General features: G+C 40.0%; 31 protein-coding genes, 2 non-coding genes and 1 pseudogene across 75 annotated transcripts in view; 11 read left to right on the plus strand and 23 right to left on the minus strand.

Annotated features, from left to right (window-relative positions):
• The window catches only part of LOC135617629 (protein NSP-INTERACTING KINASE 1-like), a 3,741-nt gene extending 284 nt beyond the window's left edge, over positions 1-3,457 (plus strand). Inside the window, exons 1-11 of one of the 2 annotated variants that reach the window (XM_065118049.1) lie at positions 1-31; positions 124-256; positions 350-421; positions 504-647; positions 742-813; positions 898-957; positions 1,259-1,356; positions 1,811-1,960; positions 2,045-2,386; positions 2,485-2,864; positions 2,942-3,457. The exon at positions 1-31 is cut by the window's left edge and continues 284 nt beyond it. In XM_065118049.1, the coding sequence (XP_064974121.1) occupies positions 1-31; positions 124-256; positions 350-421; positions 504-647; positions 742-813; positions 898-957; positions 1,259-1,356; positions 1,811-1,960; positions 2,045-2,386; positions 2,485-2,864; positions 2,942-3,265 (1,806 nt within the window). In that variant the 3' untranslated portion in view covers positions 3,266-3,457. The remainder of the gene's footprint in view (positions 32-123; positions 257-349; positions 422-503; positions 648-741; positions 814-897; positions 958-1,258; positions 1,357-1,810; positions 1,961-2,044; positions 2,387-2,484; positions 2,865-2,941) is intronic. The other variant, XM_065118057.1, reaches the window with a different exon arrangement.
• Positions 3,458-4,880: 1,423 nt separating this feature from the next.
• On the minus strand, positions 4,881-6,326 carry LOC135617646 (peroxidase 11-like). The gene is made up of 4 exons (XM_065118087.1): positions 6,023-6,326; positions 5,760-5,951; positions 5,503-5,668; positions 4,881-5,427 (listed from the first exon to the last, which is right to left on the minus strand). Exons 1-4 carry the CDS (start codon positions 6,308-6,310, stop codon positions 5,015-5,017), a joined length of 1,059 nt encoding a protein of 352 aa, XP_064974159.1. The 5' UTR covers positions 6,311-6,326; the 3' UTR covers positions 4,881-5,014.
• Positions 6,327-7,017: 691 nt separating this feature from the next.
• On the minus strand, positions 7,018-33,230 carry LOC135617636 (uncharacterized). Of its 3 annotated transcripts, none has more exons than XM_065118083.1 (21): positions 33,055-33,230; positions 31,383-31,447; positions 31,216-31,288; positions 31,010-31,132; positions 30,122-30,291; positions 27,928-28,077; positions 27,359-27,505; positions 22,847-22,913; positions 20,489-20,778; positions 19,675-19,800; positions 17,410-17,529; positions 17,197-17,283; positions 16,895-17,023; positions 13,932-14,043; positions 13,663-13,797; positions 13,193-13,327; positions 11,509-11,657; positions 11,153-11,293; positions 9,652-9,975; positions 9,012-9,156; positions 7,018-7,552 (listed from the first exon to the last, which is right to left on the minus strand). In XM_065118083.1, the coding sequence occupies exons 2-20, from the start codon at positions 31,437-31,439 to the stop codon at positions 9,031-9,033; spliced, it is 2,661 nt and encodes an 886-aa protein (XP_064974155.1). In that variant the 5' UTR covers positions 31,440-31,447; positions 33,055-33,230; the 3' UTR covers positions 7,018-7,552; positions 9,012-9,030. The 3 variants fall into 3 exon arrangements, with proteins under 3 accessions (XP_064974155.1, XP_064974143.1, XP_064974150.1); XM_065118071.1 differs by having other exon boundaries at positions 20,489-20,781; XM_065118078.1 differs by having other exon boundaries at positions 7,018-7,655; positions 20,489-20,781.
• A 9,517-nt stretch (positions 33,231-42,747) lies between these two features.
• LOC135617650 (uncharacterized) lies at positions 42,748-44,668 on the minus strand. Its single transcript, XM_065118096.1, has one exon. The coding sequence runs from the start codon at positions 44,407-44,409 to the stop codon at positions 43,018-43,020; it is 1,392 nt and encodes a 463-aa protein (XP_064974168.1). The 5' UTR covers positions 44,410-44,668; the 3' UTR covers positions 42,748-43,017.
• A 2,595-nt stretch (positions 44,669-47,263) lies between these two features.
• Positions 47,264-47,339, minus strand: LOC135639469 (small nucleolar RNA R160). The gene has a single exon (XR_010496958.1). It is a non-coding gene; the product is annotated as a small nucleolar RNA R160 (small nucleolar RNA).
• A 236-nt stretch (positions 47,340-47,575) lies between these two features.
• Positions 47,576-47,651, minus strand: LOC135639472 (small nucleolar RNA R160). Its single transcript, XR_010496960.1, has one exon. It is a non-coding gene; the product is annotated as a small nucleolar RNA R160 (small nucleolar RNA).
• Positions 47,652-49,655: 2,004 nt separating this feature from the next.
• LOC135585778 (uncharacterized) lies at positions 49,656-72,412 on the minus strand. 2 transcript variants are annotated; one of them, XM_065118104.1, is made up of 15 exons: positions 72,215-72,412; positions 71,893-72,126; positions 70,849-71,163; positions 69,580-69,687; positions 66,658-66,850; positions 62,580-62,842; positions 59,671-59,800; positions 58,848-58,927; positions 56,450-56,707; positions 56,302-56,375; positions 55,760-55,851; positions 53,507-53,589; positions 51,700-51,771; positions 50,560-50,685; positions 49,656-49,938 (listed from the first exon to the last, which is right to left on the minus strand). In XM_065118104.1, the coding sequence occupies exons 1-15, from the start codon at positions 72,353-72,355 to the stop codon at positions 49,897-49,899; spliced, it is 2,211 nt and encodes a 736-aa protein (XP_064974176.1). In that variant the 5' UTR covers positions 72,356-72,412; the 3' UTR covers positions 49,656-49,896. The 2 variants fall into 2 exon arrangements, with proteins under 2 accessions (XP_064974176.1, XP_064974181.1); XM_065118109.1 differs by lacking the exons at positions 49,656-49,938; positions 50,560-50,685; positions 51,700-51,771 and having other exon boundaries at positions 53,564-53,605; positions 72,215-72,408.
• A 327-nt stretch (positions 72,413-72,739) lies between these two features.
• LOC135617660 (putative U-box domain-containing protein 42) lies at positions 72,740-77,502 on the minus strand. Its single transcript, XM_065118116.1, has 4 exons — positions 76,736-77,502; positions 74,981-76,013; positions 74,531-74,840; positions 72,740-74,448 (listed from the first exon to the last, which is right to left on the minus strand). The coding sequence occupies exons 2-4, from the start codon at positions 76,007-76,009 to the stop codon at positions 72,848-72,850; spliced, it is 2,940 nt and encodes a 979-aa protein (XP_064974188.1). The 5' UTR covers positions 76,010-76,013; positions 76,736-77,502; the 3' UTR covers positions 72,740-72,847.
• A 151-nt stretch (positions 77,503-77,653) lies between these two features.
• Positions 77,654-79,106, minus strand: LOC135617667 (chitinase-like protein 1). Of its 2 annotated transcripts, XM_065118126.1 has the most exons (4): positions 78,953-79,106; positions 78,518-78,877; positions 78,278-78,431; positions 77,654-78,201 (listed from the first exon to the last, which is right to left on the minus strand). In XM_065118126.1, exons 1-4 carry the CDS (start codon positions 78,990-78,992, stop codon positions 77,769-77,771), a joined length of 987 nt encoding a protein of 328 aa, XP_064974198.1. In that variant the 5' UTR covers positions 78,993-79,106; the 3' UTR covers positions 77,654-77,768. The 2 variants fall into 2 exon arrangements, with proteins under 2 accessions (XP_064974198.1, XP_064974206.1); XM_065118134.1 differs by lacking the exon at positions 78,953-79,106 and having other exon boundaries at positions 78,518-78,926.
• A 766-nt stretch (positions 79,107-79,872) lies between these two features.
• Positions 79,873-81,462, plus strand: LOC135617686 (uncharacterized). The gene is made up of 5 exons (XM_065118169.1): positions 79,873-80,322; positions 80,412-80,469; positions 80,550-80,633; positions 80,718-80,859; positions 80,996-81,462. Exons 1-5 carry the CDS (start codon positions 79,923-79,925, stop codon positions 81,284-81,286), a joined length of 975 nt encoding a protein of 324 aa, XP_064974241.1. The 5' UTR covers positions 79,873-79,922; the 3' UTR covers positions 81,287-81,462.
• Positions 81,463-82,700: 1,238 nt separating this feature from the next.
• On the minus strand, positions 82,701-86,629 carry LOC135617677 (phosphatidylinositol 4-kinase gamma 7-like). 3 transcript variants are annotated; one of them, XM_065118144.1, is made up of 2 exons: positions 86,386-86,629; positions 82,701-85,241 (listed from the first exon to the last, which is right to left on the minus strand). In XM_065118144.1, the coding sequence occupies exon 2, from the start codon at positions 84,954-84,956 to the stop codon at positions 83,010-83,012; it is 1,947 nt and encodes a 648-aa protein (XP_064974216.1). In that variant the 5' UTR covers positions 84,957-85,241; positions 86,386-86,629; the 3' UTR covers positions 82,701-83,009. The 3 variants fall into 3 exon arrangements, with proteins under 3 accessions (XP_064974216.1, XP_064974222.1, XP_064974229.1); XM_065118150.1 differs by having other exon boundaries at positions 82,701-85,261; XM_065118157.1 differs by lacking the exon at positions 86,386-86,629 and adding an exon at positions 86,196-86,347.
• Positions 86,630-90,487: 3,858 nt separating this feature from the next.
• LOC135582222 (transcription factor BIM1-like) lies at positions 90,488-95,045 on the plus strand. 3 transcript variants are annotated; one of them, XM_065118197.1, is made up of 12 exons: positions 90,488-90,690; positions 90,792-90,881; positions 90,990-91,304; positions 91,455-91,518; positions 91,603-91,700; positions 91,876-91,987; positions 92,321-92,390; positions 92,489-92,611; positions 92,886-93,045; positions 93,133-93,283; positions 93,727-93,865; positions 94,553-95,045. In XM_065118197.1, exons 1-12 carry the CDS (start codon positions 90,672-90,674, stop codon positions 94,652-94,654), a joined length of 1,443 nt encoding a protein of 480 aa, XP_064974269.1. In that variant the 5' UTR covers positions 90,488-90,671; the 3' UTR covers positions 94,655-95,045. The 3 variants fall into 3 exon arrangements, with proteins under 3 accessions (XP_064974269.1, XP_064974252.1, XP_064974260.1); XM_065118180.1 differs by having other exon boundaries at positions 90,522-90,690; positions 90,760-90,881; XM_065118188.1 differs by having other exon boundaries at positions 90,522-90,690; positions 91,007-91,304.
• A 1,655-nt stretch (positions 95,046-96,700) lies between these two features.
• LOC135617704 (uncharacterized) lies at positions 96,701-105,949 on the minus strand. Of its 13 annotated transcripts, none has more exons than XM_065118223.1 (7): positions 105,828-105,949; positions 104,728-104,757; positions 104,274-104,343; positions 103,336-103,420; positions 100,193-100,945; positions 98,565-99,097; positions 96,701-97,090 (listed from the first exon to the last, which is right to left on the minus strand). In XM_065118223.1, exons 5-7 carry the CDS (start codon positions 100,883-100,885, stop codon positions 96,985-96,987), a joined length of 1,332 nt encoding a protein of 443 aa, XP_064974295.1. In that variant the 5' UTR covers positions 100,886-100,945; positions 103,336-103,420; positions 104,274-104,343; positions 104,728-104,757; positions 105,828-105,949; the 3' UTR covers positions 96,701-96,984. The 13 variants fall into 13 exon arrangements, with proteins under 13 accessions (XP_064974295.1, XP_064974303.1, XP_064974281.1 ...); XM_065118231.1 differs by lacking the exon at positions 105,828-105,949 and adding an exon at positions 104,953-105,742; XM_065118209.1 differs by lacking the exon at positions 105,828-105,949 and adding an exon at positions 104,886-105,742.
• Positions 105,950-109,406: 3,457 nt separating this feature from the next.
• Positions 109,407-114,868, plus strand: LOC135617753 (protein MICROTUBULE BINDING PROTEIN 2C-like). Of its 2 annotated transcripts, XM_065118328.1 has the most exons (6): positions 109,407-109,780; positions 109,902-109,976; positions 110,586-110,939; positions 112,504-112,719; positions 113,317-113,433; positions 114,335-114,868. In XM_065118328.1, the coding sequence occupies exons 1-6, from the start codon at positions 109,592-109,594 to the stop codon at positions 114,338-114,340; spliced, it is 957 nt and encodes a 318-aa protein (XP_064974400.1). In that variant the 5' UTR covers positions 109,407-109,591; the 3' UTR covers positions 114,341-114,868. The 2 variants fall into 2 exon arrangements, with proteins under 2 accessions (XP_064974400.1, XP_064974393.1); XM_065118321.1 differs by lacking the exon at positions 114,335-114,868 and having other exon boundaries at positions 113,317-113,627.
• LOC135617743 (serine/threonine-protein phosphatase 2A 65 kDa regulatory subunit A beta isoform-like) lies at positions 114,543-124,697 on the minus strand. Of its 3 annotated transcripts, none has more exons than XM_065118294.1 (13): positions 124,526-124,693; positions 123,122-123,536; positions 122,701-122,947; positions 121,263-121,375; positions 120,973-121,052; positions 120,751-120,892; positions 120,551-120,631; positions 119,575-119,679; positions 117,308-117,490; positions 116,233-116,325; positions 115,157-115,296; positions 115,017-115,083; positions 114,543-114,921 (listed from the first exon to the last, which is right to left on the minus strand). In XM_065118294.1, the coding sequence occupies exons 2-13, from the start codon at positions 123,512-123,514 to the stop codon at positions 114,802-114,804; spliced, it is 1,764 nt and encodes a 587-aa protein (XP_064974366.1). In that variant the 5' UTR covers positions 123,515-123,536; positions 124,526-124,693; the 3' UTR covers positions 114,543-114,801. The 3 variants fall into 3 exon arrangements, with proteins under 3 accessions (XP_064974366.1, XP_064974371.1, XP_064974377.1); XM_065118299.1 differs by lacking the exon at positions 124,526-124,693 and adding an exon at positions 124,367-124,515; XM_065118305.1 differs by lacking the exon at positions 117,308-117,490 and having other exon boundaries at positions 124,526-124,697.
• Positions 124,698-134,001: 9,304 nt separating this feature from the next.
• Positions 134,002-136,054, plus strand: LOC135617785 (uncharacterized). The gene has a single exon (XM_065118406.1). The coding sequence runs from the start codon at positions 134,395-134,397 to the stop codon at positions 135,730-135,732; it is 1,338 nt and encodes a 445-aa protein (XP_064974478.1). The 5' UTR covers positions 134,002-134,394; the 3' UTR covers positions 135,733-136,054.
• A 1,616-nt stretch (positions 136,055-137,670) lies between these two features.
• On the plus strand, positions 137,671-144,840 carry LOC135617759 (uncharacterized). Its single transcript, XM_065118340.1, has 5 exons — positions 137,671-138,235; positions 139,327-140,364; positions 141,183-142,038; positions 144,167-144,209; positions 144,549-144,840. Exons 2-5 carry the CDS (start codon positions 139,396-139,398, stop codon positions 144,553-144,555), a joined length of 1,875 nt encoding a protein of 624 aa, XP_064974412.1. The 5' UTR covers positions 137,671-138,235; positions 139,327-139,395; the 3' UTR covers positions 144,556-144,840.
• Positions 144,841-144,975: 135 nt separating this feature from the next.
• Positions 144,976-147,328, plus strand: LOC135617763 (sugar transport protein MST1-like). Its single transcript, XM_065118350.1, has 4 exons — positions 144,976-145,379; positions 145,497-145,816; positions 145,908-146,540; positions 146,623-147,328. The coding sequence occupies exons 1-4, from the start codon at positions 145,247-145,249 to the stop codon at positions 147,067-147,069; spliced, it is 1,533 nt and encodes a 510-aa protein (XP_064974422.1). The 5' UTR covers positions 144,976-145,246; the 3' UTR covers positions 147,070-147,328.
• A 73-nt stretch (positions 147,329-147,401) lies between these two features.
• Positions 147,402-153,475, plus strand: LOC135617768 (sugar transport protein MST1-like). Of its 6 annotated transcripts, XM_065118374.1 has the most exons (8): positions 147,402-147,572; positions 148,042-148,104; positions 149,392-149,498; positions 150,744-150,852; positions 151,472-151,601; positions 151,801-152,120; positions 152,207-152,833; positions 152,916-153,475. In XM_065118374.1, the coding sequence occupies exons 5-8, from the start codon at positions 151,487-151,489 to the stop codon at positions 153,354-153,356; spliced, it is 1,503 nt and encodes a 500-aa protein (XP_064974446.1). In that variant the 5' UTR covers positions 147,402-147,572; positions 148,042-148,104; positions 149,392-149,498; positions 150,744-150,852; positions 151,472-151,486; the 3' UTR covers positions 153,357-153,475. The 6 variants fall into 6 exon arrangements, with proteins under 6 accessions (XP_064974446.1, XP_064974433.1, XP_064974470.1 ...); XM_065118361.1 differs by having other exon boundaries at positions 147,403-147,580; positions 150,744-151,601; XM_065118398.1 differs by having other exon boundaries at positions 147,403-147,580; positions 149,424-149,498; positions 150,744-151,601.
• Positions 153,476-155,524: 2,049 nt separating this feature from the next.
• Positions 155,525-156,760, minus strand: LOC135636600 (transcription factor MYB93-like). Its single transcript, XM_065148442.1, has 3 exons — positions 156,560-156,760; positions 156,326-156,455; positions 155,525-156,243 (listed from the first exon to the last, which is right to left on the minus strand). Exons 1-3 carry the CDS (start codon positions 156,690-156,692, stop codon positions 155,526-155,528), a joined length of 981 nt encoding a protein of 326 aa, XP_065004514.1. The 5' UTR covers positions 156,693-156,760; the 3' UTR covers position 155,525.
• Positions 156,761-162,120: 5,360 nt separating this feature from the next.
• Positions 162,121-166,869, minus strand: LOC135617792 (tobamovirus multiplication protein 1-like). The gene is made up of 12 exons (XM_065118416.1): positions 166,542-166,869; positions 165,969-166,059; positions 165,833-165,885; positions 165,172-165,264; positions 165,016-165,087; positions 164,869-164,941; positions 164,608-164,653; positions 164,446-164,509; positions 163,163-163,216; positions 162,820-162,897; positions 162,545-162,666; positions 162,121-162,453 (listed from the first exon to the last, which is right to left on the minus strand). The coding sequence occupies exons 1-11, from the start codon at positions 166,704-166,706 to the stop codon at positions 162,574-162,576; spliced, it is 882 nt and encodes a 293-aa protein (XP_064974488.1). The 5' UTR covers positions 166,707-166,869; the 3' UTR covers positions 162,121-162,453; positions 162,545-162,573.
• A 3,620-nt stretch (positions 166,870-170,489) lies between these two features.
• LOC135617798 (5'-adenylylsulfate reductase-like 3) lies at positions 170,490-174,422 on the minus strand. The gene is made up of 4 exons (XM_065118425.1): positions 173,973-174,422; positions 171,739-171,926; positions 171,529-171,653; positions 170,490-171,156 (listed from the first exon to the last, which is right to left on the minus strand). Exons 1-4 carry the CDS (start codon positions 174,150-174,152, stop codon positions 170,702-170,704), a joined length of 948 nt encoding a protein of 315 aa, XP_064974497.1. The 5' UTR covers positions 174,153-174,422; the 3' UTR covers positions 170,490-170,701.
• A 1,125-nt stretch (positions 174,423-175,547) lies between these two features.
• LOC135617809 ((R)-mandelonitrile beta-glucosyltransferase-like) lies at positions 175,548-178,945 on the minus strand. Its single transcript, XM_065118443.1, has 2 exons — positions 177,808-178,945; positions 175,548-176,869 (listed from the first exon to the last, which is right to left on the minus strand). Exons 1-2 carry the CDS (start codon positions 178,307-178,309, stop codon positions 175,914-175,916), a joined length of 1,458 nt encoding a protein of 485 aa, XP_064974515.1. The 5' UTR covers positions 178,310-178,945; the 3' UTR covers positions 175,548-175,913.
• A 141-nt stretch (positions 178,946-179,086) lies between these two features.
• LOC135617801 (lysine-specific histone demethylase 1 homolog 1-like) lies at positions 179,087-183,216 on the minus strand (annotated as a pseudogene).
• A 3,771-nt stretch (positions 183,217-186,987) lies between these two features.
• Positions 186,988-189,429, plus strand: LOC103978041 (uncharacterized). Of its 3 annotated transcripts, none has more exons than XM_065148461.1 (6): positions 186,988-187,743; positions 187,855-187,978; positions 188,266-188,319; positions 188,442-188,478; positions 188,599-188,810; positions 189,173-189,429. In XM_065148461.1, exons 1-6 carry the CDS (start codon positions 187,516-187,518, stop codon positions 189,232-189,234), a joined length of 717 nt encoding a protein of 238 aa, XP_065004533.1. In that variant the 5' UTR covers positions 186,988-187,515; the 3' UTR covers positions 189,235-189,429. The 3 variants fall into 3 exon arrangements, with proteins under 3 accessions (XP_065004533.1, XP_065004527.1, XP_065004523.1); XM_065148455.1 differs by having other exon boundaries at positions 186,989-187,743; positions 188,599-188,941; XM_065148451.1 differs by lacking the exon at positions 189,173-189,429 and having other exon boundaries at positions 186,989-187,743; positions 188,599-188,998.
• A 2,118-nt stretch (positions 189,430-191,547) lies between these two features.
• LOC135617812 (7-deoxyloganetin glucosyltransferase-like) lies at positions 191,548-193,346 on the plus strand. The gene is made up of 2 exons (XM_065118453.1): positions 191,548-192,160; positions 192,246-193,346. Exons 1-2 carry the CDS (start codon positions 191,650-191,652, stop codon positions 193,181-193,183), a joined length of 1,449 nt encoding a protein of 482 aa, XP_064974525.1. The 5' UTR covers positions 191,548-191,649; the 3' UTR covers positions 193,184-193,346.
• A 793-nt stretch (positions 193,347-194,139) lies between these two features.
• LOC135617821 (EPIDERMAL PATTERNING FACTOR-like protein 1) lies at positions 194,140-209,293 on the minus strand. The gene is made up of 4 exons (XM_065118465.1): positions 209,145-209,293; positions 197,928-197,989; positions 195,730-195,797; positions 194,140-194,682 (listed from the first exon to the last, which is right to left on the minus strand). Exons 2-4 carry the CDS (start codon positions 197,938-197,940, stop codon positions 194,437-194,439), a joined length of 327 nt encoding a protein of 108 aa, XP_064974537.1. The 5' UTR covers positions 197,941-197,989; positions 209,145-209,293; the 3' UTR covers positions 194,140-194,436.
• Positions 209,294-210,949: 1,656 nt separating this feature from the next.
• LOC135617827 (F-box protein FBW2-like) lies at positions 210,950-214,566 on the plus strand. Of its 9 annotated transcripts, none has more exons than XM_065118505.1 (4): positions 211,207-211,404; positions 212,043-212,177; positions 212,454-212,762; positions 213,676-214,566. In XM_065118505.1, the coding sequence occupies exons 3-4, from the start codon at positions 212,455-212,457 to the stop codon at positions 214,331-214,333; spliced, it is 966 nt and encodes a 321-aa protein (XP_064974577.1). In that variant the 5' UTR covers positions 211,207-211,404; positions 212,043-212,177; position 212,454; the 3' UTR covers positions 214,334-214,566. The 9 variants fall into 9 exon arrangements, with proteins under 9 accessions (XP_064974546.1, XP_064974552.1, XP_064974577.1 ...); XM_065118491.1 differs by lacking the exon at positions 211,207-211,404 and adding an exon at positions 211,411-211,937; XM_065118474.1 differs by lacking the exons at positions 211,207-211,404; positions 212,043-212,177 and adding an exon at positions 210,950-211,088.
• A 497-nt stretch (positions 214,567-215,063) lies between these two features.
• LOC135617846 (plant cysteine oxidase 4-like) lies at positions 215,064-217,521 on the minus strand. Its single transcript, XM_065118528.1, has 5 exons — positions 217,185-217,521; positions 216,823-217,097; positions 216,541-216,685; positions 215,817-216,023; positions 215,064-215,708 (listed from the first exon to the last, which is right to left on the minus strand). The coding sequence occupies exons 1-5, from the start codon at positions 217,315-217,317 to the stop codon at positions 215,608-215,610; spliced, it is 861 nt and encodes a 286-aa protein (XP_064974600.1). The 5' UTR covers positions 217,318-217,521; the 3' UTR covers positions 215,064-215,607.
• Positions 217,522-220,324: 2,803 nt separating this feature from the next.
• Positions 220,325-223,080, minus strand: LOC135617848 (pentatricopeptide repeat-containing protein At4g02750-like). The gene is made up of 2 exons (XM_065118539.1): positions 222,211-223,080; positions 220,325-221,422 (listed from the first exon to the last, which is right to left on the minus strand). The coding sequence occupies exons 1-2, from the start codon at positions 222,902-222,904 to the stop codon at positions 220,479-220,481; spliced, it is 1,638 nt and encodes a 545-aa protein (XP_064974611.1). The 5' UTR covers positions 222,905-223,080; the 3' UTR covers positions 220,325-220,478.
• Positions 223,081-223,486: 406 nt separating this feature from the next.
• Positions 223,487-226,468, minus strand: LOC135617867 (histone H3.3). 2 transcript variants are annotated; one of them, XM_065118571.1, is made up of 5 exons: positions 226,369-226,468; positions 224,443-224,514; positions 224,239-224,315; positions 224,045-224,135; positions 223,487-223,964 (listed from the first exon to the last, which is right to left on the minus strand). In XM_065118571.1, the coding sequence occupies exons 2-5, from the start codon at positions 224,512-224,514 to the stop codon at positions 223,794-223,796; spliced, it is 411 nt and encodes a 136-aa protein (XP_064974643.1). In that variant the 5' UTR covers positions 226,369-226,468; the 3' UTR covers positions 223,487-223,793. The 2 variants fall into 2 exon arrangements, with proteins under 2 accessions (XP_064974643.1, XP_064974654.1); XM_065118582.1 differs by lacking the exon at positions 226,369-226,468 and adding an exon at positions 226,133-226,293.
• Positions 226,469-226,815: 347 nt separating this feature from the next.
• LOC135617852 (O-fucosyltransferase 7-like) lies at positions 226,816-231,660 on the minus strand. 3 transcript variants are annotated; one of them, XM_065118558.1, is made up of 12 exons: positions 231,133-231,659; positions 230,578-230,676; positions 230,314-230,422; positions 230,166-230,233; positions 228,819-228,907; positions 228,559-228,739; positions 228,345-228,473; positions 228,122-228,255; positions 227,827-228,040; positions 227,558-227,736; positions 227,358-227,453; positions 226,816-227,285 (listed from the first exon to the last, which is right to left on the minus strand). In XM_065118558.1, exons 1-12 carry the CDS (start codon positions 231,286-231,288, stop codon positions 227,138-227,140), a joined length of 1,602 nt encoding a protein of 533 aa, XP_064974630.1. In that variant the 5' UTR covers positions 231,289-231,659; the 3' UTR covers positions 226,816-227,137. The 3 variants fall into 3 exon arrangements, with proteins under 3 accessions (XP_064974630.1, XP_064974622.1, XP_064974637.1); XM_065118550.1 differs by having other exon boundaries at positions 227,558-227,742; positions 231,133-231,658; XM_065118565.1 differs by lacking the exons at positions 226,816-227,285; positions 227,358-227,453 and having other exon boundaries at positions 227,568-227,750; positions 231,133-231,660.
• A 7,351-nt stretch (positions 231,661-239,011) lies between these two features.
• Positions 239,012-240,810, minus strand: LOC135617872 (homeobox-leucine zipper protein HOX4-like). The gene is made up of 3 exons (XM_065118595.1): positions 240,258-240,810; positions 239,783-240,156; positions 239,012-239,691 (listed from the first exon to the last, which is right to left on the minus strand). The coding sequence occupies exons 1-3, from the start codon at positions 240,307-240,309 to the stop codon at positions 239,209-239,211; spliced, it is 909 nt and encodes a 302-aa protein (XP_064974667.1). The 5' UTR covers positions 240,310-240,810; the 3' UTR covers positions 239,012-239,208.
• A 10,372-nt stretch (positions 240,811-251,182) lies between these two features.
• On the minus strand, positions 251,183-252,295 carry LOC135635985 (uncharacterized). Its single transcript, XM_065147476.1, has one exon. It carries the CDS (start codon positions 252,293-252,295, stop codon positions 251,183-251,185), a length of 1,113 nt encoding a protein of 370 aa, XP_065003548.1.
• Positions 252,296-258,890: the final 6,595 nt, after the last annotated feature.

Genomic DNA, 258,890 nt, shown 5'->3' on the forward strand with positions numbered 1-258,890 from the left:
GTTCTCTCCCCTAAAGGTGTCAATTATGAAGGTAAGTTGCGCATCTTTTATGGCTTAAACTCTCGTTTATTTTCTGCAAAGAGGAGATCTGTGATGTGGTTTTCTTGGAGTTTAATCTTTCAGTTCAAGCTTTAATGGGTGTAAAGGCCTCTCTGAAGGATCCCCATAGTGTTCTTGAGAACTGGGATCAGGACTCCGTGGATCCATGCAGCTGGACCATGGTTACTTGTTCACCTGAGAATCTAGTCATTGGCCTGTGAGTGCCATTTGATCTTTCTTCTTCCCTTCCTGCTCTGCTTTTTCTGTGTGTGGAAGAGCAGTCTCTGAAGTCTCTGCTTCATCTTCTCAGAGGAACTCCAAGCCAAAATTTATCTGGCACACTCTCTCCAAGCATCGGCAATCTGACAAACCTGCAGATCATGTGAGTACTCAATTACAGATAGCAATTGGATATTGGTGAAACTTCTCCCTCATTTATGATTTAGATAATGGTCCTTTTATAGTCTCCTCCAGAACAACAACATATCAGGACCCATCCCACAAGAGATTGCAAGGCTCTCAAATCTCAAGACCCTTGACCTCTCCAACAACTATTTCAATGGTGAAATCCCTACCTCCATCAGCTACCTGAGTAGCCTTCAGTACCTGTAAGTGCAAAGTGCTAGAATCTCTTTCGCATCTCATTGTCTGTAACACCAAATCTTTATCTTTAGCTTGATGATCTTTGTCTAATGAAACCAGGAGGCTCAACAACAATAGTTTGTCTGGAGCAGTTCCTCTGTCTTTGACCAACCTGACACAGCTTGCATTCCTGTAAGTGACATGACTTGTGTAGTATGCTGATTCCTTCATCTTCCAGGAACTGTGTAGCTGAGAGCAATGTGGTGCATGAATCAGGGACTTGTCTTACAATAACTTGAGTGGTCCTATTCCAAGTTTTGCAGCTAAGACATTCAAGTAAGATTCTTGGCAACTCCCTTGTGTTACATCAACTTTGTTTTCTTTAACATATGGTACACTGTTCCATTGTGATTGACCAAATCAAATAGTTCTATGTGGTCAGGACTGAAATACTAGCTTCTTTTCTTGCACAGTATCCTGAATCCTGCTTTCACAATGAGTCTGTCGGGATATAGTTATTGCCAGTCTAACGAGTTTATCGATGTATCTATGCTAATATTGTTCCGAGCAACGTAAAAAGCTCAACACTTCTCCACCAAGATTGTTTTCTGAAATTGTTTCATGATTCATTTTGCAGCATCGTTGGAAATCCTTTAATCTGCGCTACTGGTACAGAGAAAGAGTGCTTAGGGATGATGCCGATGCCGATTTCCTACAACTTGAGTAATTCAGAGAGTAATTACATGTCTAGTTGATATCTTCTTTGCTGTCTAAGAGAATATTCTAGCATAAATCTATTAGGAGTGGTATCTTGTGCTCGGGTTTTGTCCCTCTTGAATGCATGAAAAATCAATACGCAAAATGATAATTGAATTTGTGCCAACAATTGCACATTGTTAGAAATCTGGTGAGTTTAGGGAATGAATCATATGAATGTCGAGAGAAGACAATTCCAGAGCCTGAGTAGCATGGTAACAACTTGTTCTTCTACATTCATTTTGCGCTTTCCTCTGTCTACCGGCACACAAATATGCTCAAATGTACACATGCAAAAGCCATTCATGTCGAAGTTTATTTTGTTGTCGATCACTTGATTGTTTTGCCATTATATGAAACTCTGTATATCTTCTACCTTCACTAATTCTTCGATCTTGCTTCCAATTCTGACTTCCTTCCATATATCAAAAAGGCACTGCAACCCCAGGAAGACAAAGAAATCACAAAGTAGCTTTGGCTCTCAGCTCCAGCATTGGATTAGCCTGTTTGATAGTTCTTGTTGTTGGACTGCTTCTCTGGCGGAGGCAAAGACGTGTACAACAAATCCTTTTTCAAGTTGATGGTGAGTAACCATGCAAGAACTATGCATTAGCATCTTAATTTCTGCATTGAGTTTACAACAAAGTCATCTCTTCGATTGATTCAGAACGGCACGACGAGGAAGTATGCCACGGAAATTTGAAGAAGTTTCAGTTTAGGGAGCTGCAGGTTGCGACCGATAACTTCAGCAGCAAGAACATACTAGGCAAAGGTGGCTTTGGAATTGTTTACAGAGGTCATCTAACGGATGGAACTCTGGTGGCCGTCAAAAGGCTCAAGGATGGCAGCACCGCCAGCGGTGACATCCAGTTTCAGAGAGAAGTCGAGATGATAAGCTTGGCCGTGCATCGAAACCTCCTCAGACTATGTGGATTCTGCATGACTGCCTCAGAGAGACTGCTTGTCTATCCATTTATGTCGAATGGAAGTGTTGCTTCCCGATTAAAAGGTGACAATCCGATTTCGGCTTCTCGGTGAAATTAATGGAATTCTCTGAAATTGTGATCCTTTCTACTGATACAAACATCCATTTCTTGTTGTCCTTAGGAAAACCACCACCGGATTGGATTACAAGGAAAAGAATAGCAGTGGGAGCTGCAAGAGGACTGCTCTACCTGCACGAGCAGTGTGATCCAAAGATAATTCACAGAGATGTCAAGGCTGCTAACATTTTGCTGGATGATTACTGCGAGGCTGTAGTCGGAGACTTCGGGCTAGCAAAGCTTTTAGATCACAGGGACTCCCATGTCACCACAGCCGTAAGAGGCACCGTCGGCCACATTGCGCCGGAGTACCTCTCCACAGGCCAGTCTTCCGAGAAAACCGATGTTTTCGGATTCGGAATTCTTCTTCTGGAGCTGATTACCGGCCGAACTGCTTTAGAATTCGGCAAGTCTGTGAATCAGAAAGGCACAATGCTTGACTGGGTAAGAGTGATATGTGACTGCCGTCGGTCGTAGTATCAGATGCCATAGCTTGTCAGTGATGTTTTTTGGTCGTCCAGGTGAAGAAGATCCACCAAGAGAAGAAGCTGGAGCTGCTGATGGACAAGAACTTGAAGCACAACTACGACCGAATCGAGCTCGAGGAGATGGTGAAGGTGGCGCTCTTGTGCACGCAGTTCCATCCCCGCCACCGGCCCAAGATGTCGGAGGTGGTGCGGATGCTGGAAGGCGACGGACTCGTGGAAAGATGGGAGGCGTCGCAGAGAGTCGACTCCCAAGGTTTCAAGATGCCGGAGTTGGCCTTTTCCGACCGGTGCTACTCTAATCTGACGGACGACTCCTCGATACTGATCCAAGCAGTTGAGCTCTCTGGACCGAGGTGAGAGAGCTGGAGAAGGTCTGCAGATTGGGTCATGGACATATCACAAAGATAGTCATGTTCTTGGCATGAACCGTCGCCATGGATGGACGGAGGACGAAGCAATTCTTTCTTTGAGATCGTGGAAGGGACTCGGTGAGGAAGTGATGGCTATGTTGATGGATTTTGTTGTACATATGCATTAGATTTCGTGTTATTTTCCATTATTATTTTTTTTCTTCTGTTTTTATATTAAATATTTTTATGAATTTTGAGGGACATGCATCTTTCATCATCATTAAATTAGATAAAATAATTATATATTTAATTGAAATCAAAATACTTAAAATTTTATTTATAATATTTTTTAAAAAAATTATCACTTCATATAATTAATATTAATTATACTCTTATCAATATATGTTATCATTTTAATTTTTTTTTTTATTTTACTCTTTATCGAAGCGATATATAGTTATTATCGAATATCCATCTTAACATTTATTATTGTTGTGACTAATGACTTTTGTTATTTTATTGAATATTTGCTAAATAAATAACTGAAAAAATATTGGATCATATTTCATATGAGACAGCATTATTTTTGTCTTCCACCAATTAGTGACTAAAACTTTGTAGAAAGAGCTTCTCATAATTATCACAATCCAATAGAATCGATTGTCGCATATTTAATTTAAAAATATTTTAAAAATATTTTTTTAAAACAAATCTATAGTAAAAATATAAAATAATAAAACTAATTTAAAAATAAAAGTTGTATAAAAATGACAATAATAATCAACATTATATACATAAATATTGGTGATAATTACACTAAATAATATTAATTTTAATTTATTTCTCATGTCAACCCCTTATTAGCGTAAATACCCTTTTTAAATAAATAATAAAAAAATATGTTAAAGGTTTTTAAGTCATCTTTTTATTATATTACAAAATCAGATCGATTTTATATAATCCGCTTACATTATCTATTGACTAGTCCTTCATTTTGATTTTTCAAGACATTCAATCTAATAATTGATTCAAATAAGTTACTTGATTTTTCTTATCCGACTAATCAATTCAATCCAATAATTATGGGTTCATTTATCCAACCGGTTCCCGGTTCGATAGGGTTCAATAATAATAGCTTGAAGGTATCAATCCCTTTTTTTTTTAATCCAATTAGCATCTAAGTTTTACTCGTTACTAAAGGCTAATTACATATTATCTCATTTAGTTAGCTATCTTTAATGGTCCCTATATTTCAAATAGTTATATTAACATCCATATAATTACGAAAGTGAAATATCTAGATCCATTTATCTTAACATCGCTAGTTTTACTAATAAAATAAAAAATAAAAAAAGATAATCTTAACATTCTAATTGATGATGACTGACGATGACTCTACTAAAGTCATGAGTGGATATTATGGATGAAAAGAACAACAAAAGGTAAGGATCATTCTACATATACGTTGATTCGACGTAATTATCGAGCGATAAAAAAAAAGCTCAACGTCTGCATAATTACCAAACGATGAAAAAAAAAAAAAAAAGCTCAACGTCTACATCAGCCCACCACTTCGGTAGTTCATATATGCTAAGCATTTGCAGTATTTGGCTCCACACAAATATTAATTATCAGATAAATGACATTATGGAGGAAATAAATCATTAATGATAACAACAGCTGTCTCGTAGAATTATTACATGACTTCATAAATATTTGATGTTGACATATAGACCAGCCGAACGCAAGAACAAGCTCAAGTGTTCACAAACCTGCAACTCTTCCTCACTTCTCCACCTGCAGGATTGGTGATGTTCCCCATCTTGACCATGGAGTCAGAGAAATCCTTGAAGAAGGCGATGGGGTCCGCCCAGTACTTCTCCACGATGTGGGCGGTCTCGAACCCTAACAGGCTCGAGTACATCTCCTGGTCGGAGTTAAGAAGGCCGGTCCCTTTGATTAGGCTTTCGAAGAAGGCGTTGTCGAAGAGGGTGGGCGAGACGTAGTCCATCGGAGAGACCCTGTCGTCTCCTCCGTTCACGGGGCACGTCTCTTTGAGCTTGCTGAGGTACACCTGCGCCGACGCGTCGTACTTCGACGTGAGTTCGAAGTCCCCGTAGATCCTGTCTCGGAAGTTGGTGCACCTCGACATGCCGATGGTGTGGGAACCTGAAACCTTAGCTCCGTTATTACTGATCTTCTTCGTTACAGATATGTCGCAGGGAATTAAGATGACGATCGTACCTACGAGGGCGACCATGTCGGTGACGGAGAGGCCTTTGGCCAAGAACTTGGTGATGAGGGTGGCGAATCCCTGCTGCGGAGTGGGGATGTCCGAGTTGGCTTGATCCAAGCTTGCAGTCTTGGAATCCAACCTTCCCACCGGCACATCCCAGTATGGCCCTCCGACCTGCTCGTTACGAGGAATAGAAGCTCAAAGTTAGCATGGCTGTGAATCCAAGACCGATCGAGTTACATGGGTTTGTGGCTTTGGGAGATACCAGAATGGTGGCATCACGAGCTGCTATGGCGAGGAGATCGGCGCAGGAGACGACTCCGGGGCACTCCGCCTCCAGCTTCTGCTTGATCCTGTCCACCAGCTCGAAGCCCTGCAGCGAGTTCACGTTCTGGTCCGCGTGCTTCTCTCCGATCAGGGTGACCGTGTCGTCCAGCAGAACCGATCCGTCGCAACCCTAAACATGTAGATGGAGCAGTTCAGCACGTAGCTGCATGCAGGATTAATCCCCTCAACACTCTCGCTCACGTGCACGAAGCAGTCGTGGAAATGGAGGCGGATGATGAAGGCGGCGTTGCGGGGGTTGGCTTGCACCGCGCACGCCATCTCCGCCCGGACGATCTCCTCCGCGGTCGGGCACGTCTTCGAGTAGTAGCTCAAGCTCAGCCGCGAAGGGTCCTGTGCCCGTGAGGTGGTGGTGGCAGTCGCGAGGAGACAAGCCATGAGGAGTACGAGGAGAGGAATAGAGCTGCAGGAACTGCTGTTGGCCATCGCGTTTGCTGTGTCCGCTTCGTGCTTGGAAGAGACACGATGCATGATTTATTATCTTATATGCAGGACATGGCGGGTGAACTGGTCCAAGAGGAGGCGAGGCGGCTTCGAGTCAAGAGGGGGATCAACCACCATCGGTGAGGTTGGTGGAACGAGCAAGGATAAAGCTTAGTTGGGTGGGTGGCATGGGCTAACAAATCCTGGAAACAAGGAAAATATATGCATGTGTCCAACGAACTAGAAAATTGGATTTGCAGACAAGAAGAAACATGAAGCCAAAATAAGGTCTTTGGTTGACATCATGTGAGAACTCTTCTTTTCCTAAGAAACCAAAGGCAACAGTTCATCTTTATTTACTTCTTGTGCTACGAAATCACACGTTTTAAGATTGGCGTACCTTTGTAGGCTTTTAACCTAAAGATTCACATGCTGGTAGAAAAATCTGAACCCAAATTTGAGTGGTTTGAACACTCGTAACTTTTTCAAGCAAACGAGTGCTGTATCTTAGAACTTCCTCCAGTCTTATGGGTTGCGAATTAAACCCATCTTGCAGCACTAACTACAAAATCTTCAGGCTCAACTTTTGTTTTTTTGTTTCGATTTAGGCAACACCAAATATAGATAATGTTCCAATATGAAACAAAGTATACTTAAAATGGTGTAAGGAATATAAGTAGTAAATTGCGGTGCATGCATACAAGAAGTTATTCAAAAAGATTAAAAGAAATTAGGAACTGAGGAGTCTGCAGACACACCTTTAAGCTCCACACCAATCTTTTCCACTTCGATAACTGGATAACATTATACATAATTCAAACACAGACGCTTAAAAATTGTTCTTATCAATAATATTCCATTGGCTTTGCCAAAAAGGCCCCATCTTATCATAACCGGGCAAGAGATGTAAACAATGGTTACTAAATTAACTATTCCACTATGAAGAAAACAATATGAAAACAATAAACAAATGATTACAAAAACGATAAATTTGTCACTAACTTCCCATCTTATGCATGCATTAAAATCATGCAGATGAGAGAACAGTTGTCACTAACTTGTGTGTTTTCAGAACACCACTTGGATCCGGACAGCGTTCTTTAAGAAGTGCATCACCAGCATTCACTGACCTGGCTCATGAATTGCAAGAGATTGCACCTTCCATGAAGCTAAGCCTTCAACCAAGAAGGATTTTATCATCTTCACCGCCGGCATCATCATCATCATTCTGGGACCTTTAATTTCTCGTCGATAGCGCTTTGCAATCCTCGCACATCATTTGGTGAGATGCTGTGAACAATCAGTGCAAACAAAGATCCAAACATTTGATAAGAGCACAAAATACTGTAAACATTTGATGTGTTCTAGTAGCATATCCATTGGCAACCATGTCCTGATAACCAAAAAAAAATCACAATGAAGATAACCACAGTTTTCAGAAATCTCAATAACGAGATGATATTAGTAAACCTAAAAGTTATCAGATGCCGATATTTGAGTACAAACAAATTCAGAAAAACAAGCATGATAATGCTTCGAGTTTGGTCAGCATCGCACAAAATTAAAACCCTTTTTTAAGCACAGGCCTTCCAACGACAACACAGCCCAACCAATCTGCCCAGCCTGTTATTATTAGAATTCTTCAATATTACATTTGATATTAGAACTAACAATTCAATCATCAGATCTGCCTAATAATCCCAGATTTCAGCATTTTTCCTTTTACTACCAGTGGAGGGAGCAAATTAAGCATTGAAGTAGATGGATGGGTCCTCAGATTGAACATGCCAGTGGAACCCAAACGAGAGAACCTGACGTCAACAATCTGATCCACTTTTGAGAACAAGATATGATCGAGCTATTGGACGGCTTCAGATCCTTAATGGATCCTCTTTGGATTTGAGACCACATCCAAACACAGAACATGTTATTCAATCCAATAATCCAATTCATTTTGTTGCCTATTAAAAAATTATAATAGCCAACTCTTGCAACTTATTTTTACAATAAAACATATTAGTAAAAGTTAACATGTCGGTCCAAGGCATGAACTACAAGGCTGCGTTCAGTGATCACGAGAGATCCGTTGACACCATGGCAAGAACATGCCAACATCGTGCTGACTAGGCATAAAACTCATGTTGGCCAACACAAACCCTAAATCAAACTTTATCCATATGACGCATAAATCAAGCACCATCAATTTCATATTTTGATGCAATAAATATCAAAATAATAGGACAGGTCCAACTGGATACGTCCCAGATTCATATCACATTTGTATTGTTAGCTTAGATTTAGATCATAAGTCCCATCAACATGCTGTCTTGATGATCATTTGTGCTGAAGTGCTAATCAACAGGCCCTTGTGGTGGCCATTTGGGCTAAAGTACTAGTCATGCATTAGTCCCAAGTTTTCATTCTGATTTCTGTTATTCAACTAACAACTACTACTAAATTGCTAGAAACTTGGATGCCATGCTACAGGTTTAAAAAAAAAAGGATATCATGATGTCAATACAGATTAATCAGTATCAACTATTTAATTATTTACGAATTCAAACCAGGATGAAACAATTTGGCAACACAAAATCAAGAACAAAAGGAGTTAAAAATACACAAAGGAGCTTGACCAGGTAAATAAAAACCGATCAGATTAAAAACCATTTGGACAATACATAAAGAGATATCTACTAATCATCTTGAAGATGACACTTATTTTATTTGCAAGTTATGGATTATTACTCACATTATAATTGATTAACTTCTTAAACTCCTTCCAGACCATTTACAACCCAAATTCGCCAAAAGTCATGGATTCTTGCTGTCATTTGGTCAAGATCACTTTGTAACCTGCTTCTTTCTTCAAGCGATCTGCTATGTTTGTCTGAATCCTGCATGTACCAGATAAATAAATTCAGCCAGCATCCTGCATACCATTCAGGAACATGCAGGGAATGCTAGTAAAGTCTGTCCAATAATCTTCAAAATCTACTGATATGTGTAAACCTAGATACTACATTATCTGATATGCATAGAGAGAACAGATATTATGTCATAGGATTATGAAAGTAAAATTACTTGAAACTAGCAAATATGCCTATGAAGCTGCAGTAGAGAAATGGGAGAGGAAAAAGACAGTCCTGGATAAAAGTCCTATCAAATATATTTTCATGGTTGTTTCTGCAGCTGCAGTTAACCTGGAACTGTGTCGAATAGCAAGAAAAGGTAAAATGTTCAACCAGCAAAATCAAAGACACATAAATGAACATCTGCAAATTCCTATTTATGCTAATATAACAAAAGTTTGTTTTAATCTCAAAATATTATCCTCCACAGCAAAAGGCTAGTGAAAACATGCCAGGCAGTTACAGAGAATCATATCTTACCAATAAATTCTGCATACTCAGCAGAATATGCTCAATGGCTGCTTTACTCCTTGAAAGACTTCTATGGAGCCTTGCATAATTATGCATAAAGGTGAGGATACATGACACTGCATGTATTCTGCTTGAGCTCTCAAATCCATATTTAGCACAGGATTGAGAAGGAAGCAGAATGCAGTCTTCCATGAGAAAGTAATCGAGTGATTTCAACACAAGAAGCAAGAGCTTGTCACTTGCAAAAAAAAGGATGATACAAGGCTTTACATAATAATCAAATATGCTCATCTGATTAAATCGATGAGCCACATTAGGATCTTCAGATATGCACTGTGAAAGGAAGAAAAACCAAGTAAGAGAGCATATTTTTAGTTATAAAACTATGAAATATAAAATTGACTCAGTAATTTGTTGTTTATGCACTGTGCCAAAGGAAGAAAAACCATATAAGCAAGCATGTTTTTAGTTATAAAACTATGAAATATAAGATCCACTCAGTAATTTGTTTAAACAACAGCTTCAGCATATTGTTCCAAAGAGTTCAATGATCAAATCATCCAGCCAATGACTTACCAGTACACAAGAAAATAATAAAAAGGATTTGATTACTACTTGTATTTGCACAAAAAAAAAAACGAGCAATATCAAAGCATCTAAATGAGACAAATGAACGTCATTCAGCTGAAGTTGAAGTTACTCCAATCAATGGTATGCCAGAACATACCATATAACACCAAGAAGGGGATGCAGGCGGGAGTGGGGAGTGGGGAGTGGGGAGGGAGGAGGGAGAAGGAGAAGAGGAGAAGAGAAAAAGAGAGAGGAGAGTACTGGGTGTATCATGGGGGCAGGCGGTGGCGGCCGATAGCAGGCAGGCGAGCTGCATCCCGGCTATTGCAGGTGGCATGAGAGAGTTTGGCGCAAGAGAGGCATCATAACGTGGGTAAGGGACTTAGTGTTAACCTAATTAAAAGAAACAGTTGGAAACAAAACTGAACCAGGTGGTATGTACAGGTCCAAATGAAATGTAAAGCCTTGATTCCAATGATAATTTTAGATTTGGGGTGCTAACCTATGAATCAGATGGAAAAGAGGAACTTATATCCAATATTCAGTAAATACGTATTGGCAGTAGGCACAGTGAATTAAGCAAACTAAATGTTATTGTTCCCACAAATGTAGATGGTAATACAACAACCTACATAAAGAGGGAAAAAAAGAATTTCTTATTTACTACATTTTGTCTAATATGCCCTCATTACAGTGTCTTGCCTTCTTTCACCTGCACTATGAAAAATGTAAAGAACCCTATAATTCCTTTTAGGATGATCAATGAGTTTTGATCTCTTTTGCCAATAAATTTTCCATGCAGAAACTTGGCAAAATGGATATTAAGCTGCTGTATTTCCCTAATCGGAAGCAAGAAATTCAAAGCCCTAACCACTGCTCAGACAATATTTATTCAACTTTACAATAATTTATCGAAGAGCACAAGAAGACAGATGCATACTGAAGCAGCATCGACCATGTAACGAGAAAGCAATTTGCTTAAGTTAATAATATCCTCATCCAGAAGTTTAGTAGGCCTGGTATCGAGTGCAATGATCATTCTGAGCAACCCACGGAAATTGTCTATAGGTGGCTTTAGTGACTGCAAAAGTCAAACAAAACACAGTGAGAACTTAATATTTACTTAGCAGGAGAAATTTTCAAAATAAGACTCATTTTTTAATTAAGTGAGCGAAATGGCATCAAGAGTAAACACATTATAAGAACAGGATTTAAGAAGCACCAATGTGGATACTCCTTTTTTTCTAGAAGTAAGGAAACATGTGAGGAATATATTGATGAAGGATGTGTATATACCATTTCATTTAATATATTCTTGCAAAGCAACTTAAGCATTATACAGCTGTCACCCATCTGAGTAAGGCATCCAAACACAGCATCTGTGAGAGACTTGAAGGTCTTTCGATTTGAAACATTCCCATGATTCTTCTCAACAAGAAACTTTTCTGAAATGAAGTGCAACAGACACAAATCAGCATTGGTGAAAAGAACGTTCTGCCGCTTCTTACTCTAAAATATATTTTAGTTCAGCCATCAAGAAAATGTATCATTTCCTTGAAAATTTACAAGTTGACATTTAAAGCCTTAAGTATACTCAAGTTGACAAATCAAACATATGCTACATGAAACTATCAGAAACCTCCACAAAGGCGAAGATGAGTAGACTTTAATATTCAGTCAGCTTATATATCCTTGACCTTTTTGCTAGATCAAGCAAACAGCAGTAGCAACTGCATAGGAGCTGAATATGCAACAGCAGTCCAAGGATGAATATCCAAATGAAAGCTATGCTCCTAATCACGGCCCATGAAATGAGCTACAGCAAGTATTTATGCAGTACAATTAGCTCATAAGGACCACCATTGTACAACCACTTATCAATAGATGTTGCTTCCCAGATTTGGTAAAAATTTAGATCTGTTGCTGCAGATGCAGGTATAATAGCATGAGAGATAATATTATTTCCATAAAATAGAGGATTTTGGTTTTGTTCTTTAAGAGTTTTCATCTAAGCACGTCAATTGATGTGTTAAGTTAGTTCTTTTGCATCTACAACCTTCAGTATATATGTCATCCAACAGTTGGAGTTTGATCTGTATTTTGTTAAGACAGTAATGAACAAAACTCCCACCAACTGATTAATCTTGATAAGCCAGTTTTTGATAAGTAGCAGCAATTGGAAATCATTTCATGGGGAGAAGAGAAGAAATGGAGATTAGTTTCTGTGAGGGTTGGGAACCAAGTCCTACAGCACTCAATATGCTTTTTAGCTTTATAGAATGACAATTACTACCCGCATAGACTTGCATATTTTAGGTATTGTTCGTTAACAATGTTAGTATGCTTAGTAGGGTGTTTTTAACAAATTTTAAATGTTTTAACTAATAACATATCATCTATGATACTCATCTTGAACAACATATCATCTACGATAAGTATCATTTGAGGATCTAAGAATATTCTGGTTATATCGACACATAATAAATATAGTATCTCAGTTAAAAACAATATATGATAATGAGTCGAGAAGACTATCACAGCCCACCATAATTCAATTAAAAAAATTACATGATATGCTAATGATTAAAACATTATATAAATGTTTAAAGCATTAAAATATTATTTATAAAGTTAAAAAGCACGTTGAGTGGCAGGGGGGGTTAGAGGATCTACTGGCAATGACATCACAATTATAGGCATGGTATGTGACAAGTGACTCTGGGTAATTGGATATCTTATTTAACCTGAAACTCAAATACTTCAAATATAATAAACCGGAAGATACCAGAATGTAAGAGACTTGTCGAACAAACTATATATAGCAAAAATGTAGATTTTTAAAACATCAATTTCATAAACCAAATGAAACACAGAAAGGCAAAGAGAAGGTATAAAAATGTTTCAGAAACAAATGTCTTGAAAATGTAGAAAAAAAAAACAGAATGAAAACTAGTAATAGCCAGAAAGTGATTAAGCTTACCAGGAAAAACTTTAAACCGTGCAACTTGAGTTACCAAGAAACCAATATACTTGGAAATTGGCACATGACCGGCTTTATATGCAGATTGCAAAACCTCAACAATTCTTAACAGTATGAGTGGTTCCATATCGTTACCTGAATTAGGAGGTATAATATATAGACTTACTGAAATTGGAAAGAAAAGACAATATGTTACACTTATAAAGTAAAAGGAGTGCAAGAGAAAGGGAACATGAACATCATATGCCAAATAAGAAAAGCTAAACATCATACAACTAAACCCCAAAAGCTCCATGGATGGTATGCCAGCAGATACCAGTTGAATACCAATTAGCTTTCTCAAGGAAAAGAAGAAGTAAAAACAATATAAATGTCAATATAGTAAATATAAGACAGGAACTTAAACTTCTTTTCATATTCATAAAGGTTAAGAATGAGACCAAAAACTCAGGTGTAAAATGAATGCTTACATAAGCAGCAATAGGTCAATGACTCCAAGAAATCTAAACTCAAACTTGAGAAGTAGTATAAGCAGCAGATGGCAAGTTCCTGGCAATCACGGGGAAGCTTCATAAAAGGTCCATAATGAACTGATCCTGCATCAGCTGCACAACACCAAGCACATGTGCAATTTAACATGGAGAGGAACTAGAGGAAGCATTTTACATATCGAGAACAGCTAATCAAAGTAGTTATAAATACACGAGAAAAAATAATTTATAGCATGTGTGATACTCACTCTTAGTGCCATAAAATTCTCTCAAAGTAAATTGGAGGCAGTCATACTCGATACCAAAGGCTGAATTTGGCATTGAAGACTGTCCAATTCGAAGAAGAATTTTCAAAACAACCTGCCAGCACTCTAATGAGTATATTAAAAAAAAATGATGAAAATTGATACTAAGCAACTGCAAACTGTAGTGAACAAACTACTAAGGCATGATAGAAAACATAATACTATCATTCATCATAATTTTATCCATCAGTGTGTCAGGGTTATGCATTTCAGTTAGTCACCACAGTATAATATATTAATGCAGTCCTTCTGAAAGCCTTTCATCAGTTTTGCTTGCTTCTATATATCTCCTTTTGTTCCTTTATAAACAATCTATTGGAGAGGAATATCAATCTATACCGCCCAATATCATTAAATAAAATAACAATAACATAAATCATAAATGTTATTATACCAGTACTAAGCTATACACTTTACTATCAATACTTAACAAAGCAGTGAATACTGATCCATAGCCATTGATACATTTGCAATTTAAACCTTGCTCTAAAAGGCTACTAACTCCACTGCAAATGAATAAACTTGTGGCAAATTGTCAACAACCATATATGTGACTAACAATTACTGTTTCATGAAATGATGATGTGCTGATACATTCCAGCATGGTACAATTTAATGTCATACTGGTCAGCATCCATCTTGTGCTGGCTAGCACAAACCTAAAAAATTGATCAAGCCAAATGGCAGCACCTCAAACACAGATTGGCATGGTGCACACCAATACCTTGCTAGCACAGTATGTTTCAATTATAAAACATCTTTTGGATCTCTCTTCTCTTTCTATCTTATGCAAGGATCATAATTTCGTATAACATTACTATACCAGCCAGAGCTCGAACCGGTACCATGCCAGTCCAATACGCACCAAGTTTTGAAAAAAGTCTAAAAAATCTGAAAAAATAAAAAGAAAGGAATTGTCTAGTACAAAGCCAGTAGTACCACCCTCTACCAGGCAGTAGTAGCCTTGTACTGGATGTACCAGATGGTACAAGCCCTATACTACATGGTATAGGTCCAGTACCGAGTGTACCACTAGTTTATCGTGGTCCATGTCCCAGTAACATGACAGACAGTAAATACCAAACCATACAGGGTGGTATTGCAAACCTGGATCTTATGTCCACAATATTGTCAACCAGCCCCATAAATTGTAATTCACACATCCTGAAAATTGCAACAAACAATATACCTCATTGTCACTGGAATCTAAAATGATGACATCACATTATTATGTAGATATAGTTTTTGTGTAACTATTATTTACCCATTACTATACTACTTTTTACAAGTACAATAACTCCCCTGGTTTGAATAGTACACTTTTACACTAATTAATTAAAAAGTATAGAGCACCATCACATATATGCATAGTGAATGAGATGAAATATAGCTAAGGCTCATGAAATCACAAGGACAGTAAAAAGAAAAGCCAACTTGCATGAAAACATAAATAACATGAACAAAGGCAAAACTAGAAACAAATATTAGAACCACCATATATCACAACATAAAGAGACCTTGACGTGGTGTCATGGCCTTAGCTGGAATTGCCTAAGGCGTGAGGCACCCTTGTGGCCAAGGCGCGGACTTAGCTTGCGTTGCCTAAGTCGCGAGGCACCCTTGCGGCAAAGACGCGAACTTAGTTTTCGTTGCCTAAGTCGCGCTTCGCCCTTGTGATATTGCTCCGCAAAGATCAGCCCACTTGCAACCTCTCGCAGGTCCCGAAGGACCTGTAAAAGAGAAAGTTGATTAGTTCGAAAGAACGAGCGACGGACAAATCCCGACGTCTCGCGGAAAGAGGGAAAGCTTTACAAGCAATTCAGCGAGCACCTTGCGTGCACAAAAGAAAAGAGGGAGAGGGGGAAAACAAGGACTTTAGAGGGCTGAACGAACAGCTGCAAGTCCACAAACAGCTGCTCACCGGGTGTCGGGCGTGACAACAAGTTCCCGTCAAGGTAACGTGCGAACTTGCGAAAGGTTGTTCAACGCCCGACACTATACCGAAGCCCCATCCAGCCCTGTGCCACCCGGGGGGTTCAAAGGGGCTGAGATGGCTGATGTTTTGGTGAGAGGAGGCGGGCTACAGAAAACAGCCCGCGGCACACGAAAACAGAGCTGTTTTGGGCTGTTTTGGGGCTGTTTTGCTCGGTTCGGTGAGCAATCACTTTGTAGCGCTGCAACTTGTTCGAACTTACATTTTTACAAGCAAAATGACTCAAAACCAAGGCAAAACAGGCTGCCAAGTAGCTGTACATGTAGATGAGAGCGACGAACGGTTCGTTGAACAGAGTTGTTGCAGGTGCGCGACGACCGTTCGTGACAGTGGTTTAGGTTGAGTTTATACTTTTCTTAATATTCCATAATTTTGTCAAGTTATCTTGTGGTTGCTTTTCTCGTATGTTAGATCGATCTAGTAATTTTCCTGTATGTTTCACAAGGGAAACCTACTGAAGTTGCATGCCTTGATTCTAGTTTTACAAAAATAAATATTAGGTATAAAAAATATTAAACCATTGATGCTGTAGCCTGTGCAATCAGTGATCATTTTGAAACAGTAATGGAATTGACTGTTTCACTTTTTCTACCTAATTAGTATATTTTTCAACATTTATCTCAAACTAAAAGGTCCACAACAAAATTATGCAGTAGGAAGAAGGGACTTATATGGCCTTGAGAAACTCAGAGCTTTTGCGGCGTTGGTTTTCGCTAATTACCTTTAGGCATCTACTAACACTTCTATTTTGTCAATCAACAAGTATTTCTGTGGAAGTAGCACATGTTTAAGCAATAACCTACCCAAATATAGCATATTTTATAAAGTGCATCATAGGCATAGCCATAACCTACAGATAAAGAGCGAAAATTAAATCAGTAACCAACAAGATACCAATGATACGTGAGCATACCATTGTGGTAGATGGGTGTTTGTAACCTAGGTGCAATAGAATCCTTGGAAGCTCTCTCATCCAAGCAATCTGGTGGCGTAGCAAATCTTCATAAGTGGCTGCACATGTTGGCAAACCAAGATTGCTTGTCTTGCAATGAAGAGGAAAAGGAGTCAAATAGAAATTGTAACTTACGATATTCAAGTTAAATATTCTATATGATTTGCTTCAACAAGGTAAATCAAGAATACCGAATAAAACATTAAAATCAATTTCAAAATGTTTTTAGAAAAACAGAAGTAATATATGATATTGGAGCTTACAACAGGAAGCAATTCCTCCACCACACACAGATATGCTATATAGAGCCTGGAATCCACCTTGCATTCCTTGAATGAATAAGTAAAGGCCTGAAACCATATTAAGATTTTTAAGCAGAATCACCCCTCCATAAGAAAAATAATGACAAATTGCATAAATTCCTTTTATGAAACTTGATAACACTTCTAAAATAAATTTGTCAAATGCAAACAAACCTCAAGAAGCCTGGCCTTCCAGCAGCCCGTAACCTGTGAAAGAAGTCTTGGTGTAAATGGTACTAGAGAACCTATGTGCTTTTCCGTAAGCACCCTGTTCAGTGGTGTATTAGTTCCAGCCTGCAAAAGAGAAGTCATGTCCAATTTTAGCAAATAATCCACAGAAAACTTCAAATGCAAAATTCATCTGCAACTAAAGATTGCAACAATTATCTCCTCAGAACTCAAAAATGCCACCGATGAATTGACAGAAATAGTACGGAAAAATATAATCAGGATGAAAATTGCATCCAGTATCTTTAGTACAATTCACATCTGGCAGGCCACAATCTTTGGAATGACAATTGCATACTAAGGCTGATAGCTTGGTGGCCCTTAGTTTAAATTCAAGAAACTTTGATGATTAAATATACACATGAAATGTTCTTAAGTGATAACCAAAAATAATTAGGTATCAAAATATAATTCTGCTTCCATCGGGTGGCATCTAAGAACATGTCATCAGATTCACCAGCTTCATGTGTCTCAGAAACAACATTAGCCATAGCATTACCTCCAGCACACAACAATAGTAGTGTCATCCTCCTAACAACATTATTTCATGGTACTTACTGAAAAATGGAAATGGTTTATAATATGAATTATGCTTACTAGTTAAGCAAGATAGTCAATTTACAAGAAACTAAAACTCCACAAACAACATAAGAAAGATAATTACAATTTTCTAGGGGCCCCTACACTTAAACATCTTCTTTTTCTAGCCTTTGATAATTACAAAGATCTATAACTCGTAGAATCAAAGGGAAGTACCCTCATTTCATTTGGGTCTGACATTAGCATAATATTCTGAAAATATATTTTAAGAAAAAAAAGTACCAACTGGCTAGAATGCAAAAATGTGCACGGGAGAACAAACAAGAGCCCTACATCAATGTTCAACAAAAAAACATACGGAAGTCTCAAGATCAAAGACACAGGAAATAAGTAGAAAATTAAGGCATAAAGTCAAGGATCTTGTTATTTTTTTCTGCAAATTGATCATCAGTATCAATCGAACACTTTACGGATTCCTGAGCCATCATGCTGCACATTGCGCACAGTATTGAAATAAACCTTGCATGATGCAGAAATTGTGCAAGTCATGTGTTCCATGTGCCAAATGCCAGGTGCATGATGCTTGCTCGGTGCTGTAAACCTGGCATACCAGGGCGTTTGCCGGCTCAGCATAGGACACAAGCACACAGGTTATACTAGAAACACTGTCTAATTATCTCCTCTCTAGTCTGCAACACCATAGCTATGAAAGAAATTTAACTGCTAAAGCTCAAAAATCTTCTAAAATTTTCCACCAGATAGAACTCAAAGAAAAAGAAACAAATAATATGGTCTTTGGAACCAGAAGTCCATTGTAACAACCACATCAGATTATCCTCTCATTGAATCTGTCTTAATCAAATGCAATGTCCTCCAGTAATTCCAAAACCATCATACCATTCTTGCAGTAAACGGATCATTTCAAGCCGACCTTGTTAACAAGTAGAACTACCTTTATCTGGTCATGACTAAGTATTTTTTATGTTCGAATGAGAAAAAAAATTTGGTGTTGTTTTTTTCCCTTACGGAGATGATATATGAACTTTCAATTTATAGTATGGAACACCAAAAAGTTTCCAATAAACTTTCTTGACAATAAGATAAATTAGATACTTGATTTATATTCAAAAGAGTAAGAAATTGACAAAAGGAAGACAGCAACATACTTGACATTTTTTGCCAGTTGGAAAAGGTGAGAAAAAACAGATATTGCAACAATAATAACAAGCCATAATGTTCCAACTATTTGTAGTCTGACTACATAAACCTTTTTCCATCACTGAAATGTAAGTAATGTAATATTTCTAGTTAAACTTAGAACACTCAAGTCATGTTTTACTGTTTCAAATAAAATCTTCTTATGTCTCCCTCTACCTCATTTAATCCTAAATTCCTAATCAACTTACATCATCATATAATAGCATTTACAGGTCTCCTTTGAACATATTTATAGCATCTTAAAAGTCATAGGACAATACTAATTGTTCTCAAATTAAAAAATTTCTTAATTCTATTTTTTTCTAGTAACTCTGCAGAAAGTATGATATTGCAGATAACCAGAAAAGAAGACACAAAGAACAAGAACAAATGGATAGCACAAGATTTCCAAAGAAGAAAAATTATAGTGGTGTTTTCAGCAAGAGAGAATATAAGTGAATAAATGACATTTACCAGTAGCAAACTTTCAATGAATCCAAGAAGCTTTTCATTAAGGAAACTGGTATCATTCATCCTTTTTGTTAGGTGTAAAAATATTTCAGCAATCTTGATATCCAAAACGATATATTTGTTATCGACCTGCACACAATCATTTTAAAAGGGGACAAATCAATTAGCAAACTTATTGTACTCAAATTGGTAAAAGTAGCATCTGTCATATCAGTAGCACAACCTGAAAAGGGCCTGATATATTAAATACGAGCCCACTATAATCACATTAAAAACGTTTAGTACTTTCATAAGTATTAGTAGACCTTTTACCATGTCTAGGTTGTCTAGAGGATAAACTGTATAAAGCAAAAAAGACAACGTCAAGCAAGCCATAAGACCAACTTGTCAGAGTAAGAGCCATCAAGTCTCCTTCTCCAAATTGAATTTCTCTCAAGTGTCTCTGTAACTCTTCTTCTACTGCTAATCTTAATCAACCAACCTCTTTTAAGCAGTGCATACAAATGTTTTATTAAAACAAATACATAACACTTCACAATCCCTGGAATTGGCATTATTTGACCAGCAGTAATCCATTAAAATCTTTAATTGATGAGCAAAATATATCTTACGAAAATAGAGGAAACTCAAAGTGAATAATCTTTTATCTGTGTTTGTGTTAGGTTGGGGGGTTGAGGGTGGGGTTGGGGGTGTTTAAAATATTAGCAAAAATAAACTGACAGAAGAAAATATACATTCAAGCAGAAAGCGAAGCATCAAGGAGCATTAGTTAGATTCCAACATCAGCAGACTGAATCAGAAAACAAACAAAACAAACCTTTTCTGGTGATTGAGACAGCCGGCCAATGGGAAATGTTTCCCATAGTTTCCTCATGTATATCATCATATTGTTCTGTGTCACATCACGTCCATTAAATAGCAACGTATAAGGCTTCCCCATTTCATAAATTTTGACAGCCGAATTTATACATTGAAGTGTGCACAACATGCAATCAAATGTTGGTGCATCAATCACATCCATTGTTGGCCTCATTGAAGTGGACTCCAGGAAAGAGTTAACAAGTACTGGAACAAGATTTTCAAGATTCCCAGATACGGAAGAAATTCCTGCTGGAAGAGAAAATAACAAACTACACAGTAGTTAAAACCATATGGTTACTTGCTCAAGGTTGTACAGTAGTTCAGGTATGATAACCTTATTATACAGGAACAGAAGAGTACAAAAGTCAAGAAATAATTTACCAAGAGAAAGGATAGGTTCAGCCAAAGTTTTAAATTTCAATACAATATTGGTTTAGGTAATCTATCAAACTGGTCCGGTACTGGTATGCCAAGCTATATACCAAACTATACCATCCAGTAAAAAACCACTAGTACCGAACCATATGGTTACTGGTCCATGTTTGGACCAGTAAATATAGGTTGGTTAGCACATTACTAACCGGTATTTGAAACCATGTATGCAGCTAACCTGCTGAAGAAGTAGAATAAAAGAGCCCATCTAATAGATACAATAGCTGCATATTAGGCAAATAAGCATACATATATTGTTCTTATATTAAATTGTTTCCTGTATGGCAAGTTAATTGTGATTCTAGTTTGTTGTATTGTCTGATTCCAATACAATCAATCATTCCAGTCCAACGATGATCTAATTAGCCATTTCTCAGTGTTATCACTATGAATTCCATGACAAGATTAACTTCAATCCCAAATCTTATGTGCACCCTTTCCAAATAAGGCCCTTTTCATTTGCACATTGATAATGCCTCTCCAGAATTCATCGTAGGTTGCAAGCAGACAGGTTAAGGGTATCTTTATATGGCATATATTTGATAGTACTTCTTTAATAAAATTCTTCATAGTATGCATAATATTTATCTTCATAATAAACTAATACAGTTAATTTCTGAATGAATTGTTCTCCATTATTTTTCATTGTTATCAATATATAGCTTTTCATACTATATTTCTCTTCCTCATTACTAAACATTTAAATTTATATATTATAGAGCCCACTAATCCTGAACGTAGCACCTCCCACAATTGTGATCTTGTGAACTTTAGCTATGGTTTCGAGTGTATTCTAGAGGAAACTGTGGAACACTCTTGATGAATTAGTGAGACAGAATTATAAATACAAAAATATTGCCTTTTGAAATCCAAGTGCTGCCAGTGCTAAACATGATCTCAATCATCTTCCAGTGCATCTAACAACAAAGTAGAAACTTATCTGCCCAATTGAGTTAAAAGATTTATGTTCCTCTTTATGGAACTTTGTAAATCCTGACAAGGTAATGTTTTATACCAATGTTTTTGTCTATCAAATTGAGTCCATGTTGTTGAACTGATCACATATATTGGACATGATTGATATAAAAATCATCACTTTCACACCATTAATTTGTACTTGTAAAAAAAGAATCTGATTTCACTTGGGCTGGTATGTACCAACTGGTATTCATCGGGCTGGGTGTGAACCAAGACACCAACCATCCCTTTTCAGTTGGTGAGGTGTGATAGAGGGCTTACTCAGTGGTAAAATCCTGTAAACTGGGCCATAAGCCTAGTTCACAGTTTTTTTTTCTAAACTGGTTTTTCTTAATTAGGGTCCACATCAATGTCAGGCTCACGTTGCTCATGCCGCCTACAATCTGTGGCCATCAGTCTCCCACACTTGAGACTCCTCTCCTCCTTCCTTCAAACATTATGGTATTTACCAGTGTACTTACTATTGTTGCTTCTAAATGCTCCATATCCAAAAAAGGTCTCTTCACTTCAAAGAAGCCTAAGAAGCAAGAACGGACAAAGGAGAAAAGAAATAAAGTAGGTTGCTCTGGATCATTATTTATAGAGGAAAATTGCCTCTCACCAACAGCAAATACAATGTGAGAATTAAGCATGGGCTTTCTGTGGTCAACATTGTTCATTTAGCATGACAAAGAAAAAAGTTAACTATGTTCCTAAATAAGTTCCTAAATTGTAGACATTCGGACTTTTCTGATATGTATAATTGTGATTGAACAAAAGCTCAGGTTCCCGACTCTTTTTCATTACCCTTCAAGCCTAGAGTTAACCACATCGCAAGCAAACAGTAACATGATGCAAAGGCAATGACAGTGACAGATATTCTAAAGAAGCATAATCGATAGAAAGGATCAAGTAATTTCAGTACCTGCATTATCTTCATGTACTTCTGACTTGTAGGCATATAAACCTTTCGGCTGAACAATGCCTTGGTTCTATAAAAAACATTGAAAGCAAATGTCATCAAAAGCCAGACATCAACAACCCAAAAGGTGTAAATATCCAGATCTCTAAGAAGAATTTCAGAAGTCAAAAGTTCAGGGGTTTGAACAGTGTGTTAATTTATAGCCTATGACCGTACAAGTTTCTTAGTTGATTTTCATATATATATATATATATATATATATATATATATATATATATATGAAAATCAACTAAGTTCTACAGTCATACAGAGAGAGATAGAGAGAGAGAGAGAGAGAGAGAGAGGAGATATCACCAAGACAATATACTCTTAGGAAGATATTCATGCAAGCATTTAAAAACTGATCTGTACTGACTGCCGCTTGGCTGACAGACCAGTATGACATGTTGGTATCATACAGTACACCTCAGTATATTGCTGGAAAATCGATATATGTCAAGTGTCGATATATATAAGTTGGTATGGTTTAGTACCCCTAACAATTCAGTTTTGGTCCATATGGTATGATCTGTAAGGGCTAGTATTTTGATTCATGTATTCATGAATTGACCATATAACTAACTAACTATCAAAGTTTTCATGCATTACAGTATTATTTTTGTATACAAGCAAAACCTAACATCCAAGAATTATCCAGAAAGAAACACAAGCACTAGTCTCCTTGGTTGCATGCAAAAGTTCTACTTTAATCCTTTTAGCGATCCTACAGCTTCAGGTAAATGAATTAAAGAATCCCTAAAAGACACTTAGCACAGCAAAGAGAAATCCACTGGTTCCATCTCGTCATCCCTCTGCACTGAGATACAGTAATCGACCAGTTCTTTCACATCATACCCTCGTCTCAATATTGCTAATGCTGATTAGCAAGATCATTGACATATTGTAAGAGAAAATCTATTATCAGTAGCTTCCCTAAGTCTTTTGTAGAATAGGTCACCAAGAGCAGAATAAACAGCAAGGCATAGAGCACAAACAGAATGTAGTTTTTTCCCTTTTGCGCATCCTCTTTCACATGTTGACGTATGGGTTCTTTATGTTGTTTTAAGAAAAAAAATTAGAACACGAGAGATCAAAACCATCCCCAGGTTAAAGTCTTAATGCTTAAAAAAGATATTGATGGTTGCCATTTTCCAACTGTTCCCCATGTGCCAATTAACATAATCTAGATACAAACAATATTCATGATGCCCGTTCATTGTATCAAAAAGATTCTATTGTATCGAAAAGATTCTTCCATAACTCTATTGTTCCATTAAATCATATTCATGATGCCTGTACATTCAGAATCTGATGGAGATTATGGTCGATGAGATTCGGGACTAGTTTATCATGCAGCTGGTCTACAACAATAGAGGGAATGGTTGCAGGGCAAAGGAGGCATATTTTCTAGAGACCATGTGTGGTCCACTCACCACTGGATAGACCTCATGATGGACATTTGCAATATTGCACCAGGTGAACAATGGCAAAGGCATAGAGCATCACCCACTTCATTTATAATCACCATTGGGTGTATGTATTAATGCAAAAGATTCACACAACAAAAGTTCCTAATATTGCTTGATTTCCCACCAATGTCATATCCTTTTCACTAAATCCTGCATATCGATGTGGGTACAACCTTGCCTTCAATAATGACTTTCTGTTGGCTCTTTCGTAATGTCATCACAATATCGGAACTGGACATCACAAGTGCAGCAGATGAGATTAGTAACAAATAATGATTAATTTATTATGTTATTCTTCATAATAAGTCATGAACAATTATTTATTTAGAATTGTTACCATGGCACTTTCTTTTTCAAGAAGCTTATGGCACATTCAGCAAGAACACAGTCATTTCGTGTAGATACAACATGGATTCTAATTACATAATTCACAAATGCAAATCTTTATTTATCTCAATCAATGATGACATGGGGAATATTCATCTCCAACCAGAGCTCAACACGCAGTCATCACGTCATCGAAAATGACAAAAAACTAAACCACCAGATTAAATGCCAAGATATGCCACGTTAACGGTATAGGAACAGAAAAATATTTTTTGTATATTTTCTGATTGTGGGAAAATATTTCCCTAACCGTAAGCGGTTAGGGAGGACCGATTATAAAAGGTGACCGCGGGCACCAATATCGAGGTCTGATACTTCTATCTCAATAACCAAACCCATCTCAAAAGTCTAACTTGGACATCGAAGGGATCACATTGGGAAACCCACCCGACGCTAGTCTTCGTGCAGCTCCGCACCACTTTGAGCGACCTTAGGTTCCTCCGGAGATGTCATGATCAATTCTAAACCAAGTCAAGCATGTCAACTATCCCAAATCTGCCACCGATATCAAGCACTATTAGAACATATAGTCTAATATAATTGTCAATTGCAATTTTGCAATTGAGTGATGGCTACAATATGGAGGATCGACAACACAATTAAGAAAAGTAGTGGTAAGGTAAATCACTTCATCCCACGGTTACAAGCGTAAATGGTCCACCTTCACTTCTACACACATCAAAGTTTGCAACTGACTTTTACATAGATGCTTGGAGAAGTTGATATATTTCCATTCTAATATATGTTTGAGCTTGTGCTACCTAAAGCTAGACAAAGAAACTTAGGAGTCTGAGTTTAATCTATATGTTCTAGAGGTTTATCACGATGACTTGGAATCAGATGATAGATCGAGTACGCACAAACAGACTGATCTACTTTTAAACAACACAGAAAACCCACCATGTCCATCCTGATTTATTTCAGTGGCCGTAGAGACAGGTTGAGACTACTATGAGTAGAGCTCGATGTTTGAACATGATATGGAACCGATCAGTCGTCCACAACCACAACGTAGCTCATCAATCTCAATTGTCCAACCATCAAGGCAAGGGAGAAGGTTGCTCATCACGATCGGTAGAGCCATTGAATGCCACTGATGAGAAACAAGTCCATTCAAATGACGAGACATTTCCATCAAAATTTTACTCTTCATCAAGTCCACAAAGATGACATGGATAGTACATCTCCCGATGCTCGTGGTCAAGACTGAGTCTTATGTTCCAACCATCAAGGCAAGGGAGAAGGTTGCTCATCAGAATCCATAGACACATTGAATGCCACAGATGAAAAACAATTGGTTCAAATGATGAGACATCTGCATCAAATTTACTCTTCATCGGGTCAACAAAGATGACATGGATAGTACATCTACCGATGTCGATGGTCAAGACTAAGAGTCTTAATAAATGAAGTGTGAACCATGGAATAACGTTTTGCTCATGTCACCTATGATGAAAATCATGGCGCACATAAATCCACTCAGAATGGTGTCACAGAAAGAACAGGAAGAAAGGAAAGAAAATAATATCAAGGAGAATATGGCACTAACATGATGTCGAGTCAAACAAAGGTTACACTTGCCCACAGCCCTGTAGCAAGCATGGATCTCATGGTCAATAATATTTTGATGATAGTTGGACCTTGGAATCTAATATTTTGCATTCAAGAAACCAGTATATTAATGACACACACTTCTAGTACATTACACAAAGCATAATATACTTGCCAAGGCTATACTTGCACCAACAACCTATTACAACACTAGTAAGTAACAAAAAAGTCACAACTACCACGTTGTTTCATTAGTACATAACATAGCAATATCAAAATATCATTCAAACAAATTTGAGACATGAATTCTCCAATATTATAATATTGATTGATATCGAGTAAACTCAAAGATCTATAACATTAATACATAAGTCAAATAGTGATCATTTACATGGTAGTAGGCCAATTATAAGGTATGATATTTAATTTCTGCTTATGAGTTTATAATACATGTTTCTTGTATCATGTTTTTTTATTCCCTAATTTAGTACAAGTAAAATTGATTAATGGTTTGTAAAAAGGTACAAAAATGTTTTTCTTCATTATATAGTCTAAATTTATCCAAAATTTAAGTTTCTTATTCACTATGTAAACAAACTTTAGGATTAGGATTTATTTTTAAATAGATTCAACTGGTACTGATAGGTCTCATCCATACTGATTGTTTCAACCTGTTCCTACATAATACAGGCAACATATTGTTATTTTACTGAACCAAGATTTTAATCCATGACCAGTATAATACAATTCACTTTTAATATTTTATTATTTTACTCAATGATACAGAGCAAAACTGGTATCCTACCTACCTGGTCAATTACAACAAAATTCAAATCTTTAAAAACCAGTATTGTAATAACAGCTGATTACAGAAAAAAATAACAAATTGAGGGTTCCACCAAGGAAGTATTAAGAGAATTAAATGTCAATAACAAAAAAAAGATAATTAAAAAGAATATTAGCATTGGTAATACTATCAATCCTGAAAGAAAACAGATTTTGAAGAAGTATCTCATTTGACCATTTTCACAACAAGAGAAAATAGAACACAAAAGAAGGCAGGACACACCAGATTGTTCAATCTATTGTCCTCTAGGCTCTTGTTGGATAACAGAGATAGGCAGTGAGCAAGTCCACCAAGGACATTCTTGAGTTTGCTCTTGTCAACTAAGTATATTTGGTTGTTTCTCAGAATATCAACATAATTGTCAAGAACCTGAAGAAACAGAAACTTTTAGTTCATATTTGTTCTCAAAAGAATCAGAAATTCTTGAGTGACAAGCAATACTGCAGACAATTCTACTTAAACAAAATGTTCAAAACAAGTACCTCCAAGATATTAAATAACCAAAATCATTTCCATCATAGACTATAAAGTGGCACATAAGCCATATCAAACAACACATACAGTCAAGTTCTAGAATCATACATCTGAAAAAGAACATATATATAGTATGTCATAACATAAAAAGAACAAATATATAGTATGTGATAACATAATCATAACTGCACCTAGTACATATAACCAACAATAAAATCCTTTGCCAGAAACCCATGAAGAAAATGAATTTCGTCATAAATATTAACACACGAAAAAAATGAGAAATATGTCATACTCAAGTCAGAATGTGTACTAACCTTCTCAGCATATAACATAAAGGAGGATGGATAGTTCAGAACAACAAGTTCAAAAAACTTGAAAGCCATTAGCCGAACATCAACTGCCAGATGTGACATTGCATTAAAAATGTAGGCCATTAGCAAAGAAATTATAGGCACAGTAATTTCCTGCACGAAAAAAGGTCCAAAGTTCATCATTTAAACAGACAACATAAAATGAGTCACTGATCAAAGATGGTCACATGGATCATTTTAAAATAACACCACAACAGAATGAGCAACATCAGGGAATTAGAAAAATGGGGCACTGAAACATAAGTAATCTTGAGATCAAAAACATGCCCAGAGCAATGTTCTTCATTAAGTCTTAATCAGAAATATATGACAAAAAAGAAGATGGGTCTTCAATTCTCACTGAAACCAAAAATTCAGTCCTATTATGCACATTAGTAGGAAGGAACCAATGAAATTTCGAAATGCAGCTTAACTAAAATAATCTTTAAGCTTTTCAATCTCATGCAACCAGAACCCTTTGTGAAATATCAAAGATTTAATTTAGTCGACAAAGGTATAGAATAGTGATGATATATAAGAAGTTGGTCATTTTTTATCATATGTTCTTGGATGAAGCATGATAGAATATGAAACAAAGATCTCACAAAGGAACAACATTACAGCTATTCCCTACCAGAAGATAACTGAGGTGACCAGGTTCGTTCTAAACATAATGTTATAAATGTTGTAATTTATCTCTAGATTGGTGAAGAAAAATGCTGGAGTGGTCGTTTTTCCTTCATCTAGTCAAGTTAGTTTCCTTTTACTTCTCATTATAAATCCTTATTCATATTATGGGGAAACATGATCACGTCTTGTTTGCAAGTAAAATGTACTCATGCACCTACAAGCATAGACAAATATTTCATAGTAGATAATGAGTGATGCATACATAGAATGAGGGTAGTGGAGGGGAAAACAAGGAGCATGCTTACTAGCCATCTAAACCATACTATTTATTGGCTTTATCACACACCTGTGTGGGCTAGGAGTATGGGAGGATGGAGGGAACACAAGAACTGCAAGTACTAACTGCACAAACTGTGTGAGCATGGTATCCAAACTTGCATAATTCCATGCTAAGTACATATCAATATAGCACCAAACTGGCTGAGTCCATGCAACATATTATAGAAATGAGATCATAAATCCACAGAATTGAGAACCATAGGAATAAAAAGCTAGGCCAGAAGGGTTGAGTTGCTAGGGGCAAGCAATTGCAGAACTCGATGTTCAACAAAGGAAAAGAAACACCTCTTCTTGGGACAGAAATTACAGGAATGTCTTCAAAGAAACATATTATTCGAGAAATTATTTATTAATCTTTTACCTAAACGTGAATTTATTTATTAATATTTTACCTAAAAGTTTAAAAGTATCTATAAAATAATTTATATAAAAAAAGTGTTAAGTGTTCCATCTTAAACATTTTGTTCCAAAATAAATAATAGATGCAAAAAGGTACCAGAATTTTATATTCTAATAAATGTTTCTTACATTAATTACAAAGTTGAGGTCTCAAGACATTCTATAAATATTTGGATCATTTAACTTTTTTTAGATGATTTTATTTTCTTTAGTAGATAGTCTAATTAGATTTTATCTTTTTATTTTTTATCAAGAAAAAGAGCGTAGTATTATGCTTAGAAGAATCAAAATCATAATAGCATTGGTTCTTTCTCTTTCTCTCTCTCTATATATACATATTTCTTATTAGACAATATAAGTTTGTTAATTTGCACAAATTTTCTAAACCTGAATAGCTTTATGGGACCGAAAGGTGAGCTAATGTTAGCTTAACCATGGATCCACAGGCTAGGTTTCGTTAGAGATGACACGGAATAAAAGTTTCTGGCAGAGAATTCTTTACATGCATCTAGACTCAAATATTTTCCCAAAGCCAGGGGGGGCTTTGACCCCCTTGGCCCAGATATTGCTTTGCCACTGTCTTTGTGAGTAATGTTAAAACTAAAGGAATGTATGAATACACCTAGCAGTTCAGGACATAATCCTATTTGATTATAATGCATAGATATATTTATACACAATTTGATATCAAACAGATATAGGTAACAGAACAGCATAAAGATATGTATGCTGTCTTATATGCTTTATCTAATCAAGGAAAGTGAATAAAAGATCAATCATTCTAAAGTACCTCTTTTGATGATGGAAAGATCACAGTTTTTAAGAGATGATATAGTGTCTCACGAACCACCTTGTCATTGTCACTTATTCGTTCACGGAGCTTCTCTATAATGGCGAGCTTGTGAAGCTTAAGCTCCAATGGGTATTTCAAGACAAGATCCCTTACACCAGTTAGTGCAGCTTCATCCCAAAAAACAATAAAATCTATCATGAGCATCTTGATTAATAGCTCAGAAGGTACACATTATAGAGTCCTACTAGATACAGAAAAAAGAAAATTAAAGAAACTTCTCAGGCAAAATGCTCAATGAGGCATCGTAAAAGCAAATAGGTCCATCAACAAGTTCATAAGAGACTCTTATGCCTTAAATAATAATTTACATTCATGTCATGCACTGTGAGAATAACTATTACTGTAATAGTCCAACATAGAGTACCCAATCTAACCAAATTCAATGATGAGTAGTGTTTCTATGCTCACACCTACTTAGTCCTTCCAACACACTCAGAAATCTATTGCTAGACCTCAAAAAAATATATATCATCACCTTTCTATGCAAAGCATGCATCTTTGTTTTTTCTAAGAACAAACTGATCTAACATAAAGAAAACTAGTTACTCTGATCCTCTTTTCCTCTTGCTGACAACCAGCAGTAGCGTCACCTTGGACATAAACAACACTGTGTTCACAGACAATAACATCCACATGATACAGCAGAACAAGTAGTATAGTAGTGGGCTCACCTAGGTTGTTACTGGAATATCCAAAACTAACTCTAAACTATCTTTCTCTTCAGTCAAAATAAAAACATCATGACCATAAAATACCATTCATAAATTGAACTGAGTTTTGTTTAATAATAACACATAAAAAATAAAGAACACTGAAGTAAAATACCACGCCGTATCTTAGCATTGTGATGGGATGTCTGATGAAGGAGCTCTCTTAATGTCAGGCCTTTCTTGTTCACAGCAAGCCCATCCCTCTCTGATGCAACACTCTGCTCTGGAAGCACAATGGCTGCTTGCAGTGTACCAAAAGCCATTGTAAGAAATGATGTTTTGAAAATTTTGACAAACTGTGCATAAGAAACCATCAGATACCTTTGGACTTAATCTCAGTGCTGGTAGCATTCCTTGGTGGTGGCAGCTTTCGGCCAATCTTATGTTTTATTTTCTATGAAAAGGAAAACAAGTTAATAAAAATACTATCAACCTGAGACCACAGGAAGAACCAAAGAGGATTATATGAAAATCAAAGGATGTTTTACTTTGAAATCCACACCACGCTTTGGTTTCTTCGATGAAGATGGCTTGGGCCGCACCATGATAAACTCTGATCAAGAAAAAAAAGGAACAAAATTATAACTAAAAGTTGTTAAGTGTATTTGTGAAACTCTCTTTTCTACCAAAGATCATAAAGGGGTAGTAGGACCAGATTGCGAGATCGTAAATAATTTATTTCAACAACGTTTAACATATATACATATACTTAAAGAAATTTAAATATTTTTTGGTTAAGATTTAGTAAGTCCCATATATTCTAATGCTAATAATTGCATTTTTATTAAAGTGAATGCATAATCTTTTATTTGAATGATAATCATTTTATTATTTTGTGTCTCATTCATTTTCTTAGGTCCACAACTACAAGATTGGTCTCTCCACTCAAGTATCTTAACTTAAGAATGATACACTTTGAATAAGAAAGTGATGGTGCAGTTGTATCATTGATGATACTTCGACTGCAATAATTAAAAATATTGTAACATTCACCAAATGCATGCTTTCTAATTTTAATACACAAGAACAACATAGCCATGTGTTAATTTTGATACACAACAATAACATAATTAAAGTCTCAACTATTCGGGATTGACTATATGGATTTTTTATCATTATTGAAATCTATAAAAAGTCATATGTTTAGTCAAACTTATAGTACTTAAATCTTTATTTATAATTTCCATTAAGATCCTTTTAGATCTTTCTCTACCTCTCTTCGTATCACTAATATTAATCATTTCATCTCTTCTAACTATCACATTTGGAGATCTCCTAAACACATGTCCATATCATCTTAAATTATTCTCTCTCATCATATCATTTATTGAAGCAATACCTAGTAGTTCACAAATAAAATTTTTTTTTCTATCTTTCCTTGTAACTTCCCGTATCCATCTCAGTATTCTCATCTCAACAATATAAACTTCTTGAATATGTTGTCTCTTAACTACCCAATACTTGAATCCATAAAGCATTATTGCCTCACAACTATCTTATAAAATTTAACTTTTAGTCTCAAAAGTATCTGCTGATCGTTTTCTATTTTTAATATCATGATGGAAAAAGGCATACGTTAACTTTTTTGCAATAAGATGTGTTATAAGCTAAACATCATGGCCTAATCAATCATAGGTGCTGGCATATGAACAATTACATGAACAGAATCAAAGCGGAGAACTTATTATGCCTTTGCATGACCTCCCTTCTCTTATCAGGCTAGATAAATATCTCCAAGTTTCTGAATTAAAATGCAATGAAACTGAATGGAGGCTGCATGCTTCCGCAAGATTTGAACACTTGAATGCAAAAAATTGTCTAAGATAATCATATATAATTACAACCTTTTTTCTCTACAAATGAATTTGGATACCTAAGAATTAAGAGAGGGAAGGAGAGGACAGAACAGGAGAGAAGAAGAAACGATATCAGATAAGTGAGGAGACGAGAGCAGAAGAGAAGGGAGGAGACAGGAGGGTACGAGAGAGGAGGAGAGGATGAAGTAGGGCAGGGGAAGAGTGGAGAGCACGAGAGAGCAGAGGGAGGAGGAGAGGAGAGAACAGGAGAGGATGGGGTTGGGAGGAGAAAAGACGAGAGAGTGAAGGAGACGGTAGGAGAAGAGAAAGAGAGGGGATGAGAAGAGAGAGGAGAAAACAGTACCAGCGAGGAGGCGCCTGCGACAACGCAGCGGGATGAGGCGGCTTGCGGCAGCGTCCGAGGGGAGGTGGCGCGGCCGGCGATGTTGGCAGCGGCAGCTGCGAAAAAGCTAGGGCTCGTTCGTCGCTCGTCGACTGTCTTCCCGTGCGGCGCGCCTACGCTTTTTTTCTTCTTTATTTTTTTTTTTTGTCTTCTATATGAATACATTGAGTCGACTCGGTTTTTACCGAGTCGACTCGCGAGTCAACCGAGTCCACTCTATTTACGTTTCAGAGGCGGAGTCAACTCGCTAGGCTTGATCTAGACCGTAAGATCACATAATCCTACGGTTCAGATCCACCGAGACTTGATACAAATATGTTCCTTCGAACATAAAAGCCAAGCTTATATGGAAGGCAAAAGATGACCGATCCTACGGTCCACATCCAAGCGAATGAGCCGGATCAAATCATGGCCACAGACACAATACGTCGCTCGAAACAGAGCAAGTCACTCGTGCTCTTTACTCGGAGAACACTGTTGCTTCTTTGGATGTTCCTTTCGATATGTCACCTGTCACATGAAATGCTTCCCCCGGAATCATCACTACACCTGTTTGAGGCACTGTTGCGTGATATCTCTGGCAATCACTGTCCTCTGTTCATGCTGCTAACTCGCAATTTGAACCATGGAGCTGCTTGTATTTTATGTGGAGTGAGATGAACTAAGATCTGGAGAAACCTCCATCCAATCCATTATCATTGAATTTTTATGGTTTGAACTAAACTATATTCTTGGTGGTTATTAAGCTGCTTGCTCTCGTTAGATTCATCTGTCTTACTGCTGAAACTGTACAGGAGTCGAAGAAAAGCTCAGTTTTTGATGAAATTAATGTCTGCGTGCAGCTTGGAATTCTATGACAGAGACTAAGAATTAGGAAGAAGAACACCAAAAAAAAAAGCATCCCCCTCGTCGAACCAATCCAGTGCATGCAGTCGTCTCAAGGATTCTCGTCAAAAGGACTCCACGGGTACCTTCTCGAGTTTCTTTTGGAGCTCGGATTCTTCGTGTCTGAGCCGGTCGTTCTCGAGGGCGATCTGATCACGCTCCCTCATCACGCGGTTTAGCTCGTCGAGCAGCTGCCGGTTTGCCGACTGGAGGTGGATGACCTGTGACCACAGCTCACTGAGGTGCTTCTGCTTTCTCATCCGTGACCGGCGGGCCGACTCTCTGTTGGATATCATCCTCCTCTTCCGCCTCTGTTCTGCCAGGCTCAGTTGGCGCCCACCTGCCTCATCCGAAGTCGTACTGCCGTCAAGGAAGGAACCTGGAAGACCGAACCCATGCATCAATGGCTTTGCCTGGAGCTGTTGCGTGAGATAAGGCCCAAACAGAGTGCCGAAGTGGGAGGAGGTAACATCGTTCTGAGGCATGTTGTAATGGGCTCGGAGTGAAGGTGAAATGCTGGCGACCTCCCCAGGATGCATGGTTACAATGCTCCAAGGAGGAAAGAGATGCTGCAAGCAGATGTGCAAGGGAAGGGGAGGAAAGCTTGAAGTCTGGTAAGTCAATTTATAGTCCACTCCACAGAGTTCCTCTGCAGGATAGGCAGAGCAGACATGCATGATGATGCATGCATGGATTTTGTGTATGTGTTGTTCACCATTATGACTCTCTGGTGGTGATCAAACAGTGATGTGTAAATGCAGGACCCTCCAATTACATCACAGCTACCTGGTGCTGTAGCCATTAAACCTGGTGCTGGTTGGTCAACAGTGACAAGCATTTAGATATTTATGTCAGGGTGTTGATGGTGTAGCAAAGGAACATGATGATGGATCGTAGCATTATGGGTTAAAACTTTAAAGCATGAGGTCTGTGGCTATGCGCACCTGAGGAAGAGGCGCCATTATTGGTGGAAGTTGGGAGATGAACATATGACAGAGAAGGAAGGCAGAGAGAGGTACCGAGAAATGTTGGCTTATTTTATCTGGTGAACAGAGCTTTCAATTTAGGTTGCGATGATGTAATCGGGGGCTCACTTTCTCCAAAGTGACTGATTAGTGCATCTATACAGGCCTCTCTAAACTGGAGCAAATGGATAATTAGGCAAGTAGTGTTGCCAAGTCTTCTGGACAAAAAAAATTGTAGAATTATACTCCTCCAGCCTTTTTTAAGTGTAAAGGAGGTTCTCCTAATCCATGACAACCTTTGTTTTAAGGTCATTCTGGTTTGCAAGATCTTCTTTGATATCTTTAGCATCACCTATGCCAAGTGCAACCAATTGGATTTCAGCTCAAGTCTGCTGTTATGCTCCTCCTTTCTTTCTCTTTTCTTGATGTAAAAGAATAACAAAATGAATCTCTTAATTTCAGATCTTTGCTGTGCTGTTGCTTAGCCACATCCATGACATTGTTCTCATCTATCCCTTTCCATATGTTAATCATAGTGGATAGGTATGAATCTATTATAGTATTGCTTCAGATTCTTCCAAACCTCTGGTACTTAACTTGGATGCATACTAAATCTTGAAGTAGCATCTTGCTGAAACTTGTTCCAAGCAGAAATAATTGACCATTTAGGAAAGTTCATATTTCATCAAACAGTGATCGGAAAACCAGGAAATGTGGGTGCTTCTGGAAATGGTGGTGCCTCATGAGTAAGCTCCTTCTTTATCTTTGGACTAAAGAGAGGTTTGCCCAGTGAGCATAGACATTGCCAGTCTTCTCTTTAGACCTGAAAATGATCTCCATTGAATAATCTGTGTCATGTCATTGATTTCTACATGATTATGGACATGGCTTTGAGGCCAACATAGATCTAATAAATGCTTAAGCACAGTATAATCCCATTCTCAGTATTTTGCAACTTGCAGAAATTCTGTCCTTTATGTTGACTATTCTTCAACTTTGCAGAATTCTCTACTAAATCAATTTCTTTTTTCCTTCTTTCAACCCTAGAGATGATTTCAGGCATATATTGTTTGTCTAGATCCATCAACAGGAACTCACTGTGCTTGTCATCATGCACAGCCTGGAGAAAGCATAACCTCACAACTCTTTTTAGATCAGTCTTGGCCTCCATTATCTTTGACATTGTTGCAGGTGCTTCAAGCTTGTGGCCCTCATAAAAAGTCCATGAGATTATTTCTCAGGTGAGCAGCTATTTTCTGGGTGATATCAGCAACCATCCTCTCCTTTTGGGCTCATGTCAAATGATCAATCACCATCCATGTATCAGTGATAGAAGATCTACAGCCCCTCTTCACATGAACTTTTGGCATCTTTAAGTCACATTTTGACTCTTTATCTCCTGTCTTCCAAAGGCACCTCGTGTGATTATCTGCATTCTGTTCTTCCAATGACCTCAGGTAAACAATCCCTTAAACTTATATTTATTCTCCAAGTATTATTATTGTTATTCCTCATCTGTAATATCTGATCCTCCCAGATTCTAAACATTCTATTCCCAGTCATGATATGAATGTTTTCCTTCTCCAATCAGAGCATAAGTTAGTGATGCTTGTTAGCTGTTGGCATGACATTGATTTGGCAAATGCTGTGCCACAATCCATTTTCGCCACTGGTAGTGCTTCTTGCTGAAACATATGATGAGTCACTCCGAGTCATTCTTGTTTGATCTCTGGCTTCCTCATCTTTAAGTCCAAGATCAGAATCTGGTCTCATCAGTATCATTCAACCTCATGTATGAATCAACTGAAAGAAGTACATACCATAATTTAAGCTTAACATATTAAACAATATGAGTTATTTTTCAGAAGGAATATGATTCTCTGTAAAAAACTTGATTAAAATCCAAAAAGATCATCAACTATGACATGAGAAAAAGAGATTTGTATCAGAATCATGACACTAAAACCTCATTAAGCAGGGTGAGCTGATGGTTTCCCGGTCGAAGCTACGGAGATGTACGTGCCAAGGACAGAAAGGAAAAGCCTACGGACAATACAAGTGTAAGGAGAAGCAGTCTGAGGTGTTTGCTCACAGTGCAGGAAGAACAAAGAGATGATAATGATGATTGGGGTCTTTCGAGTTGCTGGTGTACCGTGTATGGAGGAGGCTGGACATGACGGCTACCTCATCTCTGCACCCTCCCTTGTCGGGTGAGTTGGGATTCAGCTGTTTGTCTTTGTGTGCTGCTCTCGATCCTGAAAGCATGAGGCAGTCATCCTCTGATGTGCTTTGAGTTCTCATCGGAAGGCAAATCTTGATCATCTTTCATTTCTGGATTTTGGGCTGTTGTTGTCCGTTTCCTGTAAGCAATCTCTTTGACTTCTCAGACATAAAACCTAACAAAGAAAGGTAAAGGTTTCTTATTTTGTGAGTGATGCATTGAGTTTTCATTGAAAGACATACAAACATAAGTAAATCTGTTGTGAGAAGTCTGCATGTAAGAGGAGATATGATTCGCAATAAATTAGATATCTATGGTTTCATAGTCATATTCTGTATGCTTGATTTCTTTTATTATGAAGTAATTAATTTTATGAAAGCGGAATTCAATCTTTATCAACACAACAATTTACCTTTTTGTGTTCTTCCACATCACATTTTACTCACACATAATCTACTTTGCTTGATTCCACACATCTAACTTGAAAAGACTGAACAAAAACAGTAAGTAAACACAAAGATTGAAAGGTGGGATCTATCAAAAAGATGTTGGCCATTGTAAACACAGCCACCACACACCAATAAGTAAAGAACAGATTGATTGTTGTGTACCTTTATGCGAGAAAGGTGCATCTGATCCTTCTTTTTATCAACATTATACCAACAGTGCTGAGAAATTGGAAGAACTCAATCCAGCTGATGGCAGAAACCAGTGGATAACCTTTGGAACAGTGAATTCTGAAGTCCACAAATCCCAAGTCACTGCCTTCTGTAGTGCCCTAAAAAACTCGACCACACTATCAATGTCACAGAACAGAAGTCAATAGTATTACAAGCCACTTACCAACTGACACATTAGGATACATAATTTCTGCTTCTGATTTTTCAGCTACTGCACTTTAGCAGAGATAAAAGTATGATTCTATATTCCAGTTGAAACTATAAAAGAGAGTATAAATTCCATGGTAAATAGTCATTAAAGAGATGGTAAGACAAAAGCATTCCAAAAATCTAGAACTTGGAATATAATTTCAGATGTACATATGCAGTAGATGGATATAGCTATCATAATGATCTTCAAAAAAGTATATGATCTGCGAACTTCTATAGAATCAAACATGCAGGATATTCTTGTTTGCTATAAAATCAACAAGAGATAAAAGCTAAATATTGAATGAGATGTTTCTTCAAAGAGAATGAGATGGGATGCATCTCATAACACAGTTACTGAAAAATTCTTTTCCTATTCAACTTGTGTTTCTCCAAAAACTAATTTAGGTGTAAGAAAATAAAAATAATAATTTAGCTATATATATGTTACCTTATTGTTATATGTTCCTCAACAATTATTCATAATTTTACAGGAAATGTTTGCTGCTTCAAAATAAAGAAATGAGGCAATTCTGAAACATATCTACTGTTGTTATATGTTCCTTACTGAAGAAGATTATTTTCTTGTTGCATGGTTTAGCTCCAGTGAGCAGTGTAAAGGAGAATTCATGACATATATGATCGAAATCCACATTGGACCTTTACAACTTAGAAGACCTTCAATTGATCCATATGTCTCAAATCCCATGTTTAGTGGCACACAAGCACAGTGGAAATGTGCCTTTTCTCTGGTAGCTGACCTAAGCTACCTTCTTTCGATCATCTCATCTGCCCCATAACACGAATATTATACTGCTGCTATCTCATCCCACCCCCCACCATCCTTGCATGAAGAAGATGAAAGAGTTAAGAGCAGTGATCCTATTGCAGATAGCAATGTGCAGCCAAGAAGAAGAACAGTTGTTTTTCATTCTTCACCAAAAGAAATTTCTTCCTTACAAGGGCAGTTTTGATAAGAGTTCATTTTGATTCTTGAAAATTAACTTCAGTTCAGCTCAAAAGTTTGCTTCTTCTCTATTCTCGTTTAGTAGTCTGCAAAAGTGAGAAAGAAGGAAAAGAAGAAGAAGTGAGCTATCATTGTTTCCTTTTGTCATTCAACTTTGTGGTGACTCCTGCTTTGACATGGCCAGCAACTTGGTGTGCAGAGTCTCCGAGAAACTAGAAGCCCTGAGGAGGGGGAGATGCGGACAAAAGACCATGGTTGGTAGACCACCATGTGATGATTGAGAGCTTTGAAGAAGAAGAAGACGAAAAGGAGGAGGAGGAGGAAGAAGGTGGTCAGACAAGAAGACTGCTCGAAACAAGGCATCAAAGCTGTGCACCGAGAAGGAAAAGGGGGGTCACAGGGGTGCACCAGGGAAAGGCCTTCAACCCGTGTCTGCCATGGAGGGGCAGCAACATGATGTGGTGACCCCCACCGGGGAGTGCCGAAGCCGGCACAACCCAGTGGGGTTGGTGCCGGCCGGCCGGCCGCACCTCACCCACTCCCCACTGCAACACCCCGTCTTCTCTGCTCGTCTATGATTCCTCTGCGTATGCCTCCATTTGGCTATTCCTCCTGCAGCTGCATGCGACAGATAATTATACTGTCGAGTTAGTAAGACAAAGACAGTTTCTGCTGAGCAGCTCCACTGTTGTCTCCCATCACAAGGAGGACAGATGAGATGCGTGAGCTACAAACAGGTTGGAAAAGTAGATGATTTCTTCTAGCGATTAAATGTAGTAACTATGGATTCTTGGATTCCTCGGTAATCTAAACCGAGCCCTTCCAAACCTTACATCACAAGCATTCATTGAGGTTTTAAAGATAAATTACACTTATATATATTATGTATAATTATCTTTAAAAATACAAATTATATTTGACATTTATAACCCAAAAAAAAGAAGAAGAGTAAAACTGTCAGTCAGTTTATCTGGTAAATATAAACTGTCAGTCAGTTTATCTGATAAGTTGAAGATAATAGCCAGATCAATTAACGAATCGGACATGAAATGATAAAGATCAGCAATAGGATAATGAAAAATGAAATGAAATAAACAAACATGTGAACCTCCGATATAGATGTTGAGATGATCTATTTCACCTCCACCACCACCACCATCATCATCATCATCATCCCACATCTGTCGCAACTATACGGAAAGGAAGGTACAATACTTCGTGGTACCATCACTCTGCCTGCATCTTTTTCTTTCACTTTGTTTAGGTTTGTAGTGCCCCTGTGTGGTGGGCAGTCCAATAGGATTGGCCGAGTGAGGATAAGGCAAGGATTTGTTTATGTTAACTGCTGCTAGTAGTGTTTGATATAATACCTGCGTGCGGAAAAGTACATGCATTACTATATCTTTCTTGGTGGCTGCCTCCATGGATGTCGCTCCAAATGCGGGCTACTGGAGGTTAAATAATACAGTAGGTAAGTAGTGAAGGCTGAGGCAATCTCGCAAACAGCTTACGTGCACTAAGCATGGCGTTGTTAGAAGGGCGAGTGGACCACCGCCGGATCGTCCTCTTGGCCGTCGCCATCGCCATTTATATTAGCTTTCACGTGGCTGTCGACGGACGTGGCGTGCTTTCCGGTGTCGCGCCGGGAATGCTGGAGTTGGGGCGCCGAGACGCCTCTTCCTGGTGAAGGAGGATGACAGAGGAGCAGCCGTGGATGCGGACTCGAGTATGGTTGCATATTGTGAACCGGTTGGGCCGTGCACCAAATCGATCTATTCTCAGAATCAATGATTCATGTTTGGGCTTATAGGGTTCTGGGCCCAATAGGAACAAGGAATCACATCAACACCAAAATAGCTAGCAAAGGCTTTATTAACTAAATTAGCTAGCAAAGGCTTTATCGAATCATTCATTGCAAAATACTAACGAGGTAAATATCATCAAACACCATAAATCACATATAAGCCTCATCTATGCAGCAGCAGCAGCAACAACAAGCAACATTCTCCTACACGTTAAAGGCATTGCTTAAGTACCTACCACATTCATTGCCACTGCACCTTACAAGAGGATGCATCACTTTTATCAGCATTATACGCCTCGCATATAATAAGCATTCTTTAAATATAATGCTCTCGTTGCTTGTAAAGCAATTAACGAGCCACATGTAGCGCCCCCCTTTCGGCTGATGAGTACCGAGTACAACCCACATGGAATGAGATAAAAGAAATGGCAACATAAAATAACAGTGTTTATAAAAACACTGTTGCAAGGAGCTATGTAGGTTTACTAATATCATGCAAAACATTTGGGGAATGATCCAAATACTTCTATGCAAGTATACTTGCATTTATACTCGGTGTTGCCAAATAAAAAGCTCTTGCAAGATAAAGCCGCATACAAAAAAGCATGTTCAAGGAGACAAGAAGGAAACATGTCCAAACATACACAGGTAACTCCAGACAAGGAAAGCATGTCTGTTAACGAAAACTTAGCACATGACTCCAATGTGGACCCAACCGAGAGAGATGACTGTTCTTTTACCTATTCATCTACATGCTTATTTTGCTCATTCTGATCACTGTTGCAATTTTGAATGTCAAAACAATCACATTAGTTAGCTTCATGAGCAAAACAAAAGGTTTAAAGTGTTTGTTCGATGAAATCAAAAGCATCATATGTATGTTGTTAACAAATAAAGCTGGTCTCGACATTCAATTATAAGGAGAACCATTTGGCAGGCACATAGAATCAGATCTCAAAGGTTTTGCTTCAAAGGACAGTTAGAGAAGACATTAAAGAGAAATTGTTCCAAATGAAGCAGGGTAAGACATCCACGAGATCTTAGCTAATGTTCAACAAGATGCAATTTATCAGTACCACAGTAGATTTCTCCGTGAGTGAAACTATAGACAAACCAGAATGATTCAGTGCATGGTTTATTAAATATATCATCCGGTGTTTCATAAGCAAACGTCACAACCAGAACACAAGAAAAAATCAATGCACATAAAAGAAAATAAAATTCAATCAGTATATCCCATATGATACGATATGATCAATATGGGACTTCTTTGGTCATCATAAAATATTCAGATTGTAAGCAAAGGAATTTCATGAAAGTCGATATGACCTATTTATCACCAGATGTAAGCAGCAAAGTACACCCAAACTTGAGACTATATCCCAAGAAGACAAATATATGTAGAATGTGACTATATTTATTTTTGAGAATACATTATGAAAGAAGAAAAATTAAGAACACAGAAATCAAAATTAAGAAATCTCCATTTCGATAAATCACTGCAGATTTCGATACATTATAACTAAAACCCAACAGCTCAGCTCAATATAGAATCAACAACAATGCGAATATGGATTAGTGAGTAAGACTAGCAGATGAAACCCCCATTGTATACAGGCCATGAATGATTTAACTCTAACAAATAAAGCATGTTAAGAATTTCTAAACTTGTTTTATGAAAATTAATTAATATAATTAACAACCATCGCAAGAAGGCTAGGAACTCATCTCTTTAACCAGAATGGTCTGGTGATATAAAGCAAAATGCATAAGCAAGTAATCAACCAAGTTCAGCAGCTCATATACAAGAAGGTTCTGAACTCATCTCTTCAACCAAAGTGGTTTGGCGATATAAAGCAACATGCATAAGCAAGTAATCAACCAAGAGCAACAGCTCATCGGAATATAACAATTACAAAACCTGGAAGAGAAAAGGGACCATATTGCATCAACCCAAATAAACAACTTATATGCTGCAAAAGTTATATTTTCACAAGCCACATTTATTCAGATTGTTATTGATATATAGTAGCATCTTGGAAAACCAACTTCCAAATGAACAGTTGACAGAACTCTAACAAATACCTCATTATCACTAGGGCTGTCCTACAACAGAAAAATAACATTGTTATAGATCAACACAACAACATTGGAATAGAAGATCACCATAGCCTGGTGTGCACTTAAAATAGAACCGCACTGGTTTACCAGTTCTAAGCTTCAGGTAACACTTCAAAATCATACCTGAGAGGAGCTTCATCACCGGGGATAACACTACCACCTGCCCTCCTTGCCTTCTGCTTCTCATATTCAGGATCATCTGTTGGCAACTCGAATCTACAAAGGGGACAGGTGTTACGGATCCCAAGCCATGGCAAGATGCACTCCTCATGATAATGGTGCAAACATGGCAGCCTCTTAACTCTATCCTCTGCCACGATCCCATCCTTACAAACCGCACAATCAGCGTCAATGTCGGCAGCGTCTTCTTTTGTCATAACAGCTGAAGGGAGGTTCTCGACCACTGATTTTGCTGCTGGAGGGCTACCCTTGGTGTTGCCATCCTGCTCGGTGAAATGCCCAAACAAGACCTCGTAGGACTCGTAATCAGATGTGTAGACCAGGCCATCTTGATCCTCGAAATAGGCTTCAACATCATCTGGATCAAAAGGGCTCCTCCCTAAATTGTTCATGGCCAAAAGGATCTCCCAATTGACGTTTCTGACAACATCTTCTGGCTCAACCTCATCACGACCCGATCCCCCAATGTCATCAGATCTCTCCTCATCACCAAGAACCATGATACTAAGGACATCCCTTTCTACGTCCTGACCATCGATCTCCTCCCAATCAAACCCCTCGTTTGCATCTCTCCGGCCGTCGCTCAATTGGAGGGCGTCCCAACAGAGAGGAAGACCTAAATCGTCGGAGATCCTATATCGGTCGACTTCGCCGTCATCAGAGATCCCGGGAATCTGCTCGTTGCCCATCGCCACGATCTGCCCATCGGAGTCCGAATCAGAGTCGAACCCAACAACCCTAAGGCCGCCGGAACCTACGGGCCGGGCCCTCGAGAACTCGGTCGACTCGGAAGGGGAGCTCCTCCTTCCGATGAAGAAATCATCCGTTGCCCAGTCCGGTACGACAACCTCCCGATCCACGTCCTCCCCTGCGTCGTTATCGTCGTCCCTCTCGAATCCTGACCCTAGCCCGAGTCCGAGACCGATGTCGAGGCTGCAGGGAGGACCGATCTCCTCGGGGCCCTCGGAAACCCTAAAGACGGGGGAACCAAAGGGCTCGGGAAAGGGGTCCATGGCAGCGCCGGAGACGGAGGGCGGAGGGCGGCGGAAGAGGTCGAGTGAGAGCGTGGCGTGGTCGTCGTCGTCGTCGTCATCGGAGTAACCTGAATAGTCGGAGCCCGAGTCAAGCTCTCCAAAGGTGGGGCCGGACGAGAAGACAGGGACAAAGGGATCCCGATCGGCGATGGCCGAGCCGGCGGCGGATTGGGAGGGCCAGAAGGAGCGCGGAGGGGGGAAGCGGGATGGTGGTTCTTGGTGGTCGCGATCGTCGGTGAGGCGGAGGAAGAGGTTGGGAGCGTCCGCCATGGAAGACGATGAGATTGCCAGGGAAGAAAGAGAGCGTCGCCTCTCCACCCGAGGGGTTGGATGGGGGAGAAATTAAGGGCGGGTTCAGGGGCGTGTCGCGTCCCCAGATGGGGAGCGACTGATGCCACGAAATCACGCGTTGGCGAGCATCAAGAACAGCGCCAGCCACTCTGGCCCGTTCGATTCGCGCCAAGTCACCATATCGCGAATTGAGTCGGACTGTAGGCAGGGTTGACCGGTCGGCGGATAAACTGGTCTTGAACCTGTGAACGGGTATGTATCAGATTGGATGTACGGCACCAGGACCCACGACAGGGCCCCTACTCCCTCCCAGGTGCAAGTCGAGGTAACCAATCCGACGAAGGAAATTAAACGTTGGCTTAGACAACGTCTGAAGAATTCATGGGTGACCCACACCTGTACGGTTTCAGGGGTGACGCGGTTTTGCGAACAGACACAGCGACGTAAGTGGGTCCCGCTCATCCAGGCCGTGTCCCCGCCCTGACATATTTCTGGCTGATTCAGTCGAGCAACGGTCAGGCGCGAGCACCTGTCAAGGAGCAACAATTAATCTAGTTCTACCCATCCGCCCAGCACCCAACTTGACCCACCGGTGACGTAAGTGGGGCATGGGACACGTAAGATTGACTTTCTTTGATATCCGGATTTATCCAAATCCGATCGAAGACTTCGATCCATTGAAATTGAGTTGAAATATTTTATTTCTAGGATTTGGGATAAGAATAAAAAGTAGATACCAAAATAATTAGTCGAATTCATACAAATGCATTTTGTCTCCATGCCTACTCGATCCATTATATTTATATTTGACTCGAAAATAGAAATCTGAAATGGGTTCGGATTAATTAATTGGATTAAGATTTAGATTTTTTATGTAACAATGATCGACCAATAATGATCATTGTATTTATATGGCGTTAATGATTGACCAACAGTGATGGATGAAGATGACCTTGTTAATGTTGTTCACTTTATGGATTTGTTTTTGCATGTACACAAACACAATAAATTATCCAAAGCATACAAAGAGGAATCCAACAATTGAGTAATTGAATTACCTTCCAATTTCATAGGCAGGTCCAAAATCTTATGGAATCCAAGGATTGATGGAGATCCCATGTCAACAATCTGCACGTCCTGTTCATCAAATAAAGATGATTAACAAATGTTTCTTGAATCGTCGGAATGATTAACACAGCCTCTCTTACATTAGAAATGTGCAGCATGAAGATGGAATCAATCTTCACGGTTAATCCTTCAATAAAGATTTCACATACTTGAACAATCTGCATCAATGAAAGAATAGCAACAAAGTGACAAGAGCCATTGATGAACAAGAACAGAAGAGTTGTGAGACCTGTAACACTATAAATGTCCATTCAACCAATTCAGCTTATATTCTGCTACAACCTTTCCACTAACAGAAAACCCTTCATACTGTTGAAACAGAGAAATCACTGTTTGAATCTGCGTTTACTTTTTAGGCAGTCCAAGTCAGTGACAGGAATAGATCACAGAAAGATATGAATTGCTTTTGGCTGGAATATTCCATGTGTCTGCTGAATGACCTATTACAACATTTTACTGCTCAGTAACTTTAAGATTCAACATGTGAAGAAAAATTTAAAATGCTTATAAAAATGCCAAGAATTAAGCTGTAGTACTTGCACTAAATAAGTTGAAGATTCTCCAATGGCAACTACAACCTTGCCTTATCAAAGCAATGAAGGAAATTATACTTAGGTCATTCCAAGATCTCAATGATGTACTAGTTTGACTGTTTCTGCATTGTACAAATGACAGTAGCTGGGTAAATGTACATTTTGTTTCCTTTGTGTGCCTCTGACAATGGATTTAGAGAACAAATATCTTATGAAGTCCATAGAGCTTTCTTAGTGCATCAGGGTGCTCTATAACTGTCCAGCATAAATTTGCTTCAGTCAGGATATAATTGTCTGACTAGCAGAACATTAAATACTGTCTTCATCTACTAACTTCTCAGCTTGTGGCATACTTTGCCACCGTACCTGCGTTTTTTTTATATATAGGAGTACAATCAGTGTAAAAGTTGTGCCAGACTTTGTGCTTCCAACTTGACATCATATGGTGAACTTCAAACAGAAGACCAAGTATTCACGGTCATAGCCAGACAAAATTCAAGGCACCAACAAATTGCCCAGATTAGACATGTTGAGAAGCTCTGTTAGATGGCACATGTTATCTCTAATAATACAATATAATAACATTAATAAAATTGTAAGTGTTGGGTCATTATTTTTATTTTGAAGAATTTGACACATTGAATTCAGGGAGCCGTGGGTCCTACATAACATTATGAAAAAACTCAAAATAGCATGATAAAAATATAATCCAAAAGAGATGACTTTTGCTAAAGTGGGATATCTCTTAGAAATCAGGGTAAAGGGAAAACAATATGAAACACATACTGAAAAAGGAGTTCTCATGTGAATAACAGAACACAAAACATGCTATGGAAGTGTGAGAACTACCGACTCTCTAGATCTCAAATCCTTGACAATCATAAGTGTATCAGTAATTAAAAGCAGAGAGAGCTTCTATTACTATAAGTGACCACATAAATATATCTATGACGTATCTTGATTAACATCCATTGGAGAAATTTATAGTTCCCTAAATAATGTGATTAGATTATAGAAAAGATAATTTAGCAACAAATTAATCAAAGAACTTTGGAGAATATTATACATAATCCCCATCAGCTGGAGACCAACACATGGGCATCACCATGCATTGTCATAATGATTTGAATTATATATCCGATGCTTCTATAACAGCCCAAAAAGCAGAATGAAACAATCAGAGAACTTTGAAGACCATTGCAGTGTTATCCACATTAACTTCAGATCAACAAGACTCATCATTTTGCTTTGCCTTTGACAAAAACAGAAAAACATGGTTCTACATATGCAAAATGATGTAATCAATAAAAATCAATAGCAGAATAAAATCCTAGGCAAGGGATTATGAACTTGTAATCATGCTGCGAAAAATAAGCAAGTCTTCTATCAGTGTTCACATAACACTTCCAAAGTAATTGATAGTAGTTAGAGGTATTATGCCTGAAAAAGAATCAATGTCATACTTGAGATGATTGGCAATACACAGCAATCAGAGAACTCTGAAGACCTTTGATGTATTATCCACATATAATTCAGATCAACAAGCCTCATCATTTTGTTTTGCCCCAGGCAAATACAGAAGTAAGAAAATACGTATAGATGGTAATTTATGAAACAAAACCATTATTGCTACAACCCATTAGATTTTCCTAACTTGTTCCACATAGGAGACTTCAAGAAATCTAAATTATCACATAACTATGCAGTCATAATTTCATGGTGCAAAAGCAATTCTTCAGTAGCTCATAGTTAGATGTCTTGTACATGCTAAATCATATAATGCAATTTTTCATGGTATTTTGTGGTCAAGCAACACAATACTTATACAAATACATTTCCAGGAACAATGGTGACATAATGACACATGAACAGGAAATTCAGAAAGGTTTTTCTCTACCAGTCAGATCAAGTTATCTAACAGTTGTATCCTTTAGCAACTACTTTGAAAGTGCACAGATTAGTTATCAATTCAACGATGCAAATTAGTCATCAATTCGACGATGCAAATTAGTCATCAAGACGAAGATGCAAACCAGCCAAATAGAGAAAAAAACAATGTGTAGCCATCAACATGATGTTTGCATATGTAACGTAGAGAGCTTCCAACTCACCCTGATGTCATGCAGGACATTGGATATGCCTTTTAACAAATTATTGAGGCAACATCGACTTCAAACTTATCGTTTCATCAAATGAATTCCAGTAATTGGTTAATTTTGTGCTATCTGAGAATTTATCTTAAAACTATATATTGTTGAATTTCTTTCCTGATAAACTAGAACAACATTTATGAGAGATGAATCACAGGAGATTCACCCCTCGGAAATAGTAACGTTATACAACTTCATGCTGCCTCGAAATCTCAATTGACAAGAGAAAATACGTAAAACAAAGGGAACCTCACACAGCATCAGATACGCCATTAGCAAACCTGTAAGTTCAAATCATTAAATACCTTAACGATTCAACTCATCGACGTGAACAATAATAGTAGTCAAAACCAGAACCACTAAAAGATCCCAAAAGACGAAACTTTTACCCCATAAACCGAAAACATCAAGACAAACAAAAATGCAAAAGTCGAGAAAAGCGTTTTCTGTGTCAGTGGGATGTTAATTCCACCCGATCTTTCTGTGTTACCATCATAACAAGAAAGAATAAATTGGCGGACAAGAAGATAGGAAGTCAAATAAAAACAATGGAGCGACGCGAAACAGACTCTTAGGTCGGAACCGAACGGGAAAGGAGGCTAGATTTCAAGAACCTAAAGATCAAAAGGCCGGAAAGAGAACAAGAAAACATTGTCGGACAATGAGAACCCACAACGAAGCCTCGGGTTTCAACGGAGTGACGAATCGATGAGCACGCATCGCGGCTTGATGGGAGCGGTGGTTTAGGGTTTCTCCGGGTTTAAAGGCATCAGCTAGGGCTTTAGCCAGTATCCTATGGGCCAACAGCCTATTCACATATTACGTTGCGTCCATTGGACGTTGGTTGAGACTGGGCCGTATTGGGCCTTTCATATCACTACTTTTCATGTTGGATATCACGATAAAAAAATTTGTAAATAAAAATAATTTTTTTTTATAAAAGATAAATGATGAAACGAGAAATCAAGCCCAAGATCCTATGATGTACTACTAAAATTTTTATCAGCTAAGTTAACTGATATTAATATCATACTTGTACAAACCATGATTAAATGAGTTTGGATCAATCACTCTTAAAAAAGAATTATATATATATATATATATATATATATATATATATATATATATATATATATATATATAGAAGTAGATGAAAAATGATCCAATTAAACTCTAGAAATAAACTCTAGAAATATAAAAATAAAATTTCGATGGTTGAATAAAAATAAACATGCAGAAGGAACATATAATTTAGATGGTTTGTGGAAAGAGATCAAAAAGATGGAAGAACACGACATCTTGTTACAATGATTAACCTTCCAAACCCCTTCAAATTAAAATAATGTGGTACAGGAGGAGATTGCTGCCTCCGTCTTTGTTTTCACCCATTGAAGAAACAGTTGGAACACAAAAAGGGCAAACACCAATAAATGGGAAGTTTTATTCTGTTTTCCTCAACTATATGGTTTTGGGATTGGCCACCAAGAATCGAAGTCAAATGTACAGCTCAACTCCTCTCCCTCAAACTTGAAAACTGAGGGTTACATGGATGTCTAATAATATGTATAACACGCCTTTTTACAAAAGACGATCCAGATAAAAATGCGGCCACGGTCCTGGAATCTTTCTTCCAATCCAGGATTTTTCTGATACATTCAATCATCTTCATCATCCTCCTCGGAAGCTTCTTTTAGCCACTGTACCAAATTTGCCAACATTATAAGACACTGGTATCAAGACTAGTATAATACAAGTAACACGTGATTCTACAAAAAATATGAAGTTAGGCAGGAAGAAGAATATAACACTAGAGTTAAAGTGGCAGTGCTCGAGGTTTGTATTATAGAATATGATGTGTAAAAAAGTAATACAAAAATTCATTTGTTTCACTTATGTGCACGTATATGTTAGTGATGCAGTTGCTAGTAGCTTTACCTTTAACCAAAAGTAGAAAACAAAGAAAGACTAGAGGTTGCACGTCTACTAAGCATCCTTCATTTCTTATAACAGCAAATTAGCACTAACATGTCATAGAAGTTATTTGGCAAATATGAAAAATAATGATATATTTCTATATTTTAACAACTAAAAATGAATACGATATTAGTTACTTTTGACCAAAAAAACCATTTTATTCTCTGTCAACTAATTCTAATTAGTCAGGGATCGAGTGGCTCAACCAATAAAGTAGCCACCTCAGCCATCGCCTAATGCAATAAACGAATATCATCAGTGACCAAATAATATAATATCTATTAAACAAAAATAGGCTTTCATCTATTTTGTTCTGAAGCTCAAATGTTATCCTCAATGCATACCGTGATAAATCGTTCGGACTGTTTAACAAATATCTTATCAGATTCATCTGCTCCCTCTTTCTCCGATGCCCATGACAGAATTGCATCCTCTGACAGAATGTCCTTCTCATAGAGAGAGCTCAAAATCTATCAAAGGACATAATTTGAGTAAATTAATTCTTCAAGAACATCAGAAAGATTTTCAGAAAAAAAGTGGAGCACCTGAATGAACTCAGTTTTATAAAGAAGCTGTACTTAAAACTAGATTAAGAAAACTTGTGGGAAGTGCTACTATAAAGAAGCACACTTCTCATTGCCCGAGAACCAAAAAACACAAAGAATTAGTAAGATGACTATTGATACCTCATCTGTTGGAAATAACTCAAAGCACATGCAATAGGTAAATAGAGTATATCCAATATTCCCATTTTGTTGGAACCCATTAAACTTGTCCTCATAACACGTGCAATTGGTAAACAGAGTATATCCAATCTTCCCCACTTTGTCAGAACTTATTAAAAATGAATACACTTATTACTAATTTTGATGTATTATCTTTGACATTAGCTTAAGCTCATATAATAGAAACGATGCTCATCTTGCAGCAAAAGTATGTGCATTAATCTTGGAATAGATGTGGTTGGTAAACTTTTCTACTACATCCACCAATATTGAAAGCAACAAAATAAGTTAATACAGAAAACATTGCCTTGATGGTCCATAATTCAAAACTGAAGTTGCATGCAAGAATTTAACTGAAATAAAAAATGAAGCCTGAGTAAGAATGAGCATCAAATGTTTTGCTGAAGGACTTCAACCACTATGAAGTTGCAGCTGGTTATCTTAGCACAAAACATCTCTTGTGACAGCTGATGTTTGCCAACAATTCTTACTTGATGTGCATGAAATAGAGGTTCTAGATCTTATATTAACTTAACTATGTGATGATCAAAATAACTAGGTAGTTCAAAGTCCTACGACATCATCCAAATGTTCCTAACAAATCAGTTAATAAATGTGGTTTAAAAATTTACACTCAATGTATCCAGATTCGTTAATGCTTTATTTTTTATGTACCAACCACCTACCTTGCGGTTATAAATGTACTGTTCTCAATATAATTTTACAATATTTACTAGTTCTGGCCAAGCTGTAACTTACTGTTGAAAACAAAGGAGAGAACTCTGTGGCGATCTCCAAGCATATCTCTTCAAACTTCAAAATTATTTCAATCTGCAATAACACTATGTTGAAATATCAATGTAGTTTAACAAATCTTAAGCCAACAAAACATTTACAAAGCTGATAAGTATGGTAACATGATTTTCAATTTGACAGTGACTTCATCAGGTTTTTCAAGGAACCCAAATTTATAGAGATATCTATGCAATATTGTCCTCCAACGAATTACAAGAGTACATTCATTATGAGGACATTGCAAAAAGAACTAGGAAAATGATAAAGACCATGCTTCAGAAGTGCAACAGACCAGACTGATTCCAGAACTTTCTTCTGGATGTCAACTGATCTATACATGCTATTGAATTTTAAAAGAAAACTTTCTTAGAGATCCTTGTTATAGAAATAAAGAACGTCAGCACAAGAAAACACCATCAAGGGTATCTATTTGAATTTCACAAGGAAAAAAGAATAGTAGCTCAAAAATGTAATTATTGGAAAAAGACAAAAAAAGAAAGAAATAGTGGATTACTCATCACCATACAGATGGCATATGCATAAATCACAAACATTCTGAGATACTAGAATCTAAAATTTATTTCTCGTATTGGGTTATACCATGTTATACTAGTTAAACATGATGCGAATTGCAAGCAAAATGATACCTATTGATGCGCACCATTAAATATATCCTATATAAATGAATCTCATGCACGAAACTCCGGCTAATATGGGATCTAGGGTTGAACAATGTATGCAACCAGCAGCCTTATCTCTATATATTCAGAATGCATTTAATATTCTTCATTTCCTGGAAGTTCCATTATGCAATGAACCACTGACTCTTTTTTAATGCAGAAGTAATTAAATAATTTGATGCATTCCAACTAATAGTGTCTACAAACAATGCAGAAGTATGGCACTATCTATGGTGTTATCTAATTCAGGAATAGTAACCCGCTAGCAGTGTTTTTATAGAGGATAAAGTATCTGCCAGTAAAACCTGAAAAGAGATTTAAACTTCAATAGCAGATGACAGCAGTATTCTACTAAAAATATAAGTTGCATTACACTCGATGGTGTAGGACAAATTGATACATGCCTAAAGTGTTGAATGTACTTTTCTAATATTCAAAGCCATCATAATCTGATGAGAAATCTAAAGCTATATTTATTTAACTGGAACCTTAAAATAACACGGGCTACATGATGATATAAACCAAGGATCGAAATATCGTACCGTACCAAAGTTTCAACATTCGCTCGGTACAATGCTCGGTATATATATATTAATTAATATATATTTATATATAAAAGAGTATATATATATATATATATATATATATATATATATATATATATATATTCAGTCCGATAATGGACGGTCCGTGTATCGGTCAACTGACGGACCGGTACATACCGCCCGGTACAGACGGTATTATTCGAAACTACATACCTTAATATAAATCATTAAGTTGAAGGAACATCCCACGTCTGTCATGTTTAAAAATGCAAGCAACTTGACAATTATGTATCAAGCTAAATGTACATACTGACAACAAACAAATTTCCAATATATAGGTTATCTGCAGTTTGACTATCTGGAAAGTGGACAAGAAGTTCCAATATCATGTTGATTAATAGATAGCAGTTATGAGACTGGTCCAATGTAATTGCAAAAAAAAAAAAAAATCCAACCGACAAACGTCTGGTCCATTATGTCAAGCATTGCACAATAACCTACAATAGATTTAAAAAGGATCTTAATCACAAATTATCTATGAAATACCTCCTCATCGACACTTTTGAGATAATGCTTCAAAATATCCTTCCACCTGTTGATCTCTTTTGCAGTATTCTGATACAACTCACCTTAGCATCAATACAGCTAACCCGGTGTCAATCAAGATTTTAAATTTTCAAAAAAGAAAAAAATATTAAATCATAAAAAATCCAATGAACAAATTTTCAATTAACAATATATATGTCTGCATTTCTGCAATATGCAAGTAGGCTTATCTAAGAACTTTAGAAAGCACACTTCATGCAGAAGTAACAGTTTTTTTTTCAAGACTTTAAAAAGGAAAATGCAATCAATGGTGATTCCACAAGATGTCAAGAAGCAAAAGTTCCTACTTGGCATGAAAGTTGGGAAAACCCCACTTTGACATTGTGCTCAGCTTCTCTCTCTTCAAAACAAAAGATTCAAAGAAAGACATGTTTTGACAGTCAAACTTTCGATGCAGCTAATGTTCTTTCTTCTGTCCCAAGAAAAAGTTACTTGTACTATATCCATACTATACTGCTAGAAGACCTTATCATGAAAAGTCACCAAAAACTACTCTTCCACCACAACTACCTATCAGCGCTTCTGATCGATGCAAATTTTATTGTACTAGACACTAAAATGGGATCAAGTAAATTGCTTTCTTCTTTAAATATGAGCATCAATTATCAAGGCAAGTAATTGACCTCAACTCTAACCTCTGAAATGATACTTTCTTCTTTAATAATGAAGTGAATGTCAACTTCATTTATGTGGTCACAAACATTTCCGTGAAAAGTTCATACTGTGGCCTATAGTGAAATTCCAGAAATACACAGTTCAAGACCAACAACACCACCATTCTTGTGGTTTATTACCATGAGACATTTAATACAGCTGATAAATTAACATCCACACTATACAATTTTTACACCGGGACTAATATTCATTTGATGACAATTCATCTAAACCTCTTCATCCATGATGACTGAAGAATGGTAGTAATTATATTTTTTAGAGAGAGACATATACAAGTAGAGTTGGCAAAAGCTACAGCTACTAAAGAAAGAACAACAAATCAACAGTCAAATTTTAATTAATGGATTCAAATCATTTCCATAAACCTCAAATGCAGCTTTGCATCATGCACAATAGAAGAAATTCCCTGAATGCTTCTTCATAATTAATCTTTCATTCTTTTGCCTGTCTCTTAAAAAATATAGCAGACCTTTTAAAGGGACCAGAACTAGCAAAACTTGCCAATTTAATTACTTGTGTCAGTAAATACAAGAGAATTCTAAATAACAAGGCATCGGAAGGCGGCGTGCTTAAAGTTATTGACATACTCCTGCAACATAGAAATGTCAGTCCTTGCACCCTCTTAATTTTCCAACCTAATTATAGATTACCCCCATCGGTGGAATACATGCCCAAGCCAATGAAAACTAAACAAAAAAATGCATGCCCAAGCCAATGAAAACTAAACAAAAAAATGCATGCCCAAGCCAATAAAAACAAAATAAAAGAATGCATGCCCAAGCCAGCCCCTACCTTCAACTTAGCCAGTGCTGTAATACATGGCCAGTGACTACTGCAGACCAAACACATAAATGGCAGCAGTAGTTAGCAAACCCACATCCTCACAACTGTCTGCTCCTACTTGGTTTAGAACAGTCAGTACAACATCAATTTGCAATCCTTTCCCTTTCCTTGCAACCCAATTCCAGCATGAAATGTGCTCTGATCCTCTCAAACACTTGACTTTGAGCTTAGAGTAGATGAGCTAAGTTTTGCAGGTGGATGCTGATGTCTCGTGGAGAAAAGTTCTAGCGCTTCCCAAACTTGAGGTGAGATTAGAGTTGTGATAGTGGAGGTTTCAAATCTTGTATCGAACAAGAAGAAATTTTTGTTACTGTGCTTCTCAGGGTTATGTAAGTTCATGTGAAATAAGTTTATAGAAAAAGGTTTAAATTTCTAATAGCAAAATGATGGAGGACTTGAGACGAAAGCGAAAAGGTTCCATCAACCAAACATTTAATCCAATTTTAACATCATCAACAAAAATAATGCTTGATAAAAAAAGAAAAACAACTCTAGCTACACAAGAAACATGGAGAAACAGATAAACTACCAATTACAAAGTTGTTATACCAGTATATAAATTTATTTCCACTTCCTAGACTGTTCCAACAAATTATGAATCCAATAGGGATCTATATCAAGATTTTAGTAACTGAAAATAACTCAAGAACATTCTGACTTGATATAAATGCTTACCATTAGAAGAATGAGGAGCTTCTAGACCCAACTTTATTACAGACAAGAACAATGCCCCAGCACAATCAGCATGTGATTTATTGCAAGATAACCTGAATATTACAGAGAAATTTATCAGACAGATAGCTCAACAAAGAAAAATAGTATTAATGTATAACAGCACTATTCACGGACAAGTCTAGCATTCACTAAACTTTCTTTAAAAAATATACTGAAATTTTTTAAGAAAACAAAGTTACATCAAATACAATTCATTCTGTCAGTCTTATTCATGATAATGGAAAAACATTTTCCTAGTGACATAAAAATGTTTCTCTATTTCAGAAATATTTATAGGATGATCCTACAAATTTTTGTCTTGTTAGCTTTACATTCTCAACCTTTTCTAACCCCATCACTTGCCTTATTAATGAAAAATGATAATACCTTAAAAAAATCTGTTAAGTAAAGAATGAAAATCATAATTTAGAGTATAAAACAGCAAAATCATGGTTAACAAACATTACAGTGACACTTAATCAGTTAATTGCTAAATAAAATACCTGAGTGAATTTATCTCTAAAATCACATTCTCTTGGTTCACTCCTGTAAGTGCCCGTTGAAAAGTTGCTTCTACCTGTGGTTAAACAAAATGAATGGAAGTACTTCCAACTAAAAAGGTATAATCCCAAGGACACTTTCATTTATTACCTCCTTATCAAAATCAGCAGAATCTCCGTAATCCGTCCCATCAGCATCATCATCACCAGTAATTTCTGAGTCAGGTCGCAACTCTCCAGAAACTGGAGTACTATTAACTTCCTGATATGACACATCAGGATCCTCATAATCATCATGAGATAACTCTGCCAACTTTGATGCAGGGATTGGAGCAACTGAGTGTCTCCATTCATCATCATTGCCTCCTTCGAAGGAACACCATATGTAACCAACCCCCGAAATACCAACCTAAGCAACAAGATGGAAAAACTAACTGAGAGCAGCAACTTGAAGTTTTAATGTAACTATTAGGACAGCGAATAGGAACCAAAAGCAAAACCAGATATTAGCTTTTGCAGAATATAAGAGCAAATATCTCAAAATGGTATAACACTACAATCAGTGATTGCAAAAGGCGCTCGAGCGCTCGCCTAGGCGCTCGGGCGAGGCGAGGCGAGGCCTGAGCGCCTCGCTAATGTCCCAGGCGGCGCGCTTCAAACAGGCGCCGCCTCGGCGCTCGCCCGAGCCCAGGCGCTGGGCGCTTCGGGCGAGCGCCTGGGTAAACCAAGGCGACCGAACCAGAATTTTAGGTCTGGTTCGGTCCTGGTTCGGTTGTTAGTTGGTTCAATCGAACCAACTAAACCGATATAACCCCAACCCTAACCCTAACCCAACACTAACCTGCTGCCGTTGCCGCTCTCGATCGCGATCGCGATCTCGTCTCCCGCTGCCGCTGCTCCCGCTGACGCTGCTCGCGGCTGTCGCAGCTCGCGCCTCCCGCGAGCCTTCCCGCTACTCGCGCCTCCCGCAAGCCCTCTCGCTGCTCACGCCTCCTGCAAGCCCTCCCGCGAGCCTTCCCGCTGCTCGCGCCTCCCTCGAGCCCTCCCGCGAGCCTTCCCTCTGCTCGCGACTCCCGCTGCTCGCGCCTCCCGCGAGCCCTCCCAGCTGCCGCGAGCCCTCCCTTTGCTCGCGACTCCCGCGAGCCCTCCCGCTACTCGCGCCTCCCGCTCCCTTTCCTTTTCCCCCCGCCGCTCGCCGCTGCCGACGCTGCTTCCTTTCTCCGTCAAGCTTAGACTGCTCAGTATACTCTTAAATCTTAATATTAAGTTTATTTGAATTTTGAAATGATTAATTTTCATTAATAGATTAATAATATATTATTTTAATTTTAATGTTATTAATTTTGTGATTTTGTATCTTAGATTTTTTTAATTTAATAGCATATTTTTATTTAAAATTTTAAATAATTATATTTATTAATTATATTATATATTTTTATATTTTAGCGCCTCGCTTCGCTCGGGCGAGCGCCTAGGCGAGCGCCTAGCGCCTCGGGCGTTTTTGGACCTTGGCGCCTTTTGGCGCCTAGCGCTTTTTAAATCACTGACTACAATCACCACAAATGATACCTAAATTCTGAATTATGCTGTAGAAACCACAGTTCTGTTAGGGTCATCATGTCCTTTCATAGCTGTTAATAATGTTCTTTCAATTTCCATCTTGTTCTCCCAGAACATCTAGTCGAATCAACTTATTTACCTAATAGGCACAATTGAAGGTCTTATTCAAACTTCAATGACAATATTGTTTTCTTGTCCTTGATTGGCTTCACTACCTCTAAATTAACATGAATCGATCATTTATGTATCTTATATAGTAATGCTCTATTTTAACATTCTTAAGTGTCAAGCAGCACCACTTTAAACTTTTTTTTAAGTTTCTATCCCTGAATATCTAAGTTCTTGATACACAAAGGATTCTAACCGACATTCATCATATATGAGCTGATCATACAGCAACGAGATATAATAATAACTAAAGTTTAATCTATTTAACCAAAAAGATTTCATGTGAAACCCTATTCCTACTTGGTTTAGAATCCCCAAGTTTAAAGTTTATCCCCGCTCCACTCTTCTCAAACAAAACTATGTCATCATTAAGCAACATATACCATGGAAGGACATCCCAAATATACATAATGTGTTCATCCATTATAAGCAAATGGCAATAACTTCTGATCCTCAATGAGATCTTATAGTGATATGAGACTCAGTAAATACAATGTCCATCATGTCTTTTAATTACATAAAAATTATTTATTAGAAAACCTTTTTCTTTCTGAAACCCACTGACTTTTATATTTAGAATTTTATCATAAGATTTTTCCAAATAGATAGAATTTATATGCAAACCCAGCTTCTCTCTCAAGTCTTTCGTTAACGGTCAAAAGCAAAATAGTTCATTTTTGGTAAATCACCCTGGAAAACATTAATTATTAATTATAAGGGATTAAGGTAATATCAGTAACTGCTAAATTTAAATGACATAGAGGTCCAAAGAAAATGCCAAGATAAACTAGATCAAATAAAAACAAAAGGATTTAGCATACCTCAGAGAGGCCAGAGTTCTCTGTCACTGAATAATCTGAGCTTAGTTCTGCATTTCTAGTGCTGATCATACTAGTAATTGCTGCAAAATATCATTGTAGAAAGTTACATTACGGTTTTGCAAGAACTGATACATAATTTATAAATTGAAAATATAGCTGAAACTAATAAGCTCTTATTTAGTAATAAGCCACAGAGCCTGATAGCCTTACAAACAATGGTAAAGGTAAAAAATAATGGGATTAAGAACATAAAAGACAAGGTTAAAGAAAAAGTAAGACATGTGAATGGCTACTTATTATCCCAGTTTTGCGTAAATACCATAAACAAACTGTACCAGCATCATATCTTAAAAAGTTCTAAAATTAAAAATCATCAATATTATGTTTCTCCTATATTACCACCATTAAAAATTTGCTAAAAGAAACCACTGTCAAACACCTGAGGTTTTGCTAAGAGCTCTTAAGAAAATTCTTAGTGACAAAATATCTATTGGTAAAAGAGAAGTAAAATGTTGGAGGCAAGGAAGGTAAATATTGCTACTCGTCCCTATGAGACATTCCAGTCAAAGCACATTGGAAGGAGTTAAGTGGTTGAGTTTTTGAAGGAGTTAAGTAGTTAAGCAAATATAGGAAGACTATATTTGTATATGGAAGGATTTTTTTTCCCAAAATGCCGCTACTCAGTTGAAATTACTAACAAGAAAATATGATGGATAACTAGGTATACAACATGTTTCTGTAGCTCTGTGCTAGTTTCAACTGATAAGTTGTACTGTCGCTTGCTAACTCAAGGATTAAATTATCACAAGCATAGAGATATTACATGGACTTTCTATAACTCCACTATTTGCATCGGCATACTCAAGTTCTTCATCACTATCTTGTATGGAAGGTTGAGGAAGTAAAGAAACTTTCGAATAAGCAGGAATTGTTATTTGTTGCCCAACTTCTACCTGAAGGAGAAAAAGTGAATAAATTGAGCAGATAAACAACACACAAGTTTAAAGTTAAGTAACATAATGAAATTGTAGCAACAACCAGAATTATATGTAATATACCATAAAAAAAGGTGAAGACAAAAGAAATTGTTCATGACATGTTGAAAAGAACAGTGATTTTGATTTCTGACATCAACTCTCAATATGTGGATAAAACAATAGCAGTATAATGATACTCTCCAACATGTCTTTAATCAATACTTCATTAGAAGTAATTTAGCAACATCTGCATAACCCAAGAATCTAAATACATGACAAAGCAGCCAAACAACCTATCCATAATTGTTTTTCTCTATCAATTAGACTTCATTGATAATCCAACTGATTTGCAATTAAAATTGAAATCCAGACGCAACCTAAATGTGGGACAACAGCTATCAGCTGCCATACAAGGCCAATCTACTAGCATATATTTCATAGTTCTTATGATGCAATACAAGGATATATTGTTGTCCTAGGATAGGAATGTACAAGTCTGACCCAAGGCACATCTGGATCACTGACACAAATTTGTAAACATGGTGAGACATCCTATATTAAATTGACCAAGAAAGCATCTTTATCATGTACAATTCAGATCTCAATATGCTCTAATGAATGCACAGCACAATAGTTTACACTTCAATATGACAAGTTCATTTTACCATATAATTTACAGTAAAGTAGAGAACATACTTATGAAGAAACTGTCACAAATGCAATTCTAATTATCTTATTGTGAAATCTGTCTTACCTTTTGTTTAAAAGCTTATGGTGTGCTCTTATTCAACTTACGGTGTCCTATAGACAAATTTGAGGACTATAGTTTCAGGCACTAAATAACCTAATTTCTAGTAAAACCTATTAAAAGCTAGAGATTCCACCTTTTAAGTCCTGCATAACTACAGTTTTGAACCATGCTAAAGCATCAAGCCAAACTCAATACTAAATCAGACCCAAGACATCTGTTACGGTCTCCTATACTTCATATTTTAACCATGAAGCTGAAATCCTGGGATGGCAATGCCATGTGAATGTAGATCCCAAGCTGTTCTTCTTCCTCGTGAACAGTGTTACATAAATTAGATAAAGGATTTCGGTTTCATCATGTCCTATTATACATACTAAGCAAAATGCTCTGTAACCTAATTAATTGACCTTTATTTACAAGTGATTTCTGCATGGCTACAATATCTAGCCATCTTAAGCTAGTTAAGAGCAACTTATAGTAAGGCCTTGTTCATGGTTCCAGAATTTAACCTTTACAGTTATGACAAGCCATCACCAATGGCACCTCTGCAATCAAACGGCTCTCTCATCCTCCTCTTCTTCTCTCCCTCTTCCTCGACCTCAAGCAACCACCTAATTGAGATCTTTTTTACTTAACATCAGTATCTACTCTCTTTTTGAAGCCAATGTATGCCCACATATGCATGATGGCATATCAGCCCAGCTGTCAATTGGTACATGCACATACCTCGAAAGTTAAGATTTATCATCTGAGGTACAAGTCTTGCCTCTCTCATCTGGTAAGTGGCAAACCATTTGTTTTCTTTTAAGATTGGATAGTTACATGCTTTTTTACAGGTTGTAAGCTCCTGCAATAGCAGTACTACTCTTTCCGTCTCATCACACTAGACTAACTATAAATTAAGTGGCCACAACTGCTTAGGACTGGAATCTGTAAGGGCTAAGCAAAAATGAAAAATGGATTTCAGACCCAAAAAAACATTGTTGTACCTGGAAGAATTATTTATATTTGTTTTATGTACAAACATGTCACTTAGTCTAAAAGGTAGGCTTAATAGGATTAGGAACAACTAAGACTGAAATAACAAACATCTGAAATCCCTAGTTAAGGTTTTCCTTTTAGTTTCAAACGTGACTTTGCTACTAAAAACAAACATTTAGTATCTGAAATATTTTCGTTTGTCATTTCTTCTAGAAAAGAATTATGTTTGTCAATTTACTAATGTCAACCATTTCAATCATATCGTGACTTCATATATTCCACTATTAATGCATTGCTGCATCAGATTAAACTTGGATGCTTCAAGTTCGATACTTTTAAGTTCCCCCCACAATTGAAAAGCAAATACTGTGAAGAGAAAAAAGGAGAATATGATCATTAAGCTCCATGTCATCATACTTCGCCCACATAGTTCAAAGGAACAATCACACTTTCAAAGTCTAAGCAATGAATCCATGCTGCATAAAATAATTTTACACTTAGTTTGTCTTTGATAACAATAGTTGCATCTCGCTAATGCATAAGAAAATATATCTTAGGGATGTTTAACAAAATGCATTTATTATTATATTTCCACAAAGCAAGTATGAAATTTCAAGTAAATTGTCCTAAAATGAAACAACTTTAGCATTTGATAGCATGTAACCATGCAAAGGTCTGAAATGTTCATATGCAGGGTGTAGGCATGAAATTGCACACAAACACATTACAGAAAGTAAACTTCCATTGGAGACAAATGCCTGAATGTATCTTATGAAGGGCATGTAACAGCTGTACACAATTCCAAGTTTCTGACTACTGCAGGGGCATGTATGAAAAGTCCACTACGACATATTTCCTAGCTATTAAGTAATAAAAACTTGTGATGAACTAAAGAAACTTCTTTAAGTTATCTTCATTTATTAAAAAATAAGCAATACTACTTTCACCAAATAAATTATCAACTTAAAAAAGATAATATACTCCAGAATGAAAGGATTTGCAATGACTTCAAACATCATTTACCTTGAACGACAATATGACACCAGGTTCCAAGACTACCCCTGTCCTTAAATGAACACCATCACAAACTATAGCATGATTTAGTTTACAGTCGTCTTCAATGATGACATTATTCCAAATGTAACAACCATGGACAGATACATTGCGGCCAATGGTACATTCCTGACCAATAACTGAGTTAGATATCACACTATGGTCCCCAATGGTACTTCCACTTCCAATCAAGGTAACAGCACCAATTTGTGCAGAACGTGATTGGACAACATCTGCAAAAAAGCATAATATGTCAACCAAAAAGAAAATATCTCTAATTTCCATCAGCATGAAGCATCATTTGTGCATGCAAGTAGAAGAAAAGATGATAATTAACTACCCAGTTCAACCATTTTGTATATTGAATTGAGTGAAAATCAACCAAAAAAAAGTCAGTGATAAATGATTAGCGCATTCAACGTTTTTCATATATTTAAATGAGGGAAAAACAGGGCAAAAAAAACAAAAATCTCAATGATTGTCTGAAACTAATCAGGAACCAACTGGAACTCATAGAAGTACAATAGGTTGCTCAGATATTGGTCACGGCAAAAATCTAACAGGATTCTCTGAAACTAATCAGGAATCAGCTGGAATTTGTTGGAAGTAGGATAGGTTGCCCAGATATTGGTTGTGATCAATTAGGACTGATAGCAACTAGTAAGATCCTAATCAAATACTGATTTCAACTTGATAACTCAACATTTTGTTGTTGTTAGAGGGAGCACAAAGGCTTGCGAGGAATTATCTGCTTTGGGTGAGCCCGTATGGTTTTGCCCTTCCAGGATGAGCCCCAAAAGACGCCTCTGAGGGTAAGAGTAATACTAGAGGCTTATAAATCCATGGTTCCCCTACTCAACCAATGTGGGACTAAATGTCCTCATCCGTGCCCCACTAAATGAGCCCTCAAGTCAACATTTTGTCGTCATTGGTGCGAGCACAAGGGCTCACGAGGAATTGTCCGCTCTGGGTGAGCCTACACGATTTTGACCTTTCAGGGTGAGCCCCAAAAAGCATCTTTAATGGTAAGGGTGATGCTAGAGGCTTATAAGCCCTTGGTTCCCCTGTTCCTCAACCAATGTAGGACTAAATGTCCTTATCAATGCCCTCCAGTAGGAGGAGCCGAGGGCTCATGGTCCTCCTTCTAACGCTATTCTAATAAGTCAACATTTTGTCATTATTGGTGCGAGTACGAAGGCTCACGAGGAATTGTCCGCTTTTGGTGAGCCCACACGGTTTTGCCCTTTTGGGGTAAGCCCTAAAAGACGCCTCTGAGGGTAAGGGTGGTTTTAGAGGCTTATAAACCCTTGGTTCTCCTGCTCCTCAATCAATGTCCCATATTTAGTCTCACATTGGTTGAGGAATAGGGGAACCAGGGGTTTATAAGCCTCTAACATCACCCTTACCCTCAGAGGTGCCTTTTGGGGCTCACACTAAAAAAGTAAAACCGTGCGGACTCACCCAAAGCAGACAATTCCTCACGAACGTTCATGCTCGCACCAATGACGACAAAATGTTGACATATCAGAATGGCACTAGAAGGAGGGTCATGAATTCTCACACCCCTACTGGGGCGGCACTAATAAGGACATTTAGTCCCACATTGGTAGATGAGTAGGAAAACCAAGGGCTTATAAGCCTTTAACATCACGCTTACCCTCAAAGGCGTCTTTTGGGACTTACCCCGAAAGGGCTAAATTGTGCGGGCTCACCCAAAGCGAACAATTCCCCACAAGCCTTCATGCTCGTACCAATGACTTATCACAACTGATCAATACTGATCTTTTCTCCAGTATAATATTTAATCCAATTTAGCCAGAACAACAAATTGACTATCTACATCTGGCAAAGAGAACGATCGCACAAAGTAAGTCACACGTATAGTTTTTCTTTTCCTTTTAGTTCATTGTTCACAAATTCCTTGTCTTTGATAGGTTCTTTCTCACCTTTCATTCCTTTTTTTTTCCCTTTTAATCCAATATCAAGGCTGTTCAGCAAACCAGAATGTTGTGTTATACCCAACAAATCATGTCAGTCCATTAGGCAAACACCATGATGCCAATAATCGAAGATTAAAACCCAATAAATGTCATAAAACATGCATCCATCTTGGAAACAAAAAATGATTAACTACAACAAAAATATTATTTTAAAGATTAAAAATATTAATGCCTAGAAAAAGGACCTGAAAAATTAACATGGTCTTAAGTATTCTGTTGGAACCTCAAACCCATTAAGATATGAGTAGCCAGCTCCTGTACTTGCCTGATAAAATGTAGCAAGCATTCATGCCAACAAGGACATGGGAGTCGGAACTGGTTAGTGGCAAGCATGACTGTCATCACATCTTCATCAACAATGGTACCACAAGATATCATTTTCTTGTCAACTCAAGGGGAACCCAAAGGTAAATGTGCAGTGTGAGTCAGCTTCTTTCCTCAATGAAACAAGTTCAACGATCAACCACACTTAAGAGTCAATTAGTTTCGTCACTGAGATGAAATGTTCCATTACATAAGGGATCGAACATCCTATAACAAAACCTTGGCTCCAAATAAGGATAATATATAACAAATCATCTTAGATACTTAAGACAAGTACAGTGAAAATCCTTATGTTTACTATTAAGATATCATATCTTAATTTAACAAAAGTTTAGAATAAAAATAAAGAACACAGTCCGGATTAAGAAAAGGACATAATTGCCATAGATCATACATATGAAGAGAGTATCCTGATGAAGCTAAATGGGAAAATGATAAAAAGAACGTGTAGCTATCGCAAACAGTTGGATAAAAGTCTTCTTGTAGTTATTGCATCATGTTTTTGTAGATAGGTAATCATCTTCAGCGAACATCATGGATTAGATACTCTCCTATGTTTAACAATCAAGGAGCCCAGAATGGTTAGCTGAAGGTGAAAAGGGTTTGAGAAGTAATTTAACATTAGCCTTTTTAGAGCATAAGGTCATCCTCAAGCAAGCATACAGGCATGCTGATTGAATGAACTGTAAGGGGCAAAGAGTCATTAACATGATTAGGGATTAGTTAGACATGATCATTTTAGCAACAGAAGCAATAAAGAAACAGATGCATCAGTGTTTTTAAAAAACGCTACGCACCAAAAAGTGCCAAGGTCCCAAAATACTCGAGACATTTCAGAATATTAAAATTTAAAATATATATTATGATCGATAAATATGATCATGAAAATAACAATGACATATCAAATTGAAATCATATATAGTACCAAATTACATTATCCATCTTCTAATAACAAAAACGGTAAAATAATAAAGTTTAACATCAAATTTAATGAAATATGATAAATAGGGTTCTACTGATGGAGACCTATGCTAAACAGTATTTTCAATATGGTGCTAAACAGTTCTAACTCCAAACAAAGTAACAGTGCACCTCCTCAATATGGTGTAGCAAATTAATCAAAATGAAAAAGAATAGACTTGGAAGAGAAGTAACTGATGGCTGTGGAGGAAAAAGAGGGTGGCAGACAAAATTGCAGACAAAGGCGACGGTGCTTCACTGAAGCACCCCGCTCAAGCGCCTTTTGAAAACACAGAGAAGTATACAATTGTTGAGAAGAATGTCTTATTTAATCTCATTTTCTCAATTCTCATGTCTTAATCCTCGACACATCAGTAACTTTTGATAATAAAGGAAAAGATCCATACGAAAGAATTGGCTTGAACAGTGTCCACCATAAGGTGCAGATATTTCTAAGAATCAACCTCATCACAATGATTGATGGTGAGTTATAGAAACATATCTTCCGTCTTGATTGACAAGATCCCAAGTGATAAATCTCCATAAACATTTGCTCTTTGAAGGTCTAGAATCTTTTAATCAAAGTGATGGATCATTCTTATAGTTACAACTAGTGTGTTGGGCATTCAATATATCAACCAACCCACACTAACATCCATTTATCCAAATGCAGCAAGGAAAAAAGTGGAATTCAAGACAAGATTACCGTATGAGAAAAAGAGAAGACAATGAACAACATAATTTTAACTGGTGTTGTCGCTTACCCAATGCTTTGAAAACTCCCTGTCTATCAAGCTTCATATTTGAGCAACACCCAAAGTACCTAACATTTGGTACCAAAGGGTACGTCCAACTTTGCATTATGTCTTTAGTAACCGTGCCATAACTCCTGAAGTTATCTATTCTTGCTGCATAACTTGAATGAATTTCATGGGTAAAAATCTTATATCCCATTATCTGAAAAAAAAATCAAAAGAGAAGGCAAAACAAGTAAGCTAATGTTAAGGTTAATGAGTACGATATTCATAACACTATCAGCAACAACACATTACTTCCAGTTGGAGTTATTAGGTTCAGCTCACCAACATATTAAGCCAATGTCAAGCAATCATTCCCTACTCTATAGGCAGATAATATTTCTATAAGTAACATAATGACATGAGCTTCACAACAAACATAAAATTAATTATTTTGCTAAACATAAACATAAAATGTAAGGTGAATATATAAATGCCAAGATTTTTCAACTAATAGAATGTAAAGGGGGAGAGAGAGAACTGTTATGAAATGTAAAATTTGAGAGAAATCTGGAACAGAAGAAAAAAGATCATACATAGTTAACTAATGTACACAATGGTTTAATGACAAAGGTCCAACATCCTACATCCATAGTAATAATGTTCTCATATGATGATGTGAATGACATGCATCTACATGTTTAAAATTTCCATTCAATAGTTTGTTCCCAAAATAAGCCTGAGAAATACAAGGATGTGAGTGTAAGTGGAAATGCAAGCCAAACAAACTTAATGAACAAAATTTAAAAATATGCAATATTAATTGCATCATGGATCAAAGGTGACCATTCGAAGATGGATGTGAAGAAGCTACCACCATATGAGTTATATTCAAGGATATACAATTTCATGCAAAATAGGAAATTGTGGTTACTGGTTTCTAAAGATTTGTTAGAATCATCTCAAAGAGATAATTTGAATAACTGCCCTCTGATCTCAAAGACATTACTGATCACATCAAGACAATTCAGAAATGTCAAAAGATATTGTCTCAAGTAACTACGAATAATCCATACAAGTGAACAGCTTAAAAAAAGACACCATAAACTCAAAATAATTTGATGAGGATAGTAGATACAAGAAAAAATTGGACGATTCTCAAATCGATAAGATCACTTGGATATCTGACTTATATAACCAACCTTAGCAATCTCTGTACTCTTCTTTCATTTTAACTCCCTTCCATACTTCACATTCAATGTCTAGATTTCTTGAAAACCTAAACAATTACCCAGCCCTCTGTTCAAGAGCAACTTCCTTTATTGAGCCAATCCAAGTAAATGATTTTCAATCTAGTTGAGGTGGCTGCGATCTAGATTATTGCTACTCTATCTAGCCATTGCAAGATATCTGACAGAATGCAATGCTCACCTCGCAAAACCTTATATGTTCTTTCTCCAAAGAAAAAGCAACAAACAAGTTCCGAAAATTAAGAATTACCAGCATTTGATCTTTCAAATCCCTTTCAACTTTGATAACTAATAAACCATCAAGAAAGTAACTGTAACTGAACCTCAATTTTACAACAAAGGTCCATTTAGAAATCAAAAACCTGAAGATACCTGTATATTAAAGACCTATTTTGATTGCCAGGGCCACGTAACCACTTGTAGAGGAGATATTCTTTTTTACTTTCAAGGATCTTGGGAAAAGCTTAAAGTTGATATATATATATATATATATAGCAAGTCTATGTTTCATGGCATCTTATTATTCTTTCCAAAAGCCTGATGCTTTGTTCAATCTAATACTTTGTACCACTCAATGAATCATTGTAGTCAGATAACAAACCAAACAAAGCTTGTGAGATAAAGCATTTATTTATTTCATTTTAAAGCTTTATTCATGTTGCAAATTCTTAACTCTGTTCCTTTCATAAGGTCTTGGTTGCTGCCTTTTTAATCATTGAAAGTGTACTGCTGCTTCTTCCAGCTCTAGATTCACGAAGAAAGAATGAGTCAATTAAAAAATAGAACCAGTGCGCAAAGATCTTGTTGTGGTCGTTAGGTTTTCTATAACAGTTCTTGATTGAAAAAAATACACCGAACTCTTCCAAAGTCCTCAGATAAACTAAGAAATGTGTCAACCAACATCAAGCAAACCAAGATGTATCCAATTGATGATATGCATGTGACGTGATCCTGTGTTCTAAATGATTATTTCGCCCTATATAAGCATCCATCTTTTCTAAGTTTTGCAAAGTGATGCAGAAGTCCTATAAAGCATAAGAGGCTATTCTCCATCTGCTCATCTATAAAGCATAAGAGGCAATTCTCATCAATGGATAAGAAATCCGAAGTACAAAAACATACTGCATAGTTGCAAAAATAATAAACAACTTGTGCAAAACTATCAGTCATTTCTCTTAGCGTATTAACCAACACAATTAAATGGATATGCACGAAAACAGAAGAATGATATTTTAGGCAAAAGATACTGCTATTCCATAAGGTGGTAATGCTATAAACATAACTAAGAACTTCCGGAAGTCCACCAACAAAAGACAAAAATATTGGATGTATCCATCTTTGACACCATATCAATGATCGAAAAATCAAAGTTATAATTACCAAAGGTCTGAACTTGAAATGGAGAATATCTCAAAAAATTTCAAAGGTCGCATGTCAAGAATTCAATCAGACCTTCTCTATACCAGATACCAAATCAGGAAACAATCAAGATTCATTTGCCTTGACAAATATAGTATAAGTTGAAACATTCAATTACAAATATGGATATAAGTGCAAAAATGTGGACAAAAATTATAGAACATACTAAAAGAAATTTGAAATTGTGAAAAATAATATAAGATGTAGCATGTATTTCACGCTATGTGCATAAAATATGGATCCTAAAAACAGCAAAAGAATATGAAAAGATTTGTCTCACATCATCAACGAGCAAACCCTTGACGAAATGACGGCGAAGATGTTGATAATCAAAATTATCCATAAAAAGACTGAGGACTTCAGGAGAGCAGATATCTATGTAGCAATCCTGAAAAAGAAGACATTAAATCACTTAAAAATGTGTTGCGACTAAAAAATTTCAACAATTTTTAGCACATTATCTAGGCATGCCTATTATGTGTCAAGGAAAATTCTCTTAGATGCCTCAGACAAGGCTCATGATGCTCACTGAGGTGTGCCTTAGGTGACCGTCTCTTTAGTATTGGAAACCATTTTATTAGTCCTGTTGTCTTTATGAACCATGAGATTCATATCAAGTTATCAACCAACTAAATTTGTTGATACCCTATAACAATTTTGCTGATTAAAAAAGGAAAAATATCAAACAATAAAGAAGTATTTCCTTCAGCGAAAAGGAACAGAATACTGAACAATTGAGTTTTAACATAAAAGTTTATCATGCTTTTTTTTTCCCTCTACTCCTTTCTATGTTTGTTTATTTCCCTTCCTCGATTACTTTTCTTCACTTTCTCCATTGCTCTCCATCTTCTCTTCTTCTTTACCACCTTTATGTCATCGTTTTTAAAGATGGGCATGATTCTCTATCCGTTAGCCTACTGAGCTGAATTTTTTTCCTTTTAAATTTTTAGCATGTTAATGAATAGTAATAATATTTCAATTGTACATTAATATCATCTTCAAAATATTCTTCATTAGTCATGATGTGTTCCTTACTACCCACCACCAATGGTACAATCTCCACCTATCACCAAAATTCAAAACCTTGAAAGAAATGCAACAATGTTATAACTATCTGCCTCTCTGCAGAATGTGACTGCTAAAGGAAATGCACTACAGATTTATCATTAAAAAAGATACATTGGCATTCAGTATCAAGTCTTCCAAAGCCCGGTTCATCTTACAGGTCTGTAGTACTAACCAGTTGTTGGTGCGATATGTACTGAACCATACCGATGTACCAACACACGGTACGGTGGACTGCACCGACAAACCGATATGTACCCCCCATACCAGGCCCTAGTCGGACCAGTATGTACCACTCGTACTGAGTAGTACGTTGTGGCACGATGAACCTTGTTCCAAAGTACAATGCAAAGTCTTTTTCGTATATTTTGGTTCAGAAGACCATAAAGTCCATGCAGTCTTCCATCAAGATTACCTATATGACAAGCAATAAAGTCAAAAAAGACGTGCAAAAAGTAAAGAAGCAAGTTGGAACTTAAAGTACCTGCTTATCATTATGCATATAGAAAGCAGGACTATCTGCTAGCAAAATTTTATCAAGAGAAATAATCCGCTGGGAAGGGTCTGCCTTGTCCTCATAGAAAAGAAGCTCTTTTGTCTCAGGATCAAAAGCCATTATAACCTCATCAGTGCCAAGTCGAGTTTGATGTGTTACATTTGAAGGCTTAGAGTGTTTGATAACCATGGTCATAATAGCAAGTGGATCTTTTTTCCTTCTTTCCTTGTGCTCATGGAGGGCTTGAGCTAAACTCATGTTGCTAACAGTATCCCCACTAATGAGAACAAAATCTCCACGTATCTTCAGGGAAAACAAAAGGCAACTAGTAAGATAAATGGAAACCTCAAACTAACATTACGCTAGGACATATGACTTTAAGAACAAATAGTAACAAAAGAAAAAGTAATTACCAATATAAATTATGGTGGATAATATAATTAACATCTTTTAAGAAATAGCATAGACAATAGAAGTACGTAAAACGAAGAAAAATTAGATTGTCACATTCCAAACAAAATTATCAGCAGCAGCTTTCATAAATGCTTTTATGATTTTGACATCCTAAGTAGTGTGCCAACTACTCCTGACATTTTGTCCAATGATATCCATGCAACATCTGTGTTCATCGCAAGTCTCCTTCATGCGCCATGAAAGCTATAGGACAAGTTGCATTACTATCATCATAAAGTCTCCATGTAAAATGGCATTCTTTAAGGTTATTTTCACTTCTCACGGCCTTATTGCATCCCTTCTAGTCTAATACTGCCATAGAGTATATTACAACTATCCTGAAGATGACAAACTTCTAATCTCAAAGTAACAGGCATACCTTCCCATGCAAGTAGCTCATGGAAGAAAATCAACAGAAGAAAAACATATAATTACACATATATACATGCAAGCAATCTTTTTTATCTTTAATTACATTTCACTAAAGCCACAGAAGAAAAACAAAGCAGAATTCGATTGAGAACCGTTGGTGAACAAGCTACAACAACACGTCTACACAAAAACCTAGCAATAGCTTACCACGGATTTTTCATAAATCACACGGAGCGCATCTCCAGCGCTAATGGCGTCATGTGACTCGATCGTGGTGACGGAGAGTCTGGCCGCGGGCTTGGTCCACTCGGACTGATTCAAGTACTGCTTCACCTGCTGAGAGTGGGCGCAGCAGAAGACGAAGACCTCCTCGACCCCGACGGACTCGAGCCAGGCGAGGGTGTACTCGATCATCGGGACGTTCACCAACGGCAAGAGCACCTCCAAAGGGCCGGTTCAAGAATCAGATCAGCGTACAAGAAAAACCCTAGGAAGGTGGGAGGACCGTATAACCGAGAATTACGAATACCTTGGGGCGCTCGAGGGTGATAGGCCGGAACTTTAGGTTAAAGCTGTCGGCGAGGAGGACGGCCTGGAGGGGTACGCGGGCGACCACCTCCGGATCGTCGGCGGAGGAGGAGGCGCCGCGCTGCCCTCTCTTCTGCGCCATGAGCGCCGCTGTTAGCGCCGCCGCGAGAGAGGGGGGGGGGGGGGGGGAGGAGGAGAAAGGAGGAATCGCCGCCGCAGCGGAAAGGGAGAGGAACCAACGAGCAGCGGATGACGTCGTCTGGTTTAAGGCTCTCTTTAAAGTCCTCCAAACCCGTCGATGGCTAACGTGTTGAACTCGCCAGTTCCGTTATCGAGCCAACCGATCTGACTCGGGCGAGTTGCAGATGAACCGGACTCACTGGAAGTGACTCGAACCCACATCCTCGCTTTAAGAGTGAGAGGATTAAATACTAAATATCATATTAATTAAGTGATTATTAGACTGGATATCAATTAAGTGATTCTTCCACCGTTACAGGGAAGCTAAGAGCAAACCACCCATTCTTTCATCTCTTCGCATCATCTTGGTGGAGTCAAACATATCGAACAAGACATATGTCTCTCTTCCCAATCACAATATATCAAGTTTTCATGTGTAAATTGTACATAGATCTCACATAACAAAACTATTAGTAGAGAAATTAAGGATCCTATGCAGATGCCTCAGTATGTTCTCAGCCATCTTCTTGGTGTTGCCATCTCCTCTATGGAAAGCAGATACCAGCACAGTGGTTAGTACCTTGTCATGGGAGACTTCCCTGGATAACTTATCCCCTCCCTTCTCCAGGAACCGCTCCACCAACCATAGAGCTCTCTGCAGCACCCCTTCCTCCCTGTGCACCTTCAACACCCCCAACACACTCCTCACTGCACCGAGCTCACTCAGTGCCCTCACGCTTCCCTCCGCGTCCACACCGTCATCCAACAGTGTAATGATTGCCGACAGTGCTGCCTCCACAACCTCTGGACTCTCGCTTTCCAGGCAACCCAGCAGCCTCTCCGCAGCCCTCGACTCCAGTAAACAGAAGGTGGTGGACGAGGAGCAGACACCCCTGTGCGTTGGGCAGCACAGCAGCGTCATCCTCCCATCTCTCTGCGACCCTGAAACGGATTTGGCGAAGAAGCTCATCTTGGTGGACTTCTTGATATCTGCGGGCGGCCTTGACAGTCTTGCAGACTGGGAAGAGAGGTTCTGAAGCCCAACAGCTGCTAACCTCTGGACTTCACTGCTTCCCCCTGTCCTCACCAGCAGATCCGTGAACACCGATGTCAAGTTCCGAGAGAGAGCCATGTATAGGATCTCCTGATCGAACAGACTGGTAGTGAACCTCACAAGAACGCCCACCAGACCCTCGAGGTAGTAGCCTGTGTACCTGGAGCCGGTGGCTCGTACCTCGCCTCGCAGGATCTCTTGTATCCTGCTAAGGATGATGGGCACTGTGCCTTGATGGAGGAGAGCTAGATTGAGTGGTGCGTTCTGGTGCGGGATCTTCGCGATCAGATTCACCGACACTGCTTGCCTCTCTGTCATCCGATCGGTGTCGTAGTTCTTGACGAGGCCCTCCGGCTGTCCCTGAATCTTGCAGAGACCGGCTGCGATCGTGTGGCCCATATGGGATGCAAGAACGATGAGCATCTTGGCAGCGACAGTAGCGAGTTCCTCCATTGGAGAATTGAGGAACTCGATGATGCCCTGGTGTACCTCGATCTCCTTGATCACTGAAACGACTGTGGCCAGAGGTTTTGGGAGTTTGGTCAGGAAAAGCAAGATCTTGACGAGGTTCACGTTCAGTTCTTGCTGCGTGGAGTACTTCAGCAGGTGGACGATGTTGTAGATGGAGTAGTGCGAGGTGATGGTGTGGCCATGCTTGTTCACCTGTATCTTGTCCATGTCAAGATCTGATTCGAGGATATTGGCAAGGATTGCAGCAGCCTCTTCCTTGGATTCCAAGGGCTCGTTCTGGATTCTGCGAGCAAATATCTCTTCGATCATGATCGGGACAACGCCTGCATCTAAAAGCATCTTGCCGTTCGGGGGGTGGGATGAAATCTGAACCAGAGCTCTAAATGCTTCCTTCCTGATAACAGAGCTCCCGCCATTGACCATCTTGATCAGAGCATTGGAGGCTCTCTCTGCAACATAAGTTTTCATGTCATGCTCAAGAACTATCTCTCCGAGGTAGCTCACCATCTCCGTTTGCACCTCCTCTGTACCTGTGTTGATGCAATACAGTGTGATCAGGAAAGCCAAAGAAATTTGTCGAACTGAGATACTATGAGACTATTGTTAATCTACCGTCAATGAGATGGTCCAAAAGGGGTTCCACAAAACCATTTTCTGCCATGCATTTGATGTTCTTTGGCAATTTCTCCAAGTTCTTCAGAGCTTCCTCTGCTCTTTCTGCTGCGAAAGGATCAGCATCCTTGTTATATTTCATCGTGATGAGAATAAGAATACCTCCGGGAGTGCGCCCAATTTTCTCCAAGAACAGTTCGGATTTTGAGAGTTCTAATAAGAATGAAACAGCTGCATGCCTTTCTGGAGAACTATAGCTAGACATCATCTTGATTGTTCTTGTGAGGGCTCTTGTCCTCGCAATGATAACCTGCAAATATGATCAAGATTAAGCACAATCTGCATTTCATCAACCGAAAACAACAGATTCGATGCAGGGGAGATGCTAGCCACCAACCAAACTCTTCAAAAGAACAAGAACAAGTAGATGAGAGGGAGAAGACAGCCAACCTTTCCATCTTCATCCTCAGCTAGTACACGTAGAAGTTCCAACGCCTCACAGCGCACGGTCATGCTCTCATGCTGCAGAAACTGTGTGAGTAGCCCTGTGATTCCTATGGTGTGCATCTGCTCCTTGTTGAATCTTCTGCTTTGACTCAGAAATTGCAGCTCTTTTATTGCATCCAAAATCATGGCTTCTGAAGTAGCTAATGATAAGGCACTGCTGGCAATCCTTATCCTTGTTGCCTCATTTCTTTCCTTCCACTCTTTTATGGTGTTCCTCAATGCTACATTGCTGCTTAAAGCTGCTTCCTTTACATCCATCCTTGTGACTGGACAAACTATGTTTTCTGAAACATCTATGGACCTCTCAAACCACTCAGCTATAGCTTCTCTATCATAGGTTAGCCCACTTTCTATGGTGACAGGATCATCCATTATTTTCTTGGTTAATGGACAGAAGAAGCTCTGGTATGCAGGTTGCAGAGTGTCTGCTAAATGTGGAAGAATGTTGGAGGATTGGCGATCATTTCTCTGTGTGCCATCATACATCCCTAGAAGATAATTTGCCATAGGGGGCATATCACCACTTTTGTTCTCCCTTTGAGATTCTGAAACCGAACTTGTCCCTTCCCTCATTTCCATTCTTGGTGTGAATGCATTTTCCAGCTTGTTTTGATCTGTGTCACATTGCCCATTTATCTGTAGGCCAACATGTATCATCTCTCCCGAGAGTGATTCCATGGACAGTGGTATGTCTCTAAGGTCATCTGCCATGCTTCTGATCACTCCCTCAAGCTGTTTGATGAAGCTGTTGACCTCATCATCCGGGACTGCCTGAGCTCCATTGCTGCATTTTGCAACAAGCTCTGTTGCGATATCGACTTTAGTCGACAAAGACAGTAGGAAATCAGATCTACTTGGAGGAGTATTTCCTGCTTGCTTTGACTCTGAAATAGGAGGAGAGGTGACATGGGGAGGGCTTCCCAGCTCCATGGAATTATTATGCTCAGCATCCTCAGTAGCAACTGATGACATATCTCTGATAGAAAATAATAGTTGGGAAATAGAGATCTTAGAGAAGATACAATTATTTGTTGTGACATATTGCACTCTAGCAAAACTACTTCAAGAGAGTACTGTAAGTGAAAATTGAAGATGATACCCCTGAAATCTAACAAAAGCTTGGAAATCCAAAACTTCTGTACTTCAACATGTGCAGCTCAATCCAAAGTTACTTGAAACTTTTCATATCATGAAGGGTAGCGGTGAAGCTCCGAGACTAATCAGTGATGATGATCATAATTATGATGAATCACATGTAAAGGACATTGATCTAAGGACATATGAAAGAGAACTGATGCATGAAACAAGCTCCTGTCCTTTGTCACAGGAAAAAAGTGTTTCAAGAACATATATATGTGGCTCATGTTTTGTAATATGCATTGATTACTAAGGTAACAGCTTTAACACTAACTTTTGAAGCTTTAGCAATCAATACACAATTCATATAGAACAGAAAAGAAGAAGAAGGAAAGAGGAAGAAAGAAACAATAAATGGATAAAACTCTGAACACTAGATTACGGTTTTCTTTTTATCTGACTCCATATTAAGCATTTCCACATGAATCTTTTACGATATGAAGTGTCTGCTGTTGGATATATACTTGTTGTGTCTTTTGATGCACAATCTGTTCGTGAGCTATTATAAGACTGCAAAACAGTGCAAACAAAGCACAGAAATGAGAGATTAGAGATACATACAGACATTCAATTTATTTATACCGAAAGGGTTGATACTGGCAATCTGTGAAGAAAGGAATTGGCACTTGCAGACTCTGTTCCTCCTGTAGAAGAACCAAACTGCTCCTCACCCAATCTCAGTTCTGAATGCATCTGCAGCAAGGTTTTAGGAGGAAGTCCATGTTGAATCAGTCAGAAATACTTTTTCCAGCTTAGGATGCAGCAAAATATTTACAACTGGATTTGAGTGGGTTGACTTTAGATGCAGCTATGAATTCCATTCTGCTATAAATTATGTCAACCGTGCTTTCATCTTGCCAGGGCACAGCATTACATATGGATTTCAGTTGAGCAAAAGAGACGCAAACGTGCATGCAAACTTCTGCTCCATTCATGTTCTCCATTTCCCTCTGCTAATGTTCTTGTCTTCTTGTTGCTTATTTTACTTGGTCTTGTGATTTATATTTTGCTTCTCAGAATCAACTTTGAACATGTAATCTCCGGACCAAAATTGCCAGGTCAAAAGCTGTTGAAGTAGATCTATAGGAGGAAGGTCATTCTAATACTATTCAGTCAGAATCAAGAGAAATCTAACATATAGATCTTGGACTTTCACCAGAATCTTTCTTTGCTCAGTGAGGAGCTCTTCAGATCCTTCCTGTCTTGATGGAACAAATCTCAAGACTCGGTATAATTTGAAGCTGTCTTCGATCCTCATCACAGGAAATTAACAGGCATTTGACTTGTTCTTTCAGTTTAAGAGAACTGCGACCTTCCCAACCATAAAAGAGCATGAGCTCACCATTACTTGGTTGAAGAAAATGTCAACCATCAATCTGCCTTTGTCCATTTTATATGGGTTAGTGGGCAGCAGATAAGATTTCGGTCATTCTGATCTCATGGATTTAGCTAATATGATCATTATATCTTTACTGAACATTTACTTGCAATATTGTCATTATATTTCTCATACAAATTCATGAATGTCACATCGTTACGTAGAAGAAGTGTTCTCGGCACTTGGGAGAAAGATGATCGATCACTCGAAATGATGTCAAGTACTGGCCGCCGTGGGGGACGATGTGGAGGATGCGGTAGAAGGATCGAAGGCCTCTTGCTCTGCGCAATCCAAATTATCGCCGGAGGACTGGCGGCCGATGCCCATCAGGTCGAGGTAATACTGGTAATGGGATATGATGTTGTTCATGGCATCGATGGAGCCCTGACCACAGACCAAATCCCCGTAGAGAACGTTCATTGTAGCTCCGAATCCAGGCAGCCTTTTCGCCAATGTGTCGTTCTTGGTGGGCTTCCACTTTCCCACAAACACATCGTGGGCGGAAGGCTGCTTCTTCTTCTTCTTCATGGGCGTCATCCACCTGTAGATCGCAGCTTGGAAAGCTAGGGTGGCATTCTGCTCGAGATACTCGGGATGGTTGAGGAGATCAACCTTCAATCCGTCCCCGATGGCTCCGTAGTTGTAGTTCCTGGGTATCATGGACATAGGATCAAACAGTTGGCGATCGTCAACTGCAGCACGGGAACACGAACGCTTGGAGGTACCAGTAAACGGGCAGAGCACCGCGGCCGTAGTAATCGACTCCGGGCGTGCATGGGTAGTCGTAGCTTTGGTCGCAGTAGGACTGGCTCGGGCTCATCTCACGCTTGTAGCACAACCCCCATGCGAGCGGACCACCGGTCGCAACGCCATATCCACCTGCAAGAGAGGCAAGCCGGCCATAGGCAAGTCAGAGCAGAGAAAGAAGAGCACAGAAGGGTTCGGCGGGGTGGATGAGTTCGTGCATGATGTCTTGCTGCCGACGTGGCCGAGGAAGGCGGCGACCTCTTTCATCTGCATCTGCTTGCCGCCGGTGGTGCCGAAGCCGAGCGGCTCGTACACGGCGGCCGCGGTGATGAAGGAGTGGTAGTCCCAGAAGCCGACGGCCTGGGCGACTGGGGCGTTGCGCTTGCTGAAGAGGTCCTCGAACTGGTACACCTGGAAGAAGTCCGAGATGGTCTCGTTGCAGCAGTACACGCTCGCCTTGCACTCCCACCCCTTGTCGCAGACCTTCGGCTTGGCCGAGGACGCTGCGTGAGCGGACGCGGCCGCCACCAGCAGCAGCATCCACACCTCCGGCGACAGGCTGTTCCCTGCCATTGTGTCTGCAACCGATGGAGACTTAGCTTTGGTCGGGGAAGAGATGACGATGAAGGATACATGAGAGGAAGAAGATATACGAGAGAGAGGAGAAACGAAAAGAGGGTGGAGAGGTGGCATCAAGATGGCAGCATCTGAGCTGCTGCTGGGCCTTCCGGTGTAGCTTTGCTTAGAGTGGAAGGGGGGCGAAAACTGGTCAGAGGTTTTGCAGTGTAAATGATGGCAAAAGGATGTAATATTCATCATCTTCTACACTTGTATTGGAAGCATTCTCTATTCTTTTTCTTGGATTACTCAAAGAAAATAATAATCTAGTCACAATTTTTTTGTATTATGTTTTAATAATATCAAAAAAATACTATAATATAGTATAAAAGTATTATGTTATAATATTTTTTATTGTGCTATAATGTTAACATAATATTTCATTGTAATTTATACTGTGTTCCCAAATGTTCGACGAAATGCGTGTGAAGGGAATAGATGATGTTGTTGACGAAGGTGCTCTTCCTGTTCTTGCATTCTTTGCAGTGAGAACAGCGAAGAAGATTCTTCTTGTTTTGGCCTCGAATGAGTCGATGTGAAAAGCTCACCACATTGTGCGGCAAAGGAAGAGAGATAGTAAATCCTTGTCAGTCGAGGCAGCAGGTCACGCATTGAGTCCTGAAGTAGAGTTTAAGCTTGCAGAACTCGGACCTACACGCAAACCAGTGACCATTTTGCCGGTGATGAGAGGAGTGATCCCATCGCATGGTTTCTTGTTGCTTGAGCATCGATAACTCATCACATGAAAGAACAGAATTAGAACTTTCATGCAGATTAATGGTTGCTGGGAATGCATATCAGCAGATTAAAGGCTCCTTGGCACTTTCATGAAGAGCCAAAGAAGCTTTCACTGATCTACCACGAAGTCCATGTCCTACCGAACCAGAGCAGGACATGGCACCTGATCCCAACCCATTTATACACACACCCTTAACAGCAGAGTTGCAATGAAACATCCCATGTTCAGCCGATTCAATTGCAAGATTCTTGTCAAGAGCTGGAAGAATGGGAAGGCATGTGTTGGAGAGAAGTCCGATGCGGAGTTCGCAAGGGAAGAGCTCGCTGTCGAGGCACCTACAGAGAGTGTACCCGCTCGGCATTCAGAAGAGTTGCTCGATTCTTAGCCTCTCGTCTCTTTCCCTGTCGCAGAATTCAAATGCATCTTCCCTCAACAGTTCCATGTCCAGTTGGGACCCCAAGATCCCGGTGTCGGTCCACAAGCTCTTCAGCTCCTGGGAGAACTCGGAGCTCTTAGCTGGTGTCATCGGCAAGGGAACACTGGGACTCGATAGGTTAGGGTCTTCGGAAGGCAGGGAAGCTTCGGCGGATGATGAACTCAACAAGGAGGTGGAGTGTGCCGAGCCTGGGAGTTTGAAGAGGTGTAATTGGATTACCCAATCCAGTGGTAAGCTACCATCAATCCAATCCACCTATAACATGAAATGTTCATGATCTTACAAACTTATAATTCCAAATTGCGTGTTCTATCGGCAGATGAAGTGTATGTTTCGTTCCATGATGAGTGTTGGGGTGTCCCAGTTTACGACGACAAGTAAGCATTCTAACCTCAACATCTGCAAATCTTTTGTGGACTTAAGAGCCGAAATATTGATTAGATGTGATCGTTTACAGTCAGCTCTTTGAGCTGCTTGCGATGTGTGGAATGCTCATCGATCACAGCTGGACTGAGATTCTGAAGAGAAGAGAGATGTTCAGGTCTCCACTCGACGAGTCTAATCTGTGATCTCATGTTCGTTGCCTTCTCCCATGCGATTGCTGATGAACATTTGATTGATGCAGGGAGGCATTTGCAGCGTTCGATCACATTCTGGTTGCCAAGATGGAGGAGAAGGAGATCATGGAAATAAGTTCCAACAAGGAGCTCATGCTGGCAGAGTGTAGGGTGAGATGCATCGTAGACAATGCCAAGTGCATGCAAAGGGTGAGCGCCGTCATAAGAGTAGCACAAATCGTCCTCCATTAGCAAGCTAAAAATCTGACACACAGATGAAACACTCGACGACAGTAATCATTTCAATCCATTTGTGTGTTGATTCTTCTTCTTCTTCTTTCCGCAGGTGGCCAAGGAATTTGGATCCTTCAGTGCGTACATATGGGGTCATGTGAACCGCAAGCCCATGGTGAACAGATACAAGTATCCGAGAATTGTTCCTCTGAGGACGCCGAAATCGGAAGCCATCAGCAAGGATTTGGTGAGAAGGGGGTTTCGCCTCGTCGGGCCGGTGATCGTCTACTCCTTCATGCAAGCTGCAGGAATAGCCATGGATCATCTCGTCGACTGCTTCCGGTTTGGTGACTGTGTGAGACTTGCAGAGAGATCATGGGGCCTCTCTAACTTGGCTATGTGACCAGTAGGATTGACAGCAGAGTGTTCTTCTTCTTCTTCTTCCTCCTTTTCTTCTGCAAAGTTTAGAGTGATTAGCATGAGATTGCTTTCACTTTGGTGTTGGAAATAGCAGTACTGTGAAGCTTAGATCTTATTAAGCTTAGTGTTATATCACAATCAGAGAGTTTTAAGATTCCATAGATATGAGTACCATCATGGATAACTGCTTTGTGTTGATTCTTGAAGACAATGATAGTAAAACTTTCAATCTCTTATACAGATGTTCAACTTGTTCAATCCATTCTTTTGGCTATCGAACTGACATCAAGTAATTACCAGAGTTGATACCAAAGTTGCTGGCCTTCAGCTGAGATGAACTGTTCTTGCAGAAATTTGACATGTTGAGCTCCATCAACTCCATCTTTGCCATATCTTCATATTTTTAAGGTTGATAACTATTGATACATATGTAAACCCAGTTGGAGACTACTGTTCAGAGTTGCATTGAGAGATCAGCAGTGGCATAGGATGCTGATAGAGTGACTTCATATGAATCAGTATATGACATAAAATAGATACTTAATTCATTATGCATAGAATCTATTGATACTGGTGAAGTATAAAATGGGAGATACATCACCCCTGTAAGATCTTCCAAACAGTTGAAGTGTGATTGGGAGGTGTTGACACTGCTCGAGACTGAATCGTTCTGACCATGGTAACCCTAAATTTAATTGCAATGTCTCAGATGAGAGTGACAGTGAAGAAGGCATTGGCAAGAAGATTAAACAAGTATGACACAAAGCTACTTTATGCTTTCAGTGCCTTCTGCAAGAAGTGGTCATAGATTCTTCATAGCAAATTAGGTTTCCTGATTTCCATGATAACCTCAGTTCCAGAAGGTTGTATACAATAGAATGCTTTCTAGGAATTCATGGAAACACTTAAATCCAAGCTCACAGCAAATATAGAAATTGAGGGAAACCTGGATTATGCACTTGAATTGAAGATGATTCATCTTCCTTTGGAAACAAATGATCCCCTGTTTACATGAAATCCATGGAAAAATAAAGTCTTCAAATTAACATTTACAGGATTGACCAAATGGTATCATGACCAAAGTCATTTGAGAAAGATGTGGTTCACATATGTAATAAATGCAAAATCTGATGCAGGAAATCTAGTTTAAAAGAAATACAAATTTAAGATTTTGGAAACTCACTTAACCAAGAATTGTCTTTTTCACAACCTGGAAGCAAAGCAGCCCGGACTCACCTTCCCTCGGTTGCAGATTTGAAGCCTTTGAGTCTATATATGAACGGCACTGTCATTGTTGGAAACCCACTGATGATGTAGCATCACATTATAAACCTAAAGAAACATGAACAATCTGCCTAGCAACACATTAAACAATCATCATCGTCTTGCACTAAAACTATTGATTTTAAAATACTTATTTACCTATTCCTATCTTCCAAAATGGCATTTAGTACGAGACAGGTACGCTACGAAGGCCATCTGTTTCGAATAAAAGACACTTGAATACCATGGTAACAGTCATACAAAGACGTAGCAACCTCAACATACAAGAAAGGTCACCTTAGTCGGAATCCCCAAACTATGTCCTTGACCCACGATGATCTTATTCTAAATCTGTCATTCACCATTATCTGCACTACTGGTGATAGCATAAAAGACGATGACAGCAACCGACCAAGACGTTGCATCTTCCATTTGTCTCCTACTCAAAACTGGCAAGAAGTGCCTAGCCTCTGCCTCTGCCTCAGGCCAGAAGCACCACACTTCCGACCATGGAATGCATTTTGCAGCAACTCCTGGAACTTCTCAAGGAATGCAGCCCACTCTGACTCTCCCATGTCTGACAGCTTCATGAAGCTAGCACTTGCCGGAAGCTGCTCATTTGCACTCCCGTACCCACCCTTAAACCTGCTGCTCCCACCGATATTAGTTTTACTACTTGAAAGCTTCAATTTTGGAACACCAGCTGGATACCACTGACTTTTGTCGGCAATGCGAACACCCTTCAATGATGTGGATAACTTTGAAACTTTTGGAAGATGATCCCAAACAGATAGGGAGCAAGAACTTCTTTCAACATTGCCAACTTCGTTGTCATCACCAACATCCTCTTCCAAGCTCTCTAGCTTCGAAAATGGATTTCTGGAACTGCCCCCCTTGAATCCAAAGTTACAGGATGGTGCTGCTTTTGGCGTCATTGTATGAGCATCTTCACAGTCAATGTCAAACTGTATCATATCATCATCTACATTATCAGGTTCAGGAGAAAAAACTTCTCTTTCTGCCACCAACCTTCTTGCCTCTATGCAGACAACCTCCAGCTCGCTTGGCTCCTCTTCCATGCCTCTGAATTCCCTGCTCATCATCTCACCAATCTCTGCTAGACAAAATCCAAATGCAGCTGCTTCCTTGAGAAAAATTGTTGAGAGGACCAACACCCGAAGGCATGCTTCTCGGATCATAGGCAGCTCCATGCGAAGCATCTCGGAGTCCCTCATTGGATCAAGGTTGGCGATGTACTGAAGCTCTTCCTCGGAGAAAGGGATTGATGATTGTGGCCAGTGGATCCATTCAAAATAAGGATCCTCCAAATTCTCGGGCAAGCAGAGACCATGATCTATAGGAACTAATTCCATCTGAGCCTCAAACTTACCATCCCCACCATCAATTTTCCTCACCAAAAGGTTTCCCGCGTGCCTGTCCGTGTTGAAGATTCTAACATCAAGTATCCCAATCTTGTGGACAGCCGCCACAGAGAAGCTTGAGGTTCCATGGTCACTAGCATCAAAGTCATGAGAAATATACTGCTGGAATGATGCAATCTTGCTGGCAACATTTGTCTTTGTACAGTAAGATTTAGTACTACCATTGCAATTAATGCCTTCATTCACATGAAATACTGAATGTGTGATCTTGATAAGGGCTGTTGGAGGGACATTGGCAAAGTGATTATAGTCCAGGAGGTACGCTGCAACCTCCCTGAACCCAGTCTCACCAACTCGCACAGACCTTTTCAGCCCTGGTTGCCCAAGGGATTTCCCAACAAACCCTTTTGGATTATTTGGTGCAAATGGCTCCTCATCTGTGGGCTTCACAATGGCAATGTTCACACCTTTTTTGTTCCGGAAGTAGTATGCACCACCAAGCCCACTGTGAACTGGTATCGGATCAATACCACAGTTAATAGCCTTCACAGCATCCTTAACAAGTAGTTTTATCTTATTACAGTGGCTTGAACATCCTAAAATTTCAATTGGACCACTCTGATCCCTTTGCTGAAGGTCCTTCCCAGTCGGTGATAGGCATGGAGTGGAGGAACTCCTGTGCAGGAAATTCCTTGTGAGTAGCAATGGGGAATCATTTCGCACAGCACTAAGATCATTTTTCAACACGAGGTCACCAAATGTGAGAGAACTCTCCTCGGTTGGCACATTGAGAGCTAGCTGTAATCTCCTTTTCACAGTGTGGACATTGTCCTCGCGATCCAGTTCAATGCCCAAGACAAAGCCTGTCTCTGTCTGGACAAACACACGCCTCCGTGCACCTGGCTTTCCTTCACTTTTGGGGTTTCCAGGGTAGTCACTGCTGAAGGTGCGATTCAAGACTGCAACCGCCATCTGGGTCTGAACAGGGCTGTCCACGTTAGGAGACATGGAGTGGGGAGGATGCTGGGTTATCAAAGTGAGAGGCAGAAGCAAGTAGGATGGACTTCCTCTTTCTCTTCTTCTCCCTTGGGTGCACGCCGAACACAGAGGCTGATGCAGTTACAGAGAGAAGAAGATATGGTGCACGATCGACCATGAAGCGAGCAATGGATGTTGGAAAACAACCAGTTCCTTAAAAGCAGTGTCGAGCAAGGAATGAAAGCAAAAAAGACGGTCTGATCTCCCCTACTGAGAGGAAGCCATTGCTTAAGGATTGATGTAAAGAATCAAAACCTGTCAAAGAAAATATCAGACTGTTATGATATTAGAAACAACAAGATCTAAACCAATTTACAGATAACACACACTATTTTGCATGTCAATTAACATGATGCTAAAAAAAGTTCTTTTCCACGGTTGATAAATTAATAGTTGGAGGGGGAAAAGTAACTAAACTTTCATTTATTTTTTTTATATTCATCCATAATCTACAAAACCTAGTAAAAGGTAAGAGCACAACAACAGTTGGAGGGGGAAAAGTAACTAAACTTTCAATTTTTCTATATTCATCCATAATCTACCAAACCTGATAAAAGGTAAGAGCACAACAGAAACAATATATTTCAACAACAACAGAGAAAAAATCGTTTATGGTAAAAAGATACAAGAATTTGCAAGGAGAATCCTTTTTTTAGTTGTTACTGATGGTAAGTAGCGAAGAAAATCCAAGGAAGCGTACGTACAGGAAACTACCAACATGACGTGCAATTATTCGCCGAAACCAAACAATCTGTTCATGTTCTTGCTCCAATACATGTACATGCGTACAACAAAAGCAACAAACGGAGAACAACCCAAACTATTTGCAGAAAGACAAAGCCGTAACAGTGAGATTCCCAAAGAGAAAGGGAACAGTGAGTGATGATCGGCATCAGAAAATACTTTAAGAAGTGAGAAATATAGAAGCAAGAAAACATCAAATTGTTATCCCCAAAGCGGCTACAAAGTTGTTGCAGAATCAAAGGCCTCAAAAACCCATCTTTCTTGGAAATAAAGAGAAAAAATCGATTTTTTTTACCATATGAAAGAAACAAAAGAAGTAATTGATACGCTTTTGAGAAAATTATGAAGCAATTGCAACAAATTGCATGAACTAAGTAGTGATTACTCTCGTACTAAAAAATAGATCTAATCACATAACAACAGATGGAAAAAAAATAGCTAGCCACATCGAACCCAAAACCCTACCATTCCCAACGATGAATCTACTCCAACCCATGAGGTTCATTCATAATGCCCAAGAACTGAACGAGAAAACGAAGAAAACCGCAGAAGCTTTTCAAGAGCCGACTAGTGTCCGGTCTAGCGAACCGTACAGGTCGATGCAAGATCCAAAAAGGAAGACGAAGATAAGGAGGAGATCTCGCGCAGAACTCACCCCCCAACCAAACGAGCGACGGATCCGGGATATCGGGTGGATCTGACACCCGGCGACGGAGATCTGGCCGGAAAATGGGGCGGAGCTCGACTGTCCGAGCACCGGACCCGCGGGCCACGACGAGAAACGTTAATCGACGGCTAAGATCCGAGTACCGGTTCCATCCGACGGTCCAGATTCAAGCTCTCCCTTCTCTCTCACCCCCTCTCGCCCTCCTTTTCTCGTCCTCCCCCGTCTTCCGAATCTTTGCCTTTAAAATAACCAAAAGCGAAGCGAGGCGAAAGGTAAAGGCCACGGGATCCTCCTCTCCATTACTGGACCCGTCCAGTCAATGCAATCGAGCCGTCGATTGAACTTTCTCCCTCGTACAAAGAGTGGCCCCCACGCGGATGGAGGGTCAGGATTATTCGCCTCTTCTCTCACTGGGATCCCGAAGTCTCTATAATATAATACAAATAAAAGAAGCCGATCGGACGGCTGCGAGGAAGCCACGTGATGCCGATGACTATAGTTGGTTCTTCTTCGGTGACGTTACCTCCTCCGGGAAAGGGTGCTTTTTACTCCTAAGTAATCGGATTTACATCTCAAATATGAAATCTTAGGAAACTGATCGCTGCGGTTTCTTTAGCTGCAAATTAATTCGCAGGAGATAGTTTTAGTATGAGATTAAATCACCTTTAATATTTCTTGTTCTAGATTAAATCGCTTTTGATATGTCTTGCTGTAGTTTAACTCTATGCATAGATAAAACATCTTTAAAACTTCACATAGATCGGTGAAGAAAATGGTATCAGCTTAAGAAGAAAAATTGACTCTACCAAGGCAGAAGAAATGTCAATTTGGTACCATAAATTCATCCTATCAAATCTGACTTAGGTATCAACCAGAGTAGGACATACAAATTTATGCTCCTCAAGCTCTGATCTAACCAAGTGCTCAAGAGATGAATCTACTTTAATGGTGATTTGGATGTCTATTTTGCTATTCATAATCATCTAAATATATAGATATTAAACTAAGGTCCATTTGTTTTTGCATACATGATTTCCGTTTCCTATGTAATGCAGTGCTATACACCAATTACTGCAACTATTTCTGCATTAAAACAACAAAAGAACTCGAGAGATTCATTTCCCTTTGATTGCTGTTATATTTTATGTTGGCTAGGGTGTCTTTTTATATGAGTATCTAAAGTGCGATCTATCTCAAACAGGTCTATATATTCTTTGATGAAGAGAATAGAAACCTTTTAACTCCATTTATCAATGTTTATAAGAGAAGAATTTGTGGCTATCTACATAGAATCAGATGCGGATAACAGCTAACGTGGATTGATTATGTTACTATATCTTGAACCTTTGAACTGATAGCCATCCACTATCTTATTGAGAGAATATATGTAAACATAGAGATAGATACGCTGTCATGGGATCCTAAACATGTCAAGCACTTAGCTTCCATCCCCAGCAAGTTATTCTCTCTCATGGCAGCCGATACTACCTGTGCATGTATGCTAATCCGAAGAGGAAGTAAACTAGTGGACCGAAACTGGGAGATGTTAACGCTCTGTGGCATCAGAAAAGAGAAGTTTCGTGTAGTTTCAGTCTGCTGCTTAGGATACTTAGAAGTGCAGGAAACTGAGGGTTGCCACTTGCCAAGGTGAAGAAGGATGACATGACAAGGACAGTAGCAGTAGCGAAGGCTTTCCGATGCTTTTGACGGAGACTGCTTCTTAAGTAGAATGTTAGGTGAGACCTACAGCTTGTGAGAGACTGCTTCTCTATGCTTTTGAGGCTCTGCTAATGCTTCCTTAGCATCTTCTGCATGTCTCGTTGGTTTCTCGAAAGATTCTTAGAACTCCAAAAATAGAGGAGAAGTCTTTCGATTCAATTATAATAATAACACTAAAATAAAAGGTTGCCACGTCTAAGGATGTTGGAGTGCTTCTGTTTGCACGTTGGATGTTGCACGCTGCACATAAACATAGAGAGGCGGGCGTGTTCACGGTGCATGTATGATGCTAGATCGATTGATACGTGCATCCACCGAGAAATGAGATGGGCATCTCCCTTTGTCTCATGAATTGCTTATCGTCGTGCATGCATGCATGTGAATCAAGTACATGGCAATAGGGTGATGCATTTTATGTGTATGACACATGTATGGCACCGGATTGGTATGTACAGTGATGGAAAATAATTCCATGTGGATCTCATGTGCCGTTGTCGTATATCGAACATTATTGTTATACGTTCAATGAATCCTCAACTAAAAAAGGCGGCGGCGAACCAATCCTCACAGTTCGGGTTCGATTTCACTGTTTGAGGTCGGGTCGGATTAATTTGAGCCTCGAATTAGCCGGACACGAACCGATTGATTGAGCCAACATCGAACGCGATGGACCGTCAAGTCGCTTCGTTGCGCGGGAGACCGCACGTGACCTGCACCCGTCGCTCGCGAGGCATCATCTGACACACTACGACGTGAGGTACGATTCCGAAGGCGACTTGAATGACGGGGATAGAGGGTGCTCCGACCGGTTCGCCGAGTGGGCCCAATTTCGGGCCCCGCGTGGGGCTAGCGACGTGATTTGTGGTGCGCCAGAATCTTGGCGCTTGTATCACGCGTCTTCTCGGCAGACACGCCACTCACCGACTGCCACGAGTTCGTTAAAGCGGACAATGCCCTGTGCTCTCTCTCGCATCACTGTCCATTAAAGTTATACCGATGCCGTATGCTTCAGCCGCTGGGCCACAAAAGAGAGAGGAGTATATAGAATCTTGATTGACAAGAAAAAGCCATGAGATGAAAGCATTAGTATCGGATGACCATCGGAGTATTCCTCTCCTGTGAGAGAACTGGAAACATGGGGCGGCGGTCTTATTTTAGAGAAGAAGAGCCCAATCCCTCTCTTGACTTCCATGTGCACAGGCCACCGCCCATGCATCTATACTACTACTACTACTACTACGTGGGCACGACTCGTTTGTTTAGTACACCAAATTCTTCATCCTGTTCATGGGGGCCACACCAAGAAGGACGTGGAAGCCTGTAGCTTCAAGAACATGCATGCCTCTCTCGAGGAGGAAGCTGCAAGGAGAGAAGATAGCCATTTAGGATTATCTGGAGCTTGGCTTCATGTTTCGCACTGAGTTTCCAGTGACCGAGCTTTCCCCAGGAACTTTAGAATGACTAGCTAATGGAGGAGACTGGGTTTACTGCAGCCTGCAAAGACCTTAAGGAAGTGGAAGGGGATGGGAAGTGATCCCCCACTCAGTAACACGAAGGACCATACATAAAGAGACCCTGTGTTGCATATGTATGGTTCTTAGTAGAACTTACAACATGACCTCCTTTGATCAGCTTCACAAGCTCACAGCATGTGCTATCACTTCTTCCTCCACTTTCCACCGAGCAGTGGAAGAGACCAACCCAACCTAAATGGATAAAATACTGCTGACTTTGCTCGATTCTTTGATGAGGAAGATGGCGGGAGCAAGGGCTGTGTAAAAGGAAAAGTTAAGGTGAGGAAGAACACGTTGAAACCCACAAGTGCCGCCATGCCACATGTGAAGGTTTCGATGACAAACGTAGGCCTCGATCGGTGACTTCATAGTCATGGTGCCACTGTTCTCGCGTAGGGTAATTGCTACGGGCAGGCAAATGAAACCTTCACCTCTCCGTTTCCAGTTTCTTGCTTGCAGTAATCACTCGACAAGAGCTTCTAAATTCCTGTAACTTTGAATGACTGATTTGTCTTTATTATCTCTAGAAAATACACACAAGTATCATATATTAACTATTCGACTAGTTAAAAAGGAAGATGGGTGGCATCTCTGGGTCACATGGGCCTCATCGCTCGTGGGTCCCATCCGCCGTCACACCAACGACATGCTCTGCCGCGCGAAGTCTATTGTCCTCTTTTTTCGCGATTGGCGCTGATAAATAATGTCATGCCCCACAGACGTGAGCATCGCGGTCCACGTGGTCCGTTTTCAACCGGACGATCGACACGGCATCGGTCGGTGTAGCGACACTGCCCGTCATCTATCCGTCGAATGAAACGGCGGTTCGCAAAGACACGTTTTAAAGAAAGCGAGAGAGTCTTAAGTCGTCGCCGTTTCCTCCCATTCTTCTCCATCTCTCGTAAACTCTCCACTGCTTCATCTCGTTCTGTTGGCGATCTCCGCATTACTGTTTCAGAGTCTGCAATCGCTGCTGCTATAGTTTCTACAGAAAAGAAGTGCGTGACTTTTCTCTCTCTCCGTATCTCTCTTCAAGATCATATGAGGATGGAACTCCAAGGTAAGCACTTCTCTTTCATTTCCTGAACATTTGCTGGTTACAGTCTGATAAAATGTGGGAATTTTTTAGGTAAGAGATGATAATTCGAGTGGTATTTACAGGAAAAGAAGTAACGCAGGATTTCCTCTCGCTATGCACTAAGGATTATTCCTCTTTCCAGCACCAAGATCCAAGGCCGCCACCTGCCCCAGGTACTTGGTCATTATCCAGTGCAGTGATGGTTGTACATCGCCTCCTTCTTGCGTGGATTTCGACGGCGACGTTGGACTCGAGTAAGTTGCATATGTTTTGAGCCACAGGTGGTTTCTATCTACAGACGCATGACTTCTTGATGCCGCTGGTGGAGAAGAAGGAGCGGCGGCAGCAGGAGAAGGAAGACAGCTCACGACGAAACGGTGAAGCAACGGCGGCGGACAAGACAACTCCCGAGAGGCCGCCGCAGCACGTGCTGCCGGGTGGGATTGGCACGTTTAGCATCAGGCACGTGCGGGGCGCCGACGCGAAGAGGAGCAGGTGCGGCCTTGCACCACCCGGTGCGCCCGGTGATGGCAGTAAATCCGAAGCCGGTTACTACGACTCCCCGCACACGTACGATGCGGCCGTGTGGTCCGATGGTGAGTGTGTGCAGTTTCTTTCCGAGTAATGGATATATATATATATATATATATATATATATATATATATATATATATATATATATATTATAGTAGTAGTAGTAGTAGTTGTTGTTATTATTATTATATGTGTTCTATTGTATGTTTCAGGCCGATGGCCGTACCTCTCGTTCGGCCCCTGCGGCAGCTCCGTGGCGACCTCCGCCGCCACAAGGTTGGCATCCACCTCCTCTTTCTGTCACGGCCGCTTATTCATGCGGTTTTCTGGGTGCTATGGGTGGTTTATTTGGTGGAGCAGGTGGCACGCTGGGCCGGAGACGAAGCTACTCGTGGAGGCCGCCGAGCAATGCGACGACGAGCTGTTTGGGAAGAGAGAGGGCTCCTCCTCCCGTAAAGGTGGCTCCTTTTACTCTTTTAATCTCTAACCCTTGATCTTATTAGCAATGGCGATGGATGTAGGCCGCTTCGGGTCGTCTATTACTGATCCTTAATTTAATTGAACAATTGAAAGCTGATTTTTGCGGATTGTAATGGAATTTTTAGTTCCTTTTTTATTCTGGTTGGTTAACAGAATGGGCAATTAAAGTAGATGGAATGGGGAGTTGCTCTGATCAGAGACCCAACACCCCAAGATCCAAGCACTCTGCAACAGAGCAGCGGAGAAGAACTAAGATTAATGACAGGCAAGTTTGTGGTGCTTTACTATTGGCAGTATTTTCCAAGTCGAGCACAATATGTAGCTTATCTTTATTTGAATCTTTTACTTCTGTAAAAATTCTTTGCTTCCTGTTGTTAGCAGTCTATTTCATCTATATTCCAGTGCTCATATCTTTTTACCCTTTATACATTGATCATGTATGCATATACATAACATGCCTGTCTTCATATATGTGTGTACATGTATTCATATGTGTGTGTGTGTAACTATAAAACAGTGATAGTACATGAAATACTATTTTATTATCTGTGGGGTGGTTTGCTTATTTAACTACCTGTAGATTCATATTTTAATGCAGATTTCAGATTCTTAGGGAACTTATACCTCATAGTGATCAGAAGAAGGATAAAGCATCGTTTCTTTTGGAGGTATACTGTGTAAAAAGCTGGTGGTGTTGCATTTTTTTTTCTTCAGGCATTGGAATGATTTTATACTAAACTTTGTGTTTATAACTCTTTTTTCTCAGGTCATCGAGTATATACGGTTTTTACAGAAGAAGGTGCAAAAGTATGAGTCAGCATGCCCAGAATGGAATCAGAACAATTCCAAGTTAATGCCATGGATAAATATCACTAAGCCTCCCCAAAATGTATGTATATTGTGCATGCATATAAGCATGGAACAGGAAAGTGTGATGAAACTATAAACTATTAGGATATTATGCATCTTTCAACATTCTTAACTTCCTCATAGATTCCAGATTTGGATTTTTTGGCAGGTATTCTGGAAAATTACATGGGTACCTTCCCTCTAGATAATTTAAGCATAAATAGACATTTAATGCATGGTTGCCACAAAAAGTTTAGTGGTGATATTATTTTTTAGTCAGTTAGTCAAATGTTCTCTTTTCCTGCATGCTACAGAAGAGCAGCCAAGGCCTGGGAGATGGTTCTGCTTCTCCTGCATATATGTTCTCAGAAAAATTTGATGAGACTGGGATCTCATTTGCACAGAATCCAGCTGAGCCAGATGAGAGTTGTACTGTTTCTTTCAAGACAAGAAAATCCGCTAAGGATTTTGCAAGTAAGCTGCAGATACACCCACATTTTACAGCTAAATTTGTATTTTAAGTGAGATGGTCTTTGCTCAAGAGCATAAGTTTGATTCCAGATGTAGATAGCACTGCATCTCGGTCTCCATCTCAGTGGCTAAGATTACCTGTGCGTGCTGATTGTGGTGCGAGTGATAGTATGTTAAATGAACAAGGAAAGGTGACGATTGATGAAGACACGACCAATGAATCTACAAAGTACTCTCAGGGGTGTGTCTTTAAGTGTTAGTTATCATTGCTTTCTTAGTTATGTCATTTAAATATTTGAAGCTTACGTCTTTTAGACTTTTCTTCTGTGGTTATTAATTTTCTCCATGCCTTGTTTTGCTCTTTGCTGCTCAAGGGACAATTTGATGCTTAAACCAGTTTAGACAACCATCGATTTGGTTTCATATCTGTATTGTCTTCTTTATCTCGATATCTTTTCCTTTTTGTGACTTTTTGTACTCATGCAAGAGTTGCCTTTGAGGATTATGTCACTTTTTATCAGGAATGTCTCAATTCTTCTCTTTTGTTTTTCTTATGGAAATTTGTGCGGAAACTGCAGTCAAATCTACTACTAATATTTTCTGCTATCATTTGCCGGGAGGAATATCCAGCTCTATTTTCTATTGACAGGCTTTACTAACTTGTGACTGCTTAATGCAAAACAGGCTGTTGAATACATTAAATCAGGCATTACAAATTTCCGGTGTCAATATATCTCAAGCCAGTATATCTGTTGAGATTAATCTTGGCAAAAGAGCAATTAATAGGAGACTAACCGCAGCTGCGACCACTTCAAGTGCTGAGGTACAGTCTTTGTTCCTTGTTATTGTATTGTTTTCAACATGTCTCTGCATAAATAGAAGGCAAAAAATACACTAAACTATCTTAATGGACAAATTATTTCCATTTCCACATTTGTCACAAGATGAACTCAGGCCCTTGACAAAGCAACCAAATATTTAACCTGAGTTCATCTTGTGACAAAGCAACCAAATATTTAACCTAACATAACAACTGTATATATTACATAGTTTCCCTTTTAGTGCTCTTTTAGGTGATAGGTTTATGATCATCAATTAGCTGGCTATTTATACTGTTCTAAAGACTATTGGCGATTGGCATGCTAGATTTTCTGGGGGTTAAATTCTTCATGGCTCCAAAATATTATGCTTTTTGTACCAATCAAACTCAGGATATTATTCTGCTGTTCTGGTTTACTATACAAGTAATGCACGATCACATCAACCTCTTTCATCGCATCTTTTTCCAGCAACATTATAAATTAAAGGGGTATGAGCACAGATTAATCAATAATTTATTGGAAACTTTTGCCTGACTTATATGTTACCGTAATGCATCACAGGTTCTAAACTCCTTTTTTTCCAAAGAATAATTTGTATTTGTTTTACGAGCATATTTCACCTCAATATTTTTCCACAATTATATTTTAGGTTAAGATCTATATCATGTCTTTGGTCACCTTCGTTTTAGGTTCATGAAGATCCTGTATCCACAAATCAAGCAATTGAGCACTCCATGAAGGGGAGCAGCAGTGAGAGGCCTTCACAAAGACCCAAGAGACAGAATGGATAACAGCTGATGCTTCCATGCTTAGCCTTCACAATTCATTGGATAATTGCTGTACTTTTCGACCAATATATATCGTCTTTAGCCCCCATGATTTACCAGGAAGATGAAACTTTTCAACACTCTTCTGAAGAGGATTCCATTACTAATTGTGAAGCTGCTGCTCCTCACAGGCTTCAATTAAACAAGAAGTTCCTCTTTTTCACCTTTGGAGAATTCATGTTGTACATTTGTCACACTGTTGATCTTGTCTCATAAGTTGTATATTAAGAATTGTATTAGAATTGTATCGGAGAGCCGAGAGAGCATTGGGATAATGGTAACGTTGCTTCTCTACACTAATTCGCTTGGAAAGATGTGGAAAGTATTGTGACTAAGAAATTACTATTTTTGTTTGCATTTGATTGTTATGATGACTTTAACCTCTTTAAGGTGACATGGCTTTTGTATATTATATGAGATACCTATTTGAAAATATGATATTTTGATTTAATTTCATTGAGGTTAATATCACCAATCAAATTAAGATTGATCAAAGCAAGGATTGCCATACCGATGTGTACCGCCCGGTACGGGCGGTACGTACCGGTCCGAGAGGCGACCGGTACGCGGACCGCCTTCTACCGGGCGGTACACCAAAAAAAGCTTGTATCGGGCGGTAACGATCGAAATTTCGACCGTTACCGCCCGGTACCATTCGGTAACGGTCGAAATCGACCAGTACCACTCGGTAACGGTCGAAATCGACCGTTACCACACTGTAGCAGTGCTACAGTGCTCCAACGGTCAAATTGACCGTTTGAGCCATTTCTCCTCCTATTTAAACTAATCTTCTCTCCCCTATTTCATTATACTCTCTTAAACTCTCTCTCAAATATTTCTTTTCTCTCATAAACTCTATAAAACAACGATTTGTGAATTCAATCGAGGTAAATTTGGGAAGATTAAGAGGAAGAACTTTCTAATCAAGAGCTGCCTCGGACAAATATGATTTATGACGATCAATCTACGATCAGTACCACATTGATGCATCAATGGCATACGGTGTATCAATACACTATGTCATGGGATCAATTTCATGATTGGGTCCAACAAACGTATCATATTGATATGTATCGGATCGAGGAGCCCGATCCACCACCCGTGGAGGCCCGTCGTTCGTTTTGGTGGTAGAATTAACAATCAGGTATATCTAGATATATGATTATTTAATTCATTTAAATTTTAGAGTTTATATTGTAACAAAATAGTCTAACAATTCAATTGATTTTTCTATAGATATTTCAATCTATAACGAGCTGAAATACGAACATCAAACAAGACTACCTCAAAGCCCGAAAAAGATATGTGATGCTATTTTTACCTAATTTACATTGATTTTGCTAAACTTATACTATTACTATATTTATTTGTAACTTGAAAACTCTATCCTAACTTTTTTTTTTAATTTTCAAGTATTTTCGGAGGGATAAATCGATGAAATCAGGTGTATCGAGCGGTACACCTCGGTATACCGCTCGGTACGCCGTACCGTACCGTACCGAGCCAACGTCGAAACGCCGGTACGGTACGGTACGACGAACCTTGGATCAAAGTAATATCAAGATTTAAACAGGGACTACATCATCGATGCACCAACAACTTGGATTGATTATATGATTATTTTTCTCATTTAGTTTTGCTGAGATAAGTACCAGTAATCAAAATTTTGCTGATTGAAATAATCTTCTGGTGCCTAAAGAAGAATTTCCCACAATATTAGTCATGGTTCATCCCTCCCACAAATTAATGCCAATATTTTTACTGTAATTTGCATATATGTTTAATAACAAATGATAATAGTTAGAAAATTTAAATCCATGGAATTAACTTTTTTCTCAACTGCAACTTATAATGAACTCACACAGGCACAGAATCTTGAGGTGGAAAAGTGCTTGCATGATTAAGCTTTGGATTCTCTTGAGCAACTACAGATAAAAAAAAGAAAAAGAAAAAAAGAGAGAAATTCTTGTACAAAGAAAAAACAATAATAACTATGTGGATCACTTTCCATGCATCAAGGCCTTTAAATTCAACCAAGAGAAGGAAGAAACTAAGAAACAAGATTCAAGCTTCCACAGATGTATTCTTTCCTTGACAAACCATGGCATGTAAGCAAGAATAAGAATAGCCTACATCTCTGCTTTCTACTCAAGCCACAATCCAATGCCACGGATCCTGCGGGATGGCCGTAGTTTAAACAAGCAAGCAGGGCAGAGGAAAGAGCAGGAATAAACATGGAGGCCTAGTGTTGATGATGATGCATGATGGCTCATGAGAGGCGGTAATAGACATCTTCAAAATTTACAGCAAAAGAGACCTGTTCTCCACCGGTATTTCCTTAAATGTCTCCGATCAGCTTTGACCATCCTTATGGGGCTGGTATTCCACTCTGCTTGTAATCTGCACAGACAGAAATTGATGTTTTTAGTCTAATGGAATGTCAAAAAAAGAGAAAACACAAGGAGTTTACACGCTCACATGTTAAGATGTCAAATATTATTACTACATAAGGTTGAAGCATCGTACTATTGCCTAATTCGGACAAATGAGAGTCACCATATGTTGAAGCCTGACAAGGAATACTACTAAATGAAAGCGAGGCTAAAAACTGGTATATGGTGAAGGCAAAAATATAACATACAGAAATAGTCTAGTCATTGAGCCTCAACTAGAATTACATCAGTCTCATTATCTGCACTCTTCATTCAATTTATTAGAAAGTACATACCAAATCGATACTATTTTTGGAGCTATTGGAAATTCTTTAAGTCTTCCTCTGTGAACCTCCACCAAGACGTAGGTAATAATCTTCAGCTTTATAAATCCTTCTGAAACATTCTCAGCTTCTTCATTCTTCTATATGACTATGCTATTTTGATTAGTTCTAGTCAAGTTGTCATCATATATGGTAACTCGAAATTCATGTACCACTAATATGCTTGTAACTTATTGTTACCTTTGTAGTTTTTAGCACACATCATTCTTATTTGCTTGTTTCTACTTCTCAATACTCTGAAAAATGCAAAGGCAGGAACACTACAAGCAATGATAAGGAAAGCCAAGAAAACCCTACATAATGCAGCTCGGAATCATATTCCTTTGTTGCATTTTCATCAACAAAAGTAGAGAGAAACCAAGAAAATTTTAGTTCCTTATCATCATTTTTGCTAAAAGGTCTAAAATAAGGAACTAAACCTTTTCCCATGAATCAAATGGTGTGACATAGTATTTGTTTGTATCACTGACCGATTCACCAAGGATAGTATTTCATATTGATTTGTAATACCATCCTCCATTAAACTTGATAGATGTTAGTTAGGTAATGCCCACAGTTTAAGTTCCAACTTTGAATATGCAAAACTTTGTATCTTTTCACTTCTTCATGCCACCTCTTTCTTGGTAAATACTCAACCTACATAATATCACAGTTAGCTGATGCAGTATAGAACTGCAAGCTTGTGCCTGTTGGCTGTGCAACTAGTACCAATACTTGACAAACAATTATTCTAATATTTTTGCCTTTTATTTTGAACAAAAGATGATAACTCACCTTAGCATTGCAGAAAACAGCTATGAGGACCTTGGTTTTGTGTTAATTAAGTTTCTGAACCAACGGATGTCTTTATGCTCCAATTCAATACTATATATAGCATTTGACACATTCAAAAAGAGATGCATTCATGCCATATAGGTCAAAGAAATATAAGAGAGCAGAAAAAATTCAATAACATAAAAGAATGAATGACTCTTAAAGGTAAAACTAGCCATTAGATAATGCTTTAAATGACTAACATGCAACACTTGAAAGCTACCATTCTGTCATGTTAAACATTCATAAGGAGAAATGAATTATTCAGATGGGAGGTTGTCTCACATTGGGAAGGCAAATGAATGAGTGCTGGTGGTACTGCTCTCAGATCGAAGAGATATACTACCAGAATATGCAATATGTCCTGACGACACTTTTGGGCCTGACAAATAAGAAGGACCAGAAAAATGCAAGTCCCCATGATTATTGGGATAAAATGAACTTTGAGCAGAAGCTGTTGTTGCATCAAAAACCATCTCTTCATTACTCCGGTTATAAAGAGCATTTACTAATTGTTTATCATCTGCATTTTTGTTGTTCTTTTCAGTGCCACTTATCGCTGCTGCTGCTGCTGCTGCTACAGAATTGAAGTCAGAATTACAGACTCCTTCCAGCTGAGCATTAGGAAGTTTTTCCATGCTATCACCATTTCGGTCGGAGAATGTGACATCCAATGGATCATTTGTAGCAGCAGAGCACTTCTTTTCCAAATTACCCTCTGACAGGTCATCATTCGGATTTTCCAAAATCATAATACTTTCATAAGTCATGCTAGAATCACATTGCAAATTCTCAGAATGCTCCTCTTCAAGTGTGACCTGTGATAGACCACACAGATGCAAGAAGTCATATGATTTAGCAGTTGAAAAGAAATTTTAAGGTCAGAATACATCATAGCACTGTTTATTGGCATGTAGCTACCGAGATTGACATGACAAATTGGTTCATGACTGTGTAACATGAGTAGCAGATGATGCAAAACCACTAGCATGTGACCAGAATGGAAATGGAATCACTTCCACTTCTACTGTTACATGAGGCATAGCAGTCCTTGTAACCAAAAGGGAAAATTCTGTTATCATGTATTTATTTGCATGTGTTTGGATAATGCATACATATGCATTTATATATAGATCTTGGAATGGAAGCTCTCATTCACATTGACCAGAAAACCATTGTAGACAAACATGAAAAGAATAATCACTATCATAGATAACAAATAGACATATTTGTGGCATATAATATAATACTTTTTACCAATGCAATTTAAAACACATCTAAACTATGCCAAGGTGCAGCAAGGCACTAATTAGGGACATTGCATTGACTGAGAAGCAGAAGCTAAAGATAGCCTATAAAAGACATGGCTGAAGGCAAACGTGGTGCACCTTTTCTTTGTTTTGCCCTTTTCACTATGGATGTATTCACCAGTATGTTAGACTTACATAGAGGTTAACAAGCTGCCCAGCCGAGTCAATATTAGAAGGTCAAAAGAAATTAGGAGAAATATGTAACTAGATTTGCATTAAAAATTAAGGTATGTTCTCTTTCTCCTTTTCTCAACATTATCTTATATTCTAAAGTCCTTTTTTCTCTTACTAAGCTGACACCTGCTTCATGTATTCATCTTTCTTTTCCTTTCCTTCTAGTTGCCTTATCACTGCAGTTGATTCTCCTCTTCAAATTCTTTATTATTTTGATTTTCTTAAAAATTCACATAAAGTACTTAATTTCTTTTAATTTTCAGGTTTAAGATTCATCTATGACATAGCTTGATTGACATTTCTCCTTTACAACTAAGAGTGACAGTGCTTCAACTGGCTTCAGTTGATAACATCTATTATCACAAAATTATTAAATCTAAACTAATATCAGAAATAAGGGAAAAAAAAAGCACTAGAGTAACTTAGTACCTGTTCGATATTCATCTGACCAAAACTTGGTTTAGTACTACTGATGCTACCATAACTGGTTAAAACCATGTGGTGGGCAAGTGTGTCCAACTCTCCCAGTGAAAACAAATGCTGCAAAGTGATCTTCTCGGAGGTTTTACTTGCGAGCTGGTTGCCTTCATCCAACTTTTGTTTAGATTCAAACAAGCCCCAGGAAGACTTTTGGTCCTTATCATCATCAGCAGCATCAGTATATTTCAAACCTTCCACAACTAGTGCAGTACCATGTGTCATCTGCTGATTCCAGTTATCGTTTGCATTTGTTGCATAAGTTTTGAAGCCAGAAGGTATGTTCTCGCTAACTGCAGCATTTTTCAACAATATTTTCTCAAAAGCATGTAAACCATCATCCACACATATGTCTTTGATGACTTGACAGTCATTGTCCTGAACTTTAATTTGTGTAACAGTTTTGTCTGAAATCGACAATGTGTCAGTTTCAACTGTTCCAATCATTTTGAGAACATTATATGGAGCTTCTGTACATTTATTTTCATCATGTAAGACACTAGCTAAATCTTCAGTTTCACAATCTGGTGGAACTGTAACTTGTCTTCCCCTTTTTAGTGTGTTTGCTACATGATCCTGGCTTTCTTCTTGTGCAGCCACATTTTCAAGCATAATCATATTCAATTGGTTGTGACTGTCCCTCATGAGTCTCAGTGCAAGTTCATTACTGGTAGAGTTTTGATGATAGGCTAACTAATTCATCATCTGCCAAGAGGAGATTGGATGTTTTTTAAGCAACTGTGCCAATGATGAATGGATCTCTGAAAAAGGCAATTGCTATTATGACTATTCGAGAATAATGAGTTGATCAATGTAAGTATCTTATTGAGAGCGGCTCAGAGAGAGGTGACTGCTATTGAAGTGTCTTAATAAATAGACATGTTATTGCATTTAATAAAATGCCATATAGAGATCATCTTTCTCAATATTATGCCAATTTGGGATGAAATTACTGCAGCTTTGTCACCAAACGATAAATTTCAGCTACCCCAGTCATAGTTATTAATATCTAACCTTGATTTTACCAGTGGGTATGGATTGGAATTTACCATTTCGTAACAAACTAGAATTTACTAATTGGTAGAGACCGGAATTTAGTAGTCTGACCAAGCAAGGATTTAAATCTCCATCCACTATTGGATCGGTATAATATTGGGGTGTTGGATGTCCAACCACATTGCCTGGTATCACCTAAACAATATACCAGACCATAGTGTCTAATATTGGTCCTTTTTCAATAACTATTAACATACTGGTCGGTATTCAAATCCAAGCAATCAAGCACCAATATTGAAACATATAGCTCGATAATGATATAATAAGATGGTAAAAAGTGCATAAAGCTTCCATTAATATACATAGTTTTACCTCTATAAAGGAGTAACCTTATTGTTCTATCAATTTTTGCCCTTGATATTGATACAATACTAATCATTTTATTCTTTTATTATTTTATTCAATAACACCAATATTATACTGGTCTAGTGGGATACTGTAATCAGTATTATACCAAAATTTGAATCCTTAATTAACTATCTCAGTTTTCTTTAAATTTAAGCAAGCTAGGAATATTAGTGGTAAATATGTGATGTAGTGACCAAACTTGAATTCCAATGAACAAGTTCTTGTGGATGAGTGTCCCCATATACCAATAAGCATCTTTTGCATGCAAATAACATCAGATTTGTCTTTGATAACATACATATATGCTTACGATGATCTTCCCATGGTATGGTGCATGTGTACATCACAACATGGAGCTACCATTAAGCCATGCGTCCTACATAATTAAATGTGATTGTGAACCTATTTGTGTGAACCTTGACAAAGACACTGAGGATTCAAATCGTATATATTGTAATACCCAATTAGTTCAACATGGGACATGGGTTATGAAGTGGATAAAATATAAGTCATTACCCACACCCACCAAACACTTTTAGGGTTTTTTCTTATGGGGTCAACCCAATTTAGTTCCAAGCAAGATGGTGATACCAAAACTCATATCCCATATGGGACTATTTGGAATATAAAATCTCATCATATTAATGTAACATCAACAAATATAGACTATATTTAAGTATAATACTATAATCTCTCCTTTGTCTATCTTGACTCATAGTTCTCGCTCCAACTCAAAGTAAGTATCATTCCATAACTTATTACCAGTATTATTGAATTTCAAATAAAATCATAATATTTCATGATTCTCAAATTTTCTGTAACTAAAGCACTTCAGCTCCCAGTGAATGTCAAGTTAACGATGCATAATAACAAAGAGAGAAAAGGTCTTCTATTGTGGAGGACACAAAATTTAGGAACTTATCCTTCAACAGGAGAAAAGCTTGGGTTGCAACAGTTAATCATAGATAACATAACTACATAACTTAAATTGGGCAAGAGATATCTTTAAAAGGAACATATATTCCTACATGACATATCTAGTTAAATAGACAAAACAGGAAGCATCAGCTAAGAGGAGCTGTAATGGGATAGATATATGAACCCATTATTAAAACCAAAATCAAATGGTCCTAATATTTGGAACATTGATGTGAACTTATGGTTCCAGCCTATGGTACTCAGTATGATATAACAACTATATTCATTAGTAACCAATAAATTCATGTCTGATATTGATCAAAGAGTGCAATATAACATTTGAATGCAGCCTGTAGACCAGTTAACCAAATCCTAGCATTGCTTGTAACTCCAATATCATGCAAAATGATTAAATCATGAAGCATGCAGATATTCTGCATCTGGAAACAACCACAGCAACCAATCTAACTGCGACAAATATATTCCGTCCCTGCAGTCATTTTTTTTGGTGAAAATTTGCTAAAAGGACTAATGCTGAAACCCATGTAAGAACTTGCAACCACAATTGCTGCAGCTGACTAGGGCAAGTCTCCTCATAAGATGAAAACAGCAGAGGCCGAAACCAATATATGGACATGATTTACATTACTAGGAGCATATTCACATATCTTTTGCTTTAACTGCTATTCACAACCTTAAATTCTTTGTATCATGTGAAAATTAATGAATAAGACAAAAGATGCAATCAGGCAAAAGAAACAACTCGTTCATACCTAGTTTGGAGATTTAACATGTCTCAAATCAAACCAGCCATCAGCAAAACAGCCCACTTGGACGGGTCAAAGTTCATGATACTTCCTGTCAAAAATTATTTGAGATCAATAGGCAAAGAAGATTAAAAGATATTAAAGGAATGAAGGGTGAAAATGCAATCTAATTCATTAAAGACATTTTCTAATTTTCATGATCGATGAATAAGAGCAGTTTAGCCAACAAAATGAAGGAATGATTACAAAAATCCTAAACCAGCAGCTTCCAGTAAAAGATTATAAATGCTTATAATTTTGCTTTACAGCCACGAAGTGATTTGCCTCGGTAAAGCATCATGATTCATGAAACACTAAATACTATATGGAAGGAGACAATCTAAAGCAACTTATTGGTGGGAACATTAAATGATGAGATATTAAAAGAAAAACTGTCATACGAAAAGCAAGTGCAAACTAAAGAAATCCACATCTTGCAAAATCTGAATCGTACAAGAACTTCATTGAACACATCTGAATGTGAAAATAGATCATATGTCAAACAACAGTACAAGATTCACCACTGAGAATACAAGATACCATGAAAACTATCAGGGGTAAATATAGTTAGTTGATGCTCAGCATGAAGAAAAAGGAGATCAAAATTATGTCAACATCTACGGCAACTAGATGCAACCAAATTACTACCAGAAGATTATGAAACAAAAGCAAAAGAGTACCACAACAAACACAGAGTGACATGAGAATGAAAGCCCATTAAGACGAAGAACCTCATTACAGACTTCAGAATAAATCGTTTCTGGCTCAAGAAACAGAGTTGGATACCAACCATAAGGCTTTCTTTAACAAACTACATGATGAATCTCATCTGACAACAAGTTTGACGATAGTAACCTTAAAAGACAAAATAGGAAAAGGTACAGAGTCTATTAACAGAAAGACACCTAAGATCGAATTGCAGCTATGTCAGACATATATGCTTTTGCTCACCATCGTCAGCACGGTAATCCAAATCTGGAAACAAATCATAGGTAACAAAAACAAGTTTAGCCTCCAACCAAGACTCGTGTGGTCCAGAGTAAGACTAGGAACAATAAGCAAAGGAAAGAAGCGATCACAGAGCTGAGAAGCAGTTTGCAACCAACATTTAACAAAAAAAATTAAAAAAATCCGAAATTCCAAAGTCATCTTCTTTCTCTTCAGTTTCATGTCAACTGTCTCTGAATTCCTTAGTAGGAGACTCTCTTTAGATCTCAAGAACTAAACGCCCCGAGGAGTCCAAACAACCAGAACGGCCAGAATGATCTACCATCTCCAAACACCTCAAAACCCAACAGAAAGCAGACATGCTGACACTTTTCAACAGGAACATGGCATGGAAGATCAAAAGTAACGTACCTGAATCCTTTCCATCTCCTTACGATTCCCCTGACCAAAAGATCAAAACTTTGAGCATGTCAGCCAAAGGAGAAGCTAAAAGGTGACTGCCAACACGCTAATTAACATGCAGAGGACCAAAAAAAGAAAAACAAAATACAGAATGGAATTGAACTAACCGCAAAAACCGAAACCTTGGATCTACTAAAAGTAAAAGAGGATTTTTAAAAGAAATAAAAAAAGGACCTTGTCTTTTTTATCATTATTTTAAACATGGCTAAGGGTTTAAACCTGACTTTAAGGTTAAGTGGTGTCTAGAAAAAAGAAGTAGCGATGAGGGGGGTGGTGGTGGTGGTGGTGGGGAGATGGTGGGATTAAACAACACAGCCATAGAAGGTGGGGCGGCTGTCATCATGACTTAAAGTCAAATAGAAGAGGGTATTTATGATACATTTCCTCCAAGGGCTCCCCACAAGAGCTACTCTACCACAAAGAGGAGGCAGGTTGGGGCATTCAATACCCCATATTTATTGCACAGAGCGGTCCCTTCGACACCAAGATAGATAGAGATGACTTGATGGAGATACGGAACGGACGAATCCCCACGCCTTGCTTGCCGAAACGGTGGTCGTTTCCGAACGGGGATGTAGAATTAGGGTTAGGTTTATGGCTAGAGTTAGGGTCCAACTAGGGTTTCCAAGAATGTATCTTTCTCGGAATCTGGGGGAGATAAGGGATCGAACTTTGCACCAACAACTGGACGAGAAGACCAGGGGAGCTTCATTCGCGGCGGGATTCCGGTAACGGTCTGCACTCGGTGGCAGAAATTAAACATCAGGAATCAGGATTTAACGAGGGGAAAAAGATCAAGGAGCACATTTTTGAACGAAGAATATTTTAGATGAAATCGAGAATAGGATTTCGCTGAAAAAACACGAAGGTTTTCGTCACTTTCTTCTCTTTAGAACTCCAAATATCTTCCTCAATAACAGACTGATGATTGCACAGGAAGAAAATTTACGATCAATTGTTGACTACATGGATCGATCACACATTCATCATTCCAGAACAGCGACAATTGAATCTGATAAAAGAAGAAAGCACAAGCGCCACAAACTTACTGAATTGAATCGGGTTGGTGCATTTGATGATCTCCAACCCTATCTTCAATTCAATGCACGCATTGAGTCGACGAGGGTCGAAGAATTGGCGTTCAATCAAATTAAATTACCAGCAAATAAATACGAAGGAATTTGGTGGTTGGACTTCGTGACGAGCAATACCTTTCCCACCATGCTCCACTTACCGTGACATGTACCGTGAAGTAAATGCAGAGCCTATCCAGGATTTCCCGTGGGACCCACAGAGGATACCGGAGAGTGCCGAAAGGCGGTCTGCTTATTTATTTTAGGGGGATACGGATTGGGTCCCGCTCGCATGATTAAATGGAGGACGGATCCTGTGCAAACCGGAATCCTACGTTTTTCTTGCAATTCTCTTGTCGCAAAGATGACCAGGTGAAGAGGCCGCGTTGACCGTCGATTTGGTGCTCTCTCTCTCTCTCTCTCTCTCTCTCTCTCTCTCACACTCTCAGTTCATCATGAGGAAAGCGTGACATTAACCACCACCCTGTAAAAATAGTATGCATAGGTTGCTGCAAGTACAATTATTTATCCCTTTTTTTTTCCTTCCTAATTTTTATTCTGAAATTTGAAACTATGTTGAATTTTTGAAAAATAAAATTCTTTTGAAGATTTTTTTTAGAAAGGAGTCTTTTTTAATATATTTTTCAAAGAACATCCCTCTTTATTATAATCCACGAAATATCATTGGACGAAATAATCAGAATATATATGTTACTTATCGATCGATTCGTCATTATGTTGCGGATCAATTCAATTCCTCATTTATAAGACATTTTTAAAATAGATTTATATTATTTTTGATATCATAATCAAAGTATTATAAGTCTATTCAAAAATATTATAATTAAAATAAAATGAACTCATAGTCAAATAGAAACCAAATCACATGCGGTTTCAAAAAAATCCTTATTAATTAGAAATAAGACTTATATGTTAATTATAATATTTACTTCTTCGGTTGTCTTGTCAAAAAGGTATTTTAGGTATTATAATTTTTTTTGAAAAATATGAAAAGAAATATTTATTTTGGTGGAAATTCACCATTGAAACTATTTACATTATAAAATCAACTTTGTTTCGACAGTATTTATCTAAGACAAAATAATTCTTATCGTGTCAATGTGTCAGTAACATCAATATGGTATAGCATGTGGTTGATGCAAGTTATAATATTAGATGATACACTGCCCAAAACCAATTCAATCATATGATTGCAGGTTTAGACTACTCCACAGTCCAAAGCCAATTGAGAATTCCCAGGAGATCTCACATGTGGAGAATGGTGAGCTCTGTCCTGCTGTAGAGAAGAATCTCACACCCTCTGTTAATTCTATGTCAGGCACTGAATAATACACTGCATCTCTCTCTCTCTCTCTCTCTCTCTCTCTCTCTCATATAACTAACAAAGCAACAAAGGGAAGCATATCCAAATGCAGGTTTGTGATGGATCATGTGGCATTGGATGATAAATATATGCAGTGAGCCTGTGATGTATATTTTGTAGTATGTGTCATGTTTTCATTCAAACTCTTTGTTTTGTTTTTGAAGTATTGTTTGAGGGTTTTATTTTCTATATGTACATTCCTTGTATAGTTTTCATTATCTTCTACAAGTTTTGTGTGCTTTTAAATGGATTTTAGAAGAAACAAAAAGTTCAAGAGATACAGAAAGGTAAGAACAAAAATCAGTAGGAAGATTATTCTCTCATGAATGAGTGGGAAATCTTTCTATGATACCCTAGTTGATCAAGACATAAGTATTCTTATTATAACAATCGCGAGTATTGAGAGATTAAAGATTAACGTAGAAATATTAGACAAAATATTTCGAATGCCTGATCTGATAAAATTGCTAGAATGTGAACTTAGAAATATATATATTTTTTTAATCATGATGGATTCTTTAGACATCTCAAGTATATAATGAATTACTAACTTTGAAGGATGTACATGTGCAAGATTTTAAAATAAAATGGCTAAAATTCTGCCTAGTGCTGCACATTGTGAGCATGAAAAGAAGTATAATCATATACATATGAAATAAAGCTTGTTTAAATCATATGGGCTTCTTGACATCTCCCTTTCCAAAGAGGAAGTGGAATCATTTATTTCTGAAATGGTGTTTCAAAAAGTGTCTGAATTGCCCTCACATTTGGTATGTAGAAGTGCCAATTGTTGAGGTAGATGATGATGAAATTGTTCTCCGAAAGTTAGAGGTATGCATGTTGGAGTTTGGACTGGAACAGTAGATGACAAGCTAAGAGCTGATGGATTGCTTGCATAAACATCATGAACTAAATCAGTGGGGACTTACCTCAAACATGTAGGATGCAGAGTCTCATTGGCCAGAGCTTCATATTGAGCAAGTGGAATGCAATAGCTGATGGCTTGATAATGATCAGGAAACATATAATTGAAATGTGTTCCAATTTCCCACAAAGTCACAGAAGAACTTGCTTTGGGCATGGATCCACCACCAAGTGTTGTGGCTTTTGTATTGGATGCATTTATCTTTAGAACAATCATGAGGATTGATTTGCCCAATCCCAATCCAAGATTTGCCCATTTTGGATTTTATCCATGAACTAAGTCCCAATAAAAAGGATCTATATTTAACAAGTGTGAATAATTCACATGATAGTATAGGTGTAAAATTTGGATCAGATCATTTGGCAGGACACAGAAAAAAATAAAAAATAAAAAATTAGATCATTGATCAATCTGGTTCAAATGTTGAAATATCCTAACTATTTATAAACTATAAAAAAATATTTGTATTGTTTTAAAGATACATAGTCTTTTTTTTTTTTGTTATAAGATGAAAGGAAATTTATATTTATTTTTATTATCCTCTTTCGTCGAACGTCTTAGTCTTATATAAGCTATTTAATGTTATAATAATTTTTTAAAATATATCGATCATCATATCATTACTAATTATTGTATATTTTTTATTATATTATTAATAACTTTTTATATCTTTTAACAAACAATCCAATTGGCTCCGTGTTTAAATCCGATTATGATAATAATACTTATTCGACGCACCAATTATGATCTATATATAATTTTTCTCATTTTTTTTTTTTTATTTTTTTAATGAAACTATAGGATGAATTTTATATGACTCCAATCAATGTCATGAATCTCTTCACCATTAAGCAATTTTCATGGGGTCAGATTTGGTGGCCTTCTTCAACTAAACACCTTAAAGGAAAAAAAAGAGATTATAATGTTTTGGAAAAAAAAAGGAGAAAATAATATACTTTTCATAAAAAAAAATGTAGAATAGTTGCACAAAATTATTTGTAGAGCAACATTGCAATTATGAATACAATTATTTGTGGGATAGAAATTTAGATCTACTCTGTCTGCAAAATACAAATTCACGAGAAGTGATTTCTGGTGATTGATTGATTGATTGAGTTGCCACCCAACCTTATTATTTTATTTTATTTTATTTTGATGATAATTAATTAATTAGTTAATTAATTAATTAATTTAAAAATAAAACAAATATTTTTCCTCTTCGGATTCTTTTCCTCTCTGCCTTCTGTTGCCGGCATTGGCACAGTGGCATTTTGGTAAATTTGGGGCCTTGATTCCTGGAAGGCGTTCGTCTTCTCCCTTTCCCTTCCAACACAAGTCTTCTCTTCTCTCTCTCTCTCTCTCGCTCTCGCGTCGTGGTTGCCATCGTCTGCCTCTTCTTCTTGTTCTTTTACTTGGAAGAAAAGGAGCATAATGCTGGAGAGGCCGTGCAAGGTCCGCGCGTCGGCGGATCCGAAGCCGTGGACGTCCGACGGGCGCCGTCCCTCGCCGCCGCCCCCTCCTCCCTCTTCCGCCGCCGCCGAGGCCGGGAATGGGGGAAATTTCGATCGAGTCCTCTTCAAGAACCTCGTCGAGATGGTCCCCCTCGTTGAGTCGCTCATGGTCGTCGGCCATCTTCCGCTGATCGAGCTAAAAACTTGATTTGGTTTTTTGTTCTTTTCGTTTCGATTTTTGGGTAGAGGAAGTAGGGATCACTTTGATCTCTGTTATTTGGTTGTTTCAGGATCGGAGGGCGAACTCGTCTTTTACGCGGCGGGCGTCGGTAGTCTACACACCTGCGCCATCCAATTCGAAGAAGGTACGGATGAGCATGTCGCTTCTCTTTCTGTTCGATTACCTTCTGGAAGTTTTGTCTTTTTTCCGTGTAGGAAGATGAAGATTTGATCTTTAAGAGTCGTTTCGTGTTCCTGCTGTTCTTTTCTTTTTGTTTTAGATTTGGTTAAATGTGTGGAAAATTGGTTTGAACAATGTACCTTGGTTATTGCAATTGGAGTGGAAGTAATGATGTTCTCTAATCTATTCGGCGTGATAATTTCTTGTTCTTGGTTCCTGATCCCGGCTGTGACTGATCCATTTACAATTTTGTTTTGGATAATGCTTTTGAAAGCTATTATCTTCCTCTTTGTTTGTCTTGAAGGAAAATATTGTTTCGTTTTGTACATGAGAAATTATCCACATGAAATAGGATTGCAGTGTTTTCATATGATTTTTGAGCATGCGAAATTCATAGTTAATAGTCTTTTGTGTTGCTTCGGATTCACACTTGAGAACTTTGAAGTTGCAAGGGTCCATGTCAATCATAACATTTTCCTAGCGATCGTCACTTTCTGTTCCTGTACTCTAAATCATTTAGGTCTAAATGGGGTGTGCTATAACCTTTTTTCGTCTATCATGTCGCAAAGTTCAGGCTGCTGAATCAAAAGACGGAAGAGCATCTCAAACTATTTCTGCGAAAAAGCGAAGGGATTTAGACGCTGCTCAAAGAAACGATCAAAATGGTTCTTCTGATGACTTGTCTATCTTCTCAAGAAATGTGGAAGTTGAGAATTCCCTAAAAGATAGGGAGGAGTTAAGCATATTAAGGGAACAAGTAAATGATCTACAAAGGAAGATAGTAGAGAAAGATGAATCTCTAAAATCAGCAGAGATTGAAATCAACCAGATGAAAGCAGCATGTGCATCCATTGATGAATTGAAATTTCAAATTGCAGAGAAAGATTCTTTGGCTAAATCTATTAATTCTCAGTTAAACAATGCTAAGGTAGGAAACTGATCTGAGTAATCTCCTATAATTTACTGTTCCATTATGCTGACTTGTTCTATTTGGTTCCCGCATCCTCACCAGGGGATGAGCTGCTATTTTTGTTGGTTCTACTCGAATTACTTTTAAGGAAGTTCTGCTTGTGTCAATGTTATTTCATTAAAACTATTCATCAGTATGTAGTGCCATGTATGCATAGAATCATGCGAATTTTGAATAAATAATGTTTATAGATGGGCTTCAAAGTTGTTTTATGCAGGCACTAAATGTTGTTTTGTTCTAATTTTCACCATCAACAGCATCAAACATCATTGTTGCCATTTCTTATTCTGCATCTGTATATTTGCTTTAACATAATATTAACCAAAAAAAAGATGCATTTACCATTTAGTTTGTGGTGTAATTCTTCATTCACGCTACCATTGGATGTCTAATTATTTGAAGCCCCAAGAATTGTGACTTCATGACTATATTTATTCAGACATGCGTTTTATATCTGGAGTTCCCGTTAGGAAGTAAGTAATAATGTCATTGTGACTTCTTTTTACGTTATTGAAAAATTACCGAGAAAGTTATATAGAAAATATTAGAAACATAATTATGCAAATTTCACAGACCCTTGGAAGAAGTACGATGTTTATATTCAATTGAATCAAGTTCTACCAGATATTCCTTGTAACCATATTTTTCTTGTCTCTTTATTTATTATGTCATGTGTATGTACTCAAGATTTATTGGTGAAAATAAGGTATAAAGATATCAAAGTTTTTAGCGTACAATATGTGTTTTCTAACTCAAACATAAGGACAGTTTAATGTGAAGAATTCCACTAGTACCGGTAACCGTAGGGATGTTACAAAGATGAAAATTCCCCAGGCACTGGTGACCATATAGCTGTTAGGTGGATATCATGGGTAGTGATCTCAACCAGCTGTTTGTTCTATATTGTTGGTGATATGTATTTCTGAATCATATGCACAAACATCCAGGAGCCGTATTGCATTGGAGTTTCCATCTTAAAAGTTAAGACAGGACTCACTGCATTACCTGACAACATCAAAATAATGAAAATTCTCAAAGATGGTTAAGGGAGCCCCTAAAGAGTCTAAGAATGTAAAATAATCAGCTTGAAGTCGTTCTTTAAACTCTAATTGTGTCATCAGTAGTCCTATACTCTAATTTTGTCTTATAATTCATCGTGATGTTCTTTTTGCTTGTTTGGATCTTTGTTAAATTACTGTATAAAACATTCTCTGTTGAAACTGAAGGTATTTCTGTTTTTACTACTGCATTTAATTTTAGATTTCTTAATGTTGCTGTTCATGCGTCTAATGCTATTGGTCATTGTACTTGCATGATAGTCGCCTAGGCAGTATTCTGATCTGTTATCATCCTTATGTTGACTTGGCCAGTGCATCTCAGCTGCAGGGTTCGATGACTATGAAATGCTAATAGGAACTTTTTCTTAAAGATAGCAACCTATATATTTCTGTCTCTAACTCAATATATGAAATGGGCACTTGTTGGACTAACATGATGTTGCTTGTTTCCTTTTAATCCACAGATTACTCTTGCAGACAAGCAAGCAGCATTGGAGCGACTGACCTGGGAGGCACGAATGTCTAACAGGAAAATTGAGGAACTTCAAGGGGAAATAATCTCTATGGATTATGAGATCGCTGCATTGATGCAGATTTATGAAAAATTATGTATAAACAACTCAGCTGTATTTTCTGATGACAGTCTAAGTTCATACAATTTGGAACCCCTTCCAGTTGCAGTAAGTTTGTCAACCATTCTTTTATTCTCATTATTCTTCTATTATCATTTCTTTTTCCTTGTCGTTACATTTCTGTCATGCCAAGTAACTTGGTGCTGAATATTTGAAGCAAGTAGAAAATGATGAATGTATGGAATAGCATTTTCATAACCAAAATAAGATACTGAACCAATGCTTGACTAAGCTAGTGCCATCTTAATGTTATTTCACTATAGTTTCACCATGCCAAAAACCTGTACATTTTGTAGGGCTCGATGATCTTTCACTTGCTTTAACCAAAAATATAGAGACAAAGTAGAGAGTTAAAACTAGGTTGGATATCTGACAAGGATGTCAATTATCAAACTTTGGTGATTATATCTATGGTCAATTGCTAACTTAATATTGAGGTTTAAACCACCAGTGGCATATGCATTAAAGGTAAGGTGGCATGCATCGACCATTGGGAGCTCTTTAGTATCAGGATCTTCATCTCTTGGCTGCCATAAGTTATTTTTATGATGTTTTTCTATTTTCTTTGTTCTGCATGTTATATTGACTTCCTGAATTGATCGGACATGTAAAAGAGAAATTAATTGCCTCGTTTTCTCGACACAGAATGAAATCGATGATATCGAAATAGAGAAAATGGAAGAGGCAAGAACATACTACCGTGCATCTGTTGCTGCTGCAAAAGAGAATCCAACTGAGGAGTCATTAGCTACAGCTGCTGAGGCAAGACTAAGACTTCAAGCTCTCCTAATCTAATAACCTAATAATTTTATTGTTTGCGCCTTGTGTGAACCTAAGTGAATGTTATTGTTATTCTAAAACAACTTGCTAGTAGTTTTTTGTTTCTATTCCAAAGAACATGCAAGTGCTTCAATGTTAATAATACATCTGATAGGGCAGTTGTGTTTACACTTCCATATTCGATCGCACCAAATTGTATGGTCAAATTATGCTTTGTTCATGATGTTTAGAAAGAAGAAATGATCAGCGATCTGTCATGTGACAATGTAGTCAAGGTATTCAATGTCCATGGCACGACACTTTTCGATTTTTGTTTTCCGTGGTCGTTTTGGTGTTTTCGTATTTTCTCATAGCAATATGTATAGGACAAAAAGTACTATCAATAGTCTCATTTTGATTTGTTGTTAGTGTTTTTCTTTTCAATTTCTGTTTCGTAAAACTCGTAAACATTTCTTATTGTGGGGTGTTGTGCTAAGGGAAATATAGTCTCGTTTTTGTGTCATTTTGACTTATAACCTAGCGGTATAAAATGGCATTGGGTTGAATGGAACCTTGAATTATGCAATATTTTTAGTATCCATTTTGTATTTAATGACAATACTAGATGAATGGATTTGCACTTGTCTTCAACATAAACTAGTTGTTTTGTTACTTGCAATCTTGATTATCTTTATCTTTTTCGTACGTGACTGCAGCATATTGTTTATAGATATAAATTAACTCGTCGACAAATTTTGCTTGGGTGCAATCCCAATTAAGGACGTGACAAATCAAAATGTGCTCATGTTAAACCAGTATTTTACATGGAAAACAATATATTTGGAACATTATTGAAATATCCCTTTCTCAAAATTCTTTTTGTTCTATTTTATTGTTCATTCAGCAATGAATAAATGAGAAGGCATCTGTGGATAGATTTGGAGGATCAGTATACGTTGGTGGATTTCTTTTGCCCTTTCTTTCACTTGATTCGGACATTAGATCACTTCGGGGAGCACAATTAGGGCGCAGCTTATTCATGGGACAAAAGATATTTCTCTTCAATGGAGCACATCCTTTGGCAGTTGTTCCTGCGAATCCATGATACAAACTAAATCAAAGAACAAATGTAGATAACAATTTATAGGTTACAGCATACATTCTTGACTACCAGACATTTTGCCAATCGCCATGAAATGGTTCAGATGGAATCATCAATCCGAAACCTGCTAGCACTTGGATCTCTACATCAACAAAAATATCTCTGTTTGTTTCTAGGGATACATGGACGGGAACTAAATCTTCATCCAAAAGTTGAAATGGAACTTTGAGCAACAACAACATGACGGTTCGGATTAGTAGGAATGTTCTCTAGCTTGACATCATTACTGAGTCGCATGTCTGAATTGCTTGGCTGGCAAAGTATCTGACATCCACATCCGGATCCTCGCTGAGCTCAACAAGGCATGGACGAACTGTCTGCTCCACCACCTGTGATTAGTTTTTCCAGCACTAATGAGCACAAACAAATTTTGAAGGAGATCAAAGACAAGGGAACAAATAATTGATATTCTATTAGTGCTTACGGAATGGTCAAATATGGGTATGAGTGACTGTAGGACCTTTGCCACATTGAATTTAATGTTCGGTACCCTGCAAATGCCAGAGAAATTATTAGTGCATGACAATTTAGTGCATGACAATCTCCACTAATTTGTCAATTTACCTGTCCTTTGAGGCAGTGATGATCACAGGCAATAGCTTTTGGCAAGTGCTCTCAGAACCCAAGACAGGAGCTAGAAGGGAGATTGATTGCAGAATGGTCATGCGGTGCAAATAATGGGGATTGCTTATTTTCTCCAGCAACTAGCAAAATTCAAGCAACATCAGACCCTTCAATTAACAAACTAATCATTTAAAGCATAAATGCAATTAACCTGTAACATTTTTTGCAACCAGAACCATTAGTTAATATGAAAATGTGAGCAGAAATGGTTATAACACAGTAAGAGTTGTTATTTATGCCGGCACTAACAAGGCTGCACCCTGTGTGCAAGTATCAGTATGTGTTTGACGTAAATTTCATTTAATAAATGAAAGATGAAGGCGGAGAGATCAACATTTATGTATTTTCAGTAGAGAAACACAGTTAACGAGAAAACTTCCTATTCTTTAGGGTGAAAGTTAATCAACATGTGAGAAGAATGTTTACAGGAGACTTCTTATAATATCAAGATTTGATATGGAATATAGAAGGCTTCTTATAGTAGCAAGATTTATCAAGTAGAGGCTTCTTATGCTATCAAAATTAGCGTGCATAGGATGTGATTCAAAAGAATCAAATCTTTACAGCACCAAGAGATTATAGATTTCAAAGTTTAATTTGTACCAGATATTAAAACAAAAAGTATATTGAAAACAGAACAATAAATTCATTCTCATGATATATAAAAAATCTACAAGCTATCACCCCACTGCATTAAAGTTGTATCTCCTTAAGGCCTAGCAAATAGTTTAAGCTTCAATAACTTGCAGGAATATTCTAATTCTATACGAGTTGGACTATATTCCATCAAATGACATACACTTGTGTGTTGGCATCTGTCTTAACTAATAAACTCTTAATTGGCTTCCCAGGATTTAAAACCACAAACAGTTTTCCAATGATACAACTATAAAGTCTTAGTTCACAGATAATTCCATTTAGAATAACTGCTAATATGATACATTTGCACGAGTGACACGTTAAAGCTAACAGGAGCAGTAAAGACGCAATTCTGAGCACAGCAACAGAAGCCATACCTGTGGCACTATATTCTGCATTGCCCATTCTGGGCCAAACTCTTCAGCAAGACGCTTCAAGTTATTAGCAGCTGCTTCCCGAATAGAGAAAACCTGCAAGATGATCAATATCAATACAACAACCCACAGCCATTGATGCTACGGAAAAGAGAAGGTTATATACATGGTTGTCATAGTTTTATCTTCTTTGTTCCTTAATTAAAGGCTATATGTCATGTACACCCCTGTGTACAGCTAGGAGCTGTATGCAAGTTACTAAATTAGGTCATAGAATTTGTCTTGTGAGCAAACAAACTTAGTTCACTTCTTTTTAACTTTATTGCCTTAGTGAACAAAAGTAGAACAAAAGATTCCTCTGGTGAGCGAACAAACTTAGTTCATTTCTTTTTAACTTTATTGTCTCGGTAAACAAAGGTAGAACAAAAGAACTTGCAGTCTAAGCCTAAATTCTGCACAACCAGATGGAAACTCACAGATGGTATAATAGCCAGGCACATACATGATCCAGGAATATAAGTTTGACACAACCATAATGTCTGTTGCATGTCACAGAAACATAAATTACATTCAAATACATACCCAAGATTCGATTCCCATGGAGACAAATCACGAGATTGGATACATGTATTAGATGAAAATTTTGTTTGCACTGCATGATTCTTTCAATGTTGAGAAAATGTAAATATTAGAAAATAAATATAAAGGACCTTAGCAATCATAAAGATCCATTTGAATGACATCATATCGTCAATTTAATAAAAAAGTCAGACAGGTGCCCAATTGGCTGATATATCATGTACATAATTATGAGTATACATCATATAATCAATTTAATCAAAAACTTATGTAGGTATTTTATTAGCAGATACATTATACATATAATTATGTGGACATTAGCTGATACAACATAGTGACATACACATAATTACATGAATGGATGCAAGAGTCCAAACAACCAAAAAGAGTCCAATCATCAGACGAAGTCAGAGTATTTAGAAATACTAGCTAAAGCCACTACAGAAATTCTTGTTGAATCATAATTATTAGAGTTTGAATGTGATAAAAGATAGCACACCTTATCTTCCAGCCACTGCATGCAAAGAGCACCAAGTCTATCGTTGAAAAAACCAACACCAAACTGACTGGCCAATAAAGGGATGTATTCAATTATAGCGAGTCGAACTCGCCAGTGTCTATCTTCTGCAAGCTCAACAATAGCTGGAAGCAGAGACTGCGAAAGCAGATCTATTCCAATAACCTGCTTAACATGAGGTTTCTGATCAATTGAGTTTTTTAGACGACATATTTACCATCATAAAAGCAACCAAGTTCTACTTTCAGCATGGTCTCAAACCTAAAAAGTAAGCACCAGAAGCTCAATATGTTAAATTTGAAGGTTTAAGCATAGCAATCATAACATGAAATATGAAGCATGTTAAACACATAAAATCAGAGAGCCCTGTGCCTAATCCATATGGATAGCACAAACCTTCCTGTTAGATGAAAACTACAAACTGAAGTTTAATTAACAACTTCCATCAGTGAGAGTTGAAAATATTTCTGGATCAAAAAGAAAGATGTTGCAGACTTTAACCATCCAGATTATTTTCTCTTAGTTCCTCAAGTAGAGTAATGATAAACCAAAGAATCAATACATGCTGGAGAAGAGTTAGCAATAACAGAATGTTGACCAAAACATGAAACAAGTCCCAACTACAATGAACCCATTGTTTGTCTCGGGTCTGAAATATAAATATTCCATAATAAATTTAGTTCAGCTAAAAGCTGATCATTCCATATCAAGATACCAATCATGCTTCATAATATGGTGGATGGACAATCCAAAGCAAACAAAAAAAGGCCTACTCATAGGTCATCGATAACAAAATCTACCTATCTATAAAATTCAGAGGATAATTTTGCCACTCTATCATGGACATAAGAAACTTAATTCAGATAACAGATATGCATGTAAATAATTCTGAAAAATGTAACAGAACATAAATAACAAAACATGCTCAAGATATGTTCTGGACAGAAGAATCCCAAACCAAAATATGGCCATCTGATCTTATAAATCAGGACTAACAAAAAAAAAATACATACAAGCCACACTGCAGTGGAATAAGAATCCAGCCAGATATCCTCTATAATGGTCACTTTAGTCAGCCCACTTGTATAGTTCCCCGGTCACAAATTTGCTGCTTAGTTCTATAGAAATAAATGAACTGTCCTCATGGTACTTATCACAAAAAATTCAGCAGCAATTATGCATCAATATTTACAATGTACTTTTAAGTTATTACCTGCTATAGCATCTTATGTTACCTTTTCAATGAAAATACAGTCATGTGGACTTGAACCAGTAACATGAGATGTGTTAAAGAATGCCATAACCATAATGCTTTGAAGCAAGTTTCCCACAGCATATGCTTTGTGGAGTCAGCATCTGTTTGTTTACAATGTTAATATTGAAATATACATTCTATAGACATAAGATGTTTTTATTTGCTAGCTATTATATGATCTTGATCATATGCATATTGAGTCACTATCCTGTGATCTGTTAAAAGAAATCAGCCATCCAGAAAAAAATGCAGAAGTTGTAGAAAACTGTGGTGGAATAGACACATGAGCATCAACCTAAACTTAAACAAGTCAATACTTATGGTACCACAGTGCACATCAATGATCAAACATGTAACTGAACTTAAACATTTAGATTATTGAACATATAGATGACAATATTCTAAAATAAGACTAGGTTTCAAGTACAATCTAAATAAGAATTATTCTTCTCATGATCAGGTTTATATCTACCATAGCCCCAGTTAAACTTTCCTTAAGTTATTCCTATTTTGTTAGTCTAAGTTTCTGTTCTTAGACTAGCTTGTTTAACCACATTCGTCCAGAAATGTGTGAAAACCTCACTTAACTGCCAAGGTATCCGGCAGGTGTTTTAAATCCAACCTGATATCTCCAAGTGATGACCTACTACCAACATATATAAGGTCTCGATATCTTCTGTCCTGAAAACTTTGAACTACTACTGATTAGCCCTCTGATGCAATAGGCTACCCTTTCCCAGCTTGGAACTGAATATGTACTTTGTGTAACTAAATATATATTTAGTTAGATATAAAATACCATATGTACCGTATATAACATTGAAAATGTTTTCCATTTTGATCTTCTAGGTGATCATGTTCATTAAAACAGCTGTTGTCATCTCAGCTAGCTTTACTTTGAACTGAACTTTTAGATGATGCTACAGAAACACTTGCACTCATTCAAAAAAATATAAGGCACAAGGAAATCATGCCAACCTAAATAGGCACCTACCTGATTCACTTGATCAAGCTTGCTAATAATATTGAGTCGAACATCAGGGAACTCATCTTTGAGCAGAGAGAGAAAAATTGGAAGAAGCTCCTCAATAGTTGCATCCTACAAAAATGCAAGTTAGTTAGATTGCTGACAAGAAAAAAAAAGTAAAGGATGCCAATAACTTCCAACAAAAATAGATCATGAGTCAGCAAACATATTTGATGATATGAACATGACTAGAAATTATGAAGTGAATTAACTGGTGGTAGTTCCTTCAGAACAATCATTTCCAGCATGGACAAGGCACAGCAAATAAAGTGATAAACAAAAAGAACAAAGATGACCGAAAAGTTGGCCATAGAACAATTGACTAAAATATTTTGTTAAAGTTGAATCATACAACCAGTTTCATGTGTCAGGTTATCAACAACCATAAACTAATTAAGTATAACTTTAACAGATGAATCAATGATCAAGTTAAAGAATATATCTATACAGGTAAAACACACACAAGAGAAATGAACATGATCAATTAAAATGCATTCCACTCTACATTAAAGTTTTCTTTATTTTTTCAAACGGAGGACAATTAGGTGCCAGTGACTAGACTTGAAAAAAAAAAAACATATATGCTACTTGTTTACCAAGTCAATCCACATGAATTTTAGAAACCTACTTTTAGAAAGAAAAAAAAAGAACCAAAATTGTTTAAAAAATAAGTGTAGACAAACTTAAGAACATAATAGTTTACAATCAACCAAAAGCAAAACTAAAAACGTACATCCATGCTTTCCCACCTCTAATAGCTCCTTTAACAGCTCTAAACTTATCGTTATGCGCAAGTCTATAGAAGTTATCCAACTAAGTACTAATTGTATCAACATTGATCCTAAGAACCATAGCAAAATTGAGTTAAGCAGAAAAAATTGGAAGACATGATAATATAACTGAAATTGCACTACTCAAGGCCCATTTCTTATAATTCAAATACCTTTCCCAAAACTGGAGCCATTCCCATGATAACTGAGGCCAAAGCTGAGCGCACATGCTGGGAAGAATCTGATGACAGTTCCTGCGGTAGATAGAAAGGTTACGAACTGTTAACAAACTGAACAAACTAAAATTAGTTAGAAATGTGCCAGTGAAACCTTGCATGTGTCAAATGAACACCAGCATGGGCCTAGTGAATACCTTTACACAAGGAAGTATGTGCTGAATAGCAAGGTGAGGGTTCAATATCCGGCAGAACTTTGTCACTTTTCCAGCAGCAGCTATACGCACTTCAGCCTCATTATCACGAAGAAGCCGGACATAAGCAGGCACCAAATCCGAACTTCAACAGAATAAATGCTATCTCAGAAGAAAATAAAGAAAGAATTAATTAATGTTATGAACAAATTGAGTTTCCTTTACCATGTAGGTTCTGGTCCAACAGCTTCACAAAGCTCATATAACTGATTAGCAACCATATAGCGCACACGCCAGGATTTATCCTATCCAAAAGATGGCCCATATAAATGTAAAATGATGAACAATCCTTACATGGACAAAATGTTATCCATAGTGGGAAATGTTCTACCAAATTAGTAAAGGCAAACACATCACAATAAACAAATTTGAAGAACAATGAGCAAAACAGTCTCCAAACTACATAGAGCAACAAGGAAGAAAAAACAGATGATCCTGAAACAAAGCATGTATACCTGTGAAAAATTAACAATTACTGGAAGAATATGAGCTACACAATCTTGTGGTTCAAGTAGCTTCCCAAGGGCAGCACAACCCTCAACAGCCAATAAGCGCACTGAATCTTGATCTGACATGATGATAAGTAACCAAAACATATATTAGATGACAAAGTAAAAGAATTTACCAACATACAGGTACTTCAAAGCAAAAGAATAAAATATTAGATTATGCTAGCATGTAAACTGCAATAGTAATGTAAGAAACTACATTCGGATGACTAACAAACAACTACAAATAGCTTAAATACCAGTCAGATAGGTGTGTAACACTATATTTAATCCAAACACTAATGAAAGCCCATACAGTTCAATCCCGCTCATATACCGTTTTTATTACTTTTCCAGTTATAGAGGATGTCACACGAAAGTACCGCTTGGAATATCAGTACCGAGCGGGTCTGATAAGTTGCTGAAACTGATTTTGGACAGGTCTTTTGAACCTTGAAACCAGGTACTTTTTTAAACAAGACATTCTCTCAATACAGCTATTTGTTTGTTGCCTCACACACATGAAAATATTACAGTGGAGTCACTGAACAATGATTCAAAGTCTCAAAATGCCATGACAGGGCTAGATGGTAAAACGATAACAAAAATATTATTGGTGCAATATAAAAAAGAAAATTACTACTGTATAATTTTTGTGGAAAAAATGAACAATTTTATAAGTAACTACAATTAGTAATGTCCCAGCATTCTGTCTGAGGTCAACTATGTGGATTTTTTTCTTGCATTGAATTCTGTGTAATGCAATATCTCTACTTCATTAAAGAAACCCAAATTTCCTTTTACCGTTTTTAATTTTTTTTTAGGTTTTTTTCTATTTCTCCTTACATCACTAATCTTAGTTTTTGCTTTATTAACAACGCCTTCATCAATCTCTCCTATCTGTTGATTAAATGGACAATAGTGTCACATAATCCTATATTTTATAATTTCTTCCACTAGCAAGTTGGTGAATATGTAAAACTAAGTTCATTAAAATGCTCACATGATGCTTGATCCATCAATCCAGGTTTGTCATAGTTTTAGCTAATTGTTTTACAAGTGGCTTTGTGACGAATAGGCAAGACACTTGACAGAATCAGAACTAAAATTTTCTACACCAGATCTTGGCATTAAAATGACAACTAAATTTGTAATCGATACAAGAAAAGGCTCAAGGTTCAACCAGATATGCATGATGTTGCTGGAGGAAAATAGTGGTTCTGGCGTTATCAAAGGAAATTCTAGTTATCAAATTAAAGAATAATCAGATCAATTATCAAAGGAAACAAACTGTGACACACAATGTAATAGCTTAATCTGATGTCCAACAAGTAAAAAAGAAAAGAAAGTTCAAACAAGTACAAAGGAAGTAGCTAAATTACATAAACATGGAACATTTGCATACCATCTCGTGTTAAATCCTCAAAAATAGACATGATATCAGTCTTGAGATTGTTTGCTTCAACTGTGGCAGCAAATTTCCCAAGATTTGATGCGGCAGACCTTCTAACCATAGGCATATCATCTTGACATAATTGCCCATACATAGACCGTAGCTCTGCCTTAAACAGCTCTGTCGCACTTGGGTAAGCAATATGAAACAAGCCGCAAGAGGAGACTCTAGCAGTGAACCACTCACCACCTGCTAGTCTCTGAATGAATGGGAGGATAGCATGAGAAAACACATTATATGATTAAGTAAACAACAATAAAAGAATGTGTCAGATGATAGGCAGTAGCAAAGAAAAATTCTAGTTAAGAGAGTTTTAGAAAGTATAAACATAAAGTATGAGCACCACCATTCTTGCAATATTTGTTTGTCTAACCTTGACTAAAGGAATGAACCACTCTACAATGTCACTTTCCTTCATCTGAGTTCCAATTCGACATAGAGATTCAACAGCCTTGTCTCTGACACAAGTTTCCTCCACTATACATAATGTTTCAAGTGGAGGGAGCAAGACATGAGCATATTCTACACCACCAATATATGGGACGAACACCCCCAACTCCTCAGCCATGGCAAGGAGCACCTCATCATCATCATCATTATTTTCACTTAGAAAAGGAATCAATTCTTTTCTAGTTCTTTCTTCACCAAGAGCCCGTGCTATGGTAGACAACCTACGAATGGAATTTAAGCGCAGCTGGATGTCTTCATTTTTCAACTCATCAATCAAGATAGCAATTGGATACAGTGGCTCATCGATCATAGCCATCGCAATGGAGAACCCCTTAAAGCTGCAAACAAAGGAAAATATATAATGATGGTACTGTTACACATTCATAATCGAGTCTTGGTTCATGTAAGCTAGAAAATTGTACAGGAAAGATAGTGCACAAAGTTACCTTACTGTACTATCACAGTGCACATTTAAAAATGGATAATACTTGAACAATATCTCCCAGTATATTCATGTTAGCACTACCAATTAAGACAAGAAATTTTATAGCTTAATCTTCAACATTAGCATATAATGGCCTAATTTATGCAGGATTGTCCCATAAGACTAAATTTTCCCTTTCAAGCATAAGGGTGCATGTGAACAGAATAGCTATAATTTAGCTATGACCACTCTAATGCATATCGAAACAATAATACTGCCTTTATTTAGTTAATTAACAGCATCATAGCACATAGGAAGCAAGCAAGCACTGCCCTTCCATCAATACAAAGAATAAAACCAATTTTCTTTCTTGTATCTATCAATGACATGTAACAATTATCCTTTCAGAATTTTTTTATAAAAAGAACAGTTTACAAGTAGATATTAGTAAAAACTGTTGGAATCTTGTAGTGATGGCTTCGCATGATATCGATCGATGAAGGCGCAGCGGAGAACCCTTTATACAAAGACAAAGTCATTAAGGCAGCACGGAAAGACAATGATACTCACATGGGGCGACCTGTTAAGTAATCGGTCCATCATGCAGCAAGAAAACAACGAAAACCGCGAAAAAAGTCATATTTTGGCAAAAAAGAAAAAAAAAAAAAAGGAAAAAAAACCAACGGCAACCTAGAAATCAGGAAACGAGCAAGGATATCTGCCAAACCCCAGTTTTGTACTAACCCCCCTGTTTCTAACAACACCAAAGGGGAAAAGATCCAGCGACAGTTCCCATTTCTCGAATCTGTCGTCCGTGATAGCGGTTCAACTAAATTCAAGATCTCAGATCGAAAAAGGAACGAGAGAGAGAAGGCAAGGAGCAAGGAAAGAAGGAATGCGTGCCTCGAGGGTCAGATGAAACCCTAGCTCCACTTCGCGAAGACGGAGGAGGGGAAGGCGAAAGCAGGGATCGACGTCTCGAAACCCTCGACAGGGATGTGGAATCCTCCACCGCAGGATCGGAAGACTTACGCTTCAATTCGGACGCCAAATCATTTGACGTTTCCTCGGGTCAGTAGTAAGAGCTTATTTACCGCATCAATGGATCGGGTTATCTCTTTTAGCCCAACAACGTCGGACCCAAATCAAGCCCTAAAATAAGAAGGCACCCTTTGCCTTCTCAAAATGAACACTAATGTGTTTGAACTTTAGATAGATTAAAATACCCCCAACTATTTATTTATTATCAGAGACATTTATATTTTTTTATTACAAAATAAATAAATCCTATTATATTCGTTATCCTCTAATCTTCTCAGCATGTTTGTTCCCTTATTGTCTTACCTACTATTATGTTTTCATTATATTATAAAAAAATATTTTTTGTATAATATTATCTATTTTTTATTTTTTAATTAAGATAAAAAAATATATAATTTTAAATTATATATATATATATATATATATATATATATATATATATATAAAGATCCAAGTTAGTATTATTGCACATCTCTCTGAAAATTATGTTAATTCTCTGGAAAAAAAATTATATTTGGAGGGGAATAATAGATACAAGTGTATAGCTAAATCAGTGACAGCAGCAACCAATGGGCAGCTTGACTTGACCTGCCTGGGTTTTGGTGAATACCATTCGGTGTTTGATAAAGAGAATGATATGAATTTTCAAGAACTCTTACAGTGAATTAAATCTCAGTGGACTGTCAGTCTTGATCCAAAGTTCACAGCTCATCATCTTAATAAATCACCCACTTGTAACCCTTCTCATGAAGAGGCCACTCTTCTGAAGAAGGAAGGACAGCATGTGCATCGAGTGGTTCTGCTTTTGAGTTGCTTGACTATTTTAGGGAGGCGACAATGGGATGCAGATCTGAATCAGCCTCCCTTCCTTGCCGACAATTAGGTTGATTGTCGTCCAGTTCCTGTTTAGCAGAGTAAGAATCGCCATGCACAGTCGTTGTATGCTTCTTCACGTGCAGGTAAGCTGCTGGTTGGAGGCTCTGCACTGTAATCTTCGTTCATCTTCTCTACATGCAAGAAGTCACATGCCACTGGAGGTTTATGACTGTGTTGATGAGACTTGCTTGGTCAATGTTACAGATCACACCATCCAGTGCTTGGATTCAAATTTAGGCTGGCAGAAGAGTTACTGGAGAATGTTCTGAAAGTGGTAGGTCTATTTATTCCCTTTGCCTTCCCATTTGTTGTCAGGAAAGAGAGTGTGTGCAGGACCAGAAGCCTCACATGTTCTGCAACATTGTATGTAGCTGAGGACCCTTCTTTTCCAAAAGAAAACTACTTTGTATTAAATCGGATGTGAACAGTTCAAGGGAGATGAAATCCCTGCCAAAACAGAAGTGAAAGGAGGTAGATCTCCTCTCCAGAAAAAGCAGAATGAGAAGGAGGTGGGGCACCTCTCAAAACCAATGAGACAGGAGGTGAAGCACCTCTCAAGAAAACAGAAGAGTTTTGTCTGCCAAAATTAGCTAAGTTGTGTGTAGAGTGTTGGAGTTTCTGCTGATATGGGACCATCGGATAACACTGATCGCCTTGGCATAATAGGAAATGTGATTGCGGAGGGATGCTACTGTTCTGTGAAGGTGTCACTGCTCCAAAACTTCTGTTCTTCCAAGTGTCTGTCCTTTTCCACCTGGTGAAAGATTAGTTTGCTATGTATGTAAAAACTTTCTGACATCAAAAGATCATAGAAAAGCAGATATTGGTTTGATATATATGTAACTAAATAAACTTCAAAGCAAACGCCAGATCAAGATTCGGAATGGCCTCATAAAACCTACTCATTCTGCAATTCGACAAGGTGTATACTGTATGATTCTAGTTCATGTCAGCATCAGGTCATTATGCTTGTAGAAGATAAGGTGCTATGCTGTGTTATCTACAGACAGGAGCTCAACTCCCTTCCAATGGCTCGCGAGTCGCGTGGCCAAACCCAAAGAGTGATGATGCACACAAGGGATAATATGAAACCTATGGGACCTGAAGAACCTCCATTGTCAAATGATGGAATCATTCCAACAAACTAGTGGATCCACCGTTTTGTGGCCTTGGGCTGGATTCCACTGATTCTAGTAATGCACATGAAAGAAGACAATAATAATGAAATCATAATGGAGGTTGTTGACCTTTTCTTGTCACCAACTTTGAAAACAGAGCTTCAATTATATCTTCAGCTAGACTAGGATTTTTCTGCACTAGGTTCATAGTTGCCCTCTAACTATATCTGCAGCAAATTTACAGATCAATTTCACAACCTTATCTCAGATGTAAGTTGATATGGAGAATCAAGTTCCAAAAACCAGAATCTCCATGGAAGTTTGAGGGGAGACTGGAAATCATAGGATTTCAGTAGCCTACATACATTATCTATTGCCAATTTCATTTAACTAGATGTTAGCACATCGGTCTGCTAGTGTAGTAATGATGCACATGGATGATCACTGAAGCATCACAGCTTCATGTGACCAGAAATCTTATCATTCAGCATCAGTCGAAAATTTTTGATGCAGAATGTCATAATAAAAATCCATGAAGTACTGAACGAATAGAGAAACAGAAGTCTTAGTTTGTGAAAAAAGGAAATTCCAATTTTTCCCTCTACATTCATTAGAAGGGCATGAGGAAATTTAAATATGGACTAATTCACATAGAACAGAATCTTCATGGCAAGTATTTTCATCTCGATGATCCACAACAACATATTAAATATGGTTTTATCTTTTAAATTTATGCATGTATTGTAGCATCTTTCATCAGAATATATACACTATAAACCTCAGCATAGACTATTATAAGGCCCCTGTTTCAGATGAACCATTGTCCTAGATGGTAGGTACACATCTCCCTTTTTTTTATTCATCCTTCGGGATAATCAGAAAGTAATAGATAGAAGCTATAAACGAAGTTTATGCCCTAAATGTCATTCTTTGAAACAATGCTTCTCAACAAAATTGCATCTAGAAACCTTGCAATGGAGTTTTGATGCATATCACACTTGAAAATGGATTTAGGAACTTTCAAGAAAGCAACAAATGGTTGACCTGAATAGCCCCTAGAAAGATGTTGGCAAACTGAAGTACATTAGCAGCCAAAAAGCATGAGAAATTTGTAATGGTGCTAAAGTGTTTCCAATGGACTGGCTGAAATTGAACGATGTATTTATTTGGCAGTACCCATCGAACCTCTATAGCATTCTGAAAGGAAGCTCCTTCAATTTTTAGTTGGATATTAGTGAAATAAAATATCAAGACATGATTGATGTTTGTTACATCTCAAATAATTTTTGTCGGATGCCAAAAATCAGAATTCATATAGGGAGGCTGAAATTATTAGGTGTATTGTTCTATATTTCAAGCCTTTTTCACCATGAGATCTCAATTTAGTGGTCAACATCCACAGGAATGAGGCTTTGGAGCTTACTAGTTTGATTCTTCAACTTTACAGAGCAGCTTTCTTGCCACTGTTGTTGAGCACCAAACAAACAGCCTATATAATGTTCTACAGCATCTGATCCTTGAAAATGGAAAGGGCAACATGGCATGCAACAACCATAAGATCCTTCTGGATCCAAGAAGACAAGCTGACACGGACTTAGCTGGATTTGCCTAAGTCGTGCGGCACCCTCGCGCGTCCGTCCGCAAAGGTCAGCCTCCCCGAAGCCTCCCATTGTCCCTTAGGACCACCAAAAGAGAGAACGGGTTAGAGAGAACGCCTCCAACGGGATCCACAAGCAAACATCTCCGAAAAACACTTCATAGACAATGCAAATTACAAACAGATTTTACAAGCTCTGAACAGTGGCACAACAAAGGGTAAAATGGTCCATTACAGACCGAAAAGCTCTCGCACGTGTCTACATGACACAACCTTTATTTACAAGCCTAAAGAGGCCACCAACCCAACTAAAATGGGACTATTAAGCCTTCGGCCGCCCCTTTACATGTTGTACAAGGCATGAACATGCCAATAGACACGGACATATATAAGCATTACTTCAAACACCTTGTTTAGAAGTTTGTCCGTGACATTCTCCCCCACTTATCCCTTCGACGTCCTCGTCGAAGCCTTTGTGAACACTGCAACTCTTCGCCTTTGCTGAGTCTTCAATCTTCTGCTCCAGCTGCAATGCGCCTCCTGGTTCCCAGCTGCTCTCCGCTGCTGTTTCTGAGTAGTCGAACCTTTGATCCGCCATGCTGCTTCAACTCGCCAATGACTCTGACTCTGGTGTGGGGTTGGCTGAGTTGTATTGATCCTCGTTGATTCCTGCGGATCCACCAAATGAAGAAAAAGATCATTCTTACTGCGCCAGTTTCTCAAAATTTCCACATGCTGCTTGAACTGGGTGGATGCTTGTTGGAGCTTTAACGAGCATCGCCTCACAAACTTCTGAAGTTTTGGGTCCTTCCTCCACAAAATCTGCTCATTGACTCTTCTTTCAGTTAGTTGTCACATCCAAGTAGGTTCGCATCACTTCCGCTTTCGATTGGCATTTCGTTGGGAAGTGAAGCGGACAATCTACTCTCAGTAGCACTGATCACCGTTGGCGAGGATTTGACAACTATTGTCTTCCATTATCTTCGAAGGGTCTTTGAACTTGTGCAGAGCTCCTCTGCTGGATAGATAAGAGAACTGGGGTACTCGGTTTCGCCCATTCTCTTAAGAGTTGAGAAGGCAAAGGTTACTTGACTTCGCCCGCCTCCTCGAGGTTGTACTTCATGCATCGAGCTGGTTACTGGCCTTCACCTGCTCTTTGCTCACACTTCTGAAGCACTTGAAGTGTTTGCACTCCTTGCGTTGAGTTAGCTACTGTGATTCACCTTCTCAATGCCATTGAACTTCTGGAATGCAGGAAGTTTTCGCCCCAACTTGGAGTAATTCTCTGATAGATGAGGTCGCCTCTGGGATTGTACCGTCTTCTCCATCAACCCTGCCGCCTACTCCACTGAGTAGCAAAGGTACAGCACCACGTACTGCCTGCTTCGTTCCTTGGTCGTGCACTCTTGCATGACCCGAAGTCCTTCACTTACGGCTATCTTGATGAGAAACTTGTTGACACCGGTCTTACGAAGTTTCTTGGCCTCTGCCCTTCAGCCTTGTCTCGGTACTTGGAGATTGCCTCTGCATGCTCCACCTCCTCGGCCCCTTTCACGACCAAGCGCTCTCCCTCCGTGAGAGCAAGGGATCAATGACTTTGACGGAAGTCCCGCCTCTGCGGTACCATGGCGCTGCCATGCCCATGGCCCTACTATCCGTCGTCTCGCATCTACATCCCTTTTCTTCACAATCAGTAGATATGCCTTCGTGACACTCCTCTGAGTCCACCTCCATTCTCACTGATTGCTTGATTTTGGGTAGCTAAGTCCCTCTGGACTTGTCGTCGCTTCCTCGCCCCTTTCGACCTCCTGCTTCAACACCTCTGTGTTCTCCAAGCAGTCTGTTTGGTCGATGGAAATACAGACTACAACTCCCATGCATGGCCTCTGCCATCACATTGTAGGGTTTGCACCGATTCTGTTCTCCTTAGCTTCCTTGGTAGCAACGTTCGCTTACTCGACCTTGTCCTCTGACTTGTCGGGCTCCCTTAAGCGAATATGAGCTCTGGAGCAGTCCAACTCTCCAGCTGCTTCGATCATACCTCTGCATGATCAAGTCCCTCTCATGGGACTCACTGGTACTTGCATTCGAACTTTTCCCTTGGTGGAACCCAGCCCCCATATGCTGATGACCAAGGTTTTCATCCGATGCAAAATTCGGTGCACGCCCGGAAGACCCGCCTCTGTGGTACCATGGCCTTCACTCCTTGAATCCATAGCCCTTCTTGCCGTCGTGTTGTTCACCAAAGCGGAGCTCCCAGTAGCTCCCGATCATACCTCCATATGATCTAGTCCCTCCCGGGACTCACTGTCGTGTGTATCGCATTGCCACGAACTGTCCCACCACGATCCGCTGCACCATGTCGCCTCCTGGTGACATCTCCATTGCATTCTGATCCTTGTGGAATAAACTCGAATTGTGAACCCTCCATGTGTGGCCTCTGCCAATTCATCGCAGGGTCTCCTCCACCTTCGATTTTGTTTGCTCCTTTGGCAATCGACCTTCATCCACCCACTCTTGGGTCACACCTAGATGAAGCACCGCTCTAGGACAGTCCGTCGCCTAGTAGCTCCCGAAGTCCACCGACTTCACTGTAATTTGTGCACCATTGTCTGGATCCTGGGCCTCTGCCCCTACCAACACAATCTCCGCTGCGCACTGCTTCCTTCATGGCAACTTTGAATGGCAACATTGTGGCATATTCTTCAAGAGTACCCGCCTCTGCGTCCTCTTGCCCCGTGCTAAGGCCTTCTGAACCCAACTTCGCCTCCGCAAATTGAGTCACCTTAGTTCCTCCATCAAATGCTCCTCCGAGATAAGGTGCATGTGCCTAGAAGCTCCCTTCGTCTTTGGCACTATGCAAGATGAGTCCGCTCCATCAGAATGAAGGACCCATGGAACAACATGATCCTACTCTTGCCTCTGCAAGAGTTCATGTCTTTGACCTCTGTCTAAGGAAAGCACTGTGCTTCTGCTCCATGTTCCAACTTCTCTGCTGGCTCCCTTCATGCGGCTTGGGTACTTCACCAAGTTACGCCCAAGTTGCTCCGCTCCTCGTTTTCGCATTGAGTCGATGGTGGCCCTCGTGCCCACCATTCCACAGGTCAGCCCTCCCTTGAGTCCGATCTCCACATCGACTCCAAGTGTGCCTTCATTTAAGTTGCTTCAGGTCGCTCCCCCACTTGATCTCGCAATGCATCCACTAATGCATTCTCTCGAGCGAGATCATGCGACAACTCCTCGCCGCTTGCTCAGTCCATCGAGCTTCGTGGAGTTGTTGTTTGTGAGGTACTCCTCCTCAACATGTGAGGTCCGTCTCACATGATTCTCCCTCTGGGGAGCCGGGACTTATCCCTCCTGGATAACTATCCCGTTGGAGCAACATCTCTCTTCATTTCGGAGACCACCATCCCCTTGGACTACTCCGATCTGCTGAACAAACTGTGCATTGTTCTGCCTCCTGCAAACGCACTTGCTAGATTGCGACTCCACGTCAATACAGCCCCCACTGCACCCCTCAAGGCCTAGCAACATGCTGAACTCATTGCACACTTCAGCCTCCTACGGACGTATCCTTCGCTTGCCAAAGAGAAAGTTTCAATGCTCCATGGCGCCGAGTCTCGGTCGCCTTGGGATGGCCACGAACATTCCGTCGTCCGCATACAAGCCCATGCATGAGTACCAAATTCTTCGAGTTAGCAATTCCCCTCACCTCTGTGAGCTTTGCATAACTCTTTTGGTCGTTGCGCAACTCATTCCACCTTGCATGGTCTCATTCTTGCCAAGCGCCTCGCTTGCCTAGAGCACCATCAAGTATAGTTGTCAACGTTGAGCCGTAGCTCAAACTCAGCCATCCCAACCTTTGTGCGCTCCAAATTCTTCCAAGCTTGCCTGTTCTCGTGGTGCCTCTTGCGCGAAGGGTTGGCCATTCCTCTGAATGCCAATTTCAGATGCCCGCTCCTCTGAGCGACTCTTTTCCCTACATCTCCATGCCCGTTTTCCCTCAAACGGTCGCGCGTTGCTGACTGCCCTCAACGCAGCCCCGTTAGGTCCCCCACGTTTGCATGTCAAGTGTTTCTATGAGTGCTTGTCCCGCTCTGATACCATATGACACGGACTTAGCTGGATTTGCCTAAGTCGTGCGGCACCCTCGCGCGTCCGTCCGCAAAGGTCAGCCTCCCCGAAGCCTCCCATTGTCCCTTAGGACCACCAAAAGAGAGAACGGGTTAGAGAGAACGCCTCCAACGGGATCCACAAGCAAACATCTCCGAAAAACACTTCATAGACAATGCAAATTACAAACAGATTTTACAAACTCTGAACAGTGGCACAACAAAGGGTAAAATGGTCCATTACAGACCGAAAAGCTCTCGCACGTGTCTACATGACACAACCTTTATTTACAAGCCTAAAGAGGCCACCAACCCAACTAAAATGGGACTATTAAGCCTTCGGCCGTCCCTTTACATGTTGTACAAGGCATGAACATGCCAATAGACACGGACATATATAAGTATTACTTCAAACACCTTGTTTAGAAGTTTGTCCGTGACAAAGCGGTGGCTTTCATGTACCAGTTGATACTTGAGTCGCCGCTTGCCATAAAGCGTACGCAGAAGTTAAGAAGCTGAAGTAACATGAATTCTACAACATGCAGAATGTTTGAATTTTACGATTTTTTTCTTAAAGTGATCATATAGGATATTTAACTCAATGTCTTTTACTTTTTCCAGATTGGAAGATACTCTAAAGAAATTTTCAGAAATTATAGAACAACTATCATCCAAAAGAGAAGAACTAGACTTCAGGTAACATGGTCTGCTTCTGGTTGATAACGGTCCCTTCTAAGATGGCCCTCTTTCTTTGGGGATTGTGGTCCATTTCTCAGCTAACTTACTGTTCCCACCACTTCCCTCATTCTTATGCAAGCATTACATTTGTGGCATATAATGTCTGACTTAATAGCTTCTAATCGACCAGTTGTACTAGAAACAGTCGATGTCAAAGAAAAATCATGTTAAAAGAACTAATCACATAGAAAAACATTGGAAGATCTAATTTACAATTAGGAAACAAAACTCGGCACGAGTTGTTTTAAGATTTTAAATCCAAGTTGATGTGCTTTATAGTTCTAATTTCATTTTGATAAGAAAGTTGTTCCTGAGCAAGAATCAGTTTAAGCTGAAAACTCATGAATCAATCTGACTAAATCAATGATCCGGGATTGGAACATACATGCCGTCACTCTAATTTAGCAGACAGAGAAACATTTTATTTCTGGAACAATACCTAAACTGATAACTCATGCAGTTCCTTGGACTCTAAAGTTACATCTTTCAAAAGTATGTTAGATCAAAAGCTTAGACAAACATAAACAGAAAGATAGAGATCACCTGAGCTCAGGATGGTAAGAACAGAGTCCCACATGCAACTTGTATAATCCCCTGAACAAGAGTAGTAATGTTGTCATTGATAAAAATGAGAAGAAAATGATTTAAACCTGAGAACTTGTATCAAACAAACTTGTTGGTGCAAGGTCACTTTTCTCAGAATCCAGTGCTGTGAAAACATTACTCCATATAAACAGTAATTCCAGCAAAACCTCTTCCTTGAGTGACTCCCATGACCAGATAATACAACACATACTGCACCATTAAATTGTCACCTACCAGAATTTATTCAGGAAGAAAGAGCAGTGGGCCAACTACGAAGAGATCCAAACATTTTCCTCCTCTGGGCATTGTAGATGACAGCAGAAAGGAGATCTGAAGACTGCATGTACTGGGAAAGGAGGAATATATTTACCAATACCCTAACAACTACGATGATATTTCTTGTGCTTGTTATTCCTTCACAGTATCCTCTGCTACTTTAGCCATCACTCTCCGCTGCCTCTGTCACTCGCTTTGTCTCCACACGGCCACCATGTGACCTTTTGTGCCCATTCTTCACTTCCTTCCGTGTCAAGATGAGGTGGTTCGGCTTCCACTTGAAAGTCTCCACACTCTCCCACCGCTGCTTCCTCCCCTTCTCTCTTCCCGTGTTCCATACATGTATCCGAGTCTCACTGCATCTCCCAGTCTCCTCTCCTCACTCTCTTCTTTCCCAAAACCCAAACTTTAGATCTCGCAGACCTTCAAATGGCTTCTCTCTTCTCTTCCACCACCATTGTGATCCTGCTGCTCTTCCTCAATGTTAGCCTCACCATTTCAGCGTCCACCACCACCACCAGCTCTCCTTCAAAGTCACCGAAGACTCAACCTTTGGGCGAAAAATCCATCATTGACACCGGAGAAAAGGGGGGAAAGGTTCAGAATCCCACTGCACTCAAGAAAAAGCCAATCTTGGCAACCAAAAACCAGACCAAACTCTTGAAGCCCAAGAAAGCTAACTCCACCACAGCTGCTGCCGCCGCCGCCGCTGGATCGAAAACCAGCAACAGCACCATCAAGATTAAGCTGGGTAAAAGCCTCAATGCTACCCTGAAAGCTTCAAATTCCACCAAGCTTCTCAAAACCATCAAGCCTATCAAGTCCAACTCCACCAAATCCTCCAAAGACCATCTCAAATCTCCCTATTCTACATCCAATTCGACCAAGCCCTCCAAAAAATCTGCTTTTGATCCGCCCATTGCCAAGAACAAGACCACATCCACTTCCAAAGCGACGAAGCCGCAGCAACCCACCAAGCCACCCCCGTCGAAGAACCCTACCAAGCCCAAGGCGAAGCCGGAGGAATCGACAACCTGGATGGAGGGCGATGACGACGTCGACGACACAGATCTCATTTCCGATTTCCGGGATCTCCCTTCCCGCCTGCTCCCGGACCTCGAGCGCCTCTCCACCACCTCCAAGGCCTACATCTCCGCCGCCAACCGCGGCATAGCCGAAGGCGTCAAGCCTTACGTGGGCAAGAGCTTCGCCCCCAAAGTTGCCGCCGTGCTCTCCTCGATCTTCCTCGCGCTCCCCCTGCTCCTGCTCACCCTCCTCTTCCGCCGCTTCCGGGACTACCTCTCCCTCCACCGCCTCCTTCTCTTCATCCAGGCCTACCTCGCCATCTACTTCGCCACCCTCGCCGTGACCGCCCTGGCGACAGGGCTGGAGCCCCTGCGGTTCTTCTACACCACCTCACCAGCTTCCTACACCTGGACGCAGGCAGCGCAGACGTTGGGCTACCTGCTGTACCTGGTGCTGCAGCTGGTCGACCTAGTGTCGGTGTTCTCCGGGGGCAAGGACGCCGGCGGGAGCGGCGCATCGGCGCGAGCGCTCGCCCTGGCGCAAATGGTGATCGGCCTGGCGGTGGGGATGCACTACTACGCGGCCGTGTTCCACCGGGCGGTGAGCGGGGAGGCGCCGCGGGCGAACTGGCGCGTGCACGGCGTCTACGCCGCGTGTTTCCTCGTGATTTGCGCGTGCGCGCGTGCGGAGAGGCGGAAGAAGGCCTACTACGAAGGGGGAGAAGATGGGAAGAAAAGCTAAGTTTCGGGGCCATACTGGGAAGCGGATTCCAGGGGCGTAACGGGAAGACGCGATGGTGAGACATGAATTGGTAATTCTTTTCTACTATTTATCTTCGTGTCGTACTTTACATGTTATCGACTACATCGGGCTACGTAATCAAGCGTAATAAAGGGAGGGGTAGATTGGGAAGAGAAACACAGGTGCACTGTACAAGACAAGACTTGTTACAAGTGTTCCATTGTGTCCTTGGAAGCCTCAAGCAATCCACACAATAAGTGCTATTATTATGTCTCTATTGAAACATTAGAGTAATTATTAGTGCATTATTGTATGTTTATAAGAGGAGGATTTGAGGGTTTTTAAGGGGAAACTAAGTAGCTTAATTTCCTCTCCAAAGTAGCACGATATTCTATATATTTAAAATATTAATTTGATCATATCCACTTACAAAAGTGAAGAGAATAGGTCTTTGCCTTCTCAACCCTTAAGAGAATAGGCGAAATTGAGTATCATAATTCTCTTATCTATCCAGTAGAGGAGCTCTGTACAAGTTCAAAGACCCTTCGAAGATAATGGAAGACGATGGTTGCCAAATCCTCACCAACGATGATCAGTGCTATTGAGAGTATATTGTCCGCTTCATTTTTCAACGAAATGTCAATAAAAAACGAAAATGATACGAATCTACTTGGATATAATCAATCCAAAGCGAAGACTATATATATATATATATAATATTATGTGGCATTGGGAAAATAATATCGATGCCACCGTCACTTTGAATTGGCGCTCACCGACACAAAAGAGCAAAGCCATCAATGTTTGAGCCACCGAACTGTCCGTCACGTGTTTTCACTACCGACCAAAGAACTACAAAAACAAAAACAATTTGTTTTAGAAAACTGAAACTAAAAACAATGCACGACAAAAAAAAAATAAAGAAAATTGAATTATCATTATTATTATTAGTATCACTTAAGCAATTAAACGTGGGTTCGATGATTGTTTTGGTTTCGAACCGATTCAAAATTTTAAATTCATAATACTCACCGGTTACCATATAATTATTTGTTTTCTTTTTTTTAATTGGTTCGATCCTAATTATATTTTCATTAAGTCATTGACTTGATTCACTTTAAATCAACTTTACAGTAAAAGCTCCCCATTTATGGCTTGCTGTAGTCAATTACTTGGAACTCTTCAAGCAATAAAGTCAGCATTCACGATAAATGCTTTCTGCAATCAGAGAAACATCCTCTCGTAGCTTTCACATAAACTGTTTCAGAAAGTGTTTTTTCTTTTGCCTGGAAATTAGAATTAAGAGTGTTTTCAGGTTGCCACCGGTGCGGTCTCTCCACCTGAGGCCGGCGAGCAAGCATCGGATTCCTTCACCCGATCTCTTCCATCGCTTGCATGCTTTGTACTGTGAGCTGGAAAAGAAAAGTTACTCTTCCGATCGCTGGGAAAACGCGAGCTGAGGTACTCTGCTTCCGGCATCAAATTCACAGCAAAACCTCCGATCCATCGGGACCATTTCGCATGCCGGACAGACATATGCTTCGATGCTGCCGCGACTGCGTCTTCTAAATTTGTGACAGCTAAATTCCATGTATTTAAAGCTGTCAAGTCACCTCACTCTCACAGATCACAATGAACTCGACATCATTCCACTGCGTGTTGGATTCTATAGTTATTGGCAAATAGAAAGGGATAAGAAAAGAAAGAGAATATTATTAGGAAATTATAAATGCATGAGTTAAGTGGTGAAGAGGGATTAATGAGAGTTGGAATAATTAGGTTAAGATTTATTGAGTCAAAATTCCCTATTTCCGATCTCGACAGGGATTTGACATGTTAATAGCCGTTGGTCTACTTGTCTCGGTCGAATCACCAAACAGGGTAGAAGAGTATTCCCATTGGTCGACCGCGTTGGATCCCCCCAAGGCTTGTAAATTGGGGGCCCACCGACCTCGTGCCATGCGACACGAGGTGACGATTCAAGCGCCAACCCGACCCCACCCCTACGGTGGTGTGGTCCCCGCGCACTCGGTGCGTGGGTCTCGTTGGGCGGACGCGTCGGATCTGTGAAGAGGCGGTGGTGATTCGGCCCGACAGAGAAGCGGTGTGGCGTTGCACCGCTCTTTTGGAAGGTGCCCGAGAAAAAGATCCCATGGATTTGCAGTCCATGTACGAAGGGAGCAGCTGTCAATATCCTCGCACTGCACTTGGATGTCTCCTCCCCTTGTCTTGTGATGAAGATGAGAAGAGAATGAGAGAGAGAGAGAGAGAGAGAGAGAGAGAGAGAGGGGCGCTGAAAGCTAAGAGTTGAAAGCCTTCGATTGTCAGATTCTCCCACCTCCGCTCCATTCCTCACTCGTCGTTTCTAGTGCTTGGTGTCTGCTTTCTGAGATGTATTTCCTCATTATTTTCTGTTAATTTGGCTTCTTCGACCGCGCCCAGGCCGACCCTCTCCGTGCCGTTGGTTTGACGGTGTTTCTTCGGGCATCAGCTTCTCTCGGAGGTATTTAAGTCGGCAATCCTTTTTATATTGTGAATTTCCCTGCTTTATTCGCAGAATATCAATAACATCGTAGGCATGATTCGATCGGTGCTCTGGGGCCATTTTTCCGAGAAAGTGCCGTCTTTTGTAGTTGTTTAAAGGTTTTTCTTTCAGTAAAGATGCTCCTTTAATGGAATCACTAGGTTTGCATTTAGGGTTTTGTTTTCTCCCCCACCCCTTTTTTGAATTAGAAAAAGATAGCTTTTTTGGAATCTTTATTACGAATGAATATGGATGTTCGGTGCGTTTTCATGCTAAATTGTGGCAAAGTAAAGAAAGGCATGTGGTTCATATCCAAGTAGGTTTATTTTGTGGTTCGTATGCAGGTCCACATCCAAGTAACAATTGTGTGAACTCCGTTGTAGTTGGGATCAATCACTTGTTCAGATACTAATAACATTTGGTACTGGACTAATTTTTATATAACGAGAATATGAGTTAATTCAAGCAATGGAGATCAGCTTAAATGTTTGGCTCTGTGGACATCATCAATTGCTAGGCCATGATATGCTTACCATGTCAATTTTTCTTGTACAATTGCGATTGTATTCTTCAAGTCAACTCTTAAAACTTTTAATTGTCTTCTAGTTGGGATCAATAAACTCCTTTGAGACATACCACAGCGTCAGGTGGTTCTCTTTATTTCTTGAAAACAAATTATTTGATTTCCCAGTATTTTAGTAGTCATGTTGTGTAACTGGCTTTTATTCTATGGGAATTATTTTTGAAGGAACTGGTTGAACAATAAAACTAGCTCTGTGCTTGTTGTGAATTTCAAAGATCTATTGTTCCACTTGATGATCATACACTGTATGAGTTATCGTAGCTAAATCTTGATGCATGTAGCTATGGCACTTTTGTGGATCAGGTCTTTTTGAGGGTCGAGATATATTTCAAAAATTGAGTCAATTGGAAACTTGGAATTATAAACTTGTTCGATGCTCGTTTTGTAGTTTAAAGATCTTTTATCCTGCTTTACGATCCTATTATGTCTGATTTATTGTTTAAAACAAAATCTTGTTGCATTTAATTATGGTGCTTATGTGGATCAGGTATTTTTGAAGGTGCGGATACACTTCTGAAATCGAGTCAATCATAAACTTGAGCTGGTTCCTTTTGTCATGGATAAGATTCCACCAGACTGCCCCTACCCAGGTTGCTTCTTTTGTGTCATGAAGGAAGGCAATCCCAGCAAGCGTAGGACGAGCATTCTGAAGTTCTTCAGGGAGCTTCCATCGCAGGATGATGATGGCCAAGTTCTCCCTATAAGCGGCCTCTGGAACACTGCCATGGCTCATCCAAATGACCCAGAGTTCATTAACTTGGGAATATTTGAATGCATGGCAGCATTAATATGGAAGGGCTTAAAGAACAGGCGCTGGCTTTCACATGACCAGAACATATATATCCCATACTATGCAGCTCATATAATAGGATCCTACACAATGAATATGGAGGAATTTGCTGAAAGGGCAATTCATGCAGGCGTCATTCCTCCCTTGGTTGAGCTTTTGAGAGGTAGACTGACCTGGGTGGAACAAAGGGTAGCAGTCAGGGCACTTGGGCACCTGGCAACTTATTCTAGTACTTTTCCTGCAGTTGCAAGTCACGGAGAAGTACTTGAGCTTGCTATTCAGCTTGCATCAAGTTCTCTGGAAATTGTCTATTCTCATTTTTACCAGTCTGTGGATAGGAGAATAAGCTACCACTGTGATCTGCTTACCCGTGGTATGGGAGGTGTGGAAATGGAGTCCAGGAAGGCAGAGGAATGGGCAAGCCAGTTACAATGCTGGTCTCTTCAACTTATTAACTGCTTTGCTTTCAAACCAGAGTTTCTGTTTGACATATGCAAGCCAGAGTTTTTAGTTAAATTACCAGGCATGTGGGGTGGTCTTGTTAATGAGAACTCACCAGCAGGTATTGGCTTGCTGCGGACAATTTGTCAACACAAGCTTGGCAGGGGTCCTGTTGCTAACTGTCCTGGTATCATCGAAGCACTATGTAACATTGCCCGATCGTCAGATGACTGGCAGTACATGGCTATTGACTGTCTTCTTTGGCTACTTCAAGACCAGAGCACTTCAAACAAGGTAATACAATAATATATGCCTTCTATTCCATAATATATCAATATTTGTTCATTGCTTGCTTGCGAAAGAAGCTGCGCATTAAAAAAAAAGGGAAAGGGGTTGCGCATAGTGGTGACTGCTTGTCTTGTACTCTTCCATGATGTGTTGTTTGATAAGTTTTCCTGTCTTCTAGCTGGTAAGAAAAGCTTGTTCAACTTCCTAGTTGGACTTGTTTATGACAAATAATGACTAGAACTAGACCTGGTAATAGATTCTTGTTAAATGCATCAGACTATGTTGGCAGTGTAATTTGTGGTCCCATACCTGAGAGGTGCTCACTCCCAATAATATGCATCTTGGTGAAGAAATAATGTGGTACATTATAAAATTGTCCCTGCAAAAAATAAGCTGTGGCTTGGTTTTACAGGATGGAAGCTTCAGAGACAGATGAAATAATAACTAATGAAAAGGCAGTCTTGGAATATTTATATCTTAGTTTTGTCATCAATTGAGCAATAGACATAGATTTGTCACAGCTGTTATGGTTACTCTCAGCATTTAACTTGATTGCCTCAATACCTCAATGTACATTCTATGGACAGCTCAGTCTTTTGAAACAGTATGAATCATATGATGCCGTATATGGTTTGAAAGAGGGAAAATCATTTGTGGGAGGTCTAGTTAAGTTCATTGGTTATCTTGTATTAACTATTACTAATTTCTTCACTATAATCAGATTCGGTTATCTTCTTTATTCAATGATTACAAATACTTGTAACGGTTACAAATATTTACTTATATTACAGTTCCTGAAGGATGCTATACTTCTCATTCAATAGGTAATAGATAAGGCAGCCCCAGCACTCACAGATTTAGCAGAAATTTCCACTCTTGGTGACCATAAAAGATTAGGTGATACTATTGTTAGCGTCCTTCAAGAACGTTGCCAGGCACAAGGAACAACACGTAATTATGTCAGCAGCCATACAAAAGAACAGATTGATGAGCTTTTAGGCTCCAGGCAGAGATTGAAATGGGAGAAGAGCATGCCGAAGGAGGATATCCAAATTAAACAAGCTGCAGCATTGGTTGTAAAGCTTGAAGGAAACTCTTTATTCTCTTCAGGAGATATTTCGGGCGCTGCATCAAAATACTCTGAAGCTTTGGCATTGTGTCCGATGAAGTCCAAAAAGGAAAGAGTTGTACTGTACAGCAATAGGGCTCAGTGTCATCTTCTTTTGCAGCAGCCACTAGCAGCCATAAGTGATGCTACACGAGCTTTGTGCCTTCATAACCCCCCTAATCGTCATGCGAAAAGCTTATGGAGGAGAGCCCAAGCATATGATATGCTTGGTTTAGTGAAGGAGAGCTTGTTAGATGCAATTCTTTTCATCAATGAGTGCTCTCAGTCTACTGATCCTGACCTTTCTTTAAGGCACAATAAAGTTCCTGATTATGCTGAAAGGTTGGTAAAGAAGCAGATGCATGCTGCATGGCTATTCAGAGAAGCAGCCGTAAAGCATGGGGGTATTCATACGGAGGAAGGGGCTGGAGATACTTATGGCCCAGAGGCTGATGACTCTGAGTGGGAGACGGCTAGTGAAAGTGACATAGAAAATGACGGCAGGGATGCAGACGACGATGAAGAGAATGATAACATCCGGAAAGATATGTATGACAAGTCAACTACGAAAGGTATCAAACTGATATTTAGTTAGGAACTTGGAGGAAAAATAATATACTGCATTTTGGTTTGCTAAGTTTGAGATTACTGTGTGTTTCTAGAAACAAGTTTCAGATTAACGTAAATATTGTGAAGAAGATCAAAGTTTCCTGATGTGTAATATACCAATCCTTGCAGTTTCCTTTATTAAAGTGACTCTTTTTAGTTTTACTAATTCTGCCTATATGATATGACAATTTAATATGATGTTTATTCATAAAGCATTAGTTAAATAGTTAAGTTAGAAAATAAAGGTAAGGATCTTTACTTGGGTATTACGGAGGATTCTTTGTTAGGTGGTTTTTATCACTTCTTATGATATTCTCAACAAAGTTGATAACATTTGTGAAATTGTTACATTTTGGTTGCTTTGGATTTATCGATTGCAGAGACTAAAAATCAGCTCATTTGACAGTGATAGTTATCTGCTTGCTTAGGTAGGATATCTAGTAGAATTTACAGAATAATGAATAAGGAATCCTTAGCATTCTTGGAAGTGTGTTTGTATGCCCCATTTCTTAGTGTCAATTGACAGCTCATATCACTAAATAGTGGACAAAGACATTAGACATCATCATTCCATATCATTGAAGGGTGGACAAAGATATTAAACAAATAGTTTTGAACCTTTGCTTTTACCAGTGAAACTCAGTAATTGAAAAGGAAGGCAAGATATTATGTCGTGTTGCACTGTGTGCACCAAAATCAGCTTAATTTTGCCATGTATATGTGATAATAGGACCATTTACCTATCTTCATGTGGGATCGTATGACTATGATCCACGAGATGCTGCAGGAATCCTTTTCTCACTGGTTTCACCTGCTGTTTTCTTGTTCATTTTGGTTTATTATCATTTTTTAAAGTCGTTTAGATTGTGCTTCTGAGATTGTTGTCATTGAAGTTCATTTATACTTCTCAAACTTGCTTCTTGTGCAATTTCATATTATGGTTTTGTTTATTATTTTTACCCTTAACTTCCATTTGCTTTTTCCTACATGTTTTTGCCAATTCTACTCTTATGACTGATCTATGTATGCCTTAATTAGAAATTAATGCCCCGAGGAACAATGAAAATGATTGTGTGGTATATTTAGTTCTTTCTCAAAATATTTTTGATGCTAAATAACTGGATGTATTAGGGGTTGTGGAAACCGTGGGAACAATTTAATAATATTTCTTAATGGAGAATAAGAACTGGCCTTTGTGACTACACATTCTTGAAGATGCTGAGTGTCAATATAACAGAATCGACTCTGTAGGTTAGCATGCCTGTACATAGAGTTAAGGAAGTTGGTTCTTCATAAATGCTCATTACAAGAGCGACTTCTCTGCCAGCAGGTATTAGGGCACAATTAATTTAACTTGAGGAGTATTATTTGCAGTATACATCACCACTACAAGAATTTAACTTCTTTCTTTATTGCGGTAGATTAATTTTGTGGAGATAAGATTTAATGTCAATACCTCAGGAGTATTATTTTAACACTTTGTGCTCAGATTTTTATTAAATTTTATTGAGTCTGGAGAGCTACCAATGTCTTTGCTCTTCATGCTTTTATTTTTTTTCATTTTACTGTTGTTTCATCTGAACCATTGCAATAATTTAACCAATTTGTTATTCCAGAGGATCAATTTTATGGAGGTAAGATTTAATGTCAATACCTCGGAAGTTTTATGTCAACACTTTTTACTCAGATTTTTATTATACATATTTAAGTATGAAAAACTAGCACCCCTCTAGCTTTTTACTTGAGTATTCCGCCATTATTACATTGGAACCATAGCAAAGGGCATTTGGCATGCTCTTCCCTTTGTGATGCAGCATCCTTAGACTGAATACCTTCTTCACGATATTGTAATTGGATCTCCTGAAAACCACCAAACTTGATGTTGCAAGTTAGTTTGCATTTCTTATTCTATGTTATAAAACACCATTCCTATTTATCAACCATAATCATGTTATTTTTGTTCTTTTAGTGGCGGCATTGGACGCCATCATTCATTGTGTTAGCATTTGTCAACTCTACAGGAAGAAAAATATAGTACTCAGATTTCCCTTGTGGAAGAGCTCTAATCGTACTTTGAACTATTTGAAACAGATTTGGTTCACGGATACAACATGCTGCTTGCAGAAGATGAGAGGTAAACTCTATGCAAGACTTGTCGGCACGAATTTAGCTTCTTGTTCAGACTTTTAAAGTGTTAATAGGTGTTTCTGCTAAGTTCTTTGGAGCGACTTTGAGGAACCTGGGCCTTGTGTGAAGGTTGAATCCACCTGTTACCCTCATCTTATTATCCACTAATGAACTGCAATATGAATCATTTCTTTTGCCGCTTGTGATGAGTTGAACAAATCCAGTGTATTTATTATATCTCCATGGATCAAAAAAGCTTGTAGCTTTCTATATCACATGTTTGGGTGAATTAATGCCTACTTGATGATTCGTCCATTCCCATCAACTAATGCTTTTGCTACTGTAGCACATAGCTTAAGAGTTTGAAGGAGAAGGAAAAGAAACCTTGCCTTCCGTTGACCACGCTGACCTTGCTCCATGGTCCCAGTGGCCAAAATGGGATGCCAGAGTGACCGAGCGAGCCAGAGAATGTTGTATTGGTCTACTCAGTGACATCAAAAATCAAAAATACTATTATTTTTGGGGTCCTTATTTGTATTCGTTTGACTAAGATGGATGCATTGTATGTATTCTACCCTTCATTGCTGCACACCATTATGTTGGATCTGTGTCAAGTTCATTGACATTTCAAGCTACCATTCTTGTGCTTGCTGTTCTTGTGAACTCCTTTAGTTGGCACACGCATCCTACCATCTAAATCCAAAGTTGGGTTGAGTTTATACATGCAGACTTGATGTCTCCATCCACAATTGGTCGTCTTAGTCAAAGCTAGCCTCCCTTCTCTTTCCTCTTCCCATCATGTTGTGGGCCGTGCCGAACAAAGGAATCGAGAATGGCAGAAGCGCATATGGCTTCACCAACTCAACCACCAGTCTTTGCCTCCACTCGCGCCTTGAGATCGTTCACCCGCTCATTTCTTTATGTTTCTTTAACCAAAACTTGATAAGAGAATGCGATAAGACGCTCTTACCAAAACTTCTTATAATGCGATTGGCATTTCGCTGTGTTTGGTAGACATACTTCTGTGCAGTTGCTGCAGGGAGGATGGCAGGAGGAGGATTCATCATCGATGGCCCGAGTCAGGATTACGGTGCAAGGCTAACAGCATCTGTGATCATCACCTGCATCATGGCGGCTTCCGGTGGCCTGATTTTTGGCTACGACATAGGGATTTCAGGTGGGTTTCGAGTTCATTCCACTTATTGCGTGAACTGATTTGCTTCAGTTCGAGCGTTGCTGTTGCTGATGATGGCAGTATCTGCTGGCTTTCTTTGGATCATGATTGGTTCCTCAGGTGGTGTTACGGCCATGGAGTCATTTCTGAAGCCCTTCTTTCCCAGTGTTCTGAGGAAGATGGCCGACGCCAAGCAGGATGAGTACTGCATCTTTGACAGCGAAGTCCTCACGGCCTTCACTTCTTCCTTGTATATTGCCGGGTTGGCTGCATCGCTTGTCGCCGGCCGTTTCACAAAGGCCGTCGGACGCCAAGCGGTCATGTTGCTTGGTGGCGTCGCCTTCCTCGTCGGCGCGGCCATCAACGCCGCTGCCATGAATATCGAGATGCTCATCTTGGGCCGTATACTGCTTGGAGTTGGCGTCGGCTTCACCAATCAGGTGAGTCTGGCAATTGCTACTATCACTTCGGCTAAGTTGAAGCTTTCGAGTTCGAACCAAGATCGATGGTGTTGCACGTATTATGTGACAGGCCACGCCGGTGTACCTGGCGGAGACGGCGCCGCCGAAGTGGCGAGGGGTCTTCACCACCGGGTTCCAACTCTTTATCGCCGTCGGCGTGGTGGCGGCCGGCCTCACCAATTATGGCACCTCCCACAACTCCACCTGGGGATGGCGCCTCTCCCTCGGCCTGGCGGCCGCGCCGGCCGCCATCATTTTACTCGGTGCTCTCTTCATCCCGGACACCCCCAGCAGCCTCGTCCAGCGAGGCAAGCTCGACGACGCCCGCGCCGCGCTCCGCCGCATCAGGGACCCGGCCGCCGACGTCGAGGCAGAGCTCAAGGACATCGAGCGCTCCGTCGAGGAGGCGTCCAAGATGGAGGAGGGCGCGTTCCGGAGGATACTGCGCCGCCGGTACCGGCCGTACCTGGTGATGGCGGTGGCGATCCCGCTGTTCCAGCAGCTGACGGGGATCATCGTGATCGCCTTCTTCTCGCCCGTCCTGTTCCGGACGGTGGGGTTCGGGAGCGACACGGCTCTGATGAGCGCGGTCATCTTGGGGGCCGTCAACCTCGCGTCGATCATCGTCTCCACTTTCGTGGTCGACCGCTACGGCCGCAAGCTCCTGTTCATGGTGGGCGGAGCTCAGATGATCCTCTGCCAGGTACATTCCTCTTTCTTCTGTATCCGAAAGCACGCAGTAATCTCGTGAATCCGCACTGAAACTTGTTCCGTTGTACGTGGAGGTGTCCGTGGCCTGGATTCTTGGAGCCAAGATAGGCTCCGACGCGCAGGCCGCCTTGCCGAGGGGGTACGCGGTGGCGGTCCTGGTGCTGATGTGCGCGTACTCCGCCGGCTTCGGCTGGTCGTGGGGGCCGCTGAGCTGGATCATCCCGAGCGAGATCTTCCCAGTGGAGATCCGGTCGGCCGGACAAAGCATTAGCGTGGCCATCAACATGGGCCTCACCTTCGTGCAGACGCAGACCTTCCTCGCCATGCTGTGCCGCTTCAAGCAGGGCACTTTCGCCTTCTACGCCGGCTGGGTCGTCGTAATGACGGCGTTCGTGGCCTTGTTGCTTCCGGAGACCAAAGGGGTCCCGCTCGAGTTGATGAGCGAGCTGTGGAGGCGCCACTGGTACTGGGGCCGGTTCCTCGTCGATGAGCGGGACCACGTCGCCACACCTCACCCATGACATGACCGAGCTTAATTCTTCGGTCTTCCTCTCCTTCTCTTCGCCATCGGTCCTATGCTGCTTATAAGCAAGCTTCTGTAATGTACGTGGACGGAACCCAAACCATGACCACTGAGAGGAAGCTTAAGCTTGTGTTCACTACATAGTTTGGGCCATAAAGCATATATGTATCCAAATTCCTTTGTCTTTGTGACTGGCCATGTAATGGAATCTAATTGCCATGTAGAATTTGAGTACTATCAGATGAGGAGGCATCACAGTTAACTGCACAGTTAGGCAATGCAGCTCTTTATCTCTTACAGGAAAAGGCGCGGTAAGTCCACCTTCTCACTAAATAACCTCCTCTCCACCGCCCCATTGATGGCTCTTCGATTGTAGTGCTTGCCGTCTCCTCTCTGTGTCTCGCCGATAGTTTCTGTTGATTTGGCTTCTTCGACCGCGCCCAGGCCCTATCGGTGCGGTTGGTTCGACGGCGTTTCCTCAGGCATCAGCTTCTTTCCGGGGTACTTAGGTCATCAATCCCTTTTTTTACCCTCGATTTGCCTGCCTTTTCTTTTTGGCACAATAGCATTGTAGGCATGGTTCGCCGGTGTTCTGGGGGCGTGCATTCGAGAAAGAGTCGGTCTTTTATAGTAGTTCGAAGGCTTTTCTTCTGGTGAAGATGCTTCTTTGATGGATTCACTGGGTTTGAATTTAGGGTTTTGTTTTCTCCCCCACCACTTTTTTTTGCATAGGAAAAAAAAGATTACTTTTTAGAATCTTTAGTACGAATAATTATGGATGCTCGATGCATTTTCATGCTCAATTGTGGCAAGGTAAAGAAAGGCATGTGGTCGATCTGTTCCTTTTTTTCAGGTTATTGGGTTGACTGTCTTTTTAACGCAATGCTTAGACACCTTTGATGATTTTAGGTACCTTTTATTGCTGCCGTGCTTCTTTTGCTGATTTTGATTTATCGAGTGAAATTTGTAGTTGTCTCGTGATCTATGGAGCCGAACGCAAGGGGAGTCGTTGGATCTCCATGTTCATATCCAGGTATTAGGTTTATTTTTTGGTTGATAATTCCATGTCCATATGCAAGTAACAATTGTATAAATTCACTTGTTCGTGTCCCAAGAACATCTTGGTACTTTTACTTTTTCTCTTTATAATAAGGAGAAGAGTCAAGGCTTGGTATGAGTAAATTTATGCAATTAGGGATAACTACGTTTGACTCTTTGATTGGTATTGCAATATATCATCAATTGTGATGCAGTGCATGATGAGCATTGAATGTTCTCGAGTTTCAAAACAATAAATTTCAAGCTCATCTCCATCAAATTTCAAGAAAATAGTTTGTATCTTGATATAATAATGAAAATTCAAAATCACCAGGTACAATACACTATGAATTTAATATGTATTATAATTTGTACTTGACTCTTAGTAAATTATGACTCATTAAATAGATGGTTGAGGGATCCAATGTACAAGGGATCTATAAAAAGGGAATGAAAAACGATTGGTGGGACATTCTAGTTTTTGAAACCTCCTCAAGCTTTTATATTTCGAACTATTAGCTCTTGGTCTCTCTTAAAATAGAGAGAGTTCTTTTATCCCCTCATATCTTACTTCTTTCTTCACCCTCTCTTTGTCTTTTCCTTTTTTCTGTTTTCACATCAAATTACAAGACCTTTAATATGCTTACCATCTCAGTTTAGTTCAAGGCGATTCCAAACCAACTTGATCGGTTCAAGTCCACTTGACATATTTGAAATCAATCAAATCTAAATTAGATCATCTATGATGATTTAAGATCTATTTTATAAGCATTTGAGGTTGGTTCCGTTTGGTTCTAGTTGAATTAAGTTTGGTTTAAGTTAATTAAGCTATAAGCTATTTCAATTAGAGTTTTGGTTAAAAAAGAATTATTTTTATCAGTTTTTGATAATTCCTTATTGATGTGCTTTATCCTATATTTTAACTTAAGAAGTAACATACTACTTTATAATTGTCATGACTCATCTGATAAGCTAACTAGCTTATCAACTTCGTTTGATCTAAACTACTAATCAAAGTATTTAAGTTGAAATTGATAATAATATACTCATCAGACTCATATAAGTCAATCTTAATCTTGTCCGCTTCCGATGTAGGACTAATTGGGGGTGTTACAATAATAGAAATGAGATTTCAGTGGAGAAGATTTTTTCATCACTGTGGAGAAGATTTTTTTTATCACTTATGAGATGCAATTTTTTTTTCAGTAAAAAAATGAATTAATAGATAAAAAAGCATCTATAAATTATAAATAATAAAATAATAATTTATAGTTTTATACAGTCCTGGTATCATCTAAGCACTCCGATCATCAGATGACTGGCAGTGTATGGCTATTGACTGTATGTTTTGGTTACTTCAAGAACAGAGCACTTCAAAGTTTAAACAAGGTAATACAACCTTCTATCCCCGTAATGTATCAATGTTTGTTCATTGCTTACTTGCGAAAGAAATTGCATATAGGACTGCTTAGTTTGTACTCTTGTATGATGTGTTGTTTAATAGGTTTTTCTGTGTTCTAGCTGGTAAGAGAAGCTTTTTTGCATTCTTTTACTGGTTCAACTTCCTAATTGAACTTGTTTATTTCAAGTAATGACTAGAATGGTGCCTGGTGATAGATGTTTTTTAACCGCATCAGTGATGTGAAACAAAAAGAAAGAGAGACAAAGAGAATGAGATATGGGAGGACTAAGAGAATTCTTTCTATTTCAAGAGATATTAAGAGTTAATAGCTCAAAATATAAAAGCTTGATAAAATTTCAAAAACTAGAATGTCACCTCAATCTTTCTTCCTTTCCCTTTTATAGATTCCTTGTACATTGAATCCATCAAATACCTATTTAGTGACTCATAATTTATTAAAAACTAAATATAAATTATAAAATATATTAAATTTATGATGCATTGTGCTTTGATAGTTTTAAATTTTTTTAATTATTTTAAAAAATGAATCATTTTTTAAAATTTGATAGGATTAAATTTAAAATAAATTATGTTGAAACTTGAGAGCATTCAATGCCCATCATACACTGCACTGTATCAGTCAGACGAGGTTGGCACTGCAATATTTCACAAATCTTGCATGAGATCTGATCTAGTGGTTAGACTAAGTTGGGTTAGACAATATGTTGCACAACCACTGTTATGCTTTTAGGACCACACATGTTTGAACAGATAATTTCAAATGAATTCAACTTTTTGATTACCTGGATTGTGAATGTTGTGGAACATCTGGGTGTCCCACCTGCTATCAGTCTAAAATGTTTCCTCCAAATAAATGATAGTAGTAACTGATGTGGACCCTCTTTTTATATCCAATTATTATTTTTTGGATCATCATTTATATATGTTTTGACTTTAAAAGGATGCAGTCTTTGTATTTTAACCTCTAGCAGCTTATTGGTATTTACTAGAGACACAGTCTTCTTCTTCAATCTAATTACTCAACCTATTACTCCTCCATTCATGACTGCACCATTATCTTGGATCTTTGTCAAGATCATTACCATTTACTTTCTTGGAACAGACAGTCTCCATTTTGCTTTTCATCAGCTACCTTTCTTATGTTTGCTGCTGTTATTGTGAACTTTTTTAGTTGGCACAGACAACTCACCTACTGAATTATTGATTGCCAGGAAAGTCAAACTTGGGTGGACTTTACACATGCAGAAAACATGCCTCCAGCCACACCCCCCTATGTCTTGCATCTGAATAGTATGGTCAAATCCACATGTCTACCAGCAGGTAGTTATTTTTACAGTTAACAACCCATTGGAAAGCTTCTAACTGCACAAAAGAAAGTTAGAGAGTTGTCTTTCCTCATATCAAGAGAAAGAGGTGTGTGTGACCGACTATTCTCCTATTACAAGAGGGTGTTCTATGTTTTCTCATTGTATTGGATAGCAGTTGTAGATCTCTTCATCATAGTGAAATCCTTTTAGCCTTGCTAAATCTGTTTGTGTTGAGTATTTTTTGCCCTTCTCAGTTTTCAGCTGTAGCTGCAAGAGATTGTTTCATTCTCATGGTGTTCTTGACAACCTTGGAGTATCATCCCACTGGAATTCTAATTGAAAGCTAGCTTTCCTTCCCCTTCCTCTTCCCATCATGTTGTGGGCAGTGCTGAATAGTGGGAGTTGAGAATGGCAGAAGCGCAGAGGCCTCTACCAACACAACCACCAGCTTTTGCCTCAAACCTCACCTTGAGAACCTTCTTACGGACCACACCCACTCGTTTCTTTATGTCTCTGTTCTCTGGTTGTCATTTGCTCCACTTGGTCGATGTTTCTGCGCGGAAACATGATCAGAGTGCTATAAAATAGGTAGAAGGGAAATGGCAGCAATAGGTGGACTGATACTTTGATAGGCAGGAGCAGGATTCATGGCTGATGGATCGTCTGCGGATTCCGGTGGAAGACAAACAGCCTCTGTGATCATCACCTGGGTCATGGCGGCATCCGGTGGTCTAATTTTTGGCTACGACATAGGGATTTCAGGTGGGTTTCAAGCTCAAGCCATTTCTTGCATGAACCGACTTGTCTCAAATAAGTGTTGATCTTGCTGCTGGATTCATTGACATGGAAGAGAAGCAATGTATGATCCTTGGTTTATCATGAGGCTGACATGATGCCCGTATCTCTTGGCATTCTTTGGATCAGGATTGGTAGCTAATTGCGTTACATGTCTTCTGCACAGGTGGTGTCACGGTTATGGAGTCATTTCTAAAAACCTTCTTTCCCAGTGTTCTGAGCAAGATGGCTGACGCCAAGCAGGACGAGTACTGCATGTTTGACAGCCAAGTCCTCACGGCCTTCACTTCATCCTTGTATATTGCCGGGTTGGCCTCATCACTTGTCGCCGGCCGTATTACGAAGGCCGTTGGACGCCAAGGGGTCATGTTGCTTGGTGGACTCACCTTCCTCATCGGCGCGGCCATCGATGCCGCCGCCGTGAATATTGAGATGCTCATCTTAGGCCGTCTACTGCTTGGAGTTGGCGTCGGCTTCACGAATCAGGTGTCTGGCAATTGCTACGATCACTTCAGTTAAGCTGAGGCTCTGAGTTCGAACCAAGATTGATGGTGTTGCATGAATCATGACAGGCCGCTCCGGTGTACCTGGCGGAGACGGCGCCGCCAAAGTGGCGGGGCATCATCACCACGGGATTCCAATTGTTTATAGCCATTGGCGTGGTGGCAGCCAACCTCACCAACTACGGCACGTCCTACATCTCCACATGGGGCTGGCGCCTCTCCCTCGGCCTGGCGGTCGTGCCCGCCGCTGTCATCATCCTTGGCGCTCTCTTCATCCCGGACACCCCCAGCAGCCTCGTCCAACGTGGAAAGCTTGACGAGGCTCGCGTCGCACTCCGCCGTGTCCGGGGCTCGATCGCTGATGTCGAGGTCGAGCTCATTGAGCGCTCCGTCGAGGAATCATCCAAGATGGAGGAGGGCGCGTTCCGACGGATAGTGCACCGCCGTTACCGACCGTACCTATTGATAGGGGTGGCGATCCCGTTATTCCAGCAGTTCACGGGGATCATTATGATAGCGTTCTTCTCGCCCGTCCTGTTCCGGACGTTGGGGTTCGGGAGCAACACGGCTCTGATGAGCGCGGTCATCTTGGGGGCCGTTAACCTCGCGTCGATCCTCATCTCCACCTTTGTAGTCGACCGCTACGGCCGCAAGCTCCTGTTCATGGTGGGTGGAGCTCAGATGATCCTCTGCCAGGTACATTCCTTTCGCTTCTACAGCTGAAAGCACGCAAAACTCTCGTGAATTAGCACTGAAACTTGCTCTGTTGTACACGGAGGTGTCCGTGGCCTGGATTCTTGGAGCCAAGATAGGCTTTGACGGACAGGCCACCTTGTCGAAGGGTTATGCGGTGGCGGTCTTGGTGCTGATGTGCGCATACGCCGCCAGCTACGGCTGGTCGTGGGGGCCATTGAGCTGGATCATCCCGAGCGAGATCTTCCCGGTGGAGATCCGGTCGGCGGGACAGAGCATCAGCGTGGCTGTCAACCTGGGCATCACGTTCATCTGCACACAGGCCTTCCTCGCCATGTTGTGCAGCTTCAAGTATGTCACCTTCATCTTCTACGCTGCCTGGATCGTGGTTATGACGGCGTTCGTGGCCTTCTTCCTTCCGGAGACCAAAGGGGTTCCCCTCGAGTCCATGGGCGAGCTGTGGAGGCGCCATTGGTACTGGGGCCGGTACCTCGTCGATGAGCATAAGCACGTCGGCACACCTTAGCCATGAGCGAGCTTAATGCTTTCTTTTCTTCTTTTCGCCATTAATTTTTTATGTTGCTTATAAGCTTGTATAACGATCACGAAGAAATAAATATAAGGCATTAACATTAATTTCCTGCATCGTCCCTGCCGTATACTTGCTCTAAACCCAAAGTATGACCACTGAGAGTAAGCTTAAGCTTGTCTTCTTGGCCAGGAAGAGCTGTGTTTTTTGTCTTTCACTCCAAAGTATGGACCATACAACAGATATGTCTATGACTAGTGGTGCAATGGAATTTTATCTGAAACAGGGATTGCTTGACCTCAGTTCTCTTCCAGGTTCTTTAGAAGATGCCATTTACTGCTGCTGTAATCTGATATGTGGTCACAGATACATGCATGATCTCATAAACTGGTGATTTATATTACTGTCATTGGGAAGATCTGTGGAAAAGCCTGAACAGAGAGGATGAACCCTTTGAAGTCCAACATTAGATTGGGGTAAGAATGCAAGAGGTGTCAAGCTTAGAGACTTTAGCTGTTAAGCTTCAAAATTGTGCACTATTCAAGTTGCTGGGCAGTGACAATTATTTGGGTTAGACATTGATAAGTGGTTTTAGGGCAACTGTTTGAGAATTAAATGCTGAGATAAGGTTATCTTGTTCATGTAGAGATGGAGGTTTCTTCAGCTTAAAATTAGTGTTAGAACCCTTGAGATGTGAATTATAAGCCTCGATGTTATGCCTCGACGAGAGCATCATATGAACTAATTCGACCACTTAGAAATACATATATTTTTTTTTATCAAAAGAAAAAGAAAAAGATAATCGAGATTCTCACCGATATGAGGTTTGAGAAGAATCAATATACCAGAGGTTATTTTTATGTTTACGACTGAATGAGAATTGTTTTACATATATGATATATTTTGATTACATTTTAAGATTTTTCTCTTTCTTTTATGTGATGAATCTGATAAAATATATTTTTTTCTTTATCCATGACATATGAGACTTCATGTGGTATCCAACAAATGGGTCAGGGGATTAGGTAGTGGAAAGAGCTTCTCCTTCATTGCTGTCACTTACAATAATCATGAACAATCTTTCTTTCTACCAAATATTTCTTAGACAAAAGACTTGAAGAAGCTTTCACCCTAACCTTTTACCACACAGTCAAGCAACAACACAGCTCTTTCTTTATATGAGATGGGAGTTAGATGTGACTTCTTAGTTTACTTATAAGAGTCAATCTCTTACGGAAAAATCCATTTAGTCCACCTGCCCACTAATTAGAGATATGGACATGCAATGGCTCTTCCGAATCTAAGACAATTACAAGTGTTTGCTCCTCAATTAGGAGGGTGTGACATATGATCTTCATCAACTTTGCCAGTTGTTGCTTGTGATGCATTATCATTGATATCATTGTTAAGGAATTGGAAAATGACAAGATGTATTATTCTTTTGGCTACTTGGATTCTTCCTATCATTGCTGCTGCTTTGTTCTGTCACTTCACTGACATGACACCCAAGTCAAAACCCTAACTGCCAGAGATGCCATGTTTCTTCTCTGCTTTGAATGCACTCCTTAAATTCATCTAGAAGGATCTGCTTGCTTGAGGAAAACATCATAGTTTATATTGCATTTGCAGACATTTCTTTCACTGCAGGTAGAGGTGGGCCTCAATACCTGCTGTTTAGTCTAACTAAATTATACATAAATGTATCACAAATTGAGATGAATTTTACTTATCTTTAGTGCCTTTCCTTCTTACTTTCATTGTTAATTGTGTCTTCAAAAAGATTATGATGCATGAAAAAGGATTAATCTGTATGATAAATAGAAGCTTTTCACAGGATCCTATCAGCAGTGCCTTTACTTCTTTTTCATTGACCTGACCATTACTGTCCTGATGATCTCCACACTGTGGATATAAGATAACGTTATTCTTGTTAACAGGAGGAGAGAGACTAAGAATCTTATATGATCAGAGACAAATGTAAACAAGGAAATAAGAAAGAGGCATATATGGATATTATGTGTGTAGTATGTACAAAGCGTGCGTGTATGAGACAGTGTCATTAAGCACTGCATACGATGAGACAAGATAACACAAAAATCGAACACTCCCAAAGAAAGTTGAGGAAATAGAGACTGACAGCAGCTATCAAGACGTGGAAGAAAGAGTTCATGCAAAATCACCCATAAATGGATCATCGAACAACATGTCAGGCCACAAGGAAGGAGGATTAATCCCACTGTTACCGCAGCTGGAAGCACTATAAGCACCACCCACCAGGCTGCCGATGGAGACGTCGGTGAGAGGAGGAAGAGGTGAATTAGGAGACATGAATGGTGATCCCGGTGAGTTGTCTCCCAGGTTAAACCCCGTTAAGTTGGAGGATTGGTTGGTCTCGCTGTTTATAGGTTGATCAAACATGGAGCACGGGATCTCAAGCTCTGGCAATAACGGGTTGTCGGATGTTTGGCCATTGATATCTTGAAGAGGAGTTGGAGAAGGGATTGAGAGTAAAGAAGACATCTGGGAGTCGAGAAGACTGTTGGTCTCCAAGTCTGCGCCGGTGATAGTGCTAAGGTGATCGGTACCTGAACTACCTGCCATGGCGGCGGCGGCAGCCAGCTGCTGGAGGTACTGCAGCTGTGCAGCCTGGGCTGCCTCGGCCTGCAGCCGCGCAGCGTGGTCGTCCAAGGGGCGGCCGCCGATGAGCTCTCCGAGCTTAGCCAAGGCGATGAGCTGCTGAAGGGCGTCAAAGAAGTCGGTCCTCGGGCGGTGCGTCATGGGGTCGAACCCCATCTGGATCAGCCTCTTCTTGAGGTGGGTGTTCCAGAAGTTCTTGATCTCGTTGTCAGTCCGGCCTGGGAGATGGGAAGCAATCGCCGACCACCTAAAACGTCCGAAAGCGGTTTACACCAAGAGCTTCGAATTATATGATCATTTAACTACAGTGCAGGAAATGCATGTATTACTTGTTGCCAAGAACAGAGTGTAGGTTGAGAATGATCTGCTCCTCCTCTGGGGAAAACCTGCCTCTTTTGATATCCGGCCTCAAATAGTTAGTCCATCTTAGCCTGCAGCTCTTCCCACATCTATTTAGTCCTATAGCAGAACACAACCAAATTTAGATGCCAGGATCCAGCCACACAGAGAGAGAGAGAGAGAGAGAGAGAGAGAGAGAGAGAGAGAGAGAGAGAGAGAGAGACCAGCTAGCTTTGGGAGGGCTCTCCAGCTGCCATGGCCGTGCTTCTGGACATACTGGACAAGCTTCTGGTCTTCTTCAGGTGTCCAGGGACCCTTCTTGAGGCCATTCTCATCACAGCAAGGGGATCTCCCCATTGAAGTCTCCGGCGGCCAGATCAAGGGTGGCCACTGGGTTGTAGAGAGAGAGAGAGACCACAACTCCCTCTAAGGTTATCCCACTTCGCCACCCGAAGCTCGGTCTCCCATTTATACACACGTTAAGCTTTAGACTCGGTTGTCCAAAAAGACCAATCCACCCTTCCCTTTCACCTTTCATTAAGCATTACAGGGATCGGAACACAGAGAAAGATGTTTGGAATTCCGAAACACCGACGGCAAGAGCCGCCATCACCTGTACGTATATATTGCGTACGTGATCTGGAGACGTCCACGTGCCCCAGGGGCGTGGGGTGGTCAAGAAAAGCTTTCCCATGCACGCAACACCGATGGAGAGCTTCTTCGTGAGGCTTCCATGTCTGTCGACGTTCACACGTAACTTTATTTTCCAGCTTGGCTTTTTCTCTTTGCATGCATACAACCATCCCACGTAAACGCGTTTTGCTTTTCTCGTGCATACAACCATTAATCAGCACAGTCTGAAAACGCAGTATAGAGACAACTTGATGTATGCATGCGACTTGGTCAGCCCATGATACATGGATGTCCTACTGTTTGATCTCATGTGTTGGTCATCCGAAGCAACACGTAGCCGTACAGCTGCCGGGAATACAGTATATATAGCAGCGTTAGGTGGTCATGGATTGACTCTGAGAGAAATAGTCATCGGATGTGAACTGGATTAAAATGAAAAGAAGCGAGTCAGAAGCCTACATGATCCAAGAAAAGATGCAGCTTTGCAGGGAGATGATGAAGCAAACCCGGCAGTGCGAGATGCTTCAGAAATGGCCGATGCAGCATCCATCAGCAGTTGACACGGCGAGTGGCCATGGCGTAGGTTTCTTTGGGAGCAGTAGCAGATGAACGACACTCACAAGGGTCCGACCATCCTGTTCCTCGTGGAAGTTGACAGCTTTCCCACTCTAACCAAACCCTTCTCTCATAGGCTCTCATTGCCAGATAATATCGGGAGCTACTTGTTCCTCTTGACCATCTTATACCTTCATCAAGATCATTAATAAGTGTCACAAACGTAGCTCTTTGACATATGGTTTAATTAGTGAGGATATATATAATGCGACCATTAGATCTCACATGCACCTTTCCTTTGGTTCGTACCGGACTCTAAATATCATGTTGCTTCCATCATCTTCTCCTGACCAATCATCTGTGTGTTCCCAAGAAACAAGAGGTAGTACTAATGTTGTTCTCAGGATCAATATAAGGAGACTGGATAAGAAGAATGACATGGTTTCTTCACAGTCCATGGAATGTAACAGGAAGAGTCTTAAGTCTTCCTGTTGTTCTATCACCAACATCATGGCACCACTATCTCTTGCATGACCATTTAGAGGATAATCATGGTGAGCACAAGCATATCTTGACAAGGAAGAGACGAGGCATTGCAAGGACTTGATCAAGAAAAAACAAAGCTTTCTTCCTTTGTTAACAGTATCGAAGCTAAGGATCGTAAGATACATCTTAATGATATGGTAACAAAGGTCATGCATATGTATATATATCTGGTCAAGAGTAGATAACTCTCGGTATAAAAGTAAAGAAAGAGGAGAGAATATAGCATAACATCGAGCTGCTTTCTAGATCACTGTGCAAAATCGTCAATGATCACATGGATATTTAGATGAGATGTGGACAAGAGGATGATGACACTTGTTTTGACGGTGTGTATGGGGTAGCAAAGAAGTTGGTGCAGCCAACACCCAAAATCTCCACCATCTCTCTCATCTTCAACAACAACGCCCCTTCTTTGAAGACATTCTTCCCGGCTGACGCATTTCCTCCCACCCAGCAAACTTATACGGCCACCACCACCGCACATACGAAGCCTCACGCATCGTATACAAAGGATCAGAAGTTGCAGAGTGCGTGCGCATGGAGGAGAGAAGGTTTGTTCCACCCCGAGGTTACCCAAAGCAAAAGCAGCTCCTTTAATAAAGATTTTGGAGACCAACTAAACCTACAAAACAATACACACCTACTAGCGGTGGCATCACTGGCTACAAAGAGCAAACGCAAGAGGACAGGAGAAGAAAGGTCTTCCTCCCTTCCTCCTTTTTCTCTCTCTCTCTTTCCTTTCTGCTGCATGGTTCTTTTTTCTCTGGACTTGCATCACTTGGTGTGAGCAACAAGTTAAGCAATATGATGTTAAATCCCACATCAGAGGAAAGCCTACCGACTCACTTCCTCAGCTAAGCTAGTGTGTCTGATACTTTTAGGGTTGCTTCCACAATTAGGGTTCCTTGTCGAATGGACCATATGCATCCTGAGGTAAAGCAAATAACAAAAACGCATGCATCTACAATCGACATCGGATTGGTTATATCACCTCTCCGATGATGGATATGTACAAACTACTAATCATCTGATTCTAATAATGTCTCTCGGTTTCCGAGCACTACACAACACGCGGCAACTGCTCATGTAAATTGCCTTAAACTTTGTCTGCAAAGTTGAGACCAATACAGGATTTACGGAGAGAAGATAGAAGAGCGCAAATAGCGGTCGAGTCTTACGATACTTTGCGAGATCAATGCCATTTGCTTCCAATCTAGTACTCCATGGGAGTACTACTAATACAAATTGCGACTGTGTCTTACCAGTTCATCATTTGATGGATAATAAAAGGAGCAGGACTACTAGAATGCCACACACGTGAATGGTATCTCAGTTGTTGTTTAGATCAGCCTTGTAAACTAACGAGTTGTAGGACAGTAATAGTCAGATGTCTTAGATGTAGGGTCCTGCAGATCTAATGCTGAGTTCATCATATCTTTCCCATTTCAATGAAAGTAACAGGCAGATGTCTTTGTTGTTTTCGAGCTCTCTTTCTTTAAGAGGAGTTGAAACTTCATGGCCAAGTGGTTATGATTTGAGACCATCACTGTCCTAAATTACTAATGCATTATGATGTACAGAATGAGGATTGTGATAGTAGAAGATACAGTAAATGGGAAGGAATCGACAAGCCTGAGGTGAACAAAAGAAGACATGAAGGTTTTGTAGGATGTTTCTGTGATGAGATTGCCGACAAGGTAGACCACTTTAGGACAACACTATAAGCAGCTTCAGAGGATTCTTACCTTCAGCACTTTCCTATTGTTACTTCACTTGATGTGTCAGGATTTTTGCATTGCCAAGATCTATGAGCTGCTTGATCTCTTCTTTCTCATCTTACACTATGATCCTATACTCGGTGCTGACAAAAGATTGAAACTGATTCATCTCTGACGATGCAAGTCCACAGATCATGTCAAAGTTATCCCCTGTGTGTCTAAGGTTCAGCATAGAGTTGTTTTCATGCTGCCTTCACCATGGGAAGGTGCAGTGCTGAAATGGTGCTTTTTTCTGTCAAGCTAAATTCATCTTATTATTTTTTGCTTAAATGCAAAATAGAAAATATTTGGAAGTAGAAAGAAAATGTGTTGTCCTCATGTCACTCACTCATTCGAGGGGCTGACTCTGACTATTCGATGAGATCCAACCTGAATCATGCATTTTATATGACAGTACAAGAGTCATGTAAGGGACATGAGGGGGATTACTGTTTTATATGACCACATATGGAAATTGATTCCTTAAAATGAATAATACAAGGACAATGGCAGGTTAGTGGCAACTGATTCACATATGTCAAGTACAGTAAGTAGTGTTTAGACATTACATTGATGTCATAAAGGAGAAGAAGAAGAAGTTGGTAAGCATGAGCTGCAAAAATGAAGAGAAGCATTAGCTTTCAACCACAAAACCATGTAAACTTGCAGTGCATGAATAAGACTGAATGTGATAGCTTTCAAGAAGGCCTGTCATCATATCTCTCTAATGAGACATTCGGGTTAGTTAGTATATCACTGTACAAGTAAAGTTTCATGTTTAAAATAGATTCGTCATATCATATCGTACCGGCGTTTCGACTCGGGCTCGGTACGGTACGGTACCAGTGTATCAAGCGATACATCAGGGTGTACCGAGCGGTACACCCTAGTGTACCGAGCGGTACACCCTAGTGTACCGAATAATTTTATATGTTTTTATACTGTAGCAGTGCTACAGTAAAATGCTGTAGCACTGTAGCGATACCAAGCGGTCCGCGTACGGATAACCTGTCGGACTGGTACGTATCGCCCAGCACGAGCGATACGCTTTGGTATGACAGACTCATTGTATATCATCAAATCTCTCTATTGAGACATTCGGGTTAGTTAGTATATCATCAAATCTACGTACGTATGAACAACGTCATATACGACATTTGATGTAATATTTTTTTATTTTTTAAAAAAGAGAAATGTATAACCTCATCGCGACTTAGTTTCCCCGAAAAATATTGAGCAATACATCCCAACATACAGATCAGTTTAATAATTTACCTACAAAATAGTTCTTAAATACATACAACTCAAGAGATGTTATGTTGTGTATATGAATGATATATTTAAATATCTAAAAGGATATCTATAATCAATATTAACTAATATATGTTAGAATTCAGAAAGGTAAATATGATATTTCCAAACTTCAAAGGGCAGACGTGTCAAACTTTTTTTCTTTTTGGAGAAAGAATTGAAGTTGGCGGTCAAACCTACACTTGACTTTCCACATATTTCTTCCCCTCTCTTTGACATGACTTTTATCTGCCTCATTCCCACGAGCAGGAAGGAGTTGAACTACCTCCACATTAACACCGCATCGAGTTAAAATTGTTGACGACAGTGTTAGCTTTGACAGGCGAAGACCAGCCTAAATCCGAATTTATATCTCAAGCATGAAAAAGCTCGAATCTGTCACATCATCATCTTTAATTCGACACCCATCGAATATAATGTTAACTCGATCCATCGATCGAACGGATGATCAGCAGCATGACGATGTTAACGAAAACGTCTGATGATGTTGAAGTAATGCTTCACACCTGTTTGAATGTTTCTGTTAACTCAGGTGATCAACACAACGATGCTAACCACAATGCTTAACGATTTAAGTGACTCATCATGTTCGACAATCTCATAAAATCATTTTCATACCATAGATTAACTCTCCATTCAATCCCAACAATTCGATTCCTGTAATAAAAAGTTCTACTAGACCCTTGTAGTTTTTGCAAGATTCTTTATCGATCCCAATCAAACCGCGACGTCAAACTGACGACAACCAACCAAAATTTACCTGAATAAATATCATGTCATCGTCGACCACCACCATGTATCATCGATACCTGAATAAATATCACGTCGTCGTCGACCACCACCATGTATCATCGATATCATGGAATAAATGACTGTAATAGAGAAACAAGCCATGCTAGGAAACTTTGGGCCCTTTGCTCTTTGTTTTGGCTCAATTTCCACCACATCCCAATCAACAAGGGAATCAACAACGAATGAAACGATGACATAATCTAGTCCAGCCATTTATTTGTCCAAGCTGGTCAACCTTAATTCCAAAGACACGAAGAAGTTCCCAGTACAACAGGTTTCACATGGGCTTCCAAACGAGCATGAATCAGAGGCATTCTTCAACCAGAAAACATAATTGGATGCTAGCAAACTTAACCTACATCAAAGCTACTTGAACAGTTCAACAAGAAATCCCACTCTTTTGGTTGATAATAAAGTTGTGGTTGTTCTCTTCACTTTTGCCGCCATCGCTCTATTAGTTCCTGGATGCCTGAACTTGAGCAACTCGAGGTAGCAGTAGCTGTGGTTCACGCTGAATGATTTCTCTATGAAAAAGCATGCCGCAAAAGAAGAAAAAAATCTTAAACAATTATACAGACAAAAGAATATGGATCAGAATCTGAGTTGATTACAAACCTGCAAAATCACAGCTGATCATGAAAGATTCAGTTAATAGGATGATATTGATCAGAAACTCGTTTCGGGGGCAGCTTCCGAAGAATAAAAAGAACAAGAGCTGATGGGAAAATCTCAACCAACTGGAACATTTTTAGAGCAGATTGTGATTAACATCAAGAACTAAATAACGATGGTTAATAATAAACGTGACCGATGATCACTCATACAACAATAAATACTTGCATTCTTTATTGAACAAAAAGTGTGAAAGAAGTAAAAGAAAGGCAATTTACCATATAATAGATGAAATTTAAAATAGGATGATCCATGACATCAAGGTCAGCATCGTTGTCAAAGGCAGAGAGAGCAACCTGGCCAATTCAATAAGCTATCAGTGCATATATACCGTAAAATATATTGTCCAGATGAAGATTTTGTGGCTGCAGGGACCCCAATCAGATCAGATTTAGGATAAAAATCAGAATCTGAATGCCCACTGTCCTCTTGTGACCCAATTCTTATCTTGGATGTGAATCCATATATATTGAGCTTTTCCAAGCATTCTATATTAACAACGCAACTTTTGCATGCATCAAAAGGGGCAGAAAAATTGAAAAAACAAAAACAATTTCTTACCACAAAGCACCGTATCAAGAAACATGTGCAGCATATTGCTGTAACTGAACCAACCTGCCAATGATGTGGATTTCAACAATCAATTTAACAGCCGACATTTTCCAAATCATAAGCTATTCCAACAAATTAACCGAGGAAACAACTGGATTTCAGTTTTGTTAATTGCATAATATGAAAGTTCTTAACATAGCTCAAAAAATAAGAGGAGCCCAATTTGGTGTAGGAGAGGGGGGGAAGCAACTATCCAGCTCAAAAAGGGGAAATTTGGGGTGTTGCTTATTGGAAAACTAGTAGCGAAGACCTTTCCAAGCTGGTCCAAGCCAAATTGAGACAAGAGAGGACTCATCATAACACCCAAGTCCTAATGCTAGTGTTTGCTGAGATTTACAATTTTCTAAAACTATTTCAAATAAAATTTGTATCCTCATTTTACATTTTACTTGGTTTCTCAAGTCATTATAAGGACATTACTAAGTTGAACAAGTAGTTCTCCAGTTAAGATTTCCATTTTTAATTCATCACTTTCAGTGAGTTTTGTGAAGTGACAATCATTTCTTCTCTCTCAAGACACATAGATAAGTGAGCTATGTAAGCTCAGTGACTGGTTGGTGGTTGTTATTTTATATATATATGAAATACAATTTAGCTAAGTATCTTTTTTCCTCCCTCTTATTCTTTTGCAGGCACTACAATCCCTCAACTGTTTGGTAGGAAGAGAACCATCCTATCAACTTCTTAACCATTCGTAATAACTTCAAGAATGGATAATCAATGAAATGTTATAGTGGTCTCCTTAAAAGAAAAAAAAAAGAACTAAAGATTACAGTCAGTATATTTTACAGATAGCCCACAGCACACTTCCAGAGCAAGACACTCGCAGAGAAAAGGGTGGCACGTTATCAAATTCCTTCCGGCAAATCAAAAAGTAAAACTAAATCTTATAACATATCGATTGTCAAATGCTTAAATCTGTTTTCCTTCCTTTCATTTGCTTCCCCATAAGATCAAGTGATCAGATGTCACAGAAATGGTGTGCTAGTAACAAGCAAACTACCATTGAAACTTGAAGAAATAGAGTTCAGTGATGCCACCAAATAGGGCAGGCAAGCAAACGATAGATCAGCTTCCAAATTAGGTATAGTGAAAATAGTTTGGCTTAGTATAATTGCCAAGAACTGCTATGAAAGATTCAAAAGCCAGACTGTCAAATTCCTATCATATGACTGAAATATTAGCGATCATGAAAGAAAATTTGGTCATCAGAGATTATATTTTCAAGATACCTCATTCAGCTTTTTTCGACGACCCTTGGACTCAATTGGGAAGCGTCTCAGCATGAAAAATAGCCTTTAATGAGAAGAAAACTATATAAGACATACATAAGAAAAAAGATATGAAAACTTTTGTTATTTCTGTAGCAACTATATGTCAATAAGAATAATTACCTTCCACCATAAATTAAAAATCCCAGAGCAGCAAAGAAGGAAATGACTGTAAAACATAAAACATCCAACAAAATACAATAATTTCAGTATATGAATGACTGAATAATCATTTGAAAAATAAATTTTGATTACAAATTTTCCCTGTGAGAAGGTATTTAATTCAAAATAGCAACCAATACCCACATCGATAATGATAGTAAACAATGATTGACCTTTGACAGCACATAGGATTGTATAACTAAAACTATCCCATTTATAGACCTGATAAGAAGAGTTTAGCAACTTCTGTAGCAACTGGCTTAGGACTTATTTGTGCATAGGCCCATATGCAAATCTGCAATTCACAAACCAAAGTAACTTTATGCAAACTTATAGACTCAAGAATTATTTTTAGTTTTGTTAGTTTACCTGTATCAGATATACAACACCATTTATTATTAGATATGCTGGTCTAAGCTTAACAATTGGAAGGCTTCTAGCCTGCATATGTCAAATATAGGTAAAAGCTATGGGTTTTGACAAATGATTATTATAAGAGTGATCAAACCAGAAGAATATCAGTACCTGATAATATATCTCTGCCCAAAACAGAACAAGTAAAGTGTATGTTGAAAAAAACAACAGTCCGGGAAGGTCTAGAAGTGCCATTTCCAAAGCCTGAACTAGTAAGATTATCACACTGTTAGAAAATGTATATAAAAGGACAAGTCTAAGATAAAAGATGGAAACCAAAATCAATAAGGTAACCATGATTATTGTCTTGGTTGATATCCAACAAAATTATTTACCGCAAATCAATTTATATTCAATAAAAGCATCACTACTAACATGTTTCCGTTCTTTTTAGTTAAATCTGACCATGTATAATTGCAGAACAATGAATCCTGCTTCCAAAAACAGTAACAAAATATCCTTTACCGTTTCAGTTAGCATGTAACTCAAACAATATATGATGGTTACAAAATTTTCTACGTAGCAAGAAAATTCCTATGCACTGTAACCATGTTTAGCTACATGGATACATACTAATTACACAATGTTACAAACATCATTGCCCCGGACATCAAATCATCCAATAGCTACAATATTTGATTGCTGACCACATATAACAACAGATTGTTGGAAAAAATTGTCAAACCAAGCTACATGTAGTAATGCAAAGAAAAAAATTTAGCTGAACATAACTCATTTTAGTAGCACCATATCCACAAAAGAAACAGCCTACCTTTGATTTGATAAGAAACACATCATGATATAAACCAAACAGAACTGCACGCACTGCAAATCCATGTGATAGTTAATGCAGAGAAGAACATTTAAATGGAAGAAATTTAGTCCAAAGCATCCAAAACTTGACATACGTCCATTCACCACAACATTCATCAGGTGGAAAAGTTTCTGCGTCGTCCAGCCATACTCTGGTACTCTGAGCTGAATCCTAATCAGTTGTGCCTGACGAGCCAAAAAGTCATAGCTAAGGTTACAAAAGCTGAACATAACTAAGCAGGTTCAAATGCAGTAATCCGGCTAGAGTGTGACAGAAAATGATGCAACAAGCACAGTAAGTTGTAAATAATCCGCAAGACGTCAACAGATTTTACATAGTTTTTCTGCTGATGGACAGGAATTTAAACAAACATGTAGCCGACAACAGACATTCAAATTTCGAACTTGACAATGATCATAAAGTTTCATTGTTTCGCTATGTCCCGAATAGCGACAATCATGCCCAAACAAGAAGGTATCATCGTTGGTAGCAAGAAGCGATCTTTTCATAACGAGGAACGAAGAAGCCTTAGGTAGGCAACATTCGCATCTGTGTCGATGTGAATCGCATTCTCGCCCTCTCGATTAACGAAGAAAATGCCAATGCATCTCCGCGTGTCCCACCAAAAAAGGGTAAACAACAAGGGGAAAGAAAAGGTGATTCGCACCAGAGCGACGACGGAGACGAGGGCGTAGGAGGCGCAGAGGGCGCAGAAGATCCCTCGCTGCCACTTCTCCGACCCGTCGATCTCGTCCCACCATGCTATGGCGTCCGCCACCGTGCCCTCTCCGGCGAAGTACCCCACGGCCGTTCCCCACCGCAGCGCCGCCATCAAGGAGGCCAAATGAGAGTCTGGTCTTTCTTCCTCGAGTTCCCTCTCGGCTCTCGCCCTCGTCCTCACCGCACTACAACCATGAGATCCGAGAAAATGGGGTAGACGTGGGGACAAAAGGGAGCGGCACCGAGGCGGCCGAGGCGACTCACGTGGCGGCCGTAGCTATCATCGGGCCCGCGTTGGTGGTTCCGCCACCGAAACCCTGTCAGCGTGTTGGCCTTTTCGTTCGTGTGCGACTCGGTCGAGTCGGACTCGACCACGACAACATATCCAACTCGACTCCATCTCTGGTGGCGTGGCGTCTTACCCGCCTTCTGATTGGAGTCACAGGTGGAGCCGCCTGTTGTCTCCAGACCGCAATGGAGCCCGCGTAAGACTCAGTGGTATGCTCTAAACGTGCGTGTGTATATATATATATATATATAATATCTTTTATGCCGTCCTTGGGTTTAGTTCTTAACGTTCAACCGTAGTAATGTTAACTATCTTCTTGTATGTTTCAATTAGCTGTCAAACTTTGGTATACCAATTAATAATCGAAGGTTAAGATTAAATATCGTATCTAAATGTGACTCTAAGTGTAACTTTATTTATAATTGATATTAATTCTTATATATATATATATATTATCTTTTAATTTTTTTTTGGAACGGCTCATCCAATTACATTTTTCTTAAAGAAACAATAATATATTTTTATATTTAAAATATTTATTTAATTATGATAGTATCTCAAATTCACTTATCTTTTGTTAAAAAAAACATCTCGAAAACAAAACTATCTCTTGAAACTATAGGCCATGGAAGCATCTGGCAATGTAGTTGGCCTTTGGTTCCTTTCTTTGGTGCCTTCCTACGTGAAGCTCTATACAACGGGAAGGGAACTCCAACGTCCAACGATGAGCAGTCCACATATGCCACTTCCAACGCAATCTGCACCTGCCATGTACAGGGTTTCAAGTGAAGCGTTCGTCTCCTTCTTTTCTTCCTTGTCCTTCCGAAGCACTACGGAAGATGGCTAGCAATCCATGACATCATGGTGGGGTTGGGCTCACATAAGCTTGCAGATTACCCCAAGGAAGAGAAGATAAGATTATGTACGAATGCAGATGAACTCCGATCGTCTTCCAAGATCCAGAAGCCTAAACACTAGCTAACGTACGTGAACCACGTGAAACGCATAGAAGAGTTGTTTGACGGAGAATATATGCTGGTTGGTCGCTTCCGCGTCGGGGAGATGAAGATGACAAGTCGAGGAAGAGGAAGATCACAGGATCTAGTGGGCCACATCATCTCTAACACGCACGATTCGGTGACGTAGTAGAATCTTCTAATCGTTCATGGCATCATCGATGTCGTCTTTTCACAATAGGTTACTGTCACAAGCTTGAGAAAGAATCGTACAGAAGGACACATGGAATGAGTTGAATTGGATTAGAACTCTACGACAATGCTTGCATTAACTGCAAGAAACAGTCGATGGTTTTTTATGGACTCACAGCGTACATGAATGCGTGAAAGAGAAATGCACTGGTTTTCTACTGCGTGCAGTTTCCTTTGTTCGGCTGCCCACAGGAATGCAATCGCAAGATATATGCATACGCTGGAAGGAGAGATTAGAGATCTCAAAGTGACAATAAAGAGAAGCACGGGAAAAGTTCTAAGCAACCTGCAGATGTACGGCATCACTTTTTGGTGTGTTCAACACAGAAAGTCCTTTTCCTTATCCTGTCAAAAACTTTCACAATTTATCATAAAAATCTTAGGTTTGAATCTCGCTTGCATCACAATATCTTTCGCTTTCGAACTGAATATGGACAAGTGACATAAATTACCACAAGATAGAACGATCTCTTGAGAATATAATATAACAAAAAGTTGATTATGAAGGCATCATTACAATGTGATAAATATCGAGATCGAGTCATCGAAGACAAACTAAGTAAGCTGAGATAATGAGAGAAACAAAAGTACTGGCAATCATGAGTACCAACTCAAGAGAGAGCTTTTCCTTGGAAGGAGACACGGACTCAAATGTGGAGACTGACCAAATGAATCCCGGTTTTGATAAGCAGGTAAATGGATCGACACGTTACTTAGGAGATGCGAAGTGGTCAAGGCATTCGCGAGCTGTTCGCCGGCAGGTCTTCTTTTGGATTGTTGGACGTGCATGAACTAGAAAAGATCGGAGTTTGAAGGGTGCAAGAAACGCGCGTATGGTATGCCTGTGAGGACAATTAATTACGTCAACTAAAAGTAACGTTATGGGAATTGCATGAGCCATGCAACAATTTGGGATCGTCAAACATGCTAGCAAAAACTGGTACTTTCCTCTGCAAATAATATGAGTGGATCGAATCTGTACTCTCGAGCTAAAGACGCTGGTGATTTCTCTAACGATTACCTGAGATGCTATCAAGAATTTGCTTGCTGAAAACATGCTAATCTCAGAAGAAATAGTTGTTGTGATTGTATGCTAATCTCAGAACACATACAATAATCCCACCCATTCTTTCCCACAAGGTTTTTATAAGCGTATATATATGTATATACAATCTATTATCTCTTTCGTAATATATGGTAATCAACGACATTATCTCCTTTCTCTGCATGCAGCACGGAACAGTTTGCCTTCTTCTAGCTTCGATGGAGTCAGAAAGAAAGCGAAAGGCCTTTTGCTTTGCTTGGGAGCATATCGAATCTATAAACAGCTAATGAACATTAATCGGCGAAGACTCTCCGAATGGATGATGCAACCATTTTAACCCACGAAACCAATGACTCCTTCGGCTTCTTCTTGTCATCATCCATCTGTTCGTCATCTTCGCCGTCTCTTCCTTCGTTGGCAGCCAAGAGATATGGAGGATAATCTTCATCCAACGAGTCGAAATCTATAGCACAATCAACGTAGTCTGCGCCTGCCATGGCTAGAGCTTCAAGCGAAACACCCATCTTCTTCTCCGTCTTTTTCTTCTCACCTCCTTCTGAGCTCTTTATCCTACTACTCCACAGGTATATATAGCAAGAGGTCACCTACACAGCCAGTCAGAATGATCTGATCTGATGCGAGTAGAAGATAATTAATGGGTGCATGTGTGAACTCGGAATTTTCTCAGGCCAGAAAAATTCAACTCTACGACAAGTTCATGAAACCTGTGACGAGCCACTAGTTGTCGTGCACCTGTCTACATGAATAGTAAAACTACTGACGAGTTGTTTGACCGGGAGAGTTCGTCCTCGGGGCATCTTCTCAAACACACCACTCATGGAGAGCTAAAGACGATCACTTCATCTGCAGAGTGAATACAGAGTAATGGACCGCCAAACTTTTTCGTCCAACACAGTTCCATTAAGTGTTCGTGAAACCTGTGATCGCTGCTTGGTATTTGTATGTATATAAATCCATATGACTGCGAAAACCTGTGTTCCGAACGTTGGCAGTCAAAACCTGTCCATGAGAAGGGAGCTATTTGACTGGAGAATGCATGCACGACGTCCTCTATGAGAAGGGAGAAGAGGACGCGACCGGTCTTACTCGGTGTTGCATGACATCATTGATTCCAAACGTTGGCAGTCAAAACCTGTGTTCTACAGAACCCAAAAGAATACGTGATGAGAGAAAAAGGCTTGTTTGTCTTGGGGGCATTTAAGCAAGCCACTCACAGGCATATCATAAGATATGGCTCGTTGTCTGTCAGCTATCAGTTCAGATATTGTAGAGATATCCAACCACTCTAAATTGCCAGATTTCTCAGATTCAGTACACTATAACACACTGCCATAGAGCAACAGCCAAAGCATAAAAAGATGAGATAGACCATCAAGAACCGTTTGAGTAGATCTATCTATTTCAGAGAAAAAAGGGTGTGGAAGAAGAGGCTGCTGGAAGAATTGTTGCAACCAATAACAACTAAAACCCAAAACAATTAGCGTCAATTAGTGTCGGATTCAAATATGAAATCTACTATACATAGAGTTAAGGAGTCTCTTGGCTTAATTCCTATCAGTTGTAGAGTATGCTCTTCCGGAACTAGGTTCGCCAAGGGAGACCGAGGCTAAGGACTGGGAAGCCCAAGCCCTTGCATTCATTGCCCCTTCCTGCAAATTGCTTCGCTTGCATGGGTACAACCTACCGACACCCTGCTTGGCTTCTTCAGTGTATGCCCGCAGGTGATTCCAGAAATTTATCAAGCTTGCATATCGCATCTGCCTCCTCCATGCTCGCTGCAAACATGCATTGAGGCTCGGCAGGAGGAAATAAAGCAGCCTCATCAGCAGGAAACAACTTGCTAGTGCCAAATAACCATCCTGCTGCAGCAATTTCTCAGGTGATCTTGCCCATGAGAACGGGCAGCTTTCTTGCATGTCTTCTTCCTTGGGCTCAGTATCATTTGGTGGGTCCACAAATTTATCCAGGGACATTGATTTCACTGATGAAGGACCAACACCTGCCACAGTGAACAAAGTACGATAAGCATAAAATGTTGCAAAGCACATAAAACCATGTCTCGGAATTTGTTAATTTGCAATCTTTGTTACATTCGACCAGAACAACGAGGCCCTCACAGTCCGGACCAAGTAAAGAAAAACTCAATGCATAAACACAGTTTAGTTTCATCTAACTGTACATTGTATGATAGTTTTTAATCACTGAAATAATTGTTTAACATGACATAGTTTATTCCCAAAAACAAGATAAAGAGCATAATTCGAGGAAGATTGGAACCATAAAAGGAAACTGGAACATAACTATGCAATGAAAAGTCTTGTAGGATCCTACTACATCCAGAAAGGGCCAATAATACTAAAACACAATATACCTGTTATGTGATTGTAAAAAGCAACAAGGGAATTCACGTTCCGTGAGCCATGATACCGCACCCTCATAGTTGAATTTAGAAGAAAAAGGGTTGGAAAACCATGCACTCCATATTTTGAGATTATGCTGCAATTGACAAGTTCCAGATGTAAATGCAACTGCATGCATATATTTGACAAATCATGTAATTTGAACAAACTTTATTCCATACCTTGGCCTGATAACAGATTCTTCAAATGCAAAATGATGGATGGTTGGGAACAAGTTTGACAAGATCTGGAAATTTGGTCGGCAGATTTTAGAGAAGGGACACCAAGATGCATAAAAGAGAAGGGCCACATATTCCTCCCTGTTCTTCTGCACTATACTCAATGCCTTCTGCAAAACAGCTTCATCTCCCTACATACAGGTAAAAGAATGTCTCAAATCATTAAAAAAATAAGTAAATTGATATAATTTAAAGGATTTCTTCTGTTGGTAGAAAAAGAGAAAATGAAGTTTTGACAAGGTTTCCAAACAGCGTCCAAAACAAGAAAGGGCCCTTACAATTACCCTGGTTGATCAGAGCTAATGGCTAACACTAATACCAAGACCAACAAGCACATCAAGAAACCATCATAGAAGTGCGCAAAAACACATGAAAAAACAAAGAGCAGAAACTAGAAAAGCCATAGAGGTACCTAGCATGTAATGTCATCTTCCCAGGAACGGTTTGAGAAATTAATGAAGTTAATGAGTATTTTTGTCTGTACTCTGTAGTACAATTTTGTGAGGCTGTTATGATCACAGTCCCATCAGTTCGTCTTCTGCCCTTGTCACTTTATTCAGAAGCAGTGGTTTTTTCATCCAACAATTTTGGTGAATAACAGACAGTTAGAACAGCACTATTACCAATTAATTATTGTTTTCCTTGTACCCTGTAATTGTCACATTCCAATGTTTTATACAGATTGAGTTGGATATCTCAATTCTCAAGGACAACCTTATTTAATAAGTGTCTTTGTACATCTTTCCCAAGAAACATTAATCACCCAGTTACGTCATCAGTTGACACTCCCATGACATCCATAATTAAGTAAAAGAAGAAGAACTAAATCTACTTGGTCAAACCAAATACTCAATTGTCTATGCTTACAGTATCATTAATAAAAAGAACAAAATCCAAAATGTATGTGATCATGAACCATCTTCTAGGCAGAAAATTGCTCATTGTCTTCTTATAGTTGCCACCAAATAACATATCTTTTATAGAATAGAATTTTTCAGTTTACCAGTTAACTTAAACTAAGCAAATTGATTTGTTTAAAAAAACAACTATCCAGAATATAACAATCTTCAGACGAGTTTTATGTTCAGGAATAATAGAAGCTTTTGGCATCATCTAGATAAATATTTTAGTCGGAAGTAGTGGATGAAAAGTTATACATGCAATACATTTTTACAAAAGAAGGCAAATGTATGACAATCATGCATGTTATAATGACAGTTAAACATGTAACAAGACTAAGCAAGATGACATTACATTTCCCTCTTGATTCCTTAATTCAGGACATCCAAATATTAATAAATAGATACCATAAGTATGTTAGCAGTAAAAACATCAACAAAGATATGATGATTCTATATAATCATACCCAGATAATATGTTAAGTCCAATTACTAGGACATTTCAAACCTTTAGATAAGCTCCTCTTCTACTAATCAGTAAATATTTCTTTTAAGGGCTGGAAAACTACTTTGAATCATGGATGAACAAAGGTTTTGATTTTTTGGCGACTGCTCTACATAAGAGTATGTCCCTCCAAAACAATCAATAAAATACAGCTATAAATTAAATTCTAGCAAACATTACAAATCCTAAATGTGCTAAATTACAGGTCATGTAGAACAGTACACCATGATGATCCTTCAAGGCAGTAACTGCAACAAATTTTAAGTTTTTTAATCAGTCATTTCTTACATAGAGATGACAATTTCAATCCATAATTTTCAGATAGCAGCCAAGCAATAATGAATCAGAATCACATGGTCCATTGCATATGCCATGCACCCGGTTCATAACAATTTTATAATACCCTCACTGATCTATTGTTATCCAGAACTAGTTTCGACGGTGATCATGAGTCAGTATCTGTAAACAACTATGAGTAATTTTGCTTCCAGTACATCTGATGTTACAACCTATAATAAAAGGGCAAACCAACTCAAAACGCTTGCTATCTTACAAGGAACAATTTGCAATTTCAAAATTATAATTTAAATTATCCGCAAGCAAGATCCAAATTGACATCAGGGCTCCCATATTCTTGAAAGCACAAAAGCAATCGACCAAAAAAGATCTTTTACCACGAAATCACGATAGACAATTTTAATCTAAAGAGGAATAACACGCAATAATTAAGGAAAAAAAAGAACCAAAGATCCCAAGCAGAGGTAGGCAGGCACCTCAACCACGCCGATCTGATAACCACGAAGCTCTGCCGTAGGATCCAAATCCCAGCACGAGTCCGGGCGACCCATGATCGAGTCTCCGGCAGAGGGCCTGGGGCAGACCGGCGAGCCAGCCGCTGCGGCAACAAGGGCGATCAGGAAGACGAGCGCCACGCCCCGAAGGTTCCAATCCATGTTCCGATTCCACGAAGCGGAGGTAGCGCGCGAGAGAGAGGAAAAAGAGCGAAGCACGGAGGAAACCCTAAGTAGAGGGCGCCGAGGGAAGATAAGGGGAGATGAGACGGGTGCAGGATAGCACGGTTCCGGTGGTACCCGTGCACTTCAGCTCCGCCAAGCTCTTCTTGTCCGCGACGAGGCCGACGGAGAGATCTATAAAGATTTCTTTTTCGCCTCTCTCTCTCTCTCTCTCTCTCTCTACGCCTTTGTGAGAGAGGCGCGGCGTTTACAACGGAGGAAGAGGGGAAGCTGGGGGTGTGGTGTCGGGTGAGGCGTGATCGGGACCGTGGGTTGTCGATCGGACGGTGTTAGTAGAGAAAGAAGGCGAATCAGGGGCCAGCGGAGATGAGGTGGAGGTGCCGTTCAGCACGGGCGTGTGGACAGAGACAGGCAACACCATAGTTCCAGCACACGACGATCGGGTACTGTGCCACTGCAAAGAGCTGACGTCATCGTATCATCTGATGGGGGCCAACAAAATATATAGGAAGCCAGTTGCCTGATTCATACATGACAGGAACGCCCTCGCCGGCCGCCCACCCAACGCTGGGTTGACTTCGGTCCACGCTTGGCGTTTGAAGAGTAGGGAGAGAGGAGGGAGAGAGAGAGAGAGAGGTGGCTTCCGTTGAGGAAAAAAGAAAGAACAAAGAGAATAATTCTTGCGAACAAAAAGACAATTAATTATACCATTGTTTTTTATTTGGGAATAAATAAAAAAGGAAATAGTCAAGAATTTGTTGAAAATAATATGGGAGATTAATATGATGAACCCTTTAATGAGTCAAAAGTACTACTCTCTTATTCTTCAATCAGATTCCCTTTATATGAGATCATGGTTTGCAGTACCGGTCCGTACCGCCCGACAGGTTTACGGTATGCGGACCATATATTACCGTTCCGATACTGTAGTAGTATTGTAGCAGTACTGTAGTACTGTAGTATTGCTACAGTTCTCGGCACGCCTGAATATACCGCTCGGTACACCCAGGTGTACCGAGCGGTATACCGTACCGTACCAGTACCGAGCCCAGGTCGAAACTCCGATACGGTACGGTATTGCGAACCTTGGATGAGATAGCCTCCACTCCTGCTTTTTTTTTCGATGTATTGAAAATATATTAAATTTATTTACAAGAATAATTGATGAAGGAGCTGATTACCAGTTTGACAACCTTACAGGGATAGAATCAAGTAAATATCATTCAGAGATTGGAGAGTGCCTCAGGCAAATTATATGTGTTTCTGTGATTGCCAAAAGCTTCCTATCTTCAATTTGAAACTTATCTGCAGTTGGTGATATTCCATGTCCAAGACAACAAACCCCACTAATAACAAGGCAGATTTAGAGGAATATTGATCCAAGTAGGTGCCTTGCCATTATTAAACATCAAACTCACTTGTCAAGAAACTCATATTCATCAGTTTGTATTAACACACACACAACAACATCCTTCTTTTTATTTTTGCACTAGTTTTTTTTTTGGTCTCTACCCACCTTGTTTTGTCAAAGCTTTTTAAGGCTGGTTTACTGATCCAATTCAGTTTCAGCTGTGTCCTTAGACACATTCTACATTCCACATTGAATAAGTACTCATACAACATAGGCTTCCAAATGCATATTTGCTCATTTGCAAGTCATGCATATTATTCTTCTAAGACATAAAAAAGTTGCTGGTCCACAGTTCAGTACAGAGGTTGTTGCACTTCCAGATCATGTCTTCAATTGTCATGAATCGAGTTCTTTTCCATTGTCTCATTCATGTCCTTGACTAATCTCTCCAAGTTAGTATATGAAGACCCCCCCTGTGCAGTGGCTTGCTCTGTCAACTTCTTCCACTTCATAACATTCTTCCTTATCTGCTGCCCTCTATCCCCTTCCATTAAATCCACAACCAGGTCCTTAATATGTTCTCTCTTCACTTGTTGGTCGATTTCCATTCCTATTCGCCATTCCTTACAAGCATATCGGCAATTCGTATACTGGTCAGCAAATCCAGGCCAGCAAATTATTGGCACTCCACCACAGAGACTCTCCAACATCGAGTTCCAACCACCGTGCGTAAGAAAGCCACCGATTGAAGGATGAGAAAGCACTTCACTTTGATGGCACCAACCGGCAAAGAAGCTCCTCCCTTTAGTTTCTTCAATGAATTCTTCAGGCAATGCAGCATCGCTACTACCTTTGAGAAGATTGGGCCTAATGATCCACATGAAGGGATGGTTGCTGTCAGCAAGTCCCCATGCAAACTCTGTTAATTGTTCGCTTGTCAAGGTTGTGAGGCTTCCAAAGCTGACATAGATAACTGAAGCATCCTTTTGAGTGTTCAGCCATTCCTTCCATCCATGATCTTCTTCCCAAAGGCTTAACCGCAGTGAGTTTTCGGGATTTCCTTTGATCTGGTTCAGTAGCCCGAGAACAGGCCCCACTGTGTATATCTGAGGAAAGGAACTTTTAAGAACATCCAGGACCTGGCTTTCCATGTGATCAAATGTGTTGAGGATCAAACCAGAAGCTTTCAATGCGCAGTCAACTCCTTCCATCTCATTCTTGAGGAAGTGGTCATCAAGATCTGTTGTTCTGATGAAACTGGAAAGGTCCCTCAGACGCATCTCTCTCATGCCAGGAATCCAATCTATGGTGGTGTCCAGGTATCCATTCGTGATGCAGTTGTGATCTGTAAAAAGCAGGAACACCAATTATGACAGAATTGTATGGAATGATTTTGGTGGTTTATTGATTCCAAACATCTCTACTTGTTTGCTACCTGTTATCAAATGGATACTTGAAATGTGAAAACATGAAATTGTAGCAAAAAAAAAAGTTCTTCACAATACATACAAGGATGCTTCTTTCCCCCTAGAACAACATAACTATGGATTCATGTATTACAGGTTACACAAAAAGCAAAGGAAAGCTCTCAATGTTGATCTCATAGCTGCATGCCCATCAGAACACACAAAGATTAGACAACTCAGTCGAATGATGCATAGGTCTGAACATTAACTCAAATCCACAGTTTTGATTCTGATAATTGTGTGAATAAAGGAAACGGAAACCTTTTCTCCCTGGTGATGTTCAGTCAAATTATCTTATTGATTATTTAATATATACTCAATACCTAGAGATGTGAGTCAACTATTTTATTAGTCAATTACAATATATCCAGCAAATAAAGATTACTTTCATAGGTCAACATTTTTAACAGTACATCCATGGAGCACCCCAGCCAACTTGCTATGTGGAGAGGTGCTAATCATTTTCTTATGTCGTTCCACAAAAACTATCAAACTTGATTTAGGAAAACATAACCCATATCAGGCTAAGAAGAAATGAACAGTATATATGATTTTGTAGAAACAAGAAGTGGTCATTGTACCGAGCAGGTAAAATCTCATTCACTGGATTTGTTGGACATATAAGCCAATGCAAAACCAGGGCAGATTCCTGTAAAGCCTTTTTTGCCATCTAGTCTAATTTAAGACCTTTTCTTGTATGGAAAAAGGTATGAAAGGGATCAAAAAAGGACTTTGAGTAAGAGAAAAAATAGATCCTTTGGGGGGAAGAAGAAGTCCAAAATGCTACCAAGATGTGTCCTAACTATAAAAATGGTACCTTTAAGTGGTATGTATCCTCTCTGAATGAGCTCCTGAAGTTGAAGGGAACCGAGGAGACTGCAAGCACTCGTAGTCCAGAACACCAGATGAGGAACGCCCAGCCTCTCCGCGTCCACCGCGAAGGTCATCAGGAAGTTAGATATGACGCAAGTGATAGGGGGCGCATCCATGGAGCTGCTGAGTTTCTGCAGGAGCTCTCCGAAAGGGGCAGCGCCAGTTTCTCTCACCGACGACTCCAACTCTTTGACGTCAAAGGAGTCGGAGGCAGATGATGCGTGGCCAACCGGAATGGCTTCGAATCGGAAGGACTCGGAGGCGAGCAGCGCATGGCGTCCTCCATTCTCGAGCGGCCGGTGGTGGGCGAACTCTGTGTTGATGAAGGTGACGCGGAAGCCCTGGGAGTGCAGCAGCTTGGCCAAGTCCAGCATTGGGTTCACTTGGCCTGCCGCAGGGTAGGAAAGGATCGCTGCATGGGGCCTGGAGATCGCTGCACTTGACATTTTGGAACGGTAATGCCTACTCCTCAACACTTGATGCAAAGTTCAAGGGGATGCAGAAGAATTGGACATAAACAATGACCATCTCATGTTCTTCTGTACTCATTAGAAAGTCCAATGGTTACAAGAAGACGTGAAAGATCAGTTATCATCTGCATCTTACCAAAGGTGTCATTTAAATATGACATGATTAGAGATCAAACCAGCCAATTAGCTCATAAAATACTCAAAAACACATATCAAATGGACCATTAAATATCATGAGAAAAACAATATTGTATAGGTCACATGGGCCATGCAAATAGAGAAAAGACAATAGAAAGATATTACTGTTTAACTAAGTGATATATGCAGTGTTCTGATCCACCTTAAGATCTAGCAATGGGAGTGGACCAGTTTATTCTGGTTTCTATTAGTTCCTTTTGGGATAAGGAGAGTTACCTGTGTCGATCTGGTTCTTTGAAGATTAACATGAGATTCTTGAATCTGCTTTCAGTTCATAGGGGCAGTCACCTCTGCTTCATGATTTGTTTGCTTTCAGAAGTAGGAGGCCTTTCTGAAATTGAGATTTCTTTGCTTGAACTTGTGCAGAAGATAAATCCATATATCCATTGAATCTTCGTAAACTTATGCAGGAGTGAAGAGATGCATGCTATAACCAGAGTATGTTTTCCACTTTTCTTCCATGCAAGTTATCCTGTTCATATTCAAACCACAGTAATAAAAGGCCACAATTTGGATTCTGATGCCACATGATATAACACTGGTGGCAGATATAACTCAGATAAAAAGCCATTTGTTTGATTGAGAAAAAACATACATAACTGATGGGCTTTTTTTAAAAGAAAGAATCACAATTTTGATCATCAAAATAATTACATCTTATTGTCTCTATTATTAAATACTAAAAAAAAATACTCCAACCATTTGGCGCGATCTTCAGCAATGATCTTGCGACACCATCTGTAACATCTCCTTCCACATCACAGGAAATTACTTGGTCACTTCCTTTTCTAGGATCCCAGGAGTACTTTGCTTGCACTCACCTTGTTTCCAACTGTTTCAAATGACCTTCTACGATAATCTACAGATACATTTTCCAGCTATGCATCATAACTAATGTAAATGGCATCAACGGTGTTGCAAATGGAGCATTTTCTGTAGCTGGTTGTGCTATCACTGTACTGTCATCAATATAATTTTTTTGACGATACTGATTTCCCACAAAAATGTATCCTCGGAGCTTCAACTGTTCAAATATAGATGTATTAGCTCAGACTTGATCATTAAAAACGGAATTTATAGAAACAGAAAAATAAATTCCTTCACTATTATTGAAGCTTCCAACTAAATGATACAAAAACAATGGAGTGCATTAGGCTTCATCTCTTAAAACTCAAGACGACAAAGTGTCAAAGTTCAATTAGATATTCTGAAGTTCACCAAACTTCAATTAGATTTAACTTTTCCTGTAGTTGCTCCCTTGCTGGAGATACTTATGCAGATAATAATATAATTCATAAAGCAATTGAAGAGCTATATTTAGAAAAAGCAACAGAATGCAGACGAGTTGACGCAAACTTCTAACACTCTTATAAATCCTTTGCTCTCTAAATAGCTTACATGACATGTTCTGGTAAGACTTCTGTTGATCAGTGCCTTATAAATAAATCATAACAATATATGAGTTCAAATTTAGTTAGATATCCTCAAAAGGTATGGTGACGATTAAATTCTCAAATATAGTGTCATAGCCATTTACCCTCTATCTTGATTAATTATATCACTCTTTAATCGCAGCAGATTTGTTTGTCATTAAGAAGCATAATACAAAATAGTGAAAAGGCAAAGCAAATTTGTATGCATTGCCCAGATCAAACAAACTGAATACATGTGAAACAGTGGCATCTAAATTAGAACAATTGGTCAACTACAGCAATAGATTTTTCTTTCATCTGGATGACAAATTGTTGGCTAGAGACTGGGTCTCGAGATGCAATTCTTATATCAGTGAATATAAAATCATCTCATGGCAAGGTGTGACCTCAACATAATTGATGATCATCTCAAGATGGATGCTCAGGAATAAATGCACATCTATTGTCTATAGTGAAATTATTAGATGCTATATTAAAGGTAACACCAATTACCAAATTTAGGCTCAAAGAGAATTGGATTCAGCACCTCACTGTGGATTTCCTATGCTTCAGATTGCAGGACTTATTCACCACTCTGACTAGTGGACCTGAATTAACTGAACCAATGACCAAATATCTTCTTTTGAACCATGTGTGTAAAATCCAATGCCTTGACTAAAATTTCCCACATTAAGTCTTCAAGTTTGCTGTTCTTGCAACTTTTATACGGGCTACAAGGCTCTCCCCAGCACTGCCCAAGCCGTTCCTCCCAACTAATTTTGTGCCAAAGCTACGATACAACACGCTCAGTCTATTGTCATCATCAGCGATTTCAGCCAAGTCCATAACAATTTTCTTTGGAATCAAGCAATAAAGGAAAAGAGAAGCAGAACCCAAATTCTTGTCACCAAATCCAACTTGCACCAATGAAGTAGAGTCAGGCCCTGAAGAATATGGATCATAAAGAACTGAAAAACTACCAAAAGAGAAGTCTGGAGTTTGAAAGAGGTAATCCAAATTCAAAGGATCCTCCATAACATCTACTTTATCCATTACTGGAATTGTGGACCTCCTTCTGGCGACCCTTGCAATGTTAGCTGCTTCCCTGAAACCACTGAGCAAAGCTCCATGCATAGTCGCCGGGTACCTCCTGTTTGTTGCCTCGCCAGCAAAGAAGACCCTCCCATCTCCCACGCTCTCAGCTAAAATGTCATAGTCATCACCAGAAGACCCAACAGCAACATAAGAATATGACCCATAAGTAAATTTATCTGACCCCCATCGAGTGCAAATCACTTGAAGGGGCTCTGGGACCTCAATTCCCTTAGGAGCAAAGATACCCCTAAGAACTCCAAGCACCCTTTCAACATGCTTTATTGGAGATGTATTCTCAAATTTAATGGCAGCCTCCCCAGCAACAAGAGCAACAAGAAGTGGTCCTCCAGAAACTGAGGAATAACTATAGAACAGAAAAAATTCACCACGATCGCTTGGATCCTCTGTCAAGTGCCCAAAAGTGTCAATCCCACCACCCCAAAAATCATGGGGAAACAGCATGAGAACCTTGTTAAGCAATCCAAAACCCAATCTTTTGATCGCCTCCTGCTTCTGCTGAGGTAGTTCAGGCACAAACTCAATACAGCCTTTCTTGAGCACACCGAGTGACACAGTGCACAGTGCCATGTCGCCGCGAAAGACCTGCCCATTTGCATACACCATCACTCCATCACATCCATACTGAATTCGGGTGACTGTCCTTCCATAGAAGATGGGAATGTTCTCCGCAAGAGCCCGAATGAAGTGTCCATTGCCGCCAGGAATGAAACAGTGGTCGCCACCCATCTCATAGGGGTCATCCTGGTCCCAGTAGACCATGGAGAGGTCCGAGAGAGGGGCAGCATTGGCATACTCGAGGTTGGCAAGGTGCCAATTGAGCAACATCCTTTCCTCCGAGGAGTTGGCGAAGCCATAAGCTCTGCGGAAGGCCTCGAGGGCAGTCCCCAGAGAGAAATCCACTGACCTGAGCTCATCAATGACGGCCTGGCGGAGCTTGCACACCTTATCGAGAAGCTGGTTGAAGGCTGCCTCAAGATGCGAATCGATGACAGTGTCCACCGGCCGGCCGTCCGGGAGATACAGAGGGCACAAATCTCGAATCTTGTGGAGCGGGAAGCCAAGCTGGCGAGCCAGGACTCCAAAAGGGTTGCCATTGATACCGGTGAGCACGCTGCCGCCCAGGTCAGCAGCAGCGACCACCCCTGGAGTGGTGGAAGAGGCGCAACATTCCATCTTTTTGGTGAAGACGCGGCCGCCAGGGCGGCCGCGGCCCTCGAGAATGGCGACCTTGAAGCCAAGAGAGAGCAGGTGGCGGGCAGCGGCCAGACCAGCGACGCCGGCACCGACGACAAGCACGGTGGGGGCTGGGAGGGAGGGCGGGCGGCGACGAGGTGCGGCGATCACGGCGGACGCGAGGCCGAAGTTGATGAAGCCATGGTCAAGAAGGAAGGCGTAGGCGGTGGAGACGATGGCGCGGTGCTCGGACCGGATAGACTCCATGGCGTGGGCCTCGGTGACCCACACCGAGGGGTTGGATCGCCACCGAGCGAGGATGTGGTTGCGGACGACGATGTAGTTGGATTGGGCGACGCCGCCCATGACGGGGACCACGTTGGCCTCGATCTCCTCCTCGGTGAGCGAGTCGATAGGGAACCCGACAGCCATGGCGATGAGGGCCTCGACGTCGAGCTCGCGGGCGAGGCGGAGTGAGGACGAAGGGGGGCGACCGCGGCCACGGCGCCGGGGTCCCGCGTCATTGATCTGCATCTGGATCAGCTCGTCGAGGAGCTTCTCGTTATAGACGACGGACGCGGAGCGGGCGGACGACGGGCGGAGGACGCGGAGGCAGGCGGTGGGTACCATCCCGGGGAACTGCTTCTTGCGGCGGCGGCGCTTGCGGCCCGCAGCGGGGGGAAGGGGGTCGCCACCGCCACCACCGCCATCGGGCAAGGGAGCTATGGTTTCGGAGTCGTCGACGGGAGGGGTCGTTTCGGCAACCTCAGCCGGGGGAGGGAAAGGGGTATTACGGGAAGACGCCATGGCAGGGGTATTCCGGGAATCTGGTTCTTCCATAGCTCTCTCTCTCTCTCTCTCTATCGCGGCGGCGAGAGAGGGCGTGGAAATGGGTAGAGTAGTTGGTTCGAGGTCTGCAAAACTTAGGCTTTGATCTCGCGTTGCTTTGGACAGAACCTCCTCGCTACAATTATCACGAGAACACCTTCTACTCCTCCTACCCGTCTCCCTTTGAGCATTCGGCTTCTCAGTGGAGCCCAAACATGACCCAGCTGTGGAGCCACTCTTGCTCCAATCACAAGACAGGTGCCCAACCGAGTTAGAAACACATTGGTAAGAAGTGTATTATTCATAACGAGTTAATTGCTCATACTCGGGCTTAGGCCGATGTACACTTCTTGGGTGGATCGATCCATTATCTTTTGATGGCCGGGGCCCACTGAAACTTCTTTTATTATACGAGAATGCCATGTATTTCTCAGATTTATTAGTAACAAATAATTATTATTTATTAAATAATAATTATATGAGAGAAAAAAGAAGGAAGAATTGAGTTAGCAAATGGAGTGTCATAAGAGGTGTATACGAGAGAGTAAGAGACACGGAGGACAGTGAGACATCAAGTTGGAGATGTGAGAAGAGATCATGCAGCTGTCATCCGATGTCCAAGCCTCCAATATAGCAAGGAAGCTCTCTGCACCTTCTGGATCACCATTCTGTGATAAGTAGATGAGATTTCCCTAACTGTTGAGGAAATCTCTCTACTCTGTTGAGGGAAATCCTCTAACCCGTTGAGGAAACTTCTCCTTCTAACCTGTATATAAAGACGGAGGATATGTCAATAACATTCAACTTCTTCTTCTACAACTCATTTATCTCTTTATTTTAACATGGTATCAGAGCCAGCTCCTCTTGGCGACAGCAGCATCGCCATGTGTTAGCCAAGCGGCCACAGTAGCACGCTGCCTCAAGCGGAGTCATTGAAGAAGCACCAAGACACGGATTCAGAGCCAGTGCTAACCGGTCTTGCCTTTCTTCGCCGGCCTTGCTCCCTCTCCTATTTGCTGCACCTTCCTCTTCCTTCTTCTTCGCCGGAAGGACAACGTGGTCCTTCAGCCCCACGTTGAGCAGCACCAGAGAAGACATCAGCCGCCTCCTGCACTTCTCCGGCCAGTAGCTGTCGCAACTGCTGCATCTTCCTCTACCGCAGCAGCTTTCGTTGCCGTTTCCCTCTACACAACGGCGCCTCCTCAACGGCGGTGTCTTCCTCCTCCATAGCGACAACGGCGAACGACGGTGTCTTTCTCGCGTCTTCCTCCTTCGCTGTCGCAGCCACTTCCCGGCCAGCAGCAGCCGCAACCGCTGCATCTTCCTTCCTCTATCGCAGCAGCTTTCATTGCCGCTTTTCTCTATACACCTAATTGCTACAGATTTCTCTCACTGCAGTTTCCTTGAGTACTGCTGCAGATTTTTGCGGTCATTTTCCGGCGAACTGTAGCCTCTACAATCTGCTGCAGCAAGCAGCAATCCACAGCAGCGAACTGCAGTCTTGAGTACCGCTGCAGTTTTTGCAGCCATCTCCCGGCGAACTGCAGTCCCTACAATCTGCAGCAGCAAGCAGCAATCCACAGCAGCTGCCGGCAGCTTTTTGGCACTGTTGTAGATTGCTCAATCTGCTACAGCAAGCAATCTATAGCAGCAGCCCCCTCCCTCATTCTCCACCTTGTGTGATACTCAAGTCTCCTCCACATACTCCTCAACTAGTTGGTTCTGCCGAACGCAAACATCGGCATATAGTAGAAACTGGACTCACACTTTTACATCAGGCTTCCATGCCTTCAACTTTCTGGACAGCAGCCTTTCAAACTGCTGTCTACCTAATTAATCGGATGCCTACACCAGTTCTACAACACCAGTCCCCCTTTGACACACTGTTCCACAAACCCCCTAACCTTCGTAAACTCCGCGTGTTCGGTTGTTTATGTTATCCTTGGTTACGTCCCTATGCCTCTCATAAGTTAACATCCCGATCTTCTCCTTGCGTCTTTATTGGTTACTCACTTGACCATAATGCTTTCCGCTGCTATAATCTCCACACTCACAAAATCTTTGTATCACGTCACGTTATCTTTGTTGAGTCTAACTTTCCTTTCCAAACCCTTCCATATCCTGCCATACGGACCACTTCACTATCTCACTGGAGTATACCTTCGGATCAATCGGACGAGCCTCCCATGTCTTCGTCTACTTCCTCCCCTCCTGATCCGCACTATATCACTCCAGTTCAACACTTGCCCGTTTCCTTTGTTCCTACTCCACTCCACTCTTCTCCAATTGATGGGGCAATATGTTCCGAAACACAACCATCATCTTTACCTCCTTCTCGCCCAAGTGCCCCTGACGTGTCTCCACTTGACCCGGCTTGTGCCACTGATCCTCACCCAACATTACCTCCTAATCCTGTCATCTCCAATCATCCTATGACCACTCGCTCTAAGCATGGTATTTTTAAACCTCGTCAAGTACTTAACCTACAAGCTGTCATGAATTCCTCATCCCCCAACATTGAACCCACCACCTTCACTCAAGCCCAAAAATCTCTGCATTGGCGTATTGCCATGAGCGAGGAATATAATGCCCTCCTCCATAATTCAACATGGGATCTAATTCCTTTTCATCCTTCACAAAACATCATCGGGTGTAAGTGGGTCTTTAGAATTAAGCGGAACCCAGATGGCTCAGTTGCTCGATATAAGGCACGCCTGGTCGCCAAAGGGTTCCATCAACGACCTGGAGTTGATTTCACTGAGACGTTTAGTCCTGTTGTTAAACCCACTACAATCCGGCTTATCTTGAGTCTAGCTATCACTAAAGGCTGGCAATTACGACAATTGGATGTTAATAATGCCTTTCTACAGGGATCTCTATCTGAAGATGTTTTTATGCAACAACCCCCCGGTTTTACTCATCCTCAGTATCCACAGCATGTTTGCAAACTTCGAAAAGCCATTTATGGACTTCGTCAGGCTCCGAGAGCTTGGTACACTCAACTTAGCTCATTTTTGACTTCTGTCGGCTTTCTTAACTCCAAATCTGACACTTCGTTGTTTCTACGACATCATCATGGAAACACAGTGTATATTCTGGTATATGTGGATGATATTATTGTCACAGGCAACAATCCCGCCAGCATCCAAGCGTTCGTCAAACAGCTGGCAGCTCGATTCTCGCTTAAGGATCTCGGACCCTTGAGCTACTTTTTGGGCGTCGAAACTACCTTCACATCTTCCGGTCTCCTTTTATCACAACGCAAGTACATTCAAGATTTGTTATTAAAGACAAACATGCAGGATGCAAATGCAGTTACAACCCCCATCTCTACTAGCGGTTCTCTCAAATTATCAGATGGAAGTCCTGCTACGGAACCCACTCAATACCGCCAAGTTGTTGGCTCTTTACAATACTTAGCTCTCACGCGTCTAGACATCTCATTTGCTGTGAACAAATTATCACAGTTTATGCAGCAACCATCTACTCTACACTGGTCTGCGGTTAAGAGACTTCTACGATATCTTAAAGGGACTCTAAATCATGGACTCTTTTTTCGTAAACACTCTCCACTTCGTCTTCATGCATTTGCCGATGCTGATTGGGCGGGCAACCTTGATGATAGAACATCCACATCGGGGTATATTATCTTCCTTGGTGCTCATCCAATCAGTTGGAGTTCTAAAAAGCAAAAGACAGTCGCCCGGTCTACAACTGAAGCTGAATACCGTGCCATTGCCGCTACCACTGCAGAACTCAATTGGATCACGAATCTTCTCCAGGAACTCAACATCGATTCCACTCCTACAATATATTGTGATAATATTGGAGCTACCTATCTATGCGCTAATCCGGTATTCCATTCCCGCATGAAACATATTGCTATTGACTTCCACTTTGTACGTGATCAAGTTGTCCGCCGTCAACTCCGTGTTTCTCATGTTCATACAGCTGATCAATTGGCCGACTCACTTACGAAGCCTATAGCTCGTAAGCTGTTTGCATTACATCAGTCCAAGATTGGCCTCCTTGATAGGAGCACCATCTTGCGGGGGCATGATAAGTAGATGAGATTTCCCTAACTGTTGAGGAAATCTCTCTACTCTGTTGAGGGAAATCCTCTAACCCGTTGAGGAAACTTCTCCTTCTAACCTGTATATAAAGACGGAGGATATGTCAATAACATTCAACTTCTTCTTCTACAACTCATTTATCTCTTTATTTTAACATTCTGCTCTAGTTCTCTTTAGCTCCTCCTTTCTTCTGCTCTTCTTCTCTCCCTGCATTCCTCTAAGGGTCGTGGAAGGAGGAGAGCTCACCAAAGAAGACGAAGAGAGGACCAGAAAAGAAGAATTCCAATGTTAACATAGTTGGCCTTCCATATTTGGTGAATTGAGGCTCTCAACTCTTCCTCGCTTTCTCTGTGGAGAGCGAACAAAAGAAGAGAGTTGGTATATGGCTTCCTCCTCCGCATCTTCTTCTTCTTCTTCTTCTCTTTCAACCTATAGTCCACGGAACAGATCAAGGTTCGGTGACACGACCTTCACCAAAGTCTTCGTCGGGGGACTGGCATGGGAGACCCCGACGGAGGAGCTCCGCCGCTACTTCGAGCAGTTTGGCGAAATCCTCGAGGCCGTGATCATTACCGACAAGATCACCGGACGATCCAAAGGCTATGGCTTCGTGAGCCCTCTCTCTCTCTCTCTCTCTCTCTCCTGTATGTGTTGGCTCTCTGTTTGTCTACTGTCTATTGTTGATCACAACTAATGAACGGTACTCCATATTTGATGGCAGGTGACGTTTCGGGAGTCGGAGTCGGCGACGAGGTCGGTAGCTGACCCCAACCCGGTGATCGACGGCAGGCGAGCCAACTGCAACATCGCCTCTGCGGGGAAGCCACGACCCTCTCCACGACAAGGTATAATGTTACGTCCATCTCCCAGACAATGGAAGATCGATGCACTTCTTCATCATTCTTGTCTCTGTGAGAAAAAGAAGGTCTTCTTTCTCCGATTGAATCCATCTGCCGAAAGCGTATTGACCAGCAATAGTGAGTCCACAACGCTCATATGAAAAGGAGGAACACTCAACCCGGACAAGTTGGCTGATCTAAAACAGGCAAAATGAGGGGGCCATTAATCATCATTATTCTATTGGCATGCATCTGTAAGCCCTCTTTATCTCTCGTCACGCTGTTGTGCGCAGGGAGGAGGCAAGACGAGAGCACGTACCCCCAGTCATCTACCCTACTCCTCTCTGGTGAGTCCCACCTCTTAAGGCCCCACTCGTACCCCCATCCCATTGGTGGAATCTTCTGCCACGCATTCCTCTCCACCTGATTCGAGTTCTTGCATCTTACTGCATGTGTTGTGTTCTTGCAGGTATATGGCCTACCCATCTGCATATGGATATCAACAAGTCGGTGCTTCTTCTTCTTCCTCTGTTCCTTTTATATGATTTCAGTTCATAAACTTGCATTATATCCAAATATTTTTGGGTGCCAGCGCATGTTTAATGCATGGATATTTGCTCAAACAGGCTTCCTCCTACTATGAAGAGCTATATGGACCGACCTCACCTGTTGCTCCTCCTTACCGTCCACCCTCACACGGCGTTCTCCCAGCAAACTGCAAGGGCAGGTTTTCCTTCCCCGGCACAGGGCCGAGGTCCGCCGTACGTGGAGTATCCTGCGCCCCACATACCCATCTCAACTCCAACTCCACCACATGGAACACAGAACACCACAGCAGGTTATCATCATCCGAATCCTTTGCCTTGCATGTTTGCCTATGATGAGGCTTCAACTTTTCTGAGAGATTTTGACACCACCTGAGAACATTTGGGACATGATCACCTGCCACTTACGATGTTCAAGTGCTATGTAAGATGCTGATTGTTTTTATGTTGATTTTTACTCTGAAATAAGTTCTTCTTCTTCTTCCCCTGATTTGCTCAGTTTGTATATGTTACTGCTGCTTCCGCTATATCTTGTTCATATCTTCTAGAAATTATTAGTTCATACTTGAGGGAAGTTCTGCTACAGGAGACTTAAAATCTCCTATAATCAACGAATTATAGTGCTACCATTACCTCGTTGCACCAATGGTTGCAGGCTCACAAGCTCCTCAGCAACCCTCCACAGCTGAAGCAAACACTGATGACCAAGAAGCTTGAAGGTGGCAATTTGCAGCTTCCATCACAACTTCTGCTCATCAACATTGTCGATTGATCTCAAAGAACCACAGAACATGAGTGTGCAAGAGTTTTACATGATTACATTGGTAAACCATGGTGGTTGTTCTACTAGGACACAAAACATTTCTGAGCTAAAACGCAGTGCTGTCAAGTGATCGATCATTTGTTCTTTTTCGTTTCGGACTTCGATTCCTCGGTTAGTCTCTCCAAGTTGGCAAGTGATGTCTCACAGATTCTTGTAACTCACATTGTCATCTCCTTCAACTCGAACAGTAATCCTCCTCATCTGTTGTTGCTTAACATCATCTTCCATTAGTTCCCTAGCATAAACTGCTGGGCAATTAGCACGTTTGTTACCCTCCCTAAACAGATGGGAGAGATTAATCAAGAGAAACTTAGATATTAATCGTAATATTTCATTCACAAGATTAAAGATTAATAGTATGCTAAGGTAGCTCAATCGTTCTGCCCAAAATGTGGATGACTTGTTGAATCTGACTTAACGATGAGTTTGTCGAATCCCTGAACTTGTATCACTTCTAATAAGAAATCCACAACTCCTCTCCTTTGTTTGCTCAACAAAAGAGTTATGGACACATAGAAGATCACATTTGGGATGATTCTATTACCCCTAAAATCATCATCATTCATGGCTTTCCACACCAACTAAAAAACTGTAAGCAATAAGCATTTAGCAATCATCCCCTTCGTCGAACCATTTCGTAACGTGTCAAAGATTTCAAAATAGAAACTATACAACCAATTTAGATTCCAATAAGCGAAAAATAGGGACGGTGCCATCAAGATCAGAACCAAACTTGAGAAATCGGGATAGCACCGTCAAGTACAAAAGCTAATCCCAGTAACTCGGGACAATGCCGTCAAGTACAAAGCCGACCCTGGAAACTCGGGACGACACCGCCAAGTACAAAGCCGATCCTCGGAACTCGAGCGACATCGCCAAGTACAAAGCCGACCTTAGGAACTTGGGATGGCACCAAGTACAAAGCCGACCTCGGGAACTCGGGACGACACCGCCAAGTACAAAACTGGTCCGATGCAGACATCGACTACATAAACGGTACGAGCTAACCTCCTACAGGGGTTGACAGTCATTAAACAAATACTGTACGATTAACCCTCGTGCGTAAGTATAAGAGCCAACTACCTGGCTACGCTAGGAGAAGCTTTTTTCCCAAACAACTTGGGAGAGGATTCTGAGTAAGAACTCCACTAGCTTGACCTTTGGAGAGATCGAGTCGAGAAACATCCCCTCGGCTTCGATCTATGTGCAGGGCCCGATGACGAAGAAGCAAACGACGACCTACTCCGCTCGAGTCGACCCGACGACCAACCCAAAGTCTTCGTGGGCGCCTCCTTGGACATCCGATGTCGAACCAAACCGTATTGAGCAGAATGAGGTCTATCTTGTATTTATGGATGATGCAAGATAAGAACTTCTTCTACGTTTGGCCCTCTCACCAATTACATGCTTGGTTAGAGGCTCATTGGAACTCGGTAGAAGGAAGTTGCGATAGGACCCCCCACCTGAACCCAATCGCCTCTTCTCCGGCTCTAGTAATCTCTTTCGATCGTGAGACACAATAGTTCATTGCCTCTCATTCCGCTTCCTATTAACCTGAATCCAAGCCCCATAGATGTGTTCCTTCGAGGCAATTTCCATACAATACTTAAGAGACAACAACGGTAATTGTTTCCACACCGAAGCATACCAAAATTGCTCCGTGGAAGTTGGAGCACCAAAGTATTAGGTGGAGGAGGACATCTCCCCTGAAGGACTAAGGGTCCTCGATCAGGATCCGAACAGCTTCAACATCGGTGGAAAATTTGAAACCAAAGAATCTTTGTGCAGATCGATAATATGATCGGTGGAGAAGAAATAAAGCTGATTTATGGTCAAATGTATCTTATTACAATTTTGACTAAGCGAGGGATCAAATGGTATAGTTCATTTGTTGGTAGATCCAATAAATAAATGCATGTTGATCTTCCACATTGCTGTCAGAGTAATGTTGCTAGCTGACACAACGCTGAAAAGACGGAGGAGAAGGAGAGTAGATCTGTTTACAGAGAGGACCAAATTCTTTGGTGTGTGTGTGTTTGCAGAGAGCTTCTTCTTTTGGAGAGAGTCAAACTTCTCCTAGACTATCTTTGTCTTATTTTGTATCATTACAACCTTGATCTGGCCAGAGATTCTGCATAGATACCACACGGACAGTAATCTATGTGGTCATCCATTTCACGAGTTCATAGAAAAAGAGACGATGACACAAAAAATAAGAGAGAAAGGGAACTCCATCTGTGTTTTTATAGCACTGTGAAGGCAAGGCAAGAGGCGAGTTGAGAAGGGAAGACGAGACGAGAAGAGCAGAGATGGCCTCCTTTGCTTCCCATACGCCTCATGCTGTGTGCATTCCATATCCCGCGCAGGGTCACATAACTCCCATGCTTAAGCTCGCCAAGCTCCTCCACTCCAAAGGCTTCCACATCACCTTCGTCAACACCGAGTACAACCACCGCCGACTCCTCAACGCGCGCGGCCCCTCCGCCCTCGACGGCCTCCCCGACTTCCGCTTCGAGACCATCCCCGACGGCCTCCCGCCCTCCGACGACGACGCCACCCAAGACATACCCGCTTTGTGCCGCTCCACCATGACTACGTGCCTCCCGCCCTTCCTTGACCTTCTGTCGGACCTGAACGACCCGAGTTCCGAACGACCCCCGGTGAGCTGCATCGTCTCCGATGGCGTCATGAGCTTCACCTTGGACGCCGCGAGGCAGCTCGGCATTCCGGAGGTGTTGTTTTGGACCACCAGCGCTTGTGGCTTCATGGGATACATCCACTACCGGCATCTCGTCGAGAGGGGCCTTACTCCACTCAAAGGTATCAGCTCTGTGAAAGTCACGTACTTGCACTTGCGATCCACAGTTTCCTTTCCTACTCGAACTCATGCGAGGTTTGCGATCAGATGTCGATGAGCTTACGAACGGATACCTCGACACGCCCGTCGACTGGGTGCCGGGGATGAAGAACATGCGCCTACGAGACTTCCCGAGCTTCATACGCACGACGGACCCCAGTGACATCATGCTCCACTTCGCCATGGACGAGGCTGGAAGAGCTTCCATGGCGTCCGCGATCGTCCTGAACACGTTCGACGAGCTGGAGAGCTCCGTCCTAAACGCAATGGCCGCGATACTACCACCAATGTACACCGTCGGACCTCTGCAGCTGCTCACCAGCCAGATCCCGCCGAGCCCACTCGACGCCATGGGCTCCAACCTGTGGAAGGAAGAGCCTGCCTGCCTAAGGTGGCTGCAAGGGAAGAAGCCCGGGAGTGTCGTCTACGTGAACTTCGGCAGCATCACCGTCATGACCAACCAACAGCTGATCGAGTTCGCGTGGGGATTAGCTAACAGCGGATACGAGTTCCTGTGGATCGTCCGGCCCGATCTCGTCAAGGGCGAGTCTGCCGTCCTGCCGCAGGAGTTCACGGTGGAGACGAAGGAGAGGGGTCTGCTAGCGAGCTGGTGCCCGCAAGAGGAGGTGCTGGCGCAGCCGGCCGTCGGCGGGTTCCTGACGCACAGCGGATGGAACTCGACGCTGGAGAGCATTTGCAGCGGCGTGTCGATGCTAAGCTGGCCATTCTTCGCGGAGCAGCAGACGAACTGCCGGTACGTGTGCGCGGAGTGGGGCGCCGGTATGGAGATCGATAGCGACGTGAAGAGGGAGGTGGTGGAGGGCTTGATAAGGGAGCTGATGGGGGGAGAGAAGGGTAAGGAGATGAAGAGGAGGATGACGGAGTGGAAGGAGGCGGCAGGTAGGGCGGCCCAACCTGGTGGCTCCTCCTCTGCGAATCTAGAGAGGATGGTCAAAGAGGTGCTTCGTCCACGGAAGGGGAGTTAGACATGTTATCCTCGCGTGATTGGTTCTGAGACAGAAGGAGAAATAAATTGGCTAGTATGGAAAAGCTCAATTTGGCAGCTTTCATTAGGTGTGGGAACGACGTCTATTGTTTAGTGTTACTTGTCGCGCCTGGGATTGCGTGCATGCACATGGATGGATAGCCTCTAATTTGGCTGATACTATCAGGCTATGTCGTGGAGCTCTGTGCATAACAATTTGACCGAATCATTAGAATCAAGTTCCCTAAAATGCTTAAAATCTAATCTTATAACAGGCTTATTTAGTTTTATATACAATCATAAACATCCTTTCACATTTGCTGTGAAAATATAAAAATATATTACAATTTACCTCACTTGGAGACTTAATATACTCAGGTATATCATAATATAGATCCACTGTTATGCTAAAAATTACATCCATGAGGGGTTTTTTTTTTTGTATTTGGACCTCTTAACATTACTAATATATATGCTCTAATACCAACTATGACGATCTCATATTATGAAAAAACATTGGAACTATTAATTTCATGAGCCTAATACTAACTACATTCTATTCTATTCTACTCTACTCTCTCTCTCTCTCTCTCTCTCTCTCTCTCTCTCTCTCTCTCTCTCTTGCCTTTCCTCACATTCCACCACTTGCACTGTTGATCAACTTCGTGACAACATCATGACCCACAAGATACAGTGTCGCAACCTTCTTGCTCGCTGATAATTACTGCTCACTGCATCATTCCAATATAGGATTCAAGCTACCATATCACAGACAACATAGCGTGGTGGAGACTCCTCAGCTATCTAATTCAAAATGGTAGCCCGACACACACACTGCTCCCAACATATATGCTCAGAGACCTCTCATACGACACAATCAATCCATCCCGCAGAATCCCAAGATGATAACTGCATCTGGTCTCGTCTTTTGAACCAACACGACCAGAAAAAAAGGGCGAAAAAAAAGCAATCCGATTCAAGAGAGAGAGAGAGAGAGAGACCAAATTCACCATCCATTATAGTGTCAAGTGAACGGGTCAGCCTTCGCTCTCTCGCTGCTGCTCTGTACATTAAGAGTATCTATCGCAGTAGGTGCACTGCCATGTCGCGCCTACAAAAGAATGGCAACCTACACCCTTCAAACAGTTAGAACAGGGAGGAAAGCCAAAGAGAGCGAGAAGGATCTTGCAAACGCGTGCATAGAGACTAACGATTCTTCTCAAAACCAGTGCACGGAGAAGAGGTCCTCTGCAACTAAGGGTTGTAGAGGCGGTTGCCGCAGCTGCACTTCCACCCCAGGGGCTTGTAGTTGGAGTACTGGTTGCCGTAGGAGAACGGGTCATCCGACGGGCGAACCTTCCTGACCCGGGAACGAACCGGAGTGGACTGGACCGGGAGGGTAGGGACCTGGACCGCCGTGCATGGGTTGCATAGGTCGCACCGGTTGTGGCAGCTCGGCGGCGTGGAGCCCAACCGGATCTTGTCCTCCACCAGCATTCCCTGTTAAAGGAGACATCACAGCTTATAAGATGTAGGGCGGAGAAGACCAGGAAAGATGGGCGTAAAGATACCTCGGGTGAGGCGAGCAACGATTTATCAACACAGGAGACAGGAAGAGGGAGATAGAGGAGAGCTAAGAGGAGGCCGGCGGTGAGGAAAAAAGCATGGCTCAGTGAGCTCATTGTAATGGGACCATGTCATTTTGCCATGAGCTGGATCGAGATAAGGAAAAGCTTTAGGAACGCAGCGAAGGGTGGAGAGTTAAATGTGGGAAGGGAGCTCTGAAGGTTTCAGACTGCTTCAGATAACAACTTTGCTCAACGAAGACGGAAGTAGTAGGGGTGTTGAGTTAAAATAGATGAGAGGAGTGATGAAAGCAAACCAGTGGAAAAGAACAACACACGGGGAGAGAGGCAAATGGGACGATTCCAAATCAATATCGACGCAGGGGGCACTGAAGTCTCCGTCGCACTCGGCCCTCACTGAGTGGTGAGGAAAGTGATGGCTAGTGAAGGCATGGGTAGAAGGAATTAGTTGACAACAGTCACTTCCATTTGGGAATTTGGGTTTGACTGTATCAAACGGGTGACATATGAGAGAGAGAGAGAGAGAGAGTGCAAGAAGTTATTACAATGGGATCGTAAAGTAAAAAGAGAACAAGAAGAAGGCTGCAAGGAATCATGAGAGCTTTCTCTCTCACACACTGTTGCCTTTTTCCTCGCTTTTGGTACTGTGAGGAAAGAGGCTAGTCAAACGGATGGCAGACGGGTGGCAGAGAGAGATGTATAGGGCAGCAAAAAAAGGTGTTCACGTCTTAAAGAAGAGCAGAAGACAGAGAAGAACTCAGCAAGCCAAAAAGAGAGAAGTATCAGCGAGACAGGAAAGAGAGGGGAGGGCATGGGCGCTTGTTTTTCCATCTTGTTCTCTTTTTCCAGGTGCAATGAATGATGGCCATTCCTTCGATATAGAGAGAGGAATACAGAGAGAGAAAGAGTCACTGAAGCTTTTCTACAGGGAGGTATGGGCCAAGGAATTGTCTGGTCTCACCTCCTCAGGTACGAAGGGGAGAAACGTCCGGGCGTCCCCGGTGCAAAATCCACTGTTTTGATCATTTGCTGCAATAATCACAAAGAAATTGTAAGAAGAAGATGGAAGGAAAAAGACAGTAATGCATTAACGGATGCTCAGGTGTATAATCTTCAAGGTACATGCCATGGTACAGTTACTCACATGGCAAGTGACACACAACACGTGGCTTGAATTCTACTCATGCAATCTATTATATAATTGCCTGGTATGGTTTCAATGAGACAAGATAAGAAGACAAGGAGCAATAGTAAGGATGATGAGGTACATTTGTCCCATGGCATGCATGCATCACGATCTATGTGGGACATAATCTAAAACCCTGGTGCAGCATTTCAAGTATTAAGCTCAAACATCTGTAAATGCATTAGTATAAAAAACTCTTTTCTAGAACTGATATAAACCTAAATGAGCATAGAGATGCTACAACAATCCTACCCATCTGCTAAATTCTGCTAGCTACACCAAAATTTAACAAGGGCAGTTGCCAAAGAGAATGTCAAGTTTTTAGACATTTCATGCCTGTACATTTTTTTTTTCTATTTTCATATAAACAGGATCATTTTTTTTTTCTGAACCAAAATATTCTTTGTATTCATGGCATCCTAGTACTGAAGTCTTCGGGATTTGCACATTAATGTTTAAATTCTTTGCTATAGCATATTAATTTCTAAAGACCCAAAGAATAATGCATATCAATCCTTTGAGTTCATTTAACCACAGCAACAAATAAAATATCAAATATATAGTATTTGAACCTCTGTTTTTTTTTTTTGCCATTTTCATTCCTTTTTTCTTTGGGACCACACTTCAGAAAAACCCTTTGCCCTTGGCATTTTCTGTGTTCCTATTTCCAACACCAACAGCTTTTGAATGAAATTATTTTAAGCAAATTATCACCTACTTTTATTATTTCACCTATTAAGTGTTCAAAGAGATCCTTTTTTATATAGTTTATTTTTTATGAAAGATTCTTGAAACTCTAAAGATGATTATTAAAGAGTAAAATTTACAAACGTGATGTGTATAAGGTAAAAACAAAGTCTGAAATTAAAACAATATATTCAAGGATCTAGGAATGGTTACATCTCCATGAATTCTCTTGACCATACCATTGTTAACCAATATAAATGGAAATTATGCCTTGACTATGACAGCTTTAGTTAGGCTTTAACCACACCTTGATTAAAGAAAAAGAAAAGGAAACACTTGGTTCAACTGACCAACCTTCTTGTGAGGACCAAGTATTAGTTAGCACTGTGCTTCAAAATGCAACGCTACCTAACGTCACTGACGACCAGTACCAGTTTGAAACAGTATAGCACAAACTGTAACATTTAAAAGTTTATCTTCTTTACCATGTCAGAGTACATTTGTAAGATGAAAAAATTCTGTAAATAGTTACAAGCTCATAAATTCATGACAGCTACACTTAAATTGATCTCATAAAACAATATTTTTAATGAAATATCCAATAAATCATGTATGACTACCTGCAAAAAATGTTTCTTTCAGTGTCTTAATGAAAGAGCAACTAATTTGGCCCGATAAAAGTTTGCAAAGATTTCACCTTGAAAGTAACAAGCCTGCAATGTGATATCCAGAAATGGGTAAGTGGTTATGATACCTTCAAGATATGAATGCCTAATCTCAAAGTGACCCTATTTTGCCATTGGTCCAAACAAGAGTACCCCCAAAAACCACCATCGCCAGTATGGCTACTGTCTTGTTTCAATTAATAAAGCTGAAATTGACCCATTATGGGATGCTCCACATTCTGAAATGTACAATGACATTCGATGCATAACCTTCTACCAACAGTGATGTGTCAATAGAAATGGTCCACAAATGGCGGTCCATGGCACAAGCATAATTTGCCATCACCAAAGGGGAGCAGCATATTTAGCATCAACATGGAAGGAGACAAAATACCACCTAATCAATAGTATGTCACAGTAACTTCCATTAACAAGTTCCTATAACTTCTGTACGGACAACATTACCAATCAGATTCTGTTCCAACTTAATTTCCATGCAGAGGTTAAACCACTCAACTTTCAAGTCAAAGCAATGCACAGGAAGAGAAGTATCCAGAGCCAATTAGATAAAAGGGGACATACTACTATGATCTAATTTTGAGTTTAAAAGCTTATGTATACCTGCTAAAATCATGTCAAAGAGAGCTTTCCACACGGTAGTTTTTCTTTCACCAAATTTGACACTGCATCAAGAATGATAGAAACAAAGGTTATTTTCAATGTTTCAATAAGGATTTCAAAATCCCAGTAAAATGTATTTAGTTATAATTTTTTCCTACAAATATGCAAGCAAACAACACATGGTTGCAACAGGATTATTTTCTCACGAGGACGAAAAAGCTCAATAATTTGTTTATACATAATGTACGACCATCACAAGCTTCTGTATCAACACAATCTGTTTGGGTCCCATAGACCTTTCCTGGACATATGTAGAAAGTTGTAACTGTTAGTCATTTCTATGGTCATAACAATTTTATATCAAATAGGCTTATTTTGCTTAATAATTTGCTTTAATTCACATGCACAAGGTTCTCAATATTATTTTCCTACTCACCAATCTTATGCTAACTAATTGAATCAAACAGCATAGGCAATTGTTGATGACTTAAGATTGGATCAAGAGGAGAAAAAGATAATGGTGTCATGCTATACTACAAAGTAGACATTCATTGTTCACAATCTATAAAGTAGTTAATAAGTGACTATGACTCAAGATCAGGAAATTGCTTCTGCATCAATAACATTTATACAGATGGTAATACCTGATCACTATAATGCATCATACCTCAAGACTTAGAATGTTAATTGCAGCCAATGCAATTTCCAAATAATCTTTACAAGAATGCACCAAAATGTTTTTTTTCCAAGGAATGCATCAAAATGTTTACCAGATTGTGATACTAAACGAAAGTAATAGCTTAACATTCATGCTCTAGTTACACATTTTTTAACTAACTATACCTGTTTTTATGTATACCTGTTCATTTTCATTCTTTCTTTTTCTTTCCCTTTAATCTCTCACCAGTGTCTTATATCTACCGCTGCCACTTGACACTTCTATCTCTCCTTTTTTGTAATGCACAACCAGATTGTGATACTAAACCAAAGTAATAGCTTAACATTGTGATTTGATGTATACATGTTCAGTTTCATTCTTTCTTTTTCTTTCCCTTCAATCTCTCACCAGTGTCTTATATCTAATTGTTGTTGAATCTCGGATTTTGATGATGAAACTAATTGATTGTGTTTAAATGTTTGACTACATTTTGAGTGATACAGGTCTACTCGATCAGGATTAGACAATTAACGCAGGAGGAATTGACGTTGCGTCGGAGGAGATCACGTCAGGATATTGGATGGCAGAAGGCTTCGGGCGTCGGGCATCGGGCCAAGGAGAGCGAAATTGCGCCAAGGATATCGGGGTTGCGGAGGTCAACCGCCGATTGGGCAACAAGCTGCAAGAGAGGACGATGCACCGAAGAATCGGATGAAGCGCCAACCAATGACGTGCCGGGCAACAGAATGTCAATTTGCGTTATAATAATTGTCTAGATCGGAGTAGAGTGTTTGCTTGTGTGTGCAGGATTAACTACGATAACCAGAAAACATAAAGCAAGGATACCGGAGTCAAGCTCGATGGACGTTTAAGAGACCGAAGAATCATCGGAGATGCTGCCGGAACCGTCCGAGAAGAAATCGGGAACGTGTCGGAAGTTCGCCGAAGAAATCGTCGGAGGCTCGCGGAGATCACCAAGAAGGCTCGGCTACTCGTTAAAGTCATCACAAAGATTGGGAGCTTGCAGGGAGTCCGTCGGAAGAAGTTCGTCGGAAAGCTCGCCGGAACAAGACTCGACGTTCGCGGTTAAAAAACTTGCTTAGGATGTTTTTGTTATGTAGTTCACCTGTAATTAGGATTAGGATTAAGAGATAATCCTATATCCTGGTTAGGGGCCAACTGGGCCCAAAGTCAAATTTGGTTTGGGCGAAAAATAAGCCAAACCAATGAATCGGAAAGCCAGGCGGTGGAACCGCCTGGCTGGGCGGTGACACCTCCTTGGCTGGGCGGTTGCACCGCCCAGCACCCGAGCCCTGGGCGGTGGCACCGCCTGGCTGGGCGGTGGAACCGCCAGCACCGGGAACCCTAAGATAATTCAAATTTTGGAGCCCAAAATTTGAATCCTCTTGAGGCCTATAAATACCCCTCAAATCTCAGCTGAGGTTACAACTTTTGAGAAGCATTTTGATTGAGAGAAAAGTCTTAGAAAGTCTTAGCAAGTCTTGTTTTCAATTTGCTAGAGAGTTCTCCTCCTTCTTTCTTATTGAAAATTTGTAAGAGGTTGAGCTGCTTGTAAAAGGTTGTAAGAGGGGTGTTTACCCTTCCATTTCAAGAGACTTGCTAGTGGAAGGTGGGAGCCTCATCGAAGAGGGGCCTCGCAAGTGGAGTAGGTCATTTGACCGAACCACTCTAAAAATCGGCGTAATCTCTGGTTTGCTTTTTATTATTGTCATTTACATTACTGCAAATCTTCTTACTGCTTTAGTTCCTTATTACTCTTGCTGCGCAACTTTAAGAATACGCCTTCAAGTTAAATTTCTCAAGTTTCATTCTTAACGTACGAAAGATTTTGTTAAAATCGAAGTTTTAATCCGCTGCACTAATTCACCCCCCCCTCTTAGTGCCGCTCCGATCCTAACAAGTGGTATCAGAGCCACGGTTTTCTACTTTGGTTTAACACCCAAATAGAAATGGCTCTTTATGGCTTTCAAGAGGGTCACTCTCTCATTCGTCCTCCCTTTTTCAATGGGACGGACTACACTTGTTGGAAAACTCGAATGAGAGTTTTCTTACTTTCTTTGGATTTGAATTTATGGGACATAGTCGAAAATGGATTTGAAATGTCTTCTCTCCCAATGAACCATTGGAATGATTTGGAGAAGAAGATGTTTTCTTTAAATGCAAAGGCTATGAATGCCTTATATTGTGCACTTGACAAAAGTGAATTTAATCGCGTTTCGATGTGTGACTCGGCTTTTGATATTTGGAGAACTCTAGAGGTCACTCATGAAGGCACTAGCCGAGTGAAAGAGTCCAAAATCAATATTCTTGTGCATTCTTATGAACTTTTCCGGATGAAACCAAGTGAGTCCATCGGAGACATGTACACCCGGTTCACGGATGTCATCAATGGACTCAAAGCTCTTGGTAAAAGTTTTTCTAATTTTGAACTAGTCACTAAAATCTTAAGATCCCTTCCAAAAAGTTGGGATCCAAAAGTTACGGCCATTCAAGAGGCCAAGGACCTTAAAACATTCCCTCTCGAAGAACTTATTGGGTCTCTAATGACCTACGAAATGAACAATGTGGAAAAAAAGAAACTCGAGAACAACCTTCCAAATGATAGGAAGGATTTGGGACATAGAACACATGAATACCACTCGAGCATAAGCTCAAGTGATGGTGAACTTAAACTACAAATGAAACAAAAATTAAAAAGCAAAAAGAATGGAACTACTTGCTTTGAACGCAAGAAGAACAAAAGTTGGGATGAATTGAGCTCTTCCGAAGACGAGGAGAAAATCAAGAAAGGCGAGGTGGCAAACTATGCCTCACCCTCTTTCAACAATGAGGTAATCAAAATCCCACTAATTCATTTCGAAATTACATAATACTTTCTTGAGTTATTTTTAATTTAGTTTAGGATTAATTTTCTTGAAAATTGCTTGTGTTATGTTAATGCAATAAAATGTTAGATATAAATATAATGCTTATACACCTAGTAAGATTAATCTTATATATGTGCTTGAGAAGCAAGAATTTGTACTTTGACGATTTCCATATTGATTTTCAATGTCGATGCATGACTTTTGAATGGAAGGTTTTATGATTTTTTTTATGAACCTTATCTTTGGTTTTCAAACATGATGTATAGTTTTGACATAAGAACAAAAATTTGAAGCATGCTAATATAAAGTCAATCATATAAAGTAAAACTAAAGAAATTTTAAATATCTATAAGAATCATTCAAAATTATGTTCAATAAAACCTTACTTGATGTTGTAATGAAACTATTGAAAGTTTTGATGCTATGATTTGATGATTTTATGCATGAGATTGTAAAGTTATACATGATGATTTTTTGGTCTTGATGGTTTTTATGACAAAATTCATTTTTCGATCCTAAATGTTGATGCACATTTTTATCTAGCATAAATGACATGAATTTAAATAACTAAAAAGAGAAAAGCATTGTTCTTGAAAATTATTTTTCTCTATCTTGTTGATTTATATGAATCCCTTGAAAATGATTTTGGTTTGATGATTTGAATTACAAATGAGTTATATCAAAATCATGATATTGATTTGACTTGAAGTAATGAGTTGAAATCATTTTTTTTTGGAATTATGTGTTGCACTTTTTTATCTTGATGATCTTTGATTTTTTTTGTTTTAAAACGATGATGCATGGATTTGAAAGAAAAGGAGATGCATGCATGGAATCAATCAATAAGTTGAAACAAAAGGAGGAAAGATTTTTTATTGAAAATTTTCTTTTTCTCTATCTTATTGATTTATACCTAAGAGACCAATAAAATTATTTATGTCATTTTGAATCTCTTGAAAGAAATGTTGAGATTTTGATGATTTAGACGATTTGAATTTGAATGAGTTTTATCTAAAATCATGATCTTGATTCCGTGATATTTACAAATGAAGATTTATTATGAATCAAGATTTTTCATTAATCGATCTCCTAAGATTTTCTTTTGATTATTAATGAGTAGGTTTTTCAAAAAGAAATCATGTCTTCTAGTATTCACATGTTCTAATCCTTCATGATAAAATTTTTATGTAATTCCTTAAATTCATGAAATGTTTATCGCATCACCAATTATTTTCTTCTTGATATTCCTTTTTTGGTGATATAAAATCATGCATGAAATACTCTTGAGATTATTTTGATGCATACAAATGAAAAGTTATGATCATGCATGGTAGGATGCAATTTGACAAATTAATACCATTATGATTTGAAATATTTATAATTTGGAATGATGCATGCAATACTTATGCCTTTTATTATGATAATATATGTGATGTATTGCATATGATGTGAATCATGAATGCTTTAAATGATAAATGTCTTGATATCATGATTGATGATTTTGTTCTATGCATAAGATTTTTAAAATTATGCATAATGAATCTTGTAATTTACAGATTATCGATTTTCTTTTTACCATAATGAAAGTGCCTTATTGATCCTTGTCATAATAAATCTAGCACTTTCGGTTTTAAACATGATACATGTTTTTATTTGACATAAAAAAAAAGGGAGGCATGCTTGAATGAAATAAATTACATGAATTGAAGCAACTAAAAGAGAAGAACATTTTTCTTCTTGAAAATTATTTTTTTCTATATTATTGATTTTGATGAATCTATTTGTATTATTTTTATGAATCTCATAGATTATGAAAATGATTTGAATTTAATGGATTTTATTGAAATCATGATCTTGATTTCTCACAATTTTCTATTGAATGAATCAAGTTTGTTTTCTATTTAAAAGGATATTTATCAAAATTTTCATGGTCTTTTAGTATTCATGATATTGATAATTATATTTTGAAACTCTATGTAAATCAAGATTCTTCATCATGATTCTCTCGTTTTATAAAAGAGGAGATGTTCTATGTGAATCATAAGATTTTATATGCATGAATTGAGATTCTTTTTGCTATTAACTAGCAAGAAACTTGTTTTTGTAAACCATGACATGCTACTTGACATCTTGATAATTTATAACTTGAGTTTTCTTTTTGAATCAAGATTGTTTCCTATCATGTTTTCTATCTACAAAAGAAGAAATTTGTCAAAAATGTTATATGTCTTTTGACATTCATTTTTCATCTTTATTATTTACCCTTATCATGATTTGAATATTATAGTAAAGAGAAATGAATTACATGATTGTATTGTTATTCCCTTCTATTTGACACTGACAAAGGGGGAGCAAAACTTGCTAGATAGCAAATTTGCTAGCTTGCACAATTTGAAAAGAGGCAAAATAGTCCATCTTGCACATCTCAAAAGATGTAAAATTTTGCTAACTTTTTATGTGCAAAAGTTGATAGCTTGTATACTATAAATTTGCATACCAAAAATACAATCTTGTTTATCTCAAGATGCAAAACATACTAACTTGCACTTTGCAACGGAAGCAAAATTGCTAGCTCAAACATTGCAAAGGAAGCAAAAATTTGCTAGCTTACAATTTGCATATTTCAAGAAGCAAGAGTTGCTTTCTTGAACATCTCAATATTGCTAGCTTGCATGATGTAGAACTTGCTATCTTGAACATTACCAAAAGTGCTATCTTATATGCTGTAAAACTTGTATATCTAAAACTTGATAGCTTGAATGTCCCAAGCATGATGCATTACTTGCTAAATTTTCTATCTTCAAAATTGCATGATGATAAAAATTTAATATTATGTTTTTCATGCAATGGTTTGAACCCATATAATAAACACATAAGAGTAGCTACTTCTCCTTTTTGTTGATGACATAGGGGGAGAAGTATATTGATGACTTCATGCATTGAATTAAATATTTTATATATTTGCATGATAGTTTAAATGTTTTTCATAACATGTGATGAATGTTACTTGGATTTGGGATAATCCAAGTGTTCTATCAATGGCATATTGATAGGGGGAGTTTAGTTAAACTCCGGGGAGTTAAGGTTAACTCCGTTAGTCATCAATTAGTTGTCATCATCAAAAAGGGGGAGATTGTTGAATCTCGGATTTTGATGATGAAACTAATTGATTGTGTTTAAATGTTTGACTACATTTTGAGTGATACAGGTCTACTCGATCAGGATTAGACAATTAACGCAGGAGGAATTGACGTTGCGTCGGAGGAGATCACGTCAGGATATTGGATGGCAGAAGGCTTCGGGCGTCGGGCATCGGGCCAAGGAGAGCGAAATTGCGCCAAGGATATCGGGGTTGCGGAGGTCAACCGCCGATTGGGCAACAAGCTGCAAGAGAGGACGATGCACCGAAGAATCGGATGAAGCGCCAACCAATGACGTGCCGGGCAACAGAATGTCAATTTGCGTTATAATAATTGTCTAGATCGGAGTAGAGTGTTTGCTTGTGTGTGCAGGATTAACTACGATAACCAGAAAACATAAAGCAAGGATACCGGAGTCAAGCTCGATGGACGTTTAAGAGACCGAAGAATCATCGGAGATGCTGCCGGAACCGTCCGAGAAGAAATCGGGAACGTGTCGGAAGTTCGCCGAAGAAATCGTCGGAGGCTCGCGGAGATCACCAAGAAGGCTCGGCTACTCGTTAAAGTCATCACAAAGATTGGGAGCTTGCAGGGAGTCCGTCGGAAGAAGTTCGTCGGAAAGCTCGCCGGAACAAGACTCGACGTTCGCGGTTAAAAAACTTGCTTAGGATGTTTTTGTTATGTAGTTCACCTGTAATTAGGATTAGGATTAAGAGATAATCCTATATCCTGGTTAGGGGCCAACTGGGCCCAAAGTCAAATTTGGTTTGGGCGAAAAATAAGCCAAACCAATGAATCGGAAAGCCAGGCGGTGGAACCGCCTGGCTGGGCGGTGACACCTCCTTGGCTGGGCGGTTGCACCGCCCAGCACCCGAGCCCTGGGCGGTGGCACCGCCTGGCTGGGCGGTGGAACCGCCAGCACCGGGAACCCTAAGATAATTCAAATTTTGGAGCCCAAAATTTGAATCCTCTTGAGGCCTATAAATACCCCTCAAATCTCAGCTGAGGTTACAACTTTTGAGAAGCATTTTGATTGAGAGAAAAGTCTTAGAAAGTCTTAGCAAGTCTTGTTTTCAATTTGCTAGAGAGTTCTCCTCCTTCTTTCTTATTGAAAATTTGTAAGAGGTTGAGCTGCTTGTAAAAGGTTGTAAGAGGGGTGTTTACCCTTCCATTTCAAGAGACTTGCTAGTGGAAGGTGGGAGCCTCATCGAAGAGGGGCCTCGCAAGTGGAGTAGGTCATTTGACCGAACCACTCTAAAAATCGGCGTAATCTCTGGTTTGCTTTTTATTATTGTCATTTACATTACTGCAAATCTTCTTACTGCTTTAGTTCCTTATTACTCTTGCTGCGCAACTTTAAGAATACGCCTTCAAGTTAAATTTCTCAAGTTTCATTCTTAACGTACGAAAGATTTTGTTAAAATCGAAGTTTTAATCCGCTGCACTAATTCACCCCCCCCTCTTAGTGCCGCTCCGATCCTAACAATTGTAATGCACCAATTAGTGTGTTTTGTCGGCTATGCACCATCTAAATACCCTAATCATTGAAAGTCAGCAATCGTCTTTTGGACATCAGTTCAAATGCATTCAAGTCGCTTATCGTTCCAAATAGTGGATTTCAGACTGAATTCCAAATAAAGGAATTATACAAGCAAGAACTACAAGTGTAAGGTGTCGATCGAAGTGTTTTTATTTCTACCCTGTTGTGGTAAACAACCTGGAGCTGTGGCCTCGGGGCCGACGCGGTTCGGTTCGGGTCCGGACGACGGGGATCTCTCCGGGGCGTTCCTCGAGCCCGCGAGGTCGGTCTGGTGCGATGGTCCGATCGGGACGGGGTCGCCGTTTCCTCCGGGGAGGAACTCCTTGTCCGCGCGTCCGGCGGGGACCCTCGGCTTCGCACCTGCACGAAGGTCGGGTCGGGGTGCTCGGCCCGACCCCTCCGACGATCAAGTTAGTTGATAGCGGAGGGGGTTTCAGAAGAAGAAGTGTTTTGCCTCTGCCCCCCCTTTTCCGGATGACTGAGAGGGTATTTATAGGGAAGCTTACTGTTGTTTGATGTGCCCGCTTGCAGGGGGCAGGCTGGTAGCGTCTGACATTAGCGTTGGCGTGGCGTGAGGAACTGAGCGTGGGCAGGCGTTAATACGCCTCGGCCGGTGTTCCGGTTCGTTTGACCGAGTGTAGTCGCGCCGATCGAGGCGTGAGGCGTCGGCTGACGTCAGCCGAGTCTTATCGTAATTACTATCCTCATCATATTCCCCCCCGGAAAGAAGCTATGCGTCGGACGTTGTAACGGGAGTCCGAGGCATGACTTTAGCTTTCAGACGGGCTGGCCACGCAGGCGCGGTCTCGGGGAGCATGGAACCGAGGAGCCGAGGAGCACGATGCAGGCGGGCAGGCCGCGCAAGTGTGTCTCGGGGAAAATGGGCCGAGGAGCACGACGCAGGTGGGCAGGCCGCGCAGGTGCGTCTCGGGGAGCATGGAGCCGAGGAGCACGACGCAGGTGGGCTGGCCGCGCAGGTGTGTCTCTGGAGCATGGAGCCGAGGAGCACGACATAGGCGGGCAGGCCGCGTAGGTGTGTCTCGGGGGCATGGAGCCGAGGAGCACGACGCAGGCGGGCTGGCCGCGCAGGTGTGTCTCGGGAGCATGGAGCCGAGGAGCACGACGCGGGCGGGCAGGCCGCGCAGGTGTGTCTCGGGGGCATGGAGCCGAGGAGCACGACGCAGGCGGGCTGGCTGCGCAGGTGTGTCTCGGGAGCATGGAGCCGAGGAGCACGACGCAGGCGGGCAGGCCGCGCAGGTGTGTCTCGGGGGCATGGAGCCGAGGAGCACGACGTAGGCGGGCAGGCCGCGCAGGTGTGTTTCAGGAGCATGGAGCCGAGGAGCACGACGCAGGCGGGCTGGCCGCGCAGGTGTGTCTCGGGGGCATGGAGCCGAGGAGCACGATGCAGGCGGGCAAGCCGCGCAGGTGTGTCTCGGGGGCATGGAGCCGAGGAGCACGACGCAGGCGGGCAGGCTGCGCAGGTGTGTCTCAGGAGCATGGAGCCGAGGAACACGACGCAGGCGGGCTGGCCGCGCAGATGTGTCTCGGGGGCATGGAGCCGAGGAGCACGACGCAGGCGGGCAGGCCGGGCAGGTGTGGTCTCGAGCAACATGCGGCCAAGGAGCACGACGCAGGCGGGCAGGCTGCGCAGGTGTGGTCTCGGGCATTATGCGACCGAGTAGCACGACGCAAGCGGGCGGACCGCGCAGGCGTGGTCTCGGGCAACATGCAGCCGAGGAGCACGAAACAAGCGGGCAGGCCGCGCAGGTGTGGTCTCGGGCATCATGCGACCGAGTAGCACGACGCAGGCGGGCGGACCGCGCAGGCGTGGTCTCGGGCAACATGCGGCCGAGGAGCACGACGCAGGCGGGCAGGCCGCGCAGGCGTGGTCTCGGGCAACATGGCCGAGGGGTGTGGCTCGGGCGACAGATAGCCCTGAGGGGGGCTCGACAGTCTACGGCCGAGAGATGCAACTCAGGTGGGCAGGCCGCCCTGAGATAGACTCGGGCGGTCTATAGCCGAGGGATATGGCAAAGGCCGAGGGACACAACTCAGGCGGGCAGGCCGCACTGAGGTGGATTCGGCGGTCTGTGGCCGAGAGATGCAACTCAGGTGGGCAGGCCGCCCTGAGATAGACTTGGGCAGTCTATGGCCGAGGGACGTGGCTCGGGCCGAGAGGTCGCCCTGAGGGGGGCTCATCTGGGCCGCTCGGGTGATCACCCGATATTCCGGGCCCTCCTTCTAGCGCCAAAATATTGTGGTAAACAACCTGGAGCCGTGGCCTCGGGGCCGACGAGGCTCGGTTCGGGTCCAAACGACGGGGATCTCTTCGGGGCGTTCCTCGAGCCCGCGGGGTCGCTCTGGTGCGATGGTCCGATCGGGACAGGGTCACCGTTTCCTCCGAGGAGGAACTCCTCATCCGCGCGTCCGGCGGGGATCCTCGGCTTTGCACCTGCACAAAGGTCAAGTCGGGGTGCTCGGCCTGACCCCTCTGACGATCAAGTTAGTTGATAGCGGAGGGGGTTTCAGAAGAAGAAGTGTTTTACCTCTGCCCCCTCGCCCCCCTTTTCCGGATGACCGAGAGGGTATTTATAGGGAAGCTTACTGTTGTTTGATGTGCCCGCTTGCAGGGGCAGGCCGGTAGCGTTTGACATTAACGTTGGCGTGGCATGAGGAACTGAGCCTGGATTAACGCCTCGGCCGGTGTTCCGGTTCGTTTGACCGGGTGCAGTCGCGCCGATCGAGGCGTGAGGCGTCGACTGACGTCAGCCGAATCTTATCATAATTACTATCCTCATCGTACCCTTATATCAAAGTATAATTTCTTCAACTGCTAACCTCCAATAACTATACATCACTACATTAGCATTCCATCACAGCAACCTTTTTGTTCCAAGAATCGTCGACTATGGCGACAAGGCAAATGCTCTCATCCGTCGACACCGAAAGCGAACTATTTGGAGATCAAAAGAGCAGGAAAAGTAATCGTACCCGATCGGGGCCTCCAAGGATTCCGATGGCCGCCTATGTCGGCGACTGAGCTCCCGATCGAAAGGGCCTCCATCGATGATGCTCTATTCGAACCCTGAAATCGCACCCCAAGGCGAGAAGGGGCCTTTATACTTTCGGACGCGATTCGAGCCACGAGACTTTCCTTGGACTCTACAGTTAGCAACACGCCTAGATACCGCGAGGCCCATCTCGAGCACATTCTGGGCCCACTCCATCCAACCAATTCCACAAACATATCTCAGTAAGTAGGGTCAAATTGACGACACGGTAAAGATGCTGTAACGAGTGTGTTTCAGACGAATTACGAATTAGGTCCAACCAAATCAAATCGCGATGGAATTTACTACTTGGACTCACATATGGTCCAATCAATTTGAATCGAGCTGCATCACATTTATGCAAACGAATCATAACATGAGGATATTTTATTTGATTGCCTCTATATATATATATATATATATATATATATATATATATATATATATATATATATATATATATATATATATATATATATATATATATATATATATATATATATGACTTGAGTCAATGTTAATTTTAGTTACAACACAACTTGCAAAGCTGCTCGCGAACCAAATTATTACATTAATTTATAATTATTTTATTTATAATGACTCGGGGCGTTAATTGGTCTATCAATTTCGTTTAGGTTAAATCATTGATCAAAAAATTTAAACTGAAATTGATAATAATATACTCATCAGACCTTATAAGTCAATCTTAGTCTTGTCCACTTTCGATGTGGGACTAATCAAGGATGTTATATTATTAATATATTATAACTTAATTATTTTGAATTAATAGTTTAGACTCAAAGAAAATTAAAATTTATTTTTTAGGATCAACGCACAGTTTCCGCATTGGATGCTTGCAGACTTCAGATACTATCCTTCAAAGCCCGAGCTCCCTAACTCCTGGTGTCAGCAATGCCTGTAGGTAGATCAGTGCATTCACTGCGTGTGTGTGTGTGCGCGCTTAAGCATCAGCAGCAGAAGAGAGCCTTGACGTAACGGTGTTAATCCTCTTTGAGTCTCAGAGAGGCATGTCAAGTGAATGCACGATGAAGCCGCTTCACCTGCCATTGTTGGGAAGGTAAGCAGCAATAAATGCAGCAGAGTCGTCGCAGTTACCTTAAAGAAACCCTAATTTACTGAGCTACGTGAAAACTTAATACTCTTCCTCATTGCAGAAAGGAGGAGGAGTCGTCTGTGGGGTACGCGCTTCACTCACTCGAGTACTCGTCTCCTGGCACTTCCATTTGTTCTATTGCATGTGTCCTCAGCGTTTTGTTCTCTATATAATATGAATCCACCGTGATACAGTGGACAACAGGAGATGACAATCCTTTATCCTTCTTACTGGATGCCATGAATGCCGAGTTTGATGGAGAAGCAGAGAAACAAGACATTCCCAAGGAGGAGCTGCACACAAAGTGCCGTATGTTTGGGATCTTGCACCGAGCCATTACCATCCCATTCACATGCACTTTAATTCATGGAGCAGACTGCACATCAACCTCATTCAATGGCCATTCAACTTACCTCCTCCCTCCTCGTTCATGGAGTGTCAACGTCTGGTCACTGAGCCCCAAGTTGGAGGAGCTCAACGCTGCCACATGGGTCACCATTAAAGCTTCTGTGTGAGGTAAAAGCATGGTCCAGGAAGAAAAGGTCAGATAACATGTGGTCGAAGCTGCTGGATGCACCAAAGCATGCAAGAAAGAGCAGGAAGTCGATGACATACATGAGTAGGTGCCATCGTTTACACTCTCTGTCTCTCTGCAGGAGATGATGCCAAGTGAAGCCCTGAAGGCTGTGAGGTGCTTCACGCATATGAAACAACTCCAATGTTAGGGATGAATCCGGATCAAACCGGCCGGTCCAGATTTCCTCAGCCCCGGTCCAATTAAAATCCTTGATTTATTTATTATTATTTAAAAATAATGTTTTTATGGTACATGAAAAAAAATATTTGTTTTTTTTTCCTCAAATAAATCGTCCAAAACAATGCGGATATGAAGGCGCAAAAAAAACCAAGAGAGAGAGAGAAAAAAGTTGGGTCTTATTTGGTTTACATTTCGCGGTATTGTGTGTTTTTTGCCAATTGCCGAAAATTTTCTGGTCTCCTCGGTGTGTGGTGACGATTCTGTCGCTGCCTCTCTAATCTCTCCTGTTTGGAGGATTCATCAAAATTGTTTCTTTTAAGCTCTGCGTTGGTACTTTATCCATCTCTACTGTTTCCGAATGCCATTGTTTTCTTCTCTTCCATGGATGAGCTAAATCACAACGTTTGATCTCTTGTTTTTCTCTTTCTTCCCGTGCTTTCGTTTCTGTTTGTCCTTGTACTGTGATCCGTAGAGTTATCAGGAGCATATCTCGCACTGTTCTTTGCTAAAGCTGTTGTCTTTTTGATTGATTGGGATTCGGGAGCTGCTTCTCTTGCGCCGGAAGTAAATAACAGCGTCTCAGTTCTGTTTCCTCCGTTCTCGCCCTTTTTCCTTTTTATTTAATTTGTTGGTCGGTGGCATTAGTGAATTGATTTAAGAGCAAAGATGCAGTCTTTTTCTATTTTTATTCGGATCTCTCATGCCTTTTCTCGCCTTGATTTGGTTGTCAAGCGATTCTATAACGCAAGATGATGGCTTTGGAGTCACGGAAGATCTTACTCCTGGTTCCTGAAACCTAGGGTTCTTGATCTCTTGATCTTTCCAATTTTTAGAGAAGTTTCTTCATCTTGGTTCTCTTAAGGGTACATTTCTTTCGATTAAAAGATGGGTCTTTGCCTTGTGTTTTTCGCGATCAAAGTTCGGATTTTTACCCCTCGTAGTAAATTGCATTTGTTTGCCTCTTCCAGTCTTCCCCCTTGGGAGCCTTTTGCATCTCGATTTCGAGTTCATGGTTGCTAGATTTCGGTTTCCCAGGTGGCCAATGTTACAATGCGGAGAGGAGACCCTTTCTTTTTGTGATCTTTCAATCATATCTTGATCTGGTAATTTGGGTTTCACCATTTGATTCTGTTTTTCCTGGTACAGATTCTTTATTTCTTTACACATTTGATTCCTTCTTATGGTAGGATCGTTGGTTCTGCAATTCTTGAGCCTATTTCTCACATCAAATTGACCCCAAGAACTTTTCTTTCCCCTTAGTTTTCGAGTTCTTGATTTACTCTGCAACATTTTGAGTCAGTGCTTGTGGGTAGAATTTATTGATGCAGCCATATTCATTCACATTAGCTTTGGGGTTATTCTCTTTCTTTGGCTTACAGGATGGCAGATTGCAGTGAATTCAGAGCCTGGGAGGAGCTGATTCCTGATGCTCTAGGGCTAATCTTCCGCAACCTCCCATTGCAGGAGATTTTGACTGTGGTGCCCAGGGTATGCAAATCTTGGTACAGGGCGGTATCAGGGCCTTACTGCTGGCAAGAGATCGACATCGAGGAATGGAGCCAGCGGTGCAAACCGGAACAGTTGGATCAAATGCTTCAGATGCTTATAACTCGAAGTGGTGGTTCCTTCCGCAGGCTTAGTGTCTCTGGGCTTCTTACTGAATCTATGTTTACCTTCATTTCTGAAAAGTAAGTAGTGGTGTAGGTTGCATTTCTACAATTCTCTCTTCCTTGGAATTCTTTGAATTAGTTCATGAGATTGCCTGATTTTATAGATCTCACAAACTTGCCATTTTATTTCTTTTATGTTCACATTGCTTCCTTATTTGATTAAGGACTAATAGGATTGGTAGAACACACTGCAAAGATCTTAAGACGAAGTTTATATAGAGTCTTGATGTTTGGTGGTGTTTATAACTATATGGTTTGAAATTTCTAATATTTACATCAGAAGTGAGAATTGAGATGAGAAATTCTTGGAAAGACCTATTCATTTGTGCTGTTTCCATGAAGTTTTCTTCGAATTGTGGATATTGCATCATGTGATGAGTGAAGGACCTTCAGGATTAATGATACATGTCCCTTGAATTAAATACTGATGCTATGCTCAACAGTTAGTGGCCGGAAATATCCATGTAGTTGATTCCAAGTTGCCGGAACTACGGTTAATTATACAGACTTGCATGATACACACATCGATATTAAATTATTCAAACTTGCCTATTGATATACTGCTTATTACATATGATTATTCTGTGGAGATTACTTCACTTGCATAAGTATTTATTAGGTTGTAGTTGCTTGCTAACCTACTTGATTAACCTCAAGTATAAAACAACTTTATTAAAGTTTTTTATTTACTCCTTGTTGGTAGCTCAATTACTGTAGGAACAATGATCAGGTACTAATAAATGCAATGGTACCAAATTGAGGTTCTGTATGTACAATCTATTTGGTTTGCAAATTCTGTAGTTTCTTTTTTTTTTTTCATTATCCAAGACGTGACCAATAATGTTATTTAGGTTTGTTAATGTTGCATTTGATGGCTAAACATTTTTTGTTTGTTTTATAATTTTTTTCACTTTTTTTTTTGTTTTGCAAGTGCTGGTTCCCTTCAGAGATTGGAGTTGCCAAGGAGTGAAATAAGTGATTCAATAGTAGAACGAGTTGCACCGAGGTTTTCGAATATCACTTTCTTAGATGTGAGTTACTGCAGAAAGATAAGTGCTCATGCCCTAGAAACTTTTGGAAAGAATTGCAAGTTCCTCGTTGGGCTTCGGCGTAGGATGCATCCACAAGAGGTGGCAGACAAAGTCTGCCAAGACGAAGAGGCCTACGCCATCGCAAATACAATGCCCAAGCTGCATCGACTGGAGTTGGCCTACCTGCTCTTGACTACCAGAGGTGTCCTTGAGATCCTCTCCCGGTGCAGGGATCTTGAGTACTTGGACCTGAGAGGTTGTTGGGATGTCAAGCTTGATGAGAAATACATAAAGGAATGGCATCCTGGATTGAAGGTGTTGGGACCGCACGTCGTGGACTGCTACGAGCGGAGCTTCTGGGAAGATTGCTCAGACTACTCCGATTCTTCTGTATACTCCTGGGATTTCATGGATGACGGAGTCGATATATATGATGGAGGAAGTGATGATGATGGTATTTGGGATGATGATCAAGGACTAGAAGGTTTGGAAGTTCGGTTCTACGGAGGTGGTTTTAATGATGCATTTGCTGCATTTGAATGGCCTCCATCTCCCTGACTTGTTGGTTCTTGCTCGAAGAAACTTGATGCTACTACTTAAGTTACTTCTCTTCCAGAGCTTTTTAGAACCACTAAAATCTACTCTAAGATCCTGATCTATATGTCAATGCTTTGAAGTTTCTGGTTGGCATTTATGTGGAGATCAATCTCTAATGTTTAAACGAGGAAATGAATATGTCGGATCTCTTGTACTGTTCAATGAAAATGCTCATAAATATATGTTTGTACTGATGTCAAGCTGATAAAAGTATCGAGGCCTCTCCAACCATTGCAGCAAAATTTTGGATTCTGCGCTTTGTTGTTCCAAAAGATGATATGAATGAGAGAATACTCACTGTATTCTGTATCACTTTGCTCAATGATTTAGCTTGTGCTGCACAAGAACTAATCCTATTTCCATGATAGCTTTGCATTAATAATGCTGGTTCAGTATCTTGATAGTGATGTACCTTTATTTTCTTCAAGGATTCTGAGTTGGCCTTGAAGTTTCCCTTTGATGAGCCAATCGTGGATGTCTGGTGCTTATATCAACTTGTTATTCTTAATTATGTGATGAGGATGTTGCAGCAACTGAATTAAGTGATCTCAATGGCAATGAAGGGACCAGTTCTGATGCCCTTGTTAGTTCTTTTTATCTCAAGACAAGTGGTTTAGAGATGATGTTTAGCTTATATTAGCTTCAGATGAGCTGTAGCCTTCTATTAGAATTCTATTACTGGTGTGGCATATGCCATATGTTGGCAACTGGCAACATCTGATGATGCCTGGTACATTATCAATGGAGCACAGCCTTATTTGTCATTTACCATATTATGGATATTATTGAGACATTTGAAGATTACATCAAAGAATTATAATAAATTGAATGCTTTTGATATTACCTGAGAAATTGACATACAAAGAACTAAGATTCTTGTTGTTGTTTTTGTTGTTGTTGTTGTTGCATGCAGAGATTGAATTTGCATGGGAAACAGTTTGATGCTGATTTGGTTGGCAGAAAACAAACATTCGGTCTTGCCATTTGATGTGTATTTGATCAAATTAAAACCATGAAGCGTGCCAAAGAACTCCATGCAAAGCTCATGCTTTCTCGATCTGAAGCAAGCTACAGGTGGAAGGAACTGCGGGGTCTAAAGAACAGGAAGAAATATCTGAGGTTTACTTTGCCACAACACTTTCCAGTATCCAACCTCATGTTTCGACCTCATTCTCAAAATGTCAATCTATATACAGTGGAGTTAGATTTCCTCTGTACAAAACACTCGGTATCTGTCAGCAGGAATCCAAGTCGAAGAGGAGCTCAGGGCCGAGGTATGGAGCTCCGGCGACACGGAGATCGTCGGGCGTGTCTATCTCCTCCACCACCACAAATCCTACACCACGGAATCTAATCATATCTTATCCAAATTAAACATATAATCTAACAACAAGAGCATGTTCTCGATGGTTCAGTAAGCGCAGACCAGCACTAACTCACTCACCGGGAAGAGGAGGTATGGGGATGTCAACGTAGTAGGTTGATGGCCTTCCTTGCTCCTCCGAGTATGGTGGAGCCAAGACATCCAGTATGGCACAAGGAGTCAAGGCAATCAGAGAATGTATGTTGCCACCACTCCTTGGGAACAAAACTGATGCCTTGGATGAGGCTTGGAGGACAGAATCATCAGCTACAACCTTTGCTAACCCACCTATTATCCAACAAAAGAAAGGATGTTAATCTTAAGATTACAGAGAACCACTGATACAGATATGGAGATGCATAAACAGAAAGTGCTGTGAATTGTCATTATACATTTAACTTGTTTATCTTGACTGAGGCACATACAAATAACTATTGCTGTTCTCCAAGAAAGAACTTAGAACAAAGTTCAATTGAAGATTGTATGGTAATATATGGTCTAAGATTACGTCTTTAACATTCCTCAGAGCCTTGTTTGGTCAAACATTGTCTGAATTAGAGCCAACAAATGCAAATCTCATTTACTTGCAGTCGGTGGTTTCATCTTTAGTTGATTCCAATAGCAAACGAGCGAATTCAGGAAAAACATCAGTGCAGTTTCTAATCACACTCTCTCCATAAGCTTCTTTTTCTTATGGCATCAGTTTACCCTGTTCTGGGAAACATACATATTTCGAGGTTAAAGTTCTTCCCGGCCACTGTTCAGCATGCTTAAAGAAAGGGCTAAGAATCGCAAGGGTGCTTACTTCTTTTAGGGTTGGAGATTGGGGTGGTGACCCAGTCATAGGACTTGAGTGCTATGGAACCATACAACACTTTGGTGAGGACGACCATCCTTGGATGATCATGCAGAGGCAGCCTTGCACCAGCTGGGAAGCAGAACACTCCTATCTAACCAGCCACAGATCAGTTAGTGACGCGAATCCATGTCAGATCCAACATAAGAATCTTACAATTAGGTCGCATTGTTTCAGTGACATGCATCGGTTTCTCAAAATAGTAGAGTTGTAGAGGGAGACATTAAGTACCGAGAAGTCCTCGCATTCATGGATGTGTATGTACGTTATCTGCTTTATCGCGTGCCCCAAGATCAGTCCATGGCTGCCGCCGCCGCCGCTTCTCCCACTCGAAACGCTTCCTTCTGATGTTTCATCTGACGTCGTCGACGCTCGTGATCTTTCATCTCCAGATCCGTCGCTGCCAGAATCCACAGCCTCATCCCCAGATCCATCAATGGCGACACAGCTCGTGCTCTCATCCCCGGATGAACCATCGATTCCCACGTCGGCCGGTTCCATGGCATCTGCGTTCGAAGCAAGAAGATGAAGTATGTGATAACAGTAGCATGCAGCGAGCGCACGCACATCAGGATCGGCGGAAAGTGCGTTACCAAGGATGCCTTGGAGCCATCCGAGCTGCCTCGGAGTGGGAAGTCCTGCCCTCCCGGAGGAGAAGACCATGTCACAGGCATCATACAGCCGCTGCATCTTGCTGCCTTCAGCTTCCATGGGCTGCGCGGCCATGGCCGAGAGCGGAGAGGCAGCAGCCTTATAGTAATGGGTGCGAATAGGATGATCCGACTTCAACCTGCCGTCAGAGTAACGTCTGTGTATATATAGATTGCAATCTCCTGGTGGTTGGAAGTCCCACCGGAGGAGGCTTTACCACCCTTGCACACGTTTAGGAAACCATGGGCTCCCACAACTTCACAAGGGAGCTTTCTCTTTCTCCCACCACCCTCTCCCTGTTTTCCTGTTGCATGCTTATCCTCTTGCACGCACCGCACGCGACTGTTCATAGTAATAAACAAAACGTGCGAGCACCGGGTTCAGGTGCTGCTCCTGATTCCCACCACCTCCTCGTGAATAATATCTCCAGTGATATGTTCGTCTACAGATCGTTGTACGTATCATTCAAATAGATATTGGAAAAAAGTTGAAATCGTTATCGTCACCCGGTGGTGCTGATAAACCGACAAGGAGGGAGAGGAACGGGTGGCAGCAAATCCAAGCCGTCGCAGATCGAAATGGAAACAGCGGCAGAATACAAGCGGTCGCCAATGGTGGGCAAGCCTCTTTCTGCGCCGCGCGATGGTCTACCCCTGCTTCGGCCGCGACAGGCACCAGCCTTTTTTATATCTTCTCATCATTGCGTTAGCGGCATTCTTCTCATCGTACTAGACGTGGATTCGTGCGAGGACTATGAAGCTCCCTCTGTAGATTGGTGTGGAGGGGATCTTCGTGTCTATGCTTTAAGAACTGCGCAGGGGCGCAATGACTCCATCATGTCTCTTCCCCACCACTTCTACAGTGCTCGAATGCTCCACCAGATCACTGACGGCGACCACGAGAAGCCTGGGTCCCTCTGTAGTGTTCTATGGAGGTGGTGGGCCACCCTTCCCTGCGCTCCTGGTATTGGGTGAACTCACGAGATGGAAAGATTACAAGTCAGCCCTCTCTCTCTCTTTCTTTCTTATGGTGGGTCACGGGAGAATGACCGACGGGAGAGTTATCGGGGGCCCCTTTCGGGGTCTCGGAAGTAGTTCATCCTCCAACCGGGATCTGCCACGTCGGGTCGGAGTGGCAAGTGAAAGCAATCCATCAATGTCGTTGATCTCGTTATTCATTGCCCGTTGTTGTCATGCTTTAACTTGGCGTGATGGGATAGGGTGGCAGAAGGTCAACCAAGGAGTTGACCTGGGAAAACTGGGTGCCCCGTGAAAGGAAAACGTTGTCAACAATAAATTTCTGATGCAACAATTTAATATCTTATCAATCGATTGATTGAATTTATTAAAGATATATATATATATATATATATATATATATATATATTATTTATTTATATGTTCTGCTTCACAATGGGATCATTTGGGTGGACAGTGATTTGTCCAGAAAAAAGATAGCTAATAGACTCTTATGTATAGGAAAAGAATCCAAGAACTGTTTACACTTCACACGGTTATGAGGAGGACCAGCAAAGTTCCAATTCACGTAATTACAGCAAATTAAATGAAAGCAATAAAAGAAATCAAGTCCGCAACGCAACAACTCCCACATAATGATATTTCCTGTGTCACGTGACCTGTCCGATGGTACGACACATTGCGCATCACAATGATCATAACAGTGATTCGGCCCGCTGATTTCAGATGCAAGAAACCAGGCAGAAAAAATTGTGCACAACAGATGCAGCTTTCGAAGGCAGGAGGAAGTTTGTGTTACGATGGAAGGCAGATCACAAGTCACAATGATGACATAAGACAAACAGCTACTTACTGGGCAGAAAGGTTTCAGGACAAATGAAGAAAGAACATCATTCACCAGTATGAACAGATCGGTAGTATCAGTAGAAACCAAGTCTACAATGTCCGGCACATCATTCATCGGCTATGGAAAGGTCAGAATTGTCGGGGAAGAGTATGCTGCAAGTTGTAATACTGTATGACTTGACTTTTGTATATCCACTGCATGAGCCCACTGATTTATGCAGACTATTGAAACACAAGTTGTGAAGAGATTCTTGCATGAGTCGAGATGTAATTGGAACAAAACATGCAAACATATGCAGAAGAAGTAACAACACAATTATTATTATATAATTCAAGAGACAAAATCATCTGCTAACTGATGGCATAACATGCAACTTTAGAGACGTGGGTGCTAAGACATCAAAGTGGAAATAGCAAAGACAGTTCCAAAATCAAAGCTAAAACTCATAGAATAATGCAGAATACAGCAATTGTTGAAACATATTGTAGTAAAAGACAGATAGTGGGTAAAGATTGTAACACTGACCTCGGGGAGGAAAGCTTGGATGGTGGCAGAGGGCAATCACGTTTAATATAGCCACCAGTTTAAAGCCAATGATTGGACTTCTCTCCAACTGAATATAACTATGAAAATGAAGCAGTTGACCAAAATCTTAAAGACATGACAATGATAGAAAACACAAGTGTCACTATATATGACTGCAATAAATTCAAACTTAATCCTAACTAATCTAAACCCACGCTTAAGCAAATCCAGCTGCATCGCAACCTTTTTTACGTCGGGTATCAAGATGTCTCGACAACTAAAATCTACATACTTACCATGTTCTACTCACAATAAAATTTCATCTTAAATAACCACACAAGGTTTCTGTGAAATATAAAGAATGACCAGAGAGAATAACATAATTCAGCTCCATAAAAATAGCCTAATTAAAGGTATAACCAGACTAGATCATCAAAATTGGTCCATACATTTACATGTGCACACACATGAAAAATAAACAAATAATCAAATTCGAGAAAACAACAGATTGCTAGAGTTATAACTGGCCCTTGTTCATACAATTTTTCAACTTAGCTCCTATAAGAAACAAGCTGAACTTAATGCGGTTCTTACTTTCGATACTTGAAGATCATTCAAAAACTTGCAAGCTTTACAGACTTGTATTTATCCAAGTTCTGAAATTATATAGGACAATAGTCTCTCTAAGAACACATGGAACATGCAGCACAACATTTAATCACACCCCTTGAACTGGAAAAGATATAACAATTTGACCTAAAGTTTACTTGCTATTTCTTACATATGCATATGTTACATTTAAATTAGTTACAATATAATGCTTCTTGTTAGCGGAAGTATAAATATCTCATCTGCATACAAGCTAGTCTTTGAAAGATGTGCCTCTACTACAAGGACAAGTTAGCATAATGACTAAACATTTTCATATGAAAACCTATCCTCTCAAGCTCAGAAAGAATTTTATCAATATCCGGATGTGATGCATCTCCTACCGAAAACAAATGAACCTTGTCAGCAATCTGAATCCAACTGTATCCGGGTTGTTTCTTGGCTCCATTCTGTTTCATTAAGCCTCTCACTTTAACTACTTCCCTCCACATACCAGCTGCAGCATAAATATTTGATAGCATCACATACGCCCCCGACGTCCTAGAATCCGACAGAATTAGCTTCTTAGCAACCAATTCTCCTAACTTAACATGGGAGTTCATTCGGCAGGCTGCCAGCACAGCACCCCAGGCAGAAGTCTCTGCTTCATACGGCATTTCTCTAATATACTTACATGCTTTCTCTAAATGTCCTGCTCGACACAGCATATCCACAAGGCATGCATAATGTTCAGCCCTTGGATGTATCCTGTACTTGGACATCATCAGATTGAACCAATTTAAGCACTCCTCAACTTTTGCCACATGCCCACATGCAGACAAGATACTGAGGAATGTGATCTCATTTGGTATCATGCCCTTTTCTTCCATCTCACTGAATAGAGAAAGAACATTATCATAGTCACCATGCTGCGAACATGCTGCAATAATTGCGTTCCAGGAGACCAGATCTCTATTCTGAATGTTCTGAAAGATGAACTGTGAATCACCAATGCAACCACACTTGCTGTACATAGTTATCAAAGCATTACATAGTGATACATTCAAGAGCAATTTAGTTTTAATGGCAAAAGCATGAGTTCGCTTCCCTCCTTGTAGCAATCCCAGAGCAGAACATGCTGTCACGACAGCAATAAGCGTAGCATGGTCCGGTTTCATGCCTGTATTTTGCATTTGGATATACAGTTTCAGCGCTTCCTCACCATGCCCGTTGTGCACATAGCCTGAAAATAAAAATAAAATAACAAAGATACAGAGATGAGCTCAAGCATGACTAGTTCGAACAAATGCTACATAAAATAGAGGCACCAAGAAATTGCTAGACAGTTCATATTCTTAATTTCTATATGTTCTTTAAACAATGTAAATGACATGAAATCGACAACACTGTTAAAAAGGGTACCCAAGGACAATCATACAAGAAGGTATAGAATGATATAATATGGAAAGACATGACCTGCTGTAAAGAACCATGACAGTGGAAGTGTGCGATATGAAACTCGAGAATGGGAAACCAGATAATTTCAAGTTTATAGATGAAAGAAGAATTAAAGACACAAGAGATCAGGATGAGATACTTTGAAGTCACTTGAGCAAGCTGAACGATATTGACACATGCATCATATGCCTGGACAAGTATCCAAGCACTATGTTTCACAGGTATAACAAATGTTGCATTAGTTGTTCACCACAGGGATCCTCACATCTTCCTAGGGCGGCACTCTCTTGCTTGACTGAGAAACACTGCTCACCTAAGCCCAAAACTTAAGAGACCATCTATTCAATTGCCTCTGATCAACTATAAGAATTCTTCTCAGAACAAGATTACGTTATGAAGCATTTTTACAAATTAAAAAGGCCCTTTGGAATTATTCAATGAATTTTCAGAAGCCTCCATGAATTGTTGAAGCTCCATTGTTAAGATGAATTATGTCGGATTTTTTTTTTTCACTTATCTTCCAGACAGTGCCTAACTTGAAAGAAATTCAAGCTAAAAATCTTCCAACCATACCGGCCATCATCGCATTCCAACAGATTAGATCCTTGTGCCTAATCCCATTAAATATGCTCCTCGCCTGCTCGACATTCCCCTCCTTGCAGTACCCTGTGATCATCGCTGTGATGGCAGCCAGGTTTTTCTCTGGCATCCGGTCAAACAAATACCTGGCCTCCTCGTACCTCCCATTCTCCACGCACCCACTTATCATGGCAGCCCATGAGACCGCGTTCTTCTTCGGCATTCTATCGAACAGATCACGGGCCCTGTCAACCTCCCCTTTCCGCGCGAGACCATCGACCATCGCGGTGTATGAGACCACATTCCTCGCCGGCATCGCCACGAACAACCTCTCGGCTTCTTCGAACCGGCCATACTTTACGAGCCCAGAGACGATGGCATTCCACGAAGCGACATTCCTGAGGGGCATCTTTGCGAAGTAGTCGAGCGCCTCATCGGGCCTCGCGTTCTCGAGGCAACCGGCGATGATGGAGTTCCAAGACACGGTGTTCCTCTGGGGCATGGAGTCGAAGAGCCGCTTCGACCCCTCGAGGTCTGAGTTCTGCCAGTGAGCGGTAAGGATGGCGTTCCAGGAAACGGTGTCGCGGGTGGGCATTCGGTCGAACAGTTGGCGGGCGGCATCGAGCTGGCCGGCGCGGCCGAGGGATCCAATCCGGAGGTTGTGGAGAAACACACCCCTCGGGGACATGGCATGCGGGAGAGGTTTCGCGGATCGGAATAAAGCATTGGTTTTGGAATAGAATGGCAGAGGATGATTTAAAGATTTAAAGATTTAAAGTAAGTGGCATACTGCAAGAAAGAGAAAGAACAATTACGTAGTTTTGAGGAGAAGGTGGGGAGTGGCTGTTTTAAGTATTAAGAGCCACCAACTGGTTTTTAGAGGCTATATTTAAATTAGTCGAGACACTTCTCGAATTAGGTTAATTAATTATCTTTAATAATTTTATACTTCTAACAAAACCTTTTTTATTTTTTATTTTTTAAACTTACCTTTTTAACCTATCCAAACTTCTCAATACATCACTTTGTTAGTATAAAGATTCGAAAGATAATTACTACAAACTAATCTATAATTAACTCTCCTAGATTTGGAGAATACATTTATATTAGTTTGACAAAAGCTATACTATATTGAATGGAAAGCATCATTCTCGATATACATACGCATTCAGCAATAGCTAAAGCAACCATCTCGATGAAAGTATAACATGCATCACAACCAGACGACCAGCATCTAATAAAACAAAGAGCTCTTAGAAAACACCTGACATCTGAAAGTATTTGAGATCATTGACGAGGCCATATTAAATGCGAACAACAAACACTCCGTATACGTCGTATCACAAATCTATAGAAGAGACGATCGCATATAGATTCGTCTCAGTTACAGATTGGCACACAAGGAAAACTATCAGTCATCAATAACAGGATGGATCCAACACAGAGTCATACTACTATGAAACCTACTACTAGAAGTTCAGCTTGTTTTAAGCACAAGAGCAGCATGGATAACACAAAGTCCGACAACTGTTAACAGCAAGTGTCATGCATAACAGATGAGACAAAAACAGTCAGCTTTAAGCCCTTTCACCACGGATCCTCCGGGCCAATTGGATATCCTTGGGCATTATGGTCACACGCTTGGCATGGATGGCACACAAATTGGTATCCTCAAAGAGACCCACCAGGTAGGCTTCAGCAGCCTCTTGCAAAGCAAGCACTGCATGGCTCTGGAATCGCAGATCAGTCTGCACGATACAAGCAATTGCAAGGACTCATACATCATATGAACCACCAACATATAATGTCACCAATTCAAACTTCTTACCTTAAAATCCTGGGCAATTTCTCTAACAAGCCTCTGAAATGGCAACTTCCTTATCAGAAGCTCTGTACTCTTCTGATACTTCCGAATCTCACTAACATTTTTTCCATTACCAAGCCAAACAATAAGTTGAAGACAACAAACGAGAAAAAAAATAGAACAGATCAGCACAACCCCACCAGTATCACAGAGCATACCGTAATGCAACAGTCCCAGGCCGATAACGGTGGGGCTTCTTCACTCCGCCAGTGGTAGGGGCTGATTTGCGAGCAGCCTAAACAAACAACAGAAAACAATTACATGGAGAAAGTGAAACGGCAAGGAGGACAGAAGATAAACATATTAAGATAGAAGCAACAGACACTGATCTCAAAGTGTTAATTAGAAAGTAGTAATCAGACCTTGGTGGCAAGTTGTTTCCTTGGAGCCTTCCCTCCAGTGGACTTGCGAGCAGTTTGCTTAGTACGAGCCATCTGGATTGGGGGTAAAAAAAACCATTAGGTGTACTTGAAATATGACAGATCAAGTGCATCCATAGCTAGTCACTTTAAGTGCATTGCAAATGTATCTAAAGAAGTTCAAGACAGGACCTTCAACAAACTGTGCACAGAAATTCCACAAATGAAGATAAAATACTTTTATTTCAAAAGAACCCACCATAAGAATAACATGAGCATAACTAAATCGAAGATCCCTCACACCCTTACATATGTATGCATTTGTGACACAATTACCTCAGGTTGGGAAATGGCATAACATTGACAAAACACATAAGCAGATAAATCAGAAAATCACAAGGTAAATTTTAAATTCAAAAGAAAAAAGGGGCATGGAGTGACAACTCATTTAAACTTGTTAACTTCATAATATAAATAAAAACCAACACTTGTCAAGATGTCGACATAAAAGATGGAAACAAATTCAGGAAATATTTATTAAATCCAAAACATTTAAATGCATGACATTGTGAAGAAACATCTGTTGCAAAAGATATTGGCAGTGTACACAGATTAAAGATTTATTTTATACATCAGTAGATGAATATATTATTCTGAATCACCTGGACAAAATAACAAACAACATGAATAGAAGCACCCACTGAATAGACCAAATAATATTAACCAAACATATTATCTGAATCTCATACAAGCCATACAGATAAGAAACCAAAGCTGCACATGTTTATATCCACGTTTGTACTCTAATTTTGCAAATTTAGATCTTCTACATGATCCATAGAGAGATAAATTAATTCTATTCACATTCTGACTGCATTAGAAAACAATAAGATTTAGTTTTTTTATATGACACTTGACTCAGTCTTCCTGTCCAAGAAACATAATTAAGAAAATGAGCAATCACCTTAAAAGTTATTTGCAACATATTTGATTTATGTATTGATCAAATTTATTCCCACCTGAACCAAGTTTCCACCAATATCCATCACAATATATCCCATATCCATAACCACATCCACTAATAACTCTAAGAGGAATATAATTTCTCCAATTCCCCAATAGTTATTAGCAATAGCTCCAAAAAAAAAGTTATTCCCTGGCCTAAGTAAACAACCAAGACAGAAGCCTAAATTTCATGCAGATGGAGGGCAACTGTAATTAAAATCACTTGCGCTCTCAATTTGAGAATTTATTGACGATGAATCACATTGCCATCATTAAACTAAAAGCTCCTAGCTCTGGCCACATATAATCAGATAAAGGGTCTACAAATCAGTTCTCCGACACAGATTATCCACAAAGCACTTAAGACATCACTCTAAAGCATTCCCGATTTCAACAGTGCGGAGAATGATCCCAGCCCCAAACGAACATGCAGAAAACCTCAAACTTCATAGCACCTATCGTTCTCATACGCACACAATAGGTTACAATTTCTCAAGAAAATTGCACAACCGAGAGGCAATCCAAGAAAGAATAGCAAACCCCCGATTAGATCAATTAGAATTGCTGTAATTGTTTTATGTGTGTACAATAAGATCTTTCTATTACGACGATGCAATTCGACCAAACAACACATCAGAGATTAAAGATTGGAAACAGCGACAACAGAACCCTCCAGTATCGAACGCACCACAATGTGCAACGATGATATCAGCAATCGCTTCGAATTCCTACACCCAAATACGCAACTGCGGCAGCGTTCCACCGCATCCAGAAAAGATAATAAAACCCTCCTAACTCAATAATAACAAAGAAAAGAAGAAACGCCAACGAGATAACATCAAGAAATCAAACAGGAAACCAACAAGCGAACAAAATATCCGAAACAGCCCAACAAAATTACAAGGAACCAAGCCGGATTCCTACCTCTCGAAAGCTTCGAACCCAAAGCCGACGACCAAAACTCGAACGAAGTCGCAAGTCGAGCCCGTTTAATAACCCTCCCGCGAACTCCCTCTCTCTCTATATCGCTCGCTCTGTCTCTCTGTGTCGTCTGATCGATGTGATCAGCGGCTGAGATGAATCCTCCTTGGTTTTCCTCGCGTCGGTGTGGGGACGGTTGAGATCCCGTGTTGTTGTGTTTCCTTGCCATTGGACCAACGGTTGAGATCTATGCTTAGGTCCCGAGGTGGATCGTGACTCATTGCTGGCGGCCTGCTATTGGCTCAAGAGCCTCTTCCATGGATTAAGGAAGCTAATGGTTTTTTGTGATGCTCTTTGAGACAGCAAACATATATATATACACACGAAGTTACAAAGTTTCAATGGGGCCCACGCTTGCCAGGGCCACACGCGGATGCGATAAAGCCGCCGGAATAGAAACCATACAAATATATATATAGATTCCATTTAGTTGTCAGCTCACGAAGATACACATGGTGATTATTTTCCAGTCAAAAATAAAAATTGCCCTTTTCTGAGAAAAGAGAAGCTATTCCTATTTTGTGGCGATCAGTATCTGAGTGAAGCCAAGCTGCAAGCTTTTGTATGGCACTCCCATCCTTCAGCCTTCTACCTGCTTTTGCTTTGGAGCTACGGGACTCGGATTGCGTCTCTGTAATCTGCAGCTTCAAGCTGCTACAGTGCAACCAGCTCCAAACTCTTCAGTTGGTTAACGTCTACGAATCTAAATCTCTCACGGTCTCTGAGAACTCGTAACATCTGATTCCAACCGGCATAAACAATCGGGAAGAGGGTTCTCGTAGAACGCTTCCTCGGATCGAAACCTCTCTTTTCCTCTGGTTCCGGAGATGGGACCTTTTCTCTTACGAGGCGACCCTTGTCTGATGAACTCATGCAATGAGATCAATACTGAAGCAAGAACGTAAAGATGGGATTTTTCGATGATCACATACCGTCTTTTATGGATTTCAGATGTCATATCTGATAGCTTTTTTCCTTCTTTAATCGATCCCCGCTCGATTTTATCAAACAAATGAACCAGTGCCTTCCTGCAGGGGCACTTGTAAGTTAGCAGCTTACCTATCAGGAGTGATGGTTCTTCTTGAGTGAGATCGATCGAGCTTTAATGGTTCCTTGTAAGTTAGCAGCTTACCTATCAGGAGTGATGGTTCTTCTGTGGCCCAAGAAACGGCGGTGGCCCTCGACTGCCCTGGCCATGTTTCCCAAGTACGATGAAACGAAAACATCACTCTCCACAGAGACGATGTAATCCAACGCCGCCATTTGAGCTGCATACGGTCTGAATGGTTCCAGTTCATCTGCTGATGCTAACTTTTCCTAGGAAGCTACGAACTTAAGACCCGAGAAGGAAGAAAGAAAGAAGAGATTTCAAGGAAAGAACACTTTGAAATGTATTTGTACCTTGCTCATTAGTATGGGAAAATGGGATTCCAGATCAACCATATGAGAATCACCTCCGTAAATGTCACCTGCTGCAATGTATATTGGGGTATTTGATGGATATCCTAAAGCAGAGAGGAAAATTCCAACCTCTTTTGGTGTAAGGGGACAATAGCCCTTTGATCTCTGTTGCATGGGGTCAATATCTTTCACCTTCCAATATGGTATAATTTCTCTGCCAAAGTAGAAGAACATAATAAGATCGAGGGAATTGATTGCTGAGGCAATAGAGATATTGATCTGTCAAAGTACTTACCTAATTGTTGTCAGCTCATCAGCTTCAGAAGCACTCAGACCATATGTGCAACCACTAAAAGCAAGCATGTCCTTCTCATACCGCAAGTGTAGAGCAATAAATGGACCATATGATCTCATTCTCTCAACCAATAACTACAATTTGCATGGAAAGCAGATTACCACAAAAATAAGATCCTAATGCAAGTATGTTAACGGATCGACAAGTATAACTAGGCTATTACTTTTCCTAGTCCTTCGATGCCAGGGGCAAAACGAAGAGCCTGATAGAAAGCCCGGCAACGAAGCTTCTGTATGTCGGGGGGCAAATTGTTGTTAGCAAGACGAGAATCTGATTTCGCGGCACGAATGACCTGCGAATCAATTTCAAGAATTAAAATGCATACAGGATGGTATAGAAGTTTATTTTTCTCCTTTTAGGTAATACAGGTACCACACCTTATGATAATCCCATAATTGAGATATCTTGTCACGGTAATATTCTATCCCAGACCAGCTTTTGAAATATTTCACAGATTTGGTAGCTGCAGCAAACTCCTTTGGTAGTTTCTTCATGATTTTCACATCATTTGCCAAAGAATGTATGAAATAATCTTCATCAAAGACATCTGAAAAATTGCTGCCATGAAATGATGCATCTATTAGTACAAGATGAATTTTCAAAGTTTTTAAAGGAACATGAAGATTTTGAGTACTACCTTGAATCTTGCCAAAATGAGCTCTTATCAAGTATTGGAATCACAAGAGTGGCATTTATAATCCGTGCGATGGCTACCATGTCAGATATCTGCCATGAAAAGTGCAATGCACTCATAAGAAATTAGGAAAAGGAATCACACAAGTATTGAAACATTCTAATGAATCTTTGGAATAACTATCGAGTTTAAAGAGGAAACTTAACAGTATTGGCAAGATTGGGAGGCAGCAAAATAAAATTCAAGGATTAAGATTTTCTCAGGCATTATTGGCAAGCAATAGATTTTCAAGCAATAAGATTTTCTCAAGCAGTAAAAAAAAATTCAAGCATTAAGATTTTCTCAGGCATTATTGTGATGCGACACAAAAAGAACTGTTACTTTTCAATAATTTAGTTTAATTTTAATTGAAAACCCATTTTTTGCTAGTTTCTAAGTGGGCAATTCAACCAGGACAACTACTTTGGCTAAATCCAATTACAGGATTCTCTGTGTAGCAATCAAAGAGTAATCATAATATCCCTTAGCTTTTCCTTAAAAACTGTTAGGCAGAGGCAATATAGATAGGAATCATAACAATTGGTCAGAATTTGATGTCAAGATTGTGACCAAACTGCAGGAATCTCCGTATAGCAATCAAAGAGTGATAGCCTTTCATGATATATTTAGCTTTTCCTTAAAAACTGTAAGGTAGAGCCAATATAGATAGGGTTCATAACAATTGGTCAGAATTTGAAGTCAAGATTGTGACCAAACTGCAGGACTCTCTGTGTAGCAATCAAAGAGTGATAGCCCTTCATGATATATCTTAGCTTTTCCTTGAAAACTGCTAGATAGAGCCAATATAGATAGGGTTCATAACAATTGGTCAGAATTTGATGTCAAGATTGTGATCAAACTGCCTATTCTTCCATTTCCAGAACCTGCAATTGACTTGACTTGACTTGCTTGCATATGAAATCAACATAATTTACTGATTGTGTTCTTGGTTGCAGAAGATGCATCTTTGTTTCCTATTACTTCCTGCTTTGCCTTTATTTGGCAATTAAAGTACTATGCCCACACACACACACACACACACAATATTATTTATGGATGGTAGCTTGCTGCCTAATTATTTTCTTTGTTGCTCAATAAGAATAGAAAGCAAATATTAGCAAAGAGACCGATTAATTTCCAACACTATGTTCATGTTCATGTTCGATCAACTCAAGACAGTTGACATATGCTTGCAGTTAATTCAATTTTCTTCTTGGACAACTATTCAGGCAAAGTAGAAGTGCAAATTGGATTCGTTCTTTGACCATCTAGAACAGAACACAAGCAAAGAAACAAGGAACAATTGCTTACTCCTGCTCTCATCTGGTTCAGCCCACCATTGGTGCTCACTAACAGGTATCCTCGTGACTCTCCAGGAGCTGCAGCAAGAGAAGCCATTTCTTGACATGAACAGCCAAACGAAGAAAGAAGGAACAGGAACAAAGCGGAAATACATTACGTGAGTACGATGAGGTGGGTTTAACGCAAGGCACGAAACCACCATGATTTGATGGAGGCTTCCACAGCTTCTCCGATTCCTGCGACGCCTCCTGGTTGGTATCATCCCACTGTCAAATCTAGAGGAGTGAAAAGAATGGAAGAGATGGCATAGTTTACTTAGCGTTCCAAAGACTGACGTCAACGGGATCAGGCAGTGAGGAATTGCAACTTTGGAGTTAAGCTGAAGGCAAAATCTATCGAAGCCATCGGGCCGGAGAGGTACCTGATGGAATGCGGTGGGCGACTTGGAGAGTTGAGGAGGAGCCATTTCTTGCATCCATGCGAGCTCAGAACGCCGACTTCCATACCCAATCTCATGTCTCTGCAGTTAATCGTCGTATTGTCATTGCACCGTTATGATATCTTCCACAGAACAAGGAAGAACAGTGAGCTAGAAAAGGAATGAGAAGTTATATAACCAAGAAGGAATCTGTAGAAGAACAGCTTCCCATCGAACAATCCCTTTCGTTCAATTTTATTCAAGAACCATCAAGAGAACTAAAGGCGGCGGTTTCTCGTACCGATATTGTTGCTGAAAACACTAAAATAATCGATTTTTATCCAAGAAACATCAACGACAAAGAGGCATGAACAGATCCTAACGCTAAAGAACCGGTTCTTGCTCAAGACATATCGACAATCAAGAGAGATACAAACGAAAAGAACATCTCCAAAACCGCCGAAAAAATCCAAAGAAAACAGCATCAAGAAGCAGCCTTTACCAAAGAAACGTCGAATGGCCAAGAGAAGCAAACAGAGGGAGAAGACAAGGAGAGACCTTGGCGAGCGTGTAAGCAGCGAGGAAGGGCGAGGAGGTGGAGGAGGGGGAAACGTGCACGTCCAGCAGCGCCACCAGGGAGACGGTGGCGATGGCGCATATCAGCACCGACCGCAGGACGGCCACGCTGCTCGGCCTCAACGTGCGCCTCTGCATCTCCTTCTCTCTATCGATTACCCTGCTTCTCTTCTTCCTTTCCTTTCCTTTCTCTGTTCACGGCCGTGCCGCAGGGCAAGTACCTTTCACCTTTGGCGGAAGGAGCAGAGCATATGTGCGAACGAGAGGGAGTGCGCGTGAATGCGTGCCCGAGAGTGCAGATAATTGAATAAAGAACCGCTGATAGGACGGGAATCGCAGCCAACCGAACCAAAATCCTCTGCTTTCTTCTTCCCTTCCATGTTCCACACGTCCCAACACAATATATTTCACTGTCCCCACTCGGATTCGAACACATTTCACGCCATCTCGACGGAGATCGTAGGGTCTCAGATCGTGGAACAAATCTCGACGCTTCTTCTTCTCCTCCTCCTTCGTCTCTCTCTCTCTCTCTCTCTCTCTCTCTCTCTCTCTCTCGTAACTCGAGGAAGAAACACTTGCCATTTCAATCCACCGCAATGAATTGTTACCGTTCGCGAGACTACTGTGCTCGATTGAGGAAACTGCCTTACCCAACAATGTATTATTACGCATGTCAGAGTCAGATATTTAGGTTTGTTTTTTCCCAATTAAAATATTTATTAGTAATAAATTGATCATTAACCTATTTTAGGAGACTATTTATCCTTCATAATAATTATCATCGATACTATCTAAGAATTATCGTCTAACTCATTTTTCGAGAATTATTTGATCCCAACGTCACATGAGTTAAAGATTTATCGACTAAGTTTCGTATATCGAATCTTGACGAGATGATACAAAAATAATATAATTTTAAAAAAAATATATTATAATTCTCTATCTATATACATCTAGAAAATTCAAGTTATTCACTTTCGTATGTATAAAAGAGATTTGGTGAAGTGAATTGATAGCTATTCGGCAATACATACTTTAGTGCTCGATCAAAGACACTTCTTTTACATGCAATATCAATAATGTGGGAGACAAGACTTGTCTCCTAACTAATAGTAACAAGAAGGGTTGTCCATAATGTGATGCAAACCCAAGAATGAATTGGCATTGGAATCGTCCCATGAGGCATGTAGTCAGTCACATGATCATGTCCTCCAGCTCAATAATGTAGCAATATATACTTCCAACATTGGAATCATATGGTATATAATGTTTGTTTGCTACAAAGGGCATGCATCTTTGGACAGAGAGAGGGATGGGGGCAGTAGTGTTTCAATCACACTTTGAAGGAGCAAAAGATTCCATGAGATGTAAATATACATAGCGATAACTTTTTGATTTGATGGCCGCTTGGAAATTTGTGCCCGTGATTTGATAGGAATGATGTTCGTATGCTAATCGAGAGACATTATTGATTCGTTTATATTTGGACACTTTTGAGTCCAATTTCTCTTTTGTTTTTGTTACTCAATTATTTATGTACCACCAAATCCAAATTATCAACCTCTTGTACAAGTAAGTGATAATTTTAATCTTGTCATGGTAATTTTTTTGTTGTTTCATATGTCGAGATTTAGAGTCAAACTTAGGTACAATATCCCAAAATAATCAGCTTCAATCGAGCTTCCTATAAAATTGTATCGAAACAAACAATAAGTCTTTCGATTATGTTAAGTTAGTGTCAAAAATAATCGGTGGATACTAAATGATCTTTAGAAGTAAGTAAAAATTAATCCACATGAATAAACAATCATGTGCGATCATTACGAGTTACTCAAACGTGACAAATAATCGAATCGTCAAAGATTACTCATTAACATCCGTTTAATTGACTCAAATTACTCATTATTAATCATTGTCGTCGATGCATTCAAATGGATTAAAATTTTAAATATATAAAATGTGTTTATACTTTAGTAAATTATATATTAGAGGGACAAATTCCTATTATTATAATATATATATATATATATATGTGTGTATATATAGCCATAATTTTTTTAGTTTTGTAGAAGCATATATAATTAAAATTTACTCGCTAGCTTAAGATGAGAGAGAGAGAAAGAGAGAGAGAGAGAGAGATGACATGCAATAAAAGGCACTAAGGGGGTAGGTAAACTTAAAATCCAAGAGCTAAGTGGCAACTCCACCTTTCCACTACCAAAAAGGTGGCGGAATCTTAAAAAGATGATAGTGGAGTTGAATGAGTAATTAATGTAACCTAATCCGAGGTTTAATAAATATGAAAGGGTGTTAGTGTTACAATCATTATTCCATCGACAAGGTCGAGCAAGCACTATAGTTAGCCTCGATTCTTGTGAATTAGAGGGCATAATAAGCATCAACAACTTAACTTTGTAGTGGTACTTCTCATTGTCTAATCTCATGACCATGTCGTGTACCCATCCTAAATTGATCCAAGCGATAGGAACCGTAATCCAACTTGCTGCGATACGTATGGGTGTGTGTGTATTGGTTGGTCGTCAGCCGCCACCATTCACGTAGCGAGCGCGTGAAGGCCACTTTGTTTTGGCGGTCGCCGTCGAGAGTGCTGCGAAAGCTTTGGGGGCCGCCCACTCGACAACCACAATGGTAGAAGGAGAGTCAATACCATGCGCTATCTTTCGACTCTCCCCCCTCCATTCCACGCCTCCACACGCAATGTTGTTGTTGATCAATGGAAGGTCGCCCACTTTACCATTAGTGCCTTACTCATGCTCTTAGCTTCTTGTTTTTGGATTTCGTAATCATCTCCTGACAACAAACTTGTTTTCGTAATTCGATGTCATAGATAACCAAAATCTATATCAACGTTTTGAGTATTAGTGCGGTTCATGTTGTACGGTGCAATACATGCTTCATGCAATAGCATTTATAGGAAATGATGATGACGATGATGATGATTGTGTAATAACGAAGATAAAAGAAGAAGCTACAACATGATTGATGGTTCGGTGATACCACAACATGTGAATGCGAAGTGAGGTGTTGGTGGAGGGCGAGAGGAACGAGAGAACAATAGCCATGATATAGACATTAGAAAGTGGTGAGGCGTGGCGAAGCTTTCCAAGATTTCGGTACGTGTTGTGGAAGAAAAATATTTTGACTGCTTTGAAAAAAATAGATTTAAAGATTTCGGATTTGAGATTTAGAGTAATTTAGAGAAAATTATTCTTAGATGTTTTATTGTACTAAACGACGTAAGTGTTCTCTTTACTATTTTTAGATTCTTCTTTTCTTCTTATATCATATTCTATTATTTTCCCTCGATATTGACAAAAGACAAAAAGATTACGTTTATTAAATAGACTAAAAGGAAATTGAAAGAAATAACCAAATAATAAATATTTTTTTCTTTCATTTTTATAATAAATAAAAGGCTTGAATATCCTTTGAAAAAAATTAATTATTGTAATCAAGGAAAAATATTATTGATATCTTTATCAGCATGATATGGCACTAATATGTATACGATGAGTTATCCAGTATAGAGCGTAATTTTTCTAGACTCATTTCCTGCACAAAAGACTTGTCGGGAGGTCTCTCGAGTTGATCTCTCCAACGTTTAAATTAGTATTGAGTTTCACTTATACTAAGCTTGAAGAGAAGGTGTTATCTCGTAAAGATCCTATGAAGCAATCGTTCCAAACTTTCTTTTGGGCTTTTGCGAATATACTTATGAATATTCTATTGGGGCCAGTTCGTAATCGACTCGAATTATCTTCTATGCTTTCAAGAATATTCCTGTGAATATTCTACTAGAAGATGGTTCTGACATAAATTACCTTCTGATTTTAAAAAATATTCATATGAATATTCTGTTGGGGGTCGGTTTCATGTGAATATTCATGTAAATCGACCTGAGATACCTTCTAAGCTTTTAAGAATATTCTTATAAATATTCCTTGGGGAGTCAATTCATAATCGATCCGAATTGTTTTCTAGGCTTTCAAAAATATTCTTACGAATATTCCATAATGGGTCGATTCGTAACTGAACCGAACTACTTTTTAGACTTTCAAGAATATTCTTACAAATATTTCTTCCGGAGCCGATTCATAACCGATCTAAATTATCGGCTTCTAAGAATATTTTTACGAATATTCGATAAGGATGATAGCTCCATAACTGATCTAAGTTACCTTTTAAGCTCTTGTTTTTGTGGACCGAAGGGTGTTGGCCTAACATAATGCTAGCATCACAAATAATAATTAATTGATTTTATATTTCTTACCATTATGAAAGAAGAATTAGGAAGATATTCATTCAACAAAAGTACTTTTTTTTCATCCCAAAATGGGTTGGGCCGAACAAAGAAATTTCCATTCCTTAGTGGATCGAGTCATATAAGAAGAAGGGTGTGCATTACGAAGACTTGTTGAAGAAATATGAAAGCACTTTATTGAAGCTTACTACATATACTATACGATGAAACTCGTATGTGCTGTTTCGATCGTTTGAGCCTTATACAATACTTTTTCTTTTTTCACCGTATCAATTCTAATTTTATTCTTTTTCATCGTATTATATTATTCATAGGCTCATAAATAATTTTATATTCATTTTCTTTTTCTATGCCCATCAAGAGTATAGTTTAAGTGGTTGCATGTTATGCGTCTTTACTTTCTTACAAGTTTCTGAAACCTCCATCGTAGTTGATTCAAAAAAGTATATATCACATGTTTAAGAAGGTTTGACGGTGATGTTGGTGAAGATTATGTACATATAGTCATATCATAATCTAACTAAATGTATGATTACAAAAATTGTCTCCAAATCCAATCGAGATGTCGAGGAGAAGTCAGCTGATGTGGAGACGAAGCCCCAAGGTGGAACTCCAAATACGATACCGAGTCACTCTTAAAAGTATTTGTAAGAAAAGATGAGTATATGATATACCTTTGAAACCTAAGTCAATTGATAGTATAAAGTAGTAATTAAGAGTTCAAAGGAGAAGAGAAAAAAGGTCGAAGCTTCCTAAGCACTTATAATTATAAAGACAGTTTACATATCCATCGAGAGTATTGATTGTTGATGTGATCTATATAGTCGTCATGATCAATCCAATGCAATGACCATTAACGTGGCATAGAGGATTTTGTTGCTTTGCATCCATGACACTGCCCACTTGTCACCTTTGTAGGTCAAAGGTGAAATGTGATAGAAGATAAGATTTTTCTAACTATATGAGGAAATCTTTATTCTGTTGAGGGAAATCCTTCCTTCTAATCTGTATAAATAGGAGAGGGACATGTTATAATTATTTACAAGAGTTGATGACAAATGAGTCGATAAAATTTTAGAGTTAAAGATTGACATCATTAGTTACTCTTAATGCATCAAGAAAAAGGAAGAAGAAAACCATCAGCTTGACATAATTTTGCAGTTCATGAGATATTATTTCCAAGTCAAACTTAATCGACATACAAAAAGCTGGCTGTCTTTTGGCTGAGAAATTGAGTGCTTTTAGTAAACGATCATCCATGACGAGTGTATGCTTAATCATTCAACATATGTGTGCTTCTAGAGAGGAGAGACCAAATCTAAAGAGAATTTGTGCTGAGGAGACATATATGAGATTGGGCTCAAAACCCAAATCCTCGATTCCACCTGACGACAAGAAGAAGAAACAATAAGCCATTCGTTTCGATGAATATGATGTAACTTATTTAGTCGGCTTGGAATGATCACTTCTCCTAGTTTTGGTTGGATTCGGAACCGTTGACTCGTTGGATTTCGATTTCGGGGCGATTCGGGTATGAACCGAACCGCGATCACCGGAAGATATTACTATACTCCTTGCTTGAATCGGACCGAACCAATACGTCTCTCACTTACTACGAAGGCCACCGGTGCTCGAGTGGTCGCTTTCGAATTCAATGCCGACAACATGTCTTTTGCATTAGCTTTCATCTCAAAGAGTGATGAACCTTAGAACACGTTTGATGGTCGACGACCATTAGGACATTCCCTGGAGAGATACTCTCACATCTCATCTTCAAGCAGCAGTAATAGTAATGCTAATGAACAATTTAGTGATACAGATTGAACCCGAGAAGATGGAGGCAGTACTATTGACGCTACTTTACATGCTCATATAACTCAGATCATGCTGAGAGGTCGTAGTAGATTGGTGAGGGTTGTTCGACTGCACTCTGCGCGGTCCACTGGATTGGTGGCCTTTGTCTTCGACAGACGAAGCGATGGAACAGGAAGGTACACAAGTCCATGTGACAGTTACTGTTAGTGTGGCACTTACAGACAATTCGCATTCACTGTTCATCTCGGTGACTCACGGATCGCAACAAAAGAGGCTGCTGTCACATTGATGAGGAACAGGCGAGACGGGTAGCTTATCTTCGTTTCCATAGTATTCATTCATGGTAGCATCAACTTCCCAGTAGCAGCTTATCAGACTTCCCACCCATCTCACCGGTAAGATCGAGATCGCAGTGAGCAAGATGTAGTCGTTTCCGTTGGGTCAACGGGAAAAGACGAGATAGCATCCAAGGAAGTGAAGAACACGCTGTTCTTTTTCCCTGGGTGTTTTAGACGACCAAGTCATTGCAGTGGGCTTTCAATCACGGTGGGGCATGCAATAGAGACACTTCGTGGTCCCGACGACTGCAACATGTTTTGGGTCCCCGGGAAAGTCTACATGAACGCCATTGATGTCGAGAAAGGAGCACGGTCACCCAAGCATGCACCCTCTCGGAAGTATGAGAGTAAATAAGCTGTTCCCTCTTATTGGAGACGTGCAGCAGCAGTGCAATGGTAGGAACTGAAATGGTGGTTTTATCTGCTACATCTGGTGCTGCTAACCTTCCACAAAGCTCGAACTGGACAAACCTATCCATCCGCATGGAGACGTAATCTCAGTCTGAACAGTGGGCACGCCACCTTGACGGCAACCGTTCAACCTAAGTTGCCTGCACTCATCGACCCTCTCAAGGTGGACTAAGCTAGTTGCCTTGTATGCCACTCACCCTCCCCGGGGCTCAAAGTCAAACGAGCCACACTGTGACTTATCTGCAGCACCCTGCGGGTGACCGCTGCTAAGTCTCTGCAGGGTGGTTGCAGCGTTAGCACTATTGGTGAACAGCTGATGCTTGACATCACTCACACTGTACTGCATTCATGGATGCGAGAGACATGCTGAAACAGCCACAGGCATGAAAAAGTTAGGAGGAAGAAACTGCTGATGCATCGATATGGGTTTTGCTGGAACAGCTACGGGCATGCAGGAGGAGTAGGAAGACCTGCCTCACTCAGATGGAAGAGTGTTTGGATGCTTACTTGTTATGGGTAGGAATGATGCGTAATTTATCTGCTACGGTCTCCGGAGATGAGTGAAGTCATTCGTACAGTGATCACGTGAACCACTTCTTCCTCTCACCATACCACATACATTATTTCCCGTTTCTGTCTTTGTTTCTTCTCTCTTAATGACAGCTTACAAGTTGTAGGTTATTCGAATCTAAATCCGTCCGTATTAGGTTCTAATTGGATCTGATCTCCGACCAAATCAAATCAGATTCCTTGACATTTTGTTGCGGTGGAATCAGTACAAGGTGGAGTGGAGTGGCAACTGGACTTGATTTGTGAATTCAAATTGGATAGGGATACTAAACTGTGTGTTGTCTTTTGGAGCGATCTATCAATAGATTTAGTGAACACATATCTATGTTGTATGTAAATTACTGCATGCGCATTATATGAGGAACCAAATGGTTGGGGGTGGGGGGGTGATTTCCTAATCAGATCAACCTCGATCTATATTGAATCCCATTGAAGTATGCCGAGGTAGAAAGAGATAAACTTCCTTTTAGCCATTTGTACATTACAGAGCACAACAACAATGGAGAGGGTAAAAAGAGAAGAAGGAAAAAAAGAAGAAGAGATACATGAAATTTACGTCTCACAAAAATTTTTATTACAGTGCAAACGCCTGCTCTCATCTACTATTATTGTCATCGTCTCCGTCCACGGCCGTGGCTACTTCTAATTCCAGTGATCGGGGTAGTACCAGTTGAGAGTGGGAGGCTGCTCGTCGGAGAAGAAACTGGTGAAGGGCTCCTCGCGGCCGAGGAACTCTTCTTCTTCTTCCATCTTTAACATGTGGTGATGCTGGTGATACAGGAAGCCTTCTCCCTTGGTGGGCCGCGAGTGATGATCCGGGGCCAGATGTGGTGGTGCAGAAGTTGGCACGGAGGAGGTGGAGCTGCCGAGCTCTGCGGTGGCCGGTGGCGCCGCATCCTGCGATGAGGACATCCCTCGTCGACGGCTGTCGTAGTCTTTGAGGACGGCGTCGTTGAGGACGGCACTGGAGTCGCTGTCCGACGACCCGTCCTTGTAGATCAGGGCCGGCGGCTCCTCCTCTGAGGCTGCGGCCTTGGTCTCGGCCTCGGACACCACCGGCTCTTCCTTCACGGAGGTGACGCTCAGGCTCTCCTCTCCGGTCAACTTGGCCTTCAGCTCCTCGATCTGCACCGCAACCCCAGAAGAATTCACGAGTGACGATCCAAATTGCCTTACGCTAAATAGGCTTCAACCGACGGCTAGCTCCGTGACTTACTTGGGCCAGTAGAGACTCCTTGTCGCGGTGGAGCGAATCGTAGTCGAGGCGGAGCGCTTCGTAGCTGGCCTTGAGAGTGGTGTAGTCGCGCTCCAGCTGCTTGGTCTTCCACCGGGCGCGGCGGTTCTGGAACCACACCGCCACCTGGCGCGGCTGGAGGCCCAGATCTTGGGCCAGTCTAAGCTTGCGCTCCGGCTCCAGCTTGTTCTCCACCTCGAAGCTCCTCTCCAGGGCTCTCACCTGCTCCACGCTCAACCGCCGCTTCTTCTCTCCCGGCGCCGCCGCCGCCGCCGCAGCGGCGCCGCAGTCGTCCTCATCCTCCAGCCCATCCATCAAAGGCTGGAATTCCCCCCCGTACGTGCCGCTCTCTTGTGCTACATATATACCCGACGCCAACAACAAAAGAAACGCTCACTAATCGATCACAATTCTCAAACGGATGAATGAGGAAATAACTGAGGCAAGCATGAAGTACCAGATGGGCAGATCGGCATGAGCGAATCCAAGTCCGCGATGGGCCTCTTCATTGTCAAAGGAGATATCTAGCAAGGTGCAACAAAGAGATCTTTTAAGGAAGAGAGACGTAGTCCTCGATCTCTCTCTCTCTTCCTCTCTCTCTAGCTAACGAGTTGTTTCTTGGCCTAGAAAAGGTTGGAGAAAGGGCTTGAACACAGCAGCTGAGGCAGCAGCCGCGTGGGAACGAGGGATAGAATAGAGGAGGGGTAGGAGGTCCTCTTCCATAACCCCTCTTCTTGCTCCTTCTGACCCATCTTCTCTTCCTCAGAGCTCATCACCACACACAACATATCCCTCTCCACTGCTATGATCATATCCAAAGGTCCTCATATCTCTCGATGACGCGACGACAGAGAGAGAGAGAGAGAGAGAGAGAGAGATCCAAAGGGATCAGGAGGGGAGGAAGTTGGCAGAACTGAGAGCTCGGGATTCCCTGCCGCTATAAAAGAATAAGCAGCAGACAGCAAACTCTCGAAAGGTTGAGGTTAAGTTTGTGGGTGAGTTAAGAATAGCGAGTTGGGTTGAATGACATGAAATGAAATGAAATGCTGAGTCGTTCAATTTAGTGTGTAAATATATGTGCATAAAAATAAGAGGTTATATACATAAAATATATGATTTGGAGGAGATATTTCTATGAATGCATGGAGACGAAGAGACCACATGGCTTCATGCCATTGCCTATAGGAATTCCCACATGAGTCCAATTTCCATCTCTTTAAGTCCGAGTTGGGAGTGTTCCCTAATTAATTGTGAGACCAAACAAGTTTGTAGATATGACAGTGAAGTCCCAATATTTCGGAATCCTCTAAGCTAGTCTTCGGATTCAAACTTTGTCCTTAACATGTTCTTCTTATCTTCTGTAATGTTGTCAGACAGTAATATATCAATCCATCCATCACCCATTAGCACTCGTTAACGATGAACAACAGGATGTCGATGAACGACCAAGAAAAATCCCCAAGTTGATGTGATATTTGGGATGATCGTTCCTCGGATCGGCGAACAAGAAGGAATGGAATGCACGTAATTTTGTCTTGATTTGAATCCTCACATTTTCTCGTGTCAAATCATATCACCAAAACAAACAATTTGGCAAGAAAATTTCTCGCCAAATCAAGATTTATCTAAAAATTGAGGTTTTATCAACATTAGATCATGTTCATATACTGTCTTGTTGTTTTCTCAATATTAGATCATGATCATGATCATGATCGGCACGAATGTCGAACATTTAGTCGTGAAAAGTATTTTTAGTTTGTGATTTTTCCACTATTTTATAGATTTCGCTTGAGATCGAAAATTTTGCTATGACAACAATATTGAAGCTTGACATATAGGCATTATAACCATATGTCACACGTCCTATTACTCGACATTAATAGAATAATATATTTGATCGAAACGATAACTAGTGGTATCTAACAATAACACCATCCGAAGCTTTGACATATTAATCTTTATCTTAACTTAATAATATTCACCCTCACACGTTATAAAAATTAAGACCCTCTACTATTTTCTAACTCATACTATTTTCTAATGTATTAAGCTTTGATCGTATTAGTCTTTATCGAGTATGCTCTTGATATAGTTTTTACGGGATTGTCTATTGAATTCATTATCTTCTATACAAATACAAAATTAAGCATCACTTGGATCCAAATTACCTGAATGTGTCAAATAATATAAATATTTATTTATTTATTTATCGAGGGACATGCTATATTAAAATTTATTGAGGTAAGTGCATTATTAATCAAACCTTAAAACATAAAATTAGAAATTTACCCAATCAAATGGCACCAATTCAATCCATTTAAAGAATAATAATAATAATAATAATAATAATATTTTCTCATTTGTAACCCTTATATTATTGATATTATTTTTTTTACTTTTTCGTAATCCCGTATTTCATCTTTCACTCCCATCGATAATCCTTTGAGAAGGAAAAAAAAATAAAAAGATAAGAAGAAAATAATAAAAAAAATTAAAGAAGGTGAATACATACAAAAGAGGTATTTATGTACATTTGAAGATTATAGATAATAATCCTCTTTCAACAAACAGATGTCTAACATAGCATTAAGAAGACATTAGCCTTGTAATCACAAACAGGTGTAATCACAAGACGGTGGCCGCCACCCCACCATCCTCTATTTTGGCCCCACAGGCATGGATTTTTCCCTTTTTTTTGTTGGTCGCAGTCATCGCGTGGCCCGAAAGTCCACAAGAGGAAAAAAAAAGTATAAAAGATGGAAAGGGAAACAACAATTGTCTTGAATTGATTGGGTGCACCATAAAAATAATTAATACTAGTTAGTAATCATCATCATACAAATATCGTACGGAGTGATTAGAGATGTTGTTAATTCCATGGACATATGTGGAGGGACACCAAAAAACGAATCGATCACCTCCACGCGTCGCGAGTCAGTCACAATCAGGAACGTGATTAACGTTGTGCCAAGAGCTTTGATCACTATCATTAGCACCAATCGCGAGGTAACAATACGTTGCAAGCCATCGGTGGGGGGTTGGACATGCCCATGCATTAGATTGTGATGCCCGCGAATGGGAGCTCGACACGTCGCTGACCCGTCTTTCTGCATCTTTTGCTTTTTAAAGTTACACGTGGGTGGGCCATGCTCCCTCCACCCCTTCTTTTTAATTTCATTTTTATTGAAATTACATGGCATAAATTATTCAGGTTCTTTTTCTTTTTCTTTTTCTTTTTATTTTTATTAATCTTATTTCATATCTCCAAGATAGCCAAAATTATTATTATAACTATCAATGGCTAATTAAAGTTAAAAAAAAAAAAAAACTTAGAATGTTCTTACTATTCTAACCACCATAATAACCATTTGAGTAACTTTTTTTAATGGGTATTTGTATTTATTAGATAAAAAAAATATTTTTTTTTTCTAAGTCAGATTTTGATCATCGAATTCGGAACTAATCTAAATTTATTTTTGAGTTTGAGATGTTAGAAAATTATTTGAGACCCTACAAAAATTATATTAAGGGTATACTTAACGAAGCTCTTCCTCGGATACATAAGTTAGTAAGAAGGTTAAGTTAGAAAGTGTCAGATGAAAAAGAGTTCTGAGAACAATGTAAAAGATTTTTTTATAATATGTTGAACTTACAATAAATGTCGAGAATGGTTATACACATTATTCGATCATCACCGATGAGTCATAAAATTATGTGTCAAATCATCAATGTTATGACTACTGAGTACTAATTTTATCGAGACAACTTATTACTCATTAGTGTGACATTATCAATTTTATGAAACCCATCCACATCATTGTTCTTATGAAACTATGTCTTATCTAATGTATCGATGTCGATGACTACTTAAGTGTCATCTCCGATATCATTATTTAATCTTAATTTTTTAGTAAAAATAAAAATTATTAACAATAATTAATCCCATGGAATGAGCCATTAAGATTTTTATAGGATTCTTCGTAGCCCATATGTTTTAGTATGGTGACAGCTAAAGCTCAAGGAGATGAGAAATAATAATCATCACATGCCAATAAAGTGATCGTATGAAAATTGATGTATTAGAAAAGGATAAGAAAGAAGAAATTAACGATGAGACATGCGAGTCCCAATTGGCACGATGTCGACTACTAACATGGCGGATAGAGTCGTTTCAACTTCTAATGACCTTTTATGCATCTTAATAATAATCAAAAAATATATATCGGAACTAATTAGACTTAGAGGTTTTTGGATAATTAGATCACTAATCAGGTTGAGTATATATTATTTCATTAATATAAAAACATGAAATATAATTTTTTTAAAAAAATAAAATAGTAAGTGATGAGGGTAATAATGGCGACATGACACACCACGACGTCAGCCGCACCTGGATGATACTCTGCCCAAAGAGGACAATAATATCGACGCGATGTGCGCTGACATCACCCGCTCTCTAACAACGATTTCATCGTTATGACCCAACACGCTTGGCCGAGGCAGGGAAGAATGGCGACCGAGGCACGCCCATACCCTGCGGTAGTTCGGTTCTTCACGCCACGCCAACTCAAAGTCAAACGCTATCTGCCCCCTGCAGGCGGGCAGCTCAGGAAGCAGTATGCTTCCCTATAAATACCCTCTCGTTCATTAGAAAAAGGAGACCCAGACAAACACTGCTTCATCTGAAACCCCCTCTGCATCTGCTAACTTGATCGTCGGAGGGGTCGAGCCAAGCGCCTCGGCCCGACCTTTGTGCAGGTGCGAAGCCGAAGGTCCCCTCCGGACGCGCAAGCGAGGAGTTCCTACCCGGAAGAGACGACTACACCGTTCCGATCGGACACCGCCCCCGACCTCCTCAGCGGGCTTGAAGAAGGCCGTATAAGATCCCCGCCCATTCGGATCCGAACCAAGCGTGTTGGCCCCGAGGCCATGGCATAAAGTTGTTTACACTAACATTAAGCATCAAGAGTTATAGCTTTTTTTATTTATAATTTAAATTTTAAGAGTTGTATTCAACAATTGATGAACCATTCATTAAGTTTCCAATTATCTTAGATTTAATTTGATCTCAAGAAAAAGGTAAGAAAATTTTGCTGCCAAAGATATTACAAGCAAAAATTTCTGATGAATGAGTGCAATATCCAATATATCCTCTTAAAACCATAAATTACACGGATGCGAGGAACATTTAAGTCCATAAAACGACAGTAAGCATAATTCATATCAGTATGACATTACAAAGAAGAAGGCACAAGATGTGACCCTCTCAATTGCGTTTCGATGCTTTCCGTAGTGCTGCAGCGCGCAAGAGAGTTAATGTAGAATGCAGCATATGAGACCTTATTAGGTAGGTGGAAGATTAGACAGTTTAGGGTTCCATTTCTTCCTGTACGTACCCCGTAAGTCATCTCAATGTGAACGAACCATGGGAATCGAACACCGTGGATGCATGACAGCATTCAGTAGCAATCCTTCCATGAAACCTTGCACTGTTCTGCCAGACTTACCACTTTTCGTTGACAAGAAAAGACCACTGTGTTGGTGATTGATGGACTAACTATTGTACTGCATTTTCCTGAACAAGTTAGGCATCATGTCTTTCATCTTTCTCCGTCGTCTTGCCAATGGAGCCTTTTTTTTTCTCTCTCATCGTGGGCCTTCCTGCTCTCTTTCTTATACCTAGAGCTCGTGGTACTTTTGTCTTTTGCTGTGACGACGAGGAACTCCATTGCTGATCGAGAATGAACTAATACGATTCAAAACCATAGCAAACTAAATAGAATATATGAAAGAATTGTCAGCACGGACACAATGATACAAAAAATCATGATAAGGACACCTGATAAATAGATACTTTTTCGTTCAGTATTGCCACTTACTTAGCTGGTAACATTAGATGGATGGATGAAGGTGGATTGACAGGGAGAGAAGATGACTTGCGTGTTCCGAGATATCAGAAAACAAGGAGTCATCTTTTGCTGCTAGTGGTGGACAAAGGCATGCTTGCAGTCACGTTCCCACTGGCTGAAACCTCAAAAGAAAGCAGTGATGTGACCTCCACTTTGGGGGATGGATCCAAGGTTTTGCAGACCCACGGAGGCCCTTTCCGGGGGCTCCATTCCGCTGTGCGTGTGGGTGTGGCCGCGTTGTTCCTCTTGTCACTGATTGCTTTGGCTGGGCGATGCCACAGGTTTGGTTGTTGTGGGAGAAGGACGATAAAAGAGGTCGTCAAAGATGGCATGCATTAAATAGTGTCGCTGACTTGAGGGTGGAATACAGCCCTTTGCTTTCTTTTCTTCTCCAGCTTTCCCCCAAGCCATGATTGCTGCATGAAGTGCTCCTCGATGGGGTCTGATCTGATGACCTCAGTAATGATTAGCTTCTTCATGGCTGCTTTGGTGATAGGGCAAGTGAAATCTGCGAGCTCCGCGTTTGATAGGTGCTCCCCCTCGCAAAAATAAAAATGTATCCGATTCACTATTCACCTGCATATTACTGTCTTGTCTGTCTGTATGATTCACCTGCTACATGAGAAAAGAAGATCAACGTAACCTTCTACTGCAGCTCTGCTCCCATAAAGGACAACCTCAGTCTACCACGAAGACCTCCAGCTAAAACATTCATTCCACTTGCTGAGCAGTGGTTCTGAAATCAAAGATCAAGCAATGACATCAATGGTTTCTGTACAATGAAATCAAAGAACTCAAGCATCTTAAAGAAGAAGCAAGTCTAATTATGCTCAATATTATTATAGTGATTATCAAGTATTTAATCTGGTGACTTTTTTTTGAAAAATAGATGGATTGAGTTGAGCTATAATTTTGATGAGACATCATAGGACCACTGAGACCACTTTTCTCTTTTTCCCCCAGACTTTGATGTGAGGACAACATAAAAAAAGTGACCTAATTCAGGTTTGAATGAAGCCACACTGATAGGTTCTCCCAAAGGTTTAAAGACTAGTTTAATGCATTTCTAACCCATAAATGCTTACTATTCAAACTATGCAAAAATAATTATGACTAAGATGTTTCGTTAATTAACAATCATTAATTTGAATGGACCATTATTATAATTAACAAGGTCAATGCTTTTGATCAAATCATGCTAACCACCACCTCTACTCTACCATTGTGTCACAGTCGTTGAAGGTGGAAGTCTGCGACCAATCAATAGGACACCATTTCTTGCAACCTGTTGTGGGCCTGTGCAAGCTTCCTTCCCATGTACAAATTTATGGCTGATATTATTGTGGGCTAAAACCAAGTAAAAGAATACTCGAATCATGTAGAGCGTAGCATCCGTCGAGGTGTTTGCTCTTCGTTCTGTAAAATAACGCTTGCAGTCATCACATCAACCATCAACACAGCCGTCGGTTTATTTACTGCATGAGGAACAAAACCATGTCGTGAAACGCGATATCGATTCCTAAGAACTGATGATCAATGGTAGTCTGAAAGGCCATATCTACTGCAATGGATCAAGTTTGAACATAATTTTGGTGTCGAGTCCATCTCGAAAGCGCATAATCACCTGGATGACCTTCTCACCTAAAATGACAGGAACGCACGTCTCTCTTTCCTCTTCGACTTTCCAAGCTGGCATGGAATCCAGGCAAAGCTCACAGATCAAAGAACAAGACGTCCTCTCACACCGTCCGCAAGCGAACAACTGCAAAGCAGCTACAGTAGCATCACTCTCTCTCTCTTTATCTACAGGTTTAGGAAAGCGATGGATTGGTCTTTTTTTCCCTCGTCTCTTGGTCGAGCCTCTCTGCCTGCAGCCCACCTAATGGAATCGTGCACGAAGGGAAAAAGCGGAGGGAGAGGCGAAGAAAAGTTGGTGGACCGGCGGCTAATTTCTTGTGTGGTGGTGTGTACCATGTGGAGTGGAGGAAGCCTAAAAAGATGGGGAAAGGTGGAATTATTTCTTTCTTTCTTTCCTACCTCCATGGTCACATAAAAGTACAAGCCAAAGGTTTCAAGTGCTGATGATACTTTAGATAAAGAAGACGTGCTGTCATTTGCCACCATATCAGAATGCCCACAATAGCAGAGAACAGCACGCACGTCCCATGAATCTATCTATCTGGTGGCTTGTAATTAGTGAAATGTTGACAATGCGTACCAACCTTAGATGAAGATTACGGTGATCTACTTTAGATCTCCCGATAAAATTATTGTTTTCTCATTCAAAAATCATATTTTTTTTAACTATAAAATTTGACTAATTTGACCTATTTTTATCAAAGCCCAATTTTACTCTAATTCTTGATCAATTTGTTTCTAAATTGGATTTTTGAGTGAACCTAATCTTGATTCAATTTTTGGGATGTCCAATTAAATAAGATTGATCGACTCATTTAAATAATTTAAAAAAATATAAATTATGATTATCCTTTTCTTTTTTTATATTAAATACTAATGATTTTTTAATTATGATAATTAAATTTTAATTATTGTTCTTAGATATTTTGTTATTCACATATGTATGTTTAAAATTATGAAATAATATTTATTTTTATATAAAAGCATGATTTATGTTTTATCATGATTAAAGTTACAATATGAGATTTTTCTTCTATTCTAATTAATATTCAATAATTATTATGCTTATTATTATTTTTATTAGTAAACTATTGTTGTATAAATTAGATTAAATAATATTTGACGAATATATATCTTATTTGTAACATAAATATATTGTTTTCTTACTAATTTTGAACGATGAAAAATATTCCTAATAAATAGAATTTCTATTTTTTGAGTGAATCTTGAACATAGAATCTTTTATATGCGAGAAAATTAAATACTTTGAAGTTAAGGAAGATAAAATGAGTCTTAATTAATAGGAAAAAAGGTTTACCATTCTTAATAATAATCTATCTCAAGCTATTTTCAGATAAATTAAATTGAGGTAGGATTATGATAAAATGGACAAATGACCAGTGATCATAACACCAAATCCTATCACAATGTGATTAACATGTGTATAGACAAAAATAAAATCCAATATATTTAGAAATTTGTTTCCAAGATGAGTAAATTAGGGTCGAAGTTATTTACTCTATTTATGAAATTTAGGTAGTGTCTAAGAATATATTTGTATTTTTAATATGTAGTTGAAAAAATGATTTAAGTGAACTATCTAGTAAACAACAAATGATAATTGCATTTAAAATATGTATTGGGATAAGTATTGTTTGGTAAAATTATATTTTTAAAATATATTTATTATTTTATAACAATTTTACATTTTTAATATTTATTCAAAAATATATACATACTTTTTTTTAAATTAATAATAAAATAAATGATTAATGTATGCAATCTTATAAAAATTTTGTATGTACCAAATATATAATAAATAAAATATATTCATATAAATAAATATAAAATAAAGTTTTAAAATAAATAAATAAATAAAATTTCATCTTATATAAAATATAAATCATATTGATTTCTCATTAATTATTTTGGTAATCTTGTAATTTTAAATAAAATCATTAGACACTTTCGAAATTAAAAAAAAATTATATTAGCATTTGGTCATAAGTATTTTAACAATTTTTAATGCAACATCGAGGCCACATGCAATTTGAAAAAAAATATATCAAATACCAATTTACATTTTAAATATCCATTTTGAAAAAAATATTCAGTCAAGATGGCTACATCATTGAATTCTTTGGAGAATGTTGGGATACCATAGTGGACTTACCGATTTTAGTTTCATCTTTTCCATGATAAGTGTATGCTTGATGGTGATTGGGTTAAGACTTCTTTATTTTTAGGTGTAAGTGATCTTAACGAATCATATAAATCTTAATGAATCATATAAAACCTTTTCTTTCCCAAGTTATCTTCCGTTGGCGAATAACTTTTATAACTAGCTAAAACATCCAAGATAAAATTATAACGATATAGGAGATCATCGATTCAATATATAAATTTAGGGGTACTAGTCTTTTAATGATAAAAGTTTTAAACTTATGATAAATTAGTTTGGCAATCCATGTTTTAGAACCCTTAAATTTTCTAAACTTATTTATTGCTTAGATTGTATATCATTCCTCAATATACTTGTATCATTAAGGATGAACCTTCATCTTATTTTACATACAACAAAGATAGTAAATAAGGAGGAGAACCTTTGTCTCCTTATCTTTATGTCATTATCGCCCAAGTTGTAACAATTATCTCCCATTAAATTGAAGCATAAATTCAAAATTTCTTATCTTACACATGCCAATAATATTATCTCTTTTAGAGCTGCAAAAATCTTAGGAAACTATTTTTGAGATATTTTATAGGCATGAGAATCTCACAAATATAATTAACAATCCTAACAAATATAAATTTCTTTTCACTAGATTTACTAACAAAATTATAGGAGAGGAAATCTATACACAATTAAATGTTTAAAAAGAAAAGATGTTCTTATAATCATAGGGAACATAATTGCTCCCCATAAAGTGCTTATTTCTGATTTTGATTGTAAAATTTAACAAATTCAATAATATATTGAATTTATATAAAGTTGAATAGATATGCTAATTCAATAATAACAAATTCAATAATAACAAATTTAACACATTCAATTAATTGTTACATGTATATAGGGAAGAAAATAGATGTGCTAATTAGTTGGCTAATTTTACATATTGCATCTAAATTTATATAAAGTTTTTTAAGAAAATAAAAAATATATTTGATATGCTGTTCTAGCAACAATTTTTCTATTATCTCCATTAGTGAATTGGTGTCAAATCTAATTTATGCTAATCCTAATCACTTTGACTTAAACTCATCATCAATAATTTTAAAATCATTAACATTTTATCAGCGATAAGGTAAATAAAAAAATGATTTGAGTAAAAAAAAGTGCTTGATATTTGTTATAACCAAATGAAAATAGAAATAGATTTAACCTAACTATATAAGAGGAGAGAAGATTGAGTCGATATTAAGAGAATATTGATATAATAGAGATTGAAAAAGAACAAAAACATTCGAATGATATATATTAGAATTGAAATATAACATGACAAACCTAAAGTGTTGGGTTAAATTGATGTCCAACACAATGTATATTAATCCTAAACCGTTCTACTCAAACTCATCATATCATCCAATCTTAAATTCTTTACATCATTGATACAAATAAGAAAAGAGAGAGAGAGAGAGAGAGAGAGAGAGAGAGAGAGAGAATTGTTTGTGCTATATATATATATATATATATATATATATATATATATATATATATATATATATATCATTACTCTAAAAAAGATTGATCCAAGGAAATCACTAAGAGCTTGAGATAACATTATTATCCTGCAGAAGCAGATTAAAGGAAAAATGAGAAAAGGAAACATCTTCTTCAGATTGCTTCCAATAGCTCCTCTTGCTCACCGCATGGCCGAAGCGTATTAGAGTAAGGGAACAACGTGGGGGTATGATAGTCTGTCAGCGATGACAACTTCTTGAGTTCTCCATCGTTAATATTCAAGCTGTACAGCACTTGATCTATGGTGAAGACAAGTAGCTTGGTCGACGCCATCTCACTTAGCACGACGAAGCTCACGTAACATGGTTCCCTAAACCCCAACTCGGCCAAGCTTATCTCTTGCACCTTCACCCATCCTGGTGCACCGTCGCCTGTCTTATTCAGCAGCCACAGAACGAACATGCCAGAAAACGTGCTGTGACGGATCAGGCACAGTGACTTCCCCTCCCACTTGGCTATTCCGATCGTGTCGAAGAAGTCGACGACTGCATCTTTCGGCATAGTGATGATCTGCGTGCGCTCCTCCCTTATATCAAAGGCGACGACACATGACTCAATCCACATGTACGACCTCAATTCTGACGATGCCCAGAACACGGTGTCGTCGCAAACCACCGGGTGCTCCAAGTCTAGTTCCCTCCCCCCGAAGTCGAGCTCCTTGTCCATCGTCCACGCCCTGGCAACTGAGTCATATACCCGACAGTGTTGCAACGCGCTCCATCTCCGTGTGAGATAGACCAACTTGTAGTCTGTCGTCACCCCATCTCCGTTGTTTATGAATCTTACCGCGATCCCACCCTCGCTACACTTGCCCGGCGGGGAAGGGAGCTGGCACCGAGTCCCACGGGCTAGGTTGTAGACCCATAAGACAGGGATAGCATCGAACCATCCATATTTCCTTTGCAAGACAAAGACGAGGCCACCAGCTGAACCAAGGATTATGGTTTTTCTCTTCCCTAGGAATCGGATGCTGCTACTGGGCACGCCAGCATAGGGGTCAATGGGGATGAAGGACCTGAAGATGTTGCAGCTGTTGATGAAGAAGCCGGAGATAGCCTTGTTGTAGTATGACTGTGAAAGGAGGAAATGAGAATCTGACGAGAGCTGGTAGAATGTCTTGCAAACAGGTAGGAGCTTGAAGAAGGCCTTCGCCGGCAAGTAGGATATGATCTCTGCGATCACGTCGTTGGGAAGGGGACAACTCATGCTTCTGAGCTTCTTCGGACCAACAAAGTCGATGCTACAACGATGGGAAGATTAGAAGGACTACCTCCGTTATATATGGATGAATAAGAGGGAGGGAGATATGTAAAGGGAGGAGGATTAGGAATCTTGGAATGAAAAGGAATTAACTTTAAACTCTCCTTATTTGAATTCGAGAAATAAAGGGACTTATGCCTTTATTGTATTATGTTTTTGGGATATTTTGGTCCCTTTATCATCAATCAAAAGAGAAATATATTTTGTTGTAAGGATTGTACTGTTCTTGTTGGCCCCAACGATCATCAAGAAATAAGTAGGATTATATTATGTTATGACTCTACTGCATTATCTATATTCTAATATATTTCATCTAAGATTTTCTCTCGAACGAGTCTAATATTACTGTTCTAAAATCTCTCGTCTCTTAGTCACTAAATGCTTTTGATGTCCTTTGTTCTATGTTTTAGATCCTAACATTTGAATTTTTAATATCCTTAATTCTGGTCGACACTGTTGGGGATGGAGGAACAAGGAAAAAACAGAATACTACGATACGAGTACAAGATACCAAATGCCGACTCTATCTATCTGTTTATATTTCTATCTCCGTTTCTTTACCTTGCTATATGAACTATGGTCCTATTTATAGGAGCTAATGACAACCATCCTATAACTACTAGATTGAGGTAGTTATTGAAACCACCCTATAACTACTAGATTATGATTGAATTGATTATTGAAATCATCATGTAACCACTAAATCATGATAACTATCATTAATTCTGATCGGCACAGTTTATGTTTGCTTTTTGGCGGTGCGATGATCTGCGCGCTCTTCGTCTTCATGTCGAAGGCGACGACGTTCAGCCCTAATTTCTACGCCCAAAACACGATCTCACCGCAGACAACCAAGTGCACAAAGTTTAGTGCCTCTAGCCCGAAGTCGAGCTCCTTGTCCATCGTCCACGCTCCGGCCACCGCGTCGTAGACTCGACAATGGCTCATCCAGCTCCGTTCCTTGGTCGCCGAGACGTAGACTAGCTTGTAGTCTTTTGTGACCTCGTCGTCGTCGTTCAAGAAGCTCACCGCGATGCCGCCAAATAAACACTTGCTCAATGGGGACGAGAACCGACATCGAGTCCCACGAGCCGAGTTGTAGACAGATAACCCATCATCCAAGAATAAGACAAGGCCACCGGCTACCGCGAGGATTATGGCTCGTCTCTTGAACACGAGTTCAATGCTGCTTTCGGGTACATCAACGTAGGAGTCAATGAGGAGGAGGGAGATGCAGGCACCGTAGCACTGGATGAAGAAGCCAGCGTTGCTGTGGCATGATTATGGAAGGAGGAAATGAGTCTGACAAGAGCTTGCAGAAGGTAATGCTGACGGAGAGGAGCCTAAAGAAGGTCTTTGCCGGGAGGTTAGGAGAGGATCTCTATGAGCACATCATCGGGAAGGGGACAAATGCTGCTTCCCAGTTTCTTGGGCCCAACAATGCCGATGCTACGCGTGCTGTTGAGCATATCGACCACTACAGTGATGGGAGATTTGAAAGACCACAAGTCTCCATTAAATAGAGAATTAAGAGGGAAGGAGATTAGGAAGGGAAGAAGGAAAAAGGTATCGAACTCAAACTACCCAAATTGAAATAGAGAAATGTTTGAGATCCACTTCTTGTCACAATATAATTCTTGTCAATCCCAACTCTCCAAATTTTTGTACAATATTTGGGTATATTCATTAAGATTTAAATTCTTCCGTGTGACGAAAGGAGGAAAATGATAGTAGATTGGAAAAACTCAATGTTGTATTGATGTCAATTAAGAATGTGTGTGTGTGTAGAGATTGAAAGAGAACTAAGGAATAAGGAATAGACTGAAAGAGACAAGTGACATATTTAACACACAATATGCAAAGTTTAAACTTTTGGGTTGAATTGGTATATTAATTCTAACAATTTTAACTCAAACTCATTGTTATTATATATATATATATTTTAAATTCCTAACATCATTGACACAAACAAGAAACAAAAAGGAGAGAACGGATTTTTGCATTCTTTTTGATGATAATGTATAAATCTTCATAAATACTAGCAATTACATATACATATATCTTTGCACATTACTCCATAAAAGGTTAATCCAAGGACATGATACTATTACATTGTAGAAGCAGAGAGAAAAAAGAGGGAAGAGGAAAAGATCTTCTTCAGATTTCATCCAACAGCTCCTCTTGCTCACCGCATGGCCGAAGTGTATTCGAGTAAGGGATCAACTTGGCGAAATGGATTTCCGACGATGCCAGTTTCTTGAGCTCTCCATCCTTTATATTATAGCTGTATGCCTCGGTAAGTATGGTGAAAACAAGTAACGTGGTCGTCGCCACCTCGCTCAGCATGATGGAGCTCACGTAGCAGGGTTCCCTGAACCCAATCTGGCTCAAGCTCACCTCATGCGCCTTCACCCATCCTGGCGGACCGTCGTTTGTCTTCCTCAGCAGCCACAGTGCGAACACCCAAGTATACATGTCGTAATGGATTAGGCACAGCGACTTCCCCTCCCACTTGCCTAGTCCGATCGTATCGAAGTAGGCGACGGCAGCTTCTTCTGGTAGAGGGATGATTTGCGTGCGCTCCTTCCTCACATCGAAGGCGACGACATATTGGTCGACCCTCTCGTATGATTCCGAATGTGACGATGCCCAGAACACGATGTTGTCGCAGACCACCGGGTGCTTCAAATCTAGTTCCTTCCCACCGAAGTCGAGTTCCTTGTCCATCGTCCACACCCTCGCAAACGAGTCATAGACCCGACAGTGGTGCAACGAGCCCCGTGCTGGGGTCCGTGAAACGTAGACCAACTTGTAGTCTTTCGTCACCCCATCTCCATCGTTCATGAATCTCACCGCGATGCCGCTCCGTGTACAATACTTGCCCGGCGGGGAAGGCAGCCGGCACCGAGTCCCACGGGCCGGGTTGTAGACACATAAGGCACCATCTTTCCTATGCAAGACAAAGACGAGGCCACCAGCTGACCCAAGGATTACGGCGTTGGTGTTGCATAAGAATTCGAGGCTTTTTCTGGGCACGCCGGCGTAGGGGTCAACGATGAAGAAGGGCCCAGAGATCTTGCGACGGTGGAGGAAGAAGCCGGAGATGACATTGTTGTGGCACGACTGTGAAAGGAGGAAATGAGAATCATATGAGAGCTGGCGAAAGGTCTTGCACACAGAGAGGAACCTAAAGAAGGTCTTTGCTGGGAGGTAGGAGAGGATCTCTGCGAGCAAGTCGTCGGGAAGGGGACGCCCGCTACTTCCCAGCTTCTTCGGACCAACGAGGTCGATGCTACGAGTGTTACTGAGCATACCGCCCATTCCAACGATCAGAGATCTGAAAGAGTACGATTGTCCATTATATAGACAAGTAAGAGGGAGGAGATTTGTAAGGGAAGGACGACGACTCTTAGAGTGAGAAGATATCGAACTCTCCTTATCTGAAACAGAGAATATTTCGAGGTCCGATTGTCATATTTATGGACTCTTTCCATGAAATTATATATATTTCATATTTATTGTCTTCCAATAAAGTGCAAACCATATCATGCTTCATATATTTTTATGAAAATGACGAGTAATTACATTTAATATTACCATTTCAGACATCATATGAAAATAATAGTTAATTATTAGATTTAGTGTGATCCTTCTAAGCACTCCCCTCTATTAGACATTTTCCATGGCAACTAACTTACCGATTAAATGTTAAAATTGATTTGAATTAAGAGCCTTAGTGATCACTAAGATCAATCGATAGTGAAACGATCAATAAATTGCTCTTTCCTAATTCAAATAAAGAAAATGATCAACCGAAAAGAAGTCATTTTTAGTTAAGAATGCTCGACCGAGGGATTACTTTACTACTGATTTTGAACGTTTAAGGGTATTGTTAATAAATGGAATTGCTATTTTTTAAGGAATTCCAAGTTAAGAATGCTAATATTAGCCTTAATTAAGAGGAAAAAGTAGCTTACTAGTCTTAGTAATCAATCCACTTCAAGCCATTTTTAGATAAATTAATTTGAGATGGTAGGTTATCACATAGAAGATTGTTGTCTTGATGTACAAATCCTTTAGTGATAATTAAAATAAATGATCTCCATGTTTTAGAAGTCTCAAACTTATTTATCATCCCTCCATTTGCTTGCATCATTCATTCATTCATAGTGAGCATTCATCTTATTTTACAAGAGAGCTACGAAATCAATATTAAGATAATACTGATGTGTGAGAGATTAAACTAAATTAGTTGGGTGTTGGGTGTCCAATATAATGTAGATCAATCATGATTGAGTTGATATTAAGATAATAATGATATGTGAGAGATTAAAAATGAACTAAGGAACAAACAGTTGAGTGTTGGGTTAAATCGAGTATCCAATATAATACATATATTAATTCTAATCAATTTGATTCAGACTCATCATTATCATTATAATATTATATTATTAACATCAATGATATATATAATGAAAAAAAGGGTGAGAACTTGATACAACATAATGCATAAATCTTCATCTCTCTCATAAATCTCAGCAAGTCCATACACATATATCTTTGAGCATTTCTCTATAAAAGATTAATCCAAGGAAATCACTAAGAGCTTGATATAACGTAAATATACTGTAGAAGCAGAGAAAGGAAACAGCTTCTTCAGATTGCTTCCAACAGCTCTTCTCGGTCACCGCATGGTCGAAGCGTATTGGAGTAAGGGATGAAGTTGTGGGAATAAGGGAATCCCCAGCAATCCTGACACTTGAGTGCTCCTCCATCCTTCATATTGTAACTGTGCATCGAGTCGTATGTGACGAAAACAAGTAGTGTGGTCGTCGCCACCTCAATCAGTTTGACGTAGTTCACAAAACACGGTTCTCCCGTAAACCCCATCTGGGCCAAGCTTATCTCATGCATCTTCACCCATTCTAGCGCACCGTCGCTTGTCTTCTTCAATGGCCACAGACCGATCACCCCAGAAAATGAGCTGTAGTGGATCAGGCACAACGACTTCCCCTCCCACTTGGCTATTCCGAAAAGTGCAAAGAAGTCGATGACTGTTTCACTCGGCAGAGGGATGATTTGTGTGCACTCCTCCCTCACATCGAAGGCGACGACATAAGGGCCAATCCTCGAGTACGACTTCAAGTCTGATGATAACCAGAACACGGCGTCGCCGCAGACCACCGGGTCCTCCAAGTCTAGTTGCTGATGCCCCAAGTCGAGCTCCTTATCCACCGTCCAGGCCCTGGCAACCGAGTCATAGACCCGACAGTGGTGCGATATGCTCAGTCCCGAGGTTTGTGTGACGTACACCAACTTGTAGTCTTTCATCACCCCATCCTCGTCGTTCATGAATCTCACCGCGATGCCCCCCGGGGTACACTCACCCGGCGGGGAAGGGAGCCAGCATCGAGTCCTACGGGCCGGGTTGTAGACACATATGCCAGTGGTGGTCGCATCAAACCTTTCATATTTCTGATTCAAGACGAAGACGAGGCCACCAGCTGACCCGAGGAAGATGGATTCCGTATCGGTTATGAATTTGAGGCTACTACTAGGCACGCCGGCGTAGCGGTCAATGAGGATGATGGAGTTCAAGATGTTGTCACTATGGACGATAAAGCCGGAGATGGTGTTATTGTAGTATGATTGCGAAAGTAGGAAATGAGAATCTAACGAGAGCTGGCGGAAGGTCTTGCAAACAGGGAGGAGCTTGAAGAAGGCCTTCGCCGGAAGGTAGGATATGATCTCTGCGAGCACGTCATCTGGAAGGGGACAACTTCTGTTTTCGAGCTTCTTTAGACCAACAAGATCAACGCTACAAGTGTTCTTGAGTGTGTCAGCCATTATAACGATGGAAGACTTAAGGACTACGACTCTCTGTTATATATGGAGGAGTAATACAGAGGGAGATATGTAAAGGGAGAATGATTAGGAATCTCAAGAGTGATAAGGAATCCTTAATTTCAATTGAGAAAATGGTTTGAGGACCAACTAGTTTACATAAATGGTAATTTTTCTAAAAAGACTTTTGTCTTTGTTTCCTTTTCCACTTAGTGCCCTAATATTATTTTTTTTTTCCTTTGAAACTTCTATATTTCAAAATGATAAAGTGCCTATCTCGCACTTTTCGAACATATTCAATTGAATAAACTAATTTGATTAAACCGATTAACTAATCCAAAAGTTAGACCATTACAAAATAAAAATATTCAAAAATAAATATTATTAATATATATGAATAAAATAATTATACAAATTTCTTTATCTTATAAACAAAATGTTTTAAAAATAAAAATAAAAATAAAAATCATAATATTGAATTGAAAGTAAAATATAACATAATAATTTTATTTATATATTAAATAAAATAATAATATAATCTATATTTTTTTAATTTTAAATTAAACCTCAAAAATACTTACGAAGACCTAAATCATCATTTTTTTCATATTTTAAGTCTTAAATAGGTACTTTTACTAATTTCAATCATGAAAATGTTGAATTTGTGTAGCTTAAAGATTGAAATGAGTAAAAATAA

The sequence above is a fragment of the Musa acuminata genome, chromosome BXJ1-3 (genome assembly GCF_036884655.1).
Source record: "Musa acuminata AAA Group cultivar baxijiao chromosome BXJ1-3, Cavendish_Baxijiao_AAA, whole genome shotgun sequence".
Taxonomy (NCBI): Eukaryota; Viridiplantae; Streptophyta; class Magnoliopsida; order Zingiberales; family Musaceae; genus Musa; species Musa acuminata.

Coding starts and splice junctions, on each gene's coding strand:
- LOC135617646 (XM_065118087.1), bottom strand. CDS start 6,310: ATGCATCGTGTCTCTTCCAAGCACGAAGCGGACACAGCAAACGCGATG. Junction 5,669..5,759: donor CTCGTGATGCCACCATTCTG/GTATCTCCCAAA, acceptor CGTAACGAGCAG/GTCGGAGGGCCATACTGGGA. Junction 5,428..5,502: donor CGACATGGTCGCCCTCGTAG/GTACGATCGTCA, acceptor CTAAGGTTTCAG/GTTCCCACACCATCGGCATG.
- LOC135617636 (XM_065118071.1), bottom strand. CDS start 31,439: ATGGTGCGGCCCAAGCCATCTTCATCGAAGAAACCAAAGCGTGGTGTG. Junction 31,133..31,215: donor CACTGAGATTAAGTCCAAAG/GTATCTGATGGT, acceptor CACTGCAAGCAG/CCATTGTGCTTCCAGAGCAG. Junction 11,658..13,192: donor ACGGTTTAAAGTTTTTCCTG/GTAAGCTTAATC, acceptor ACTTCATTTCAG/AAAAGTTTCTTGTTGAGAAG.
- LOC135617650 (XM_065118096.1), bottom strand. CDS start 44,409: ATGGCGGACGCTCCCAACCTCTTCCTCCGCCTCACCGACGATCGCGAC.
- LOC135585778 (XM_065118104.1), bottom strand. CDS start 72,355: ATGGCGCAGAAGAGAGGGCAGCGCGGCGCCTCCTCCTCCGCCGACGAT. Junction 72,127..72,214: donor TCACCCTCGAGCGCCCCAAG/GTATTCGTAATT, acceptor GGCCCTTTGGAG/GTGCTCTTGCCGTTGGTGAA. Junction 56,376..56,449: donor CTGCTGATTTTGATAAGGAG/GTAATAAATGAA, acceptor GTTTAACCACAG/GTAGAAGCAACTTTTCAACG.
- LOC135617660 (XM_065118116.1), bottom strand. CDS start 76,009: ATGTCATCAGTTGCTACTGAGGATGCTGAGCATAATAATTCCATGGAG. Junction 74,841..74,980: donor CTGAGGATGAAGATGGAAAG/GTTGGCTGTCTT, acceptor TCATATTTGCAG/GTTATCATTGCGAGGACAAG. Junction 74,449..74,530: donor TTTGGACCATCTCATTGACG/GTAGATTAACAA, acceptor GCATCAACACAG/GTACAGAGGAGGTGCAAACG.
- LOC135617667 (XM_065118126.1), bottom strand. CDS start 78,992: ATGCCACCTCTCCACCCTCTTTTCGTTTCTCCTCTCTCTC. Junction 78,878..78,952: donor TTTCGTTTCTCCTCTCTCTC/GTATATCTTCTT, acceptor CATCGGTTGCAG/ACACAATGGCAGGGAACAGC. Junction 78,432..78,517: donor CGTCGGCAGCAAGACATCAT/GCACGAACTCAT, acceptor CCTCTCTTGCAG/GTGGATATGGCGTTGCGACC.
- LOC135617686 (XM_065118169.1), top strand. CDS start 79,923: ATGGGAAGGCATGTGTTGGAGAGAAGTCCGATGCGGAGTTCGCAAGGG. Junction 80,634..80,717: donor AAGAGAAGAGAGATGTTCAG/GTCTCCACTCGA, acceptor TGATTGATGCAG/GGAGGCATTTGCAGCGTTCG. Junction 80,860..80,995: donor ATGCCAAGTGCATGCAAAGG/GTGAGCGCCGTC, acceptor TTCTTTCCGCAG/GTGGCCAAGGAATTTGGATC.
- LOC135617677 (XM_065118144.1), bottom strand. CDS start 84,956: ATGTCTCCTAACGTGGACAGCCCTGTTCAGACCCAGATGGCGGTTGCA.
- LOC135582222 (XM_065118180.1), top strand. CDS start 90,767: ATGATAATTCGAGTGGTATTTACAGGAAAAGAAGTAACGCAGGATTTC. Junction 91,701..91,875: donor GGGCTCCTCCTCCCGTAAAG/GTGGCTCCTTTT, acceptor GTTGGTTAACAG/AATGGGCAATTAAAGTAGAT. Junction 93,046..93,132: donor ATCCGCTAAGGATTTTGCAA/GTAAGCTGCAGA, acceptor GTTTGATTCCAG/ATGTAGATAGCACTGCATCT.
- LOC135617704 (XM_065118223.1), bottom strand. CDS start 100,885: ATGAGGGACAGTCACAACCAATTGAATATGATTATGCTTGAAAATGTG. Junction 99,098..100,192: donor GTCAGATGAATATCGAACAG/GTACTAAGTTAC, acceptor GGTCTATCACAG/GTCACACTTGAAGAGGAGCA. Junction 97,091..98,564: donor CATTCATTTGCCTTCCCAAT/GTGAGACAACCT, acceptor CTGTCTGTGCAG/ATTACAAGCAGAGTGGAATA.
- LOC135617753 (XM_065118321.1), top strand. CDS start 109,592: ATGCTGGAGAGGCCGTGCAAGGTCCGCGCGTCGGCGGATCCGAAGCCG. Junction 109,781..109,901: donor CCCTCGTTGAGTCGCTCATG/GTCGTCGGCCAT, acceptor TGGTTGTTTCAG/GATCGGAGGGCGAACTCGTC. Junction 110,940..112,503: donor CTCAGTTAAACAATGCTAAG/GTAGGAAACTGA, acceptor TTTAATCCACAG/ATTACTCTTGCAGACAAGCA.
- LOC135617743 (XM_065118294.1), bottom strand. CDS start 123,514: ATGGCTATGATCGATGAGCCACTGTATCCAATTGCTATCTTGATTGAT. Junction 122,948..123,121: donor GGTTCATTCCTTTAGTCAAG/GTTAGACAAACA, acceptor CCATTCATTCAG/AGACTAGCAGGTGGTGAGTG. Junction 121,376..122,700: donor TGAGGATTTAACACGAGATG/GTATGCAAATGT, acceptor TCATCATGTCAG/ATCAAGATTCAGTGCGCTTA.
- LOC135617785 (XM_065118406.1), top strand. CDS start 134,395: ATGGCTTCTCTCTTCTCTTCCACCACCATTGTGATCCTGCTGCTCTTC.
- LOC135617759 (XM_065118340.1), top strand. CDS start 139,396: ATGGATAAGATTCCACCAGACTGCCCCTACCCAGGTTGCTTCTTTTGT. Junction 140,365..141,182: donor ACCAGAGCACTTCAAACAAG/GTAATACAATAA, acceptor CTCATTCAATAG/GTAATAGATAAGGCAGCCCC. Junction 142,039..144,166: donor TGACAAGTCAACTACGAAAG/GTATCAAACTGA, acceptor TATTTGAAACAG/ATTTGGTTCACGGATACAAC.
- LOC135617763 (XM_065118350.1), top strand. CDS start 145,247: ATGGCAGGAGGAGGATTCATCATCGATGGCCCGAGTCAGGATTACGGT. Junction 145,380..145,496: donor CTACGACATAGGGATTTCAG/GTGGGTTTCGAG, acceptor TTGGTTCCTCAG/GTGGTGTTACGGCCATGGAG. Junction 146,541..146,622: donor CTCAGATGATCCTCTGCCAG/GTACATTCCTCT, acceptor TTGTACGTGGAG/GTGTCCGTGGCCTGGATTCT.
- LOC135617768 (XM_065118374.1), top strand. CDS start 151,487: ATGGCTGATGGATCGTCTGCGGATTCCGGTGGAAGACAAACAGCCTCT. Junction 152,121..152,206: donor GCGTCGGCTTCACGAATCAG/GTGTCTGGCAAT, acceptor GAATCATGACAG/GCCGCTCCGGTGTACCTGGC. Junction 152,834..152,915: donor CTCAGATGATCCTCTGCCAG/GTACATTCCTTT, acceptor TTGTACACGGAG/GTGTCCGTGGCCTGGATTCT.
- LOC135636600 (XM_065148442.1), bottom strand. CDS start 156,692: ATGGGGAGATCCCCTTGCTGTGATGAGAATGGCCTCAAGAAGGGTCCC. Junction 156,456..156,559: donor AGCCCTCCCAAAGCTAGCTG/GTCTCTCTCTCT, acceptor GTTCTGCTATAG/GACTAAATAGATGTGGGAAG. Junction 156,244..156,325: donor CACTCTGTTCTTGGCAACAA/GTAATACATGCA, acceptor CGGACGTTTTAG/GTGGTCGGCGATTGCTTCCC.
- LOC135617792 (XM_065118416.1), bottom strand. CDS start 166,706: ATGGCGGCGCTGCGGTGGGGAACGGCCGTGGGGTACTTCGCCGGAGAG. Junction 166,060..166,541: donor TCGTCTCCGTCGTCGCTCTG/GTGCGAATCACC, acceptor TTGGCTCGTCAG/GCACAACTGATTAGGATTCA. Junction 165,088..165,171: donor GGGCAGAGATATATTATCAG/GTACTGATATTC, acceptor TGACATATGCAG/GCTAGAAGCCTTCCAATTGT.
- LOC135617798 (XM_065118425.1), bottom strand. CDS start 174,152: ATGGATTGGAACCTTCGGGGCGTGGCGCTCGTCTTCCTGATCGCCCTT. Junction 171,927..173,972: donor ATCAGATCGGCGTGGTTGAG/GTGCCTGCCTAC, acceptor ACCTGTATGTAG/GGAGATGAAGCTGTTTTGCA. Junction 171,654..171,738: donor GAATCTGTTATCAGGCCAAG/GTATGGAATAAA, acceptor TGTCAATTGCAG/CATAATCTCAAAATATGGAG.
- LOC135617809 (XM_065118443.1), bottom strand. CDS start 178,309: ATGTCAAGTGCAGCGATCTCCAGGCCCCATGCAGCGATCCTTTCCTAC. Junction 176,870..177,807: donor AGGATACATACCACTTAAAG/GTACCATTTTTA, acceptor TGCTTTTTACAG/ATCACAACTGCATCACGAAT.
- LOC103978041 (XM_065148455.1), top strand. CDS start 187,516: ATGGCTTCCTCCTCCGCATCTTCTTCTTCTTCTTCTTCTCTTTCAACC. Junction 187,979..188,265: donor ACGACCCTCTCCACGACAAG/GTATAATGTTAC, acceptor TGTTGTGCGCAG/GGAGGAGGCAAGACGAGAGC. Junction 188,320..188,441: donor ATCTACCCTACTCCTCTCTG/GTGAGTCCCACC, acceptor GTGTTCTTGCAG/GTATATGGCCTACCCATCTG.
- LOC135617812 (XM_065118453.1), top strand. CDS start 191,650: ATGGCCTCCTTTGCTTCCCATACGCCTCATGCTGTGTGCATTCCATAT. Junction 192,161..192,245: donor GGGCCTTACTCCACTCAAAG/GTATCAGCTCTG, acceptor GTTTGCGATCAG/ATGTCGATGAGCTTACGAAC.
- LOC135617821 (XM_065118465.1), bottom strand. Junction 194,683..195,729: donor TCCCCTTCGTACCTGAGGAG/GTGAGACCAGAC, acceptor CTCCTTTAACAG/GGAATGCTGGTGGAGGACAA.
- LOC135617827 (XM_065118474.1), top strand. CDS start 211,036: ATGTTAGGGATGAATCCGGATCAAACCGGCCGGTCCAGATTTCCTCAG. Junction 211,089..212,453: donor TCCAGATTTCCTCAGCCCCG/GTCCAATTAAAA, acceptor TTTGGCTTACAG/GATGGCAGATTGCAGTGAAT. Junction 212,763..213,675: donor TTTACCTTCATTTCTGAAAA/GTAAGTAGTGGT, acceptor TTGTTTTGCAAG/TGCTGGTTCCCTTCAGAGAT.
- LOC135617846 (XM_065118528.1), bottom strand. CDS start 217,317: ATGGCCGCGCAGCCCATGGAAGCTGAAGGCAGCAAGATGCAGCGGCTG. Junction 216,686..216,822: donor ATGAATGCGAGGACTTCTCG/GTACTTAATGTC, acceptor GTGGCTGGTTAG/ATAGGAGTGTTCTGCTTCCC. Junction 216,024..216,540: donor AATCTCCAACCCTAAAAGAA/GTAAGCACCCTT, acceptor GTTGGATAATAG/GTGGGTTAGCAAAGGTTGTA.
- LOC135617848 (XM_065118539.1), bottom strand. CDS start 222,904: ATGTCCCCGAGGGGTGTGTTTCTCCACAACCTCCGGATTGGATCCCTC. Junction 221,423..222,210: donor TTGGAATGCGATGATGGCCG/GTATGGTTGGAA, acceptor TTTTATTTTCAG/GCTATGTGCACAACGGGCAT.
- LOC135617867 (XM_065118571.1), bottom strand. CDS start 224,514: ATGGCTCGTACTAAGCAAACTGCTCGCAAGTCCACTGGAGGGAAGGCT. Junction 224,316..224,442: donor GGAAACAACTTGCCACCAAG/GTCTGATTACTA, acceptor TTGTTTGTTTAG/GCTGCTCGCAAATCAGCCCC. Junction 224,136..224,238: donor CCTGGGACTGTTGCATTACG/GTATGCTCTGTG, acceptor AAAAAATGTTAG/TGAGATTCGGAAGTATCAGA.
- LOC135617852 (XM_065118550.1), bottom strand. CDS start 231,288: ATGCAGAGGCGCACGTTGAGGCCGAGCAGCGTGGCCGTCCTGCGGTCG. Junction 228,256..228,344: donor GCATCGAAGGACTAGGAAAA/GTAATAGCCTAG, acceptor TGCAAATTGTAG/TTATTGGTTGAGAGAATGAG. Junction 228,041..228,121: donor GATGAGCTGACAACAATTAG/GTAAGTACTTTG, acceptor CTACTTTGGCAG/AGAAATTATACCATATTGGA.
- LOC135617872 (XM_065118595.1), bottom strand. CDS start 240,309: ATGAAGAGGCCCATCGCGGACTTGGATTCGCTCATGCCGATCTGCCCA. Junction 240,157..240,257: donor CATGCCGATCTGCCCATCTG/GTACTTCATGCT, acceptor GTATATATGTAG/CACAAGAGAGCGGCACGTAC. Junction 239,692..239,782: donor AGGAGTCTCTACTGGCCCAA/GTAAGTCACGGA, acceptor GTTGCGGTGCAG/ATCGAGGAGCTGAAGGCCAA.
- LOC135635985 (XM_065147476.1), bottom strand. CDS start 252,295: ATGAGTTGTCCCCTTCCCAACGACGTGATCGCAGAGATCATATCCTAC.